Source organism: Lygodium microphyllum, chromosome 4 (assembly GCF_053477565.2).
Source record: "Lygodium microphyllum isolate KBCC chromosome 4, Lygodium_microphyllum_v1.1.10, whole genome shotgun sequence".
NCBI classification, from domain to species: Eukaryota; Viridiplantae; Streptophyta; class Polypodiopsida; order Schizaeales; family Lygodiaceae; genus Lygodium; species Lygodium microphyllum.
Window position 1 is genome coordinate 90050677 of NC_141138.1, and position 288358 is coordinate 90339034.

Genomic DNA, 288358 nt, shown 5'->3' on the forward strand with positions numbered 1-288358 from the left:
TGTCTAATCCAAAGTCAAGAGGGCATTACATTCTTGTGTTTGAAGAAATGGCTTTACTACAAATAGTTTTATTTGTAGTTCTCTTATAACAATGCTAAAGGTGAGAGAGCTTTGCATTTCTAGAAGCAAATGCAAGAGGAAGGGGTGAATTTGAGCTAGCAATTGTTTGTGCTTGCTCTCCAAGCATGTTGTGCCAACATAAATATGGAAGAATGTTGGATTCTTAGAAGTAGTGAAGGCATTACATGCTAATGCTTGGAGAATGAGCTTCAGATCAAATGCTTTCCTTAGTAACACAAGATGCTAAGGTTTTTAGTGTATATAGAGGAGGGTACAAAGAAGCTAAAACCGTTAAAGGTTTCTAAGGGCATATATGCATGCTGGTGGGGAGGATGGAAAATAGCCAAAGCCTGAAGTGAACGAGAAGATTTTTTATTAAAAGTGTATAAAAAGGTGAGAACTATGCTTTGTTTTTTTTTGGGTGGTTACCATCCTATAATTATCTTGGAGAAGAAGCGTGTTGAATAAAAAAAGCTTGATCAAGCCATGTCTCACAGGCCCTCGCATCTTCTCCCCTTAGAGTTGATTGACCGTTGTATAGAGTCCAAAATCTGGTCATCATGAAAGGCGAGAAAGGGGCTCATCGGGACTCTGAGAAGCTTTGACGTCTATGTCAACATGGTGTTGGAGAATCTCATTGAATATTAGATCACTCAAGAGAGGGCGTCATCATCATAAGGATGGAAACAACATGGAATTAATGGAGAGCCATTTTAGCTGTATTAGTGAGGCTTGCGAATATCAAAACCATGGGCTACATCATCGAAAACCTGGCGATAGGGAAGTGGATGCATCCCTTAAAAAGGTAGCTTTATTAAAAAATTTGTAGAAGGACGCAATCGGATTTTAATTTCAAACAGTGAAGATGGAGGCAATTCAAAGGCACTGTTAGATCATTAGAAGGTTGTGGTTAGTTCGTCCATCATAATAATGGAGGGCTCTTCATGATTTTTTTAAAATATTTTGGTTGCTTATTTATTCTGGCATTATTTTAGAGGTCTGAGGTTCTCGAGTCACCACATAACATGCTCAAATTTTTCACCAACAGAGAAGGGAGAATGATGGCCTAAATCTTATACTATATCTCTTTGTGTTGATGGGGTTGTTGATTGGTAATTTAACGGATGTCATTAACAAATCCGAAGAGGAGTGGAGGAAGTTTATGGATGTAGCTGCAAGCTAGATGTGTTGATTTGAAGGGCTCGACATGAAATTTGTCTAACCAATGGCTAATCAAGGCTTGTACATGGTGTCAAATAATAGGACGAGAGCTTGGGAAGAGTCCATGGTCCTATAGGATTAGCTAGGGGTGAGGACGAAGAAGAGAGTAAGAAGAGGAAGGAAAAAAAATTCATGAGCACTATAGGGTGGGGCAGGAATCTGAAGCTTCTTTAAGCTTTTGAGCTTGAGCTCTCACGCTTTGAACTGAGAATATATAAAGTAAAGAAGAGGGAGACAAGAGTTGCTTTGATATCTCTACTTATGAAGAACTGAATGCTTTTTGGATTTGGATTTGTACTTGGAATAGAACTGCAATATAATAGTCCTTTGTCATCAAATCTGTTGTCTTGAATTGATCTTGATCTTGCTTCCATCTCGCATAGCGTCCCTGCAATGAGTGACTTTTGTGAACTCCCACACATAATCTATGCAATAGCATATGGCTTCTTCAAAGACCCTAGCTAGCACATCCCTTTGCAAGTTTGAGTTGCTCACCAAATCCTTGTAGGGCTCTTCGCTTTGGACTCTGTTTATAAATACAATGGAGACTACTTGTTTGTTAGGTTGTTTTGCTATTGGGATTCTCCTAAATTGACTCCGCACATAGGTGACATAGTCTCGGATATCCTTCTTATTCTTTTGGCTGATATTCATCAACCTAACAATGAGGTTGTCAGAGTATCCCACTTCGGAGGACCTCTTGATGAAGAAACTATTGAGGTTCTTAAAATTATTCCCTTCGGCATTGTCTAGGCTAGTGAACCATGTCTATCTTTTGTCTTTTAGGGAAATTGCAAAAGCTTGTTCTTATTGAGTAAGGTTCGTGAGGCCATTCGTCTTGCATACTTGCTCAAGCTACTCTACAAAGGTATACGGGTCATTACTAGGCTGATATTTTTTGAGTTACTTAGTAATTGCATGTATTTTGGTTTGGTTCTTAAAGTTTGGCATGATTCCTAGTCCTATTAGCAACATAGTTGTTGGGGCTACTCCACTTTGCTCCGCAACAGTTGTATTGTCTAAAAGTCACTTTCTGAGAAGCTCATTTAGCATAAGATTAGTCTCTAATGCTCTCTCCTTCTTAGCATTTGGTCCTGCTCTAGTTCTATTAGCAAGAGCTTAGAAGAATTGGACCTCATGCATTTGAATGTCATATCTCAACTTTTGAGCTTGCTACTCTTGGTTGTAGGTAGCTATGCTTTGTAGTGCTTTCCTTGCCAACCTTTTCTCTTCCTCAAGATTGGCTATGATATCCTTGGTTGGTCCACCATGATACACCATTTTGGTTTGCTGGTCGTACTGGTTTAGCATTCACTGAATGTCAACTGGGAGTTCTCCCAAGTTAAGTTCTTTATCTACAAGGTTGGTACTTGTTCCCGACAAGGCAGCAATTTCCTGAGCAACTAGTGTGTCCACCATTAGATTGATCACCTCAAGCAAAGCTATGTCTTTAATCGTGTTGGATCTTTCTCCCTTCTCCACGTCACTTGTTAATCTGTAGTTTCTTGCTTAAGGTCCTAGCTCTCAAGTTGCATTCAGCTCCTCGGGTTTTGCTCCTATTAGTGGTTTGTTCCTTACTTAAGACCCCGTTAGTGTGTTCCTTGTTACACAGATTAGTTTGAAACCTTACATGAACTGAACACATGCATGGTGAAGTGGATTTGAGAGCTGGGTTTAGGACCTCATTTGGACCCGTTCTTGAAGCAATACAGCCCGTTTTTTAAGCCGAAAAGTGTTCGAGAGGCGATAAAGAGCCAATTTTAATGAAAAATAAAACGGTGATGGATGGCCGAGCTAGAGTTTTCCTAGATGCACTTCAACAGTAGGAATCCAACGCAAGTCTCGATTCGTCGATCGGAGGTCGTTTGACCCCCCATTTAATCCCCGCAAGGGTTGGCATTGTAAAGCAGCTATTAGATCTGGGAGCCAAAAAGTGCGTGACAAGGCCCAGTCGGATGGCGAATCGGAGTCCGTTTGCATCCCCAAACAGATTGAAAACCCTTCCATAGTAGTGTGAAAGTGTTTTTTTTTTTAAATGAATATTTTATAAATGAAATGAAATGAAACTTCGAATGAAGAAAACATGCAAAAACATGTCGTGATGCAAGGAGAGGTGTTTTTTGATTGATGCCCCATTTTTTGGGGATGTATGTGCCTCTTGAATGCTCAGTCATGTAGAGAGAGAAGGGGAGATCCCTGATCTATGTAGAGAGGGCAAGATTTTGATGGTAACCACATGCAATATGATGAAGGGAATGAAATTTTGATTTTTAGTCTTTCTCTCTCCTCCCTCTCTCTCTTACATAGAGGCACTTCATGTGGCAAGAATCAAGAAGAGGATCGGGAGATGGATGCTTATCCGGGAGGCACCGGATTGTTCCAAGAGGCTAAAGAGGTTGAAGGCTGAAGATCTATGCTGAAATCTATGTCTGGTGGATTGATACACAGCCCCAATTAAATATTCAAAAAGCCCAAAACACGCAAAAAGGTGGTATGCTCTATTTTATGAAATAATTTTACTTGTTTTTTATCGTTCATGGTCTAAATGGTGTGTGCATCGGCTGAAATTTTATTTGAATGTTCCTTGCATTATGTTTGAGGGCTACAATCACTGTTATGCAGAACCTGTATTGATTTAGAGCAATTATAAATTTTAAAAACCCGAAAAACACTAATCTTGATGGAAATTGATAGTTTCTTTGATTTTGAGTGGAAAAAAATGAGTGGGCAAGGAATAAAATAAGGGAAAAAACTGAGTTTCAATTCCAATGATTAGTCATCAGAAAAAAACTAGGAAATATCTATTTTCTATTAAAATAAATAGGAAAAATAGAAGAAATTAGAAAAAAATGGATTTTTTGAGCTAGAAAAAAGATGGAAAAATAAGATTTATGTATGTGAATGTTTGACGGGGTTGAAGCGTGAGGTTAAGCCTCAGTTTGGCCCTTTTCCTTTGTGTTAAAGTGTGTATTTATTTCTTTTACATACAAAAAATGACATTAAAAAACCCCCTACACCTATGCATCGCAAAAAAATTTAAACGGTGAGGGGGAGGATGATGTTATACCATAGTTTAAACACTGAAATAATACATATTCTCTTTATGCATAACATTTAGGATACGGTTTGTTTGAAAATAATGGATCTAGCAGTACGAGGGTTGCCTTGGTGCTAGGTTCCTACAATGCAACATTGCATATTAGCAAAAATTCATTAAGAGGGTTGTTTTTGCACAGCACATAGGCTGATTTTAAACCATAATTGTTTGTGCAAAATCATACACTTTTGCATGAATCATATACACATGATATCTATTCCTGGCATGCACAGGCACCCAAGCTGTAGGTCTAAACGGTGGGTCCAAGGGGACAAGTGAGGACTAGTACATTCCTCAAATGATATCATATTGATACCAAGAGCAGAGTCTGTTTTGTATGTGTTATATGTGTTACTGATGCATCGAGGGGCCAAAACCCAAGGTGTAGGAGAGTTGCAGTGGGGCCGCAGCAATGAGCCGAGGGTGCCTCCTATGTTGTTCTACGTGGTGAATTACACCAAAATGTGTAGGGTCTCCCTTTGAGGAGTCTGAGAAGGTTAAGGGTTGGACTATAAACACGATACAACTGCAAAATGTATATACGATGGCAAGGCAATGTGTCATGTAGACGCTCCTGACCGCGAGGCCGTGGGGTTGTCTTGTGCATGTTAGAGGTCCGGCTAGTGCTATAGCTAGTGCCGGCCCATTTTAGGTCCCATCAGTGGTGCGTCTGCCGAGAGCTGCCTAGAAGTGGCAGTTTCCAAATCTAGGTCATGAAGGGACCTATGTTTATTATGTCCAATAGGAGTGTGCTAAGCTGCCCATAAAATGGGGCTCATTCAAGGATGGAAAACCTTGGCTTTCCCTATACAAAACTTACTGATGGACTTAGTTAGTTATGTAAAGCATGAGTCCTCTATAGAAGATAATTTAGGTGATGATAAGAGTAACCAGTTAGTGGTTACCCCATCCTCTAGTGCGATGGCATGGGTTGAGGTTTGCCTTGGTGTGGTCTCTACCCAAGAGAAATCATGTGTAACCATCCATCAACCTGGAGGGCATGCAACAAGTATGTTGGAAGCTATGGTGGTCATGGCATCAATAAGTGATTATGCTAAAACCATAGTGCCATGGGAAAAACTCAACATACAGTGGAGTGCAGTTATGGCTGAAACATCCCATGTGGTGGGGCATCATGCAAAAATTTTAGGTATCATAAGGATGTTAGAAGCCCTAGCTGTAAAGGGAAAACCATTACTTAAGAGGCACGGTCCCCACGTCCTAAGTACTAAGGATAAGTTTTCTTTTGACGAGGGGCAGAAGCTCCTAGATAAAGCCATCATGAAACTGCCTAGGAAGAAGCAAGATATGGAAGATCCTCTAAGAAAGGATCGGAATGACATGCTAAGAGCTATAGGACTCCCTAGACCACTTTCTGAGTTGGTAGAAAGGGATGTTAAGGATAATATTAACCTCCCTACAGTAGTAAAGGTGGAAATGGAAGAGGTTGGAGACCCTAAGACATTGTGGTTAGGTTATGATTACGAGGATTTTAATGCCCTATTGATGATCCCGAAGGAAAGGACTAAATGCCCTCCTCCTTATAGGGATCTCCCAGTGTTTCATGGGGTTGGTTAATGGGGATCCGATGGTTCATTTACGAGAATACGACCTAATTTTCCCTTCAAGTGGGTTCAATGATATTCATCGGATGCTTCTATTCTCAAGTACCCTGAAGGGAGAAGCTAGGAAACGGTACTGGAGCCTCCCAAGAGGGTCGATTAAATCCTTTAATGAGCTATGTGATAAATTTTTAGATGAATATGAGAAGAAGGTGCCTATAACCCAAGTTTTAGGGCAGCTGATGTAGATTAGGCGCAAGTTCTATCCTTCTATTAAAGATTATGCTAGAGCCTTTGATGATCTTTTAAGGATTTGGCCGAGAAGAGCTATTGCATTGCCAAGTGATGTGCTATGTGATCTCTTTTTAAGTGGCTTAGAGATTAACATACAAATCCAAGTGGGAATGCAGAATCCTAAGTCGTTAAGGGAAGCAAAGATGCATGCCATTGATTATGAGGGATATACTCATAGATGTTGGAGAAACTTTTGGAGTTTTTCCCGTTCAGTAAAAGTGCATCCTAGCTTCCAACCATTTCTACAAGGAGATAGCTTGCTTGTTGATACCAAGGTAACCTATGAGGAGAACCTTGGTAGCCAAAATCTCCAAGCAGAAAATGGCAATAGTAGGGATAATATAACCCATGGAGATAAAAATATTCCAAGCCCAGTAAGTCCCATCAAGGCTTGCAATGCTCCATGAGGGGTAGTTGTGATGGTGGCATTGATAGGACCATCAGGCCTATGAGTATGAATAAGTGTGCCATGAATGGTCCTAGTTGTGCTGCTAGTAATGCCCTTGAGAAGCCTTTTTTCAGTTTAGTGATGAATCATGCTTTCGAGTAGATGCTATTCCTTTTAATAAAAGCATGGTTCCTATGCAGAGTGGACAAAGGCAAGTAAAGACATCTCGTATGAAGAAGATGCATGATGCCAAAGGTTCCCCTGTGCTCGATAGAAGTCATAAGGATGTGAGGCCATCTGGCTATAGCAATAAATCCACAGTGAGTCCACTGGACCAATGTAGGCAATCGAGGCAGCCTAAGAATGTAAGAAGGGATGTGAGATGGGTTTGGAAACCCAAGATCTCTCAAAATGTGGCTGGTGCATTAGATACAAGGTCAATAACACCATGCGGATATATTGTGATGAATTCCCATATAGGTGTGATAAAAGGCCATAATGATACGTCTGACAATGTGCACCGACCTAGGATACAGTCATGTGATGGGTCTCGGATTGAAACCCTACCTAGTTTGGGTTGCAACACTAACTTATGTCAAAACCCAAATAGGGGAGGTTTGAATAAGCACCAAGCTATGATTCTTTCTGTCGAAGGAGACTCTAAGCCACTTGAACAACCCAATTCATTTGGATGACAATAAATGTGGGACATGCGAGTCCCATGATGTCCTAGCTAATGGTACCCAAGAAGAGATGGCCATTATTACTGAGATATTAGTAGAAAGGCTTGGGCTAGTGGATCTACAAAAGCCTAAGATCAAGCCTTGAGCTGCGTAGCATGAGTAGCATGGGGCTTGCCATCCAATTGTTACTATCCTTGGTATACTGGTTAGTTTGATAGGATGTGATGTATATGTCAAGACGACCCTGTATTGCATGGATAAGAATGACCTATCCATCTTTAGGCCAAGAGAGCCAGCTAGTTTGCAGTGAAATGTGCTATTTCTTTAGGCCAAGACGGCCATTTGTCTGTTTGGTGCAGGTACAGTTAAAGGTTTTTTTGTTTTAGTGATTGCATCGTACAGGTTGACAAAGTCGTTGGAGAGAGCCTTTGCTGCGGAGGAGCTTATTGTGGCCATTCCAAGTGGTTTCATCTCCTTTCTGAGTCTTTTCCCTTAAGCAAATAATGATATATGTGCATGTAAGGGTTAATTTCTTTTGTTTGTTGGGGATCGGCACTCAAGGCGACATGAAGTCCTAGGTTTAGGTTTTGTATGTCTGGCGGAGGTCTTAGTCATTGCCTGCTGCAAAGGCATTGTCAAGTACTGAAAGACCTTTTTTAGATGAGAGTTCTAGTGATCCTGTTCTGCTGACTTGCTAGGTGGCCGTTCTAGGAGTTCCTATTAGTTGTGAGGCAGTTAGAGAAGCCTACTAAAATAATGATGGAAAGAGGCAAAACCCTAAATATCTGAAACAATATATGAATATACGGAGGTGTGTAAAAAGGGGTTCTAATCCCTATAAAAATAGAAAAGGAAAGAAAGAAAAATCATTGAGATATTGTTTATCGCCTTGCGAAGGCTTGATAGGTTCCTAGGGATGAGACAAGACCCAGGGCTGATGCCTTGTCTTCTAAGGGGTGGCATCTAGCTGAAAAACCAAAGAATACAAGAAGCTTGGAGCGAAAATAAAAGTGAATGATAGAAAAGGATTCAGTGTTGCCTTGCGAGGGTTTAGTAGGCTGTTGGGTATCGAGACAGGACCCGAGGCCAATGCCCTGTTCTCCTTGGGTCACTATGCTCAGCCCCCTCCTTTTTACACACCCGAGTATGGAAAATAAGAGGCTAAAAGAGCAATGTGCTAAAAGATACTATTTCTTGATCATGCTATAGGATTTCTGGCCTAGTAGAAGCTCCTAGTTGAGTTATCCTTACTTAGGTAGGTAGTTCAGACCACCACTTAGGATGACCTCTTTGATAGTTCTTTTTAGATTGGCTGTGTTGCAGCAGTTGGTTAGTGACTAGATTTAGAATTTTTGTCAGATTATGCTAGACCTACTTCTCGTGGATTTCATGCCTGGTTTTTGCGGGGGGTAGGGTGAGAGCTGTGGTGTGTTTTGTTGTGTATTTTCTATATCAGCTTGATGCTCTTTATGGTTGTGTTTATGTGCAAATTAGTTCATGGGATTCGATGGGTTGAGTCGCCCTATCCCATGGTCCCCAATGAGAGCTGGGTTTAGGACCCGATTTGGACCTGTTCTTGAAGCGATGGAACCCGTTTTTGGAGCCACCGAGAGGTGGTAAAGAGTCAATTTTCATGAAAAATAAAACGGTGGCGGATCGCCGAGCTAGAGTTTTTCTAGATGCATTTCGATGTCAAGAATCCAATGCAAGTCTCAGCTCGTCAATCCGAGATTGTCTATAGATTTCAGCATCACGAAGCCAGTCGTCCAGTCGGATCGCAAATCGGAGTCCGTTTGCACCCCCAAACAGATTGAAAACCCTTCCATAATAGTGTGAAAGTGGTTTTTTTAAAAGTGAAATTTTTATAAATGAAATGAAATGAAACTCTAAATGAAGAAAACATGCAAAAACATATCGTGATGCAGGGAGAGGCCTTTTTTGATTGATGCCCCATTTTTTGGGGATATATGTGCCGCTTGGATGCTCAATCATGTAGAGAGCGAAGGGGAGATCCCTGATCTATGTAGAGAGGGCAAGATTTTGATGGTAACCACGTGCAATATGATGAAGGGAATGAAATTCTAATTTTTAGTCTTTCTCTCTCCTCCCTCTCTCTCCTGCATAGAGGCACTTCATGTGACAAGAATCAAGAAGAGGATCGAGAGATGCATGCTTGTCTGGGAGGCACCGGATTGTTCCAAGAGGCTGAGGAGGCTAAAGGCTAAAGATCTATCCTAAAATCCATGGCTGGTGGGTCGATACACATCCCCAATTAAATATTCAAAGAATCCAAAACACGCAAAAAGGTGGTATGCTCTATTTTATGAAATAATTTTACTTGGTTTTTATCGTTCATGGTCTAAAGAGTGTGCGCATGGGCTGAAATTTTATTTGAATGTTCCTTGCATTATGTTTGAGGGCTACAATCACTATTATGCAGAACCCGTATTGATTTACAGCAATTATAAATTTTAAAAACCCGAAAAAACATTAATCTTGATGGAAATTGATAGTTTCTTTGATTTTGAGTGGAAAAAAATGAGTGGACAAGGAATAAAATAATGAAAAAAGCTGAGTTTCACTTCCAATGATCAGTCATCATAAAAAAAACCAGGAAATACCTATTTTCTATTAAAATAAATAGAAAAAATAGAAGAAAATCGAAAAAAATAGATTTTTTGAGGTAGAAAAAAATGGAAAAATAGGATTTATGTATGTGAATGTCTGATGGGGCTGAAGCAAGAGGTTAAGCCTCAGTTTGACCCTTTTCCATTGTGTTAAAGTGCGTATTTATTAGTTTTACATACAAAAAATGACATTAAAAAATCCCCTACACCTATGCACTGTAGCAAAATTTAAACGGTGAGGGGGAGGATGATATTATACCATAGTTTTAACACTAAAATAATACAAAGTCTGATTGTTCTCTTTATGCATAACATTTAGGATGCACTTTTTTTGAAAATAATGGATCTTGCAGCACGAGGGTTGCCTTGATGCTAGGTTCCTACAATGTAGCACTACGTATTAGCGGAAATTCATTAAAAGGGCTATTTTTACATGACACATAGGCTAATTTTAAACCATAATTGTTTGTGCACAATCATACACTTTTTCATGAATCATATATACATGGTATTTATTATTGGCATGCACAGAAATTAGTTGATGTATAAATGACCCACGCTGGAGAGAGTGAGGCACCCAAGATGTAGGTCTAGATGGTGGGTCCAAGGGGAGAAGTAAGTGAGGACTGGTACATTCCTAGAACGATATCATATTGGTACCAAGAGCGGAGTCTGTTTCGTATGTGTTATATGTGTTAGTGACGCATCGAGGGGCCAATCCCCAAGGTGTAGGAGAGTCGCAATGGGGCCACAGCAATCAGTCGCGATGGGTCCCTCCTATGTTATTCTAGGTGGTGAATTACACCAAAATGTGTAGGGTCTCCCTTTGAGGAGTCTGAGAAGATTAAGGGTTGGACTGTAAACATGATAGAAACGCAAAATGCATGTACAATGGCAGGGCAATGTGTCCTGTAGACGCTTCTGACCACGAGGCCGTGGGGTTATCTTGTGCATGTTAGAGGTTTGGCTAGTGCTATAGCCAGTGCCGGCCCATTTTAGGTCCCATTAACATTTGTGCCAAATCGGGCTTTGTCTTTTTTCTCGTGCACTTCAAGTGGTTATGTGATGAAGTGTATGAATTCAAACACCATCAATGCAGATCACACTTCCTTTGATTTATATCCTTGCTATATGTCTGATGCATGATCTGAAGGGTGGCAAGTTTAGGTTGTCTCTTTGACCTCTATTGGGGTATGGTCAGTGACCATTGTTGCAAAGGTTTTAGTCGAAAGGTCGTATCCATTGGGGATCAGAGAGACAAGGAAGTAGAGAATAAGAGATAGAAAAGAAGAATAATAATAAGCGATAGGTACACAATCTAATGGTTCCATTGGCTTTGAAAGGGGAGGTAAAACCTCAGGATATCTACTCAAAATTCTTCCAAATCATTCCTTCTTCTCCCTGTTGGAAGTACTATTTTCTACCTTTCAACTACAATCATGCACCGTGCGAATTTGGAAACCCTTTCTTTTTGCATGAGATCTCCCAAAACTAGCTAAAAAGCCACTTACTTTTTTACATGTCACCCTATTCTAGAAGTTTTCTACATCTTTTTAGGATATTTACAAGAAATAATATCCAAAATATAAAAAATAGACTAAAGTTACCCAAGAGTCCTATATTTTGGAACTAACCATACTTTGGACACTAGCACTAATGATTAAGATGACATTGACTCTCTAGATTAATAAGAAAGTTGGATGATGATGCACTCCTTGATTGTCGGGTCTCAACTCTCAAGTCAATCGACTCTATTGCCCAATTCACTTACCTGGGGATCTAGTAAAATCTCTATATCTAGGACTAGGTCATATAAGATAGAGGAAGATCAACTTTTGTCAAAAATTAATGCTTGATTTTCCTATCCGATTTGGAGGTTTTTGGTTTGATTCCCAGATTCGGATGTCTAAGTCTAGGAAGAGCTATTCAAATCTGATTCATCGGAATCAGATGGTTACACTATCCAATTTTTTAGGTTGTATAATTTTGGATTGGTTAGGGTTTGTCCAATAGGATGATCTAATTGCATTCAATTTTGAAGATTAGACAAGTTTGAGGTAGTTCGATGGTCCGATTATGGGAATTGGAGGTTTTGAATACCGCGATGAAAACGGATGGAGACGTGTCAAAAATCCATCTCAATGCTCCTCATGCATCGTTCTAGTCCTCCTAGCAAGCTCAAGGATCAAGAAATAAGGTGTCAGTAATCAAAACAACTCACCTATAGCCTACGAATGAGTTCAATCACACAAATCAAAGCACTCCTTTCTTGACTGCTGCCTTGCAACAAACCTATCTAGCTCTCTCTCTCTCTCAACTTTGAATGTAGAAATGAACTTCTCTTTACCTCTTAATCCCTAGTTATTTAGTCTTCCACTCCCCTTCTCTCTTTCCTCTCTCAATGCATTGAAGCCCCTTTTTCTCCTTGTTTTATCCTATTTGTAGTAGTAATCCTATTGTTTATTTCTTTGTTTTTTAAAAGTTTTCCTTACCTAAATACATCCAAATTACAAATAAACACTCAAGATAATCCAACTACTTGCCTAAACCTAAAAAACTAGAAAATTTGATTGCAAAAGAGATCAAATGACCTCCGACATGCTTCCTATCTATCTTAAGCATCATTTGAGGACAAAATCCACTCCAATCTCAATTCAAAATTGCAAGCACTCATAGCTTGAATTTGTTGGTCTCAAAAATGGAACGAAAATGTGTGAGCCTCTCACTCCACTACCAAACCCACATACCACTTATCATTTCAAGCATTTCAAGCCAAGTACAATGGCTACCTCTTACATAGTTGTGCGCATCCTCACATCTACAAGTGTAGTGAGGTTACCTTCATGCCCTATCGAGTTTCCTCCTCCCACAAGCTCTCTGGTAGCTTTATGATCCAAGGTGCAAGCTCAAGAAAGATCAATCCTCAAGCTCCAAGCTCCATGCCACACTAATACGTGCAAGATAAGAGATGGAAAGAGAAGAGAAGAAGAAGAGAGGAGAAGATGGAGAGCTTCTCCACCATTGTCCCTCACCCTCACACACTCACTTTATCACTCCCTCATACTCCCTCTCTCAAACAAAAGTACAAGCAAGAGTAAGAAGAAGAAGAATAATAAGAAGAAGAAGAAGAGAGTTGGCTTTGGCCACACACAAGAATGAGCTTCTTCATTCACTTTTTTCCTTTTTATATATGCCCTACTCCCCTTGGGTGCCCATCCATTTTTAAAATGATTGAACACTTTAGCCTAAGTCCTCTTTCGTCTCTTCCTAGCTAAATTTTTCCTTTATCCATGCCCTTCTACATTTACAAATTGCAGAGGAGGGAGCTTGGCACTCTTTTACAAGGACTTAGGGTGTGCTTTTATATTTAAAATGCACATTTTTCATTTTGCATTTGCCTTGAAATTTTGAGTTTGCTTCTCGCGCTCTTGGCTCTTTTCCTCTTATTTTCCATTGGGCTACCTTTTTCTACTTTTTCTTGCTTTTTTTTTTGCTTTCTTTGCACTAAGGTTAACAATTATCATAAGTACGAGTAGATTGATTGGCCATGGTAGATTATATCAATGAAGCTTGGGTTTATACAATACATATTTATAGAGCTTCTTGAGGACCTACTAAGCATGTGAGTGTTGGGGTTGTCATAAAATATCCCCATTGTCGGAGTGGTTTTAAAAATGGGAGTGTATTTAGGCATTGCCTTTATGAATAACATATTGGGATATAGTGCCTTGCTTATGGTGCTGAATCTATCCAGACGTGGTAATATTGATGAAAGGTGACTTGCAGTTAGTGATCAACAAATTGAGTGGGACCTATAGTGTAAGGGATCCCATTCTAAGGATGTACCATCATGCAACCTTGGATGCCTTTGAGATCTTTGAGGCTGTGACTTTCCAGTTGATTCCTTGATAGTGGAATCGCTTGGTAAACTCCCTAGTAAATCATGCATTTGTTGAAGATGTCTTTCTTAACTATAGTCTTGAGGAGTTTCTACAATTGCCTCCTGATGTTAGTCCAAGGCTACTACGAGGATTTCTTTCAAACATGTCCTATTTTGGCCATTGATGGATAACATGTGTAATGAGCTAGGTAGCAACTGACTATCTTCCTATTCTGTCATGGATGCATACGATCATTCAACGACATATTCGTAGGACACCCCTTTCTATCTATGTAGGAGGTTAGGTAATAATTTGATGCATTTAGTATAGGGCTTGTGAGTAGCCCACCCCCTTGGTCTAGTTTTCTACTTCGGTGTGGTTTATGTGGGGATAAGGGTTTGTTTTTAGTAGAAGGATAGTGAACGATGTGCTCTATGGTCACATTTTGTTAGGCCAAGAGGGCCATTTATTTTGCAGTGAAATGGATTTATCTCACTAGGCCAAGATGACCATTTGTTTATTTGGTGAAGGCACACTTAATGTGTTTTTTTTTGTGTTACACTAAAGAGACTCAACAAATACCTCAAGAGAGCCTCTTGTTGTGCCAAAGCTTCTTGTGGTGTCCAAGTGATGTTCTTCGTTTATGAGTTCTTTCCCTTTATGTTGTATGTGTGTATGTACTTAGAAAATTTTTCTTTTTGTGGGGGATCGGCATTCAAGGCATAAAGTCCCAGGGTTAGATTAAGTGTTTCTAGGAAGGTTTGAGTAGTTTTCTAGTTCCTGTGAAGATGTTGGGCACTCTAAGAGTTGTTTTTATGAGTAGTCCTAGTGACCCGATTTTGCTAGCCTACTAGCTAGCTATTTCTAGGAATCTCTTCTAGTTGTGAGGTAGCTAAAGAAGCTTGCCTAATAAAAAGAGATCAAATAATGACTCTATTTGAAAAACCTATATAAAATATGAAGGTGTATAAAAATGGATTCAAACTCCCCGAAAATAATAAAATAAAGGGAGAAAAATCTTTAGAGCATATGATCATTGCCTTGCAAAGGCCTAGTAAGTTCTTAGGGATGAGGATGATGGGCTGATGCCTTGTTTTCCTAGGGGTGATATTCTGCTGGAAAAGAAAATAAATAAGGATGGTTGGAGTGAAAAAAAAAGTGAGCAGAAGAAGAAAAATGATTTAGTGTCACCTTGGGAGTGCTAGGTAGGTTCTTGGATATTGAGACAAGACTTGAGGCTGATACCCTATTCTCATTAGGTCATAGTACACTTAGTTTCCTCCTTTTTATATACGAGTATAAAGTACCAAAGAAAAAATGTGGTCAAATGGAAAAATATATAGACCAGGCTATAGGATTTGTTGCATAATGTCTAGTTGTCCTAGGTCAGGTAGACAGGTCAAACCACCACTTAGGATGACTCCTTTAATAGTTCGTTTTAGCCATTGTGTCTTGGAGAATTTAGCTAGCAACTAGCACCAGATCTCTGTCAAATTATGCTTGGCCTATCTCTCATGGACTTCATGCCTTGACTTTGTCACGGAGTAGGTTGAGAGTTGTGTCTATGCTCTGTTGTGTATTTTATTTGTAGCAACTTGATGCTCTTTATGGTTTTTGGCTAGTATGCAAATTAATTTGTGCGTTCGACAGGATAATTCACCCTATCGTGTGGTGGTTGCCAATGAAAGCCAATTTTAAAGTCGGGATTCAAGTGCAAAAGAACCTTGATACTTGTAAAAGATGCATTTTTTGTGCAAAATGAAATCGTTAGAAATCATGGAGTTGGAGTTTTCCAAGGTGCATTTCGATGCCAAGAATCCAACACAAGTGTCAATTTGCCAATCGAAGTCCATTTGACTTCCATTTAATGGTTGCAAGGTTTGGCATTATGAAGCAACTATACTAGATCCGAAAGGCACAAAGCATGTGATGGAAGCCAACGTGATACATTTCGATGCCAAAAAGTCACTCTCTAGTCACAAAGCATATGATGGAGCCAATGTGATACATTTCGATGCCAGAAAGTCACTCGTCTAGTCGAATTGCAATTCCAAGACCATTTTGTCCCTCAACCAAGTCAAAACCACTTATGTGTAAGTGTGCGAAGCCAAGAATTGAACTAGTTACTTTAGTGGTTAGTGATTAATCATAGCTTAAGAGCCAATAAACATGAGAATTCAAACACCATAGGGGGAGAGGCATTTTTTATGTGCCTCCTTCTCCCCCTAAAAAATGGATTTTTTTGTCAGTCATCATCTCTCTCCTACTCTTAGGCATCATATCTACCATTTTTTTGCTCTCCAACACTCCAATCCTCACAAATAATGATGTTATATTCAGCAAGCTTAAAAATCAGTCTTTCTCTCTCATGTTTCTCTCTCCACTTTCATCCTTGTTCGTATGGTTGTTTATGAGAGAGGGATGGAGGGTTGATTTGATGAATTGGTGATGGATGATGATTCAGAAACATAATGGAAAGTAGATAAAGTGACTTGAATGTGTCAATGATAGCTAGAAAATTGCATCAGCGGCTCCATTTCCTCGAAATACGAGATGTACGTATGTGAATTTTTGAGTGAGTGATCGTTATTTAATTTTTATGATGCATCGTTAGTGTACTTGGTAGAAAAATGGTTGCAAATGATTGAAATATGTTTGCTTATGTCTGCAATGTCAAAAAAGTATTCATTTTCCTTCTCATATATAAATAATAATAAAACACAAAACTTGAAGCACATATTTCTCAAGATTTAGGAAAATGAAAATAATAAAATGCAAAACTCCATTTAGAAGATCTAAGAAGGGCAAAGGAAAATTATCCTTATGAATATGCTTATTTAATGCTCGATAATCCATAATTTCTTCTTGGGGACAATAATTATAGGTGAAACCCATTCATTGTATGCAATAGGATATATAAATCACACATATAACAATTTAGTACTTCAACATGCACATTTTTTGCATAATTAGGATTGGTGCATCGTTGATGCTGGTATATAAGTCTGACACCAAGTCCAATATCGATGTAATGTTGCATGCTATTAACCCTTAGACGAACAAGGTGGAAATTTGAGAAAAACTAAAGTAGAACATAAGGCCAAGGCAAAAGTGAAACGGAAGACAAAGGCACGCCAAGAAAAATATGGAGATACAAGAAGTGCACAAAAGTCCTAAATCAAGGAGAAATACACATAATAAAAAGTGCAAGTCAATACTTTTGTAAAAGAGCACAAGGCACACCATGATTTATTTTAAGAGTGCTAGGCTCTCACCAGTGCAAATTGTAAAGGTAGATAGGTGGTAGGAAGGAACCTAGGAAGATATGAGAACAATGGAAAAAAGGGCCTACTAGGCTATGGCCGGCCATGTAAAAAGGGGATGACTGCCCAAATGGGATCTAGGGATTTGTATATAAAGTTCAAAAGATGAATGAGAGCTCATTCTTTAGTGTGTGGCAAAGTGGACTCTCTCTTCTCTTCTTCTTCTTCTTCTCTTCTCTTGCTTGCTTGTGAGGGAGTGAGTGAGGCAGTGTGAGTGAGTGAGGGAGGGAGTGCGTGAGGGTGAGGGATCTTGGAGGTGAAGCCCTCCTCCATCTCTTCTTTTCTTCTTCTCTTCTCTTCTCCCGTCTCGCGTACGGCTATGAGGATGGAGCTTGGAGGTGGAGGTTTGAGGATGCTTGATCTTGCATCAAGAATCATGGAGCTATGGGAGTGCTTGAGAGAGGAAGCAACTCGATTAGGCATCAAGGTAAGCTCACTACACTCGTAGAGAGGGATGGCACATCAACTATGTGAGAGGTAGCCAGAGGTACTGACTTGAAACACTTAAATAATAAGCAGTCCCTCGGTCTTGGCGGTAGGGCTTGTGCTCGCCTCTACATTTTGGTTCCATTGTTGGGACCAACGGATTCAAGCTTGACCACTTGCATGCTTCAAATCAGACACTGATATAAGGGTTTCATCCCCGAATCAGAGCTTGAGGTAGATAGGAGGCTTTGGGTCTTTTATCCATGCTACAAGTAAGTATTTTTTATCTTTAATGGTTAGTTTAGTAGGAGAAATTAGTTAAGTACCTTGCTTTTGATTCTTGTTTCATTTAGAGTAGGTTAAGTTAGAAATTTGAGCGGAAAAGAATAGGGTTTGCTGCTGTAAAACAAGCCAAACGGGGCATAAATCTATGAAAAACGGGAGGAAGGAGAGCTAAAGGGGGTCGAGATTGACAAATGGAGGGGGGGGCAGGAGTGGAAAAGAATTGTGAAGGAGGGGTTTGCCAGGAGACCAGGGGGAGCTCATTTGAAACCTTGGTTGCTTGAGAGAGAGTGTGTGTAAGAGAGAGCTTCATTGCGTGAACCTACTTTGATCGCATCGTCAACGAGTTCATTGCCCACTACATGTATTCCCACACCTTCTTTTACTTGTTTAGTTAGGATATAGAGGTGCTCAACCAGTGGGAAGATCTCAATCACTCAATGCGGTGAATTTTGTGTCAGCTCGACCAACATGCATCATGTTCTGCGCATTCGAGTGACGGTGATTCTAGATCGAGTCCTAGAATTGGCCCTCGGCCCACTCCTGTATTCGGCCATTTGGCCCACTTGACTCGGACGCCCACTACTCGCCTGGCCAAATCAACCATTCAACCCATCTTACTCGAACACTTCAAAATTCAGCCCTCAACCCACCCCCACTCGGATAAGTGGACATTGGGCCTGGCTGACCGAATTTACCACTCGGACAAACTTTTGGCCCACCTGACTCAGCCCTCACGCGCTCGGCCCAAACCCATTTGGATGAACCACTTCACCCTTGGCCCGATCGATTTGGCCGACTACTATCACCCATTTGGACCTTGGACATCTACATTCGGACTGGGCGAGGTTGACATTTAGACCAATTGCATTCAGCCCTTTCTTGTTTGGCCTTGGCCATTCGAACGGGCCAAATCAAACATTTGGCCCCTACAATTTGGACCTGTTGGGCCATATTTGTTTTTTCCAGAATTTATTGAACATTGGACTAGACCACCTAGACACCGACTGTCTGAACATCCGAAGACCATACAAATGCTTGAGAAGCCTTTTTAGCACAAAGGAACAAAGGGATCAGCAAGACTCGGGCATAGAGATGACTCTAGTTGACCATCTAGCAATTTAGCCCGCCGAAAACAACATTGAGTGGAGTCTTAGAGCACTAACAAATCATGACGGAGTGGAGGGAATAACAAAGAACCCTATAAACCAGCACAGACGGCCAAAAACCGCGGCCAAAAATCCGGTATCCAAGCCTATCAGGCTAAAGCCAGGATGAGAGTGATAGAGTAGTCTAGGCACTTTTCTTCCCAGTCACTCTAAATTCCACCCCTCAAAGCACGATTGAGAAAAGCTAAAAGCCTGATTTTGCATAGTGCACAAAAAAAAGAGCACACATGCACACACATACATAGGGTGAGGGTAAGTTGAGGACTGTTTGTAATTAACAAGGAACACACCTTGACTTAAGAACTTGAAGGAACCCACTAGTAAGAAAAGACCCAAAGACATAGAAGGGAGATCAAATCCCCAAAATTAGGATCAAGCGAAGGACACGGCCAAGAATCTGAATGCAACAAGGGCAAACAATATCGCGGAAGTGGACCTACCTAGGCTTATCGATTTGATTGGCAACTTGGCTAAACAGGAAGTCCTAGACATGGAAGAGGGCAGCTCAAGTTGTAGAAGGAACAAGGAGCTTAACCTAGGAGACTTTCTTGAGGTTGCCCAACATTAAGTGAACAAATACAATGCTCAAACTTGGCTAGAACACCATGGTAAACCGGTAGAGGACATTATAGCAGACCTAGAGAAAGAGAGAAAACTGGCCTGCAGGGCTTTGCAAGGATTGGCTGCGTACAACCAAGATCAACAAACTAGGAACTTACACCAGAGCTTAGAAATGCGAGAGATCCAAAGAGTGCTAGCCTTAGTAGGTAGGAATCGTTCAGAGAGTGAGAGAGCACTAGAAGGAGATCTCATGCTAAGCAAGTTCTTGAAAAAGTAGCTGCTAGATAACACGGCCACAGAACAAAGTGCTGCAGCATTGGCAACATCGCTACTGATGGGGTTGGGAGTCAATCAAGGCTCTAAGAGTCAATCAAAAATCCCCGTGGTTGCAAAAGCACATGGAAAAATACCAAGCTACAGACAACACATATAGCTTCAAGGAGTAGTTTGAGCAGGTCTGTGAGGCCAACGACCTTATTCATATCCTACTCAATTCTTCCAAGCCTTTGAACTGTGCTTAGGCGACAAGGGTCGGAGCTGGTACACAAGTTTAGATGCTGCGGAGCATGCCGACTTCAATGGCTTGAAAAATCTCTTCATTAAGAGATTTTTCGAATCTGGATACTCCAATAACCTATTGGTGCGACTTATGAACATCAAGCAAAAAGAGAGAGAGGACATTCGAGATTATGTGACCCACATGAGGAGCCTCTTCAAGAGAATTTTCATGGGTGAGAGACCAACCAAAAAGGCGGTATCCACGGTGTTTATTAATGCAATACAAGGCAAAGAGCTCTACAAAACCTTTGGCCGACAACTCAAGATTTCAGGGAGATGCACTGGAAAGGGTCTTTGAAGAAGCTATTAGGGTGGATGACCAGCTCAAGGAAAGAGGCTCCAAAGGCTCAAATGAGGAAGAGTCTAGTGCCAGGAGTCTCGAGAGAGCCTCAATGCCGAGTGAGAGAGCAAATCCAAGCAATCATGACAAAGGTAAGGGCACTTAGTTGTGCAAGAGCTAGCAAAGATTAGCATGAATATAACCAAACTGCAGGAGATGATGAGATGACCAATGCACCCACACGTCCAATGTGTGCATTGTGGTGGGAATCACTTCCCAACTAAGTGTCACGACCATAGATCACCACCTTATGCTAATTGTGGTAGGCTCAACCATGACACCATGTATGTAGGATTAGCTGGAGGTGGCAACGAAGAAGAGAGTAAGAAGAGGAAGGAAAAAAATGTAATGAGAGTACTAGAGGGTGGGGCAGGAATCTAGAGCTTCTTTAAGCTTTTGAGCTTCAGCTCTCAAGGTTTGAACTGAGATTATATGAAGCAAAGAAGAGAGAGACAAGAGTTGCTTTGATATCTCTAGTAATGAAGATCTGAAGGCTTTTTGGATTTGGATTTGTACTTGGAATAGAACTGCAATATACTAGTCCTTTGTCATCAAATCTATTGTCTTGAATCAATCTTGATCTTGCTTCCATCTCGCATAAGGTCCCTATCACAATCAACTTTCGCAAACTCTCGCACGTATTTCGTGCAACATCTAGTGAGCCTGACGTGAAAGCGTTGCTTCTGTTCATCAAGATTGGAGACCCTTTGAATAATCCACTTTCATCATCGACTATTTCTCCGTTTTCAATCGATAAGATGAAGAATTTGTTACAAACTCTTTCTTCAGCTATTATGATGCAAAATCAATAGATGCAATTATCTATGCAGCAACAATAGTAGTTGCATCAGCAATAGTTGGATCAACAAGGACTATTGCATCAAGAACAGGAGCATACGCTTGGTGTGGCTAAGGTGATCGAGACTATGGTTAGTGACTGAAAATTATTTGATGGCCAAAATGTTTCAGCCTACATTAAGGCCTTTGAAAGGCAGATGTGCTTCTTCATAGTTCCAACCAATTGGAGCAACTATTTCTTACAACTTATCACGCCTGCTTTCTGGGATAGAGTGACATATCTATTTGCATAGGACTCTAACTAGGATGCTTTCAAGAAAGTGCTCAAAGAAGAATATTTTCTAGAGGATTACAATATTGCTATGTGAAAGACATTCAGAGAGTGGGATTATCATCCCGACAAATGAATTTTTGCATTTGAATTGTTGTGGAGTTTGAAGAGCAATAGAACCACACTAGAGCAAACAGCTCTAAACTCAAAAAAAGTGGATTTATTCTTACATGTGGTTGAGGCACTTCAAGTTGAGTTGGGAGAGTTGGTCAAGGACCGTATACAATCTATGGGATTGAAGATGGATTGGTAGGATACTAGCGATGCAATTTCTACACTGACAAAGAGGTAGAGATGGAAGGCTCACTTGTAGAATGGGATGTAGTCATCACTTGCGATGTCTTCTCCTACCACGACTTCTCCTACTTCTCCTATTGCACTAACCACTACTTCTCCTATTTCTCAACTTGTATCTATGCCTATGCCTATTCCTGTTGCAGTTGTTAGACCAACTACAAAACTGATTGTTGAAGATATGGTGGAGGAGATATCAAAGAACTTAAAAGACCTACAAATTAAGATGACTAAAATGGAGTAACAACCACTTAGTCCAGCTCTGGTTTCAGCCCCAACTTCTTCTACTCTTGCAAATTCTTCTAGGAGTGATCATGTACATCATTGCATGTGGTGTGTGTAAAATATTACACGGCGCAGTGAACAGAATCTGAGAAAGAGATAGAGAGTACACAACAGATAAGAGGAGAATTAGTAAATTCTTTAACTCCAAACAATTGATACAAAGATGGCTCTGTCCACCCGTGCGCTTCCACTGTGTGAAGCTTAGATGGAGATCTAGATAGAAGATAGGTGAAGAGCTTAAGGCTAGCTGGAACAACAACTCTGACTGGGTGAAAGATGAGTGAGAGATGGCTGCGAAGGGGTTTAGATTTTATAGCCCACGAAGGTCGTTAGGTCGGCCTGCTGACCGCCGACCTACCATATGAGCATCCACTAGTCGGTCAGGGAATATTCCAGGGAATATTCCCTTTACCATCGGGCCAGGGGCGCTGCCCCTAGACCCCCGCCAGGGGGGCTGCTGGCCCCCCTGGGACCCCCCAGCCAAGGGCCGCTTCCACGGCCCCCGGACCCCACAATAGGGGCCCCTTTTAACTCCCTTACACCGCAACTTGATGCAATGCGCCTCAAGTTGCTACCAGCTTAACCACTCCGTCTAACCCAAAGATTAGACCCACAACAGTCACCTTTTTGCCATCCGATCACATAGACCTCATCTGATATACAAGTCAGGACTCAACCAATGTCCAGGCTCACATTTGGCTTCTCCTCATAATGGGGGCCTTACAACTTTGAGCACCATAGATCATTGGTAGCACCTAATGAGGGTGGGGCATTGATCATATCTAACACCCCCCCTCAATGTCCACCCATAGGTGAACTATCTCCTCGGCCCAATGCCGAGTCTCTGAAGATGAACTTGAAGCAGATCCTTCGTAAGTGCTTTGGTGAAGATATCTGCTCCATTCTCCTCTGTTGGACAGTAGACCAATTCTACTATCCCATCCTCCATCAAATCACGCACATAGTGATACTGGATCTCTATATGTTTGGTGCGTGCATGAAACACTGGATTTTTGGCAATGGTGATGCAACTCTGATTGTCACATCTCAGCACAGTTGGTTTTTCATCCTGCACTCCCATATGCCATAGAATCCTTCTCAACCATACGGCCTCACATGCAGCAAAACAAGCTGCCTTGTACTCTGCTTCGGTAGAAGACAATGCCACTGTTGGTTGCTTCTTACTAATCCAAGAGAAAATTCCTGAACCCAAAGAGAAACAATAACCAGAAACTGACTTCCTGGAATCAATGTCTCCTGCCCAATTTGAGTCACAGTTCCCCACAAGAGAAGTTCTGAAACTGTATGTGATACCATAGTCAAGAGTTTTCTTCAACTATCTGAGCACCCGCATCCCAGCCTTCCAATGACTCTCATGAGGTTTGTTTGAGAACCTGCTCAAAACACCAACAGCAAAACTGATATCTGGTCTGGTGTTACACAAGTAGATCAGATTGGCGACCAACCTCCTATACCTCCCAATGTCTGCTAGTGCTGATGTATCCTCGACGGATAACTTTGCATTCACCTCCATAGGTGTAGCTATCTCCTTGCACTCGGTCATGCCAAATGCCTTCAAGATCTCCCATGCATACTTCTTCTGAGAGATGAAGATCTTTCCTGGCTCTTGCCAGACTTCAATCCCCAAACAATAGTGCAACAAGCCCAAGTCTGTCATTTCAAACTCAGAACTCAAAGCCTTTCGAGTTTGGTTGATCATATCTTCATAGTCACCTGTAATAAGAAGGTCGTCCACATATAGGACAATCACTACAGACTTTTTACCATCCCTGTAAACATACAAGTTAGCATTTGAGGCACATCTTTTGAAGTTTAGGTTTAAAAATAACCTATCCGCTGGTACCATGCTCTGGGGGCTTGTTTCAGCCCATACAATGCCTTCTTCAGTTTACACACTTTGTTCTCAGAATGGGGGGCCTCAAACCCTGGTGGCTGAGCCACGTACACCTCCTCCTTGAGGTCACCATTTAAGAACGCTGACTTAATATCCATTTGGTACACTGGCCACTTCTTGTGGGCAGCCACTGCAAGTACCGTGCGAATAGTGGTCATTCTGGCAGTTGGGGCACATGACTCTTGAAAATCAAACCCTTCAACTTGTGAAAATCCTTGGGCAACCAATCTATCTTTGTACTTTTCTAAGGTACCATCAGCCTTGTACTTTACCTTCCAGATCCACTTGGTGCCAATAACCTTCCGCTTTGCTGGTCGATCCATTAGCTCCCAAGTGTCATTCTTCATTATGCTGTCATACTCCGCCTGCATAGCAGCCTTCCATGATGGATCTGCAAGTGCTTCTTCTAAGTCAGTTGGCTCCTTTACTTCTCTCATAATCTCAACCATCAAGGCCATATTGACTATGTGAGCAGAAGCCCTCCTTTGCTCCTCTATTCTCTGAGACCTCCTTCTTCTATCCTCAACAGATGCAGGCATAGGATTATTGTGGTCATAGAGCTGCTTCACCCAGCACGGCAATGGCTTTTCTGGTGGGGTGATGTCAGGTTGGTGAACTTTTTCCTCATCATCTGAAGATGATGCTTCCTCCTCCTTAAGGATAGGGATAGCTCTCGGGACAGGTTCATAGTGGACTACTTCTTCGCTTGATGATAAAGTGGAAGAACTTGCTTTCTCCTCCTCCACTGTATGCAACTCCTCCTTGAACACCACATCACGACTCGCGATGATATTCTTTGCCTCTTGGTCATATAACTTGTAAGCCTTCTGCTCATCACTATAACCCAAGAAGATACATTTTCTGCTTTTTGGTTGTAACTTGTTTCTCTTCTCATCTAGAACATGTGCATAACATTCACATCCAAAAATTCTGAAATGTGAGACAGATGGTTTCTTACCAGTGTAAGCCTCATGAGGTGTTTTTCCCTTGAGAGCCTTTGTATGGCTCTGATTTAGAATGTAGACTGCAGTATTAACAGTTTCAGCCCAAAAATGGTTAGGCAATCCCTTTCCCTTTAGCATGCATCTTGCCATCTCCACAATGGTGCGATTCCTGCGTTCCACAACACCGTTCTGCTGAGGTGTGTGAGGCGTCGTCAATTGACGCTTGATCCCTTTGCTCTTGCAAAAGCCTTCAAACTCCTTTGAGTTGAACTCACCACCACCATCTGTTCTAAATTTCTTCACACTTTTTCATGTTTCATTCTCAACAAGTATTAGCCATTCTTTAAACTTACCAAAAGCTTGAGCCTTATCACGAAGGAAGTACACCCACATCTTCCTACTGTAGTTGTCGACAATTAATATAAAATAAGAAGATCCCCCCAAGGCCTGTGTAGGCATCTTACCACACAAGTTAGGATGCACCAACTCTAGAGGAGCTTGTGCTCTATTCTTGCTTTCTTGTGGAAATGCCTTTCTCTGTTGCTTGCCCATCATACAAGCTTCACATGGTTCCTTCAATTCAGTTATTGTAGGTAGGTGAGCAACCATACCTTGCTTTTGCATCTCCTTCAATACTGCAAATCCGATGTGTCCAAACCTTTCATGCCAAAGCTTACTTGTGCCCACTCCAGCGGTGGCTGTAAGAGCACTTAGCTCATACAGGTTGTTCCTTCTTTCTCCTTTGCCAACAATTGTGCCAGCACTATCAATAATTTCTGCACCTGTCTTCTTGAACCTCACTTCATGACCAAGATCAGTTATGGCAGCAAAACTGATAAGAGATTTCTCCTAATTTCGAGAACATACAACACATTTGAAAGCTTTTTGACTTCACCATTTGCAGCAACAAAAGAAATAGTACCTGTGCCCGTAGTAGGGCATTTAGAATCATTTCCAACCGTCACAGTGATGGATTCTTGTAGAGGCTGCATAGAACTGTATAGACCTTTCTTGTTGGTCATGTGACGGGAGGCCCCACTATCCAACACCCATGAGTCAGTGGTAGATTCTTCTTGCACTGAGGAGCACACTTCCTCAATGGTCGCCATGAATAATTCCAACTCTGCTTCAGCCGTATTGGCTGTCTCTTTCCCTTTACTTTTAAGGGTACCATTCTTTTCATATGCCTTCTTGACACGACAATCTGCAATTGCATGTCCTTTCTTCTTGCAGTAGAAGCACTCTCCTTGAAACTTCTTCTTGCCGCCCTTCTTCTTTTTGTCACCATCATTTTTGGTGGAGGAAACGCCTTTGCCTTTTGCATTGGCAGAGAATGCAGTATCTCCATTTTTGCTTCCTTCTCGGGCTTTCAGCCTCAACTCCTTCTCCATTAATAATGCACAAAACTCCTCAAAAATCAAAGCTTGAGGTCTCACCTGAGTATTAAGGGCAGTTACTAGTCCATCAAACTTTTGTGGACAAATCCGAAGACACCTCCGAGCTAGCTCTTCGCTAGTCTTTTGTATCCCAGCACCAGCCATCTGGTTGCGCAGATTCTGAATCCGAGTGATGAATGCTTCAACCGTCTCTCCTTCAGCAAACTTCTCCACTGCTAGTTGATTCTCCAAGTTTTGAATCCTTGTTTGGTTTCGTGTTTCATACTAACTCCTTAGCACATTCCAAGCCTCTGACGCTTTGGTTGTATCCTGAATCAAAGTCAAAACACTGTCAGAACATCTTGTAACTAAGGCACACAATGCATCTGCATTCCTTCGTTTCCAAGCTCGTAGAAGATCTACATTCGGAGGAATCATCACACTAGGATTTGATGGGCCGGGGGTAGGCTGTGGTTCTGTGTCAGTCCCCGGCACAGTCTCCAAAAGCTCATAAGAATCAAGGATAGTTGTAATTTTGAACTTCCACAAGGTGTAGTTTGTACCATCTAACTTGCCTTCGCTGAAGGTTGGTGGACGAATCCTCAGTGTTTGAATAGCCGGTACAGCAGCACCACCTCCTGCACCGCTTGCTGATGCGCCAGAACCGCTTCCCAAAGTCGACATAGTTTCTCTTTGCTGTTGAAGCCTTTTCCTCTTGCATGCTCTCCGATCTCTAGAGCCCCCTGGGCTCTGATACCATGTAAAATATTACACGGTGCAGTGAACAGAATCTGAGAAAGAGATAGAGAGTACACAACAGATAAGAGGAGAATCAGTAAATTCTTTAACTCCAAACAACTGATACAAAGATGGCTCTGTCCACCCATGCGCTTCCACTTTGTGAAGCTTAGATGGCGATCTAGACAGAAGATAGGTGAAGAGCTTAAGGCTAGCTGGAACAACAACTCTGACTGGGTGAAAGATGAGTGAGAGATGGCTGCGAAGGAGTTTAGCTTTTATAGCCCGCGAAGGTCGTTAGGTCGACCTACCATATGAGCCTCCACTAGTCGGCCAGGGAATATTCCAGGGAATATTCCCTTTACCATCGAGCCAGGGGCGCTACCCCCACACCCCCGCCAGGGGGGCCGCTCGCCCCCCTGGGACCATGATGCCAGGAGGCATATTCCACGGTGGATTCCGTGAGGTTTTACGGTGGATTCCGTAAACTTAGATGACCGGGGCTCATACGCAAAGAGGATTCTTTGTGCGAGAAGTTGATGGGGACGCCTATCCTTTTCGGGCGTTTCATTAATTTAGTGTGTACATGGGTGATTCCATAGCGGGTGATTCCGCAAAATGCATATTAAATTAATAAACGTTTATGAGTTTAGAGTGCGCACTCGTAATAAATTAAGGTTAGGATTTATTTCTAACCAGTTGATTTATTTATGTAGCTGAAGACTGCTAGGTATTCACTTTTGTCGGTTTAATTGTGTTATTTTACTAACGATTGTGAATGCTTCAGTTGATGTGTAGAGATAGCAGCAGTGGCGGAGGAAAGCATTGGAGTCTAGCGGGTTTTCGATCTTTGGACTATATTTTGATAGGCGCCACGCCTATATTTTGTTATGTCTATAGAGACATCGATTATTTATTATTATTTTGTATGCGCTTATGCGCCTGGATATGTTATTTTTATTTGGACATTGAGATTGGGCGTGCCAGACTCTATGGGCACCGTCCATTAGCTTTATTTTCTTATTTTTGGTAGAAAGCAAACTCAAAAGCTAAAAGCTTGTATATTTTTGTAATTGGGCTATTTTTGAGCATAAAGATTGGAAATATACATTAAATACATGCTTTGTGAAGCGCTCACACAAGGCATGGGGGAGATTCAACCCAATTTGTCTCTTGTCTCATGTCGTGCTTGCTTTTACATTGGTTTTTGTGCTAAAAAGTAGAGTACTTTGTTCTTGGGGACCTTTGGGAATTCACTACGTGAGCTACCTGCGTCCGATCTGCGCACCAGTGGTATCAGAGCGGAGCAGAGATCAAGGGCTTCCAATCGCTACCAATCTCGGGCGAAGGCGGAGCTCCAGGAACAAACGGCCTCTACAGTCAATCTCGTCGCGAACCGTCGATACAGGCAGACTTCTGGCGATCAAGAACCCCTGTTTCCACTCTCAGATCGCGAAGGACCACTCTCTGTCGGCGGAGGACCACTCCCTCAACTCCATGAACAAGTCGTGATAAAACAGTGAGAAATCTCTAATCTTCTTCATTAAAAAGCTTAGTTTTAAGCTTAAGAAGCTTTATAAGCTTCAAAACTTCGAAACGATTGGCAAGAAGATCATCCCGAAAATCGCGCGCTGTCAAAAACGCCCCCCCCCCCCCCACGATTGAAAAAACGGCGGACTTACTTAAGCTTATTAGCTTAAGCTTAACTAATTAAGCTTAAGCCATACTATACTCTGCAAGTTCTACTGGGCAGACAAGTCTGCAAACTCTCGGTCACGGACTCCAGAAGACAAGTTCCGTAAGTCACTTGGAATCAAGTCCTGCAAGTTCTGCAAGTCGGCTAAGTTCAGCAAGTTCACAACCCTGCAAGTCTGTTAAGTCTGCAACTCTGCAAGTCAGACTAAATCAGAACTGACTAACGCTCGAAACTCCTAGAAGACTTGTTCGTTTGCAAAAACTCAGAACTGGAAAGTTGTTCGCAGCAAGCTGTTTTACCTATCTGCAAGTTCATTGAAGTACTTTCAGCAAACGGAGACAGAAATATTTCAGAATTTCTGAAAATTGAAGAAGAAAATACCCAAAAATACATAGCCTTGTAACCCCAAATTTGAGCTACGCTCATCCCGCTAACTGATTTTGAGTGAGAAAGGTTTGTTGAGTTTTACAGGATCACTACCCCACATATGGATGATCCTATGGCTGAAGACGACCTACCCGAGCCTACCATGGAGCAAAAGCTGGATCTTATCATGTTACAATTGGACGAAGAGCGAAGAGCTAGGCAAGCCTTGCAAGCGCAATTGACAAAGCTACAAGGAGCGTCCACTGATAAAGAAGAACCCCAAGCTGAAGATCTGATTCGCCGTACCATCGACGCCACTCTTGAAGCACAAACCATTCGCAAGGAATCCAAGATAAGTAAACGAAGTTTCAAGTTTCGCACTTTCAATGGCATAAGAGAAGGAAAGTCTGTTTTATCATTCATTAGCCAGTTTGATGACTATTTCCATGAGGAAACTTATCCCGAGAAAGATAAAATCAAGTGTGTTACTAATCATCTGATAGATAGAGCATCACTTTGGTGGACTGTAGTCCGCAAGAGCATAGAATGTCCTGCTACATGGGAAGATTTCAAGAAGAAGTTCATGCAAAATTTCCTACCACCGCAATTTCATGAGAAGGCAATCAAGCAATGGGATTTACTTCAACAACGCGACCGTGAGCCTATTCCACAGTATACAGAGCGTTTTTGGAATGCACTCCTACAGCTACGCATGCTTGAAGACGTACCAGAGACGACCCATAAGCGGAAGTACATGTCTGGACTTCTTGGACATTACTACGCTGAGGTGAATATGTTTAAGCCTGCTACCCTTGAAGATGCCATCTCCTTAGCTCACGATACTGAAGATAAGTTACGTGGAAGACATCGACGACCACAGTCATTCCAAGCAAACGGTAATTATGGATCTAAACAATTCAATTCCAATTTCAGAAGGTTTAATCCAGGTCGTTTTTCATCACCATCTTTCCGCAAGAATTGGCCTAAACCACCTGCATTACCATCCACTGTCAATCCAAATCCTAAGCCTATCCAACAAGCAAATCCAAATATACCCAGACTCCCAGCCATTGCAAATAATGTTACCAAAGCCAAGCCCATCGTATGCTACAAGTGTCACCAGCCAGGGCATCTCGCAGCAAATTGTCATTCAAAGAAGCCGTCAGCACATATCAACTACCTTGGAGCTATGGACGAAGACGAGCATGAGGATATGCCGGATTTCACTGAAGAAGAAGATGATCCTACTACTACTTCCGACACTTTACCAGGTATGCCTACCTCACATTCATTGTTGACTATGAAATGTATGGTACATGGAAAAGAAAGAACTGTATTGCATGATGACGGTAGTACGCATGACTTTATTTCAGCAAAATTGGTAAAGGAATTGAAATTGCATACTGTACCTACGCATTATCGCATAAAAGCTGCATTTTTAGGTACTAGGTACAATGGCACACAAGAAGTTCAAAATTTAGAAATTCAAATTGGTCCATATATTGAAAGAAGAAATTTCTTAGTTGTCCCATTACAATCTAGCGACATTATTCTAGGAATGCCATGGAGACACCAACATAATCCCAATATAGATTATTCCACACACACAATGAATATTAATTTTCAAGGAAAATCTATTACATTATTTGGTATGCATGCATCTCATATGTTTCCACTGCTTTCGCATACTCAAGCAAAACGTGCACTGCGCAAGAATACTAAATCATATCTCATTTGGGTGAATGAATTGCACACAAAGGAAAATCATATGCACCCTAGACATAAGGAATTTCTTGCATATTTTAAGGATTGTTTTGCAGAAGACCTACCACCAGGTTTACCTCCATCACGTCCAGAAGACCATAAGATTGACCTAATACCTGGCACACAACCACCTTGCAAAGCCCCATATAGGCACAATCAAATAGAGCAAAAAGAAATCCAGACTCAAGTTGAAGAATTACTAAATAGAGGTTTAATTCGACCTAGCAGTTCCCCATTCGGTGCACCTGTGCTCTTAGTCAAGAAAAAGAATAATACTTATCGGATGTGTATTGACTACCGAGCATTAAACAAGATCACTGTAAAGAATAGGTATCCTATACCTAGAGTTGATGACCTTATGGACAAACTGCAAGGATCTTCTATATTTAGTAAAATTGACCTTAAATCTGGATATCATCAGGTGAGGTTAGATAGATCCGATATATTTAAGACTGCATTCAGGACACAGTTTGGCCATTACGAATTCTTAGTTATGCCATTCGGATTAACTAATGCACCTGCTACTTTCAGTAGAATGATGAACCGTATTTTTTTAAAATATCAATATTGTGTGATTGTTTTCTTTGATGATATTTTAGTGTTCAGTCAAAGTGAAAAAGAGCATTATGAGCATTTATCATTAGTTTTTCAATTACTGAAAGAAAATCAATTGTTTGCAAATCCTGACAAGAGTGAATTCTTTAAGACAGAAATAGAATATCTAGGTCATATTGTATCAAAAGAAGGAATAAAAGTTGATCCTAAGAAAATTGACGCAATATTGCATTGGCCTATTCCTAAAAATGTACATGAATTACGCTCATTCCTTGGTCTTGCTAGTTTCTATAGGAAGTTTGTACGTAATTTCTCATTACTTGCTTTACCACTGACCAAACTTCTTAAGAAAGGCATTGTTTATCAATGGACCGAAAACCAGCAGAAATCCTTTGATTTACTTAAACGTGCATTGACCAATGCCCCTGTCCTACAATTGCCTGACTTTAATAGACCATTCTTTTTAGTTGTGACCGATGCTAACGGATCAGGAATAGGAGCCGTGTTAATGCAAGACAACCATCCAATAGCATATTCTAGTTCTAAGCTGAAACCCTCTGAGCTCAAATATTCCACTTATGACAAGGAACTCTTAGCAGTTGTCCAAGCATTAAACTCAGCAAAGCATTAGACATCTACTTAGCCAACCCCAAATTTCTGACCGTCATATCAAATGGGCTTCATTCATTCAAAGTTTCCATCCTATCATTCAATACCAACCTGGAAAAGAAAATGTAGTTGCCGATGCATTAAGTAGAAGACCTGCAATTCATAACATTTCTATCATATCTTTTGATTCTTTGATTGCTATGAAAGACACATATCACCAGGATATTACTTTTCATTCTGATTGGCAAAAATTAGTTCAAAATAATTTCATTCCTGTTGATTCATTGTCATATAATGATGGATTTATGTTCTTTGAAAAGAGACTGTGTGTTACTATTCCATTCCGATTTTTTGTTTTAAATGAAATTCATTGTCCCCCATATCAAGGTCATAGAGGTATCATCTCTACATTACGCATGTTAACTGAAGATTTTTATTGGCCGCATATGGATGCAGATGTGTCTAATTTTTTTTCTGAATGTCTGATTTGTCAAAGAATAAAAAGACATCATGGTAAACAATATGGGTTATTAATGCCTTTATCTATTCCATCTAAACCTTGGGAACATATATCTATGGATTTCATTACTGGCTTACCAAATACTAAATCTAACCATGACATGATTTGGACAATTGTAGATAGATTTAGTAAGTAAGCATATTTCATTGCATGTAAGAAAACTTTAACAGCATCACAAGCAGCACAGTTATTTTTGAAAACTATTTTTACTAACCATGGATTGCCGAAAGTGATTATTTCAGATAGAGATTCTAGATTTTGTAATAATTTCTGGATTACACTGTTTGCAAATCTAGGCACAAAGATTGATTTCTCATCTGCATTTCATCCAGAAACAAATGGACAAACAGAAGCCACAAATAGCACTATTTTAGATCTTTTACGTGCATACACTATCTCTAAACCTCAAACATGGGATATTCATTTACATTTATTACAGTTTGCATATAATAATACACCGCACACATCTACAAAGAAAGCACCTTTTGAAGTTATTTATGGACATAGATTATCTACACCTGTTGCATCTTTGTCTAATAGAATACAAAGTGCCGATGATATTGCTGTTATGCATAACACTATTTTTGATGAAGTAAAGGATATGATTGCTAAAGCCCAACAATCATATACCAAACAAGCCAACAAGAAAAGACAAGCCATGAATTTCAAAGTTGATGATTATGTCTGGCTTAGAATAGAAAAGCGTAGACTGGAAAGTGTAGATAGACATCCAGTTGTTAAATTAGCCCCTAGATTCTACGGACCATTTAGAATCATTCATAAGATTAATGACAATGCATTCAAGTTAGAACTGCCATCCCATTGGAAAATTCATAATACATTTCATATTAGTTTATTGAGACCATTTAGAGGACAATTACCTATCCACCCTGTATATGAAAACCCACCTTTACTAGAAGAAGAGACTGAAATCCTTGAACCAGAAGCCATCATAGACACTGATTACATGACCACTAGAACTGGCCGAAGGTACTCTAGATATCTCGTGAAATTTAAGAACCATCCTGTAGAAGAAGCACAATGGATGCACGCTAGAGACCTAAATGCTTTCCCCACTCTGTTAGCTCCACATTGAGCTAATAGCAATTGAGGTCAATTGCTATCCCACCCCGGGGGTATGATGCCAGGAGGCATATTCCACGGTGGATTCCGTGAGGTTTTACGGTGGATTCCGTAAACTTAGATGACCGGGGCTCATACGCAAAGAGGATTCTTTGTGCGAGAAGTTGATGGGGACGCCTGTCCTTTTCGGGCGTTTCATTAATTTAGTGTGTACATGGGTGATTCCATAGCGGGTGATTCCGCAAAATGCATATTAAATTAATAAACATTTATGAGTTTAGAGTGCGCACTCGTAATAAATTAAGGTTAGGATTTATTTCTAACCAGTTGATTTATTTATGTAGCTGAAGACTGCTAGGTATTCACTTTTGTCGGTTTAATTGTGTTATTTTACTAACGATTGTGAATGCTTCAGTTGATGTGTAGAGATAGCAGCAGTGGCGGAGGAAAGCATTGGAGTCTAGCGGGTTTTCGATCTTTGGACTATATTTTGATAGGCGCCACGCCTATATTTTGTTATGTCTATAGAGACATCGATTATTTATTATTATTTTGTATGCGCTTATGCGCCTGGATATGTTATTTTTATTTGGACATTGAGATTGGGCGTGCCAGACTCTATGGGCACCGTCCATTAGCTTTATTTTCTTATTTTTGGTAGAAAGCAAACTCAAAAGCTAAAAGCTTGTATATTTTTGTAATTGGGCTATTTTTGAGCATAAAGATTGGAAATATACATTAAATACATGCTTTGTGAAGCGCTCACACAAGGCATGGGGGAGATTCAATCCAATTTGTCTCTTGTCTCATGTCGTGCTTGCTTTTACATTGGTTTTTGTGCTAAAAAGTAGAGTACTTTGTTCTTGGGGACCTTTGGGAATTCACTACGTGAGCTACCTGCGTCCGATCTGCGCACCAGACCACCCAGCCAAGTGTTGACATATCAAGCTCCACTCGTGATACGCCAGGGTGACCGTTGCGTATTTATGTCACCGACTTGTCAGTTGCAGATGCGGTTGGTACACCGCCCCTGAATAATAGCTACATGATAGCTATCCTTATCTACTCTAGTTCGTGGCTCAGTTAGTATGCCACCTTAGTTAGTTGAGTTTGGTTTGAGACCCATATCTAGGGTTCTTCTATTTTTCTTTGTACTAGAGTTCTTTTGGCTTCCACAACTAAGAAGAGGAAAACAATTTTCAGCCTCCACCCTTGTGTGTATTCCCCCATTGTGCAAGCAAGAAAGCTACAAGTGAGACTCCTTCCTTCTCTCCCACAATCTTGACATGGTATCAGAGCCTTGTTCGTGGTAAGGAGCTCAAGAAAGCAAGCCAAGCTCGCGGTGTTCTGGTAAGAGGAGCAGTGTTGCTTTCATTTTCTGTTTTGGGAGCAGATCTCTGCAGGTAGCACAGCCGGAAAGTGCAGGAGTGCATTGTCTCAGGTTGAGACGCCCTTCGCGGTGAACCAAGAGGGCAGTATATGCTGCGGGCGAGAGCTTTAGCTCTCGGCGACCCTGTTTTTTTGATTTGAGGCCATTTCGGGGCCTGTTTTGGAGGCGGAAGTTTTCTGCACGCACTCAGGAAAAGGCCCTGTTTTATGCTGTGCGACCACTGTTCTACAGGTCGGTGAAAAGTTACCACAGAGATTGCATCGTATGCTTGTGTGCAGAGACATTGGGAGTTACAGAATCATCCCTGTTGCCTGTTGATGCAAAAGCGTCACTAGGAAGTGACTGTGTGGTCAAATACCACTTTCGCCAGTTTTGCAGATTTGCCCTTGTGAGGGTGAAGCTGTGTTTTTTGCAGTGACAGAATTTTTTGCAGTATTCTGTAATGGCATCTGATTCTCTCTCACAGATTGTCACTGAAAAGCTTGACAAGAACAACTTCCAAGCATGGAAGTTTAGAATGACGAATTTCCTTATGGGAAAAGGATATTGGGAATTTGTTGCAGGAAATGAAGAAGAACCAGTTCTTCCTGATGTTCCCAATCAACAGCAAATGCAGGCATTTAAAGCATGGCATGAGAGAGCCAGGAAAGTTATGTATTGGCTGTCTATCAGCATTTCAGACTCTATGATTGTGCATATTCAAGATGCAAGTACGCCAAAGGAGGCATGGGATACTCTGTCAAAGATGTATAGCACAAATACACAAGCCAGGAAAATGTAGCTCAAGCAAGAGTTGCACAATGTGCAAAGAGAAAATATGAGCATCAATGACTACCACATGAAGGTGAAGAAGATTGCAGATGCACTTGCTTCCATTGGGTCGCCAGTGGAAGATGATGATTTAGTTTCCGTGACCTTGAATGGTCTAGGAAAGGATTATGCACAGTTTCGGACATCCATTTCAGTTCATGAAAGATTTCCTGATTTTGAGGAGTTGATTGCTCTTCTAATTTCTGAGGAGCAGAGAAATGGTGGTGCATCTTCTTCAGGAGGAACTTCAAAAGAAGCTGTATTCTACTCAAATGCTGGAAGAGGTAGAGGCAGAGGTAGAGGAGGCCGATTTGGAGGCCGTGGTAGAAATCAGAATATGCAGCAAACTCAAGAAAACCAGTCCTATGGAGGAGGACGTGGTAACTCTAGAGGCAGGGGGAGCCAAAGAGGTCGTGGTGGATGGCAAAGAGGTCAAAATGCAAACAGTAATGTTGAATGCTACTACTGTGGTAAAATGGGTCATATGGCTAAAGACTGCTATAAAAAGCAGAATGACATCATGAATGGAAAACTGCAACAAGGGAATTATGCATCTTCTAGCAGACAGGGTGATGACAGAAATGAGCATTTGTTCATGGTGCAGCACATGAACAATTCTGTGACAAGTGCAGAAGAAAGCAATGATGTATGGTATGTTGACTCAGGTGCATCAAACCACATGACAAGTCATGCAGAATGGATGGAGGATGCAAGGAAAATGGAAAAACCAGGATTTGTGGAGACTGGTGATGATACTGCACATCCTATTGTGCAGATTGGAAAAATTCCCTTGTCTATGCAGGATGGGAAAAAGAAATACCTGTCCGATGTATTTCATGTCCTGAATATCACCAAGAATCTGGTTTCTGTCGGTCAAATGGTTGAGCAGGGCTTGCAGGTCAGATTTAATCCTCATGGATGCTTTGTTGAGGATATGAAAAATAAAGGTCGCTTGATAGCAAAAGGAAAGAAGAAGGGCAGAATGTTTACGTTGGATGCAGACATGTCTGAATTGAGTGCAGCAATGTTTGCACATGGGACCGGTGTAGTTGCAGATATTGATATCTGGCATAAACGCATTGGTCATGTTAATGTACAGCGACTTAAATCAATGCAGGCCCAAAATATTGTTGCAGGATTGCCTAGATTCAAGGTTGCAGAAATGCATAAGGTATGTGAAGCCTGTCAGTTTGGAAAACAGGCAAGGAAACCATTTCCTAGACATGTTCAAGAGAGCAAGAAGCCATTGGAATTAATCCACTCTGATGTGTGGACTACTAAAGCTGCATCTCTTGGAGGCTGTCATTATTTTGTCAGTTTTATTGATGACTATAGCAGAAAAGTTTGGGTGTATTTTATGAAAAAGAAAAGTAAAGTTTTTGGGCATTTCAAAACTCTTAAAGCTATGGTTGAAAAAGAAACAGGCCTGCAAGTAAAATGCCTAAGGTCAGATGGAGGGGGAGAGTACCTCTCAAATGAGTTTGCAAGGTTCTTGCAGGAGCATGGCATAAAGCAGCAATACTCATGCAGTCATACCCCACAGCAAAATGGAATTGCAGAAAGAAAAAACAGACATATTGGAGAGGTGTCTCGTGCCATGCTCAATGAAAAAGACCTGCCAGATTTTTATTGGGCTGAAGCAGTTGCTACAGCAGTCTACATAATGAACAGGACTCCCACTGCAGCAATACATGGAATGACTCCAGAGGAGAGGTATACTGGTAGGAAACCAGATATTTCTCATCTGAAAATTTTTGGTTGCATTGCCTATGTACATGTGCCAGATGAGTTGAGATCCAAGTTGGATCCAAAAGCTGAGAAGTGCATCTTTATTGGTTACTCTCTGCAGCAAAAAGGGTATAGATGCTATAACCCTTCTACTCGTAAGTTTACAGTGAGCAGAGATGTTGTTTTTGATGAGATGAGTAGCTGGTATAAACCAGTAAATGTGATTGATGATGTAGATGCACAAAATGGTAATGCTGCACAGAATTCACAGCAGCAGTCACAAAATATTAGTGGACCTGGAGCGTCCTCTAGCAGTGGTTCACATTCTTCGCCATGGACAGGCAGATTGAGATCAGGAGAATCTTCTCAAAGTAATGCAGATAGTGGTATGCAGGTATCACGAAAAGGAAAAGAGAAGGTTGATCAGCCCATGTTTGATGTGAATGCAGGTCACTCTTATGTGGATGGTGAATCCAGTGGCTCAGAACAAAGCATTGATGATGAGTTGGGTATTCCCTCTATTGTTACACCTGGAGTAAGGAAGACCAGGGATGTTTTGAGAGCACCTGGGAGTGAACCCACTTTGCGCAGGTCTACCAGAGTTAGGTATCCTGTGGATAGGCTGAAATATGATGGATTTACAGCCATTCACTATGCATATATGGTCAAGGTGATACAGGAACCAGAACCCACTTCTTTTGAGCAAGCCATGGGAAAAGAAAAATGGGAGAAAGCCATGGATGAAGAAATGGATGCCTTGGAAGCAAACGCTACATGGTGATCCGGGTTTTTTACAACCCGGATTACTACCACAAAATTTTGGCCAAAGCCCCTATCAAGAGCCTACCATATCACTTTGGGTTTACTCTTCAAGCACTAGGTATGCTACATTGCTTCTCGATTACGATAACTCTAGCAAATGGGGGGAACAAGTTCTTAGGAGGCATGTCAATGTAAAGGGTAAAAGGGATGGTTATCTTAGTGAAGATGAAAATGGATTACACCTAGGAGTTGAGTGAATGCATGGATTTTTCAAAGGACTAGCCTCCAACTACACATGGGCCCTGTCTGCATCACTAAGATTTGGAATCTATCACCATCATTAGAGGACACCTCACCCTTGCACACAAGTCAATATCCACATCATGGTGTCATTTGGATCTTGCACAAAAGCTTACAAGCATGGACCCCTTTTGTCACATGCTTATATGTATTTATATACATATGAGGAACTAAAGTCAAAGCAGCTTTTAGAAGCCGTTTTTTATAATCTCAATAACTCCCAAGAAAAAGCGAATTTCAAGAAAATTCTCGCGTAGGCCGATCGGTTTTGACCTGATCTACAAAGTTGCAGAAGAAACTTTTTTCAAATTCCTCACGGATTTGAAGTTACGAAGGCGCAGACTGCTGGCTACATGCAATTTTCTTCTCTCTTTTACCACACCAACTTTTCACTCTATCCTTCTTGTAAATATATTATAATAATGTGCTTTGGGCACCCACCTCTTGTAATCTAGCTCCATTTCTCTATTTTGTCTACCACCACCCTTGGCTTCTTGCATGATGACCAAGGTGGGGACTTATCCCATCCACTACTCTCCATATTTTCAAAGATGCCATACATCATCTAGGATTATGTTAATCAAGAAGATTAGATTAATCTAATCCCTCATGGAGGCTATATAAAGAGCCCATGGAGAATGAAGGGGGGAGGAAGGACAATGACAAGTCCATGAGAGCACTCTACAATATCCTCATCTCTTTGAGGTAAGCTATGAGTAAGTTCTTTTATTATGTAGTATAATGGCAAGTTTCCTCTACTCCTATTATCTCCCTCTCTTCTCATCTTCTCATTCCATGTAGCATAATGGCAAGCTTCCTCTACCTCTTCTCCTATTATCTCCCTCTCCTCTCATCTCTCTCTCTTATATTCCAATGTGGTGTCTAGCACATATATTCTCTCTTGTAAAATTGTGTCTTGGCTCTCTTGATTCTCTTTGAGAATAGGGATGTCCTAGCCCATCCTCCCTTTGGCTAGGTGGTGCCCCTCTTTAGTTTTCTTAGTGAGGATTGGAGGTTGGATGGGTAAGAGGCAACCCGTTCATCGTTTCGGCCCTCATTTTTGGTGCCCCCACTGAGGAGTTCTCAAGCTATGCTCTACAACTTCCATGAAGAAAGAAACATCTAAGGAGTTGTCCTCTTCTTCAACGAGTGTTTGTCAAGAAATCACTAAGGAGGAATCTTCATCAAACCCTATTCAAGGGATTCACCGCTCAAGAGTACCGCTATGGTCTCCAAAAGAAGCTCAAAAGAAGAAGGATCTTTATCGACAAACGGCACGTATGCGGGTAAAGCAAGTTAATTACACACACCCTTCTTTGATTCATGAGAAATCTTGCTCTCATCAAGTCTCTAGGTCAAGGTATTGTGTTGAGTGCTTGGTGTCTAGTGTAAAGACACTCCCTACGGAGCTTCGTCTTCAAGTGGTGAAGGCGCTTTCAAATTCGGGGATTAACAAGTTTTTGGAGGGTGAGTTACACATCAATGGTGTGTGGTATTGGCGAGAGGCTACATATGGTGATGCGCTTCAACTACTACTAGCAAGAAGACTCAAAGTAATTGAAAAGATAGCTATCGAAGCCTATGAACTTTACAAGGCTGATGATGGTCACACAAAAGCTACGCTAATCAGTGGTGAGCAAATCCTTCGCATCTCTCGAATGGTGGGATCTAAGAGGCCATAGCTTCAACGAGACGCTTCATGAAAGTTTGTAGTGTAAATTTGTAGTTAATGCATAAATGACTACTCCTACTTTCTACAACTTTCAATCGGTTCAAAACATTCGGGTGGATGTGTGCATTAGTAGAAAGATACATTTTCAGCAAAGGTTGGTCTTCTATTTTGGAGCTGAGAGGTTGAGAGAGATCTTGTTGTCTCCTGATCCCATAATACTCCCTATTTTGGATTATAACATCTCCTTTAATGTACACATATTCATTCTACTCTAAGTGTATCCCATGAACCATAGGGACTTGTACGGACCTATCCGTCCACTTGCTAGACAAACCGTGCATATAATTGTTAGCACAAAGCTCAGGTTTCAAAATATTATAAGGGTCTTATTGGGCCCTCGTCGTCTTGCTGAGATTAATGCATCTGTAAATCCATTTATTCTACCCTTAATAAGATATGACTTGGGCCTAGACGTGTTCATCTTTATTTTGTATTGAGCTAGATCAACATCTTCCTATCATGGCTTTTCCAAGTTTTTTTGGGCACAAAGGGGAGAAATCTCTGGACTTTTTGGATGACTTAGAAATGGCCTTTCTAGTCACAGGCCGGGATGATGAAGCAACCAAAGTACGGGCCTTTCCTTTAGTTCTAAAGGGTGATGCTCGAGTGTGGTATCAAGCTCTCCCGGAGGCTACAAGGGGTAATTGGGAGAATCTCAAGACCGCATTCATGCACAAGTACCAAGATACAGAGCCACCTGAAGATATTTGGAGACAACTCTTAGATCTTCGCCAAACCATAGCAGGGGAGTACCAAACCTATGAAGGCATGTTTATAAAATTGTGGGATAAATGGACAGCCTCTTTAGCCGAGGGAGAAAGAGTACCTGATTGCCTTAAGAAAGATTGTTTTCTAGCCGGACTCCATCCTCTACTAAGGGAGAAGGTCAAAGGAAAGTTTCCCACATCATATGAAGAATCAGTTGTTAGAATATCAAGCTCTGAGTGTGTTGACCGACATGAGCTAGACACAGCTAGTCTAGCCATAGTAGTTAGATACATTAAATAAGTCGGTGCCTTTGGTGTGAATGGTCTTATGACCGTAGGTTGTATCTTTTCACTATAGAGTGTGGTTTTGAATATAGTGTGTGTGTGAGAGGAAGCTTGTTGCTTCACTCTGCCTTTCATCACTCTATCTCTTTGAACCTGAACATGGTATCAGAGCCATGAATAGATGAAGACTGGGTGCCTGAGAGTGTGGCATTGGACTTGCAGGAGCTGAAGTCAGAGAAAAGGTTATTCTTCTTCAAACAGGCTGAAGCCATTGGACAATGGAAGGTATGAAGTGTATAGTGGTATGCTTAATGATCAATGGCAGGGTCAAAGGCTTGTTTGTAGCCTTGAGAGGGATGTATTGAGCACCTTAGAGTGCTTCATTGCCCTGGTTAATAGACACGTGAGCTGTGCTGTCCATCCAAACAGTCTGCGCTGTTGCGCCTGATTCAGATCCATGTCCTACAGCTACTAAATGAGGCATCCTGCATCTTCTACATGCTCTAAACAGTGTATGCTGACCCTGGGTGTGACCTTGAAGGTCTGATATGTCAATGGAAGCTTGAGTGATGAGAAGCATGGACTGTTATGCAGGTATACAGGTTTGAAACTGAGAGTACACTGCTGAATACAGTGATTTACATCAGTGTTTTTGATTCTGAAGAGCACTAGAAGCTCCCTAATAGGCTGGGAAGATTGCATTGCAGACAATACAAGTCAAGAAGTTATATGTACTTGATGTGAAGTACTTGAGCTAAATTTTTCTCAGTAAAATATTCAGATCTGAGAACTGTTCACTGCTGAAAACTGTCATGTACTGTCAGTAATAAGCATTAGATACTACTAATGCAATACAGGTCATTTCTAGAGCTCTATCACCTATGAGAGCTGTCACATACATGCTGGATGTATGGAGGCTTGAAACATTCAATGAGTATCATTGAAAACTGAAGTCTGGAGCTGAAGTGAATGCAGACATATTGTCTTGGTCAAGTACAAATGGTTCATGAGGTCTTATGCTTTGGTCAGTGAAAACAGGTTGTCTATGTATACCTAGATGCTCATGTATTGACCTCACTATTACGAAGTAAATGTATGACATGATCGGGAGACAATTTGGGACTGATTGGAACTTGATATGCTGAACTTTGGTTGATAGTAACCTGCAATTGAATTTGTTGACACTTGTATGTGCTGTCTATGCTTATGTCTGAAGTGGCATATGTACCAGCAGTCAACTAAGCAGTTTTGGAATATGCATTACGTGTATCCAGGTGGAGTTTGACTTTGGAAAGGCTGCTGTAATTGCAGTTTACAGGTTTGGACTGTATGCTTTTGGAACCTGGCAGTGGATCTGCAGGAGTTAAATCTGAACCGAACATCAGACATATGTATTGGCAATTGTCTGTATGAGTTGGATCAACCGATTGGGACGTTGTTTTGGGCTGATATTTGACTGAAATTTACTGGTTTTTTCCTGCAATTAATTGTAGAAAACTGTCATAAACAGTTCCGGGCTGAAGTTGAACTGTTAAGAAAATCTTGGTTTGCAGGTAGTCAGGCAAGGTCTGCAACATGGCAAATGCTGATAGAACTGATAATGTAACCCAGATTGTGGGAGAAAAGCTTGATAGCAACAATTATGCAATATGGAAGTTCCGCATGGAGAACTTTCTGATAGGCAAAGGATACTGGGACTTAGTGACAGGTGTTGAGGCTGAACCTGAAGTTCCAGATAGGAATCCTACAGCTGATCAAAGACGAGCACATCGAGCTTGGACGGAAAGAGCTCGCAGAGTTTTACATTGGCTGTCATTATGTATCTCGGATGCTATGGTGATGCAGATCATGAACTGTAAATCCCCAGCCGATGCATGGAACATATTGGTCAGGTACTATGGCACAACTACGAGTGCCAGGAAGATACAACTGAAACAAAAATTCAACAACATAGAGAGGAAGAACAGATCCATACAGGACTATGTCACGGAGATTAAAACCTTAGCAGATCAGCTCGCATCTGTTGGCTCACAGGTAGAAGATGAGGATATGGTTGCAGTGACCTTAAATGGTTTGGGTCCGGAGTATAAGTCCTTTGACACTTCAGTATCTGTGCGGGCTGAGATGCCTGATTTTAATGAGCTGGTTGCGTTGTTGATTCATGAAGAGGTGAAGCTTGGCTTAGTTACAGGGTCAAGCAGCTCAAAGAATAAGGATGCAGTTTTTTATTCGAATCAGCGTGGTCGTGGTGGCCGTGGTAGAGGCTATGGATCTGGCAGAGGAGGCCAGTAGAATGCATCCTATAGTAATAGCAATCAGCAGTCATCACATGCAAGAGGTAGTGGCAACTTTCGAGGAAGGGGGAGATCTAACTCCCGTGGCAGAGGCTCATGGCAGCAGCAGCGTCAGTCAGACAATCCAAATAAAGATAAGGATTGTCACTATTGTGGAAAGTATGGGCATATTGCAAAGGATTGCTGGAAGAAGCAGGGAAATCAGAAGGGCAAGCAGCATGGACATTATGCTACGTCCAGTCAGACAGATGACTCTGGTGATAGACTGTTTGCCATGCAATATGTCGAAGATAAGGCTGCTGAAAAATCATCTGATGATGCAGTGTGGTACATTGACTCGGGGGCGTCGAATCACATGACCCCTCATGGTGATTGGTTCACGGATATGGTGGCTGAAAAGCATGGCTATGTATGCACAGGTGATGACACGCAACATAGCATTGAGCATAAAGGCAAAGTGCCTCTGGTTGTACATGATGGCATGAAGAAGAATCTTCATGATGTTTTGCATGTTCCTTCGATTACGAAGAACCTATTGTCTGTGGGTCAAATGACAGAGCAGAACTTGCAGGTTCGCTTCAATAAGCATGGCTGCTTTATTGAAGAGGTTGGAAATGGATGCAAGTTGATCGCGAAAGGCCACAGAAATGGAAGAATGTTCACTCTTGATGCTACACTGCCAGAGCTGAATTCCGCTATGTTTGCTCAGGGTTCTGGCACTATCAGGGACTTAGAGATTTGGCACAAGAGAGTGGGTCATGTCAATTTGCAGAGGCTGCAGACCATGCAGAAGAAGCAGCTGGTAACAGGGCTCCCTAGATTCCAATATTCAGATATTGGTCATGTCTGCGAGGCTTGCCAGTTTGGTAAGCAGTCACGATTGCCGTTTGTCAGGCATGTAAGACAGAGTACACGACCACTACAGTTAGTGCACTCTGATGTTTGGGGACCAGCTCATAATGCATCTATGGGGGGTTCCAGATACTATGTATCCTTCATTGATGACTACAGTCGATATACCTGGCTTCACATATTGAAAACAAAAGATGAGGTCTTTGCTGTTTTTCAGAAATTTAAGGCACAGGTTGAGAAGGAATTTGAGTGTTACATCTCTTGCTTGAGATCCGATAGCGGTGGGGAGTATGTCTCCAATGAATTTGCTGATTTTTTGGCTGAAAATGGCATTCGTAGGCAGCTAACCTGCAGCTACACTCCGCAGCAAAACGGAGTAGCTGAAAGGAAGAACAGGGTTCTGATGGAAGCTGCTAGGGCCATGATGAATGAGAAGCATATGCCGCTTTATTATTGGGCAGAAGCTGTTGTGACAGCCGCATATATTCTGAACAGGACTCCCACTGCAGGCATTCATGACATGACACCGTTTGAGAGGCTCTATGGCTATAAGCCGGATGTAAGACACATGAAGGTCTTTGGCTGCCTTGCTTATGTGCACATTCCAGATGAGAAAAGGAAAAAGTTGGATCCCAAAGCGCATAAGAGTGTGTTCATTGGATACTCGCAGGAGAAGAAGGCATACAAATGTTATGATCCCTCTACCAGGGAGACTTTGGTAAGCAGGGATGTCATCTTTGATGAGCTGGGCTCTTGGTATGTCTCACCAGTTGCAGTGCCATCCGATTTGCCTTCCACTCGTGTCTCTACAGTTGATATGCAGCAGAGCACTGCTATGACAGGACCTATCAGTCAGACAGTATCCCCATGGACAGGGAGATTGAGGAGCTCACCGTCCACTGACACGGGTATGTCAGTGAGGGGGAGACATGATGTCTTGGACAGCAAAGGAAAAGAGAAAGTTAGTGAGGATGGTATGATGACACCTGGCAGAATGACTTCGGGCTATGAGTCTAGTGATACTTTAGACAGCGAACTTGGTATTCCGACTGTCTATACGCCTGGCACGAGGCAGAACAGGTACATTCCACCTCATGAGAGAGGTGAATCGAGTAGTGCACCACAGCCTAGACGATCGCAGAGGGTCAGATACCCTGTTGACAGGTTGACGTACTCTGGTTATTCTGCAAAGCATTATGCATACATGACAAAAGTGATGGAGATCAAAGAACCAGGTACTTATGCTGAAGCAGCGAAGGATGAAAACTGGTCCATGGCTATGGACGAAGAGATGAAAGCCTTGGCTGAAAATCAGACTTGGGATTTGGTACCACTGCCTGAAGGGAAAAAGCCTGTTGGCTGCAAATGGGTTTATAAAATCAAATGCAAGTCTGATGGCAATGTAGAAAGGTACAAAGCAAGGCTGGTCGCTAAAGGATATGCTCAGCAGTATGGCTTGGATTATGATGAAACATTCAGCCCGGTTGCAAAAATGGCAACCATACGAACTATTATTGCCTTGGCTGCTGCAAAAGGCTGGAAATTGCAGCAGATGGATGTTAAGAATGCATTCCTCAATGGTGATTTAATAGAGGATGTATACATGGTTCAGCCGGAAGGGTATGAGAACCCTGATTTTCAGCATTATGTGTGCAGGCTGAAAAAGGCACTGTATGGGCTGAAGCAGGCTCCGAGAGCCTGGCATGCTAGGATCAGCAGTTACTTGCAGAGTCTTGGATTTGTTGTTGGCAGGGCTGATCACAGCCTGTTTACAAAGAAGACTGACAGTGGCTTGGTAGTGCTGGTCATATATGTTGATGACCTGATAATCACTGGAAATGATGACTTGGGAATTCAGCATGCTATGAAGATGCTGAAATCTGAATTTGACATGAAAGATCTGGGAGATCTGAAGTATTTCTTGGGTATTGAGGTCGTACCAGCTGAAAATGGCTTATGGCTGATGCAGAAGCACTATGCCATGGAAATGCTTAAGAAGTATGGCATGGCTGAATGCAAACCACTAGATACACCTCTGGACCAGAATGTAAAGCTAGACATGAACACTGGGGCTGAAGTAGAAGATGTGACTATGTACAGGCAGATGGTCGGCAGTCTGATTTACTTGACCATCACTAGGCCTGACTTGAGCTATGCAGTAGGGCTGATAAGCCAGTTTATGCAAAAGCCGAGAAAGCCGCACTTGGATGCAGTTAGACGCATCATGAGGTATGTTAAGTCCACTGTAGACTATGGGCTGTTCTATGTCAGAGATAAGCCCTTGATACTGATTGGATACACAGATGCAGATTGGGCAGGATGCTCAACTGATAGACGATCTACGAGTGGCTATGCCTTTGGCTTTGGTAGCGGCATGATCAGTTGGAGCAGCAAGAAGCAGCCTACGGTTGCTTTATCTAGTACTGAGGCAGAGTACAGGGGGGCTGCATTGGCAGCATGTGAGATTGCTTGGCTGCTCAAGCTTATGGCTGACTTGGATATTCAGGTTGATGCTCCAGTGAAACTGTTATGTGATAATCTGAGTAGTGTACTCCTGGCCATGAATCCAGTTTATCATGCCAGGACAAAACACATAGAGGTACACTACCACTTTATTCGTGAGATGGTCCTTGCAGGAAAGGTTGATCTTATGCATGTGAGGACTGATGAGCAGGTAGCAGATATCTTTACCAAGTCTTTGGGTAAAGATAAGTTCTGTGGTTTTAGACAGCTACTTGGAGTACATATGCTGTCTTGAGCTTGAGGGGGAGTGTTAGAATATCAAGCTCTGAGTGTGTTGACCGACATGAGCTGGACACAGCTAGTCTAGCCATAGTAGTTAGATACATTAAATAAGTCGGTGCCTTTGGTGTGAATGGTCTTATGACCGTAGGTTGTATCTTTTCACTATAGAGTGTGGTTTTGAATATAGTGTGTGTGAGAGAGGAAGCTTGTTGCTTCACTCTGCCTTTCATCACTCTATCTCTTTGAACCTGAACATCAGTCACTTATGCGAGAGAGAAAGATAGAAAATTGAAGTATCAAGCCCAATTGAAGGGGGGAGTTGAGCCCATACAGGTTTTACCAACCATGCCAAGGCCTAGAGAAATAGCAGAGGCCCCACCTGAATCGGAGATACCACAGCAAGAGCTCCTACAACGCATTACTAATCAACTTGAAAGCCTTTCGTTAAATTTGGTGCAAGGAGTACGACCCCCTCCCCTCATAAATGAAGGCAATCGAGGTCCAAGAAGACAAGAAAGAGAGTATGTTTGCTATAATTGTGGGGAGACTGGCCATGGTATGTACTTTTGCCCTCATCCCAGGCGTTTTCCAGGAAATGGGTTCCAACCAAGAAGGAGGGGACAACAAGTGACACCACCTAGGGAAAGGTTTGTTCCACCGAATCCAAGGCCTCTACCACCGGTTCAAGTTCTCCAGCATCCTCGACCACTTGCAGAGGTGCCGCCCTTGCCTGTCCAACCGCCAGAGAATCATGATGTTAGGATAATTAGTTTAGATGAGAGTGATGTCAAAGGGAAGGCCAAAGTAGTAGAGGTTGAAGCAATGCCAGTGAAGAAAGCCCGGAGAATTGAGAAGATGGAGCCTACACCACCAAAGGAGGTTGAAAATATGGAAGAGGAGGCAGAGTCATCAGTGGCTGCAAAGACACGCAACAGTAAAAAGAGGAGGGCTCACTCACGCCGACACATTGAGCCAGATGATTTTCCCTTGGGTAAAGGTACTAGAGCTTATGATTTGCTTGCTGATGTGAGGAATCAAGGGCCAAAAATTTCATGGCCACAATTACTACATCTATCTCCAACAGTGCGGCGACAATGGTCAAAGATGGTAAGCATTAGATCCATGAAGAATAGACATGTGAATGCAATCCAGGCTAGAAAGATGAAAGATATTGTGCCTCTAGTGGAAGCCAAAATCAATGGGCAGAGAGTGTCAAAGACATATGTGGATGGAGGTGCAGAGATTTGTGTCATGACGGAAAAGTTGATGCATCGTTTGGGATTAGAGGTAAATGAAACTACTAAATTTGGGGCCAAAATGGCTAACAATGTGGTAGTAAATTGTTTGGGAGTTATAAAGAAAGTCAAGGTAAAGGTGTGTGGAGTGCAATTGGAGCTTGACATGTATGTGATGCCAGTGAAGGGGGACGGCTATCCGCTCATTCTTGGGCGACCATGGCTAATGGGAATGAAAGCCAGACAAGATTGGGAGACAGGGGCTTTAGAGCTAAGGCCACAAAAGGGGCTGCATAAAAAATGGAAGAGCACTATCTACAACATGAAGGAGGGCCGACAGGAGGATCTTGTGTTAGAAACCACCGCTGATGAATGGAGTTCCAGCGAGGGTTGGTCATCTATGACAGAGGGAGAGTCTTCTAATGAGGAGGAAGAAAGCTCTCTAGAAGTGATGGGGATTACATTAAAAGGGCCTTCTAGTAATGAAATTCCACAGCAGCTTCCAAAGGTCGAGAAGGAGGGGTTAGAAAAAATGTTGGCTAAGGATCTATCAGTGGAGGAGAAGGCAGCATACATGGAAGTGGTGATAAAACACTCTGCACTTTTTATTTCTGATTATGAACACATCACAGGTGTGACAGCAATACAACATCACATTAATCTAAAAGAGGGAGCACGGCCAGTGGTGCAGCGACTACGACGATTGGGAGTAGTTCAACAAAACGCTCTACTCACTGAGGTGCAACGACTTTTGAAGGCAGGATTCATCTATCCAATAGGGGACTCAGAGTGGGTTTCACCTGTGGTGGTGATACCCAAGAAGAATGGAAAATGGAGGATTTGTGTGGATTACAAGCCGCTAAATGCCGCAACTAAGAGAGATCACTTTCCTCTTCCCTTTCAGGATGAAATACTCAACGAGGTGGCCGGGCATGAGAGATACACTGTTTGTGATGGGTATTCAGGTTATTTCCAGATCCGAATAGCTGAGGAGGATCAACAGAAGACCACCTTCATTACACCTTGGGGTTGTTTTGCTTACAAAGTAATGCCATTTGGATTAACAAATGCCCCAGCTACCTTCCAACGATTCATGAATTATGTCTTCCAGCCATATTTTGGGAAATCCATCAGGGTCTTTATTGATGATTTTTGTATTTATAGTTCTAAGGCTCTACATTTAGGGAAGGTGGATGAAGCTTTCAACCGACTCGCACAAATGGGGGGGCAGTTAAACCATGAGAAGTGTCGCATTGGCGAAAGCAGTGTAACTTTGTTAGGGCATGTCGTAAGTGAGAGGGGCATTGAAGCTGATCCAAACAAAGTTAAGGCCCTATTGGCGGTGCCATCACCATCTTCTGTGAAGCAACTAACCTCTTTCATTCAGAAGGTGCGATATATGGGGCGGTTCATTCATCTCCTCTCCCAATTAATATTTCCACTGCAACAGTTAACCCACTCCGAGGAGCTCCTGTGGAGTGACGAAAGCGAAAGGTGCTTTCACGAGGTGAAGAAGGCTCTTAGCACCCTTCCTATAATTTTACAGCCTTGTTGGGATCAAGAGTTTTTTGTCAACCCGAGTTTTGGGGACAATGCTCTAGGGGCAGCACTAATACAAAAGGATGCTAAAACTGGACTAATGAGACCGGTTTACTTTTCTAGTAGAGTAATGTCAGCATCAGAACGAGGGTACAAGATGGTCGAGGTGATGGTTTTGTCTCTAATGTTTGCTATAAGAAAGTTTCGTCCTTATCTTCTCCCTAGGCCATTCACAGTGATCACGACAGAAGAGCATTTTCCCTATGCCTTACAGCACATGGATGTTTCAGCTAGAATCGCTAAGTGGGTGATACAACTCCAAGAGTTTGACTACACCTTCAAGGTGGAGGATTCTACTCGAGCTTGCCTAGCTGATTTGTTGACCCATAGATGCCATCAAAAGAAGGAAAAGGAGAAGGGAAAGGTAAAAGAGGAGACACCTCCTCTTGAGGAGCCGCCACGGGTGGAGAATGCCCATGCCCTCTACTTCGATGGGGCCTACAAGCGTATTAAAGACAGAGCGGCAGCAGGAATAGTGGTGTTCAGTCCCAAAGGTGACAAACTTTATGGAGAAGGTATCAGCTTGGAGGATGTCCATTCTAATAATGAGGCAGAATATCAAGCCTTGCTTTTAGGTTTGAAGTGGTGTCTCTCACATGGTATCACTCGGCTTAATGTTTTTGGAGATTCTATGCTCATTGTTAAGCAAATGAAAGGAATCTGGGCTTGTAAAAATGATAACTTAGCAATGAAAATGAGGGAAGCTAAAACTCTCATGAGAAAGCTACAGAAAGCCCAAATCTATTTTGTGCCAAGGCGCACAAATGGCGACGCAGATGCTCTAGCAGCTGAAAAATTGAAAGAGGCAATGGTGGGCATCATTGCCGTAAAGCTTCCCTTGTTTCAAGGTAAGTTTCAACTACAAGATGTGCTTTATTTTCTCGAGCAAGGTGAGGCACCTACACATATGAGTAAAAGTGAGAAAAGGTGGCTAGCTACTAAGGCCACTAAATACCGCTTGATAAATGATGTGTTGTATTGCAAAGGAAAGGATGCAGTGCTTAGAAGGGTGCCAACAGCAAAGGAGATTATAGATGTGATTAAGAGCTGCCATGAAGGGGTTTGTGGTGGACATTTTGCTCAAGAAATAACCAGCAGAAAGATTCTCCAAGCCGGTTTTGTGTGGCCTAGTCTACATCGAGATGTGCAACATTGGTGCCGCACTTGTGACGATTGCCAAAAGGCCGGACCAAGGAAGCTAGTGCATGAGGAACAAAATCCCATAACTACATATGGCCCATTTGAGAAATGGGGGATTGATGCAATAGGGCCACTCCCACGAACTCAATCTGGCAAGGAATACATCATAATGGGAGTGGACTACATGACGAGGTGGGCAGAGGCTTCAGCAACTAGTAGGATCACAGCCCAAGAAGTGGGAAAATTTGTGTTTGAAAATATTTGTTGCAGGTTTGGCACACCTTTGGAAATTATCTCTGATCGGGGTCCTGGTTTTAGGGCAAACCTAGTAGGGGAGCTAATGGAAAGGCTAAAAATCAAGCACAGGCATTCTACTCCCTACTATCCACAGTGTAATGGTTTGGTCGAAAAAGTGAATGGGCTGATTTGTAAGATAATTACCAAGCAGGTACACATGCACCCCAAGCACTGGGATAAAAAATTGAATGCAGCTCTTTGGGCCTACAGGACTTCATTTAGAACCTCGCTTGGCTATACTCCATTTCACCTCGTCTATGGCCAAGAAGCTTTGCTTCCTATAGAGGTGGAACTGGCCAGTTTGCGTGTTTTAGTAGCCAGTCAAGAGAAGAATCAAGATAAGAAGTTAGAGGAAAGGATCTTGGATCTAGAGAGGCTGGAGTTAGATAGAGAAGCAGCAGTCCAACACTATTCCATGCAGGCTGAAGAGAGGAGGAAGACCTTTAATAAGAAGCTGGCTAGCAAACACATAAGGGAAGGATCACTTGTGCTACGCTATGATAACCGCTTCGATAACAGAAAGGATGCTAAACTTGTGTTCAAGTGGGAAGGGCCATTCATGGTCATAAGGAGATATCCAAATGGCAGCTATAAGCTAGGTGACATTGATGGGAAGGTTCACAAGACAAGGGTAAATGGATGGCGACTGAAGCCTTATTTTCAAAGAAATATGAACACTTTGGAGCAGTCATTCAATGAAGAGCCACCAATGAGGGGGTGCAGTCCTCCTTGCTCTATTGGACCATGATTATCAAGCTAGAGGCATGAATACCTCTAGCCTAAGGGGAGGGCTAATGATCCGGGTTTTTTACAACCCGGATTACTACCACAAAATTTTGGCCAAAGCCCCTATCAAGAGCCTACCATATCACTTTGGGTTTACTCTTCAAGCACTAGGTATGCTACATTGCTTCTCGATTACGATAACTCTAGCAAATGGGGGGAACAAGTTCTTAGGAGGCATGTCAATGTAAAGGGTAAAAGGGATGGTTATCTTAGTGAAGATGAAAATGGATTACACCTAGGAGTTGAGTGAATGCATGGATTTTTCAAAGGACTAGCCTCCAACTACACATGGGCCCTGTCTGCATCACTAAGATTTGGAATCTATCACCATCATTAGAGGACACCTCACCCTTGCACACAAGTCAATATCCACATCGTGGTGTCATTTGGATCTTGCACAAAAGCTTACAAGCATGGACCCCTTTTGTCACATGCTTATATGTATTTATATACATATGAGGAACTAAAGTCAAAGCAGCTTTTAGAAGCCGTTTTTTATAATCTCAATAACTCCCAAGAAAAAGCGAATTTCAAGAAAATTCTCGCGTAGGCCGATCGGTTTTGACCTGATCTACAAAGTTGCAGAAGAAACTTTTTTCAAATTCCTCACGGATTTGAAGTTACGAAGGCGCAGACTGCTAGCTACATGCAATTTTCTTCTCTCTTTTACCACACCAACTTTCCACTCTATCCTTCTTGTAAATATATTATAATAATGTGCTTTGGGCACCCACCTCTTGTAATCTAGCTCCATTTCTCTATTTTGTCTACCACCACCCTTGGCTTCTTGCATGATGACCAAGGTGGGGACTTGTCCCATCCACTACTCTCCATATTTTCAAAGATGCCATACATCATCTAGGATTATGTTAATCAAGAAGATTAGATTAATCTAATCCCTCATGGAGGCTATATAAAGAGCCCATGGAGAATGAAGGGGGGAGGAAGGACAATGACAAGTCCATGAGAGCACTCTACAATATCCTCATCTCTTTGAGGTAAGCTATGAGTAAGTTCTTTTATTATGTAGTATAATGGCAAGTTTCCTCTACTCCTATTATCTCCCTCTCTTCTCATCTTCTCATTCCATGTAGCATAATGGCAAGCTTCCTCTACCTCTTCTCCTATTATCTCCCTCTCCTCTCATCTCTCTCTCTTATATTCCAATGTGGTGTCTAGCACATATATTCTCTCTTGTAAAATTGTGTCTTGGCTCTCTTGATTCTCTTTGAGAATAGGGATGTCCTAGCCCATCCTCCCTTTGGCTAGGTGGTGCCCCTCTTTAGTTTTCTTAGTGAGGATTGGAGGTTGGATGGGTAAGAGGCAACCCGTTCATCATTTCGGCCCTCAATGGGAATTGGTACCTTTGCCTAAAGGTAAGAATGCAATTGGCTGTAAGTGGGTTTATAAGGTGAAGCACAATGCTGATGGTTCTGTGAACAGATACAAGGCAAGATTAGTAGTCAAGGGGTATGCACAAATATATGGCATTGACTATGAAGAAACATTCAGTCCGGTTGCAAGGATGGCAACCGTAAGAGCAGTCATTGCTATGGCTGCATCAAAGGGATGGTCTTTACATCAGATGGATGTAAAGAATGCCTTCTTGCATGGTGATTTGCAAGAAGAGGTCTATATGGAGCAGCCACCAGGTTATGTGCATGCTGTTCATCCTGAGTTTGTTTGCAGGTTGAAGAAAGCTTTGTATGGCTTGAAGCAAGCACCTAGAGCATGGTCTGACAAGATAGGACAGTATCTTGTCACTATTGGCTTTCAGATTTCCAAGGCATTATGTGAGAAAAACAGAGAAAGGTATTATGCTACTTGTCATTTATGTTGATGATTTGATTATGACAGGTGACAGTGATGAAGATATCCTTCATGTAAAAATGCTATTGAAGCAGAAGTTTGAGATGAAGGATTTGGGAGAGCTGCGTTATTTCTTGGGCATTGAGGTGATTAGATCACCAAGTGGGATACAGCTCTTGCAGAGGCAGTATGGATTGGACATGCTGTCCAAATATGGGATGACAGGCTGTAAGCCTATTTCAGTTCCTTTGGAGCAGAATGTGAAGCTGAGCACAGATGCAGGTGAGCTTCTAGAAGACCCTACTATGTACAGACGCATAGTAGGAAGTTTGATTTATATGACTATTACCAGGCCAGATTTGAGCTATGCTGTTGGATTGGTAAGTCAGTTTATGCAGGCTCCAAGGAAACCACATTTGGATGCAGCTAGACGCATACTCAGGTATGTGAAGTCCACATTGCAGTATGGACTATTTTATGAGACTGGGGTTCAGATACAGCTGCATGGATACACTGATGCTGATTGGGCTGGTAGTATTTCTGATAGACGATCTACCAGTGGATATGTGTTCTCTTTTGGGAGTGCTACAGTCACTTGGAGCAGTAAGAAACAGCCTACAGTTGCCTTGTCGAGCACAGAGGCTGAGTACAGGGGTGCAGCAATGGCTGCATGTGAGGTAGCTTGGTTGCATAAGCTACTTTATGATATGCATCAGTCTACAGATGGGCCAGTTGTCATTTATTGTGACAACATGAGTGGTATACACTTGGCAAATAACCCAGTCTATCATGCTAGAACAAAGCACATTGAGGTGCATTATCACTATGTGCGAGAGAGGGTTTTACTAGGTCTTATTGATCTAGTTTATGTCAGCACAGAGGATCAGGTAGCTGACATATTCACGAAGGCATTGGGCGCAGAGAAGCTGCGCAAGTTCAGAGACCTGCTTGGTGTGCAAGAATTGGGATTGAGCTCGAGGGGGAGTGTTGACATATCGAGCTCCACTCGTGATACGCCAGGGTGACCGTTGCGTATTTATGTCACTGACTTGTCAGTTGCAGATGCGGTTGGTACACCGCCCCTGAATAATAGCTACATGATAGCTATCCTTATCTACTCTAGTTCGTGGCTCAGTTAGTATGCCACCTTAGTTAGTTGAGTTTGGTTTGAGACCCATATCTAGGGTTCTTCTATTTTTCTTTGTACTAGAGTTCTTTTGGCTTCCACAACTAAGAAGAGGAAAACAGTTTTCAGCCTCCACCCTTGTGTGTATTCCCCCATTGTGCAAGCAAGAAAGCTACAAGTGAGACTCCTTCCTTCTCTCCCACAATCTTGACACCAAGGGCCGCTTCCAGAGCCCCCAGACCCCACAATAGGAGCCCCTTTTAACTCCCTTACACCGCAACTCGATGCAATGCGCCTCGAGTTGCTACCAGCTTAACCACTCCGTCTAACCCAAAGATTAGGCCCACAACAGTCACCTTTTTGCCATCCGGTCACATAGGCCTCATCTGATATACAAGTCAGGGCTCAACCAATGTCCGGGCTCACATTTGGCTTCTCCTCATAATGGGGGCCTTACAAATTTGAGCACCATGGATCATTGGTAGCACCTAATGAGGGTGGGGCTTTGATCATATCTAACAGTGTGATAGTCTAGATCATGAGAAAAGGGCTGCCAAGATTTTGAAGAGGCAAGACGACTAAAGTTTGTAGTCCAAAAGGACAAGATGATATGTTTTGGAGATACAGAGCAGTCAATCAAACCAAATTTTGGTAAGGGTGGTATAAATAAATTGTTAGAGGAGTCTCTTTTAGGCTTTTCTTATGTGATGCAAGAGGTGGCAAGAGAAGTTACTGCCTATGGCCTTTTGTTAGAGCAATTTTCGAACAAAAAATCTCCTTTATGGTCCTATGCACTACATGCAGAGCAAAAGGGAACAGTTTCAACATCCAAACTTTCAGCCACCATAGGTGATGAGATCAGGAAAGAGACGATCGAGTTCATGTCTTTTCTATCTATGCCTCTATGAAAAAATATTAGGGATTCAAAGTGCTTGTTGAGGAGAAGCAAAAAAGAGATGATGATCAGCCTGAAGGTTCAAAGAGGGTGATTAGAAGGAGTGATCTGGTTTCTCAGCCTTCTTCTTCAGAACTAGAGAAGAGTAGGAGTGATGTTCAGAAACCAAAAGGATAAGAAGATCAGAAAGACCTAAAGAAAAAGGATCAAATTGACACATTTAGACGACTACGGACTTAAAGAAGGTACTTGAGGATTTGATTCTTAACTACAAAATCGAATTCACTCTTGGGAATTTCCAAAAGAGAATTTCATGATGTTATCATCAACATCATTAAAAGAAAATGACAAATTATTGAAGAACTGACATGGGATATGATCCATCAAGAGGCTTGAGCAATTGTGCTGAGGCTATTTTCTATGGCTTGCAGATTGAGGAGATTGATTCTGATGAGGAGATTATTGAGGAGTCTACAGATGGAGCTTTATGTAGTATGCAATTTGAGAAGACTCTTCAGCCTTTACTTCAACCCATACAGTATGCAGAGAGTAATGACGTGCCTAGATTGATGCCTCGTAGCCATTTTTCTCATAGTCACTGGGCTCAAGTGACTATGGAGATGGTAGTCAAGCTTGATGAGACAGGGATCCCTTGTGTTGCTCTTTTGTATCACGACTTCGACATTACTGTCATAATGTGTGGATTGTATGATACTGCTAGATGGCCAGTTGATGTTGATCATGGTTGGCGCATGCATGCAGCCAACAACACTGCAAGAGATTTGTATGTTGCTTATTTGGACTTGAAGATTTCTATTGGAGATGCAAATGAGACTTATCATTTCTTTGTGTAGACCTCTTGTTCCCATCCTATTATTTTGGGGTAATCATTCATTGCTAAGTCTCAAATGGAGACTAAGGTTCTGGACGATGGGTTTGCCTATGCATGGATCTAAAGCAAGGATGGAAAGAGGGATGTCCCAATTCATAACTATTTGTGTTAAGCATTAGTAGAATGAGGATTCTTTGAGGGATTCCCCTCTTCCAAAAGGAGAGTTGGACTACCACTATCTTGTGAGATGACAGTGGTACCAGATAGGGAAAGCTCTCGCCTCCTAGCAGCAATAGTTTTTCCTCAAGAGTTTATGGTGTGTATGTGCTAAAAGTACTTTCTCTTTTCAACATATTACAGACACGCCTAGAGCTTTCAGGCATAGTCCTTGAAGAGAAAAGAAAAAGAATTGAAGCTTCCAGGGCTCTTACAGGATGAAGAGATGGTAGATGGTCTCTATGATGGGCTATCATACTCAGATACTATGGAGGATCTTTCAACATTGCTGAAAACTAAAAATCAAGAGCTATCATATATCTTACTAGTCCATTCTTTGGCAATGTATTGCAAAATTGATGATTTCATGCTGCAAGAAAATTTGAGTACTAAGAATTCTCAATAAAAAGTGTTCTTTGTTGAAATATTTAAGCAAAAATATTTACAGAGTATTGGTTTATAATAGCAAATAGGATTTACAACTGAAGTAAGGTGTGAGCCTCAGTGTTGGATTCTTCATATGCAGTCCGAAAAAGATATGGCTGATTTTTGTCAATCAAAAGAGTTGGGTGCTCTATATACATAGAAAAATTTGTGTTTACCAGGGTGTTCACAACAAAAGGGAAAAAATTTACAGGTTGTAACAAAGAAGGCAGAATATAGACAAAATATAAGACTATTGACAAGAAGGTCAGACCAATTGCAGGACCACTACCTTTGGAAAGTGATGAGATGATTAAGAGAGTAGCTATGCAACCTCCTTTATGAGATCCTACAAGTATTGGACACAAGTTTTCAACCAAGACACTGAAAGAGACGAGGATTGGAACTAAATATTTTTTACTTCCTATAGAGGTGAAATGTTTTGAGGAGATGTTGAGCAGACATGGGAGAGCCTTCACTTTTCTTCCACATGAAATAGGTTTTGTTGATACTAGGGTTGTGACGTCTATGGTGAATCTATGGCCTATTCCTAGACCTAGGGCTCACTTTCCTGGTTTGGTGGAGCTTTTGAATGAGCGGACTAGGATGGGGACTCTAGAACCATCTTCAGCTCCATATTCTAATAGATGGTTCATAGTTCCCAAGAAGAATGGGACACTCACATTCATACAAGACTTACAACCAGTAAACAGGGTTACTATATGGAATGTTGGTGTAGGACATATGTGGATGAGTTCGTAGAGGCTTTTGCTGGACTTGCTATCTATTCAGTTGGAGATCTTTATTCTAGATATGACCAGTTCCAACTTGCCCTTGAGAGTAGAGATTTGACTACAATGAAGACACCTTTAGGCCTTGTCCGAATGTGTACACTTCCGCAAGCAGCTACTAATTCGGTTTCCCATATGATGAATGGGATGAACAAGCTCTTACATGATCTTATTCTAGAGCTTACCATGCCTTTCATTGATGATCTGCCTATCAAGGGTTGTTTGGAGAAAGAGAAGGATGAGACTTTAGATGATCATGGATGCAGGTACTTTGTGGTCGCGCATATCAGAGATGTCGAGAGGATTCTTTGGCAGGTTAAAGCAAGTGAATTTGACCTTCTCAGGGCTGAAGTCTATTTTTGGTACGAGAGAGGTTTTGATTCTAAGACATATGTGTGGTTATTATGGCAAGATACCTTCCCCTGTGAAGGTTGATGCCATAGAGAAGATTGCAGAGACTTGCTCTTCTACTTCGGAGGTTTGCAGGTTTCTTGGAGCTTGTGTATTTTATCTTATTTGGATTCCTCATTTAACTCATATTGCAAATGATCTCTACCAGCTCTTAAGGAAAGGGCAACATTTTTCTTGGAACATGTGACACACTAGAGCTATGCATAAGCTGGATAGATTGTTGAGAACTTCTCCAACTCTTTGAAAAGTAGATAATGAGTGTGGGAGACCTATTGTACTCACTATTGATACTAGTCCTATCGGCATTGGATGGGCTATTGGTTAGGATGATAAAGATGGGAATAGGTATGCCATTTCGTTTGGGGCAAAAGTCCTAAACGAGCGGCGATGGAGATATCCACAGATTAAGAGGGATCTCTTGGGAGTTGTCACTGCTCTCAAGAATGATAAAGAGTGCTTCATTGGTGCTACTGTGCTGGTCGAGACTGATTGCTTGCCTCTTCTAGGTAAGATCACAAGTTGTTCTACTCCAAACATTGTCATTCTTAGGTGGATTGGGTACATAAAATCCATGAATCCTGAGTTCAGACACATAGCAAGTAAAGACAACCCACTAACTGATATGCTTTCATGAGCAAGGTTTGATGATATGGATTCTTCTTGCACTGATGATGTTGATGATGGGTTTGATCTTTCAGCCATGCATGTTGATCATACTTGTCATTTATCACTTTGGAGATCTTTGATGAGTCTTTGTATACATGAAAGTATTTGCAGTTTGGCCATTATTTGAGTACCATATCTGATAGGATGGATGGAGTGATGCAAACTCCAAGAAGATCAGGAGGAAAGCTTATGGTTTCTTCTTGCGAAGTGGGCTACTTTGGAAGCATCCACGGAACCGAGGAGGACAGCCATTGAGAGTTGTATGTGATAGAGCTTCACAAGTGCAAACAAAAAGAGAGTTTCATGAAAGTCTTTGGCTAGGACATAAAGTTGTTTAGGCAACCTATGAGAAGACTAGAGAGCACTACTGGGAATAGAATCTTTCTTGGCATGGTTCGACTAGAGAGGCATGTACAGATATCTCACAGGTTGTTGAGGCATGCACTCATTGTCAGTTTTTTTCTTCAGTGAGGCATAGAGACAAGCTTCACCCTACTTACCCGCTATATATTCACTACAAGTGGGTTCTTGATTTGATTACTATGCATGTTGGATTGTGGTAGATGTGTTACATTGTTTTGTCATGAGAGGATCTCACAAATCAAGTGGAAGGAAGAACATTGAGGAGAAAGACTGCTTCAGTGGTCTGTAAGTTTTTGTTGGAGGATGTTATTTAAACACAATATTAGTGAGTTTGGGAATCTCCCAATTCCCATTTTTTGAATACTAAAAAGGTGGCACACGGATAACATGCCCATAAGTTTCTCAAAACCATATTATGTGACCTATCATTGGAAAGAGCTTGAAAAATGGAATCTATTGAGCTATGGAGCACTCGATTTGGAGTTATAGTATTCAAGTTATGACAAATCCAAAGATTTAACCACGTGTCCCAAACTTATGGAAAATTCCCATATTCCCCAATATCATGTTTTTATAGGTATGGTTGCATTGGGAAAATTACACTAAATAGAAGTGAGTTGGATGCTGATGAGGCTAGGCAGTTTTTCTCTCACCTTGGTATTAAACTTGCTTTGACTTCAGCATATAATCCAGAAGGCAGCAGGAAGAGTGAGAGAGGCCATCCACCCATTGTGAAAGCCTTGGCCAAAGCATGCAATGACTGCAAGTTATATGTTAGTTTAATTGATGTATGGACAGAAACCAATCATACCTACATAGACTTGCACACTTACTTAGAGTGCTTTACCATGCCAGCAAGATGAGATGACTAGAGATGATCTTTTGGTTATTTGTATTCATCAGATGAGAGGAGACTTGCATGTCCACCACTACAAACCTGATGGCAGAGTTTTTCACCAAGAATTTGAACTCTTTAGTCAGGGTCATCAAGATTTTGTTTTCCATTGTGTGTGTGCTTTTTTTTGCCATTCAATTTTAACTATTAGTTTGAAAATTGGATTGCTTAGTTCCATCCTGAATTTTTTATATTTGCTGAGTAGTACTCAGGCACAAATAACCCACGTGTATGTCTCTGTGTGTGATAGCTCATATAAATGCTTGGTTGTGTGTCTACGTTGATTATGTATCCAAAAACTTCTAAAATGAAGATAAGGGATTTTGGTGTATTCAATCTAGTGTCAAGACAAGTGGGAATGTCATATTTATACGAGATTCTTACAACCATACAAACTTTTTCTAATCCAAAGTCAAGAGGGCATTACATCCTTATGTTCGAAGAAATGGCTTTACTAAAAATAGTTTTATTTGTAGTTCTCTTATAACAATGCTAAAGACAAGAGAGCTTTATATTTCTAGAAGCAAATGCAAGAGGAAGGGGTGAATTCGAGCTAGCAATTGTTTGTGCTTCCTCTCCAAGCATGTTGTGCCAGCATAAACATGGAAGAATGTTGGATTCTTAGAAGTAGTGAAGGCATTACATGCTAATGCTTGGAGAATGAGATTCAAATCAAATGATTTCCTTGGTAACATGAGATGCTAAGGTTTTTAGTGTATATAGAGGAGGGTACAAAGAAGCTAAAACCGTTAAAGGTTTCTAAGGGCACATATGCACGCTCGTGAAGAGGATGGAAAATAGCAAAAGCCTAAGGTGAACGAGAAGATTTTTTATTAAAAGCGTATAAAAAGACAAGAACTATGCTTTTTTTTTTGAGTGGTTACCATCCTATAATTATCTTGGAGAAGAAGGGTGTTGAATAAAAAGCTCGATCAAGCCATGTCTCATAGGCTCTCACATATCTCCCCTCAGAGATGTTGTATAGAGTCCAAAATCCAGGTCATCATGAAAGGTGACAAGGAGCTCGTCGGGACTCTGAGAAGCTTTGACGTCTATGTCAACATGGTGTTGGAGAATGTCATTGGATATTAGATCACTCAAGAGAGGGCGTCATCATCATAAGGATGGAAACAACATGAAATTAAGGGAGAGCCATTGTTAGCTGTATTAGTGAGGCTTGCAAGTATCAAAACCATGGACTGCATCATCATCGAAATGCCGACATGGAAGTGGATGCATCCCTTAAAAAGGTATCTTTTTAAAAAAATTTGTAGAAGGATGCAGTTGGATTTTAATTTCAAACGATGAAGCAGGAGGAGACAATTCAAAGGAACTATTAGATCACTAGAAGGCGGCGGTTAGTTTGCCTGTCATAATAATGAAGGGCTCTTCATGATTTTTTTCATATTTTGGTTGCCTATTTATTCTAGAATTATTTTAAATTTCTGAGTTGCTCGAGTCACCAAATAGCGTGCTCAGAATTTTCACCAACAAAGAAGGAAGAATGATGGATTAAAGCTTATACTATATCTCTTCATGTTGATGGGGTTGCTGATTGGTAATTTAACAGATGTGATTAATAAATCCGAAGAGAAGTGGAGGAAGTTAATGGATGCATCACATTGCATAAGGGAGTGAAGAAACAAAGTCCAAGCTACAAGTTGGATCTGTTGATTTGAACAAGTTGACATGAAATTTTTCTAACCAATGGCTAATCAAGGCTTGTACATGGCATCACATAGTAGGACAAGAGCTTGGGAAGAGTCCATGGTCCTACATGATTAGCTGGAGGTGAGGACAAAGAAGACAATAAGAAGAGGAAGGAAGAAAATTTCTTGATCACTATAGGGTGGGGCAAGAATTTGAAACTTCTTTAAGCTTTTGAGCTTGAGCTCTCAAGATTTGAACAGAGAATATATGAAGCAAAAAAGAGGGAGAGAAGAGTTGATTTGATATGTCTACTTATGAAGATCTGAATTTGGATTTGTACTTGGAATAGAACTGCAATATAATAGTCCTTTGTCATCAAATCTGTTGTCTTGAATTGATCTTGATCTTGCTTCCATCTCGCATAGCGTCCCTGCAATGAGTGACTTTTGTGAACTCCCACACATAATCCATGCAATAGCATATGGCTTCTTCAAAGACCCTAGCTAGCACATCCCTTTGCAAGTTTGAGTTGCTCACCAAATCCTTGTAGGGCTCTTCGCTTTGGACTCTGTTTATAAATACAATGGAGACTACTTGTTTGTTAGGTTGTTTTGCTATTGGGATTCTCCTAAAGGGACTTCGCACATAGGTGACATAGTCTCGGATATCCTTCTTATTCTTTTGGCTGATATTCATCAGCCTAACAATGAGGTTGTCAGAGTATCCCACTTCGGAGGACCTCTTGATGAAGAAACTCTTGAGGTTATTAAAATGATTCCCTTCGGCATTGTCTAGGCTAGTGAACCACGTCTATCCTTTGTCTGGGCTGATATTTGTTGAGTTACTTAGTAATCTCATGTATTTTGGTATGGCTCTTAAAGTTTGGCATGATTCCTAGTCCTATTAGCAACATCCACTTTTCTCCCCAACAACTGTATTGTCTAAAAGTCACTTTATGAGAGGCTCGAGGCTCATTCAGCGTAAGATTAGTTTCTAATGCTCTCTCCTTCTTAGCATTTGGTCCTGCTCTAGTTCTATTAGCAAGAGCTGAGAAGCATTGGACCTCATGCATTTCAATGTCATATCTCAACTTTTGAGCTTCCTACTCTTGGTTGTAGGCAGTTATGCTTTGTAGTGCTTTCCTTGCCAACCTTTTCTCTTCCTTGAGGTCGGCTATGATGCCCTTGGCTGTCCACTGTGATGCACCATTTTGATTTGTAGGTCGTACTAGTTTATCATTCACTGAATGTCAACTAGGAGTTCTCCAAAGTTAAGCTCATTATCTACAGGGTTGGTACTGGTTCCCGACAAGTCAGCAATTTCCCGAGCAACTAGTGTGTCCATCAGATTGATCATCTCAAGCAAAGTTATGTCCCTAATCGTGTTGGTTCTTTCTTGCTTCTCTATCCCTTGTTAATCCATAGTTTCTTACTTAAGGTATTAGTTCTCAAGTTGCATTAAGCTTCTTGGGGTTTGCTTCGATTAGTGGTTTGTTCCTTACTTAAGACAGTTAGTGTGTTCCTTGTTACACAAATTAGTTTCCAACCTTACATGAACTGAACACATGCGTGGTGAAGTGGATTTGTGCCAAACCAAGCTTTGTCATTTTCCTTGTGCACTTCAAGTGGTTATGTGATGAAGTGTGTAAATTAAATCACCATCAATGCAGATCACACTTTCTTTGATTGGTATTATTGCTATATGTTTGATGCATGATCTAAAGGGTAGCAAGTTTAGGTTGTCTGTCTGGACCTCTATTGGGGTATAGTCAGTGACCGTTGTTGTAGGGGTTTTAATCGAAAGGTCATATCCATTAGGGATTAGAGAGACAAGGAAGTATAGAATAAGAGATAGAAGAGAAGAAGAATAATAAACAATAGGTACACAAGACAAAGACAAAGCTCAATGAATCAAAGCACTATGTATTGATAGAACCTGAGAAGATAAACTCAATTCTTGTCTAGAACTACTCGATAGCAATCTCCAAGCATTAGATCTCCTAGAGCTCCTTGGTAGACCAAAAATGCGCACGAAACATTGGCTTCTTCTCTTCTTCTCAAACTGCAAATCTAATGGTTCCATTTTCTTTGAAAGGGGAGGTAAAACCTCAAGGTATCTACTCATAATTCTTCCAAATCACTCCTCCCTGTTGGGAGTGCTATTTTTTGCCTTTCAACTACAATCATGTGCTGTGCGAATTTGGAAACCCTTTCTTTTTGCATGAGATCTCCCGAAACTAGCTAAAAATCCACTTACTTTTTTACATGTCACCCTATTCTAAAAGTTTTCTACATCTTTTTAGGGCATTTACAAGAAATAATATCCAAAATATCAAAAATAGACTAAAATTACCCAAGAATCCTATATTTTGGAACTAACCATATTATGGACACTAGTACTAATGACTAAGATGACATTGAATCTCTAGATTAATAAGAAAGCTAGATGATGATGCACTCCTTGACTGTCGGGTCTCAACTCTCGAGTCAATGGACTATATTGCTCAATTTAGTTACTTGGGGATCTAGTAAAATGCCCTATAACTAGGGCTAGGCTGCCCCTACAAGATCGAGGAAGATCAAATTTTGTAAAAATTTGACGTTTGATTTTTCTTTCCAATTGGGAGGTTTTCGGTTTGATTCCCAGAATCAGATGTCTGATTTTGGAAAGGATTGTTCAAGTCCGATTCATTGAAATCAGACGATCACATTGTCCAATTTTTTTGGTTATCGGATTTTGGGGATTTTTGTCTTGGATTTTTGTCCAATAGGATGATCTAGTTGCATTCAATTTTGAAGATCAGACAAGTTTGAGGCAGTCGGATGGTCCGATTATGGGAATCGGAGGGTCTGAGTACTGCAGTAAAAGTGGATGCAGACATGTCAAAAATCTATCTCAATGCTCTCGATGCATCGTCCTAGTCCTCCTGGAAAGCTCAAGGATCAAGGGACAAGGTGTCATCAATCAAAAAAACTTGCCTATAGCCTATGAATGAGTCCAATCACACAAATCAAAGCACTCCTTGCCTGACTGCTGCCTTTGCAACAAACCTGTCCAACTCTCTCTCTCTCTCTCTCTCAACTTTGAATGTAGAAATGAGCTTCTCTTTTCTCTCTTTACCTCTTAATCCTTGGTTATTTAGTCTTCCACTCCCCTTATCTCTTTCCTCTCTCAATGCATTGAAGCCCTTTTTTCTCCTTGTTTTATCATGTTTGTAGAAGTAATCCTATTTTTTGTTTCTTTGTTTTTTAAAAGTTTTCCTTACCTCAATACATCCAAATTACAAATAAACACTCAAGATAATACAATTACTTGCCTAAACCTAAAAAAACTAGAAAACTTGATTGCAAAAGAGATCAAATGACCTCTGACATGCTTCCTACCTATCTCAAGCATCGATTGAGGACACAATCTCCATTCGGACTTGCAAGCACTCAAAGCTTGAATCTATTGGTCTCGAAAATGGAACCAAAATGTGTGAGCCTCTCACTCCACTACCAAGACCCATAGACCACTTATTATTTCAAGCATTTCAAGCCAAGTGCAATGGCTACCTCTTACATAGTTGTGCGCATCCTCACATCTACAAGTGTAGTGAGCTTACCTTCATGCCCGATCGAGTTGCCTCCTCCCATAAGCTCTCTAGTAGCTTTATGATCCAAGGTGCAAGCTCAAGAAAGCTTGATCCTCAAGCTCCAAGCTTCATGCTACATTAATGCATGCGAGATAAGAAATGGGTAGAGAAGAGAAGAAGAAGAGAGGTCAAGATGGAGAGCTTCTCCACCATGGTTCCTCACCCTCGCACACTCACTTTATCACTCCCTCATACTCCCTCTCTCAAGCAAAAGTACAAGCAAGAAGAAGAAGAAGAAGAAGAAGAAGAAGAAGAAGAAGAAGAAGAGAGTTGGCTTTGGCCACACACAAGAATGAGCTTCTTCAAATAGAACACACGCTATCGCCTAGTGCTTCCCAATGCCACCGTTGCCTACTCTACACATCAACTGAAGCATTCACAATTGTTAGAAAATAATAAAATTAAACTGACAAAAGTGAATACCTAGCAATCTTCAGCTACAAAATAAATAAATAGGTTGGAACTCTATCCTAACCTTAATTTAATATGGGTGCACTCTAAACTCATAAACGTTCATTGATTTAAATATATATTTTGTAGAATCACACACTGTGGAGTCACCCACGTGCACATTAAATTAACATGACGCCGGAAAAGGATAGGCGTCCTCGTCAACTTCTCACATAAGGAATCCACATTGTGTACGAGCCCCGACAGATAAATATAGTTTTACGGAATCCACCGCAAAACCTCAGGAATCCACTGTGGAATAAAAACTCACAGAATCCACCGTGAAATATGTCTCCTGGCATCATCCCCCGGCGCTTATGGATCGCCTCAGGTACATCTTCGAGCATTTGAATTTGCAATAAGGCATTCCAGAAACGCTCGGTATATTGTGAAATAGGCTTGCAATCTCTTTGTTGTAGAAGATCCCACTGTTTGATTTCTTTTTTGTGGAATTGAGGTGGAATAAAATTCTGCAAAAAATTTCTTTTGAAAAGCCTCCCAAGTAGTAGGACAATCAATACTCTTGCAGACAATAGTCTACCATAGTGATGCTCTGTCCACTAAATGATTAGTGACACACTTGATTTTGTCTTTTTCAGCATATTGTTCTTCATGGAAATAATAACCAAACTGATTGATAAAAGCGAGAACAGTCTTTCCGTCACATAACCCATTAAAAGTACAGAATTTGAAATTTCTTTTAATTATCTTTTCTTATTTCCTAATAGATTGTGCTTTGAGTGTTTCATCAATCGTACGTCGTATAACATCTTCGGGTTGCGGTCCATATTGTTCGACAGTAGATCATTGAAGAGTGGCCAGTTGAGCTTGCAAAGTTTGATGTGCTCTTCATTCCTCTTGAAGCTGCATCAGAATTAGGTCCAGTTTTTGCTCCACCGTTGGTTCCGGTAAGTCACCTTCGACCATAAAATCTTCCATATTTTGATCTGTCATCTTGCAAAATTTCAAACAACCTCACATACTTGAAATCTTGTTAGCGGGATGAGAGTAGCTCAAAGTTGGGTTTACAAGGCTTGCGTTTTTTTAAAAATGACTTTTTGTGATCTTTCTTCTTTTTTATGGTACAAAAATTGATGACGATCCAGGAAAAATGATGCTAGGAGGCATATTTCACGGTGGATTCCGTGCCATGGTGGATTCTGTGAGGTTTTCCAGTGGATTCTGTAAACTTTGTTGACTAGGGATCATACATAAAGTGGATTCTTTGTGCGAGAAGTTGATGGGGACGCCTATCCTTTTCGGGCATTTCATTAATTTAGTGTGTACATGGGTGATTCCATAGCGGGTGATTTTAAAAAATAGATATTAAATTAATAAACGTTTATGAGTTTAGAGTGCGCACTCGTGATAAATTAAGGTTAGGATTGATTTCTAACCAGTTGATTTATTTATGTAGCTGAAGACTGTTAGGTATTCACTTTTATTGGTTTAATTGTATTATTTTACTAACGATTGTGAATGGTTCAGTTGATATGTAGAGATAGCAGCAGTGGTAGAGGAAAGCATTGGAGGATAGCGTGTATTCGAGTTATCACTTATATTTTGATGGGCGCATACCTTAGGTATGGCGCCTATATTTTGTTGCGCCTATTTATTAAGGCGTTGGATATTTATTTATTATTTTGTATGCGCATGGGCGCACGATTATGATATTTGTATTTGGACATTGTATTGGGTATGCCTAACTCTTTGGGCGCCTGCCCATTAGCTTTATTTCTATTTTGTGCTAAAGCAAACTCAAAAGCCAAAAGCATGCTATTTTGTAATTTGGGCTATTATTTGAGCTTGAAGATGATTAATACATAAAATACATGCTTTATGGAGCGCTCACACAAGGCATGGGGGGAGATTGCACCCAATTGGTCTCTTCTTCATGTCTACATGCTTTCTACCTTGAGTTTTGTGCAAAAAGTAGAGTTCTTTTGTTCTTGGGGACCTTCCGACACTCACTACGCAAGCATACAGCATCCGATCTGTGCACCAGCGGTATCAGAGCGAAGCTGAGATCGAGAGCTTCCAATCGCTACCCATCTTGCGTGAAGGCGAAGCTCCTGGAATGATCGAGCTCTACAGTCAGTTTCATCACGAACGGTCGATACGGGTGGTTTCCTGGCAGTCAAGAACCTCTGTCTACAGCCTTTGATGGCGAAGGACCGGCCTGAGGAAGTGGAGGACCATGTCAATATCTCCTTCTCCAAGTCATTTGAAAACAGAGATAGTAAGCCTCATCTCCATATCCACAAGTTCAATAAGCTTTAAAATAAAGCTTAAGGAGTTAATAGTAAGCTTTATCAAAGCTTACTTAAAGAAATTTAATCGACCAATATCGCGGCATGCTGACGCGTGATCAGCGGCGGAAAAAATGGCCCCCCCTAAAGTTCGTCGTCAGTTACAAATTAAGTCATAAGCTTAATCAACTAAGCCAAAAGTCAATAATCTACAAAGTCTATCAAGTCCTGCAAGTTTTGTTACTCTGCAAGTTCACCAAGTCAACAGAGATCAAAGCTGACTTATTCTAAAAACTCCCATAAGGACTGTTCCTGCGCAGAAGCATAGAACTGCAAAGTTGTTCCCTGGAAGACTCTGTTCTCATACGCAGACTTGGTGAACCAGTTTCAGCACACGCAAAAGGTCATACGCAGATTTTACGAAGATTACAAATCCCGCAACTGCAAAAGTCGAAGACCGTGAAAGCCAAACCAAAATCTATAAGCCTTGTACACCCGACTTTGAGCTACGCTCATCCCGTTAATTGGATTTTGAGAGTGTGAGGTCTTTTGAATTTTTACAGGATGATGGAACAAAATATGGATGATTTAATGGCTGAAGGCGATCTTCCTGAACCTACGATGGAACAAAAATTGGATTTAATTATGATGCAATTGGATGAAGAACGAAGAGCCCGGCAAGCCTTGCAAGTTCAATTGGCTAATTTACAACGATCGACTACCAACAAAGATGGACCACAACCCGAAGATCTTATTCGACGTACCATCAATGCAACTCTCGAAGCTCAATCCATCCGCAAAGAAACAAAGATAAGTAAAAGAAATTTCAAATTCTGTACTTTCAATGGAACTCAAGATGGAAAGTCTGTTTTTGCATTCATCAGTCAGTTTGATGATTACTTTCATGAAGAGACATATGCTGAAAAAGATAAAATCAAGTGTGTCACTAATCATTTAGTCAATCGAGCATCTCTTTGGTGGACCGTGGTTCGTAAGAGCATAGATTGTCCCACTACCTTGGAGAGTTTCAAAAAGAAGTTTATGCAGAATTTCCTTCCTCCACAATTCCATGAAAAAGCCATAAAGTAATGGGACCTTCTTCAACAAAGAGATCGTGAGCCTATTTCTCAGTACACCGAACGTTTTTGGAATGCCCTACTGCAACTCAGAATGCTTGAAGACGTACCTGAAGCAACTCACAAGCGCAAGTTTATGTTTGGATTACTTAGGCATTACTACGCTGAAGTTAATATGTTCAAGCCTGCAACTCTTGAAGATACAATTTCTTTAGCTCATGACACTGAAGACAAGCTTCGAGGAAGAGATAAGCTTCCACAACAATTTCAAGCAAATGGTAACTATGGTTCAAAGCAATTCAATTCAAATTTTAGAAGATTCAATCAAAGTCGATTTCCTTCATCATCTTTCCGTAAGTCTTGGACAAAACCACCTGCTTTGCCATCAAATACCAATCAAAACCCTAAGCCATCCTCAGAGCCAAATCCTAATACTCCTAGACTTCCTGCCATTGCAAACAATGTATCTAAAGCCAAACCTATAGTGTGTTACAAATGCCATCAACCTGGACATTTAGCAGCCAATTGCCAATCGAAGAAGCCACCTGTCCATATCAACTATCTTGGAGCAATGGAAGATGAAGAACATGAGGAAATGCTTGACTTTACGGAAGATGAGGATGACATTACTACTCCTTCGGATACATTACCAGGTATGCCAACTCCACATTCTTTGTTGACAATGAAATGTTTAGTGCATGGAAAAGAAAAGATTATTTTGCATGATGATGGTAGTACACATGATTTTATTTCTGCAAAGTTAGTGAAAGAATTGAATACACTGAAAGAAGGAATTTCCTAGTTGTATCTTTACAGTCCAGTGATATTATCCTAGGTATGCCTTGGCGTCATCAGCATAATCTTGACATAGATTATTCCACACATTCAATTAAAATTCATTTTCAAGGAAAACACATTACATTGTATGGTATGCACGCATCCAATAATTTTCCACTGCTTACTCATACTCAAGCTAAACGTGCATTACGCAAAAGTAGTAAATCTTATCTAATTTGGGTGAATGAATTTCAAGCTAAAGAAAAACATATGCACCCTAGGCATAAAGAATTCCTTGCACAATTTAAAGATTGTTTTGCTGAAGATCTACCACATGGACTACCTCCTTCACGTCCTGAAGACCACAAAATAGATTTAATTCCTGGTACACAACCACCCTGTAAAGCACTATATAGGCATAACGAGATTGAACAAAAAGAAATTCAAAATCAAGTTGAGGAATTATTAAACAGAGGACTAATTAGACCTAGTAGTTCTCCATTTGGCGCACCTATTTTATTGGTAAAGAAGAATAATAATTATTACATGTGCATTGATTATCGTGCCCTGAATAAGATTACTTTAAAGAATAGATATCCAATTCCTAGGGTAGATGATCTTATGGATAAACTACAAGGTTCTGCCATATTTAGTAAAATAGATCTTAAATCTGGTTATCATCAGGTGAGATTAGATAAATTTGATATATTTAAAACTGCATTTAGAACACAATTTGGACATTATGAATTTTTAGTGATGCCTTTTGGATTGACTAATGCACCTGCTACATTCAGTAGAATGATGAATCGCATATTTTTGAGATATTAGCATTGTGTTATAGTATTCTTTGATGATATCTTGGTATTCAGTAAAAATGAGAAAGAACATTATGAACATCTGTCTTTGGTTTTCAAGTTGTTGAAAGATAATCAATTGTATGCTAATCCGGAAAAGAGTGAGTTCTTTCAAACAGAAATTGAATATCTGGGTCATATTGTGTCATCAGAAGGTATTAAGGTTGACCCTAAGAAGATAGAAGCAATGTTGAACTGGCCTATACCCAAAAAATGTGCATGAGTTACATTCTTTTCTAGGTCTTGCTAGTTTTTACAGGAAGTTTGTGCGAAATTTTTCATTACTTGCTTTGCCTTTGACTAAACTTTTAAAGAAAGGTGTTGTTTATCATTGGTTTGATAATCAACAAAAATCTTTTGATTTATTGAAACGTGCATTAACCCATGCTCCTGTATTACAACTACCTGATTTCAATAGACCATTCTTTTTATTAGTTACTGTAATGTGTCCACTTGTATCTTCCAGGACACGTCTTAGCAGTCCATCGGAAAGGATGTCTAGAAAGCTCCGCCCGGCACTCCCATGGAATGTTACGGGGTTTGCATTCTAGGGCTTTCCGCGTCTGCTACGTAGCGGAAGTATTCCGTCCGTTTCCACTTAGGATCGACCTGAATTAGGGTTTTCCTTATTGGTCATTTCCTAACAGCAACTAGCATCGAACCCAAGCGAACTACTTTACACAGAAACGCCCGGTCCGAAGCGGATTCACGCTGCACTTGGTTCAAGGAGAATGGGAAACGAGAGGGAGGCAAAGCTCAATCTCTCTGCCATAAGGCATAGTCCCATTTCGTTCCCGTAAAACAGCGTAAATCGGGTTCAATCATAACTCTAGGTCAATGCTTTTGTTGTTCGTGTTCTTTGATGATCTTCCAGCTGTCCATCGTGATTTGAGAAAAGTTCCCAGCCAACCGGGACCACCCATCCGTAGGACGGACCTATGGCCCATCCTCCGTACTTTCCTCCGGTTGTTTTAGTTATTTAATTACCTAACACATTAGTTGGACATGTAACAACCAGTCTCTTTAATTAACCCATTAAGCACTGGTTCCTTGACATAATCTTATCACTTGACATAAAAAAACAATATCAGACAAGTTCCTTATTAACAGGTTATCATATTTATCTTTGAAATACAAGAGTCCAGCCCGTAGGCTTATCCACAATCCGCCCGAAGGCTATCCAGCAATCCACAGGGATCACTAATCCAAGTTTTTTCTCGTAGACTAGTATGCGGGCCTTGAGATCCAATCCTGAGTCACATTAGCCTCTTGTGCAGGGCCCGGAAGGTGAGGGATTTACGACCAAAGCCCCCTGGCACCCAAGCATCCTCCTGCTCCAAGTAGCGCTCAACGGAGAGACCTCTCGCAACTGGTTCGGTCCATTTGCCCGGCGCGGTTAACAAATTGGTTAGGGTTAGGCAGGCAGTCAGGGGTAACTGAAGTTGCCTCTCCCTTCAGGACTTCAACCTGAAGTATAGATATCCATTTATCTTTTAAGTCATTGATCAAACAAAGCCAAATAGTGCTCTAAAATCTGTAGTAAGCACAAACATTTCCATTGATCATTTTTGTTGGCAAACTGCTAAGGAATGAATCCTTCCTTATGAATGCATCCAGCACTCGATCCGGGATGACTTGCAACTTGGCAAGTTCCCCTATATCCTGGGTCAGGGCGTACCCTATTAACCCAACTTGGTCAAACCTTACGTTCATTGGTTACTTCAGTTTATCGACTGGTCTTTAGTTTCCAATTAATCTTCTTTACTCAAGAAAGACCACTAAATTAGGATGATTATTCATCCTCTTGCAAGATAACTTGCGTAAGGACATGCCAACTTCATTGCGAGAACTTGGCCATCCCCTTGTGATCCAATCACAAGATCATATAACTCGGCACTTGTTGCGCAAGTGCTCCATCGAACTATGAGACTATGGAGTCACGAAACAACCTGTTTCACGTTCTTTAGGCTGACGTCATTAGACCTAGGGTTTCCAAGTTTCATCTTTGTAAGATTCTCAGGGACAAACCCTAGTTCACTTTATGATTACAATTCACTGCCCCTACATTCAGTGAATGTGGGCAAGTATTTAAGGTATAGGCGTTTCCTAGAATTTAACTTATTCCGAACGAGTATTCCGCGGCTTAGGTGTTTTAGGTTTTATGCCAATTTGGTTAACTCTAGAAGATAATTTCGAGATTACTTCCACATGATTCGTTGACTATGCCTAAATTGATTTTTCAACCTTAACTTATCGGTTAGAGGTCAGGCATAGGTTAGGATAATTTCAACTAATCTTCCCTTTTCTTTGCGAACAAAATTCATGCTAAATGAGCAACCTTTTTCTTGCTAATTTATGCAGTTGACAACGATAATCTCATAGAGTTTATGCATCATAAGAATCGTTTCATGCTTTGCACTTTTCATGATGATTCATTGCTATATGGGTTAATAGTGCGAGATGCAGTTTATACTTCTAGGCTTAACCGAAGTATACTATTTTAATGGATAATAATCTAGTCTTATAATTCATTTCAATGCATAAGCTATTTGCTAGAAATACGTTTATACTTTCTTAATTTGCATGTTTCATTCAAAAGTATTGATAACTAAGTTCCTTCGTCGTGAACAACTAGGACGAAAATATATCCTATTTCTAATCATTAACCTTGCATGATTGAATTACAACAATAACAAATAAAAATTAGGAAGGAAAACCTGGGTTTGGGGTGAGATATCCACATGGATGCTGGGAGACGACCCTCCCGTGGCTGTGCCTTGGACTTTCTTAGGAGGCATCGCAATTACAGTCTTTCGGACGTGGAAGCAGCTTTACAACTCCTCTTTGGAATTCCACCGTCGCTCCCTTTCTCCGTCCGTCGAAAGTAGTTTTAGAAGCCTTCCTCCTTGGAGTCGGGAATTCGAAAGGGGTGTTTCAGAATCTTTCATGGCTGAGACCCATTAAGCCATGGGGAAGGCTTAATGGCCTTTGTAAGGACTCGCACGAACGGGGAATAACAAGGTGCGGAATCCCTTACGAGGGTTTTTGTGTGGAAAAGGGAGGTGTTAAAAAAAAGCCTTCAACACTCTTCTTTTCTTTTACGATTGGGGAAAAAGAACAAAGGCCCAAGGGTATTTTGCATAGGGCAAGGAACGGCTAAGGGGTTTAACCACGGGGGAAATGGGGAGTAATCCCTAAGTCCAAAGGGAAGGGCTTAAGGAAATTTATAAAGCATGGGGTTTTCAAAGCCCACAGGAGGCATGGGGAAGGCTAAGGGGAAAAAGGGCTTATGAGCTTTAAACACGAGGGGGGGGGGGGGTTTTCAATATGTCACAAGGGAAGGGAGATAAGGGATTTTACACACGGGGGGAGGGGGGGGGGTTTCAATATGTCACCGGAAAGGGGGCTTAAGGGTTTAGACACGGGGGTTCCAACACCCAGGGGAAAAGGGGCTTAAGGGTTTAGATACGGGGGTTCCAACACCCAGGGGAAAAGGGGGCTTAAGGGGGCTTAAGGGTTTATAAAACACGGAGGGGGTTGGGTTCCAAGGCTCAAGAGAAAGGGGGCTTATAGGGGGTTAAAATCGGGGGGGGAGGGGGGGGGGAAGGTTTTAAAAGGCACAAGAAGGGGGGTGAAAGGGGGTTTATCTAGCCCCCTTAGAAGCTTCCCCTCAGAAGCTTCTATAGCTTCTTACATGGCAAGAGGGGGGAATCTTCAACGCCTAATTGGCGGCGGTGGATGGCTGGGCGCAGCTTCACAGCAGAGGCGACGCTGGCCTTTGGCGGACATCAGCGGCCCATCCCCACTCCGGAAGCAGAGTGAGTCGTACTTGATCTTTCTCTCCTCTCGCGATGCTGCAGAGTGCTATCTCCTCTCCCTCGCAGTTCAGAATGGCGGCCCTTTCACTCCCCCCTTCGTCCCCTCATCGCTTGGTTTAAATAGGAGGGGAGGGGGATCCTCCCTCTCCATCATGTCAGTACGCATGGCCGTGAGGCTGAGCAAGCTCCAGCGAGGAGCTTGCTGGCCCTTCTATTCCCCTCTCCCCCTCCAGCACGACCGTCGCTGACGGGACAACAAAAAAAATGTCCCATTAACCTTAATAGGAGGTTTATGTGTGAATTTCAGCATTTGATATATTACAGTTACTGATGCTAGCGGATCTGGAATATGAGCCGTACTTATGCAAGATAATCATCCCATAGCCTATTCTAGCTGTAAACTGAAACCATCTGAACTTAAATATTCCACATATGATAAGGAATTGTTAGCTGTTGTACAAGCTTTAAGACAATGGAAAAATTACTTAATGGGTTTTGAGTTTATGATTAAGACTGACCAACAAAGTATTAGACATCTCCTTAGTCAACCCTAAATATCTGACCGACATATCAAATGGGCAGTTTTTATTCAGAGTTTTCATCCCCTTATCCAATATCAACCAGGTAAAGAAAATGTAGTAGCTGATGCTTTAAGTAGAAGACCCACCATTCATAATATCTCTGTCATATCTTTTGATTCTCTAACTCCTATGAAAGATACTTATCATCAAGACATCACTTTTCATGCTGATTGGAATAAATTAGTCGAAAATAACTGGATTCCTATTGATTCAGTGTCTTATAATGATGAATTCATGTTTTATGAAAAGAGATTATGTGTTACAGTTCCATTTAGATCTTTTGTTTTGAATGAGATTCATTGTCCTCCCATATCAAGGTCATAGAGGTATCATATATACTTTACGTACATTGACTGAAGATTTTTATTGGCCACATATGGACACTGATGTTTCTAACTTTGTTTCTGAATGTTTGGTTTGTCAAAGAGTTAAGAGACATCATGGTAAGCAGTATGGTTTACTAATGCCTTTATCTATTCCATCAAGACCATGGGAACAGATTTCTATGGATTTTATTACTGGTTTACCTAACACTAAAGCTAACCATGATATGATTTGGACTGTTGTAGACAGGTTTAGTCAACAAGCATATTTCATTCCATTCAAGAAAACTTTAACAGCATCTCAGGCAGCACAATTGTTTTTGAAAACTATTTTTACTAATCATGGATTACCAAAAGTTATTATTTCTGACCGTGATTCTAGATTTTGTAATAACTTCTGGATTACTTTGTTTGCTAACCTAGGAACAAAGATTGATTTCTCATATGCATTTCATCCTGAAACTAATGGACAAACAGAAGCTACTAATAGTACTATTTTAGATCTTTTACGTGCTTATACTATTTCTAAACCATAGAAATGGGACACACATTTACACTTACTGCAGTTTGCATATAATAATATACCACACACAGCTACAAAGAAAGCACCGTTTGAAGTGATTTATGGTTATAGATTGTCTACACCTGTTGCATCTTTATCAAATAGAATTCAGAGTGCTTATGATATTGCTAACATGCATGCTACTATTTTTTATGAAGTTAAAGATATGATTGCCAAAGCCCAGCAATCATATACAAAACAAGCCAATAAGAAAAGACAGGCCATGAATTTCAAAGTTGATGACTATGTTTGGTTAAGAATACAAAAACGTAGATTATAAAGTGTAGATAAACACCCAGTTGTGAAATTAGCACCTAGATTCTATGGACCATTCAAGATCATTCACAAAATCAACGACAATGCATTCAAGTTAGAACTACCACCACATTGGAAAATTCACAATACCTTTCACATTAGTTTATTATGACCCTTTAAAGGCCAATTACCTGTACACCCTGTTTATGAAAACCCACCTTTGCTAGATGAAGAGATTGAAATCCTTGAGCCTGAAGCTATCATAGATACTGACTTTATGAGCATTAGAACTGGCCGTAGATATTCCCGATATTTGGTCAATTTTAAAAACCATCATGTTAAAGAGGCCCAATGGATGCACCCTAGAGACTTAAATGCTTTCCCCACTCTGTTAGCTCCACATTGAGCTAATAGCAATTGGGGGGAGATTGCACCCAATTGGTCTTTTGTTCATGTCATGCATGCTTTCTACCTTGAGTTTTGTGCAAAAAGTAGAGTTCTTTTGTTCTTGGGGACCTTCCGGCACTCACTACGCAAGCATACAGCATCTGATCTGTGCACCAGAAAAATTCTTTCTTATAGAGTGCGTGTGATAGCCTCCTTGCTATGAATCAACTCTGCCAAATTGCAGGTGGGAATAGAGGCTTGCTAGGACTATGAAACTGGTTTGGGAGTAATTCTGTGTGAACAACCACTACAGAGAAAATTGAAGATTGAATCTCTAACCCTTGGAAGGCTTAAATTTGTAAGCTTTAAAAAAAAAAGCTTAAGAATTTATTAATTCTTTGCAGGATGGGGGCATGTTGCGATGAAAGTCGACGACCGTGAGTTCATGTTGTCGCCATGGATCGTTAGATTTTGAAGAGCTTAAGCTCTTTTAAGCTTATTAAGCTTTTTAAGTTCAAACTTAATGAAGTGAGCACTTCACAAGGCATGTATTTATAAATTTATTCATCTCTAAGCTCAAAAATAGCCCAAATTTTACAATAAGCATGCTTTAGCTTTTGTGTTTGCTTTTGTCCAAATAAAGAATAAAGAGGTTGGGCAGGCCAAGAGTCGGACTATTCCCAAATACAATGTCTAATAATGAAATATTTAAACCGTGCACCCATGTGCATACAAAATAATAAATATTTATCAAGCTCTTCAATAAATAAGCGCGCCTAAATAAATATTAGTGCCTCGCCTTTAATAATAAGATGCATGCCGATAAAAAATGATAATTTCTTCTAGTAAATTTGAACACATGCTATCACCGAGTGCTTCTGAATGCCACCGCTGCCTGCTCTACACATTAACTGAAACATTCACAATTGTTAGAAAATAATAAAATAAATCGACAAAAGTGAATACCTAACAGGCTTCGGCTACAAAATAGATAAATAGGTTGAAACTCTGTTCTAACCTTAATTTAATATGAGTGCACTCTAGATTCATAAACATCCATTAATTTAAATATGTATTTTGTGAAATCACCCTCTGTGGAGTCACCCACGTGCATATTAAATTAACATGACGCTAGAAAAGAACAGGAATCCCCGTCAACTTCTCGCATAAGGAATCTACCTTGTGTACGAGCCCCGGCAAAGAAATATAGTTTTATAGAATCCACCATAAAACCTCACGGAATCCACCGTGAAATAAAAACTCACGGAATCCATCGTGGTCTCGAAGAATCCACAGTGGAATATTCCTCATGGCATCATATCCCTGTCGCTTATGGATCGCCTTAGGTGCAGCTTCTAGCATTCGAAGTTGCAATAAGGCATTCCAAAAACACTCGGTATATTGTGAAATAGGGTTGTGATCTCTTTGTTGCAGAATATCCCACAGTTTGATTGCTTTTTCATGGAATTGAGGTGGAAGAAAAATCTGCGAAAATTTCTTTTGAAAAGCCTCCCAAGTAGTAGGACAATCAATACTTTTGCGGACAACAATCCACCATAGTGATACTCTGTCCACTAAATGATTAGTGACAGACTTGAGTTTGTCTTTTTTGGCACACAGTTCCTAATGGAAATAATCATCAAACTAATTGATAAAAGTGAGAACACTGTCTTTCCATCACGTAACACAGTAAAATTACGGAATTTCAAATTTATTTTACTTATCTTGGCTTCTTTCATGATAGATTGTGATTCGATTGTCGCATCAATCCTACGTCATATAACATCTTCGGGTTGCAGTCCATCTTGTTCGGCCAGTTGAGCTTGCAAAGTTTAACGTGCTCTTCGTTCCTCTTGAAGCTGCATCATAATTAGGTCTAGTTTTTCTCTCAACTGTTGGTTCCGGTAAATCACCTTCAACCATAAAATCTTCCAGATTTTGATCGGTCAACATGCAAAATTTCAAACAACCTCACATACTCGAAATCTTGTTAGCGCGATGAGCATAACTTAAAATTGGGTTTACAAGGCTTGCTTTTTTTTTCTTTAAATGGATATTTGCGATCTTTTTTCTTTTTACTAGTACAGAAATTGATGACGGTCCTCTTTCAAGTGAAAATTTCCTTCACATAGACTGCATGTGGTAGCCTACTTGCTATGAATCAACTCTCTCAAATTGCAGGTGTAAACAGATTCTTACTGGGACTACAAAACTGGTTCGAAAGTAATTTGGTGTAAACAACCACTATGGAGGAAATTGAAGATTGGATTTATAACCTTTGGAAGGCTTAAAACTTTAAGCTTTTAAAAAAAAAAACTTAAGAATTTTATGAATTCGTTGTAGGATGGCGGCACATTGTGATCAGAATCGGAGTTTGTGAGTACATGCCGCCACCGTCGATCATTTGATTTTGGAGAGCTTAAGCTCTTTTAAGATTATTAAGCTTTTTAAGTTCAAACTTAATGAACTTCTTCTTTGCTTCTCTATGTTAACAAAAGACTTACAAAGGATCTTCAGAGGTGGTCCTCCGCTTCATAAATGATGTTCTTCGCGATCTGAGAGCAATACAAGGGGTTCTTTATGGCCAGGAACATGCTGGTATTGGCGGATCCTCAAGAGAGTGATGATAGAGCCCGTTTGTTCCAGGAGCTTCACCTTCACACGAGATGGTGAGCAATTGGAAGCCCTTGATCTTAGCTTTGCTCTCATACCACTAGTGTGCAAATCGGATGTTGGATGCGTATATAGCGAGCACTAGAAGGTCCCCAAGAATAAAGAACTCTACTTTAAGCTCAAAAATCAAGAGGATAGACTTGCACGACATGAGGCAAAAAGACCAATTGGGTACAATCTCCCCCCATGCCTTATGTGAGCGCTTCACAAGGCATGTATTTATAAATTTATTCATCTCAAAGATAAAAAATAGCTCAATTTTTACAATAACCATGCTTTAGCTTTATTGTTTGATTTTGTCCAAATAAAGAATAAAGAGGTTGGGCGGCCCAAGAGTCAGGTTGTACCCAAATATAATATCCAATAATGAAATATTTATACCATGCGTCCATGCGCATACAAAATAATAAATATTTCTCAAGCACTTCAATAGATAAGCGCGCCTAAATAAATATTAGCGCTACACCTTTAATAATAAGATGCATGCCCATCAAAAATGATATTTTTTTCTAGATAATTTAAACACACGCTATCGCCCAGTGCTTCCCAATGCCACCGCTACCTTCTCTACACATCAACTGAAGCATTCACAATTGTTAGAAAATAATAAAATGAAACCGACAAAAGTGAACACCTAGCAATTATCTTAAGCTACAAAATAAATAAATAGTTTGGAACTCTGTCCTAATCTTAATTTAATACGAGTGCACTCTAAACTCATAAACATCCATTAATTTAAATATGTATTTTTCGGAATCAATCGCTATGGAGTCACCCACATGCCCAGTAAATTAACATGACGCCCAAAAAGGGCAGGCGTCCCAGTCGTCAGCTTCTCACACAAGGAATCCACCTTGTGTACCAGCCCCGACAATTAAACATAGTTTTACGGAATCCACTGTGGTCTCACAGAATCCACCGTGGAATATCCCTCCTGGCATCATACCCCCGGCGCTTATGGATCACCTCAGGTATATTTTCGAGAATTTGACCCTGCAATAATGCATTCCATGAATGCTCCGTATATTGTGAAATAGGCTTGCGATCTCTTTATTGCAAAAGATCCCACTGTTTGATTGCTTTCTCGTGGAATTGAGGTGGAAGAAAATTCTGCAAAAATTTTCTTTTGAAAGGCCTCCCAAGTAGTAGGACAATCAATACTTTTACGGACAACAGTCCACCATAGTGATGCTCTGTCCATTAAATTATTAGTGACACACTTGACTTTGTCTTTTTCAGCATCTTGTTCTTAATGGAAATAATCATCAAACTGAGTGATAAAAGTGAGACCAGTCTTTTCGTCACGTAACCCATTAAAAGTACAGAATTTGAAATTGCTTTTACTTATCTTGGCTTCTCTCCTAATAGATTTTGCTTTGAGTGTCGCATGAATCGTACGTCGTATAACATCTTTGGGTTGCCGTGCATCTTGTTTGACAGTAGATCGTTGAAGAGTGGCCAGTTGAGCTTGCAAAGTTTGACGTGCTCTTCGTTCCTCTTGAATTTGCATCATAATTAGGTGCAGTTTTGGCTCCACTATTGGTTTCGGTAAGTCACCTTTGGTCCATAAAATCTTCCAGATTTTGATCAGTCATCTTGCAAAATTTGAAACAACATCAGTCACTCGAAATCTTGTTAGCGGGATGAGCATAGCTCAAAGTTGGGTTTACAAGGCTTGCTTTTTTCTTTTTTAATGGCTTTTTGCGATCTTTTTTCTTTTTGATGGTACGAAAAACAATGATGGTCCTCTTCCAAGCGAAAAAATCTTTTGCATAAACTGTGTGTGACAGCCTGCTTGCTATGAATCAACTCTGCTAAATTTCAGGTGGCAACAAGGGCTTGCAGGGACTTCGAAACTTGTTTTGGGAGAAATTCAATATGAATAATCACTATAGAGGAAATGAAAGAATGAATTTGTAACCTTTTGAAGGCTTAAAACTTTAAGATTTTTTTTAAAAAACTTAAGAATTTTATGAATTCGTTGCAGCATGGCGGCACATCATGATCAAAATCGGCAACCCTGAGTACATGCTGCCACCGTCAATTGTCAGATTTTGGAGAGCTTAAGCTCTTTTAAGCTTATTAAGCTTTTAAGTTCAAACTTAATGAAATTCTTCTTTGCTTCTCTCCATCAACAATAGACTTACAAAGGATCTTTAGAGGTGGTCCTCAACTTCCTGGACGAGGTCCTTCGTTATCTGAGAGCACAACAGGGGGTTTTCACCACCAGGAATATGCTGGTATTGACGGATTGTCGAGAGACTGATTGCAGAGCCCACTTGTTCCATGAGCTTTGCCATCACAGGAGATGGTAAGCAATTAGAAGCCCTTGATCTTAGCTTCGCTGTGATACCACTGGTGTGCAAATCTAATGTTGGATGCATACGTAGCGAGCATTGGAAGGTCCCCAAGAACAAAGAACTCTACTTTAAACTCAAAAATCAAGAGGATAAATATGCAGGACATGAGACCAAAAGACCAATTGGGTACAATCTTCCCCCATGCCTTGTGTGAGTGCTTCACAAGGCATGTATTTATAAATTTATTCATCTCAAAGCTAAAAAATAGCCCAAATTTTACAACAAGCATGCTTTAGCTTTTGTGTTTGCTTTTGTCCAAATAAAAAATAAAGAGGTTGGGCAGTCCAAGAGTCGGGGTGTGCCCAAATACAATGTCCAATAATGAAATATTTCAACCTTGCATCCATGCGTATACAAAATAATAAATATTTGTCAGGCGCATAAATAAATAAGCACGCCGAAATAAATATTAGCACCACGCCTTTAATAATAAGATGTCCATCCATCGAAAATGATAATTTCTTTTAGATAATTTGAACACATGCTATAGCCCACTGCTTCCCAACGCCACAGCTGCCTACTCTACATATCAACTGAAGCATTCACAATTGTTAGAAAATAATAAAATTAAACTGACAAAAGTGAATACCTAGCAGTCTTCAGCTACAAAATAAATAAATAGTTTGAAACTCTGTCCTAACCTTAATTTAATACAAGTGCACTCTAAACTCATAAATGTCAATTAATTAAAATATGTATTTTGTAAAATCACGTGTTGTGGAGTCACCCACGTGCACATTAAATTAACATGACTGTCGAAAAGGGCAGGCGTATCCGTTGACATCTCGCACAAGGAATCCATCTTGTGTATGAGCCCCCGCAAATAAATATAGTTTTACGAAATCCATTGCAAAACCTCACAGAATTCACCAGGGAATAAAAACTCATGACATCCACCGTGGTCTCACAGAATCCACCGTGGAATATGCCTCCTACCAACATACCCCCAGCGCTTATGGATCGCGTTAGGTACATCTTCGAGCATTCGAAGTCGCAATAAGGTATTCTAGAAACTCTTGGTATATTGTGAAATAGGCTAGCGATCTCTTTGTTGTAGAAGATCCCACTATTTGATTGCTTTTTCGTGGAATTGAGGTGGAAGAAAATACTGAAAATTTTTCTTTTAAAAAGCCTCCCAAGTAGTAGGACAATCAATACTTTTGCGGACAAGAGTCCACCATAGTGATGCTCTGTCCACTAAATGATTAGTGACACACTTAGATTTTGTCCTTTCTGGCACACTATTCCTAATGGAAATAATCATCAAACTGACTTATAAAAGCGAGAATTGTCTTTCCATCACGTAACCCATTAAAATTACAGAATTTCAATTTTTTTTAAATTATCTTGACTTCTTTCCTAATAGATTGTTCTTCGATTGTCACATCGATCCTACGTCGTATAACATCTTTGGGTTGCGGTCCATCTTGTTCGATAGTAGATCGTTGAAGAGTGGCCAGTTGAGCTTGCAAAGTTTGACGTGCTCTTCGTTCCTCTTAAAGCTGCATCATAAGTAGGTCCAGTTTTTGCTCCACCATTGGTTCTGGTAAGTCACCTTCGGCCATAAAAACTTCTAGATTTTGATCGGTCATCCTGCAAAAAATTCAAACAACCTCACAAGCTCAAAATCTTGTTAGCGTGATTAGCATAGCTTAAAGTTGGGTTTACAAGGCTTGCTTCTTTTGTTTATCTTTACATGGATTTTTGTGATCTTTCTTCTTTTTGCTGGTACGGAAATTGATGATGGTCCTCTTTCAAGTGAAAAATTCATTTGCATAGACTGCGTGTGACAGCCTGCTTGCTATGAATCAACTCTCCCAAATTGCAGGTGGGAATAGAGTCTTGCTGGGACTACAAAACTGGTTCGGAAGTAATTCGGTGTGAACAACCACTATGGAGAAAATTGAATATTGAATTTGTAACCTTTGGAAGGCTTTAAACCTTAAGGTTTTTTTAAAAATTCTTAAGAATTTTATGAATTCGTTGCAGGATGGTAGCACATCATGATCAGAATCGGCATTTGTGAGTACATGCTGTCGTCATTGATCGTTAGATTTTGGAGAGCTTAAGCTCTTTTAAGATTATTAATCTTTTTAAGTTCAAACTTAATGAACTTCTTCTTTGCTTCTCTATGTCAACAAAAGACTTACAAAGGATCTTCAGAGGTGGTCCTCCGCTTCTTGGATGATGTCCTTCGCGATCTGAGAGCACAATGGGGGGTTCTTCACTGCCAAGAACATGCTGGTATTGACGGATCGTTGAGAGACTAACGATAGAGCCCATTCGTTCCAAGAGCTTTGCCTTCGCAAGAGATGGTAAGCGATTGGAAGCCTTTGATCTTGGCTTCACTCTGATTACCACTGGTCCTCAAATCGGATGCTGGATGTGTACGTAGCGAGCGCTGGAACGTCCCCAAGAATAAAGAACTCTACTTTAAGCTCAAAAATCAAGAGGGTAGACTTGCACGATATGAGGCAAAAAGACCAATTGGGTAGAATCTCCCCCCATGCCTTGTGTGAGCGCTTCACAATGCATGTATTTATAAATTTATTCATCTCAAAGCTCAAAAATAGCCCAAATTTTACAATAAGCATGCTTTAGCTTTTGTGTTTGCTTTTGTCAAAATAAAGAATAAAGAGGTTGGGCGGCCTAAGAGTCAAGTTGTGCCCAAATATAATGTCCAATAATGAAATATTTATACCGTGCGTCCATGCACATACAAAATAATAAATATTTCTCAAGCACTTCAATAAATAAGCAGGCCTAAATAAATATTAGTGCCACACCTTTAATAATAACATGCATGCCCATAAAAAATGATAATTTCTTCTACATAATTTAAATACACGCTATCGCCCAGTGCTTTCCAATGCCACCGCTACCTGCTCTACACATCAACTAAAGCATTCACAATTGTTAGAAAATAATAAAATTAAACTGACAAAAGTGAATATCTGGCAGTCTCTAGCTACAAAATAAATAAATAGTTTGAAACTCTATCCTAATCTTAATTTAATACGAGTGCACTCTAAACTCATAAATGTCCATTAATTTAAATATATATTTTATGAAATCACTCGCTATGGAGTCACCCACGTGTATATTAAATTAACATGACGCCCGAAAAGGACAGGCGTCCCCATCAACTTATCGCACAATGAATCCACCTTGTGTACCAGCCCCAGAAAATAAATATACTTTTACAAAATCCATCGCAAACCCTCATGGAATCCACCATGGTCCCACAAAATCTACTGTGGAATATGCCTCATAGCATCATACCCTTGGCACTTATGGATTGCTTCAGGTACATCTTCGAGAATTCGAAGTTGCAATAAGGCATTCCAGAAATCCTCGATATATTGTGAAATAGGCTCACGATCTCTTTGTTGCAGAAGATCCCATTGTTTGATTGCTTTCTTGTGGAATTGAGGTGGAAGAAAATTTTGCAAAAATTTCTTTTGAAAAGCCTCCCAAGTAGTAGGACAATCAATACTTTTGTGGACAATAGTCCACCATAGTGATCCTCTGTCGACTAAATGATTAGTGACACACTTAAGTTTTTCTTTTTCGGCATACTATTCTTCATGAAAATAATCATAAAATTGACTAGTAAAAGCGAGAACAGTCTTTCTGTCACGTAACCCATTAAAAGTACGGAATTTGAGATTTCTTTCACTTATCTTCGCTTCTTTCCTGATAGATTGTGCTTCGAGTGTCGCATCAATTGTACATCGTATAACATCTTTGGGTTGCGGTGCATCTTGTTCGACAGTAGATCGTTGAAGAGCGGCCAGTTGAACTTGCAAAGTTTGACATGCTCTTCGTTCCTCTTGAAGATCCATCATAATTAGGTTCAGTTTTTGCTCCACTGTTGGTTCCGGTAAGTCACCTTCGGCCCATAAAATCTTATAGATTTTGATCGATCATCCTGTAAATTTTGAAACAACCTCACTCACTTGAAATCTTGTTAGCGGGATGAGCGTAGTTCAAAGTTGGGTTTACAAGGCTTGCTTCTTTTTTTTAAAAAATGGCTTTTTGCAGTCTTTCTTCTTTTTGCTGGCATGAAAATAGGACAATCAATACTTTTGCAGCAAGAGTCCACCATAGTGGTCCTCTCTCCACTAAATGATTAGTGATACACTTGAGTTTTCTTTTTCGGCATACTGTTCTTCATGAAAATAATCATCAAACTGACTGGTAAAAGCGAGAATAATCTTTCTGTCATGTAACCCATTAAAAGTACAAAATTTGACAGATTGTGCTTCGAGTGTCGCATTGATCGTAGGTTGTATAACATCTTTGGGTTGCAATGCATCTTGTTCGCGTTGAAGAGTGGCCAGTTGGGCTTGCAAAGTTTGACGTGCTCTTCATTCCTCTTGAAGCTCCATCATAATTAGGTCTAGTTTTTGCTCCACTGCTGGTTTCGGTAAGTCACCTTCGGCCCATAAAATCTTCCAGATTTTGATCGCTCATCCTGCAAAATTTGAAACAACCTCACTCACTTGAAATCTTGCTAGCGGGATGAGCGTAGCTCAAAGTTGGGTTTACAAGGCTTGCTTCTTTTTTTTTTAAATGGCTTTTTGCGATCTTTCTTCTTTTTGCTGGTATGAAAATTGATGACGGTCCTCTTCCAAGCAAAAATTTCTTTTACATAGACTGCTTGTGACAGCCTGCTTGCTATGAATCAACTCTGCCAAATTGCAGGTGGCAACAGAGGCTTGTTGGGACTACGAAACTTGTTTGGGAGTAATTCCGTGTGAGCAACCACTATGGAGGAAATTGAAGATTGAATTTGTAACCTTTCTAAGGCTTAAAACTTTAATCTTTAAAAAAAAAGCTTAAGCATTTTATGAATTCATTGTAGGATGGCAGCACGTCGTGATCAAAATCGGTGACCGTGAGTACATGCTGGCATCATCAATCATCAGATTTTGGAGAGCTTAAGCTCTTTTAAGCTTATTAAGATTTTAAAGTTCAAACTTAATGAACTTCTTGTTTGCTTCTATGTGTCAACAAAAGACTTACAAAGGATCTTCAAAGGTGGTCCTCAGCTTCTTGGATGAGGTCCTTCGTGATCTGAGAACACAATAGGGGGTTCTTTACCGCCAGGAATACGCTGGTATTGAGGGATTGTCGAGAGATTGACTTTAGAGCCTATTCGTTCCACGAGCTTCGCCTTCACACGAGATGGTAAGCGTCTGGAAGCCCTTGATCTCAGCTTTGCTCTGATACCACTAGTGCGCAAAGTGAATGCTAGATGCGTATGTAGGGAGCGCCAGAAGGTCCCCAAGAACAAAGAACTCTACTTTAAGCTCAAAAATCAAGAGGATAGACTTTCATGACATGAGGCAAAAAGACCAATTGGGTACAATCTCCCCCTATGCCTTGTGTGAGCACTTCACAAGGCATGTATTTATAAATTTATTCATCTCAAAGCTAAAAAATAGCCCAAATTTTACAATAAGCATGCTTTAGCTTTTGTGTTTGCTTTTGTCAAAATAAAGAATAAAGAGGTTGGGCGGCCTAAGAGTCAAGCTGTGCCCAAATATAATGTCCAATAATGAAATATTTATACCATGTGTCCATGCGCATACAAAATAATAAATATTTCTCAAGCACTTCAATAAATAAGCAGGCCTAAATAAATATTAGTGCCACACCTTTAATAATAACATGCATACCCATAAAAAATGATAATTTCTTCTACATAAGTTAAATACACGCTATCGCCCAGTGCTTTCCAATGCCACCGCTACCTGCTCTACACATCAACTAAAGCATTCACAATTGTTAGAAAATAATAAAATTAAACTGACAAAAGTGAATATCTGGCAGTCTCTAGCTACAAAATAAATAAATAGTTTGAAACTCTATCCTAATCTTAATTTAATACGAGTGCACTCTAAACTCATAAACGTCCATTAATTTAAATATATATTTTATGAAATCACTCGCTATGGAGTCACCCACGTGTATATTAAATTAACATGACGCCCGAAAAGAACAGGCGTCCCCATCAACTTCTCGCACAATGAATCCACCTTGTGTACCAGCCCCAAAAAATAAATATACTTTTACAAAATCCATCACAAACCCTCATGGAATCCACCATGGTCCCACAAAATCTACTGTGGAATATGCCTCATAGCATCATACCCTTGGCACTTATGGATCGCTTCAGGTACATCTTCGAGAATTCGAAGTTGCAATAAGGCATTCCACAAATGCTCGATATATTGTGAAATAGGCTCACGATCTCTTTGTTGCAGAAGATCCCATTGTTTGATTACTTTCTTGTGGAATTGAGGTGGAAGAAAATTTTGCAGAAATTTCTTTTGAAAAGCCTCCCAAGTAGTAGGACAATCAATACTTTTGTGGACAATAGTCCACCATAGTGATCCTCTGTCGACTAAATGATTAGTGACACACTTAAGTTTTTCTTTTTCGGCATACTATTCTTCATGAAAATAATCATAAAATTGACTAGTAAAAGCGAGAACAGTCTTTCTGTCACGTAACCCATTAAAAGTACGGAATTTGAGATTTCTTTCACTTATCTTGGCTTCTTTCCTGATAGATTGTGCTTCGAGTGCCGCATCAATCGTACATCGTATAACATCTTTAGGTTGCGATGCATCTTGTTCGACAATAGATCGTTGAAGAGCGGCCAGTTGAACTTGCAAAGTTTGACATGCTCTTCGTTCCTCTTGAAAATCCATCATAATTAGGTTCAGTTTTTGCTCCACTGTTGGTTCCGGTAAGTCACCTTCGGCCCATAAAATCTTATAGATTTTGATCGATCATCCTGTAAATTTTGAAACAACCTCACTCACTTGAAATCTTGTTAGCGGGATGAGCGTAGTTCAAAGTTGGGTTTACAAGGCTTGCTTCTTTTTTTAAAAAAATGGCTTTTTGCAGTTTTTCTTCTTTTTGCTAGCATGAAAATAGGACAATCAATACTTTTGCAGCAAGAGTCCACCATAGTGATCCTCTCTCCACTAAATGATTAGTGATACACTTGATTTTTCTTTTTCGGCATACTGTTCTTCATGAAAATAATCATCAAACTGACTGGTAAAAGCGAGAACAGTCTTTCTGTCATGTAACCCATTAAGAGTACAAAATTTGATAGATTGTGCTTCGAGTGTCGCATTGATCGTACGTTGTATAACATCTTTGGGTTGCAATGCATCTTGTTCGTGTTGAAGAGTGGCCAGTTGGGCTTGCAAAGTTTGACGTGCTCTTCATTCCTCTTGAAGCTCCATCATAATTAGGTCTAGTTTTTGCTCCACTGCTGGTTTCGGTAAGTCACCTTCGGCCCATAAAATCTTCCAGATTTTGATCGCTCATCCTGCAAAATTTGAAACAACCTCACTCACTTGAAATCTTGTTAGCGGGATGAGCGTAGCTCAAAGTTGGGTTTACAAGGCTTGCTTCTTTTTTTTTTAAATGGCTTTTTGCGATCTTTCTTCTTTTTGCTGGTATGAAAATTGATGACGGTCCTCTTCCAAGCAAAAATTTCTTTTACATAGACTGCTTGTGACAGCCTGCTTGCTATGAATCAACTCTGCCAAATTGCAGGTGGCAACAGAGGCTTGTTGGGACTACGAAACTTGTTTGGGAGTAATTCCGTGTGAGCAACCACTATGGAGGAAATTGAAGATTGAATTTGTAACCTTTCTAAGGCTTAAAACTTTAATCTTAAAAAAAAAAGCTTAAGCATTTTATGAATTCATTGTAGGATGGCAGCACGTCGTGATCAAAATCGGTGACCGTGAGTACATGCTGGCATCATCAATCATTAGATTTTGGAGAGCTTAAGCTCTTTTAAGCTTATTAAGATTTTAAAGTTCAAACTTAATGAACTTCTTCTTTGCTTTTGTGTCAACAAAAGACTTACAAAGGATCTTCAAAGGTGGTCCTCAGCTTCTTGGATGAGGTCCTTCGTGATCTGAGAGCACAATAGGGGGTTCTTTACCGCCAGGAATACGCTGGTATTGACGGATTGTCGAGAGACTGACTTTAGAGCCTATTCGTTCCACGAGCTTCGCCTTCACACGAGATGGTAAGCATTTGGAAGCCCTTGATCTCAGCTTTGCTCTGATACCACTAGTGCGCAAAGTGAATGCTAGATGCGTATGTAGGGAGCGCCAGAAGGTCCCCAAGAACAAATAACTCTACTTTAAGCTCAAAAATCAAGAGGATAGACTTTCATGACATGAGGCAAAAAGACCAATTGGGTACAATCTCCCCCTATGCCTTGTGTGAGCACTTCACAAGGCATGTATTTATAAATTTATTCATCTCAAAGCTAAAAAATAGCCCAAATTTTACAATAAGCATGCTTTAGCTTTTGTGTTTGCTTTTGTCAAAATAAAGAATAAAGAGGTTGGGCAGCTTAAGAGTCAAGCTGTGCCCAAATATAATGTCCAATAATGAAATATTTATACCATGTGTCCATGCGCATACAAAATAATAAATATTTCTCAAGCACTTCAATAAATAAGCAGGCCTAAATAAATATTAGTGCCACACCTTTAATAATAACATGCATACCCATCAAAAATGATAATTTCTTCTACATAATTTAAACACATGCTATCGCCCAATGCTTTCCAACGCCACCATTGCCTGCTCTACACATCAATTGATGCATTCACAATTGTTAAAAATTTATAAAATTAAATAGAAAAAAGTGAATACCTGGCAGTCTTTAGCTACAAAATAAATAAATAGTTTGGAACTCTGTCCTAACCTTAATTTAATGCGAGTGCACTCTAAACTCATAAAGGTCCATTCATTTAAATATGTATTTTGCAGAATCGCCCACTGTGGAGTCACCCACGTGTACATTAAATTAACATGATGCCGGAAAATGACAGGTGTCCCCATCAACTTCTCGCACAAGGTATCCACATTGTGTATGAGCCCCGTCAAATAAATATAGTTTTACGGAATCCACCGTGGAATATGCATCTTAGCATCATTTTTCCATGAGTAGTACTACTATAGCTATTTATGAATACACTATGGAGGAGATACTCATGGAAACTAAATGGAACATAAAGAGTTGGGAGATGGAGGAGTGTTAGTAGACCAACAATGCCACTACCCTGGAAAGAGAGGAGGAGGCTACTATAATTGGGTAAGAAAAGTATCCCAATTGAATTTAAGATTTCCAATATAGCCAAGAGGAAAGATACTAGATGAAATTGACAAGTGGTTGTGGGATGAATACCAAGGCCAGTAATGAATCCATGGACAAGAGATACCCATGATTAAACACAGGTGTGGACAAGAGGATACTTGGAGCTAGAGGCAACCTTCTTCTAGAGTTAGCACAACCATCATATCACATTTTTTTAATGCTACTACCTATACATTTCCACACATTTCTTTATCTTCTTTTCCCATTCTTAATCTCTTCTATGTGTGTAGTTGTCTTTCCTTTTGAAGGTTTATGGAACAAACCTCTATTCACATGGTTGATTATTCCAAAGCATGTATCTCTTTAAGCATCACTGCAATTATCCTTAGCTAGTATATTAGCTCATACGAGCTAGCACGAAGCACTCACATAATACTACATAGATATATAGATAATAATATACCATATTTCACATACAATTCATACATAAGATCTCAAAACACCACACTCTCAACCATAAAACAAGAAATAAAATCATGAATTATATATTGAGGGCCTTTTATGTGCATATATGTAGCTATAGAATACCTATGACATCATAGCTTTAGTCATGCACTACAACAAAATCCGAGCAAAGATGTGGGAGCATGATGCACTTTTACGATTACATTTAAAAGCCCATGAAACATCCCATTTTACATTTTAAAGAATTTTATTCAAAATTTTGAGAATCATACTTTTATATGGAATTTATATTTTGGTGTTGAATCATAGGAAAAGTAATATTCCATCTTCCCTTTTGGTGTTATGCATCATTATGTAAATTTGATTTTTATTTTTTGACATTGAGTGATAGTTATACTTTAGTATAACTATTCATGTTAAATATCGCCAACATATATCACTATTATTATTATTATTATATGCATTGATTCTTGAAATGCATGTACACTCAATTGAATATATGTTAATTTAATTATATATTAATATATGTAAGTAATGTTTAACCTATGTGTCTCTTATTTTCATGTTTAAAAAATATTGTAAAGGTGTAATGTTGGAATTAGTATTTAAATTTAAAGGTTATGTTTATTGAAAAGTGGTAATACTATTGAATGTTTATTAAATTGAAGTAATATTTTTAAATATTCTTTACATATATATACTAATATTATATTAATTGTATTGAAATAGAATACTTATATTGAATATGTATAATGGAGAATGAAATGCCATTATATGATTACATTTATGGAATTTATACCATAAAAACTATTGATATTTTAAAATTTTTAGTTACTTTATTGAGTTTTAATCTTTAAAGAAATTATACTAATATTAAGATTTTTTTAAAGGGTGTCAAGATAAGATAAATACTAATTTATATATTTAATATCAAGATATTGCAATCAAAGTACATCAAATTAGAAATATTTATGTAACTTAAAGAGAATTTATATTAACTAAATTTAAATGCATAATTTGTTAGATATGATCAATGCCCCACCCTCATTAGGTGCTACCAATGATCCATGGTGCTCAAAGTTGTAAGGCCTCCATTATGAGGAGAAGCCAAATGTGAGCCCGGACATTGGTTGAGTCCTGACTTGTATATCAGATGAGGTCTTTGTGACCGGATGGCAAAAATGTGGCTGTTGTGGGTCTAATCTTTGGGTTAGACGGAGTGGTTAAGCTGGTAGCAACTCGAGGCGCATTGCATCGAGTTGCGGTGTAAGGGAGTTTGGTAAAGGGAATATTCCCTGGAATATTCGCTGGCCGACTAGTGGAGGCTCATATGGTAGGTTGGTCAGCAGGCCGACCTAACGACCTTCGCAGGCTATAAAAGCTAAATCCCTTCGCAGCCATCACTCACTCATCTTTCACCCAGATCAGAGTTGTTGTTCCAGCTAGCCTTAAGCTCTTCACCTGTCTTCTGTCTAGATCACTATCTAAGCTTCACACAGTGGAAGCGCACGGGTGGACAGAGCCATCTTTGTATCAGTTGTTTGAAGTTAAAGAATTTACTGATTCTCCTCTTGTCTGTTGTGTACTCCCTATCTCTTTCTCAGATTCTGTTCACTGCGCCATGTAATATTTTACATAAATTATGGTAAAGAAGGTAAACAATTTTATTGTGTATGTTCATTAAATGTAAAACTATTTTTAAATGAAAGTATGTTAAATTGTAATATGTATGTAGCTCATATAAAAGTATTTTTATAAAATGAAAATAAAGTATTTCAATGCTTCATTATAATAATATTACATGTATTTCTATTCTTTTTAGAAAAGAAAAAGAGAATATTTCAAAGTTAGTTAGAATAATAGTGCATGTAGTTTTTAAAGAGGGTTTCAATACTAGGATTTGTTTTGATTATATTCTTTCAATAGAATCTTTTATTCGATGTATTTGAATCAACTTTTTAGGTGAATTAACTCTTATTTTTCTTCTAGATAATGGCTTATTAAAATATACAAACAAATGGTTTGCATTTATAATTAAATTAAGAGCACAAGTTGAGATAGCCATTTTACTTGCAATTCAATAGTATTTACATATATATGATTATATAAAGGTATAATATATGTTTTGACTATATATCTATTTTAGTGAAGTGTTCTTTTTTCTTTTTTGGTTGTATATTGTTGGTTTCAAAACATTTTGGTATATAAATCATTCTTAAAAACATGAACATTTGATTATATTTTTGTGTGTGGTCACAGTAAGATATCTTATATTAAATTAAAATATTTATGAAGAATAAAGTAAATGTGTACATGGAAATTAAGACATAATATTTCAATATTAGCTAGAATAATGTTTTAGGAGACTATTTTGATAAGGATTGAACAATAGGATTTTCTTTGATTATGGAGAAATACATATATATACCTCTTTGATATATACACTAAATTTCTTTGATATATAAGCATGCCAAAATGCTTATAACAAAAATTAGGATGAATATTTACTTATAGTAATAAAGTAACAAGAGATTTAATTGGTTTAGTGCATATTGTGAGCTAAAATATTTCTTTTTTTAGATATTGTTTTTCACATATAGATCAATTGTATATTTAATAGCTACAATTATACCCACATATGCATAATCTTTCTATATATTTTAAAAGATTGAAAAAAGAAGTGATTATGTCTTCTCTCCTATTGCAAAAAGGTGAATATATATGAAAGTGTATATATTAATAAAACTTTTGTTGTAAGAAATAATGTCTAATTTTGAGTCTTACATCATAGATATTTAGAATATTATTATTTGGAATGCCAGTGAATAAGTGTATTATTGCATGCAATTGTATTTCAACAACAAATACTACACTAGCTATGTTCAAACAGTCCTTACTAAAAAAGTGTGCTTAGATAATCTAAGGAACAACAGAAAACCCATTCCATGTTACTTAGTGCTTCCCCCCATCACGCCATTCTTGACATGGTATCAGAGCCACGCCACTCAGAGAGGCTCATTTCGAAGGCTAAAGTGAAGGAGAAGAAGCAAGGTTCGAGCAAGCAAACCACGGGTAAGAAGCTCTCCCATCCTTTCACTCTTTCTCTTGGATAGTGCCTGTGGAGGCACCGGAAGTAGGGCAAAGCAAAAATCTCAAATTGCAGTGAGATTTGGTGTGCGCGAAAAGCGTTGTGTATTCTGCAGTTATTTTGGGCATTTGAGGCTGTTTCAAGCCCCGTTTTAGAGCCACAAGGTTGCGGACAACAGTTTCAGGGTACAGTGTGATTTCGGCTGTTTTGACCGAAAGTGGGTGTGCAGGTTACAGATTGCGAATTTGTAATTCTTGAGATGTTTGCAGGAATAAAACATAAGGTTTATCTGCAAACAAGTTGCAGATTGCATGTATTGTTGAGTAGACAGTGAAAAAGGCTGTCTGGTGTATTGCTGTGCACTACAGGTCGAGAGTTGCAGAAGATTTGCTTGCTGTTTGGTATTAGTTTTGTGATAATGGCAGAGAACAGTGGAAGCCCCATCATTGAGAACCTCGACAAGAACGACTACCCTTCATGGAAGTTCCGTGTCACGAACTTCCTTATTGGAAAAGGCCTCTACGAGTTTGTTTCAGGTGAAGAAAAGGAGCCGGAGGTGAGTGATCCTCCAACTGCAGAAGAGACAAAGGCACGGAAGGAATGGAATGCAAAAGACAAGAAGGTCATGTATTGGCTATCTGCAGTAATTGACAATAATATGCTAGGACATATTAGAAATGCAGATAATTCATATGCAGCTTGAACCATACTTGAAAGTATGTTTTCCGTAAATACAAAGGCACGAAAGATTCAACTCAAGCAAGAGTTGAATACATTGAAGAAAGGAAAGATGTCTATCAACGAGTATGCACTGAAGGTAAGGAGCATTGCAGATGCATTGGCAGCGATTGATGCAATGCCCGATGATGATGATTTGGTGTCTTCTACCTTGGGTGGACTTAACAATGAAAAGGCTTGGAAGTCTTTTGTAACTTCGGTATATGTCAGAAATCCATTTCCAGATTTCGATGAGTTGGTCTCCCTTATGATCATTGAAGAGATCAACATGCAGAGTGAGACATCTGAAAGAAGTGGTGAATAGGTTCAAGCTTTCTACTCCAGTTCAGGAAGGGGACGTGGCAGGTTTTCTTCAAGAGGCCGTGGTACATGACGTGGTAGTGACAACCAGCAAAATAGATTGAATCATCAATTTGGAGATATGCAAGTTTCAGGAGGTCATGGTAACTTTAGAGGAAGGGGGAGCTTTAGAGAAAGAGGTGGATGGCAGAATAGAGGCTCTAACAGCTTTGGTATTGTGTGTCCTTACTGTGGCAAAGCAAGTCATATTGCAGCCCAATGTTATGCTAAGAATGATGATATTCGCAGTGGTAAGTTGCAGCAAGGAAACTATGCATCGTCTTCACGACAGAATGAAGACAAAAATAAACGTCTGTTTGTTATGCAGCATATGCTGAATGCTGTTACACGAAAGGGAACACATGATGATGTTTGGTATGTTGATTCAGGTGCATCCAATCATATGACCAGCCATGCAGAATGGTTTGGAGAGATGTAAGATTTGCAAAATGCAGATTATGTGCAGACGGGTGATGATTCATGCCACCCAATTTCACACATTGGAAAAGTTCCCTTGTCCTTGCATGATGGTAAGACAAAGAGTCTTTCAGATGTATTACATGTGCCATCTATTACAAAGAACTTTCTAAAATAATCACATCATTTTCCAATAGGTAGTTACATACCTCTGCATGAACATTTTACTTCCTCCTTTGGTGTGTATTATGTTCATCATGTACAAAAGTCCTTGTTATGCATCCATACAAAGAAGTTCATATCTTCCTCTCCTAGTAGCTATGTAGACCATATCTATCTCCTATTATTATTCAAGGGACTGCAATAATGAGTGCTCAAAACATTTATCATGCTTTTAAAAGAGGGCCTCATTTGTCTATGTTACTATATGCCAATCACATTGATATGTACATTGTTTCCTTTGAGTAGATGATTTCTCTATCTAAAGACTATAGTTCTTATATATAATGTAGAAAGCTACCATAATCAAATATAAAATCAATTCATGAATTAGTTAAAATTTGCCTTGTTTATTGGGGTTTGGTATTGGTGGATGTGAAGATTCAAAGCTACAAAATATCTTAACTCACAATCTTTGTAGGTAATTCTATTTGCAACCTATCTTCACTACCCAACTTTTCTCAATTTTTAGATATGTATGTTGTTGTATTTAAGCAGATTCTTTGTCAATTGAAAGCCTATAATTCTTATGTATAATGTAAAAAGAGGGCCATATTTCCTTGTGTAACTATATGTTAACCATATTCATATATAGATTGTTGGCTTTAAGTATATGCTTTCTCTACTAAAAGTCTATAGTGTTATGAGAATGATAAGTGCTCTTTGAGAGCAAGGAGATTGCTCTCACAACTTAGAAGAGAAAACTTGAAAGAGAAATTGAACTAAAACTTGATTGCAAGATAAGTCGATTACAAGAGAACTTGATTACAAGAGAATGGTCACAAGAGCATGGATTGATTATGAGACAAGACTCAACCAAAAGCAAGACTAGAACAAGACAAGAATTGGAAGAGGGCTTACCTTGTTGCAAGAGTCTCACAACTAGTGTTGGCAAGAGTGAAGGGCGTGTAGCCCATGATCCTATCTATAATATAGTCTAGGAAGGTTAAGGGAAACACCTGTTGTTACAAGAGGATGCCACATGGCATGACATGCACATTGCCACATGGCATGATATGTGTTCTAATACATAGCATGTTGGCATCAATGATGACATAAGCAATGTACCATCTTGCATACTATTCTTGCTTCAGTGTCTACTCCATTTCCTGTGTTGACAAACCTTAATACGAGCTATTTGAATATGTGAAATCAATTCTCATGTTCATTCACTTGGATTATTGCCCTTCTAATGGGCAAGATACAATAATTTGCCTCTTGAAATTCTCAAATGCAGGATTTTTTCTACTTCATATTGTTGGTGATCTTCAATTATGATTGGAGGTGATGTCCTTGGTATTCTTCCAGGAATACTAGATGTATGACATGGCTCTAAGACTCAGACATGGAATACAATGTGGATTTTCATGGATTGGGAAAGCCTGGACACAATAGGTTGCTAGATTTACTTGGCCAAGAATCTTGAGGGACCCAAGTTCTTGATAACCAAATTTTTAAGAGGGGCGAGAAGAATATAGATCATCTCGAAGAAGGCAAACTTGATCTCCAATTTGTTATCATGGATGCTGCATGTGAAGTTTATCTGCATTTCTCTTATATGTCTCTTGAGTTTGTTTGATTTGTGCTTGCAAGTCTTTATGAATATCAAAGAGATGTTGAGCTAAGTTTGTGGCAACTACATTCTTCTCTTGTGATCTTACATGATTGTCTCTCAATTTTTTGTCCTTGGGTTCTAACCATAATTAGCAAAGAATGATGTGAATTCAGTGGAGGCATGGGAGGATTTATTGTATGCAAACTCAACAGTGGACAATAGATCAACCCGATTTTCTTGATGATAGTTAATTGTACATATAAGGTATTCACTCATTCTATTTGTCCATCACTCTATGGTTGGGTGATTGGCTGAAGAAAGATTTTCATGCACTCCCACAAGTTTAAAGACGCTTCTTCGAAACCTAGGTATAAAATAGGAGCTGCAATCATAGACAATATCATCAAGTAACCCATGGTGCCGATATACATGTTCCAAGAAGAGCCTTGCTATCCCTTCTTCGTTGATACTCTTGGTTGGAGATAATGTGTGCCATTTTTGTAAATCAATCATCCACCACCAAGATATAATCATAACCTCTCAAAGTAGGTAGTTCAACAATAAAGTCCATGGATAAGGATGACCATGGGTTACTTGGAATAGATAATGGTTGAAGAAGGCCATGAGGTTAATGATGAGGGACTTTAGATCAATTGCACATGTCACAAGAATGCACAAAGTCCTTGACTAGTTTCCACATTTGTAATCCCTTAAAACTAGCTCAATTGTCTTTTTAATCCAAAAATACTCTACTAAGGGGAGATAATGTATGTTCTTGAGTATCTTGACTTGTAAAGGACTGAGAGGAATATAAAAGAGTCATTTATAATAGAGTAACTCATCCATGTCCTAAAAATCCCTTTTAGTTTATTCTTGGACTTGATATTGTTGCCTTTTTATGCCCTTGGCAAATCAATCTTTTGTAATTTCCTTCTTTACCTTTGACAAGAACCCAAAGTCTTCTAGGGCTTTGCTAATAACTCATCTTAAGTTGAGTTGACTTAGGTTTCAAGATTACATAATTCTATTTGTCATGGGCTTCATCACCTTGTTTTGGTGCAAGGTAGGATCTTTGAGATAAAGCATTTGGCTTTCCTTGTTGGCATCCATGCCTTTAGGTGATGATGAAGTCAAATATGGATATGAAACCACTCTATATTTTAGTTCTAGATAGAAAATTTGAGATAAACTATTTGTCTTTCCTTATTGGTGGCTAGGCCTATAGATAATGAGAAAAAGTCAAATCTAGATAAGAAACCGCTCCATCCATCTTGATGACATTTCAAAACATAAGAGGTCATAAAATATTCCAGATTATTGTGATTCATATAGATAATGATCTTATGATTTTCTCCTTCAAGTAGGTATCGCCAAGTCTCCAAGAAGTCCACAACACAAGGAGCTTTTGAATAGTTCCTACATAGGAAAACTCTTGGAATGTAGAAAATTCTCTAACTTTTCCTAGGTACATTGTCGGAGGGGTTTTTGTCGAAAGGTCGAATCCACTGGGGATTAGAGGTAGAAGGAAGTAGAGATAGGAGATGGAAGAGAAGATAAAGAATACACAAGAGGTAAACACAATAATGACAAAGCTCAATGAATCAAATCAATATATATTGACAGAAACCTGAAATCCTTTGTCTGGCACTACTCTAAAGCACTCTCCAGGTATTAGATCTCTTGGAGCTCCCTCGTAGAACAAAAACGTGGATAAAAAATAACAGCTCCTTCTTTGTTGCACGAAACCCAAATTTGATGGTTCCGTTGGCTCCGGAAGGGGGGTAAAACCTCAGGACATTTGCTCATGGATTTCCCAAATCACTTCTTCTTCCTCTTCCAGTTCAAAACTGCAGTTTTCAACCTGTCAACAGTGATCACAATGCGCGTGATTTCACCAATCTAAATTTTTTATGAAAAATCCCTTAACTGGCTGAAAAGGTAACTTGCTTTTTGCATGCCATCCTAGTCTAGATGCTTTTTTAAATTTTTTGTATTTTCTTACAATAAATAATATAAAAAATAAGCTAAAATTATCCAAAAATCTAGTATTTTTAGATAATCCATGCCACTCACACTAGTACTAATGACTCAGATCACATTAACTCTCTTGATCAATAAGAAAGTCGGATGATGATGCATTCCAGAGTTTTTCATACCGTGTCCGTGTAGTGGCACGGCATCCATCCCCTCTGAATCTGCACATCCTCTAGTATGTGCCAAAATCCTAGTTCACCGGATTCTGAGTCCTCCTCATATCCTTTGCTTCTTCATCTTCCATATCTTCCTCCCTAGCCCCTGTATCATGGCCACTATTTTCTTCCAATTCTGGCAACTCATAGGCAGTAGATTCCTACCTCTTGAATAATTTGATTATTTTCCCTGCTGCTGGAAGTTTTATGGTTGTCCCATCCAACTCATTTAATGCATAAGTCTTACCACATAGGGTCCAAACCATCTTTTGGCAACTTTACCCATGGCACTATGCTGGTTGTCTAAACTACTATCATAAACCAATACCCAATCCCCATCTTGTATGGTTCTTGGTCTTAGTCTATGTCTTTTGTCAAACCATTTCTTGTTCTCTATCCTTGTTGCCCTTAACTTTGCAATTGCTGCCTCTATGTCTTCTCATTTTCTTTCCAACTGTCTAATGCGTAAGGCCAATAACTCCTCTTGATTCCACTCCTCCTCCCAAGGTAGCACACTCCATGTGACTATCATTTCTTCTATTGGCATGATAGGTTTTGACCATACATCAATTCTGCAGGTATATATCCTATAACGGCACTATGAGTTGTTCTGTCAGCCCACAAAGCATAAGGGAGCAATCGTGGCCACTCTTTTACCTTCTCTCCATATGCTTTTGCCCATGCCTTCACAATAGGTGGATGACCTCTTTCACTTTTTCCATTTCCTTTAGGGTTATAGGCTGAAGTTAAAGCAAGCTTAATCCCCAACCATGCAAAGAAATCATGAGCTTCATTTGTATCCAACTCACCCCTATCTGCTGTAATTTGCACACACAGCCATACTGACAAAAGATAGTACACATAGCATTTGTTGTTTTAGTACGTAGAGCTCTCCCTTCCACTTGATTAGTCAAGTCTTCATGAGCAAGCACAAGATATCTCATTTTCCAAAGACCTGTAGGCATTATGACCGAATCCACTACCCACTTAAAATGAAGAGACAATGGATTTGTGGGCTGCAATCCATCATGATGTCTCACAGATGAATACATTTGACACATCGTACATGTTTCCACAAAGTGAGCAACATCCTTATATACACCCTGCCACCAATATCTTTCTTTGATCTTTGCAAAAGTATCCCAAATGCCTTTATGACCAGGTCACAAGCTTTCATGAAATTCTTGCATATCATTTACTTGTGAAGCTCTGTAACCCAAAACTCACAATGGCATGCCTTGTTTCTTTTTAGCATGTTTCCATAAGTATCCATCTTTTAAGAAAAAACCATAGTCTTTCCTCTTAATCTTTTTAAACTCCTCATCTGACCATTCATCTCTCTTTGTTAATGTACTAAGGTATTCACCAATTCTCAACCACTCTCCTACATAAATTTTGTCTTCCATAAACACTTCTACACAAGATGCAAAACATCTAAAGTGTCTTCTCTTTGTTGTCCAAGCTTTTGTTAATGCTGTGGAAACACCTTACATTGCTAAATTCACTCTTACAACATCATTTTCAACCGCAAGAAATTCATCTTCTTCCTCCTCATCCATCATCCCATCTTCATTCTCATAGCGTGTCCGAGATAACATGTCTGCCACTGGATTATCTCTTCGTATAATATGCTGAAATTCAGGGTTCAAAGATTTGATGTATGCAATCCACCAGAGCATAGCAATGTCCGGGGTAGCACAACTAGTAATCATATCCAATACCGGTAAACAATCTGTCTCAATGACTACATGAGCACCCATAAAATACTCCTTATCCCATTTAAGGGCCGTCACAATTCCCCATAATTCTCTTTTAACCTGTGGATACCTTCTCTATCATTTAGTAAATATTTTAGCACCAAATCGTATTGCATATCTTTGCCCTTCTTCATCATCTTGCCCAATTGCCCATCCAATCCCGATTGGGCTTGTATCCATTATTAGTAATAATGATAGGCTTTCCATGTGAATAGTCAGCCTTTCTCAATGTAGGAGCGTATTTTAAGAGTTGCTTCAATTTCTTCATTGCTTTTTGATGCTTCATTTCTCAATGAAATCTTTGAACTTTCATCAGAAGTTGGTAAAGAGCATTAGCTACATGTGCAAAGTGAGGAATCCATATCAAATAGAACACACATGCACCCAAGAATCTACGCACCTCTAAAACATTCATGCATACATCTACATTCTATGAATCCCATCTATTTTTGCTAGTGATGGTCTTTGCCCATAAGGCCCACGCATATGCCCAGCAATCAGAACCTCTTCAACTCCAAAGACAGACTTTTGTCGAGAAAGAGTTAAATGCACCTTGTCTAGACATGTCAAAATCCTCTCACAATCCACAATATGGTTTGCAACAAACTATCTACATCCATGAGCATCCATCTCTTCATTCTTTTCATCCATTGCACACCCTTTGATTGGAACATCATCCAAGAAGGGCATTGTCAATTGTGGTATAAAGTCCTTCAGTACCCTATTCATAGCATTTGTCATGTGTGCCACTGAGTTTGTTGTACCCTGGGGAGAGTACACATCTGTACTAACCCCAAGGGAGTCTTCATGGTTGTGATATCCCTGCTTTCAATTGCAAGCTGAAACTGATCATACCCTAAGTAAAGATCACCTAAAGAATAGATTGCTCTACCTTCAAAAGTCTCTACAAATTCATCAACCACAGGACTTGCATCCACATTTCTTATGGTCACTTTATTGATCGGTTGCATGTCTTGAATAAATCTCAAAGCCCCATTCTATTTGGGCACAGTAAACCAACGATTTGAGTACGGGGTTGAAGAGAACTCCAAGATCTTCATGCAAATCTTTTCATTTAGCAAATCCATCAGCTTTGGCAAGTAAGATTTAGGCACTGGAATAGGCCTCAAGCTCCATGGTACATGTGGCACAGTAAATATTACCATAGGAGAGACAACATTTTGATCCACACAACCTATTTCACTTGGCTAAAATGCAAATGCCTTTTCATTCCTAGCCAACATCCGCATAAAATAGTCTCTCTTAGTAGGCAAAAGAAACCCTTCTGCACCAACTTTCAATTCCTATAATGTTTCAGATGTAAACTAATGACCTATATCTTTAAGATTCCGTAAGCTTGGCTGCCTTGATACTTTTTCATACATACCCTCACTCTCTGGTGGAAGTGGCAAAGCAATTGGTTTCACCTTTTTGTCTTATACTTTGTCTCCACAAGTGCTTCAGCCCATTGTAATCCTTCCTACTGAGAAAACAATGCTATAACATCATACATGTCCAAAGAACATACTGATAACACTCTGTTTTCAGCCTCATTTTCTGCATGTATAGTTGCTGAAATTTTAGCCATAGTGTCATTAATAGTGAGCCCATAAAAGATGCCTAAAATGCCTTCATTTTCAGTTAACAGTACCAATGCTTTTAGTTCCTTAGTAGCCCGTTTCATAGATATGCGTTCAGCCTTGCACATAACTTCCATAGGCTTAAACCAACATGAATTGTTTGCTCTAAACTGAGAATAACCACTACTAAATACATGCTTCATTCCATTAAGAGGCAAGTGCATCCTCTAAACATCACTACTATTGTACACAAATCGGATGTTGTATGCGTGCATAGTGAGCGTCGGAAGGTCCCTAAGAACAAAGAACTCTACTTTTTGCTCAAAAACCAAGAGAGAAAATTTGCACGACTTGAAGCAAGAAGACTAATTGGGTATAACTCCCCCCATGCCTTATGTGAGTACTCCACAAAGCATGTATTTAATATATTATTCATCTCCAAGATAAAAAATAGCCCAAATTTACAATTAGCACGCTTTAGCTTTTGTGTTTGCTTTTTTCCAAATAAAGAATAAAGCAGTTGGGCATCCAAAGAGTCGGACTGTGCCCAAATACAATGTCCAATAACGAATATTTAAATCGTGCACCCATGCACATACAAAATAATAAATATATGTCAAGCACTTTAATAAATAAGCACGTCAAAATAAATATTGGTGCCACGCCTAAGATGCACGCCCATCAAAAATGATAATTTCTTCTAAATAACTTGAATACATGCTATCGCCTAGTGCTTCCTAGCGCCACTACCACCTGCTCTACACATCAACTAAAGCATTCACAATTTTTAGAAAATAATAAAATTAAACTGAAAAAAGTGAATACCTAGCAGTCTTCAGCTACAAAATAAATAAATTGGTTAGAACTTGGTCCTAACCTTAATTTATTACGAGTGCGCACTCTAAAATCATATATGTCCATTAATTTAAATATATATTTTGTGGAATCACCCGCTATGGAATCACCCACTTGCACATTAAATTAACAAGATGCCCGAAAAGGACACGCATCCCCATCAAAATTTCGCACAAGGAATCAACCTTGTGTATGAGCCCCGACAATAAATATGATTTTACGGAATCCACCGCAAAACCTCACGGAATCCACCATGGAATATGCCTCCTGGCATCATACCCCCGGGATGGGACAGCAATTGTCCTCAATTGTTATTAGCTCAATGTGGAGCAAGCAATGAGGGGTAAGCACTTAGGTCACGAGCGTGCATCCATTGGGCCTCTTCAACAATATGATTTTTAAATTTCACCAAATATCTAGAATATCTACTACTAGTTCTAGTGGTCATAAAGTCGGTATCTAGAATAGTCTCAGGTTCAAGGATTTCAGTTTCTTCTTCTAACAAAGGGGGATTTTCATAAACAGGATGGACATGTAATTCGCCTTTGAAAGGTCGTAATAAACTAATATGAAAAGTGTTGTGGATTTTCTAGTGTTGGGAAAGTTCTAGTTTAAAGGCATTATCATTGATTTTGTGAATGATTTTGAAAGGTCCATAAAATCTAGGAGCTAACTTTACAACATGGTGTTTCTCAACACTTTGTAGTCTTCACTTTTCAATACATAACCAGACATAATCATTAACTGTAAAATTCATAGCTTTTCTTTTCTTGTTTGCTTGTTTAGTATATGATTTCTAGGCTTTTGCAATCATATCTTTAACTTCATTGAAAATAGTAGCATGCATATGGGCAATATCATCAGCAGCTTTAACTTTGTTTGACAATGAAGTAAGAGGTGTAGGCAATGTATATCCATAAATGATTTCAAAAGGTGCTTTTCGTGTAGCTATATGGGGTGTGTTATTGGCCATTTTTCTTTTGTTTTTATTGTCATTGTATGCAAACTGAAGTAAATGCAATTGTGTATCCCAAGTTTGTGGTTTTGAAATTGTGTATGCACGTAAAGGTTCTAAGATTGTACTGTTTGTAGCTTCTGTTTGCCCATTTGTTTCAGGATGAAATGCAGATGAAAAATCAATCTTTGTTCCTAAGTTAGCAAACAAAGCAATCCAAAAATTATTATAGAATCTAGAATCTCGATCAGAAATAATAACTTTTGGTAAACCATGGCTAGTGAAAACAATTTTCAGAAACAATTGAGCAGCTTGAGATACAGTTAATATTTTATTGCATGGAATGAAATATGCCTGCTTGCTAAATCGATCTACAATAGTTCATATCATATCGTGATTAGCTTGAGTGTTAGGCAGACCATTAATAAAATCCATTGAAATATGCTACCATGGTCTTTCAGGGATTGGTAAAGGCATTAATAAACCATACTAATTACCATGGTGTCGCTTAACTCTTTGACAAATTAAGCACTTAGATACAAAGTTAGAAACATCGAATTCCATCTATGGCCAATAAAAATCCTCAATCAAAGTACGTAAAGTAGAAGTAATACCTCTATGGCCTTGATATGGGGGATAATGAACTTCATGCAACACAAAGGATCTAAATGGAACAGTTACATATAACCTTTTCTCATAAAACATAAATCCATCAGCGTAAGACAATGAATCAATTGGAATCCAGTTATTGGTAATCATTTCCAATCAACTTGCAAACTAGGGTCTTGGTCATAGGTATCTTTCATAGGGATAAGAGAATCAAAAGATATCACAAAGATATTATGAATAGTTGGTCTTCTACTTAAGGCATCGGCAACAAAATTTTCTTTTTCGGGTTGATATTGGATAAGTGGATGAAAACTTTGAATAAAAGCAGCCCATTTAATGTGTCGGTCAGATATTTGTGGCTGACTAAGGAGATGTTCAATACTTTGTTGGTCAGTCTTAATCATGAGTTCAAATCCCATTAAATAATTGTAAAGCTTGTACTATAGCTAGCAATTCCTTATCATAAGTAGAGTACTTGAGTTCATAGGGTTTAAGTTTGCAGCTGGAGTAAGCTATGGGATGAGAATCTTGCATAAGGACAGCTCTTATTCCAGATCCACTAGCGTCAGTGACTACTAGGAAAAATGGTCTAGTAAAGTCAGGAAGTTGCAATACAGGAGCATGAGTTAAAGCATGTTTTAGTAAATCAAATGACTTTTGTTGATTGTCGGACCAATGATATGCAATACCTTTCTTTAATAATTTTGTCAAAGGTAATGTAAGCAATGAAAAATTTCTCACAAATTTTCTGTAAAAGCTAGCAAGACCTAAGAAAGAATGTAATTCATGCACATTTTTAGGTATCGGCCAATTCAAAATTGCTTCTATATTTTTAGGATCAACTTTAATATCTTCAGATGAAACAATATGTCCTAAGTATTCAATTCGTGTTTGGAAAAATTCACTCTTTTCAGGGTTAGCAAATAATTGATTCTCTTTCAATAATTTGAAAACCAAAGTTAAATGTTCATAATGTTCGTTCTCATTCTTACTGAAAACCAACATGTCATCAAAGAATACAATGACACAATACTGATGCTTCAAAAAGATGTGATTCATCATACAACTGAATGTAGCTGGTGCATTAGTTAATCCAAAAGGCATAACTAGGAATTCATAATGTCCAAATTGAGTTCTAAATGTAGTTTTGAAAATGTCAGATGTGTCTAGTCGTACTTGATGGTATCCAGATTTAATATCTATTTTGCTAAATATTGCAGCCCCTTATAGTTTTTCCATAAGATCATCTACCCTAGGAATGGGATATCTATTTTTGACAGTGATTTTATTTAGCGCACAATAATCAATGCACATTCTATAAGTGTTGTTTTTTTAAAAGCTAATAAGACAGGTGCACCAAATGGAGAACTATTGGGTCTAATGAGTCCTCGGGTTAATAATTCTTCAACTTGAGTTTGAAATTCTTTCTGTTCAATTTGATTATGTCAATAAGGTGCTTTACATGGTGGTTAAGAACTTGGAATTAGGTCTATTTTATGATCTTCAAGATGTGTGGGTGGTAAACCAGGTGGTAAGTCAACAGCAAAACAATCTTGAAATCGTGAAAGAAATTTTGTGTGCCTAGGATGCATCTTATTTTCCTTAACTTCAATTTTATTCACTCAGATTAAATAAGATTTGCTACCTTTTCTTAATGCACGTTTAGCCTGTGTATGACTAAGCAATGTAAATTTATCAAAAGTGTGCATACCATGCAATGTGATTTGTTTCCCATGAGAATGAATCTTCATTGAATGCGTGGAATAATTTATATCGAGATTATACTGATGACGCCAAGGCATTCCTAAAATAATGTCACTAGATTGCAAAGGTACAACTAGGAAATTTCTACGTTCAACATAATCACCAATTTTAATTTCTAAGTCATGCACTTCTTGTGTTCCATTGTATCTAGTGCCTAAGAATGCAGTCTTGATGCGATAATGAGTAGAAACAGTATGTAATTTCAATTCTTTGACCAATTTTGCAGAAATAAAGTCGTGTGTACTCCCATCGTCATGTAAAACAGTCTTTTCTTTACCATGCACAAAACATTTCATCATTAATAAAGAATGGGGATTTGGTATACCTGGTAAAGTATTTAAAGTAGTACCGTTATCGTCATCATCTTCCGTGAAATTTGGCATTTCTTCATGGTCTTCATCTTCAGTCGCTCCCAAATAGTTGATGTGAACAGTTGGCTTTTTGGATTGACAATTTGCCGCTAGATGTCTAGGTTGATGACATTTGTAACAGACTATGGATTTGGCTTTAGACACATTATTGATAATAGCGGGAAGTTTAGGAATGTTTGGATTTGGCTGAAGAGATGGCTTAGGATTTGGATTTGTGTTTGATGGTAAAGCAGGGAGTCGTGTCGAAGATTTATGGAATGAAGATGGAAGAAAACGGTTTTGATTGAATCTTCAAAAACTAGAATTGAATTGATTTGAACCGAAGTTACCATTGTTTGAAAATTGTTGTGGTCGCTTCTCTCATCCTTGAATCTTATCTTCAGCATCATGGGCCAAGGAAATTGCATCTTCAAGAGTCGTTGGCTTAAACATGTTCACTTTCGCATAGAAGTGACCAAGTAACCCAGACATAAACTTGCGCTTATGAGTCGCCCTCGGGTATATCTTCGAGCATTCGTAGTTGCAATAAAGCATTCCAAAAACACTCGGTATATTGGAAAATAGGCTCACGATCTCTTTGTTGCAGAAGATCCCACTGTTTGATTGCTTTTTCGTGGAATTGGGGTGGAAGAAAATTTTGGAAAATTTTCATTTAGAAAGTCTCCCAAGTAGTAGGACAATCAATGCTTTTGTGGACAACAGTCCACCATAGGGATACTCTATCCACTAAATGATTAGTGACACACTTAATTTTGTCTTTTTTAGCATACTATTCTTCATAGAAATAATCATCAAACTGACTGATAAAAGCAAGCACAGTCTTTCCATCGCGTGACCCATTGAAAGTATGAAATTTGAAATATCTTATACTTATCTTTGTTTCTTTCTGAATAGATTGCGCTTCAAGTGTCGCATCGATCATACGTCGTATAATATCTTCAGATTGCGGTCCATCTTGATCGGTAGTAGATCATTGTAGATTGACCAATTGAGCTTGCAAAGTTTGACGGGCTCTTCGTTCCTCTTGAAGCTGCATCATAATAAGGTCCAGTTTTTGCTCCATCGTTGGTTCTGGTAAATCAGGTTCGGCCATAAAATCTTCTATATTTTGATCGATCATCCTGCAAAATTTCAAACAACCTCACACACTCAAAATCTTGTTAGCGGGATGAGCGTAGCTCAAGTTCGAGACTACAAGGCTTGCCTTTTTTTAAAAATGGCTTTTGGTGATCTTTCTTCTTCACGGCTATGGAAATTGATGTCGGCCTTCTTCCAAAAGAATATGTCATCTGTGTAGACTGCGTATGGCAATCTATGTGTTGAAACTTAACTTTATCAGACCGCAGGTGCGAATGGGGGCTTACAAGGAGCTCGAAAACCGGTTCAAGAGTTGTTATGTATGAACTCATGCAATGGGAGAGATTTTAAACCTTGAGAGTTTAACCTTTGTAGCTTAGTAAGCTTTAAGCTTTAGTAAGCTTAGTCTCTAATAGAAGAAGAAGAAAAAATATGATCTCCCTGAATCAATCACGACAGGACGATGTCAGTTTTTTGGCGACGACGACGACCTTCAGTACATACTACCACCGCTGATAATCAAATTTTATAGAGCTAAAGCTTCTCTTAAGCTTTGTTAAGATTCATAAACTCTAACTTGATTAAAATTCTTGCATGTTCTTTCTGAGAAGAAGAAGATTTAGCAAAGGAACTTCTTGGGTGGTCCTCCGCCTATAGAGGCTGGTCCTTCGCGATGATCTGAATGCGTAGCAGGGGGTTCTTCACCGCCTGGAACGCACTAATATTGATGGATTTTCGCGAGACTAACTGTAGAGCTCGATCGTTCTAGGAGCTTCACCTTCGTACGAGATGGTAAGCGATTGGAAGCCCTCGATCTCAACTTCGCTTTGATACCACTGGTGTATAAATTAGATGATGTATGCGTACGTAGTGAGCGCCGAAAGGTCCCCAAGAACAAAGAACTCTACTTTTTGCTCAAAAACCAAGATAGAAAATTTGCACAACATGAAGCAAGAAAACTAATTGGGTACAATCTCCCCCTATGCCTTATGTGAGTGCTCCACAAAGCATGTATTTAATATATTATTCATCTCCAAGCTCAAAAATAGCCCAAATTTACAATTAGTATGCTTTAGCTTTTGTGTTTGCTTTTTTCCAAATAAAGAATAAAGCGGTTGGGCAACTCTAACTTGATTAAAATTCTTGCATGTTCTTTCTGAGAAGAAGAAGATTTAGCAAAGGAACTTCTCGGGTGGTCCTCCACCTATAGAGGCTGGTCCTTCGCGATGATCTGAATGCGTAGTAGGGGGTTCTTCATCGCCTCGAATGCACTAATATTGATGGATTATCGCGAGACTGACTGTAGAGCTCGATCGTTCCAAGAGCTTCGTCTTCGTGCGAGATGGTAAGCGATTTGTCAAGGATAGAAAAGCCAAAGGCTTATGTTTTAAATGTGGGGATAAGTACACGACTGATCATGCATCCAAATGCCCCTTTAAGAATGTCACTGTCGAGTTTAATAGCATGTATATGCTGGAAGATAGTGACAAGCTGAAAGAGGACATGGACAAATCTCAAATAATGACACTTGCTGAAAATGCTGAATATGAGGAGGTTATTGATCCCGATCAGTTGTATGATTCACCGGACGGGTTCCCTTTTGACCCCGGTGGTTGTCCCATTGATGACATGCTTGGGAATGACCCTTGGCACCCCTCATTCACCGCTATATCAGCCTGCTCAATCTCCATGGATGCATGGACCGGCTCTAGGAGTCCAAACACCTTACGGGTGCATGGTAACATTGATGGCAAGAGTGTATACATCCTTATAGATAGTGGCAACACAGAACAACTTTGTAAAAAAATCAACTCTTAGCCGTTTGACATGTGTTCCCACTGAATTACAGCAACCCCTTCGGGTTCAAGTGGCCAATGGAAATGAGGAAGTGAGCTCCCATGTATGCACACAAGTGTCTCTTATGCTGGCTAAAAATTACACAGCAAAGGTGGACTTGATTACCCTTGATATGGGCCCTATGGATGTTGTATTGGGATGTGATTGGCTTCAACAGTTGGGAAAAATCTCTATGGACTTTCTCAGCTGTATATGGAGTTTGTAATGCATAGGCAACTTGTACACTTGGAGGAAATCAAAGAAAATGCAGATTTTCAGCTTATAACAGCAAGACAACTCAAAAAGGAATTCAAGAAACGCTCCCAAATCTTTGTCTTGCATTTGCACAAGGATAATGATGACCAACACACCTTAGGGAAGCAAAATGCAGCACTAAAAGCACTTTTGGCTGAATATGAGGACCTATTTCAGCCTCCCACTACCCTTCCCCCTCAAAGATTGGTGGATCACCTGATTGACTTGGAGCCCCATGCCAAGCCCATCAATAAACCCCCATATAGACTCTCTAAATGTGTGAGAGAGGAAGTAGCAAAGCAAGTCAAGGAGCTCACTGAGATGGGATTCATAGAGCCTAGCTCTTCCCCTTATGCCTGCCTCGTTCTATTGGTTAAGAAAAAGGACGGATCTTTCCGGTTGTGCATTGATTACCGTGATATCAATAAGATCACCGTCAAAAATAGATACCCCATCCCTCAAATTGATGACTTGCTTAATGAACTCAAGGGTGCACGCTACTTCACTAAGATTGATTTGCGATCCGGTTACCACCAAATCAGAATGAGGGTGGGTGATGAAGTCAAAACAGCCTTTCGGACTGACTGTGGCTTGTAGCATTTCCTTGTCATGCCATTTGGGCTCACAAATACACCCGCCACATTTCAGAGCTTAATGAACAAGATATTGCAGCCATGGCTTTTCCAGTTTGTGTTGGTATTCTTTGATGATATACTCATTTACAGCAAGTCAATGCATGAGCATTTGAAGCATGTCAGGCAGATTTTTGATGTACTGAGAGAGCACCGCCTCTTTGCCAAAGAAAGCAAGTGTGTCTTTATGCAAACAGAGGTTGAGTACTTAGGACACATCGTTAGTGAAAAAGGCATCCAAGCTTATCCAAAAAAAGTGCAATGTGTCCGGGCGTGGCCCACCCCCACTACCATTACCTCCTTGCGTGGTTTTCTTGGTCTCTCCTACTTTTATAGGAGATTTATTCGCCATTATGCCACAATTGCAGCCCCGTTAATAGACAAGTTGAAAAAAGAGGCTTTCCTATGGGATGAATTGGCTGCCCGTAGTTTTTAGTAGAGCAGCTGAAAGACTTGCTCACTTCAGCCCCCATCCTCGTATGCCTTGACTTTTCAAAGGATTTTACCATCCAGTGTGATGCTAGTGGATGGGGTATTGGTGCAGTTTTGCTGCAAGAACACAGGGTAATAGCATTTGAGAGCCGAAAATTGGATGATAAAGAGAGAGAGTTGCATGTCTATGATCAGGAGATGTTGACAGTCATTCATGCTATCAAAAAGTGGCATCACTACTTGTATGGCAGCAGATTTAAGGTGAAAACTGACCACCGTGTGCTCAAATATTTCTTGACTCAGCCCAACCTCACTCCCAAACAACGTAGATGGGTGGCGACACTACAAAACTATGACTTTGCGATTACCCACACCCGTGGCAAGGACAATGTAGTGGCTGATGCACTCTCTCGCATGTGGGCATGCAAGGTTTCATCCATCACTGAACTCCACCACGATTGGATTGAAGAGCTCCAAGAGGCATACTTACTTGATGCTGAATTCAGCCCTCTTTTCCAGAAATTACAGCAAGGTGTCATGGATGACAATTCCCAATATCAGCTCCATAATGGCCTCATTTGGATCCATGGCCGTATTGTGATTCCCCATGCCTCTCCCTTCACCCAAAGGATCCTTGAAGAGATGCATTCTTCACCGATTGCTGGCCACTTAGGGGTCTTCAAAACATATGATCGAGTTTCAAAAAGCTTCCATTGGAAAGGCTTATGGCAGGATGTGAAAGACTTTGTGCCTAGATGTGTGCCTTGCCAACAAAATAAAGATAGCTCTCTTAAACCGGGTGGCTTGTTGCAGCCTTTACCTATTCCCGAAGGAAAATGGACCCACATTACCATGGATTTCATCACTGGTTTACCTACAACCAAGAAGGGTTGGGATAGCATATACATGGTAGTTGACTCATTAAAGCAGCCCATTTCATCCCTACAAAATCCCAGTTTACAGCATCCCAAGTTGCCACTCAGTTTATGGAGCATGTTTTTGGCTTGCCCCAAGTCATAGTACATGACCGGGACACCAAATTTATGAGTCAGTTTTGGCAGACCATTTTCAGCTCCATGGGGACCAAATTGGCTCCGTCTACAGCCTATCATCCCCAAACGGATGGGCAGACCGAAAGAGTCAATAAGTGGCTTGAAACTTATTTGCGACATTTTTGTCATGATGTGCAGAATTCTTGGGATGTATGGCTGCACTTGGCTGAATTTTCTTACAACAACTCCACTCATTCAGGCATTGGAGTCTCTCCCTTTGAAGCATTGTATGGTTATCGAGTGCCCCTTCCTACCGTGATCTTCAATGAAAAGCTCAACCCCTTGGGAAAAGAAGAGCTGGACCGCATGCAAGCTCTACTTCAAAAATGCAAGGTAAACCTCAAAAGGGCTCAAGAGCACATGAAGCTCCATGCTTATGCAAAAAGAAGACCCCTTGACTTTCAAGAGGGTGAAATGGTACTCCTCAAGGTCCCCAAGTCCCGTTATGCTACGCTAAAGGACGGCTCTTGCAACAAGTTGGCACACCATTACTATGGGCCCTACAAGATCATTAAGAAGGTTGGGGACTTGGCTTACTGCCTCCAACTCCCTCCCACCACTAAGATCCATGATGTCTTCCACGTGAGCCAATTGAAACCTTTCATTGGCACTCCCAAAGATCATGTAGAGAAGCTCCCACCCATAGATGAGGAGGGCCTTATTCAGTACATTCCGGAAGCGGTCATTGGGCAACGTGAGAAGCAACTCCGCACCCGTTCCATACATGAATACCTGATCAAATGGAAAGGCCTACCAATAGAGGAAGCCTCTTGGCACCCAACATCTATATTGGATGAATTTTCACACCTCAAGGAGGCTGTGTTGGCTGGCACTTCACTATGACCCCTGTTTTGGATTGCAGTCTGCATCTGGATAGCCACCTGTTTTGTACCAGATTTGGTCCTGGTCCATTCTCAGCCCCATCCTCCATACATGGCTGAAATTATACCTCGAGGGCTCCGTGTCGACACCTTACTTGCCCCGATCAGAGTTTCCTAGTGGAAGTTATGGCTGTTTTGTCCAGCCATACCATCTGGGACTGCACACTAGATATTCCTGGAAAGCCCTTTATTTTGTACCAGTTTTGGTCCTGCCCTGATTGCAGCCGGACACCTAAATTGTCCCATTCAGAGTTTCCCACACAAAATTATGGCTGATTTCCTACAACACACTCTTACAGTCCATGACTACATCCCTTGTTTTTTAGGACAAAAACTTTATGAGACGGGATGGTTTGTAATGAACGGGGATCACGAGAATATGGCATGGGAACATACCAGTCACACTGACAGTATGTAAGGTGTAAGAGGGTATTTTGAGGCATCACAGAAATTATCAAGAAACTCTCTTTTCACCTCTCAAGCTTCCATGGCTTCCTCTTCTTCTTCCTCTCTCCCTCTTTCTCTCTTTTCTTCTTGCCTTTCTCTCTCCTCTCCCTCTTCTTCTGCAGTCCTTCTCTCTCTCTTTCCCCTTAGTTAGGACAGTTAGGTCTCCTTCATTACACATCAACTATAGCCCCACATTACAGCAATGCTTAATGAAAATCCAGGTCTTTGAATTCCCTTGCATTGGGAGCCAAAGGAGACTCTCGAAGTGTATCCCGATTTCTAGGATGATTAACACAAACAATAAGAAATTGAACTGCTTTCCTCCCATCCTTGCTTTTGACTCTTGCATAAGCAGATCCATAATCAAGAACCTTTGTTTCCATACACACTCTTGTAATATAGGGCTATCCAAAAAACACTACATATGAGGACTTATCTTGCATAAAGAAGTGTTGCTCTTTCTGTACATCACCAATCATCACTTTTACATTAGGACATGCAACATAGAGCTCTTCCAAAGAATTATTTGCAGCCCTCATATGCCAACCATAATCAGTGTCTACAAGCCATGCACCATTTTCATACAATCCACACTCAATGGTATTTATCTCAGACCCATGGTCAAGTAAAGCAACACAAGGAGTTTCACGTTCTCCTATTTTCACTACCATTTCAGTGGTAGCTCTAGCCCAATGATTTCTTGTGTAGTGACTTCGAGGAATAAATCCTAGAGTCTCTTCCCCATATTGTTGCATCTACCTTACACCACCATGCATATTGCTACAAGACAATGCATTTTCAGCCACTTTCTTCTCTTTTCCACATGTTGTCCACTGATTAGTAACATCCTGCATAGATAATCTAGTACTTACTTCATGCTCATATTCAGTCCGAATACCCAACAAACCAATTTCCTCTTGAAATTGCAGCAATACACTAGTGGTATCACCTAGAAACTGACACTTCCTCTTAATTACGTCAATGATCTCATCATGAAATTCTCACTTGGCAATGCCAAGCACCTCTCCCAAGGTGAATTCCACCCAACTGTTTAAGATCCATTCTTCAAGAACCTTCTTAAGATATGTGGCTGTCTCAATGTCAGATTGAAATTTATATCCTGGATGCTTGCCCTTCTTTTTGCCCTCTTGTTTGTTATCATGTTTTTGCTCCTAACTGACCTCTTCCATAACATGCTCAGGAGGTGGCTGATTTTTAACTTTAGGCTGATCCACACTTCTTCTTGTCATTCTTTTAGATGTCCATGCATTATCTTCATCTCTTTTTCATTTTTCTTCCACAAGTACATCCGTCTTTTGTACCTTTGCTAAATATGCATACACTGAATATGCATCTACTGGTGATTCCCAACCAGTTATGCCACGAATGTCTTGCCCTGCATGAGACATTTCACAATCAGTAACCTTTCTCTTTTCAGCTGCATGTAAAGCATGTGTCCATATATCATCCTTTGGACCAACCATCACTTGGCCATGCATTCTATCCAATTGTAGGCCAAAAGTAGAAGCATGTACCACCGCATAAGCATTTCAAACAACCAAGTCGTCGAACAACTTCTGCATACCTCCCTTTTCAAAATTCAAAGCTAGAGGCAATCCTGTTTCTTGTGCATGGATCTTGCCATCTTTCCAAAAGATGAGCTATCATGCCAAGGCCTCCTGATAGGCAGCACAATCCTTTCTCTCATGCTGCAAACTATTACACCACATATATCTCTTTCTTGGCTTAGGGGCTGCTACCTGTCCCCTTTCCTCTTGTCCCTTTTCATCCAATTTTGCAACCTTCAATTGAAGATCCCGCATGCATTTCACCAATTCATGTGAGACATCTTCCCTAACAGAAGGAACAATAGTAGGTAAAGCCATAGGGTTAGCCACAAAAGTAGGTGGCTTATTGGATACATCAAGTCTCTTTCCCATAATAGTGGATAGGCTAGAGACATGCAATCTTTCTCTTCTTCTATGCTTCTTCACAAGTGCAGTAACAACTTCCTTGACATGTCTCCACTCTGTTTTTAGACCTGTCTCTATCGTTTGATCCTCCAGTAAATCATCAAGCTTCTCTTGAAGCTCAAGATCAGTTACCTGTAGAAACAATTCAATTTTCTAACTTGCAAGAGCTTGTTGTTCTACAAGATCCAACTGCTCAAATTGACTTTCAAATCCTCTTAACAATTCTGTAGCCACAAGACCCTTATTGGGTTGTAATGCCCACTCCTGAAAAGTCTTGCGTGTAATCAAACTAGTATCTTCAATGTAAAAATCTTCCCTGAGTGTCTTCTTGAAAGCTACCCAGTCACCATCCTGCATGTATAATTTAGTAATCTGTGGCTTTAATTAATGTACAGTAACACGTATAAAATACCGACTCCATGCAAGTTGAGCCATCCCAAAGAATTCCATCTTTTGAGCATAGGTATGTACATATGCAGATACATTCCTGCCATTGAATAACTTCACCTCACACTCAACTTCTTGCAAAGCATTCATCACAACACTTTTTGTTTGAGCAAAATCTTGCATCACCTATTATTGTTGTTGCACCTACATAAGCATATTCATATTTTGCACCAACAATTGCAAAACATCACTAGAGATTGTGTTCAAAGGTTCCCGCATCTTGTCTTTCCTTCTTCTAACGACCTTTCATGTCGGGTTCACCAATGTCGGAGGGGTTTTTGTCGAAAGGTTGAATCCACTGGGGATCAGAGGTAGAAGAAAGTAGAGATAGGAGATGGAAAAGAAGATAAAGAATACACAAGAGGTAAACACAATAATGACAAAGCCCAATGAATCAAATTAATATATATTGACAGAAATTGAAATCCTTTTTCTGGCACTACTCAGAAGCACTCTCTAGGCATTAGATCTCCTGGAGCTCCCTCGTAGAACAAAAACGTGGATCAGAAATAACAACTCCTTCTCTGTTGCTTGGAACCCAAATCTGATGGCTCCGTTGGCTCCAGAAGGGGGGTAAAACCTTAGGACACCTGATCACAGATTTCCTAGATCACTTATTTTTCCTCTTTCAATTCAAATTGCAGTTTTTAGCTTGTCAACAGCAATTGCGACGCGTGCGATTTTGCCAATCTGTCTTTTTTATGAAAAATCCCTTAACTGGCTGAAAAAGTAGCTTTCTTTTTGCATGCCATCCTAGTCTAGAAGCTTTTTTAACTTTTTTCAAATTTTTTAAATAATAAATAATATCAAAAATAGGCTAAAATTATCCAAAATCTAGTATTTTTAGATAATCCATGCCACTCACACTAGTACTAATGACTCAGATCACATTGGCTCTCTTGATCAATAAGAAAGTCAAATGATGAAGCATTCCAGAGTTTTTCACACTGTGTCTGCGTAATGGCACGGTAATGTGTATATAGATTCTCTGTGTAAAACTAGGGAATTACTTTTCCCATATCCCATGCTAGGGAATCCTAGGCATGCATGTATGAAATCCTTATATATAACTAGGAAATTTGTTCCTGACATCTTAAACTAGAGATTTGTAGGTCACATAATTAGAAAATTTAATTCCCATATCTTAAACTGAGAATTTGTGGTCATATAACTAGGAATCATGTTTCCCATACAACATAATAGGGAATTCTAGGCCACACATCTAGGGAACTCGATTCCTTGCATTTCATATTGTGCAATTACAAATAGCCATATATCAAGAACATACATATATACTTCGTGCAAAATTATAAACAATTTATGGAAAATGGTTGCCAAGCAAATTAGGCTTAAATTAAGTAGTCACTCAATAATACAACATTTTTTCCTATCTTTTTTACCAAATTTTGGAAAATTCTTCTCTTTATTTTTCTAAAGATCTATTGGTGATGCACCAACCCTATAAAGGTAACTATGTTGATCAATAATTTACTGTTGGGCACCATGTGGCCTACCTCAATACTTATGAAACTTAGGAACCAATTGCAATGTGCCATTTGTGCATGTTCTTCAACACATTTCTAATTCAAGTGCATTATAAAAAGAGATGAAAATGATCCTCTTTCTCACAATGTAAATTCCCTAAAATAAACATTAGCATATTAAGTCTACCTCTGAAAAACTTCAACACAACTAGCCTCTAAAGAAAAGTATTAAAACTTATAGAAAGATGTGGCATTTCATATTGGTAAGGTTAATTTCCTAAAATAAGCATTAGCATACTAAGTCCACCTCTTAAAAACTTCAACACAACTAGCCTCTAAAGAAACATACTAAAACTTATGGAAAGATCTAGCATTCCATATTGGTAAGGTTAATTTTTTGCATTTTTCTCACACATGTAAGTTTATTTTGCTTACTATAATTATCCCAAATTAGGTTAGGGTTTAAAAACATATTACACATGTCACCTGTAAATCAAGCCTAATTGAGGTGTAAAATACTAACGATTGTAATAGACAAAGTGTACTAATTGGAGATCAAAGCTGTGAGTCAAATGGATTGGATTCTCAAGGCAGATATGTTTTACCCCACTTTCTTTGACATCAAGGAGTATGTGAAAATAATTAGCTACAAAGGTACCTGCTTATTTTCTTGTAATACCACAAGCTTTCTAAAATTTCATTTCCTTTTGGGAATTGATAGGCCAATTTAGGGTTTTTCTTAATAACAAATATATCCTCTTTGGAGGTGAAAGAATTCAATCAAATAGACAATCTAGTTGATGAATCAATCCTCATCAAGGCACCTATCCAATCTTGATTATTTCATGCTATGGCTATTGTTTTTCATGTTTTTTCATGGTAGATACCCCCTAAGAAAGAAATTTCACAATGGTTCAAATATACATTTATTGGAAAGGGCTTTATTCATGCTCTATTAGTGTTTAAGGGGGCAATACATTGCCCATCTCACATATGATCCAACGTAACTAAGGTAAAAAATACCAATGTATTGTAATGGAAAATATGATAGAGATCAAATCCTTAAGGAAAATGGTTTGGTTTCTCAAGGCACATGTATTTTACTGCACTTCCTTTTATGCCAATGAGTACCAAAAATTTATTAGTGAAAAATATACCTAGTTAAGTCATTATAATCCCACAAGTTTTACAAAAGTTGATTTCCTTTTGAGTATTAATAGGCAAGTTTAGGATTTTCCTTAATCATAAATATATCCTCTTTGAAGCCCAAAGAATTCAACCAGAACTAGATAATATATTACCTCATCATGTGCTTGTACTAAGGAGGCTACGTTAATATGGATGTTGACGTGTATTAGTCTGCAACATTGGTCCTGTTTTGTGCATCGGTCCTATAGTTTTGTGCATCAGTCTGCTAGTTGCATCCTAAATAGTAGTTAGCTGAGGCGAGTTATACGTTAAAGCGTGAAAATGTTTATATAAGTAGCTGTGGTCCATTATATTAACAGTGTTGCGCTTCCTACTTAATCGAGATTTCTTTTCCATTCTTAAAATATTATTTTTTGTTTATATTATATATTACAGTGCTTATTGACCAATCAAGGTCACTAGTTACATATTGGTCGAATATACAGTCGTGTTTTAATCCGTGTCAATGATCACTGGCCCTCGGGCCTGCAATTGCATCAACCTGTTTCAAATTGTGCACATTTGCAGCTTCAATAGCTTTTTTAAGCTAGAGGTGAGCATGTTAAATCATTTATTTTCTTTTCATATTCTTGCTTGAGCAATCAATAATATTTCACAGTACAGATTTTGTTGTTTGCCATTTATATTAAAGAAAGAGAGAGTATAGACTAACCACATTGCCTTTAATGAAAGAACATATGAAATGTCCTTTAATTTGATTGTCACTCTATTGATCTCATATGACTATCATTCTATCAATATCTCATATGGATCTTGCCTTCTACTTTGGAGCTTCATGGAAGTGGAAACACTAATGCCAAAGGGTTGCCTAAACAGTTTCAGCTTATGTTAGCAACTAGAACAATGACTGAACTAGCAGTGGATATGCTTCATGGTGATGGGTTGATCTTATACCAAAAATGAAAATTGATGAGTGCAACGACGTGAGCATAAGGAAGCAGGGTGACTGACTGTGTACATCGAAAGTTTATGTAGTTATCTAGCTCCCAGTCACCACATCCGTTCCATGGAGTAAGGATTCCAAAGAACACCTAATAATAAGCGACATAGATATTATGGAGTTTTTGAATGCTTTTGATAAAGAGATTACAAATAGTCTAGTTTGCTTAAACATATTGGACTTGGCTTGGAAGTTGGCATTGGAACTTGGCAAGTTTGTTTGCAAACTGCTGAAGATCTATCTACTTGGAGAACTTGGTTTGGATTCTTAAGGACAAGCACTTGGATTTGGGATTTATTCATTACTAGAAGCTCTTGAACTTCATTGAATACTCGACTTGGCATTTTATGGCTATGGGTTTAGCTCTCCTGATTGAGCTTTGGTTTTGTAATCTGGCTATGGATTTGTACTGGGAATAGAACTGCAATATGCTAGACCTTTGTCATCAAATCTATTGTCTTGTACCGATCTTGATCTTGCTCCCATCTCGCATAACATCCCTACGACAAGCGACTTTTGCGAACTTCTGCACGTATTCCGTGCAACAACGTTTGGATTATTCTCTAAGTATTGAGTCAACTTGTAATCATATAGATCTGAAAGTAGTCTAGTGTGTCGTAAATAGATGCCAAAATTCAATTGTGAGTATGCTTGTATGTATATATATTGTGGGTGTACCTAGTTGTGGGTATACTGTAATGAATATGAAAAGTAGTGAAAGTCATTGAGCTCACTTACAAGAATGTTTAAGTTACACCGAGGATTATGATAATGATTTGAAGCTTTGAAAGACTTGTGAAATTATAATATCATCATATAGGGAGACATGAAACCACACTCAAAAGGGATAACTATTGGGACGACGGACTACTAAGTCCCAGGGACACAACCTTCCTTATTGAGTTTGGTTTGGCATCTCAAACCATCTAGTATGCAATTTTGGTTTTGTGTCTCTAGTATTCAAATGACTTATATTTATGTAGTAACAATAATGATTGAATATCGTGTTGGTCTTTTTGACAAAAGTATTCATGAAGATGCTTTGATTATATTACAAAGCTTCTTCCTTTGATGTAAAGTTTGAATGTATGGATTGCTTAGGTTTGATAAATTTTTATATTTCAAGTAGTTACAATGAATCATATCATGAGATGTTAATGCAATTACAAGTGCAAATATTCATCTCTTGGCTATCAAGATGTTACAAGACAAATGTATTATGCACATATTCATAAAAATATGAATGGCAATATGCATCCATCAAATGTGGCTTATGAAACTAGTCAAAACTCTTTGAGAAACAATGCTACTATAAGTGAAGACAACATTTTTGGAAGTCATGTATCACCTCAATCATTGCCTAGACATAGACGTGTATGGTGTAGATGCAAAACATATTGTGGTGGTGGAAGTTTGGTTCCTCCAACTTATGTACGACACCAAAAATTTGAGGAGAGATTCGAGAGACTTACAACCCATCTAGGTCTACATGACCCTCATGATTTATTATTGGAGGAAATTGTAGAAGGGTGTGACATTGAGTTGGATAATAAAGCCCATAATGAGTCCTCAAATGAGATTGATAGCTTGGACGAAGGTGAAGAAGATGAGGTTGAGATGGATGATATTGAGCCATCTTTATTCAGTGACTAATTCAAGTGCAAGCACTTTGGGATGAACATCAAGATTTGGTTGAGTTTCAGGACAAGATGCTTCAGATTTTGTTTGGTGATATTGTTGGGAGGAAGCCTTCTAAAACTTGTATAGACAATATGTTTGCTCCAAGCTTAGGCAAGTTGTTAGTCAGCAACCCAACACATGGGATGGAGACTTATGTGGTATAAGTATTCCTACTTGTTGGGAGCAACTCAATTTTATGTTAAAATGACTTGGTATGATTAACTCTCAATGATACATGATATGCCAAGGATGTGAGAGTTCTTCTCATGCACCATGCTATACCAACCAAGCAAGGAAGATAACTATACTTGGGACACTCTTGAATGTCAATGCAACTTCAATGCCATGGGAAGGAAGAAGTTAGAGCATGATTTCCCACAATGCTATAAAAAGCGTTCCATCTGTTCACTACCTATGAAAAATATGCTTTCTTTTGATTATATCTCCATTACCAAAAATTTACAATTACTAATCAAAAGTAGAACCCTATGTCATGAATTATTGAAAATGTAGAGAAATAGAAAAAAGTGATTAATAAAGGATAATGCAATTGGTACTTCACAAATAAATGAGTTTTGGGATGGTGCAAAGTGTAAGAGTCTAAAGACTTTTGGGATCTAGAATCATACATTGAGCTTCCAATGATATGTAATAATATGCATTGCAAGCAATCATATAAAGCATGGTCTCCTTTCCAAAGGTTGCCACAACGCTTGTGGATGGTTGAAATGAGACAAAGAAAACCTACAAGTTTATTTGCAAATCATGTCCAACTCATATACACAAGGACGAAAGGCTCTACAAGGTACACTTTATTGCAATGCAAAATTTTTAAATTTCCATGAATAGTATTTGATATAGATTACTAAAATACTTTTTTTTGTTTTTATGAATAGGGTGATCCATGAAATTTTACTTTATTATCACACTAGGATGGGTTTCAAGCCTCAAAGACAACCTAGAAGAATTGTGGAGTTATTGAGGTCAAGGTCCTCAATGCTGGAATGAATTTTTTGATTGGAGTTATACCAAATTTATTTATTTCATTTAGCTATAAAAAGGTACTTGGGAGCACTAGCAAGCTTTTTCATATCTTCATATAGCTATTGATTGATGATTTGAAAAATATATTTGTTGATGGATTTAAAGTAGATTTTAATTATCCAATCACACATTACTGAACATAAAAATTCTCTCAGTGTAGAAGATTCATTGCATATGTCATGCTAATGATGGTAACTAGTAACCATCCACATCAATGTAAGATTTGATCTTTTAAAGAGGGTGGCCAATCTTTTTGTCGTAGACACAAAGTGATAACTACCTTGGAAACTGAGGGATCAAAACATTATCTATATGATCAAAATAGGTTTCAACTAGAACATAGACTAATAAAAAAATCAAGTGATAAAATGCTTACTATGATTATGGCAAAGAGAGCCCTCACTCAAGCATATAGGGATGAACTTTTAGAAGAAGCAAGACTTGTGGTAGATTATGCTTGTGGAGATTATATGATCTCTATGACTTTGATTTGTCCTTGAATCTTGTATATGATTGCATGTATATTTTGGCTCTAAATTTGTTCTTAAACTATACATGTGCTCTAATAAGGACTGTGGACAATAGAGTAAAAACACAAATTGATGAGGCTACACATTATATTACAAAGTAACTCCATACTCTATACAATATGGTCAATGGCCAAGGTATCTTAGTAAATACTGTGACAGCTACAAGGCCGAAGAATATCAAAAGTGAATATAATGGTGTTTGCCATATATATTATTTGAATGTATTCTGAAGGTCTTTTATGACTTGGGATTAATACTCATAAAAATTGATCAAGCTTTTTATAACTACACTCGTGATCATGGTTAGTCTAGAGAAGATGTAGATACTTTGAGAGAATTGCTTGGTTCTTGGAGAGTAAGGTCTGAAGAACTCTCAGGGTCCAACTCAGCACCATTAGAGCATGTTGCAAGTATAAATTCTTATCAAATTTTCTTTTGTCTATGTATTTATGGTATTTGTATTTCAATTAAATAATGTATCTCTTTTTATATCAATTATAGGTTTCGGAGAGTTCTTGGATAACATTCTTCTTCACACTAGTCATGATGCTTTTTGGTGCTATATATATGAACGAATGGTCTCAACATATGTTAATATCAAAACAAACAACTAAGACAATGAGATCTCTTATGCAAATTATCAAAGGAAAAGTTTCTTTATATGGGTACCCATTCATATAACAAAAGACCACCTTGATAAACTTATGCCACATCAAAGGATAATAATACAATTTCACAAAACTCTCTTGCTACATGATAGATACTTAGTGAATCTTGATAGATGTGATGAATGTCCAAAATGGCATGCATAAGGTCTCATGCATGTATCATGTATTGATCAAGCAGAAGAGTTATGGAGGTTTTCTACGAAATCTAATGATTGCACATGCAAAATAGCAACAATAACAAAGAGAATAGTGATAGGAGGGAAGAGGTTGAGATACATGAATGCAACTAGTGATGAAAGGAGATATATTGTTCAGACTTTCAATTTTGAGGTGGAACAAGTAATACAACATAAAAAAAGTGTTTCTTAAGAAACTTATAAAGTGGGAGATAAAGTGGTTGTAAGATGTGACGAAAATACCATTGTTGATATGAATGTTAGCCATTGGAAATCATGCATATCTCACTTTTCTCATTGAACTGTCATGGTGAAATGAGGCTTTTCTTTGGTGCACATTACTATAGACAATGTATTATGATTGAAAGAGGCCATGAAAGTTTTGTTGTGGATACTACTATAGGCATGACTTGCTTACAAAATAGTTTTGTGCCATTTTCATAGGAGCGTATTAGACCAATATAGTCATTATTACATAAATTTATCCCACTTCAAAATGGAAATTCTATTATTGCATATTAGACAAAGAATTTGAGACTAAGGTCATGCTTAACAAAGATAGGTTGCATTGGTTGCATTTCTCCTTGGCTAGAGGAGAATGAAATCATTTATGGGAAGGGTGATTTATCAATACTGTGTGGGCCAAATGACTTAAAATATGCCATCATAAGGTCAATTTATTATGAAATAAGGCAAGTTAAAGTGGGATGGTTGAATAAGATCTACTTCTAAGAAAATACTTGAAAGGTGAGAGGAGAGGATCTAGAATGGAAAGATTGGTGGTTATGTGTATCCACACAAAAGAGATGGCATGTATCAAAACAAAAACAATCATAATCAATAAAAGAAAAAAATCATACCTATTATGTGGCATTCACGTGAATATGACTTAATAATCTTATGATAGTATGTTTATTAAAGTTCTTTTTTATGTTATTTAATATTTTTTAATAGAATTAATATATATTTTCTCATAGTCACCACATTTATGTAGGTTTCAAATGTCAACTTCTAGTGTAGAGATGATGGCTCTTCTAAAGAAGATGATAAGTGAAGATCCCAGGTTCCTTGGGCTTGTGGACTCTATGATGAATGGGGTGAAGATACAATTTTTTTTAAGATTAATGCATCTTTTTTATCTAAGTATTTAATAATAGGTGGTTTAATCAAATATGTTACTTTTTATTTATTTCTTTGCTTTCTCAAAATTTTATAATCTTAATATCAACATTAACTTTGATTAATTGTGTGCAAATATAGAAGAAAATATTGATAAAGATGGTACAAGAGAGAATGCACGAAAGGAAGATAAGAAGGTCACTTGTCTTGATGTTTCATTGAGTCTAGAAACATTTAACTTGTTTTTGTAGATAATGATGATCAATTATCATAAATAACTATCTAATTAGGGATATTTGATATCTTAAATTTCATGAAGTATAATTCTCCTACTATCATATAATGAAATCTTTTGATCACCCACCTTGGAAAAGAGAAAAAATGGTAGATTTTATGGGAAAAAACTCTTGGTTGAATGCTTTAAAAGCTAAAATGCAATCGTGTTTGAAAATTATCGACATGTACATGGATGTGAGTATTTTTGGAGAGAGTGTGATATTTGGATAAGGTTGAACCTATACCTAAATATGTGATTTCAAATACAATAGCATCACCAATAAGATAATATGATTTATATATTTGGTTTTATGATTATCTTATTAGTTTCACTTCTTCCATACCCATATATATACCTTTTGATGGTATTGTGAAGTCTATACTCCTATTGTTGACTCTCAGAAGCTAGATGTATACATACCAACTATGAATGATATTCCAATTGATCAAGCCTTGAAAAAGGTATCCTGTGAAATTGTGTGTTTATTTTTTAATGTATGATTTTTATGCTTTTATGAAATTTCATGTATTAAATATATATGTGTGGTATTATCTTAGTCTCTTGGAGAATAAAAAATCTTTGAAGGTCTGCATGAAGATAAAGAGACAGATTTATCATTATAGATAATGATTTTTTTAAATTTTTTAAATTTTTCTTCAATAATATATATTTTATATATGTTTACATATGAAGATTTAGATGAATATATCCGTCGAAGGAAAAGAAAGCTTTCAAGAATTTCAAGACTGCACAACAAATTAGGTTTTGATATCTATGTTCAAATAAATTTTGACTACATATTTGTATTCTTAATATTTTAATTTATTATTTACTTTGTTAAAATATGTTATTACTAAAGGATGTTAAAAATGAAGATAAATATTTTGATGTGAAAAGTTGTGCAAGCTTTTCAAATTTGTTGTTACATAGTCTAATAAAAAGAGTATATTCTTAAGAAACCATACAACAAAGCATAAACTCAAGCAAAGATAAGATATATGTTTTGTTTTGATCTAGTAGTTATATGTTTTTGAATTTGATTACTAAGTTTATTTTTAAACATAGGTTTATATAGATGAGAAAAATTATGAACTAACGTAAAAAAGTTTGAAAAAGTGAAAGGTAAATATTAATATTTATGTGATGATAATATTTATATAATTTAGTAAAATTTTAGATATGATTTAACATTTAATTATCTATATATTATTTTTAATCAAATAGAAAAATGATGATTTGTTTGCAATAAATAAGTCAAAAAGGAGGTAACAACATGAAAGAAAAGAGATTAAAGATATTATGCATAAATTTTATATTTTTATAAGTTTTACACTAAATAAATAATCTGATTTGGATTAGAAATGTAAGGATATTTCAAATCCAAGCATTAAAATTGATATTTTTAGTGGCATTCAAAGGGTAACTTTCTAGAGACTTATTTTTACTCTATATATAGTATTTATTTAAAACTATAATCATATAAATATAAAATTTTAAATATCACAATTTGATTGGTTTAAAATAAATTATATTAATTAAATGCTTTATAATTTATTTATTAATGCATAATGATATGACGAAAAAAAATATAGAGATGATACTTTTAAAGCATCTTGGTGTGCATACGATTCATGATATGTCCTTTTCATTAAAAAGTATATATAGAAATCTTAAAAAAAACCGATATTAGCTTTTGGGTCTTTTGTAAGGATATAAAAAATCCAACAAGTGATAATATGATACATGAGATTGCTCATTGACTTTTAGAAAATGACAAGATTGTAATAGTCACAAGCAATAATATGATTAGTTTAGATGATGTAAAGATTGCAACATAATGCTATTATACACTCCTAATTTATGAACTCATTACTACTTTAGAAAATTTTTATTTTTTAAAATTTTATTGACACTGTATTTATGTATTCATTTGTTGAGTTTATATTAATCAATTAGATATACACTAGGTCCTATTTGAAATTAGCTAAATAATCTCTATGTAATTTTCTAGTTGAGAATTTGCTATATAATTTTTTACTTAAAAATAGACAAAAGTAAGTATGTGCAAACTAGAAAAAATGTAATATTTCCAAGTTAGAGAAAAATTACAATTATATAAGAAATTTCTTATATATGAAAACTATCATATGTAAGAAAATTTCCCTATGTAGGGAGACTAGTAAAATTTTCCTATGTTAGAAAATCACCACATAGGAACATTTTCTTGCGTAGGAAGGAAAAAAAAGAGGATTCCCTATTAATTTCCTAGTTAAATACACACTTAAGTAGGAAAAGTAAATCATAGGGAAAATGAAACATTTCCTAGTTAGAGAAAGGAGGAAATCACATATTCTCTATATAGGAATTTTTATTTCTCCCTACGTAGTAGGTAATTTTTCCTATGTAGGAAAATCACATTTTTCCCTATGTAGGGAAAATTTCCTATGTAGGAGATATCCTATGTGATTCCCTAGTTTCTCCAACCAAGAAATGTTATTATGATCCGTTTTTATGAGCAAACATGGGTTTTTTATGGTTGTAATGGAGGGAAATGACCTCTTTTCTTCAGGGCATTGTTCATAGATGATCAAAAGTGCTTCTTCTTGAGTTTATGTACTCATTTTGAACTTGATTATGGGCTGGAATTTTCTGTTTTAAAACAGGGATGAAGCTAAAATTATACTTTTTCAATTCATTTCATGTATCTTTGGCCCAAATCTTGGATGCATTTGAATCTATCAACAATATACTTGATCCAAAGGGTTGAAATCCATCTATGTACTTGAAATAAATGCCATTAGAACTTGCTTTTGACATTCATAAATGAATTGAGAATCTGAAAATATCCTTTATGACATGATGTATGTATCCAAAAGCATTTGATGTAATCCAGATAGACTTATTCCTTCTATTAATGTATGACTAAGTACATAATGAAAAGGCTTGAACTCTTCCTCCGTACCTAAATCATTTCTAACTCACGGATCTTATTAAACTTCAATCCATTTTCCCTTTCCGAATCTCGAATCCTAAACTCTTCTTCTACACTAAAAGCCCCGGTGGTAGACCTTCAACTCTTAACGCGACGACAGTGGTGAACCCGACGTGAAGGTCCGCTGCGGAAGAAGAAGTCCAATGGGAGAATCATCAAGTTCGGGAGGCGATGCTTTGCAACAATTGGTTCATCTAATGCAAGAGAGCCAACAACAACAACTGCAATTTCAACAGCAGTTGCAATTGCAACAACAACGGAGACAAGAAGAAGAGCGGATTGATCTGCTGCCATTAAGGCCTTAGAAGTAGTTGGACATGAGCTCAAGCAATTTAATGGACAAAATGTGTCCTCTTTTATCCACCTATACACTGACAAGATGGTCTTCTTTGGAGTTCCTCAACATGCTTGGAACCGTTACTTTGCCCACCTGGCTGTGCATGGTCTCCAGGACCGAATTCATGGTCTTTCCCAAAAAGATGCTGGATGGACTGTGTTCAAGAAGGCTCTTCGAGAAGAAATTTTCCTTGAAGATTCTGGCCTTATGACAAAGAAAATCTTCATCGAATGGGTCGAAAGGCCCAATAAGGGTCTAACTGCTACTGCTCTTCATCGAGAGTTTGAAAGCAAATTTGCCCAACTAGATCCCGATGACCAACAAGGTATGGAAAGTCAAAAGATTGAATTATTTTTAAAAGCTGCAGATTCTTCTCTTTAGGAGAAATTGACTGATCAACTTGAAGACCCTGACTCTGAGTCAGGATTGAAGACTGCTTGGAGTGATGTCACTGAAGCAGTTAATATGATTGCTCGAAGAGAGCGATTGCGCCTAAGATGGGGATCAACCCCTATAACAACTGAATCTATGAAGGAGCCTGTTCCAGTTTCTCATCCTCCTGTCTCTATGACCGAGAAATCAAGAAATTCTGTTGTTCCTTCTCCAAAGAAGGATGTCATGGACGAGTTAATTAAAAGCATGCGGGATCTCCATCTTAATTTAACAGAAATTAATTCTAAAGTAGAAAGGCTTGATGTTAAAGTAGAAGAAAGAGGTCGGTCAACTACCTAAAGACCTACACGAGAAGGCTTGAAAAGACGTTGCATTTGGTGTGATAGCCTTCAGCATGACAAGAGGGAGTGCGGTGCATTTCGTGAAGCTGAAGCACAAAAATTAGTCTTTTGGAAGGATGGAAAAATTCATGCAACTGAAACCGGGCTTCCTCTTGAGCCAAACTTTGGCAATGGTGGCATGAAGAAAAGATTGGAGGATTTGGCAACAAGAACGGCCTATGTAGCTGTTGATGTTGCAACTTATGGGTTGCAAATTGAGCCAACTAATGAAAATTTTAAAGCATGTAAAACTAATGCAAAATCTAAAGTGTGGACGCAGGCCTTGTAACGCATGGAGCAAGGCAAGGCAACTAAGGATGACTTAACCACTGCCAGTCAATGTATTCGAGGAAGAACCGGATGGTCCGAGCTTGTGGATTCATTTTCAGCTTTTGCCTAGTTAGCTGAAATTAATAATCAAGAAGCCATGATAGAAGAAAAGAGAAGAAGAGATGAAGATGTTGCCGGTCCTTCTTCTTCAGGACCGACTAAACGTATAACAAGAAGTAAACCAGACCAACAGAAGGCTGCTGAGAATCCGCTGCCACCAGAATTTGACATGGGAGGTGCCCCTCAAGCAAAGAAGACAGAAGGAAAAAGAAAAAGCAAACATCCCAGTTACAAGTTGCAGTCTGACATAGAGACTGCAACGGATCTTAAACGGATCCTAGAAGAAAGAATTCTTGGAAGCATAATTGAATTTACATTAGGTGAAATTCTCGGTATTGCAAAACGAGGATTTCATGATGTAATAATTGATATAATTAAACGAAAAAGACAATATGTTGGTGAGGAAACTGAAGAATCTGTACATGCTTTTTTGCAAGTACTTCATGTGTATTTGTGCAGGATGAAGAGAAGCTGAAAACCCAAGGGATTCGATTGGAGGCAATCAAAGAATTGATTGCAGCCATAGAAGCCAAAGATGAAGACATTTATGAAGCAAAAGCTGAAGAATCCATAATGGTGGAAGCTTCTCAATCTAAAGTGCAGCCCATGTATAAGAAAGAGACTCTTCTTCACAACATGCAAGAAGAAAGTGAAACTCACTTTATTCCAAGTAGTCACTATTCCCATACCCATTGGGCAAGGGCGACTACTGAAACTATTGTTAAAATCGGTGAGAAAGAAACTCCATGGATTGCCCTTATAGACCATGGTTCGGAAATTAATGTTATGTCAAGAAGTCTCTATGAGAATGGTGGATGGCCCATTGATGTGGACCCAGGATGGCGCATGAAGGCAGCCAATAACTCTTCTGGCGATCTTTATGCAGCGTGTCCTTATGTACAAGTTACTATTGGTAATGTAAAAGATGAATTTCATTTCTTTGTTCAAGATTCCTGCAATTATCCAATCATTCTTGGACAACCATTTATTTCCGAGTCTCGTTTAGAGACAAAGGCTCTTGATGATGGTTCATCATATGCTCGGATAAGAAGCAAGGATAATGATAAAGCTGTTCAATTCCTAACTGTCTGTGTTAATCACCATCGGAATAGGGATCGATTGAGAGATCATCCTGTTCCTCCTAATGCTCGAGAATTTAAGGGTTTTTGGGTAGCACTGCTATAAGTGGAGGCTATGGCAGTGCATCATGTCACAAAAAAATTACCTCCACATATGAAGGAGGCAAGGCCAAAAGCTAATTTGCAGGTTTTTTCAGCCAATGGAGTGGGCTACTATAAACAGTCTTCAGCCATGAACAGGGCTGAAGAAAGTATTTGAGTCATATGGAGCAAGTGCTGAAGCAAATTGATGTTTTACCTAAAGATGAAAAAATTTCAGGACTTTTTTATGGGCTGAATTATAATGATACAATGGCTAAAATTTATACAGCCATTCATGCAGAAAAGCAAGCTGAAAATCAGTCCATACAGGTATGTACATTGGATATGTATGACATAATTCAAGAATTTGCAGATTATGAATCTTTTGGACAGCCAAACAAGGATGAAGTAAGAGTGGAAACAAAGTATAAAACAGTTGATAAGAAGGTCAAGCCGGTAGCTACTCCTCTACCACCTGAAAGCGAAGGACTGGCAGAAAGGGTATCCAAACAGCCAAGCCTTCGTGATCCTAAAGATATTGGTCACCAGTTTACAGCAGAAAGTCTACAAAAGCTGAAAATTGGTGACAACTCTTTTCTCTTGCCAGCTGAAAAGCAAATCTTCATGCAGATGTTAAAGAACCATGGTAAAACTTTTTCATTTCAGCCACATGAAATTGGCTGTGTGGATCCAAGCATTGTGGCATCAATGGTAATTTTTACAGTCCCACATGTGCCTTGGAATCTTAAACCAATTCTGGTTCCAAGGGCTCATTTGCCAAAATTATTGGAGCTTTTAAATCAAAAGATAAAAATGTGAATATTGGACCCATCTTCAGCTCCATATTCCAACCGATGGTTTACCGTACCTAAGAAGAATGGATCTTTACGATTCATTCAAGATTTGCAACCCGTCAATAAAGTCACTATAAGAAATGTTGGATCAGGACCAATTGTGGATGAGTTCGCCGAAGCATTTGCAGGAAGGGAAATCTATTCCATGGGAGACTTATATTCAGGTTACGACCAATTTCAGCTTGCTTTGGAAAGCCATGACATTACTACAATGAAGACGCCTCTTGGCCTAGTCCGCATGTGTACTCTACCTCAAGGGGCTACGAATTTAGTAGCTCACATGATGAATGCTATGCATAAAGTATTGAGGGATTATATTCCTCAATTGACTCTTCCTTTTCTTGATGATGTTCCAATCAAAGGATGTGAAGTTCATGAGAAAAATGAAGAACTCAATGAACTTGGATGTCGAAAGTTTGTCTCTGATCATATTAATGATTGTGCTCAAATCTTGTCTAAATTGGAAGAAGTCCATCTTACTCTTTCAGGAGCTAAATCTGTTTTTGGAGTCGAAGAAGTCCTTGTGGTCGGACATATGTGTGGACCATATGGCCGAAAGCCTTCTCCATCCAAAATAGATGCTATTGGCAAAATGCAAGAAGAATGTACAAATATTTCAGAGGAGAGAAGATTTCTTGGTGTATGTGTCTTCTATCTTATTTAGATTCCACATTTTGCCCATGTTGCTGAAAGTCTTTATCAGCTTCTAAGAAAGGGCCAAAGGTTTCTATGGACAAAAGAACACACTCAGGCTATTCGGAAACTCAAGAAAATGTTGATTTCAGCCCCCACTTTAAAGAGGGCTAACTACTCTAATGTACAACAAAAATTACAGCAAATATAACAAGTTCAGCTGCTAAAACAAATGTTACAGCAGCAAAGAAAGATGAATCAACCAAAGAAGGACAATGGACAGCTAGAAAACAGCATATTCAATGTTTTGTTATGGTTTGCTCACACTTTAAAGAATAATATTATGCAGATGATTGGCTAAAAATTGGCCAATTTTTGAGCACTATGACGAAGAAGGAAGGTTGGACTAATGAAGAGTTCAAGAGAATTAAGAGAAAAGCCTATGGTTTTTTTCTTAAAGATGGTTACCTTTGAAGGCATGCAAAAAAGAAAGGAAGGGCGCCTGTTCGTGTCTTAGGAGATAAAAAGACACAAAGACAAGTCATGCAAGAATTCCATGAAAGCTTATTGGCTGGTCATAGAGGCATATGGGGCACTTTTGCTAAAATAAAAGAGAAATTTTGGTGGCAAAACATGTATAAAGACATTGAGCATTTTGTTGAGTCTTGCCATGTTTGTCAAATGTATTCTATGGTAAAGCATAGAGATGGGCTTCAGCCTACCTATCCTTTATCCATTCACTATAGATGGGTTATTGATTTAGTAACCATGCCTACAGGAATTTGGAACATGAGATATCTAGTACTTGCAAGAGAAGATCTCACAAATCAAGTGGAAGGAAAGGCCTTGACAACAAAGTCCACTCATGCTGTTTGTAGATTTTTACTCGAAGAAGTATTTTGCAGGTATGGATGTGTTGCTAAAGTAACTGCTGATAGAGGAGAATTGGATGCCGATGAGGCTCGCCATTTCTTTGCTCAATTGGGAATTAAGCTATCTCTTACCTCAGCCTACAATCCTGAAGGCAATGGTAAGAGTGAAAGAGGCCATCAACCAATTCTTAAAGCTTTAGCAAAATCATGCAAAGGAAAGTTGAGAGAATGGCCTAAAATGCTACCATTCGCATTATGGGTTGATAGAACTACCCATAGTGCAGTGACAGGATATATGCTAGCTGAACTCATGTATGGACAGCCACCCGTTATGCCTATTGAGGAATCCATTGTCACGTGGAGTATCTTGCCTTGGGATGAAGGCATGAATAGAGAAGAATTGCTGACTTTACGCATAAGGCAACTTGAAAGAAGGCCAGAAGATGTCAAAACAGCCATTGAAAGGCTAAAAACAACAAGATTAAAGAATAAGAAGAGGTTTGACAAGCATCATCGACTCCGTCCAAGAGCTATTGAAGAGAATGACTGGGTTCTTGTCTATGATAGTAGTCTGGACAATCAATATAGTGCTTATAGGAAGTTAGCCAAGCAATGGTTTGGTCCATATGTTGTAAAAGTAGTACATAATAATGCTACTTACTCTTTAGCTGAAATGGATGGGACCATGATAAAGATTCCAATAGCTGGGAAACGAATCAAACTCTTCAAACAAAGAGAATCTTTAACTTATGAACTTGATGACTTAGAAATAAGCCCTCTACTTGAAGACATGTAGGAAGAAAAAGACTTAGAGAATGAAGATGAAGAAGAAGACCCTCCTTGACCTGTAATCTTATGAAGTGGCACATGCTGGAGGATGTGCAGGTTAGGAGGGGGTGAATTTCAAAGAGTTTACTGTTCATAATATAAATCATGGGATTCTTATGAACACAGAAGAGCTTCACTGGAAGTTAAATAAGAAATTTGTATACAAAATTCAGACATTGTTATCCAATAACCACCTTAGTTATACAAGTTCTTTTGTATTTAGCATATAATTTTCAGTTATACCATGTATACTTATGAAAAATAAGTCTATGGAACCTACAACTTGGTCATCTGGAAGAAATTGACAGTCTACAGGATAAATCACATTAATTCAGGTACAAAAATATGGTCATAACCCAAGAAAGATGCCAAAAACTGCCAAAAGTCCACTAGGTCCACATGGGACCTGGAGTAACAAACTTAAGTGACCAGCAAATGACCTAGGTTGGTCAAAAAGTGACCAGGGATTGTGCAGGGAGCAGCCCACGTTTTTCGGCGCAAAATGCGGACTGCACTGTCTGAGGCAAACTGGAGAGAGCTGGAGCTATGGTGCATGGAATGAAGCATGCAAACTGAAGATCAACAGGCCCAACTACTGAAGATGTAAACATGGTGAGAGCTCCACTTCTCTGCCTCTTTGGTCTGACGAAAATGCATACTGAAATAGTCTAAAAAAGAGAGAAATCTCAGAGAAGAGTATGCAGCCTGCTCTTATGCACGACTTCTCTCATCTTGTTTACCTTATTCTTGGTCTAATGAAGCCCGACTTGTACCCAAGTACTTGAATGACTTTGGGGCAAGCAAAGGGTGAGGATATTGAAGACTAATGGACTGTTATGGGCTGTAATAACCAGTCATAAACAGGGCAGCCCACTATTATGATCCATTTTTATGAGCAAACATGGGTTTTTTATGGTTGTTATGGAGGGAAATGACCTCTTTTCTTCAGGGCATTGTTCATAGATGATCAAAAGTGCTTCTTCTTGAGTTTATGTACTCATTTTGAACTTGATTATGGGCTGGAATTTTCTATTTTAAAACAGGGCTGAAGCTAAAATTATACTTTTTCAATTCATTTCATGTATCTTTGGCCCAAATCTTGGATGCATTTGAATCTATCAACAATATACTTGATCCAAAGGGTTGAAATCCATCTATGTACTTGAAATAAATGCCATTAGAACTTGCATTTGACATTCATAAATGAATTGAGAATCTGAAAATATCCTTTATGACATGATGTATGTATCCAAAAGCATTCGATGTAATCCAGATAGACTTATTCCTTCTGTTCATGTATGACTAAGTACATAATGAAAAGGCTTGAACTCTTCCTCCGTACCTAAATCATTTCTAACTCCCGGATCTTATTAAACCCCAATTCATTTTCCCTTTCCGAATCTTGAATCCTAAACTCTTCTTCTGCACTAAAAGCCCCGGTGGTAGACCTTCAACTCTTAACGCGACGACAACGTACCCCAAAAACTCAACTTTAGTTGGATGGGAAGAACACTTTTCTAGCTTTGCATGCAAGCCTACTTTCCGCAATTTATTTAAGAATATTCTGACATAATGCTCATGCTCCTCTTAGTTCTTGGAAATGATCAAGATGTATAATATTTTCGCAACGAAATATTAACGACCCTAGACCCCACACACCCCGCTCAAAAAGCAACCCAAAGTAATCTTCCGCAATAAAGATACACTGGCCTAAGTGCTCCAGCATCATGCATTTACAATACCATTTCCGCATAGTGCATATGCAACCATGGCTTGAAAACTGCAAGCCACCGTAGGCCTCCGCGGCAACACCCCTTCATGGGACAAAAGGATAATGAATTAATTACAATTTTTTTTATTAAAACCCCCTCCCCTTCAGCCGTTGCATGGTGGGGGGAGGGAGTGTGGAGCTTGAGTGGTGGAGGGGAGCCATGCAGCCCACCACTTGTGTGGCTACCCTCCCCCCCCCAACCTTCATCCTATAAGAACCCCCCTCCCAAGCTTGAAGGAAGAGGAGGAAGGACATCATGCTGCCCGCCATGTAGAGCTGCCCGCCTGCTGCCGCCGCCAGGACTGCCGCCGTCGCAGGCTGCTACCGCCCCCGTCGCCTCCATCATCATCATCATCATCATCATCATCATCATCATCGTTCTCTTCATTATCCTTTCCATCACACGTCATCCCTGTATTACAAAAGCTTGGAAACTTCTAACTAGAGCTTCCCTAGACATAGTTCACACTGTGCCTCCCGGTCTTCTTAAAACCGTCTTGCAAGGCCCAAATTCTATGCAAGGAAGTAATCTCGGGCAGAAGTGACTACTTCGTAACGTGTAAGAGAGCCAAGGGGAAGTTTGCTGAATCGAAATCTGCTACGTCGATGGCTCCTAAGCAAAAGGCGAGAGGAGTACACGCGCGAGCTTCCACCCAAAGTACGAGAGAGGACAATGTCCCGAATTCAAATACCCAGGTTCTGAGAAATATTCCGCATGGAAAGGATGCGTAAAGCATGTTTAATTCTCATAGGGAAGTTTTAAATGCATTTACTCATTTGATTTACAAAGTTTAGTGCATGTCGAGTATTTGAAATTGCTTGCACTTCCGTGGTCAAGGGTAACTGCAATTCTGAACGTATGATGCATAACTAAAAAGATGGAATTGTACAAAGGCATCCTTGTTGCATCGCTCAAAGGACAGGGCGTATAACACGTAATGCACTTATGTAATAATTTTCTAGTTATGACTCGTGTATAAGATAATCGTAGACGCCCATTAAATGATGTCCAAATAGTCGCAATGCATGGAAAGAATTCATGAACTTTGCAAATTGCATGCGATGATAGTTACATTTTAGGGTGAGTTAAGTGCGAAAGGAAGGATTAAATCAATGATGGACTCATGGAATTCGCTCATGCATGGAGTTCTTTTATCAAAGTTTGAATGCATCTTCATTAAAAATATTAAAGCTTTGATTTCGTTGCATCAACGTAGGGTTTATAAGAGTTAGCTCTGAATGTCAATCATTATAGTATAAGGGCAAGGAAAAGAAATATCTACGTAGATCCTTTAAGTTGCGTAAAGGCAAAAAGGTCTATGGTCTTGAAATTGCATGGAATGATGCATCCCATCTATCTTGCAGTTACTTACATCTTTTAGGGGAAAGTACTTGCAAATTTAGAAGAAAGTATTTGCATCTTTAAAGGGAAGATCATCGTTAATCATAGGATTGTTAGATCAACTAAGTAATTCGCGTATAATTGAATAGCTTACATGAGAATCATAAAGGTATGATTCGTTAGTATATGACGATCACCTCAATGTGCTAGGTAGGGTTAAGCTATGCTAAAATTCTGCCTAGTATCGCATCTTGGATGCCGATTTAATATTTCCAATCCTAAAGATCCTACCCACATACACGAAATGTTAGGATTATTTAATCGTTGTGCAAGAATGATCTAGGGTTCTCACCCTAAGGGTCACTTGGCCAAATACTAGGTCTCCGCAAGGAATTTAGGGTCCCTAGGACCAAAACATTTATCAGCCTAGTAAGGTTAGGATTTTGGGTTGGGTCAATAGGACTCCCAAATCCTACATCTTGATCAAAGGTATTCTTGACCAAGGAATACCGTGTGATGAGAAAATAATCCCACAAGTTAGGTGCTGACACCTATCTTGTGCAGCAAGCTAGAACGTCGTATGGTCTTGTGTCTAAATCACAAAATAGTATTGCCACTCCTTAGAACAAGTTTGGCGAGTTCTAAGTACAAGTCTAATTTTCTAGAGGATGAGTAGTCAGCCTGCTACATCACCCTTCCTTGGGACTGAATTGCCAAGCTAGGGGAGTTACGAATTTGCCAAGAAAGTAGTTGACCAACCAAGTTAGGGCGACGAGATTGCCCAGGATTTATTGACCTTAATATAAGGAAACCTAAGGTATTGACAATTTGGGTCAACAGGGTATAAACCCTAACCCAAGAAAAGAGGGTAAACAAGCAACTTAGCTTACGAAACCCTTGGGATCTTGCCAAGTTGCGATTGATCCAGGATCGAATGCTGGAAGCATTCGGGGAGAAGGAACTACACCTTAGCAATTGGCCGTACAAATGACCACTGGAATGTTCTTGATTGTACATATAGGTGCACCATTTATACTTCTTTGCTCAAGGAACTAATTCAGGAAAAATAATTAATGCTTCAGGTTGAATGGAGGGAGAGGCAGTACCAGTTACCTCCGACTGTCTGCCTGACCCTATCCAAGGGGGTTGTTAGCTGCGCTGGGTACGTGGACTGAACCCGCCACGAGAGGTCTCTCCGTGGGTGCTACTTGGAGTAGGAGGATGCTTGGGTGCTAGGGGAGGCTCTAGCCGTAAATCCCTTGCCTCCGGATCCTGCACAAGAGGCCGACGTGACTCGAGATGGGATCTCGAGGCCCGCATACTAGTCAATGGACGGAACTTGGAATAGTGATCCCTGTGGATTGCTGGAATAGCCTTCAGGCAAGTTTATTTGATGTATTCCAAAGACTGAAAAATAAAGATTAAGTGTTGAAAAAGGAACTTGCTTGACATTTTTTTTCTGTGTCAGTGCTTAAGTTACGTGAAGGAATTAGTGATTAATTTGATTAATTAAGGAAGCTGTTTTTGCTTGTAAAACTAAATGTGGTAGGTAATTAGATAACTAAAGCAACCTGAGGAAAGTGCGGTGGTGGACGTGACTCTGGGTCGGGTGGTCCCGGTTGGCCGGGAACTTTTCTCAAAGGAATTGACAGTGAGGTAAGAATGACCTAGAATCTATAGAGCTAGAGTCTCGATTTATGTTGTTTTAGGGGAACAGAATGGGACTATGCCTTATGGGTAGAGAGGTTGAGCTTCCCATCGCTCTCATTTCCCATTCTCCTTGAACCAAGTGCAGTATAGATCTGCTTCGACACTGATGTTTCTACGCAAAGTAGTTCGCGACGCTAGCTACCTCCTAGGAACTTGACTATTAGGAAAACCCTGATTCAGGTCGGTCCTAAGTGGGATCGGCCCCGGAATGCTTCCATTTCGTGGTAGACTCGAGAAGACCTAGATCGCAAACCCCATAACATTCCTTAGGAGTGCTGGGCGGCGCTTTCTAGACTCCCTTCCCAATGGGCTACTAAGACATGTCCTTCAAGTGGACAGGGGGACACGTTACAGTTGGTATCAGAGCGAACAAAGGGGATCTAATATTTACAAGGAAACTTAATGAGGAGAAATAGAGCAATGTTGCCGTTAAGAATATTTCCTTGCTTACTTATGAATGCTGGCCTCTGCAGAGTTGTGAAGCATGGAACAAATTCTTGGTGTTCTAGGTTATGTTTATGACTGTAATACATACTTCGGATTATCAATGGAGGCTAGGCATGATGAATATTCTAGACCATATCTACAATCCTTTACCCCTATACATGGAATGGAGATGGACAGGTGAATCAAGAATTTATTACATAGCGGCCCACTGACTTGCGTACTTTCGGACCAACTTGAAAGAATTAAATGGATGGAGGATTTAAAGATCGTGAAGCTATTCATCTTTGTTGAGGCTCACGCAAACGCAACCCTACATGTCGACGGTCGGGAAGTCGAACAAAACAAGTATGTGTACGAAGAAGTGACTCGAGTAATCCCTGCCGACAGAATCAAGGTGCTGGGACGTTATGAGAGGAATGGGTATCAAAGGAAGGGATATCCCAAGCTTCCTATGACCTATCGATTCCTGAAAATCCATGACCCCACTCCATATTATTACTCAGTCCCTGTAGCCAAATGTAACACATTCCTATTTTCCCCAAACTAATGTATCAGCTTGTTCTACCTTCCCGAAATAAATGTACTCGAAAGGGGCTATGCCCACATGAATGAATAAGATTTTTATCACTATCTGTCTTGGCTGTAAGTGTTGGTAAAGGAGTTAAGTGATTAGGTCACTTGGCAAAAAGCTGAACTGGGCATGTTAATATAATGTGAAAAATATTTAGCAAGTAATTAACATAAATAATCTTATTGCCCAGGCGCAACCTCAAGTGCAAATTCCTAGTTCGACCCCTGCACTAAGTACGACTGTAATTCAAGAGAAGAAGTTCCTTCTCAAACAGATCAAGCCACCTGAATTCGATGGTAAGGGAAGGATCGTCCAAACTGACACCGAGGTCTGGATCGAATCCATGGAGGATTATCTTGAGGTAATAGGAACTGCACCCGCTAACCAAGCAATGCTCGCCAAATTGAAGCTTACCGGAGAAGCAAGACTTTGATGGAAACAATGGTGCAGAGACCAAGGGATCTTGGAAGGGTCAGTTACTTGGGAGAAGCTTAAAAGAGCTGTGTGCAAGGGAGATATCTACCACCTGCCTACCGCACATAGAAGATGAACGAATTCTATGAACTGAAGTAGCTTGGACTATCCCTTGATGCATACTATTCAAAGTTCATCTCTCTCTTAAAGTACGCGCCACAAATGGATATGACACAACAGGTGTCAAAGTTTTGTGTTGGGTTAAATCCACCCATAAATGCCCGCTTGGAATCAATGTGCCCAACAGCCCTTCAAGACGCACTCATTCAAGCTGCACCATAATATAGGAGGTGCAGACCAAGCCAAGAAATAATAGGACTTGGTCTTACAGGGATCAGAACAAGGGAATGCTTAGGTCTCAGGCCAAGAAAGTGCAAGGCTAAAACCAGGGACAAAGGAAGAAAGCTAGGGCGAACGCTGTCAACAACTTTGTTCCTACACAAGGCAATGGCCGCAATCTCCATTGCTTCCATTGCAATGAGCCTGGTCACTTCAAAAGGCAGTGTCCCAAGCTTAGCAGAGGACAACATCAAGGGCCATTCCAAGGAGCCACCCAGGAGCCACTGCCAGGGTCAGAGGAAGAACCGCCAATGTTGCCAACAAGGAGTTGGGTGATGAAGAAGATCCAACCATGGAAGCTGACATTAAGAGGGAAACAGTTCATGCCGCTCTTCACAAAAAAGGCCTGAATTGCCAATTCTCGGTGATTCAAACTCCATCGGATTATCAAGGTAAAAGCTTCAAAACCTTGATTGATTGTGGCAGTACACATTCCTTCATTTCACCAGTTTGTGCAAAAAGATTAGGAATAGCCACAAAAGATGCACCTATCTTACTTGTGGAATTAGCAAATGGTCAAGAAGTCTCCTGTACTAGGCAATCTGCTAAGGTGGAATTCCTACTGGATGGAAAGTCGACTTCGATCAGATTCAGGCTAATGAACCTAGGTGTCCACGAATGTTTGCTCGATATGGATTGGCTAATACCCAATGACACCCACATTCATTGTGGAAAGAGCCAAGTCTCCTTTCGAAATTCTGAAGGGGAACTAGTCACAACTCAAGGAGAGGCTGGCAAGCCAAAAATTCAGCTGGCAAAAGCAATACGGATAAAAAAAGGAGTTAGGAAGGGCCTACCTATCTATTTGATTAAACTAAATAAGCTAGATCAGAATCAGAAATCTAGGGAAGAGCCTTGATGGTTAAAGGAATACGCGGATGTATTTCCTGAAGAGCTGACAGAACTTCCTCCTCAAAGGGAAGTCGATCACGAAATCAAGCTAGCACCAGGAGCTGCACCAATCGCAAAGAGACCATATAGGATGTCCATCCCGAAAAGCAATTGAGCTGAAGGAGCAACTCAAGCAACTGTTAGACCAAGGCTACATCCATCCTAGTAGTTCGCCATGGGGAGCTCCAGTGCTGTTCCAGAAGAAGAAAGATGGAATGCTTCGGCTATGCATTGACTACAGAGGGTTGAATCAATCGACCATTAAAAACGGATACCCCATTCCAAGAATAGATGAACTTCTTGATTGTCTTCAAGGTGCGAAGATCTTCTGTATGGATATTATCAGATAAGGATCAAGGAAGAAGATATCCCAAAGACGGCATTCAGCACAAGGTATAGACACTTTGAATTCCTAGTCATGTCATTCGGGCTAACAAATGCTCCTGTTGCCTTCAACAGGTTAATGCAGGATATCTTTAGGCCCTATCTTGATGACTTCGTACTCATCTTCTTCCACGATACCCTAGTCTACTCCAAGCAAGAAAAAGATTATGAACCCCAGATTTGCATCATCCTTGAAACAATGAGGGCACACAAGCTTTATGCCAAGAAGAAGAAGTGTGCATTTTTCAAGCGACAGATTGAATATATGGGATTCATTGTATCAGCAGAAGGAATTTTAGTAGATCCGGCCAAGGTCAGAGACGTTTTGGAGTGGCCAACACCAACTTCTGTCAAAGGGATACGTAGTTTTCTTAGATTGACAGGATGGTACAGGGTCTTTATCAAAAACTATGCTTTGATTGTAGCAACTCTGACTGATCTACTAAAGAAGCAAGTATCAATTGTATGGTCACCTTGCTGAATAGTCTAGCTTTGACAAACTAAAGCAAAGCTTGGTATTAGCACCCATCCTGAAACTTCTTGATCTTAGTAAGAATTTTGAAGTGATAACTGATGCTAGTGCACTTGCCTTAGCATGTGTGCTCATGCAAGAAGGTCATCCCGTAGCATACTCTTCAAGGAAACTGAAGAGCCATGAAAGAAACTATGCTACCCATGATCTGGAGCTATTGGCTGTCATCCATGCTCTCAAACTTTGGAGATACTACTTGCTGGGTAGCAAATTCACTCTAGTGACGGACCACAAGAGTCTTAATTGGATTTTCACCCAGAATGAGCTCAATATGAGGCAGCGTCAATGGATTGAAGTACTAGAAGAATATGACTTCGAAATCAAATACCGACCTGAAAAGAAGAATGTAGTTGCCGATGCACTCAGTCGCAAGATATTCCTGAATTCTCTAATTTTACAAGATCCATTAACAGCAAGATCACTAGCCACAAAAGTATCCATGCCAAACAACCCAATTCTTGAGCTAGCTAGAGAAGAGGCATGCCATGACCCAACCTATCAAAAATTGCTAAGGGAGATCCCCATCAAGGATCAAGACTCAAAAATATAAACAAAGTATCAAGAATTCTCTGTCAATAGTGGACTTTTCTACTATAGGACAAGATTATGTATCCCAGCAAGCCAATCACTCAAGCAGAAGATACTTTGGGAAGCCCATGACTCCCCTTTCTCAGGACATCCTGGCTATGCCAAGACCCTTAATGCGGCCAGGAAGAGCTATTATTGGGATAGGCTCAAAGGTGACGTTCTCAAGTATGTCATGGAATGTTTATCTTGTCAACGCGTTAAGGCTGAACATGTCCAAATGCTAGGGAAATTATAACCACTTGACATTCCCCAAATGAAATGGGAATTCATTAGTATGGACTTTGTTGTTGGCCTGCCCCAAGTTTAGGGAGGATACAACTCTATTATGGTCGTGGTAGATATGCTCACCAAGGTTGCACATCTTATCCCTGTTAAGACAAACTATAAAGCCTCAGACATCACAAGGATATTCATCAATGAGATTTTCAAGCTACATGGATTACCCAGAAGAATCATTAGTGATCGTGACTCTCTCTTCACATCACACTTCTGGAGGGCTATCTTCAAGGCTATTGGGACTCAACTCTGTTTCAGTACAGTTTACCATCCCCAAAGTGATGGTCAAACGGAACGAATCAACCAATTCATTGAAGATATGCTTAGGGCACATTGCTGTCGCGAACCCAAAAAGTGGATTCAATATTTGCCACTGGTTGAGTTTGGCTACAATGATTCTTACCAACAAAGCATTTAGATGACCCCTTTTCAAGCATTGTATGGGCATGATTGTCGTACTCCTTTAAGCTTTTCGGATCCAACCTTGAGGGTTGAAGCTTCAAATTACATGATGGAAGACATGGATGACCAAATCAAATCAATAAGATAAGACATCCAAGCTGCCAAGGACAGACAGAAGACTCACGCGGACTTGAAACGTCAAGATAGATCCTTTGTTGAAGGTGATATGGTCTTCATTCGTGTACGTCCAAAGAAGAGTTCCCTATCCTTGGGTGAATGCAAAAAGCTAAGTCCAAGGTACTGTGGACCCTACAAGATTCTCAAGTGCCTAGGGCCTAATGCTTATAGACTGCAACTCCCTGAAAACCTAAAAGTTCATAATGTATTCCATATTAGTCTATTGAAAAATTATGTTCCTAACCCTAGTCATGTGCTTGATGATCAACAAGTTGTAATGTCGAGCCAAGGAGCCATTGAGCTACGGCCTAACAGGATCTTAGATGTTAGGGAGAGGCATTTGAGATCTAGAACCTTGAGAGAATACCTCATCCAGTGGAAAGATTACCCCGAAGAGGACACCACTTGGATGGATGAAAGTACTCTCAACCAACAATACCCCCAGATCTTCTCGACACGAGGACATCTCGATTCCTCTAAGGGGGAGAGAATCTAATATTTCCGCAACGAAATATTAACGACCCTAGACCCCACACACCCCGCGCAAAAAGCAACCCAAAGTAATCTCCCACAATAAAGATACACTGGCCTAAGTGCTCCAGCATCGTGCATTTACAATACAATTTCCACATAGTGCATATACAACCGTGGCTCGAAAACTGCAAGCCATCGTAGGCCTCCGTGGGAACACCCCTTCATGGGACAAAAAGATAATGAATTAATTGCAAATTTTTTTATTAAAACCCCCTCCCCTTCAGCCATTGCATGGCGGGGAGAGGGAGTGTGGAGCTTGAGTGGTGGAGGGGAGGCATGCAGCCCGCCACTTGTGTGGCTAACCCCCCCACCACCTTCAGCCTCTAAGAACCCCCTCTCCCAATCTTCAAGGAGGAGGAGTAAGGACATCGTGCTACCCGCTGTGTAGAGCTGGCCGCTTGCTGCTGCTGCCGTTGCCAAGACTGCCGCCGTCGCAGGCTGCTGCCGCCCCTGTCGCCTCCATCATCATCATCATCATCGTTCTCTTCATTATCCTTTCCATCACACATCATCCCTGTATTACAGAAGCTTGGAAGCTTCTATTGGAAGCTTCTAACTAAAGCTTCCCTAGACATAGTTCACACCATGCCTCCCGGTCTTCTTCAAACCGTGTCTTGCAAGGCCCAATTTCTGCGCAGGGAAGTAATCTCGGGCAGAAGTAACTTCGTAACGTGTAAGAGAGCCAAGGGAAGTTTACCAAATCGAAATCTGTTGTGTCAATGGCTCCTAAGCAAAATGCGAGAGGAGCACACACGGGAGCTTCCACCCAAAGTACGAGTGTGGACAACGCCCAAATTCAAATACCCAGGTTCCGAGAAATATTTCCGCATGGAAAGGATGCAAAAAGCATGTTTAATTCTCATAGGAAAGTTTTAAATGCATTTACTCATTTGATTTACAAAGTTTAGTGCATGTCGAGTATTTGAAATTGCTTGCACTTCTGTGGTCAAGGGTAGCTGCAATTCTGAACGTATGATGCATAACTAAATAGATGGAATTATGCAAAGGCATCCTTGTTGCATCGCTCAAAGGACAGGGCTTATAACACGTAATGCACTTATGTAATAATTTCCTAGTTGTGACTCGTGTATAAGTTAATCGTAGACACCCATTAAATGATGTCCAAATAGTGGCAATGCATGGAAAGAATTCATGAACCTTGCAAATTGTATGCGATGATAGTTACATTTTAGGGTGGGTTAAGTGCTAAAGGAAGGATTAAATCAATGATGGACTCATGGCATTCACTCATGCATGGAGTTCTTTTATCAAAGTTTGAATGCATCTTCATTAAAAATATTAAAGCTTTGATTTCGTTGCATCAACGTAGGGTTTATAAGAGTTAGCTCTGAATGTCAATCATTATAGTATAAGGGCAACGAAAAGAAAGATCTCTGTAGATCCTTTAAGTTGCATAAAGGAAAAAAGGTCTATGGTCTTGAAATTGCATGGAATGATGCATCCCACCTATCTTGCAGTTACTTACATCTTTTAGGGGAAAGTACCTGCAAATTTAGAAGAAAGTATTTGCATCTTTAAAGGGAAGATCATCATAAATCATAGGATGATTAGATCAACTAAGTAATTCCTGTATAATTGAATAGCTTACATGAGAATCATAAAGGTATGATTAGTTAGTATATGACGATCACCTCAATGTGCGAGGTAGGGCTAAGCTATGTTAAAATTCTGCCTAGTATCGCACTTAGGATGCCAATTTAATATTTCCAATCCTAAAGATCCTACCCACATCCATGAAATGTTAGGATTATTTAATCACCGTGCAAGAATGATCTAGTTCTCACCCTAAGGGTCAGTTGGCCAAATACTAGGTCTTTGCAAGGAATTAAGGGTCCCTAGGATGAAAACATTTATCGGCCTAGTAAGGTTAGGGTTTTGGGTTGGGTCAATAGGACTCCCAAACCCTACATCTTGATCAAAGGTGAATCACCAAGGAATACTGTGTGATGAGAAAATAATCCCACAAGTTAGGTGCTGACACCTATCTTGTGCAACAAGCTAGAACGCCGTATGGTCTTGTGTCTAAATCACAAAATAGTATTGCCACTCCTTAGAACAAGTTTGGCGAGTTCTAAGTACAAGTCTAATTTTCTAGAGGATGAGTAGTCAGCCTGCTACATCACCCTTCCTTGGGACTGAATTGCCAAGCTAGGGGAGTTACGAATTTGCCAAGAAAGTAGTTGACCAACCAAGTTAGGGCGACGAGATTGCCCAGGACTTATTGACCTTAATATAAGGAAACCTAAGGTATTGACAATTTGGGTCAACAGGGTATAAACCCTAACCCAAGAAAAGAGGGTAAACAAGCAACTCAGCTTACGAAACCCTTGGGATCTTGCCAAGTTGCGATTGATCCAGGATCGAATGCTGGAAGCATTCGGGGAGAAGGAACTACACCTTAGCAGTTGGCCGTACAAATGACCACTGGAATGTTCTTGATTGTACACATAGGTGCACTATTTATACTTCTTTGCTCAAGGAACTAATTCAGGAAAAATAATTAATGCTTCAGGTTGAAAGCCTGGAGGGAGAGGCAGTACCAGTTACCTCTGACTATCTGCATGACCCTATCCAAGGGGGTTGTTAGCTGCGCTGGGTACGTGGACTGAACCCGCCACGAGAGGTCTCTCCGTGGGTGCTACTTGGAGTAGGAGGATGCTTGGGTGCGAGGGGAGGCTCTGGCCATAAATCCCTTGCCTCCGGATCTTGCACAAGAGGCCGATGTGACTCGAGATGGGATCTCGAGGCCCGCATACTAGTCAACGGGCGGAACTTGGAATAGCGATCCCTGTGGATTGCTGGAATAGCCTTCGGGCAGGTTTATTTGATGTATTCCAAAGACTTATAAATAAAGATCAAGTGTTGAAAAAGGAACTTTCTTGACATTGTTTTTCTGTGTCAGTGCTTAAGTTACGTGAAGGAATCAGTGATTAATTTGGTTAATTAAGGAAGCTATTTTTGCTTATCAAGCTAAATGTGGTAGGTAATTAGATAACCAAAGCAACCTGAGGAAAGTGCAGTGGACGTGACTCTGGGTCCGTCCTATGGAAGGGTGGTCCCGGTTGGCTGGGAAATTTTCTCAAAGGAATTGACAGCGAGGTAACAATGACCTAGAATCTATAGAGCTAGAGTCTCGATTTATGTTGTTTTAGGGGAACAGAATGGGACTATGCCTTACGGGCAGAGAGGTCGAGCTTCACATCCCTCTCGTTTCCCATTCTCCTTGAACCAAGTGCAGTATAGATCCACTTAGACCCTGATGCTTCTACCCAAAGTAGTTCGTCTAGGGCTCGACGCTAGCTACCTCCTAGGAACTTGACTATTAGGAAAACCCTGATTTAGGTCGGTCCTAAGTGGGAACGGCCCCGGAATGCTTCCATTTCGTGGCAGACTCGGGAAGACCTAGATCGCAAACCCCATGGCATTCCTTGGGAGTGCCAGGCAGCACTTTCTAGACTCTCTTCCCGATGGGCTGCTAAGACATGTCCTTCAAGTGGACAGGCGGACACGTTACAAGATGTCATCCAAATAGATCATAATGAAGTCATCCAATTATTCTCGAAAGATATTGTTTCAAAAAAACTATTGGAGCATTCGTGAGACCAAATGGCATAACAAATTCAAAATGCCCATGCCTTGTCTGAAAAGCAATCTTCCATTCATCACCTTCCTTCATCTTGATAAGATTGTAAGCAACAGAAAGATCTATCTTGGTAAAGCCTTTGGCTTTCCCAAGTCATTTCAACGAGTTCTGGAATCAAGGGAAGAGGACCTCTATAATCCATACACATAGGGAGGGGTCCATGTTTTTTCATGATGAATAGAATTGGAGGACCTTCTAGAGATTTTAAATGATTCATAAATCCCTTGGCAAGATTCTCATCAATACACTTCCTAAGCCTACTAATTCATCTTAGGATAGCTTATAGATGGGGCCAAAAGCAGGTTGAGCTCCTTCTTGCAAATCTATTGCACAATCACAAGGCCGGTGTTATGGTAGCATATTTGCATTGTTATTTTCAAACACATCCTTGAACTTTGCATATTGAGTTGAAGGCTTTCATCCTTTGGCTTCTTCATTGGAATTTATAAATAAAAAAGGTCACATTCTTAAACATCTTCTCCCAAAATGTATATTGGTTGAAAATTCTTCCTTTTATTAATTTGCACTAGCCTTGGTTCAACCTTTCTAGACCTCCAATTGATATCGAGGTTATGTAATTCTAGCTAGGGTAGTCTAATAATAATGGGACTATTTGGGCAATGGATGGTATTGAAGGTTATACCTAATACAAAACTCCTTAAAGTAACTTTTATGGGTTGAGGCTCATACCTAATGTAATGGAATCTCCAAAAACATCAGCATCAAGACTCTAAAAAGAGGAGTTACTAGAAATGACAATAGTCGGTGTGAATCCAGCTATGCTAGAATCTCCAAAGTAATCACTGGCATTGCTTGTCGTATTTGATATAGCAAGTGGAGTTGGCAAAGCCTTCACACCATTCATAGTGTCCATCAGACCAAACAAATCCTTAGTTGGAAAATTTGCCAGAGCTGCAACTGTTGGAGTAGCAGGCACTGGAGTTGTGGAAGCACAACGATCAAATTCATCAAAACCAATTGAATGTACATTTGCTGGTGAAGCTTTAGCCACATTTGTACTTTCTCCATTTGTAGCTTGGGCAGTGTTGGATTTTGAAGCTCGAGCAATAGTTGCAGCAAGACCCCCTCCATCTCTTTGTTCTTCTGCTCATACATATCCATAATCAGAACTTCCCAATGCCATCCTATCGATCCAGTCTGTTTGGCAGATCCTTGATGGGTTAATGATAGCAGAATGTTGGCAGACCCTTGACGGGTTAATGCCATCCTATCGATCCAGTCTGCTGTCATTAACGCTTGACGGGTTAATGACAGCAGAATGTTTTTGACTGGCAATGCTCCCCAGATATGAGAGTCAATGCTATGATTGTGATTTCCCCCTTAAACCCAAATGCAACCTTTAGGGACAAATGTTGGGGCTGCATATCATAAGCGATCGGTCTGCCTCTGAAAGCTAAATTATCGAGTATGCTGGCCTAGATAAGCGGCCTGTGGTATTTGGGAAGTACTTGAGGATATGGATATTGTCAAGCAAATTGAGTCATAGGAAACAAATTGCATGGGTAGACCCAAGAAAAAGTGGTGATAGTTGGTTTTGGTGTCCTTCCATAAGGTGCTGGTATTTGTGGGTGACCTTGCCTCTTGCCCTCAAGGCCTTTTTGGGAAATTTTTGCAAACGTTTCTTCTTGTGCCCAAAAGTGGAGTTGAGCAAAGCTAGGAGTATCCTCTCAGCATAAAGCCCCATATTGATTTTTGTTTGATAAATGGAGCAGGGTTATTTTTGGGAAAAGTAGGCAGGTATCAGCCCAACTAAAGGGTGGGTGCTGCTAGAATTTTGATGCTTGGGAAGGAAGTGGCAGGTTGCTCTAAGCCAACATACCATTGGCTAATGATGCTGGGCTTTGAAGGAGTCCAAGTTGGAAGAAAGGAACCTGACTGATGCTTAGGCAGGGCTTTGCTGTCATGTTCCCCAGCTGCATGCATTTCAGCACCAACGCCTACATTGTTCACCACAGACCTGGCATTCTGAGTGTTGAGGGTCGGAGGTACTCCCAAGGTCAGAGGGATCAATGGCGAATGAAGGATTGATAGGGTTGATGTATTCCATGAGACATGGAGAGTCAGCATGCTCATTATGTTAATGCCTCAAGTTACAAAGGCATTATATCCTTGGAGTTCTTGTTTCACTACTCCTTGGGACATCATGCAGGTCAACAACAACAATAGCAATCATACTTATGCTATGGTCATGCATTCATGAGAGATGTGCTATGTCCACACATGATGATGGTGCACCACAAATCCTACACACCTACTGCAATCTCTTCTTCATCTTCACCTGAATTATTCTCTTCTGTACTTGAGTATTGTGTTCTTTAGCTAGTACTACACCAACATTGCCTGGGGCATAATTGAGTGTCCTTTGAGCTACCCCATGCTCATCTGTACCAGCCACAACATGAGTTATGATGGAACACCATGTTTTGGAAATTGAAGCACTAGTGAGTCTTGTCAAAACAGCAAGTTGCTTCTTTGTTTTAGAGTCCAAGGCCAATCCATCCAAACCACATTTAGATGTAGGATCAGATGGCCATTTTCGAGAAGGTTTTGTTCAGTAGCATTGATGCATTCTTGTGAATGCCATCTGGATCATGAATTCATTGATAAGGCTCTGAATCAGTGACTATTGGTGCAAATTTTGCCATCCAATGAAATTGGCAATTGGAATCTTGATGTTGCAAATAGTCTTGAAGTTGGAAAGGAAAATTGTGTGACAATAGCCACATGATGCAGAGAAGATTTCAGAAGAGCTGCTTTACTATTGTCAGTTCTAAAAATTATTTCCTTTGCCTTTCAAAGAAGGACAGTTGAGATGGAGTATTTGACTTAAGGACCTAAGTCCTTGAAAATCACTTTGAAAAATTTTAAAAGGATTTGATCTGGAGTGCCTCCCTTGTCAACTCATCAAGATGCTGCTATGGTAAGATGAGTGTCTGCTAGAGGACATGCCTTGGAGTTGACAACATCTAAACCAATTTACAGTAGCAGAGAAGCTGATCAACTCATCCCAAGTACATGATAATGAGTGGGTTTGCTTGTGCCCTGAATTCCTACATGATGGAGAGGTCGAAGTCAAACTCCCTAGGGGCTCCAGTAATGGAGATTGTCATTTGCACCTTGAATACAACTCAGCATCTCTAAAAACCCTGGTTATTACCAAGTAGTTGGCAGCACTTCTTTATCAGCAAAGAAGGCACAGTTGGAAACTACCTTGTCAGGCTTATTACCAGAGAAAAGTAGGTTTGGAAACATCTTTGTCAGATCTGAGGTTAATGCAAGTAGAACTGTCTAGTCAGCTCAGAGTGGCATTGTTCTGAATGCGAATCTGCAAGTCTTTGACGCGGTTGGCTGCCATGGTTTGCAAATTGAAGTAATCAATGGATATGCAGGCTACATGATAATGTCTCATACCATGCTGTTCATTTTGGAATGAAATGATTTTCTTACTGTTATCATTGCTAGGCCACATAGTCAATCTTCTGAGTTGGTCTGACTTTTGTGAGATGGGATGATGGTACAACAATTAGTAGGTCTGACTTCTGTGTGAGACTCCTAGATGAGTGAACAAAGTATGTAGAATAGAGATTGCTCTGATGTCCATTGACTAATCAAATGTGAGCTGAGGCTAAAGCAAAAGCAAGAGTTGTGCTAGGTTGAGGCGACACCATGCGTAACATGCATAAGATGGAGGAAGTTTCTGAGGTAATTCAGCAATAGTCAACGCAATCACACCAGCCTTTTGAGGTGCAATGGTAGCCTTTTACCCAACAAATTAAACAACCATTAGCACATTACAAGCAACAACAATTGCATCAAGAGTCTGGACATCAACATAATGATTATGTTTATGCCGAATTTGATCATACATGTTGTGCACCTTACCACGGACATGGACAGCCTGATTATTATGGGCAGCAACCTGAACCTTCTCATAGACATGCTGGGAAGTATTACTATGGAAATCATTGAGAATCCTATGAATTTAAGGATCAGCAGCATGCATATGGAAATTCTTATGCCATGCAACCATATGGGCAGTTGCCTCATGGAGACCTTGATGCAATGCAGGAGTGGCAAGCAAGTGATTATTATCGACATCATGCCGATACCTATGCTCATGGACTTGCCAATCATCATATTACGGTCAGCCTAGGATGCAAGGACACTGTTGTAGTCATGTTGGACAGTCATCATGCAATCTTGGGCCTCATGTTTATGGGCAACAATATGGCCAAGGTTTTGGTAGTAGGCAACATCAAATAAATGTATTTGGGCAGCAGCATGAACATTTTTGTGACATGCATTCTCATAGAGATTATGGACAGCATGACCAATGCTGTGGGATCAATGATCAAAGGCAGCATGCTTATGACGGTTATGTGTGTGATGCGCAACAGGGCTATTATCACCACATGCAATATGGACAGCATGAGTATCATTATGAGCAGCATCCACATTGGCATGACCATCCATATGGACATCATGAGCATTATGATCATGGGCATGGACAACCATCTGTTGTACATGAGTAGCAAGATGACTATGAGCAGCATGTCAGAACTATTATTAAGCTGACTAATGAGCATGTGTGTAGATTGCTATCTAAGGCTAAACGTATTAGACACCTTACTAGTGATACGATACGGGAACTACATGCTGCGGGCTTATGCTATCGATGTGCTAAGCCGATATCTTGTGATCATCAAGCCACATGCAGGGCAAAGACAACAAAAATAATCTTAGTATTAGAATATTATGATCCAAAGGATGGAGAAGATCTTACTGAGGACCATTTTGGTGCGGGTAAAAAACAAGACCTTCAGTTCAAGAAAGAAGATCATGGGTAGCATGTGGATTTGGATGATCATGACCCCATGCAGGAGCCCCTTCAGTCCACAGACCTGCAGTTTGAATGCTTGAACATCGCTAAGAATGCAGGGTCCATGAATATGCAGCACTTAGGGGCTGATGCAGTCCATGCAATGGTGACTTTAGCCTATGGAAGAGCTAGTGAATACCACCATGCTGATCATGCTTCTAGCTGTACTTGACTTTGACCTTATGGAAGCTGATCCAATGCATGGCAGTGATACCACTTTCCCTTTTGATCCGGGTGGCACGGGCTGACCTTGACCCTTTGCATAGACTAGTACTACTCTTGAATATTAGGCAACAGGTCTATGCCGAGACCCCCCCACTATCTTTTGCCACTTGTAATGCTGTACAGAGTAACATCTCCTAAAGTAAGAGGTTCATCATCAATTATTTCTACATAGACTAGCTTTGCTTTCCTTAGAAGTTGTTTACCATGATGCTATGCATATTTCTTGTTTATAAAACATGATGTGGCTCTAGAGTCTAACAAAGCTTGTCCATCCATCTATCTTCCCTCCAAGTAAATCTTTATTGATAAGGTAAAACCTTGCGTAAAACTAAACATTGGATCTGCATATAGAAGAATACATTTTCTTGTGTTCCTTGAAGCTTTGTCTAGTTAGATGGTCTCTATTGAGGCTACACGTTGACTTTTCCTAATAGTGATGGAGTAGTGGCACCATGAATTCTTGTCCTTTCTTTGTTAGGAAAGTATTTAGTTTGTGTCCGCATTGGTCGCAATATATGCATAATCCATTAATACACCACCTTTGTTTTTCTTGAGTTGTTAATGGCTTGAACTGGGTGTTACTATATGTATATCCTCTACATCACGTGCATTCAAGGCCTATTTATAAATATACTTATCTGTGAAATTTTCCTAAATAAAGCATAACCGTTTTCTATTAAATCTGTAGATGACCCCTTTATATTACACTCTTCTATATGTAGAAAATGTATTAAAATTGTATTTTAAAAAGTATCTTATTTTGAATCCATGTGATGCATACATATATTCGTGAGTAACTTACCTGTGGGCTTGAATCACATCATATCAATTTGCGTAGGAGTTGCCTTAGATACTTGGTCTTCTTGGATGGTTTGATATTCAAAAGTATTCATCATACTGGATTTCAAAGTGATTCCATGTCTTTCTTGTCTTCTCTCAAATAGGTGGTTGTCACATTCAATTGCTTAATAGATAAATTCACTAAGTGTATGCACCTTTGGCAAGGTGAGTAAAACATTATTGATATTATCTTTCAATCCCCAACAAAATTGACCAATAAAATAATCCTTATCCCATGTTAAATCGTTTGTGAGTTGTCAAAATTGTGATGTATATATCAAGACATGTCTTAACCATTGGCATAGATTTCTAATCTTTGTTTCAACTACTCTTGCTCTATCTACTTCTCCACATGTAGCAGAGAACTCTTGTACGAAGGCCTCAATATTATATAGCAATTGGGATTTATTCTCCAGCAAGGGGGCAAACAAAGAGAGAGTTATAATGAGAATATGTTCCTATGAGGCTAACATGTGAAGCATCATTTAGGCAATGATCTAGTTGCATAAGTATAAACAATTTGATAATTGGTTATTTAGAGCCATTTTTATCACATTTTTCATGCAAATTGGATGGTTTTGATTATGTAATACATAATATTTTCTATATAAATAAATAAAAACTAAGTCATAAGGTCATATTTGATGGTGCTAAGGTGGAACTAAAAGTGGAGGAGTTTGGGATGTTTTACCCTAAAATTTTTAGAGATAAATTATTTGTAAGTAGGAGAGAGAGAGAGAGAGAGAGAGAGAGGGGGAGGGAGTCTTATGAAAAGGAGTTGCTCAAGGGAGAAGAAAACACAAAAATGTGGGGGCCATCATTCTAGAGTCTCGTTGAGGACTTGATGTAGCATTTGGCTTCATCTCCAACATCTATAGAGTGCATTCAAAACCTGCTTCCCTCCTCTTTCATCCTATTCCATTCTTGATGCCTTTTTCTTCACATAGAGGAAGAAATTTACAACAAGATTAAGGAAGGATTAGCATATATTAGTAGATAACAAAGGAGATTAAGGAGAATCAAGGTTGTTGGGTATAGAAGAAAAGGAGAAGTATCCATGAGCATTGTCAAATACGCTTTATAATTCGCTTTCTTGAAATTAAATGAGTATTATTCTTTTAGTTGAAATGGAAGTGAAAATTTAAGTATAAATGATAAATGATGTTAGATAGATTAACCTTTAATTTTTAAGTGTTAAATTAGTAGAACATAATTTAATTGCTATATTATATGAATCAAGGTGATGGAAAAATTATGAAAAAAAAACTAAAAACTATATTTTGGGCTCTATTCAGTGAATATTAAGAAATTTAAGTATCATTAATGAAAATTAAGGCAAAATTTTTGAAATATATAAAAAATAATCCATAAATAAAATATTACAATTAAATGATGCATACATTGAAAGATATGATCGTTTTATTTCTTAAAATGGTAGTTTTTTCTATAATTAATTATGATTAAGAAAACTAAGGAGAGAATAACGAAAATGTGTTTGGTTATAATTAATTATAGAAAAATATTTTTTTTCTCTCTTTTTGTTATATTGATTACAAATATTTGTTATAATTAATTAACAAATAGAGAAATATTTGATTACAAGGGTTTTTAGTTTCTATGTGTTTGGGTAATTTTTATGAATATTTCTATTTTTTAAGATAGAAATAAGAAAATATTAATAAGTCAACATAAGAAAAGTATTATTAAGAAGTATAAAAAGAGACTCTATTCATTATTTTGGTAGAACACATTAATAAAATTTCATATTAAATGGATGTTGTTAAAAGAAGGTACTTTGTTTATAAAATAATATTTAGGAGAGAAATGATAATTAGTGGATATTAGATATTATATCAAAGTATAAATGAATGACAAGGGGCTAGTAAAGGTTTTATGTTGAGTACTATCTGATCTCATTTAGAACTTGAAAAGATTAGACTTAAAATGCTGGTGGTTTTAGTTCAAAATGGGAGAGTTAAGGTGTGAAACTAGAGAGTATTGATGTTTAAAATGGATATGTTGAGTTAAGTTTGGATTAGAATATAGATATATAATTAAGCTATCATTTTCATGATCAATTAGAAACCAGCAAGACTCTTTTAGTCCACCTTTGAAAATAAATTAGCATAATGGATTCACACATAACCATTTTTCCTATTAATATAGGGGGCTCTTACGGGGCATCATTTTTTGTGTGTTTGTTTTAGGAGGGGCCAGCATGTTAACTAAGGAGAGGAGGGGGTTTTCTAGGTTGTTTTCAGTAATTTTAAATAGAATCAAAAAAATAAATTATTAAGGTTTAAAAAGACACATTAAAAGGAATATAAAAGAAGGAAGATCTTATAGATTTTTGACTTATTAAACTTAAAACCTCTTCCAAAGTGCAATATCCCCAAAGAGTAAACAGATAATAAACCAGCACAAGAATGGCAAGATTTAGATGTAAGGAGTCTTCCCTGAGAGGTAGGGAGCCTTCCTTGAGAAGTAGGGAGAAGCTATAGAGCTTAAGGTTGGAATTCTATACCTACTTGTATACCTACTTCATCTACCCAATCAAACCTTAGTTATTTCAAGACTTGACAAGAGATTTTACAAATATAATATATAAAGTGACACAAGCGGGCCTTTGATGAGCCACTACAATATACCTTTTCTATAAGGCTTCTTTCCTAAATTACCATAGGATATTCAACAAATTATCATAGATAAGGCTAGGGACACTGAATTAGTAGATGGGGATAAATACTTTGGCTCTCAATTGCCAATTTTCTTGAAGAAATCGTGCACTTGGAATTGGATGTTCCAAGACAAAGAAAAAGGAATTTTCCTGCTAGCATTACACTTCAAACTAGTCGTTGGAATTCAACTCAATACGATTAGCATAAAAGACCTTAGAGTCATATAAGTCCTTTAGGAGATTCAAATAGATTAGGCCCACATGTCTTCGTGAATAGTAATGAAAGATGTTAGATTAAGCTTTGACACAAAGGAAGCTAGGGAGGTAGATGAAATATTAGGTTTAGTAGAAAAAGTAGGTGATGATGTACCTTATGGGGTTGGAAATAAGGAACTACCTAACATTATTCTTAAGTTGAGTCTACATAAACAAGGGCTTCTACACTTCAAGTTGATGAAGGGTGTGTGAGATAGAGAAAGCTACTAAGTATAAAAGTGAATGAGCAAAAGTTAGAAACTTACGGGGGATGAGAGAGCAAGAAGAAGATTGGAAAAGAGAATTGAAAGAATACATGAGGAGTTACAAAAATTAAATGTTAAGTTACAAAATACATTGAAACATGGATTAAACTTATCATTAGAATTCAAAAATGTCATTGGAGAGCCATCCTCTATTGCAACTAAGTTAGATTATGATTGGGAGAGACAAGTAGGGACCTCTAAGGGAATGAGTGGCACCAATAAGGGTAGCTAGAAGGAGTTAAGTGTGAGTGAAAACAAAGAAGAGGATAGAAAAGAAGAGGGTCAAATTAACAATGATGAATCTATGGGTTTTAATAACAATTCCACTAAAATTGTAGAATGTCAGTCAAAAGAAACCTCCATTGATCATAAGATGAAGGATAACAATATAGATAGCTTTATAAAATATTGGGGTCTTAGTAGAATATACCCAAAAGAGCATGTTCTAGTCTTTGAAGATCTACAGGAAGTATTAAGAGTGTTATATATGGATATAAGAGCACCTGTGCAACTTACAGATTTGACACAATATTGTTGTTAACCCTCAAACGAACAAATGTGGAAAATCTGGACAAGCTAAAGCAGAAGACAAGGCCAAGCCAAAAGTGAAATGGAAGACGAAGGCGCGCCAGGAAAAATCTAGAAACACAAGAAGTGCATAAAAATTCTAAATAAGGGAAAAAGGCGCACAAGGAAAAGCGCAAGTCAATACTTTTGTAAAAGAGCGCAAGCGCATCATGACTTAATTTAAGGAGCACCAGACTCTCACCCGTGCAATTTGTAAATGTAGATGGGCGGTGGAAAGGAAGCTAGGAAGATATAAGGACAATGGGGAAAAGAACCTAGGCCACGGCCAGCCATGTAAAAAAGGGGATAAGGGGATCATCGCCCAAAAGGAAATTAGGGTTTTGTATATAAAGTTGAAAAGTGAATGAGATGCTCATTCTTGTGTGTGGCCAAAAGTGGCTCTCCTCTTCTTCTTCTTCTTCTTCTTCTTCTTGCTTGCTTGAGCTTGTGCTTGAGAGAGGGAGTGTGAGAGTGTGAGGGAGTGAGTGTGTGAGGATGAGGGACCGAGGAGGAGAAGCTCTCCATCTTCTCCTCTCTTCTTCTCTTCTCTTCTCTTCTCTTGTCTTGCTCGTGGCTATGGAGCTTGGAGCATGGAGCTTGAGGATGGAGCTTGCTTGAAGCTTGCACTTGGATCGTGGAGCTTCCGGAGTACGTGGGAGAGGAGATAACTCGATCGGCATGGAGGTAAGCTCACTACACATGTAGATATGGATGGCACGTCGGCTATGTGAGAGGTAGCCATTAGTGCTCGGCTTGGAACGCTTGAAACAATAAGAGGTCTGTGGGTCTTGGCGGTTGAGTGAAAGCTCCCACATTTTGGTTCCGTTGCCGGGACAAACGGATTCAAGCCTTAGGGCTTGCGCGCTTTTCGAATCGAGCATTGAAGTAGGGTTTTCCCCGAACCGGTGCTTGAGGTAGATATGTAGAAAACGAGGGAGTTTGAAGAGGTATTCGATCTCCTTAGCAAGTAGGTTTTTGTTGTTTTGGACTTGGGAAATAGTAGGTATTTTTCTTATAATTTTTTCTTGCATTCAGGAAGGATAGGAGCAAAACATTGGAGCAAATAGTAGGGTTTTCTGTTGCTGTATAACAGGCTGAAATAAGGAAATAGGGGCACAAATTCAGATTTCTGGCTGGAAGAGTATGAGGGATTAATTTTTGAGTTTACAGCAGGCTGGGATGGGGCAATAAGAGGCCCAGGGAACCAAGGAACACCACATTTGATATTCTTTCTCTTGAGAAAAGAGTGAGCTTGAGAGATAGGGAGAGAGCAAGGGAGAGAGAGCTGCGGGGAGATCGCGAAGTGCTGATCGATTCGAACGCCACATTGATTCCAAGTATGCCTGGCAGTTCCTTCTATTGTTTTGCACCTATTTGGAAGGCACCAGACGATTCCGTGGAGTAGGCATTGGGCTGTCGTCTGCACCGTCGAACCAGTCCGTTCGATTCCCAGAATGGGACCATTCAATTTTGGGGTCGGACTGCCCGACTGCTAGAATCGGACCACCCTGTTCGATCCGATTCCTAGAATTGGACCACTGCAAGAATCAAATCCAGTCTCAAAATCGGACACTCCGACCCTGAAAATCGGACACACTGAAAATCGGACTTCAAAATCGAACACTCGGACCCTGGAAATCGGACACAAGGAATCGAATGGCTCAGAATCGGACGGCTCAGAATCGGATGCCTGCCAAAATTGGATGTCCGATTCTAGAAATCGGATGTCCGATGACCAAAATCGAACCACTGGGCCGATCGGACCAACCCAAAATTGGACGTCCAATTTTGATAATTGGACTCCTGAAAATCGAACATTTGAGAATTGGACAGAAAACTGTCAAAATCGGACAAGTATCTAGAACAGAAATTTTGACACATCTAAACCCCGAAATTGATCGCAAAGGCTACGTAGAGCTAAAGGCATATCACAGATCGATCACTGGGCTGAAACTTAGAGCAAGTAGTTCAAAATTTGGCTATAAACGGTCCTCTAAATTGCGCATGATGTTTACCGTAACGGCCTTGTGAGCCAAGGGGGATTGCCCCCCCCTCCCGGACCCCCGCAAAGGGGGCTCTACCCCCTCCGCACCTCCCCCAAGTAGGTTGGAGAGAAAATGTGCATTGTGACAGGTCCTCCAAATTGGACCCTAGTGTAGTAATGGCTTTATACGAGCATGGATTCTCGCTTGCAAAAGAGCAACCAAAAGCCCCTACCTGAACACAGAGAAATAGAGACCCTAGAACATCAATGGGCCTATCTAGACAACAAGGGCAAAAAGGCCACACTGCAAAAACACATATTATTGCATACGGATTGCATCTAGTCAAAGCAGAAATCAACAACATCAAGCTGCAACTGCGAGGACTAGATATGACAGTCCTGATGATAGATGCTCCTTGAATAGCATTGCACTGACGATCCAATACATCAGTGGAGAATCCACATCTGGTCGTGCAATTGGGGACTCAAGGGCATTTGTCAAAAGGCTTAAATTTACAAGCCAAGACCCGGAAGACGAAGACATAGCACCACCTACTTATCTTAGGGTCAAACTCACCATGAAAAGAGAGCATACTATCGATGCTCTGATTGATGAAGGAGTGGATTTTAATATCTTAACCTATGAATCATGGACCCTACTAGGCCAACCAAAGTTTACACCGACTAATGCAAATCTTAGCCCTTACGGGGGACACCCACAAGCACTCATAGGGAAGTGCAAAATCCTTGCGACAATTGAAACTACAAGCTTGCCTATCCTATTTCATGTTTCTCCAAATAGTGCTAATTACAGGAAGGAAACCCTCCTTGGAAGACCCTTCAAAAGGGCGACCAAGTGTGAGGCCGACTATGTAGCACAGAGGATACACCTGACACTACCGGGTGTGAGGATAGTCACAACTGTTAGCAAGGGTGACCTCATCGAACCTCAAGGGAAGGGCAAGGAGGGTGCTGACATAACAGTCAAGCTTGCTAACGAGAGCAAGGACTTGTTGGAAGAGTTGATACAAGCACAGGTCGAACAACGAGAACCAGTAAGTGAGGCCATGCTTGAAACAAGAAGGTCAAGAGACAATGCCAAGGACGGGCTTTGGACTTACAAATATCGTAGAAAGCCCCAAAAGAAGCCCAAGCCTTATAGACGAAGGCATCGATGGAGGGTCAGCACAACTCTACGATGGATATCCAAAGCATTGCTACATGCTCAAGGGTATTACATAGGTAATCAATGGATTTGGGTGCCAAAACCCCTTTCTAAACCTCCCTTGTCAAACTGAAGACCAGATCGTATCAAGAACAAAGAAGCGTAGGAGGAGATCTAAACGAAAAACCAAGTCTCGAGTCAACAACAGTGGAGTGACCAAGCCCCTCATGGTCGAAATCAAGAAACCAAATGGAACCAATCGGAGGGTAAATCCTCAGCCTAGGGTGCTTGACAAGCAGATATCAGATGTAATCATTGAGGATACGCAAAAGCCACTAGTGCCCAAGGAGCCTTTGATTCCCCAAGAGGATAACAGGCATCATAGGCTCAACATTGCTCATGGCAAGGTTAAATTCTCAACAAAGCAAATAGCAAAATCATCTAACAGCCACGAGCAAATCTCTCAGCCAGTGTCAAAGCCACTTAGGAGTTCCAAGCCTCCTACACCCTCTTCCCCTAAATGGACACAGGAAGCACAACAGTCGTCAAGTGCGGCTACTCAATCCCAATCTCTACCTACATCAGAGCTTCCAAATGTTCAAGAGACAGGACACAACACCACCCTTAGCTCTCAACCTAAGGATATGCCTGTGCAATCCACCATGGCTAGCTCAACTGATACTTGATCTACGCAAGTGAATGCTCTAAGGACAACAAAAGACATGACCACTTCCAATCGACCTAAGGACTTGACACCGAAATCCACCAATAGTAGCAAGTCCACTGAATTTCAGCCACTATGGTTGATCATGTTTGTCATGTCTATGATATTGTGGCTTTCATAGAAGAACTCTATGTGGGAGATTGGTTGCAGATCGGCAGGTACCTTAGTACACTAAGCAAAAGAGATGAATGGACAAATGAAGAGTTCAAGAAGATCAGAAGGAAAGCCTATGGTTATTTTCTCAAGGACGGATTTCTTTGGAAGCATCCAAAGAAAAGAGGCGGATTACCTTTGCGGGTTTTCTGTGATAGAGAGACACAGTTACAGGTGATGAGGGAGTTTCATGAGAGTCCTTGGGCTGGTCATAGAGGAGTGTGGGCTACTTATGAGAAAATCAAGGAGAAATATTGGTGGAAAGGCATGTACAGATATGTTTCTCACTTTGTTGAGACTTGCAGAGACTGCCAGATGTATTCCGTAGTGCATCATCGAGATGAGCTTCATCCGACCTATCCGCTATGCATTCATTATAAGTGGGTAGTTGATTTGGTTACCATGCCTATGGGTCTATGGCAGATGAGATACATTGTTTTGGCTAGAGAGGATCTCACCAATCATGTTGAGGGCAGATCTTTGAGAACGAAGACCACTAATGCAGTGTGTAAGTTCTTATTGGAGGAAATTTTCTGCAGGTATGGTTGTGTGGGTAAGATCACTGCGGATCGTGGTGAATTGGATGCAAATGAAGCTAGGGAGTTTTTCTCTCAGCTAGGAATCAAGTTGGCTTTAACCACAGCATACAATCTAGAGGGAAATGGGAAGAGTAAAAGAGGACATCCGCCGATAGTGAAAGCATTAGCCAAAGCATGCAGAGGACGGATTGGAGAATGGCCGAGACTTCTACCATTTGCTTTGTGGGCTGATCGTACGACTCATAGTGTTATCACATGATATATGCCTGCAGAGTTGATGTATGGTCAGAAACTTGTTATGCCGACTGAGACTTGTGCTTTGACTTGGTCAGTTTTACCTTGGCAGGAGGATTTGACGAGAGAGGAGCTTTTAGCTCTTCGGATTCGACAGTTGGAGAGGAGACCTGAGGATATTCAGCTAGCTATTGACAGGTTGAAGGTTGCTAGACTAAGGAATAAGGACAGGTTTGATAGCAGGCATCGCTTGCGGCCTAGAGCAATAGAAGAGGGAGATTGGGTATTGGTCTTTGATAGCAGCCTTGAAAATCAGCATACTCCACTTTGGAAGATGGTGAAAAGATGGTTTGGGCCGTACATAGTCAGACATGTCTTTGATAATGCAACATATGAGCTGACAGAATTGGATGGGACAGTGCTTAGAGTGCCTATTGCTAGAAAAAGAATCAAGATTTTCAAGAAAAGAGATGATGAGGATTATGCATTAGAAGAATTTGCAAGAGAAGAGCAACGAGAAGAAACTCCAATGGAAGAGACAGATGATATGACAAATAATCTTGTTGATATACCGAAAATGCATAATGAAGAGATTGATCTGTTTGTGGATCTTGATGATAACGATCATGGGTAGTTGGCCCATCCGGAGGATGCGCAGGATTAGAGGGGGTGGATGTCGTATTTCTGGGCATTCGAGGTGTGAAAACCACCCGAAAGTTGTGTGTGTGATTTGATACTTTGTACATACTTAGTTGTTATGTTTGCTCTTTCATTCTATGCTGAAGACGGAGAAAAACAGGGAGTTTTTGATAGATTAGTAACTCGAGATGCAATCTCATGGGCTACACTTATTTCAAGATATGCCAATTATGGGCTTTGTGAGGAAGTACTAAACTAATTCCAAGAGATGCAAGTCGAAGTACATTGGTGGATATGTATGCCAAATGTGGGAGCTTGCTTGATGTTTAGCACACCTCAGAATGGTGCAATACAGCTGGTAGGAGCATCAAGACAGGCTTGATTGCGAGTGTCATTGTATCATAGTGGACTTGGGCAGCTACTATTTTGCAAAGCTCTAATGTTACATGGGAGTATGGTGTCAATGGCCCTTTCTGGTATGCGAGTGAGATGACAATTCAGGTGTTCCTTTTTGGAGTACTTGCCATTGAAATCAAACGGAAGGCATCATCAGCACATACAGTTGGTGAGATTGTGCATGCGAGGTGGGGTTTTTCGGTGCACATTGTTGTTGCTGGTGTTTGTTTTGCCCACTTCACCGAGACATATATGCATAGTAGTAGCATGTTTCGGCTTCTATAGGCCTCATCGTCTTGATTGCTTTGGTGGACCCTCCCCCCCAAGACAAGTAATAGTGCTACTTCAGGTGGCAGTACAGCACTGTTTAATCTGCCTTGAAGGGGCAAGTTGTGTACATGCTATGCCAACCTTTGATTGGAGATTGTGCTATCCTTGTCACTCTCCATTTATATTTGCTAAAGATGGAGGCCGCTTTTCGATAGGTACAATCTGCGTGTGTATGGGAAAAGAAAAGGGCCACTAATCCTGTTGAAAGGGAGCGAAAAGGGGGGGCTCTCTGGTTTTTTCTGGGGGCAGAACGAACGGGAAGAGGACAGGCATTCGGGGATCTACGAGGGGAAAGAGGAGAGCTTTTTTCAATCTTGGGGGGGAAAAACTCGATAGAATGCTGAAGGAGGATACCATTCTTGATAAGCCGAAGCTTGGCGAGATCGTCACGACTATCCTTATGATCAGTTTTAATGTGGAGACTGTGGAATACAAAAACATCAGTTTTATTGTTTGGGATGTTGGAAGCCAAGACAAGATTCGCCCTTTGTGGAGGAAACGTCGTCATGATCCAACAGCATCATAAAAGCATGGAAAACTCCAATTTACCATCGAACTCACGGACCTCAAAAGCACACGAAATTGCGAACGATTGATTATGGCATTATAGGGGAGGAAGGTTGCAGAGACGAGGCATCGAGAAGAGAGGTTGAAGATGGACGAAGAAGAAGGAAGTAATAAGGAATGAAAGCGATGCTAATCGGGAGAAGGGAAGGAAACACAGAAGAACAGGGGAGCTACGGAACGAATCAGGGGAAGGATCTCTGCAACTGGGAAGAAAGAGTTAAGAAAGATTTTTCGCATTGCAATCAGGGGCGGCTCTCTGCAACGTCGAAGGAGATTTACGAAAAAGAAGGAAAGGAAAGAATTTTTTTTAAATCGCAGGGAGGCTCGACAACTTCAGAAGGGTGTGGAATTGTTTGAAGAAAAGCATAGACACTACTTTGACTTCCAGCGGCGAACGGGAGAACTTCCTTCACAACGGGAGGGCGAGGAGGTTGATTACAGAGAAGTACCTCATCAGGATGGCTCTGTACTTGAGGAAGGAGAAGACGGGCAGTCCGAGAGACTCTGGACCTTTTGTATCATGGGTTCTCATAGGAAACTGTCTCTGTGAATGATGACTTGGATTCCCTCATGCGTTGTCTCTTTATGATCTTCAATTGCAAGGCAATTTCTGTTTTACACACGTAAAAAGGAGAAGATGAAGCCATACTGTTCCAATGCATTCTGGAAATTGAACCACCAGAACCTACACATTACTTGTTTGGAGTAATTGTGATGATGCTGAAAGTGGTCTACCTGTTGGGTATATGTTCTTCAGAAACAAGCATATGCTCAGCACAACAATAATTTGATGGTTAGCACAATGTTTGAATCCTTGCAGTAGCTGTTGGATACATGCATCTTTGGTATATTAAAGGTCAATTTATGGGCTTCATATTCCCTGTTCCATTTATGGAAGAAGGGAGATTCTGAAGTTTATGTTCATAGCTCGATTATTCATCTATAAGGTATTGAATAGCTGAGAATATTTGTTGACAGCACTGGGACATGAATTGTGACCTTTAATGGCTGAAAGAACTGAAAGGCAACAGTTGATAATCCAGGAACAGGGCAGATTAAAGGCTAACATTATATATAAAAATGGAAAATTTGAAAACTGTTTATCATGATGGAACTTGAATCAGAAAATTATCCATGTTCATCCACTTTCTTATTCATCGATGAAAACCATACTCTTGAAAATTTTCTTTGAAATGTATAGATGATCTATACAAATCAGAGGGTGCTCGGGTTTCTTCATCTTGAATCTTGTATTTTGAATTTCTTATTGACAAAAATAAAAACAGAGTTCTGACATTATTTCTTCATCTTGCTTATTCATTTGTTTGATCTTTTATCCTGAAATTTATCAAGGACTTCTGAAGTTGCGACATTGCTTTCAAAACCCTTCGACAACGGTCGCTCTCTCCCTCGCTCTCGGTCTCAAAACTCACAAGCCGCAAACGGGAAATGAAAACCACGCTCGGTTTCGGCCGCTTTTTTTCCTGTGGAGCGTTGCTATTTGCGACGCAAATAGCGGCGCTAGTAGCGACACCAATAGCGATGCCGCTATTCGCTGTCGCTAATCGGCGTCGCTACTAGCTCAAATCCTTGTAGTGGATGAGCGAGCTTTCGCTCAACCGCCAAGACCCATGGACCGCTTATTGTTTCAAGCGTTCCAAGCCGAGCACTAATGGCTACCTCTCACATAGCCGACACGCCATCCATATCTACAGGTATAGTGAGCTTACCTCCATGCCGATCGAGTTATCTCCTCTCCCGCATACTCCGGTAGCTCCACAATCCAAGTGCAAGCTTCAAGCAAGCTCCATCCTCAAGCTCCATGCTCCAAGCTCCATAGCCGCGAGTAAGAGAAGAGAAGAGAAGAGAAGAGAAGAGAAGAGAAGAGAAGAGAAGAGAAGAGAAGAGAAGAGAAGAAGAGAGGAGAAGATGGAGAGCTTCTCCTCCCCGGTCCCTCACCCTCACACACTCACTCCCTCACACTCTCACACTCCCTCTCTCAAGCACAAGCTCAAGCACACAAGAAGAAGAAGAAGAAGAAGAAGAAGAGGAGAGCCACTTTTGGCCACACACAAGAATGAGCTTCTCTACTTCCAATCAGGGATCACAGCAGTCACAGCCCTTGGCCGTGACAATGCCCCTTACAGAACATGTCCTTAGTAGTTCACCTATGGAGGAGGTGTTGCAACCAACTTCATTGACAACTCTAGCACTTCCAAAGCCCCTAAAGTCTAGGCTAGAGGACTTAAACAGAAAGGAAGAGCTAGACTCTCCAAAAAGGGAGGCAGTTGTACCCTCACAACCTAGCGAGGCTATTCATCAGGCCATGGCTATGTCCCATAAGGGCACACTAGAGAAAGAGAATGCTGAGGCCCAACCAAGCACATCAACGGTTGACCTAGTCCAGGGTCCTGAGTTGTTGAGAGACGCACCTTCACTGACCAAGAAAAAGAGAAGAAAACAACGAAAACAACAACAGTTACAGGTGGTTGTGGATCCCAAGAACATTGACACCAAGAGCACTGGAGAGCTGAGGAATAAATCATCGAGTCCATCCACTAATGACCCCATTGATGCCTCTCCTAATAGTGGTGAAATCTCAAACACATCCGTGTGCTCTGAAAAATCAAAGCAGTCATTACCATCAACAGTTGCTTGCAACACTCAATCCACCGACAATAGAACTCGCATTGACCAATCAAGAGTGGATACAACGCTGTCACAACAGGGTGACAAATTTATACCAGTCACATCCAAGGAGAACCATGATGCAATAACGAAGCCTCAGGAGAAACATGGAAACCCCAAGAGCATAAGAAATCCTAGCATTGACCAATCTTGCTCATCTAGGCCTGAGCCCCCAGCTATGCTAAAGCCTAGGCAAACTCCTAGAACCTTGCATGAGATAGCAACCGAGCAAGCCCTCGTTGAACATAGAAGTGTCGCAGAATGCTTAACCGAGTTGGATGCTAAGCTCAAAGTGTTCGCACGTATCTACATCCTGTCAGACATGGGCGCATTCCCTAAAGAGCAGCTTGAAGAATACTTGCCATTTTCCTTATCCTGGGAAGAGCAAGAACATCTTAACGCACTATAACAGGCTCCTCCATGAACGCATGCGACTCATCTCTGACGAGGAAGCCGACGAACTACGCTTAACTGTAACATTCAATGATGTGCTCTGCCAACCAAATTTCTTAGAGATAGAGCAACTAAAGGGACCATCAGAGGGTCAAAGTCAATTTGAACAACGTTGGTGTCAAAATCGTGTTGCAATGGCCGAACTAGGGGCCCAGATCATGACAGTCTCAGAGGAGTGATTGGCCAAATGGCGGTCTCAAAGAGACCCAAACTATATGGCACCAACTTCCTTTCGAGTGCTGACTACCATTCGGGGTATGGACTTAGCTGAAACTAGCCAAGAGAACTCTCTGTTTGATGAGGTTCTCACGGAGGAGGAGTTACATGTTGCCAGTAGACTCGGACAAGGTTCCATGGTACTCGATGTTGCAAAATATCTATTGGTATTGAGTAAGCTACCACGAGTACTGGATGCGTGTGCCACACTCCAGTACAATCCGGAGTTCTACAATTGGCTTTTATCCTCATGAAGTGATATGGATTCATAAATATGTACATAAATAAACAATGAATTTTGTGACCCTGTATAGACAGTATCAACACACACAAGCAATGATAGTCAAGTGTAGGGAGAAGAGTTGGGTTTGAGAGGCTAAGCTCCTCAGGTCCTCCTCTCACCACACATTTAGAAGTTGTGTGACCATTCCCGCAAGGGGAGGGCATGCAACACTCATTACCGACATAGGAAGCCTTGACCAACATCTCTTATGATGTAGACAGGGTACTGTACCTTTCTATATACCTTTCCCCCTTTTCGATCTATCCTTCTGAGGATAAGCCCTGCCCCACTCCATGACAACCAGTCCAGACAACTTAGCATGAGCCAAGATCTGCTAATGGCTGGAGGCCAAATGAACATCATCATGGGGGCCATCCCTCTACAACAAACACTGCATGCCTCACCTCTCCCCTTCTCGTCATATGCACTTGATAACCCACTGTATAATCCCTTCCATACGAACAGTTTTATCTCAAGTGTATCTCCCCATCTCAACGATTGCTTCTCTAACAACGAGGCTAGGGCACAATCATCAACGGTTTCAATATCTCAAGTGTATCTCCCCATCTCAACGACTGCTTCTCTAACAATGAGGCTAGGGCACAATCATCACTGTAATATCCATTTCCTGAGCCTTCAAAGCTTGACATTTCCCAACCCATTGAAAGGTTGATAGCCTCAACATATTGCAATAGTTGTACTCAGGCAAGTCCAAAAAAAAAAAGAGAAAAAAGAAAGAAAGAAAGAAAGAGATAAATAAAGAAAGAAAGAAAGAAAGAAAGAAAAAGCATAGGAAAAAGAAAACGGAAAAAGGAAAAAAAAAGAGACAAGAAAAGAAGAAAAATATACGAAGCACCCACGATCACAGCACAACACCTAGGGGTCCTCAAATTAGGTACAACCAATGACCTTGGTCGATTGGCTCCATCCCTAGTCCCCTAGCCCTTTAGCATCACCCACAATTGTTCAGGGCACATCAAGGGTAGGACATACATAGGGAGCTTGTCTCGCCTATGGTTAGACCTGTCACCCTGACCCATTTGCACAATTCCCTTTTGCACTCTACCTTAATACCAATGCAATCAATTGTGGTAAGCACCACACCAATGGCCATGAAAAGTACACCGTCCTCATCAAGCAAGTCAAATAGCTCCCAACTACCGAAAGTGCGGTGTCCTTGTGTTCAATTATGTTACGTCATGCAATCACAACGCAAAGGATGCCTCCTACACCTTCACGTGTACTTCTTCTCAACATGGACAACTTTGCTTCATCCACACATTGTTACGAGAAACCAGCCGCGGTCTTCTAACTACATAATATCTAAGTATGCACGAGCACTCACATAATATCTGCACCGAAATATATACACAGCTTGGGTCCTTAAGTGCAGGATAATACTCTCAGCTTTCTTAGAGTTCGACCTGTCTCCCAAACTAATTGAACTATGTCTTGTGCATGATAGAGAGGACTAGCACTACCCCTAGGGAGAGACCACCTATGAGAGGTTTTCAATTGCATGTATTGAAGACTCCAACGAAAGTGTCATTCGCTCTTCATCGACACCCAATGAGAGAGGAGTTTGAGCCTGGGATGTACCTAAAATTTGCCAAAAAATCCAGAATTTAGGGGAAAAATATTCAACATTGAAGGTGACAGCTTTTAAAAGGCGCCCGAATTGACACTTGCTTATTTTTTATAATTATTCAGACTACCGTGTGGGTTGTCAGGAGTTGCTAGTCAATGGGGGATGTCAAGCTAGACACCCAGGATTTTTCAGAGCTTGAATCGGATGCCGGATGAAGAAGGAGCTAAGAAACGGTCAAGATTTCAAAAGGTGGACACTTTTGAGGCCAAAATTGGGCATGCCTTTTGGAGTTTGGGGCCCCCTAAAAATTTTATGCAATATCTTGATTAAAAAAATGGAGAGAAGAGGTAAACATGGTGCGAAAAACGGCGTGAGGCAGCAGGCGCAATTTTCGCTTCATGCCATAGATTTGGGATTTGCTGGCTGTGAAGACCATATGGAGCAGACATTGGCCCTTGATTCCTCCCTATGGGCTGAGCATATCGCCGCGCTTCACACAAGCAATGGTGGACTAAATGAAGAGATGGAAATCTAGTCTTTCTCTCTCCTCCCTCTCTCTCCCCTAAGGGGCTATTCCTGCGTGCAAGAGGAAATGAAGAACGGTGAAGGAAAGATTGTCCGGTTGGGACCGAATTGCTTCCAGCGGGTCGATGTAGACATGAAGATTGCTGATTGTGAAGATGCTGGACATTGAATGTGGGCTGACCCATAGTCCCGCACCAAAACCGAGATCCCAAAACACGAAACCTAAGCGGTAATTCAATTTTTATGAAGAAAAAATGAGTTTTTATGCCATTTGATTGATGAAATATTGTTCCCATGGGCTAAATATTCATTATGATGTTGTTTGCTATGAGTTTCAATAGTTTATAATCTGAAAATCAGAAAATCATAAGTGATATGGCTGAAATTAATGTTATAAAACCCGAAAAACACGCGTTTAAGGGGTAAAAATGGGATTTTTTGCAAAATAAATGGGAAATATGAGACATAATGCCTACAAAACCTAAAATTTTGCTGTCAAGGAACCTAAGGGCCACAACCCACAATCATTCTTAATTTTTAGTTATTTTTTATTGAAGAAAATAGAGGAAAAATACCAAAAATGGTGAAAAATGGATTTTAAATGGGAGAAAATTAGGAAATGATAAAAGGAAAAATCCAGAAAATTACATGTGTGTTTGTACAACGTATAATGAAGGTAAAGCATGAGGTTGGCCTCAGTTTACCCTCGTTTCTATGTTTCTGTTCATGTTTATCGCTTTCTTTGTAAGGAAAAACACATAAAACGACCCTTTCACCTATTAATGAATACAAAACATTAAACGGTAGGGTGAGAGGGGAGGTTGAGCATCAAAATATAAACTAAAATCTGTTTTATGTGTTGCATCATGCCTATAGGATGTTATTTTAAAATAAAGGGAAAGGCAGCATGGGCGTAAGGCTCGGTGTCTTTCCTCATTGCATTACATAAACGCTAGCATGGAAATCATGAAAAGATTGGTTTCGCACGATGCACAATGCTAATTTTCTTCTGTTTGTGCACTAAACCGTTCACATTATGCACTATGCATATTTCATGGTATCAACGGAAAAGCTCCTGGACTGCATAGCACTTGTTTTCTTAGGAATTTGACCCAGGATTGAGAGCGTAAGGTTATCCCTTGCCATAGGATAGAGGGGCAGTTTCCTAAGGGACTGTTAAGTAAGGACACATGGTATATCTCCTGGATTACTTTTCGAAATGAAGAGTGGAGTCTGTTCGTATGTTTTATATGTTGAGCAGCGCATTAAGGGGCTAATCCCTACGATGTAGGAGAGCTGCAGTGGGGCCGCGGTGTTTCTACCGAGAGGTTTCCTCCATGTATGTGATCGTGGCATTGCCAATATGTATGGGTTTTCCCTCTGTGGAGTTTATAGAAAGGAAAATGTTGGACTACAAAATGATGAAACTATAAACGTATAGATTAGGCTTTAGGGCAGTTTGTCCTTTAGCATTAGATTGACGCTCCTGGTCCGCGAGGCCGTGAGGGTGTGTTTGTCTAGTATGAGTATGAGGTCCGGCTAGTGCCATAGCTAGTGCCGGCCCATTTCAAGTCCCATCAGTGGTGCATTTGTCGGGAGCTACCTATAAGTGGCAGTTTTCGAATCTAGGGTTTAAAGGGACCCTAAATTATCCATAAAATGGGGTTTGTTCAAGGATGGAAAAACTTGGCTTTCCCCATACAAAACTTACTAATGGACTTAGTTAGTTATATAGAGCATGAGTCCTCTGTAGAAGAAAATTTATGTGATGAAAAGAGTAGCCAATTAGTGGTTACCCCATCCTCTAATACGATGGCATGGGCCGAGGTTCGCCTTGGTGTGGTCTCTATCCAAGAGAAATCATGTTTAACCATCCATCAACCTTGAGGGCATGAAACAAGTATGTTGGAAACTAGGGTAGTTATGGCATCAACAGGTCATCATGCTAAAGCCATAATGCCATGGAAAAGTGCTGATATACAATGGAATATGCTTGTGGTTGAAACATCCCGTGTAATGGGCCACCATGATGACATAGTAGGCATCACAAGGATGTTAGAAGCCCTAGCTGTCAAGGGAAAACCGTTGCTTAAAAGGCACGGTTCCCAAGTTTTAAGAAGTGGTAAGGATAAATCTGCTTTGGATAAGGACCAAAAGCTCTTATATAAACCCGTTATGGACTTTCCTTTTAAAGGGAAAGGTATGGAAGATCCTCTAAGAGGGGATCAAAATGACATGTTGAAATTTATAGGACTCCCTAGACCACTTAGTGAGTTGGCAGAAAGGGATGTCAATGAGGGTATTAACCTCCCTACACCGGAAAGGGTGGGGATGGAAGAGGTTAAAGATCCTAAGAGGCTGGACCCAAATCATGATGAATATGAAGATTTTAATGACCCGGTGTTGATCCCAAATGGGAGGACCAAATGTCCTCCTCTTTATAGGGATCTCCCAGTGTTTTATGGGTTGCCAAATGAGGATCCCATGATTCATTTAAGAGAATATAGCCTAACTTGCATTGCAAGTGGGTTCGACAATATACATCGAATGCTCGTATTCCCAAGTACCCTAAAGGGAGAGGCAAGGAAATGGTACTGGAGCCTCCCAAGAGGGTCGATCAAATCGTTTGAGGAGTCTTGTGATAGATTTCTAGATGAGTATGAAAAGAAGCTCCCTATGATTCAGGTCTTAGGGCAGCTTATGCAGTTTAGACAGGAGTCTTATCTTTCTGTTAAAGAGTTTGCTAGAGCCTTTGATAGTACTCTTAGGCTTTGGCCAAGAAGAGCCAGTGCATTACCAGATGATGTGCTATGTGAGCTCTTTTTGAATGGCTTAGAGATTAATACGCAAGTCCAAGGTGGGACTGCGGAATCCTAAGTCATTAAGGGAAGTAAAAATGCATGCCATTGATTATGAGGGTCATATTCAGAGATGTTGGAAAAACTTTTGGAGTTTTCCCTGCTCAGTGCAAGTGTATCCTAGCTTCCAACCATTTTTGCAAGAAGACAGCTCACTTGTTGATACCAAGGCAGCCTATGAGGGGAACCTTGGTGGCCAAAATCTCAAAGCAGAAAATGGCCATCCTATGAGTAGTAATGACATGCCTCTCAGTGAAAAGGTTCCAAGCCATGTAAGTCCCATTAGGGCTTGCAACACTTCCACGAGAGGTAGTTGTGATGGCAACATGGATAGAACCAATGGGCCTGAGTGTTGATAAGCATTCTGTGTGTGGTTCTAATTTTGTTGCTAGTAAGGCACTTGAGAGACCTTTGGTGTCGGAATATAACTTCCGGGTGGATGTTGTTCCCTTCAGTGAAAGCATGGTTCTTATGGAAAAACATTTGCAGTATGGACGTAAACAAGTAAAGACATATTTTGTAAAGAGGATGCAAAATGCTAAAAGTCCACCTGTTCTTCACAAAGGTCATAAGGATGTGAGGCCATTTGGCCATAGGGATAAGTTTGCATTGAGTTCGTTAGACCAGTGCAGCAAAATTGAAGGAATGCAAGAATATTAAGGGAAGTGTGAGATGGGTTTGGAGACCCAAAATCTCCAAAAGTATGGCAGGAGTGTCGGATGCAAGGCCAAGGATCCCATCTAAATATATTTTGTCGAACCCCCAAGAGGATAAGACTGGATATACATCTCACAATATACATTGCCTTGGGATACACCCATGTGATGTGCCTAGGCTTGAAGCCCCTAGTTTGGGTCGCAGCATTGATTTATGTGAAAACCCCAATAGGGGAGGTTTGAATGAGTACAAAGCTATGATTCTTTCTCCCAAAGGAGCCACTCAGCCGCTTGAACAACCAGTTTATTCCGATTACAATAAATATGGGATAGGCGAGCCCACTGAGGCTGTTCATTCAACTCATAGTGCCCAAGAAGGGATCGGCCTTATTGATGAGTTATTTGTGGAAAGGCTTGGACTTGTAGCTCTACAAAAACCTAAGATTAAAAAAAAAACAAGATCAAGCTTTTAGCTAACTTGCATGAGTAGCATGGGGCTAGTCGACCTATGATATGCTATCATCCTTGGCACCCTGGGTAGTCTGACAGAGTGTGATGTATATGCCAAGGACATCAGTATTACGTGGACTAAAATGACCTATCTAGTTTTAAGTTAGGAAGGCTAGCTGCTTTGGATATTACATCCAGCTTTCGTTAGGCCAAGAGGGCCAGTTTTGCAAGGTTTTGAATGTTTTGTTTCATTAGGCCAAGAGGGCCAGTTGTCTGTTTACTACAGGTGCGGTTAATGGTTTCTTGTTGTAGTCTTGTGCTAGACAGGTTCAAAGAAGAGCTTGGAAGGAGCCTTTTGTTGCGTGAAAGCTTCTTGTGGCCCTATCCAGGTGATGTCTCTCCTTTTCGAGTACCGTGTTTTATGCTATATGTGTCTGTGTACTTGTGGGGGACTGGCGTCCAAGGCATGAAGTCCCAGGTTTAGGTTAGGTATATCTGAGGGAGGTCTGAGTAGTCATTGCCTCTTGTAAAGACATTGCCAGGCATCAAAAGACCTGTTTCAGAAGGTAGTTCTAGTGACCCTGTTCTGTTAGCCTGCTAGGCAGCATTTCTAGGAGTTCTTGTTAGTTGTGAGGCAGTTAGAGAAGCCTTCTGAAAGGAAAAAATGATGATAATAGAGGGAAAAAACCCTGAATATCCCAAAGATAATAAATATATACAAAGGTGTGTAAAAAAGGGTTCTAACCCCTATAAAAATAGAAAAGAAAAGAAAGAAAAATCTATAAGTAGTTGATCATCGCCTTGTGAAGGCCTGGTAGGTTCCTGCAGGACGAGTCACCCGGGGCCGATGCCTTGTCTTCCTAGGGGTGGCATCTTGCTGAAAAAGAAGAAAGTAAGGAAGGTTGGAGTGAAAATAAAAGTGAGCGTCAGAAAAGGATTAAGTGTCGCCTTGCGAGGGCTTGGTAGGTTCTTAGGTACCGAGACAGGACCTGAGGCTGATGCCCTGTTCTCCTTGGGTCAATACGCTCAGCTCCCTCCTTTTTACATGCCCGAGTATGGAAAATAAAGAATCTAAAAGAAGAAATGTGCTAAAACAGAAATACTTCTTGATCAGGCTATAGGAGTCCTCGCCTAGTAGGAGCTCCTGGTTGTGTTATCCTTAGTTAGGAAGGTAGTTCAGACTACCACTTAAGGGCGACCTCTTTGATAATTCTTTTTAGTTTGGCCGTGTTGGAGTAGTCGGTTAGTAACTAGCTTCGGACTTTCTATCAGATTATGCTAGGCCTACTCTTTGTGGATTTCATGCCCTGGTTTTGTCAGGGGGTAGGGTGAGCATTGTACTATGTTTTAGTATGTATCTATTTTGTATCAGCTTGATGCTTCCTTTGGTTGTTTTGTGCAAATCTATTGTGGGATTCGACGGGCTGAGTCGCCCTATCCCGTGGTAGACAATGAGAGAGGAGTTTTGAGGCTGGGATGTGCCCAAAATTTGCCAAAAAATCGGAAATTTAGGGGAAAAATATTCAACATCGAAGGCGGCGGCTCTAACTAGGACGATTTTAAGCACCAAGTGAAAGACGGCTTTTAAAAGGCACTCGAGCGACACTTGCTTATTTTTTATAATTATTTAGACTACCGTGCGGATTTTCTGGAGTTTCCAGTCAATGTGGGATGTCAAGCCAGATGCCCAGGATTTTTCAGAGCTCTAATCGGATGCCGGACGAAGAAGGAGCCAAGAAACAGTCAAGATTTGAAAAGGTGGACACTTTTGAGGCCAAAATTGGGCATGCCTTTTGGAATTTGGGCCCCCCTAGAAATTTTATGCAACATCTTGATAAAAAATGTGGAGAGAAGAGGGAAACATGGCGTGAAAAACGGTGTGAGGCAGCAGGCACAATTTTCACTTCATACCATGGATTTGGGATTTGCTGGCTATGAAGACCATATGGAGTAGACATTGGCCCTTGATTCCTCCCTGTGGGCTGAGCATATCGCCGCCCTTCGCACAAGCAATGGTGGACTAAATGAAGAGATGTAAATCTAGTCTTTCTCTCTCCTCTCTCTCTCTCCCCTAAGGGGTTGTTCCTGCGTGCAAGAGGAAATGAAGAACGGTGAAGATAAGATTGTCCAGTTGGGACCGGATTGCTTTCGGGTCGATGTAAACATGAAGATTGTTGATTGTGAAGATGCTGGACCTTGAATGTGGGCTGAACCGTAGTCCCGCACCAAAACCGAGATCCCGAAACACGAAACCTAAGCGATAATTCAATTTTTATGAAGAAAAAATGAGTTTTTATGCCATTGGATTGATGAAATATTGTTCCCATGGGTTGAATATTCATTATGATGTTGTTTGCTATGAGTTTCAATAGTTTATAATCTGAAAATCAGAAAATCATAAGTGATATGGCTGAAATTAATGTTATAAAACCCGAAAAACACGCGTTTAAGGGGTAAAAATGGGATTTTTTGCAAAATAAATGGAAAATATGAGACATAATGCCTACAAAACCTAAAATTTTGATATTAAGGAACCTAAGGGCCACAGCTCACAATCAATCTTAATTTCTAGTTATTTTTTATTGAAGAAAATAGAGAAAAATACCAAAAAATGGTGAAAAATGGATTTTAAATGTGAGAAAATTAAGAAACGGTAAAAGGAAAATTCCAAAAAATTACATGTGTGTTTGTGCAACGTTTAACGAAGGTAAAGCATGAGGTTGGCCTTGGTTTACCCTCGTTTCTATATTTTCATTCATGTTTATTGCTTTCTTTGTAAGAAAAAACACATAAAACGACCCTTTCACCTATCAACGAATGCAAAACATTAAACGGTAGGGTGAGAGGGGAGGTTGAGCGTCAAAATATAAACTAAAATCTAGTTTATGTGTTGCATCATGCCTATAGGACGTTGTTTTAAAATAAAGGGAAAGGTAGTATGAGCGTAAGGCTCGGTGTCTTTCCTCATTGCATTACATAAACACTAGGATGGAAATCATGAAAAGATTGGTTTCGCACGATGCACAATGCTGATTTTCTTCTGTTTGTACACTAAATCATTCACATTATGTACTGTAGTTCATGGTATCAATGGAAAAGCTCCTAGACTGCATAGCACTTGTTTTCTTAGGAATTTGACCCATGATTGAGAGCGTAAGGTTATCCCTTGCCGTAGGATAGAGGGGCGGTTTCCTAAGGGACTGTTAAGTAAGGACACATGGTATATCTCCTAGATTACTTTTCGAAATGAAGAGTGAAGTCTGTTCGTATGTTTTATATGTTGAGCAGCGCATTAAGGGGCTAATCCCTGCGATGTAGGAGAGCTGTAGTGGGGCCGCGGTGTTTCTACCGAGAGGTTTCCTCCATGTATGTGATCGTGGCATTGCCAATATGTATGGGTTCTCCCTCTGTGGAGTTTATAGAAAGGGAAACGTTGGACTACAAAACGATGAAACTATAAACGCATAGATTAGGCTTTAGGGAAGTTTATCCTTTAGCATTAGATTGACGCTCCTGGTCCGCGAGGCCGTGAGGGTGTGTTTGTCTAGTATGAGCATGAGGTCCAGCTAGTGCCATAGCCAGTGCCGGCCCATTTCAGGTCCCATCACCCAACTTTGAACTCTTATCCTTTATCATCCTGCAAGCCCACCAAGAATCGGCATGTGCAGAATCCCCAACAAACCAACACTTGTGCTGGCCATCAGAGCAATCCCCAACAAAGAACAGCCCTACCACCAACTCCAACAACCATACCACCAGCCACCTAGGCCACCAACGTGCCCCCAACAACCTTCCTCCACACCACCACCAACACTCCTCCACAGAAACCATCGATGTCCCTTTCACCCACGTCTTTAGTGCATGCCAAAGCCTTTCTACCTATGACGGTGAGTGCCATGGGATTGGCACTCATCTAGGAGGGGGTTAATGTTAACCCTCAAACGAGAAAAGGTGGAAAATCCGAAAAAGCTGAAGCATAAGACAAGGCAAAGCCAAAAGTAAAACGAAAGATGAAGGTGCACCAAGAAATATCTAGAAACACAAGAAGTGCAGAAAAGTCCTAAATAAGGGAAAAAGGCGCACAAGGAAAAGCGCAAGTCAATACTTTTGTAAAAGAGCACAAGCGCATCATGATTTAATTTAAGGAGTGCCGGGCTCTCACCCATGCAATTTGTAAATGTAGATGGGCAGTGGAAAGGAAGCTAGGAAGATACAAGGACAATGGGGAAAAGGGCCTAGGCCACGGCCGGCCATGTAAAAAAGGGGATAAGGGGATGACCGTCCAAAAGGGATTTAGGGTTTTGTATATAAAGTTGAAAAGTGAATGAGAAGCTCATTCTTGTGTGTAGCCAAAAGTGGCTCTCCTCCTCTTCTTCTTCTTCTTCTTGTTGTTGCTTGCTTGAGCTTGTGCTTGAGAGAGGGAGTGTGAGAGTGTGAGGGAGTGAGTGTGTGAGGGTGAGGGACCGAGGAGGAGAAGCTCTCCATCTTCTCCTCCCTTCTTCTCTTCTCTTCTCTTCTCTTGTCTTGCTTGTGGCTATGGAGCTTGGAGTGTGGAGCTTGAGGATGGAGCTTGCTTGAAGCTTGCACTTGGATCGTGGAGCTACCAGAGTGCACGGGAGAGGAGGTAACTCGATCGGCATGGAGGTAAGCTCACTATACCCATAGATATGTATGGCACGTCGGCTATGTGAGAGGTGGCCATTAGTGCTTGGCTTGGAATGCTTGAAACAATAAGCGGTCCGTGGGTCTTGGCAGTTGAGTGAAAGCTCCCACAATTGTGGTAGTTAAGATGAGGATCCAAGCATCCATGTCTAGTGGTTTGAAGTAACATGCATAGAAAATGAGATTATTGATGATGATCAAAAACTTCATATATTCTAAGAAAGTTTGAAGTACGAGGCAACCTTATGGTATGGGGACCTTCCTATTTCCACAAGGGCTACTTATGTAGTGTTAAGAGAGGCATTTTTAAATAAATTTAGATGGTAAGGGTTTCAGGACTATTTGGGCTTAGAATTTAACTATCTAGTACAGAATCCATGAGAAATAGTGGAACATTGTATTGAAAAGATGGAGATGCTAATAACGAAGATGGAAAAAAGATTCCCCCTCTAAGGATATGCAAAAACAAAAATTTATTGAGGGTTTACAAAAACTATTAGAAAACATGTAAGTCTTAAGTGACCAGTAAATTTGGTAGATGCAAAGGTGGGAGGAAGTTAAATTAGGACACTTGAGGAGGAGGGGTTATACACTAACCCTTGATTAGTTACCTCAAGTATTTCACTATCTATGGCAATTAGCACACCCTATGTAGGAGCTCCAGTAGCTCCTTAGGTTGCATATATGACAAGTATAGATGTAGTACCATCATCAATGCCATACTCAGGATTAAATCCATATCTGGTACACTCAATATAACCCTCACCATCGTTAATCACTACATCTGCACGATGGATTCTTGATGAGTTTAAGATAGCTAAGTTAATAGCCAAATCTTTGGCCAACATAAAAAATGAGATTTTAGTTGAGGTAAATCCCACTGTGAAGGGAGTTTATAATGCCATCCAACCTACTAGTGTAATGGGACCAAAGCCAGTATCTAGTCAAAGGAATCCCACATCAACAAGGTCGAACACCTGGTGTGGAAAAATTCATGGTTTTGGTTGCTTAAAAATAGAATTCCCCACACCAAGTAGAGCAGTTCCTTATTAGCTGAGGAATTTTTTTTGTGGGCATTTTTTGAGAAACAATCATGTAGAAGATCACTGTTGGGTTAAATAAACTTAGTTATGATAGCAACCAGCCCAAATGCAAACAAATTATAACTATATGGGTAGTCAAAATGCGAGTTATCTAATAGGACCTCCTAATAGACTATTTATGCCTAGAGGTATGCCTACTCAATGTACACCTCCAATACCAAGGAATCAAGGGCAAGGAGGATATTTTCAAAATGAGAGGAGGCCCTCACCATATAGCTGCCCTAATTTCATGAGGAATAATAGTGCAAGAACAAGTGTACTGTGTTGGAGGAGACCTGAGCAACTTGGACACGTGGTTAGATTTTTTTTCCAAATGAGCAAAAGAGAGTATTATGTTCCTTTGTGTGCAAAGTGTGGTTGTGAAGGCCATTATGAAAATGATTGTTTGAGGGAAGGTACATCTTCACAAAGCCAAGATAAGGATAAACGTATTACTAATTCGACACAAAACTTAGTAGAGATCATAGAGGATTTGAAAATAAGACCAAATAATAAAAACATATCATTTTTATGCAGGAGAGTCTCCTTCCAAAATATTCAGAAGATCATAAAATAGAGAAAGAAGTGACATATTTACAACCTAATTCGAAAAATCAACCTACTTTGCCAATTCCTTTAAAGTTTTGAAAATTAAGGAGGGAGTAGCTTCATTTTCTCAAAGATAAAGAGGTCCAAAAGTAGCTAAAGATCATGACAAGGATAAAGGGAAATCTTTTGGTGTATGGGATGAATTGAAGAGTTTACAACGGTTTATTAACTTGTGAAAACTGGTAGAAATTGCCCCTACTTAGAGAAGAGAGTTGTTTTGTAGACTAGTGCAGTGAAGGACTAAAAGGAGTATGGCTATGACTTCTTTCCAAATACAAAGGATGATAATGAAACTAAAGGACTAATGGTTTATTAACTTGTGAAAACTGGTAGAAATTGCCCCTACTTATAGAAGAGAGTTGTTTTGTAGACTAGTGCAGTGAAGGACTAAAAGGAGTATGGCTATGACTTCTTTCCAAATAAAAAGGATGATAATGAAACTAAAGGCATATGATCTATAAGGATCATTGGTTTATTCTTGGATCCTGTGGCTCCACTTGTAGACATGAAAATGATGAAGCATATGATATTTGAGGCTCAGCTAGATAATAGAACAATAGTTAATTTAATGACAGAAGAAACAATACTAGAGCTGAAGTTGGATGATAAAAAGGAGATTACAAGTATTGTTTTATGTTTGGCTAATCAATGGAAAGTGACACTTGTAGGTATTTTATGTTACATTACAATAGTGGTCACAGAGTTGGACTTTAGCATTAACTTTCTAGTACTGCGAGCTATTCAAGGAACTATGTCCTACTTGATTCTTTTAGGCAAACCTTGTTTGTTGCAATCTTAGTGTGATCAAAGATGGCACAAGGGAATTATAACAATAGTCCCTAAGCATGATAGAGTGTACTTGAGGGTCATGGCCAAAGAGTTCATGCATGAGCCCATACGGGAGAGTACATATACTAATAAATCTCACACAATAGGGATAGAAGATGACTACAATGAGATCTTGGAGACTGAGCAACTGGTTATATAGGGATCAACATCATCACACTTCGTTAAATGGGGATAACGTGATAGTATATATGGTGCACCAAAAGAATATTACAGAACACTTGGGAATGGGAGGATACTATGTGCACAATTCTTTAGAAGATGATAATGATAGTGGTATAGCTAATTGGTTAACCACCTGAAATAGTGGCCTTTCAGATCTATTAGCAGTTTCTTTGGAAGAGAAAAATGCTGAAGACAAATGGGAGATTACTAGTTTCGATGTTGAAGGATTAGTGAGGGAGAGCACAAGGCCAATTATCAGTGGAATACAAGAGCAAAATCATTGCAAGATTTTTCTTCTTTGGGTTTAATTCTCGATGCATAACATACAAGGAAGATTCAAAGGAAGGAATAGAAGAGATGAGTGATGAAATAATCAATGAAGATTTACCATTAGTTTTTGAGACTAGTGAAGCATCAACAAAGGAAACCATAAGAGTTTCTCTTGAAAGGGGAGAAATTCCATTTTGGATTTGATAAGTTACCTTCTTCTATTAAGAATCTTTACTTTCATTATTGGAAAGAGAAAATACAAGAATACCACAATAGAATGGGTTGTAGATTTTTCGAGGTTCTATCTCACAATGAAGATAACGATGATCCTCTGAATGGAGGGGTTATTTCTTACTACGTCACAATGATTGATTGCAAAGAGAAATGGGTGGACGAGCTCAATTCTAGCAATCAAAATATGGAGATGCCTCCAAAAAAATATGTCTTACACATTAGATGCATTGGAGGATGCAATTTTACATAACAAAGGTGAAGTTGCCGACAGTAGTGATCTCATTTAGCCACTGTTGAATAAAATCACTCAACTTCAAATCAATAAATCCATTAAAAACCATGAAGCATTAAAGAACAAGAAGTTAGCTCAATCTATACGGTTATACTATGGTGAGGAGATGAGTCATCTAGAAGATATTGTCAAACATAAGCCTTTGTAGAGTAAGTGTTACAAGCGAAGCAAAACATGGAATACATACAACCTCAACTGGAATAATAGGCTATAAAGGATGTGACAAGAAATGTTTTACAAGTAGCAGCAAGCTTAACATCTATTCATTATTCACCTTTAGGGAGATCATATAGAAGAGCGATAATGCTTATTTGTAGGGGACAAATGGCAACAAATATCGCATGGGTCTATCCTCAACTACATCAAATAGATCAACCCAAATGGGTGGTGTTTTTGAGATCTAGAATGGGAAATTTACCCTTGTGTCATAGTGATGAGTATGTTAAGACAAAGATTTTACTACATCCCATTGAGAAAGTTATGGATTTCACAATTTACCATGATAAGGAACCAAATCTTTCATGGAATGAGCCAATGGCTCTAACAAATTTCATAAATCTTAATAGAGTCATTTATTACTTAGGTTGTTGCATATAATGAGAAGAAAATGAAGATCTTCACTCATTAATACATAAGTTAAAGTGCAAGAGATGGAAGTGGACTTTGCAAGATCGGTAATGTCTTGAGTGTCATAATCAAATCTTAAGGCATTATCATCAAGACTTGCATGACCATAATAAGAATGATAAAAAATATGAAGTGTATTATTTGAAGGAGTCCCAAGTGCTAATGATAGAGCAAGATGTCTTAGATTAGTATATGGTTGAGATCACTAAGGTTTATAAATAGAAGACTCTTCCGATGTAGTAGTTGTGTATCAAACATCTTGTAAGCCTCCATCTCAGCATCTACCATGTGAAGTTAATGATGGGTAGCTTATAAGTCTGATCAACTAGCTTTGTCATGTATCCATGACAAAATCTATGAAGGTATTAATTATCCAATCTAATAAGGCTCGGACAGCCTGTGTGTATAATTCAAAAGTTGAGACGACATGTTTTGAATGTAACGTGCCCGCCCTTCAAATTGCGGGACATGTCTTAGCAGCCCATCGAGAGATCAATCTAGAAGACGTTGCCTAACACTCCCAAGGAATGACACGGGGTTTGCCAACTAGGGTCTCTCGAGTCTGCCCCGCAACGGAACTGATCTGGTCGTTCCCATTAGGATCGACCTGAAGTCTGGGTTCCTAGCAGTTGAGTCTTCCTAACAGCCTTCTAGCATCGGTCTACAGCCGCTCCACTTTGCGTAGATACAACTGGACCCAAGTAGACTCATACCACACTTGGTTCAAAGAGAATGAGAAACGAGAGGGATGCATCGCTCGACCTCTCTGCCCGTAGGGCATAGTCCCATTTCGGTCCCCTAAAACGGTATGAATCAAGATTCTAACCAACATTGTCTAAGGTCATCGTCCGTCCTTCCCTAGCATTTCTTGTTAACATTTCCTTTTGAGGAAAGCTCTCGGCTAACCGAGACCACCCTTCCGTAGGATAGACCCATTGGTCACATCCACCACGCTTCCCTCGAGGGTTGTTTTAGTTATCTAATTACCTACCACATTATGTTTGACACTTAAAAGCAGCTTCCTTAATTTACCCATTAATCATAGGTTCCTTTACATAATTTAGGACACTAACAAGAAGACAAGATAAAACAAGATCAAACACTTCCTTAACTTATCTTAAGATTAATGTTTGCCTCCTGCCCATAAAAGAGAATTAAGTGTTCCTTTCTGCCTCCGTAGAAAAATCCTTCCGTCTCCCGGCAATAAAACCCGAAGGTTTATCCTCCCAAGATTCGTCCTTGTAACTAGTATCAAGGCCTCGAGATCCCATCTCGAGTCACGTAGAACACTTGTGTAGGGCCCGGAGGCATTGGGATTTACGGCCAGAGCCCCCACTGGCACCCAAGCATCCTCCTACGCCAAGTAATTTCCACAGAGAGACCTTTCGCGGCGCGTTCGGTCCACATTTTCGGTGCGGATTCATAACCCGCTTAGTTAGGGTTTGGTGGTTCGTGGGGGGGTAGCTAGCGCCATCCTTCCTTAATTATTCCTTTAGGAATTCAACCACAGTTGAAGCAACCAGCATAGTAATAATTTCTAGGGAAAACATCCCTTTCATTTCCAATCAAGAAAACATCATTTTCTTCATAAAGCAATCACTTTTCTTATAAACCACTTGTCCTTGATAGGATCTCCTCTTACCAAGGAAACCAGACAATTCACTTGGAAATATCATTTTCAAAACAACCACGCATAAGCCTTGATCAACATTCCATCTAGAGTCAGCTTACTAGCCTAGCTTAAACTAGGAGGATATCCACTTTCAATAATCTAAGACAAGATCATTAAAAACAACTCACAAGCACGTGTGTTTAATCACTCAACTTCTTTTGAATCTCTCTTTCCCTTGGGTTTTATCCTAGGGTTCCAAGCTCTGAATCCTTGCATTCTTTGCACGTCTTTTAACATCCTTGGTAATCTTTAAAACACAATATATTGCAAGACTTATCATACATTCTTTCCATCCTCTCTTAGTGCGATGCTATGCAGAATTTTGCCATCAAACTCATCTTCCATGCACAAGGGTCGCTTAATAAATTGACACAATCTACGATCCTTCACTACAACAAAAAGGCCTCATAGACGCACATTTAGACGCGATTTTTGAATATAGAGAAATTCTTACGGGCGCGTCTATCTGCCCGTCTATTTGCGCATCTACCATTTCGCGTCTATAATCTCATGTATCAACGAATTTACACGCACAAATAGACGCGCAATAGACGCACATATATATGCGCATATAGACATGCTGGTAGACCGCTTTTACAAGCACTGGTAGACGCGAACGAAAAACAAAAAAATATCATTTAAAAAAAAGATATTTAATTCATTTTTTAAATTTAAATTATGAAGCGCGTGTATAAGCGCGTGTAGTCTGCATTATAGAAGCGCATATAAATGCGAATTTTCTGCAATTTAGACGCGCGGATAGACGTGCAAAACAAAACTGGAAAAAAAAAACCAGAAAGCAACCACATGCTCTTTGGTTTTTTTTTTTTCCCTCCCATACATCAGATTGTGTATTTGGGAAAAAGACAATGTATCTTACGGGCACGAGAATTGAAAATAAAAGTCCATGTATTCATTATATATCAAAAGAATTTACAAGGGAAGTTTAAGTGCTTGCGACCTAAAGTGTGGCCGCAAGCAGTAGGCTCAAAGAGATATCATACATATACAAGAAAAGAAGGCCTCATGAGGAGGTATGGTGCTCCTCTACGAATCTGAAGAGGAAACATCTTCGCTAGTACCACCATGGCTACTAGCATCGCTATCCCCCTCCTCGCTATGCTCCACATCCGAGTTCGCCTACACACACAAAAGATCAGGGTTTCTTACATAGACAAGGTGGAGAAAAAGTTATAATTAGCTATACTTTTGATAGGAAAGTAAGAAAAACATATCTCCTGTGGCTGTCAAATCCTCATGGCCCGGTTGTATTGGTCCTCAATGATGAGACCCTCCTCATAAAAGTGAAGCCATGTCGCTGTGCGGTTACGGCCTCAATGGTAACCTACCTCTCTAGGAGTAGGTGTCCTACCAATGATGTAGTCTGCAAAACATTTAGAGATATACAAACAATTATGAGTCACAATATATTAGACTAAAATATATAAAGAATTGAAAGAAATATAAATTAAAAAAAACTAGAAATCAAAATATACTTACAAACTCTGCCTCCCACGACTCTCTGCCGCCCGATCCGTAATGCGACGATCCCATGGTTTCCATTTGGATCCGTCGTGCCTCTGCATGCTGGGGACTCTTCACTTTCTCAGCTGCTTTCTTCTTGGCTTTCTTCCACTCTATGCGGTGGCACATAGGTGGTTGGCTATAGGCTCCACGCCCCTCCTCCAGCCTCTGCAATGAGTCCTTGGCCCGTGTCATGAGGTGGGATCTTTTGTTGTGAAGCATATCCCTCACTTTTGTACGTCCCCAATCATCCGAGAATTGCTGACCCTCAGGATTTGGGTACCTCCTATGGACTGCCCTCAACACCTCCTGCCACAAGCCACTTTTCTGATTTTTGAAGGCAATGAAACAATCTTTATACGTCGCATGCACGACGCTCCTCATGTACGCCATTACATCCCTTCCCTCATCATCATGAAAGATGCCACCAGCATCTGTAACTCTATAGTACTGGCGTACAACCTCCTCTACGTGATCTACTGGTGAGGGTGATCGCTCGCCACCTCCTAGGCAACCCCCACACAAGCCTCGTCCTCCCCCTCGACTCTCCCTCCTCCCTCTTTGTCGACTACCCTCTGCCTCGCTGGATGCATAAGCTTTTGCAAATGCACGTGCTTCTACAGATGCTTGTGCTTCAGCCGATGCACGTGGAGCACGTGGAGTTCTTGCATATGGAGTACCTGCATATGGAGTACCTGCATGTGGAGTCTGGGAAGTAGTGCTAGGCAAAGACGTCAGAGGCATCCCAGACATGACATTGAACACCTCGTCCGCTGTGGGAGAGCGGCCAAGGTGTCTGGTCATCTCTCCCATGAAGTCTTCCCTACTAGGAAAACCTCCAAAAAATGCATTGACCCCCTGCCAAAGGAGACCAATGTATCCTTCATGCGATCCACATCTGGTTCATTGCTAGATAAACCAGGATACGACATCTGCAAAAAAAACACAGGAAAAAGATAAATTTATTTACATACAAAAAATCATATATTATCTACATTTTCAAAGAGCTTTATTTAGACATTGAGCATAACACTTAAGTGCTAATGCTTCTCTTAAACAAGAAAACTGATAAACACAAACATGGGATTGGTCACATTCACCATTGCAAAAATATATTGTTTACTATCAGAACTGGGAGACCTGGCACGTGTATCCCCGTGTCTAAATTGCAGGTTCAACGCGTCCTCAGATGCGCTCCAGAGTGAACCTTCTGTCCAGCGCGTCTATCTGCGCAGCTAAGATGCAGCACAGACGCGCTGTCGGACGCGCATTCCAAGTCAATGCGCTTGTTTAATCGCGTGTAGACTGTAGGTCAACCTTCTATGCAGCCCATGTACACTGCAGAGCACACGCGCACTAAGACACGCTCTCAGACGCTATGAGAGGAAACATTTTTCGTGTTTATATCTGCATCTACACTGAGATGTAGACGCGCTATCAGACGCGCTCGGTCGGCCGATTTTAGGCCGACGACCGCCATTGATGATTTACAAAATGCAATACATAATGGAATCATAAATCCTAAATACACAGACAGAGAAGAGAGAGGAAGAGAGAAACAAAGAGAGAGAGAGAGGGAGAGAGAGAGAGAGAGAGGGAGACTCACCTTGGGTGTTTGGTGTGGCGGGCGGTGGCGCTTCTTCCTTCTCCTTCTTCCTCTCCTTGGTAAGTTACCCTCCCTTGATGCTTGCTTGCTTGCTTGCTGCTTCTTCTTCTTGTTCTCCTCTTTCTTGTTCTCTCTTTCTTCCTCTTCTTGGCTTTTCTTTTTCCCTTCTTGTGTGTTTGAAATGAAAGAAGAGGTGAGTTATGAGGAGGTGAGGCATGAAGAGACTAGGTGAGGCATGAAGAGACTACATGTCGGCTAAACTCAAGCTTCAGAACTGCAAAAAACAGAGGAAAGGAAAGGTGCAGTTTGAAAAGAAATGATTTAAGTATGGTTTGAATTTTGACGTGTACGTCTATTTTTGCGTGTATATTTGCGTCTATTGTTCAGATAGACGCGAGTATAGACGCTAAAATAGATGCCAATATAGACGCGTAGTTAAACGCGGATATAGACGCGCATTTGGGCTTTATCATAATTTTTTGTTTTTAAGATAAGTTTTGATAGTGAATTCTTATCATAAGTTTTAATGTATTTATGATGATTTTTGTGTATTTAAAGTTGAGATCTTATGTAAACATATGAATGACAAATATTTTGATGTTGTCATGAATTAGGTTTAATCATGTCGACGTCGTCATCACCTAGTGCGGTGCAAGCTGATGAGTCAATGAGCACATCCTCAAGTGAGGATGAAACATTGCGTCTCCATAATCGAGATGCATGGCTACGATGAAAAATTAAATGCATGTGTGATCCTTGTCGAGGGTGTATTTTTCGAGCACATCGAATTGCAATGTCACACCTGAGCTTGTATGGAGAATGGGACTGAGAAAAATCACCGGTATTCATTGTTTTTTTTACCACTAAGATTGCATGTTTATGTTACGGGAATTATATATCAACGTACATGAAACTCCCTTTTGTGGTTGAGCAGGATGCAGTGCCACATCCTTAGATGCTCCCTCCCGGGTGTCAAGAGGCTACAAAACGTCGACGCGAGGAGGCAGAGTCTTCAAGAAGAGTAGAGACTGACGACCATGATAGTAGCCCTCATGAAATGCCCCATCAAGTCATAGAGGATGAGATTTTGGACAACATGGTACACCATCTATTTTCGCAACCGGTTCAGAGAGAAGGTCACTCTACGAAGCTAGATGATCCACTATATGTAGCATCATCTACTCCGTTGTATGAAGGTTATACGCACTCCATTCTTCGTGTGTCCCTCGAGATGCTTAACTTGCAAACAATTTATGGATGGAGTAATGTCAGTTTGGATGTGTTATTGAAGTAGGTATCAATTCAGTTTGGCTTATGAATCATAATATTAATTGTTCTATTTTGAAATCAGACAGAAATATATGTTGGTGGTTTTTTAACTCACTTTTAAAAATATATGTAGGTTATTATCACAAATGCTTCCAAAAGGAAACAAATTGCCAACTAAGAGAGAGCAAGCAAGACATTACTTGACATCTCTGGGAGGCCTCGATTATGTCAAGATCCATGTATGTGTCAATGATTGTGTCTTATTTCGTGGGATTCATGAGTTCGCACGAGAGTGTCCTGTTTGTGGCGAATCAAGATACGAAGTGGAGATGAAGTCAATGGATGTGCCTCATAAGGTTTTGCGATATTTTCTGATTGTTCCACGTATAAAACTTATGTCCAAGTGTAAGTCTATTGGAAAGCTCATGTCATGGCATGATAGTCATCATTCAAGTGATGGAAAATGGAGGATCCCTGCAGACACACCGACATGGCAACATATAGATAATTTGTGGCCCGTTTTCAAAGAAGAGCCAAGAAATTTGAGATTTGGTTTAGGTATGGATGGAATCAATCCATTTGGCATCAAAATCACATCATACAGTGTATGGCCAGTGGTATTGGTGAACTATAATATTCCTCCATCCATGGCAATTAAAAAGAGACATGTGATGTTGTCCCTTCTGATTCCTGGAAAGCACAAGGTAAAAAACATGGACATTTACTTAGAGCCTTTGATTGAAGAGTTAGAAATGTTATGGGAAGGTATTGAGGTGCAAGATACAAGTGCATCTGCATCCTCTAGAGATTTCACATTGAAGGCCATGTTATTGTGGACCATGCACGATTTTCCAGGATACGGAGAGTGTTCAGGTACATGTATATAGCTCTATATTTGAAATTCAAGACTTGAATCAATTGCATTTTATTAATTCACTTGTTTTTTCAAGTTTAACCACGTTAGGATATCATGCATGTCCTATTTGCGGTCCCTCTCTAGTTTCCTCTAGGCCGGCACGTTTAAAGAAGGTTATCTACGACAATCATCATCGACTTCTTCCTATTGACCATCGCAAATATGTTCTCCCTACTAATGGAATGACTCCACAATCTCTAACCATTCGAGACTGGAAGGAGAGATGGATTAATGCCGACAGCTACCCTCCACTCCGCATGAGTCGGTAAGAAGTGCATTTCTCTCGATTGACTTTAAAGTATTTAGCATGATGAATTGTTTACATAATATATTGTTTGTTTGTTAGGTTCTCTATATTTTTTCGTCGTCCGTATTGGACTGAACTCAAGATCAATCATCTGTTGGACCCCATGCACATATTAAAAAATGTTGTATCTACATTATGGGATCACTTGATAGGGGCTCGTGATTCAGTTAATGTAAGGGAGGATTTACGTAACATTGGTCGCATGAGACGAGCCTGGCCACGCATTGGACCCGGAGGAAATATTGAGCTACCCCATGCACCTTGGATGTTGTCAAAGAACGAGGAAAAAATAGTGAAGGAACAAATATATAGCTTTCGAACACCCACAGGATGTATGAGATGTCTCAAGGGAGCCTTCATAAAGAAAAAGAAAAGAGGTGTGGAGCAACTATCTGGTTTGAAGTCCCAAGATTGGCACAAAATGATTCAAGTAAGGGTATCTCTAACCATGAATATAGTAATTAGTGGAGTAACTATGTGTAAACTTTGGGGTATGATGACTTTTTCCTCAACTAATCATTTGATCTATGAATATTGTTTACATTCAGTTCATACTTCCTACTAGCATATCCCATTGTGTATCCAAAAATGTACGTGATATCATTTACAAGATGGGAGAGCTTGTGAGGTGTGTATACATTGTATTTTTTCATTATATATCTTTGAATTTCTACACAAAAATAAACAATTCTCAAATACATCTTGACAGATACATGAGCTCGAAGGAAATTGATCCAAACACATTGCAAGATGCTCGAGTATTATCTGTTGAGGTGGTTTGTTTGGTGGAGGAAATTTTTCCTCGATCCATTTTGACTACTCAATTACATTTACTCGTACATTTGATTGATGAGATCGCACTTTGTGGGGCAGTTCATGTAAGGTGGATGTTTTTTCTTGAGCGCTTCATGAAAACCTTGAAAGATTTTATGAGGCAAAAAGCACAGCGTGAGGGAAGCATGGCTGAGGGTTGGTTAGTGCAATCATCCCTTGTTTATATCTCTCAATATATTGCTGAAGTGGATCCCTCTCAACCATGACTATGGAAAGATGATGAAGACTTGAGGATGACCTCTATAGTACCTCAAGGAAAAGGAATGAGTAAAGTGCTAACAAAAGAAGAGCTTCGTAAGTTAAATAGTTTTTGTGTGCTCAATAGTGATGTAATGAGCAAATGGGTGACACTATATAATGAAGCAAGGGCAAGAAGAAAAAGCGAAAGACAAGAATTTCACACTAGATATGGACGTAATGTCTCATTTCCAAATCATCTAAATGCGCTCCCACGTCATATTGATATAGATTGGTTACATGAGGAAATGGAGAGAATGGAAAAAGAGGAGGAAATTAATATATCTCAAGAAGAGTGGGAATACGCACGGGGTTTTTCTAATATTTCACATAAAATAATAGGCTTCCACCCAATCTAGTTCATGAACAGTTATCTAGGATTCATGGATCGCACCCGTGATTTCAATAAACACATGAAATGAAAGCTCCCGTTCTTAGCGTACAAATGCATAGTTGCATGGAAAATTTAGGCTTTCATGTACTTAAGCCACACAAATACATGCATAGTAAGATTTAAAAAAGGTCATCGACTAAATGTGAAGGGAGTTAAGCACTACAATAGAAACGAGGCATAGACGCGCATGTTAGACGCGCAAAGTCGGGCGTGTCTATCACAGCGTCTATAAGTGCGTGTAAACGTGCGTGTAAATAGACACGAATTTTGCGTCTGTATATCCGCGCAAATAGATGCTAATATAGACGTGCCAACAGACACACAATTATTTAACCACCTAAAATAAGCAATTCACATAATTAAAAAACCAAAGTTAATAATTATTTAACCACCTGAAATTGATTCATGAGCATGCACATGTGCGCATGATAAAAACCATAGAATTAAGAATACACATTGAATCATTGAATTAAAAAAATAGAGTTAATAATTACCTTTTCATTGCTCTCTAATGAATTGCAGTTCCTCCAGTTGACAAGCCTGATATAAGTAATTAGCGGCAAGCGATTGAAACCTTACAATTAGTAGCAAGCATTGTATTATGTATCTTGTAATTTCTCTACGTACTTGAAGATGATAAAAGATACTTCCTTTTTATTATGGAAAATTCAATTTAGCTTTAAAATTGACTATTGATTCTTGAGTATGCACATGTGCGCATGATAAAAACCATAGAATTAGGAATACACATTGAATCAATAAGCAAATTAAGTATGTTACAGTGAATGATCCATCTCATCTTCAATGAGATCAGCCCTTGCTAAACTATCTACTTCTAGGTTTATGTTACCAAGAGGTAACGAAACAAATAAGTCTATCCCACTATCAGATGTGTTGCTATATTGCTTAATAACTTCATCAATATCATCGACAATCACATTATTGTCTTCTTCTGCGTTTCCTTGAATAACCTCACGAGGCTCGTCTTGTACTATATCACGCATATAATCCATTATGGTGTCATCATGCACATCATCATTAATTGTTGGATTGTCATATGCTATCTCCATGTCGGTAATATTACCATATATTGGTTTTGAATGATTAGATATAGGGATGACATACCACCATCGGTTATTGTTTACCATTGGATGATACACAACCTGTATTTGAAAAACAAAAGCAAAAAACTTAAGTACTTATTATATTGTGTATATGTATCACATGTATACATATATGAAAATTAGCCTTTGCATATATACCTGCTCGCATTGTTGAGGTAGTACTAATGTGTCATTCTTGTTTTGGTGAAATTTTGTAGAGTCAATGATTACAAAACCACTTGGATGACGTCTGATTGTGCAATGCTCACCATTTGTTACCACTTCTTTAAACCACTTCACATCCAGTACATATATAAAGAATCGTCTGAAGTCAAGCTTTAGAATATCTTAGATCAAGCCACAATAACCTTCCATGGTACCATTGGCATCCTCGAAGTGAGCAAGGACACCACAATCTTGGGTATTTCTCTTTTCATCTATACGTTGAGTTGGAAGATGTTTACCCTCACACCAAAGTGCATTGAATAATGTGCACTAGTAGTAAAAGATAAAAGATCAAACATGTCAATTATTTATATAAAATAAAACTTATGGAAACAAATTAATTGATCGTATGTCTCAACTTTGATAAGTGCAAGCAATGTCTTCAATCGAGATACTCGGCACCCATCATATAATGGTATGGATGCTTCCTCTCTAAGCGGGTCAGATGTCTCAACATCCATGGGAATCAATGCATCGATCATTGCCTCCATCTCAGGCTCCAAGATTGTAGGCAGGTCGGGAAGGTTGTCTGTCTCCTCTGGCATTGACGGTATAGATGGGCCTTGCGAGTGGTCGATTGGCTCCTGCAATCCATCCATCGCACGTCCACGAACTCTTCTAATTGGCCGCAAAGGGTGCACTCCCCCTTGGGTCGAGACATCACCCCCCTAGATACAAAAGTTGCCAACAAGACCCAATCTTATTGTATATGGTTTTCAATTAGCTTGAGAGTACAATGCATGAAAAATGCTAACTTCAAATTACCGTTTGCTGAAAATCCGCAATCGCCTGATCAATTATCTCAGATTGAAACTCGCCAAATCATCGGCTCCTCGTAGTCACCGACTCTCACTACTTTCTTTCTCCCTTCCTCTCTTCTTCTTCTTTGCACTTAATCTCCTACTCACTCACTCTCTCTCCTTCTCTTATTTCTCCACTTATTCTCCTACTTTCTCTCTCTCTCACTCCCTCTCATTCTTTCCTCCCTCTTCACTTCCCCTTCTTTTCTTCTCCTTCCCTTCTTCTCTCCCCTCTTCTCTCTCTTCTCTCTGTCCCTTCTTCTTCCTTTCTCTTCCTTCTCTTCTCCTCCTCTTCTCTCTCTTCTCTCTCTCCCTTCTTCTTCCCTTCTCTTCCTTCTCTTCTCCTCCTCTTTTATCTCTTCTCTCTCTCCCTTCTTCTTCCCTTCTCTTCCTTCTCTTCTCTTCCTCTTTTCTCTCTCCCTTCTTCTTCCCCTTCTCTCCTTCTCCTTCTCTCCCTCTTCTTCCCTTCTCTTCCTTCTCTTCTCCCTCTTCTTTTTCTCCTTCTCTTTCTTATTTTCTTCACTCTCCCTCTCTTTTCTCTCTCTCCCTTCTATCTCTTCTCTCCCTCTCTTCTCTCTCTTCTCTCTCTTCCCTCACCCTCTCTTCTCTCTTCTATCCTTCACATTGGTCAGGGTGGGGGGGAGGGGGGGGTTTCGTTGAAGTCTGTGAAGAAAGGGGGTGTGCTGACGTCATGGGAGGGCAGGGGGTGGCGCCTGTTGATAATCCGATGGGGGGGGAATTCTGACGACGAGGGGGGGAAGCTTGTTGCCCGCAGACGAGAGCCTGCTGCTGCCGTAAGCAGGGGAAGGGCGTCACAGCAGGGGGGAGATTCTACTACGTCAGTTGGAGGGGGCACGATCTGCAATGGGGGGGGGAAAGATTTATAGGTGGAGGGGGGGAGGTGGCAAGGCGGTGCCACCCACCACCTGGGGGGCTGCATCCCCCCATCTTCCACACATCACACACACACACACACACATTCTCTCTCTCTCTCCCCGCCATGCACACAGCAGGAGGGGAGTGAGGGAGAGAGAATTTTTTTTGTCAAAAATTAAAAAGCGGGGGTTTCCTATGGGGAGCACGGGGACATTACATTGAAGTACTGCCCAATAAGTTTTTATTATTAGGTAATCAACTACAAGGGATTGCTTTGGAGAAGTTGTATAATTCCCGTAAGAAATATTCTCATGTATTTTTATGGAGTTATTCAAATTTGAAAGGCATGTGTAGAGGCGAGCACAGGCTCTACCGCCAAGACCCACGAACTGCTTATTGTTTAAACCGCCTATTGTTCAAATGTTTCAAGCAAGCACCTATGGCTACCTCTCACATAGTCAACACGCCATCTCTCTCTGCGGAGTGTAGTGAGTTTAGCTTGATGCCCGATCGAGTCAACTAATACAATGAATTTCAGGAAGAGATATGATGCATGCACACAATGAGGATTGAGCTACTACACCTATGAAATCTTGAATCTCTCCAACAAGGGATTAAGCTCAACAAGTGGTTGAATTGAGAGATTAAGATCACATTGGCATACCTCTTTAATGCTTGGGAAGACCATTGAAGCATAACTCATCATGATGCCCAATTGCTCCATCAATCAAGTCCGATTGGTTGGGATATCCATAGAATAAGACTTCAACATTCGAATGCTCCTACTGATGAGAATGGCTCCCGTGCTTATCCCCAAGCTTGAGCTTCAGTCAGGGAAAGCTTCAAGTGAAGCTTTCATGGCTTCCCACAAAGCCCCCATGCATGCTGAGCTCCATGTCTTCATCCAGGTAAGAGAAATCATTCACGAGCTGAAGGGCTTGTGGGGTTTGAGCTTTCAAGGTCAGAGAGGGCTTCAGTTTGAGGAATCCATGGTTTTCCCAAACTTTTCCAAGTTGTCCAGTTGTTGCCCACCTCTTGGAGGTTGGGTCGCAGGGTCAAAAGTGTCAAGGGGAAAATCAGTGCCCCAAAGTGGTAGGAAGTGGCAAGATAGCAATGGGGAAAGGGAAGGAGGGCTGGGGAAAGGCAATGCAGACAATGCAGAATGCATTGCAAATTATGAGGGCTGCCCCATAGGCCTTCTAGGTAGAAACTTCCCCAACCCACTACTTGATCAGTAGCTTGTGGGGTCAGGGATGATGTTTTGGGGCTTGTTGATCATGGGGAGAAACCTTTGGCTAGATCTTGGGGTTTTTTTGGGTTGGTAGCCATGGCAGCTTGTAGGAGAAGAGAGAGAGAGAGGGCTGGAGCAAAAAGTAACTGAGGTTTTTCCCTCTTCCAACTCCTAGGACTCTAAACTTGGTCTGGGACCCCTAAAATATGCATGAAAAGAAGTGATGACTTGCTATTTTATTCATTTTACCTCTAGATATGTCTGAGTCTCTAGCCATAGCTCCTGCTTGCTCCAAAAGCTGAAGTTAACTGTAGTCCTTCTTATTATACATGTACCTGTAAGCTAAGTAACTAGGGTTTTGGAATTTGAAAAGGAAGAAAGGGGAAATGAGAAAAGGACCAAATCTTGAAGCTCTGATACCACTTGTAATAAATGAAGCTGAGAGGAGAGAGAAGAAGAGTTGAAGAGAGAGAAAGAGAGAAAGAAGAAGAGAAAACAAGACTAGAAGAGGAGAGAGAAAGGCAAAAAAGAGGAAATAAGGAAGGAGGAAGCCATGGAAGCAGGAGATGAAGGTGAAGAGTATGATCTTGATAAGAACTAGTTGCCCTAATCTGGGGCTCTTACACCTTAAATACCCTAATCAGTGTGACTGGGTGTCTAAACCCTTGTCGGTGTGTATCTCGCTTGTTACACTTCTTCTACCCATGGGGAAATACTGTTGGAACTATACATAGCTTACCCTATCTAGACTAGGTCTCACCTATATATATGTAGATTGTGATCAAAATGATGCAATCTTTGGGAGTGTATATGGTGTGTCTCTTCTCTCCCTCTAACGTCTCTACATATCTTCTCTCTTTATATCTCAACATGGTATCAAAGCTATCATGATCGACTACAACTAATTCCTTGAAGAAGATAATCATGAAGTATGTCTAGACTTGAAACATGAAAATAAACAGGACAATAGCTTTTTGTGTAGACTTCTATACGACACAGGTTTTGTCACGATTACTAACTCTTGAGTTTTTGCATTTTTGCCAAAATTAGCCATATCATCATCTAATCTTGGCCAAAAAGTAAAGCGATAACATTTTGACCGTTGTTCATGATTCTTGTCTATGTTGGATTGATTTATTCTCTCACATGTTTTGTTTATTTTGGGTCACTTTATTCTTGCTCATGTTTTGTCTATCTTGGATCTCTTTTTTGGACTACGTATTTTGAACTAAACATTTTTCATTAGAGCATAGCTTCTACATATGATTTTTTGTGCTGCACCTTTGTCTCGTCATTTTGTATATGGTGTGCAAATTCTGTGATCTCATATTGTACGTATTCTCTCAGCCAGCTATGTCAAATTCGATAATCATTAACAAATTGCCTATTGGATAACATTCTATTCCTCACTTTGAAGGACAATGATTCCTTGGGTGGAAAGTAAAGATGTTGCTAATTCTTGAAGGTGATGACTTGCATGATATTGTTCTTGGAACTATGAATGTCTGCCTCAACCAATTGATCAGGCTCATGATAATACCCTTGTAACTGAAGGACCTATCTTTGAAGAATGGAAAACTCTTTATAATGAGTGGGTCGGACCCGATAAAGCAACTCGTTGGTATTCTCTTTATGCTCTTCAAGAATCGCTTATGCTTGATGTATGTAATCTTTTAACCTCACAAGCTATATGGGAGTATTTGAAAGAAAAATTTGAGAAAAAATCTATTAGAAAAATGCTTTATCTTCATAGTAAGCTCACCGAGTTAAAATATAACATCGAAACTTCTATGACAACACATATTGAATCATTCAAGAACATTATCAATTAGCTTGCTGTTGTTGGTGATGTTATTCCATGAAAGAAATTGGTAACACAACTTCTTGATATTGTAAAGGATCCTGCTTATGATCATATTATTACTATCTTATCTAACAAATATGGGATCAATTTTGATCAAGCTTGTATATATTTGATTGAATATTCACAATGAAATGAACGATGACACATAAATCAACAAACAATTATGATCTCACAAGAGGACACATAGTTAGAACAAATCGACCAAGCTTTACTTGCTGCAAGGCATCCTTTCCATGCTCTACACATAGGATTCATCATGGTGGTAACTTCTCTTGTCTCAAGTTTCCTAACAAACATTGTTCTTATTGCAATGGAAATGGTTACACTACAGATGATTGCTGGAAAAAACAATATGATGAAGAACATGGCATTACAAATAAACAACCATGTTTATTGAGAGATTATTCTCCTTGTGACTACTGTAAAAAGAGTAATCATCCAAACCATTTATGTTTCAAGAGGCGTTTTGATTCAGATTGTAATAGAGCATATGCTGCTACACATGACAACACTACTGAAGAAGAAAATTGTATGAGTTATTCTATCTTTTCGAAAAGAATACTTCATGTTTGTGATTGATCTATTTTTGGTATTGATCCTCTTGCTACAAGAAACATGACATATCAATCCCAATGGTTACATAATTATCATTATATTTCTATCAAGAAATTGGTTTATCTTGCTGATGACACAACTTGGCAAGTCAAAGCTATAGGTGATTTATATATCGATACTCTTTCCTCAACAAGAATTCTGCATGGAGTTTTGCATGTGTCCCAGATCTACAAAGGAATCTTCTTTCAGCTGCAAGACTCTTGGATCTTGGTCTCTTTATCGGTTTTGACTATATTAAGTATCGCATTGAGAAAGATGGATAAACCATAGCTATTGCTCCTTGGAATGGTAATCTTTTTTAGTTATCTTTAAATGACGATGTTGCAAATGTTGTCACAACTCCTAGCAATCTTAACAACAAAATATGGCATCATCGCTTTGTTCACTCTGATTTTTCTAAGCTTGTCGATCTTTATCAGTGTGACCTTGTTCAAGTTATGGAATTCAAAGATCGTACTCATATGGGTATTTGTGAATATTGTGCACTTGGAAAGCATTTTCGCAAACCCTTTTTCATTTCCACCACAACTTATTCTAGAGATTTACTTGATCTTATACACACTGATATTTGTGGACATTTTCCTCCATCAAAATCTCTATATTAGTATTTCATGACTTTTATTGATGACTTCTCAAGATACACCATTGTTTATCTCTTGTGACACAAATCAGAAGCTTTATTATCTTTTAAGCAATATCAAAAAGCTACAGAACTTCATACTAGTCATCGCATCAAGAAACTTCACAATGGTAATGGTGAAGAATACATTTCAAACGATTTTGATGATTATTGTAATAATCAAGGTATTCATGATCATGAATATACGGTTCTTTACTCTCCTCAATAGAATGGTATTGTTGAATGCAAAAACATGACTTCTCTCAATGCCATGTGATGTATGCTCATTCATTTTGGCTTATCTCGATGTTTCTCAGCTAAAACAGTCTTAACATCAGTATTTGTGCAAAGTCATCTTTCTACAACTACTCCTTCTGGTTAAATACCAATTAATACTTGGATAGGTGAAACTCCTTTTGTTTTATATTTTCAAACCTTTGGATGTATTGTATACACCCAAAGAGACTCACAAAAAACTTGATCCTCCTAGCTTAAGAGTTATTTTCATTGGATATTCAACTTTTTCTAAGGGATACAAGTTCTATGATCCATCTTCCAAGGTAACCATAGGTCGTGATGCTATTTTCAATGAGCAACTTATGGTCAGCACATGGTCTTAGGAGGATGCTGAGCGAACATGGTCACTAGAGGATGTTGATGATACAAAGTTATTACTCACTTCTTTTCTTTTTCTATATAATGATGAACCTCCTTCACGGGATAATATTGACTCTTCAAATCTGGATTCACAACTTGTACCTATTATTGCTTATGATAACATTGGCATTGATATTTATGTTGATATTCCAATTGATAATGAGCATGGTACTTGTCATGTTTATGATGTTGATATTCTTGAGAATGCTCTCAATATTTGTGAAGACCTTTTCTCTTATAGTGATGCCATGTCATCCCCATAAAAGGAACAATGGCAAGATGCCATGGAAGCTGAGTATGAATCTCTTCTTTCTAAAGGTACATGGGTTCTATTTGAGTTACGACCTGGACGTATTGCTATTAAATGCAAGTGGATTTATAAGAGTACAAAAAAAGTAGATGGAACATTTGGCAAATTCAAAGCAAGGCTAGTTGCCAATGGCTTGTCACAAATTGTTGGAGTTGATTATCAAGAAACTTTCTCACTTGTTGTTCCTATTTCTAGTATTTGGGTCTTGTTAGTTTTTGTTGTTTAGTTTGATTTTGGAGGTTCAACAAATGGATGTGAGAACTACTTTTCTTAATAGTGATTTAAAGAAAGATATATACATGAAGCAACCTGAGGGATTTGTAGTCAAACATAAGGAAAATATTGCTTATAGACTTCATTAAGCACTCTATGGTCTCAAACAATCTTCACAAGCTTGGTATCAAAAGATTGATCTCTTCCTTACAAACACTACAAGATATAGACCTTATAGCGACGTTTAAAGCGACGAAAATACAAACAACAAAATTTGCCCCCGTCGTTGCAAAAAGCGTCGTTATTGACGACGCCATAGAATCGTTGCTATATGTGTCGCTATATGCGTCGCAAATGGCGACGGTTGCAGAGAATTTGCGACGCTCATAACGACGCCAATAGCGACGTGTGTAGTAAATTTGCGACGCAAATAGCGACGGTAACAGAGAAAAAAAAAAATTTGTGGCAGGGCAGCAAGCTGCCCTACCACATATAGCACTGTGTGCTGTATGAGAGCCATACAAAATAGTTTCTGCATTGTTGCATACAAAGCGTTTGCAAACAAAAATAATGTATACTGAAATCATAAAACTGATACATGAAATAAATACATGATCGCATAAAATGCGATTGGTACAATCATGAAACGATATCACTAATACATAGAAAATGTCTACATAGATCGGGCGACTAAAAACTAAAGGTGTGTGAGCTCTAAGGATCCAAGGGCGAGCTACAAATCCTCGTCCCCCGAAAGCTCGTCCCACTGCAAAGGAGCATCAAACAGATTCTGCAGAAAACGAAACAACATATCAATCCACCATACAATAATGCATTCAAATATCTCATGGTAACTACGGACAAGAAAGATGAGTGACTTATAGGGCTGTCGCGTCTATACAATCAGTCGATCAATGCCCTGAAACCGTGCCTCTCTGCATATCGAGTCTCAAGGCCTTGCGGATCGCGATTTGTAACGGAGTGCTGCAAAGAAAACAAAATGCTAACTGTTAGAAACATGATTGTCAGTACAAAGAATATCTCAAAAAAACAAATAAGCAAAACAAAAGAGAAACTTACAAAGTCCTCCAAATATGTCCTGTGGCCGCCACTCCCAAGATGATGCATCGATCCGGTCTCGATTCGTGCCCTCGCCGCCTCCCGCTGCTGACTCCAACGTCCTGGCAAATTTGTAGCCTCCTCGTGCCAGTCGTCTGCATCTAACCACTCGGGCTTTGGATCCCCACTCTTGATTGCCTTGCGTACGTCGGATCGTCTATGTGACATGTATGCACGCATGCAATCCATCATCCAGCCCGTAGAGAATCTATCCACTGCAGCTGGCACCGGGAACTCCTCGTGCAAGGATGCTACTATGTAGTCCTTGCTCCCCTCCGGTATGTTCCTCCAATGATCCAAGACGTTGTGCCGAAAAACTTGTTGGCACAACTCCCTCATGCGAGCCATCACCCTCCTCCCCTCATCATTCATGATGATGGCTCCTGACCTGCTATCCACTAGGTATCCATAACCCCTAGGAGTCTGCCTAAGATAGGCCCTCTCCCATCTCCGTCCACGCTCCTGGGCATATCCAAGAGACCCCTGTATATCCGGTGTACCGAAGGGGGTACCCTCTTCCGGAGTGCCACTCAAAGGGGTGCCACCAAAGGGGGTGCCACCAAAAGGAGTGCCACCAAAAGGCGTGCCATCTGCGGACGGCTGCGCAAAAGCCGGAGTAACTGGAGTGGACGTCCCCACAGGTGTGACAAATCCTGGAGGTGACGCAGCTCCAGCTGAACGATGAGACGGAGACACCACATCCGTGTCTCCACAGCAGCACCCCCCTGATCCTCCTGCAATTGCAGTCCCTCCCTCTGACCCAAGTCACGAGCATCGAGATCGTCTGCTCGAAGGTGAAGCATCTGATCGCGCTGAAGCTGATCTAACTGAAGCTGATCTAGTAGAGCGCCCTGACGAAGAACGAGACAGCTCCTGATCTGCCATCTCTCTGAATCTCGCGAGCTGATCTGGAGACATGCGTGCCATCATGTCCTGAAACTCCTCATCGCTCATCCCTCAACTCATCTTGAAAATGTCGATACCTGCACAGATAAAAAATGATGTTAGAATAATCAATTTAAACTATACAAAGCACATTAATATAAATCATTTTTGAAAAATCCCTCTTAAAATGCATATCTTATCTACCTTTATGGAAGATCTAAACAACGAATTGAGTAATACAATTCTCCAAGAATGAAGTATTCTATGGTCCCATGTTAATCTCCTGACACAACTCTGCATACACTGGAAGGTCGATAGACATGTCACCACAAAAGAACGAGTCTGCCTCGTTCTCAAAAAATTCTACGACTTTTGTATTTCCATCATTGTTAGCCGATGCGGGCTCCAAGCTTGCGGTGGCCTCCACCCCTTGTAATATCGATCCCTCTATTTGCATATTTTCTTCATCTATGCCTGGAACATCGCTTTGATCATATACTCTCGCACCTCGAGGAGTTGAAGGTATAACATACCACCATCGAGGTTGTCGGGGGTTTGGATAGAAGATTACATGTTCACAAACACTTATAAAGCGAGTTCAAACCATTGTGACATAAACCATGTCGTATTACAATTAGCAAGCAAATGACTATTCGTACCTATTCACAATGGGCCGGCAACACAAAGGTGTCACGCAAATCCGTCCATTTTTTTTCGGAATCTATTTCGAGAAATCCAGATGGACCTCGTCGAACTGTTGCTCCAGCTCTCCAAGTACCACTTTGAACCACTGCACATCGAATAGGATCATGGAGAAGCTACGGTAATCCACCGTAATAATACTTTGCAAGTTCCCAAAATACTCCATCTCATCCACAACCGTGTTCGAATCCGTTGCTCGTCGCCGGCTCTCTTGCTCAAACCTTGCCATGACACCACAGTCCATTGTGGAGCGCATTTTGTCAATACGCTCCACCCGAAAATGCCGTCCGCGCGACCACGCTGCACTATATATTTTGTACTACACATTGAAATACTCAAATTAGATGTAGCAAGAAAATTTAGATACGACACATTCTAAACCCCTCATTACCTTTGGACTACATCCCCTCGAGAACTCCCACTCCTCCATTGAGACCTCTGTCCCTTCGCTGGATGCTGCGGTCAAGGCTCCATGCAACCATCGTGTTGACATAAACCGTAGCATCTCCTCCATGCCTTCGGGATATCGAATCGGTCGGTGACGCGTACTGCGTCGGAATTTAGCTCGCGCTTCCTCTCGATCTTGCCTTGCAATCTGGTACTTGGCGAGCCACGTCTCCATGGAGGCATGGTGCAACATACAAAAGCGATTCACCTTCCCTTCCATTGAAGCATCCATTCTTTTTTCTACCCCATTTCCAACCACCACATCTCCAGTCAGCCTATCATCGTCCTTCAACGTCCATAGCATTTCATTGTCTGGTTCCACCATTGGTAGCCATTGTGAGATATGCACTAACGCCTCTGACACCAACCAACCTTCCGCCATGCTACCTTCTAGACGAGCTCGTTGTCGCACAAAGCCTTTCAGGGTTTTCATGAAGCACTCCAGGAAGAACATCCATCTCGTATGGACAGGTCCAGCAATCTCCACTTCGTCCACAAGATGCACAAGAAGGTGAACTTGTATCGTGAGCATGCTAGTGGGCACGTATTTCTCAAAGAGACAGACCGTCTCAACTGCTCCCCGCCTTGCGGATTCAATAGAGGATGTCTTAATCTCTTTCTGTGAGATCCATTGCACCAAAGTCGACAACTTGTAAATGGCCCCGCGAATTTCTGGAGTTATGCATCCCGCGATCGCTATCGGTAGGACAAACTGCCACAAATGAGAAAGCATTAAGAATAATGGTCACTTTTCAAATTTCAAAATGTCCACGCTAATTAAAATCCATTCTATTCACAGACCTGACATATCTTATGCCAATCATGGGATTTTAGCCCAGACATTTGGTCATCTTTAGAAAATGCGGACCTGAGAGAACTCATCATACCCATCGGAGTGTGGATAGACCTGATTACTTGCTTCACAATGCGCTCTTCTTTGGTAGACAAAACCCAGGGAGCATGAGGAAGCTGCACTCCCCCTTCAGCACTCGACTGTGGCCAAAGCGCCTCCATCTTACCTACCTCCTTTAAATCCATTCGTGACCCTATAGTGTCTCTCTTTCTTGTGATGTAGTCCCATAGCAAGCTGCCCATATTTTTGAAAATATGCATGGGATCCAACAAGTGGTTGACCTGTAAGTGGGTCCAATATGGCAACTTGTAGAAAATTGAGAACCGTCGCATTCCATTTGGATGTGATTCCGGGTTTATCATTTTCAGCTCGTACCAGCTCGCAACGTTCATACGTGCTGGAGGTCATCCAAGAAAACCTTTCCTGAGTTCATGATCCTCCGGCAAGAAAGCGGCGTGTCCTTGATATACCATCTTCTTCATGGTTCGTGACCTTCGGGAGTCTAACTGTGGCCCACACAATGGACATGCATGATAACCTGAGGTAACCAGACCTGCAAGGCGATCCACGACCTAGTGAATACTTGATTGAATGAAATAAAATATAGATATTACCAGCGAGAACAAAGGTCTGCTCACTTGAGCACTCTCCCAATCCCGGAAAGTCATGCATCGTCCACATGAGAATGGCTCGAATGTTGGCTGATCGCCGACCATCGCGCCTGCTCATATCTTGCACCGTGACCCCCTCCTCCCACAAAATCTTAAGCTCATCGACTAATGGACGAAGATACACGTCCATATTTTTTACTTTGTAGCGGCCCGGGACGAGCAAGCTAAGGATGAGATGTCCTTTCTTCGTAGAAAGCCATGAAGGGATGTTGTAGTTGACAAGCACTATAGGTCACACACTGTAAGAAGTCGAGCGCAGACTGAATGGGTTCACACCATCCATGGCAAGACCGAGCCGAAGATTCCTTGGCTCTCGCGCAAAGCTTGGGAAGGTAGAGTCAATGTGGCTCCATGCACGCGAATCTGCTGATATTCGTTGAACTCCATCCGTGGACCTATTCTGCACATGCCACGTTGTCAAGCTTGCCATGGCCGACGTGCGAAACATGTGGTTTATGCGGGGGATGAGCGGAAAGTATCTGAGAACTTTTTGAGGGATGGTTTGCCCTTGCAAGTCCTGTCGATACCTATGAGCACCACACTTTGGACATGTCTCCATAGTCTCGTACTCATCTTGAAACAATATGCAGTTGTTGATACATGCATGGATGTTATTGTAGTCCATGCCAAGCTTCCGTAAAACATGTCGTGCATCATCACGAGACTCAGGCATGGTATTTGCAGGTGGCAATATATGATATTTCAATAACCTGAAAAAAATCATAAAACACCTTGAAAAAACACAAATGCTTGCAATAATACTGTTAAAGAACAATAAGACCTTCTTCGTTTGCCATCTTATCTACATTACAGCAAATGAGGCTTAAATGGATAGCTTTATGGAGATGTACGTCAAGTTGCAAGTTGACCATAAATCTTGCATTGTATATAGTAGTTGAGAGATTTTCCGATGTTATATCTTGGCCTTGTATCATGCTCAACGATTTGTTTGTCCCGATAGATAATTATTTGTTATATCTCAGCTTTGAGTATAAGTAATCCATTTTAAAATTAATGCGCGCCATCTATGAAATTTTATAACTATAGTAATAAATATTATTTCAATCAATTCTACTCATAGTCATAAGACCTGAGAGAAATTATCCTATACTCAATTTAAGGGTTTCTTCTTCTATAACAATACTTTTGGGTTCATTTTGATGAAGTACCTTAATGACCATTAGCTAGGGTATCATTTTCTTTTAGTCCTTCCGTTGACTAGTTGGCATGATTTCTAATTTGGCATGCCTATAAAGTTAATACAAAAACAATGAATTATGCATATCACAATTAGATCCCCTACTTGGACTTCATGAAGGAATTGACCATTTTTAAGCCATCTTAAAGAGTTACCAATGTACGTGGCCCATGGCAAAGCACATTGCATACCATTATCAATAAGTCTATTATCTTAAATTTCCTTCGCCTCCCTCTCCCTCTCTTTCTCTCCCTTTCTCTCCCTCTCCCTCTCTTTCTCTCTTTCTCTCACCCTCTCCCTCTCCCTCTCGTTCTCTTTCTCTCCCTCTCTCATTTCCTTCCCCTCCCTCTCCCTCTCCCTCTCTTTCTCTTTTTCTCCCTCTCCCTCTCTATCTCTCTTTCTCTCTCATTTCCTAAACAAGCAACAAATAAAGTGATTTAAACATCCTCCAAGCAAAAGGGAGAGGGAGAGATACAATGCACTCTCTCTCTCTTTCTCTTTCTATCCCTCTCTCATTTCCTTTCCCTCCCTCTCCCTCTCGCTCTCTTTCTCTCTCATTTCCTCTCCTAAACAAGCAAAAAATAAAGTGATTTAAACATTAAACAAGCAAAAGGGAGAGGGAGAGAGAGAATGCACTCTCCCTCCTTCTCCCTCTCTTTCTCTTTCTCTCCCTCTCCCTCTCCCTCTCCCTCTCTTTCTCTCTTACTCTCTCATTTCCTTCCCCTCCCTCTCCCTCTCTCCTAAACAAGCAAAAAAGAAAGTGATTCAAACAACAAACAACCAAACCCGTCGTGAGAGAGAGAATGCACACTCTCTCTCTCACCCTCTCCCTCTCCCTCTCGTTCTATTTCTCTCCCTCTCTCATTTCCTTCCCCTCCCTCTCCCTCTCCCTCTCCCTCTCTTTCTCTTTTTCTCCCTCTCCCTCTCTATCTCTCTTTCTCTCTCATTTCCTAAACAAGCAAAAAATAAAGTGATTTAAACATCCTCCAAGCAAAAGGGAGAGGGAGAGATACAATGCACTCTCCCTCTCTTTCTCTTTCTATCCCTCTCTCATTTCCTTCCCCTCCCTCTCCCTCTCGCTCTCTTTCTCTCTCATTTCCTCTCCTAAACAAGCAAAAAATAAAGTGAATTAAATATTAAACAAGCAAAAGGGAGAGGGAGAGAGAGAATGCACTCTCCCTCATTCTCCCTCTCTTTCTCTTTCTCTCCCTCTCTCATTTCCTCCCCCTCCCTCTCCCTCTCCCTCTATTTCTCTTTCTCTTTCTCTTTCTCTCCCTCTCCCTCTCCCTCTCCCTCTCCCTCTCTTTCTCTCTTACTCTCTCATTTCCTCTCCTAAACAAGCAAAAAAGAAAGTAATTTAAACATTAAACAAGCAAAAGGGAGAGAGAGAGAGAGAATGCACTCTCCCTCTCTTTCTCTTTCTCTCCCTCCCCCTCTCCCTCTCTTTCTCTCCCTCTCTCTCTCTCTCCCTCTCCCTCTCCTTCTCTTTCATTTCCTCTCCTAAACAAGCAAAAGAGAACGATTTAAACCTTCAACAAGCAAAAGAAAGAGAGAGAGAGACTCACCAATGAGATATGGCGAGCGTGGGTGGCTTCTCTTTGCAACGAGGGCTCCTCCTCTACTTTGCGAACAACGGCGGTGGCGGCGGTAGTGGCGGCGGTGGCAGCAAGTCTCTTCCTCTTCTTCTCTCACAAAGCCTTCGCTCTCTACCTCGCTCTCGCTCTCAAAAGGCGAAACAAAAGAAATGAAAACGGCGCTCGGGTTTCGGTCGCGTTTTTTTTCCTGCGGTATTGCTATTTGCATCGCTATTGGCGTCGCAAATGCGATGCAAATAGCGACGCAAATAGCGACGCCAATAGCGACGCCGATATCCGCCGTCGCTAATCGGCGTCGCTAATTGTCCAATTCCTTGTAGTGAAAACAAGGTTTTATCTCTTGTTCTTCATATCCTTACTTATATGTCAAGCACTGCAATGATAGTTTTGTTATTCTTGTTCTATATGTGGATGATACCATACTTGTTTCTAACAATATCAACTTCCTTCAACAAGTAAAAAAGGTTTTATCTTCTACGTTTCACATGGTTGATATTGGAGACATACACTCATATCTTGGTATTCAGATTCAATGCTATTGGGAAAATGATGTTTTATTACTGTGGCAAACAAAATTCATTGAAGATATTATTTAGAAGTTTGGTTTTGGTTCTACATATCTTGCTAGTAACCCTTGTCTTGTGAGCTCTACCAAAAACTCTCACTTTTTGTAGAATGATGGACAATTAGCATTACATCAACCTTATGCTAATCTTCTTGGATGTCTTCAATTTGTTGGTTTAAATTCTTACCCTAACATTCTTTTTGCTGCAAATTTTCTTTGACAACATCTTAGTTCTCCTTGCCTTAAACATTGGATTGCAACTAAACGAGTTTCGAAGCATTTGAAAGGCATTAAAGATTTTGGGTTGGTTTATCAGTGCCGACAAAAATTTGATTCTCTACATTCACTTCAACTTTTGGGTTATACAGATGTAGATTGGGCAAGCTCTCACTTATCTATGTGTTCAACAATTCAAATTTATTTCTTTATCGATGGTTGTCTTGCTTCTTGGACTAGCAAGAGACAATGTTGTCTTGTTGATTCCACTACAGAGGTTGAAAATGTACATGTATCTTTAGTGGCTCAAGAGTTAGTATATCTACAAGTTTTATCAGATATTGGCTATCCTCCTCTCTGTAGCACACCACTTCAATGTGATAACCAAAGTGTTATTAGTATTGCTAAAGAATATGTTCAACATAACAAGCCTAAACATATGCAGTGCATTATCATTATGTTCAATATGAAGTAAAGAAAGGCATGATCATGACTGAACATTGTCCAAGTGATTAGATAACTGCATATATATTCATCAAAGAACTCAATGAACCATGCTTCACTTTGCTGCGCCGCTCGGAACTTGGAGTTGTCTCGACTTCAATCTTTGGGAATTATTCTACTATTACATTGTAGTGCCATTGTACATGCTCCTTGTAGGCACCATACACTTCACATATGCACATACATCTCAGACCTCTGGGTCATATTTATACATACATATTTAGTTTTACTTCACATGCATAGATTTGCTTTACATGCACACAATAATCCCTCTTGATCATGTTTGTATATTTGTATATAGGAGCTCGGATTTTTCCATTGTGCTCCCCAAGGATTTTTTCATCCACAGCTAGAGACCTTTGTCTGAGTGGGGGTGTTGGATCTATATATAGCTCACCCTATCTAGACTAGGTCTGACCTATATATATGTAGATTTTGATCAATACGATGTAGTTTTTGGGAGTGTATATGGTTGCAAAAAAATCATAAAAAACTGTGGAGATGTATTTGCAAAAAAAGAAATATTTGATAATCCCCACATATTCTCCACACATTGTAAGGTTCGTGTCATGTTGATGATGGCGACTTGAGATCACCCTACACAATGTAAAATAGGACTTTTCAAGGATGGAGGACAAACTTTTTGTCATCGAGATAAACCTATTGCATCGCTAGATTATAGCAACGCATCATTCCAAGGGTGTTACATATATAACAATAATCATTACTAGGCCATATATTTTCCCCAAAAAAGAAGGATATCAGTGATAGTAGAAGCTCTCTCACAAGCAAAAATAGCTTTCACTCAAACTGAGAAAGAGGCTAACTTGAAGACAATAGGTTTATCCGAGGAGTCAATCTTATGGAGACTTCATGATCTATATGGCTTCAACTTGTCATGTGACGTGCTATATGATAAAATGCATATACTCAGTCTAAATCTATTTCGCAAGTATATATCCACCTTAATGAGAGAAGCGAGCTCAAAAATGAAAAATTCAATAGACGGTTGTAGTTAGCTGATATTCAAACAAGCTACTCCCTCAATTCACTATGGGCGTTGGTCACATTCACTAAGTAAGTACCATGATAGCTTCAAAGATGAAGAGAATCAAAAGTTTGTATAATGGTGTCTCCCATATATACTTTGTGTCACTTAGGATATATAAAAGTAAATGTATGAATTGGGTCTTCTATTGATTGACATTGTCCACCTTTTTTATAACTTTACACATGACAATGATTGGTCTAATGAAAATAACAAAGTTGTTAGGAGTTTATTACTCAATTTGAGATTTCACAAAGAGAAGGAACTCAGACCAAACTCATCTCCTCAGAGCATGTGGCAGGCCAGTATTGTAGGTACAATATGTTTTTATCTTACTCCACTAATATTATTAATAAGTACTTGTATCTTAAGTAAGATTTTGTGTTTTTTATTATAGGATTTGGAGAAATTTTAGATGATGACATCAAACATGGTCTACACGACATATTTTGGTGTTATGAATTTTTTAAGATATGTAGCACAATATGTGAACATCTCTTTAAACAACTAAAACAATGAGGTTACTTATGTCCACTTTTACATAAGAAAAATTTTCAATGATGTGTTCCGTGCAATGCACATTGATAGTGATGGAGACTTCGCACATCAAAGAGCACTTAGAGATCTTCACAAAATTCTTAGGCCTACATATGGATAGGCTTTTGATACCCATTCATTATATGAATGTGATTATTGGCATGCTCAAGGCCTTCTAGAAGTATCTTCTATCATCAAGGCTAAGCACATATGGACTCAATGTATGATACAGCTTCAAAATAATGCACCTTGCTATATCACCCTGATATGGATTCAATGTATGATACATCATATGATTGGTTGAGATACTCAAGCACTATCAATATGACATTGAAAAGCACAAATAAAAATTGTACTTGGTGTATTATTGAGAGAAGTTTATGCTCTTTGTGGGTGCCAAGGATTGCAAACAATGCGTTAGAGTTGAAAATGATATTGAGGTTCTTTTTATAAATGAAACTACGAGGATGAGTGTACTTGAGAAAAATCAACTTGTGTATAATTGGATTTTTCTAAGACCAATGAGTTCTATTTTTCAGAATTTTATGCTCTTTGTGGATGCCAATGATTACAAACAATGCATTAGATTTGAAAATGATATTGAGGTTCTTGTTGTAGATGAAACTACAAGGATCACTACAAGATATACACCTTATACCGACATTTAAAGCGACGAAAATACAAACAACAAAATTTTCCCTCGTCGTCGCAAAAAGCGTCGTTATTGACGACACTATAGAATCGTCGCTATTGGCGTCGCTATATGCGACGCATATAGCGATGCAAATAGCGACACATATAGCGACGCAACCAGTAAATTTGCGACGCACATAGCGACGCCAATAGCAACGCGAGCAGTAAATTTGCGACGCAAATAGCGACGGTAACAGGGATTTTATTTTTTTTGTATGAGAGCCATACAAAATAGTTTCTGCACTATTGCATACAAAGTGCTTGCAAACAAAAAGAATGTATACTGAAATGTTAAAATTGATACATGAAATAAATACATGATTGCATAAAATGCGATTGGTACAATCATGAAAGGATATCACTAATACATAGAAAATGTCTACATAGATCAGGCGACTAAAAATAAAGGTGTGTGAGCTCCAAGGATCCAAGGGCGAGCTACAAATCCTCATCCCCCGAAAGCTCGTCCCGCCGCAAAGAAGCATCGAATGGATTCTGCAAAAAAAGAAACAACACATCAATCCACCATACAATAATGCATTCAAATATCTCATGGTAACTACAGACAAGAAAGATGAGTGACTTATAGGGCCACCGCATCTATACAATCGGTCGATCAATGCATTGAGACCGTGCCTCTCTGCATATCGAGTTTCAAGGCCTTGTAGATCGCGATTTGTAATGGAGTGCTGCAAAGAAAACAAAATGCTAACTGTTAGAAACATGATTGTCTGTACAAAGAATATTTCAAAAAAACAAACAAGCAAAACAAAAGAGAAACTTACAAAGTCCTCCAAATATGTCCTGTGGCCGCCACTCCCAACATGATGGACCACTCCGGCCTCGAGTCGTGCCCTCGCCGCCTCCCGCTATGCTGACTCCAACGTCTTGGCGAATCTGTAGCCTCCTCTCTCAGTCGGCGCTAGTCGTCTGTATCTAACCACTCGGGCTTTGCAGCCCCACTCTTGATTGCCTTGCGTGCGTCAGATTGTCTATGTGACATGTATGCACGCATGCAATCCATCATCCAGCCCGTAGAGAATCTATCTACTGCGGCTGGCACCGGAAACTCCTCGTGCAAGGATGCTACTATGTAGTCCTTGCTCTCCTCCGGTATGTTCTTCCAATGATCCAGGATGTTGTGCCGAAAAACTTATTGGCACAACTCTCTCATGCGAGCCATCACCCTCCTCCCCTCATCATTCATGATGATGGCTCCTGACCTACTATCAACCAGGTATCCATAACCCCTAGGAGTCTGCTTAAGATGGGTCCTCTCCCATCTCCGTTCACGCTCCTGGGCATATCCAGGAGACCCCTCTACATCCGGTGTACCAACGGGGATAACCTCTCTCGGAGTGGCACTCAAAGGGGTGCCACCAAAGGGGGTGCCACCAAAAGGGGTGCCACCTGACTGCTGACGGTTGCACAAAAGCCGGAGTAACTAGAGTAGACGTCCCCACAGGTGTGACAAATCCTGGAGGTGATGCAGCTCCAGCTGAACGACGAGACAGAGACACCACATCCGTGTCTCCACAGCAGCATCCCCCTGATCCTGATGCAGTCCCTCCCTCTAGCCCAAGTCGTGAGCGTCGAGATCGTCTGCTTGAAGCTGAAGCATTTGATCACGCTGAAGTAGATCTAGCAGAGCGCCCTGACGAAGAACGACATAGCTCCTAGTCTGCCATCTCTCTGAATCTCGCGAGCTGGTCTGGAGACATGCATGCCATCATGTCCTAAAACTCCTCATCGCTCATCCCTCGATTCATCTTGAAAATGTCACCTGCACAAATAAAAAATGGTGTTAGAATAAATTGATTAAACTATACAAAGCATAGTAATATAAATCCTTTTTGAAAAATTCCTCTTAAAATGCATATCTTATGTACATTTATGGAAGATCTAAACGACAAATTGAGTAATAAAATTCTCCAAGAATGAAGTATCCTATGGTCCCATGTTAATCTCCTGACACAACTCTGCATACACTGGAAGGTCGATAGACATGTCACCACAAAAGAATGAGTCTGCCTCATTCTTAAAAAATTCTTGGACTCCTTTATTTCCATCATTGTTAGCCGATGCGGGCTCCAAGCTTGTGGTGGCCTCTATTTGCATATTATCTTCATCTATGCCTGGAACATCGCTTTGATCATATACTCTCACACTTCGAGGAGTTGAAGGTATAACATACCACCATCGAGGTTGTCGGGGGTTTGGATAGAAGATTACCTGTTCACAAACACGTACAAAGCGAGTTCAAACGATTGTGACATAAACCATGTCGTATTACAATTAGCAAGAAAATGACTCTATGCACTTGTTCACAATGGGCCGACAACACAAAGGTATCGCGCAAATCCGTCCATTTTTTTTCGGAATCTATTTCGAGAAATCCAGATGGACCTCGTCGAACTCTTGTTCCAGCTCCTCCAAGTACCACTTTGAACCATTGCACATCGAATAGTATCATGGAGAAGCTACGGTAATCCACCGTAATAATACTTTGCAAGTTTCCAAAATATTCCATCTCATCCACAACCGTGTTTGGATCTGTTGCTCGTCACCGGCTCTCTTGCTCAAACTTGCCATGACACTACAGTCCATTGTGGAGCGCATTTTGTCAATACGCTCCATGCGAAAATGCTATCCGCACGACCACGCTGCACTATATATTTTGTACTGTACATTGAAACACTCAAATTAGATGTCGCATATAAAATTTAGATACGACATATTCTAAACCCCTCATCACCTTTGGACTACATCCCCTCGAGAACTCCCACTCCTCCATTGAGACCTCTATCCCTTCGCTGGATGCTGCGGTCAAGGCTCCATGCAACCATCGTGTTGACATAAACCGCAGCATCTCCTCCATGCCTTCGGGATATCGAATTGGTCGATGACGCGTACTGCGTCGGAATTCAGCTCGCGCTTCCTCTCGATCTTGCCTTGCAATCTGGTACATGGCGAGCCACGTCTCCATGGAGGTATGGTGCAACATACAAAAGTGATTCACCTTCTCTTCCATTGAAGCATCCATTCTTTTTTCTACCCCATTTCCAACCACCACATCTCTAGTCAGTCTATCATCGTCCTTCAACGTCCATAGCATTTCATTGTCTGGTTCCACCATTGGTAGCCATTGTGAGATATGCACTAACGCCTCTGACACCAACCAACCTTCCGCCATGCTACCTTCTAGACGAGCTCGTTGTCGCACAAAGCCTTTCAGGGTTTTCATGAAGCGCTCCAGGAAGAACATCCATCGTGTATGGACAGGTCCAGCAATCTCCACTTCGTCCACAAGATGCACAAGAAGGTGAACTTGTATCGTGAGCATGCTAGTGGGCAGGTATTTCTGAAAGAGACAGACCATCTCCACTGCTCCCCGCCTCGCGGATTCAATAGAGGATGTCTTAATATCTTTTTGTGAGATCCATTGCACCAAAGTCGACAACTTGTAAATGGCCCCGCGAATTTCTGGAGTAAGGCATCCTGCGATGGCGATCGGTAGGACAAACTGCCACAAATGAGAAAGCATTATGAATAATGGCCACTTTTCAAATTGGAAGATGCCCACGCTAATTACAATCCATTTTGTTCACAAATCTGACATATCTTATGCCAATCATGGGATTTTAGCCCCGACAATTGGTCATCTTTAGAAAATGCAGACCTGAGAGAACACATCATACCTGTCGGAGTGCGGATAGACTTGATTACTTGCTTCACAATGCACTCTTCTTTGGTGGAAAAAACCCAAGGAGCGCGAGGAAGCTGCACTCCCCCTTCAGCACTCGACTGCGGCCAAAGCGCCTCCATCTTACCTACCTCCTTCAAATCCATTCGTGACCCTATAGTGTCTCTCTTTCCTGTGATGTGGTCCCATAGCAAGCTGCCCACATTCTTGAAACTATGCATGGGATCCAACAAGTGGTTGACCTGTAAGTGGGTCCAATATGGCAATTCGTAGAAAATTGAGAACCGTCGCATTCCATTTGGATGTGATTCCGGATTTACCATTTTTAGCTCGTACCAGCTTGCAGCATTCATACGTGTTGGAGGTCGTCTAAGAAAACCTTTCCTGAGTTTATGATCCTCCGGCAAGAAAGCGGCGTGTCCTTGATATACCATCTTCTTCATGGTTCGTGACCTTCGGGAGTCTAACTGTGGCCCACACAATGGACATGCATGATAACCTGAGGTAACCAGACCTGTAAGGCGAGCCACGACCTAATGAATACTTGATTGAATTAACTAAAATATAGATATTACCAGCGAGAACAGAGGTCTGCTCACCTGAGCATTCTCCCAATCCCGGAAAGTCATGCATCGTCCACATGAGAATGGCTTGAATGTTGGCTGACCGGTGACCATCACGCCTGCTCATATCTTGCACAGTGACCCCCTCCTCCCACAAAATCTTAAGCTCATCGACTAATGGACGAAGATACATATCCATATTTTTTACTTTGTAGCGGCCCGGGACGAGGAAGCTAAGGATGAGATGTCCTTTCTTCGTAGAAAGCCATGGAGGGATGTTGTAGTTGACAAGCACTATAGGCCACACACTGTAAGAAGTCGAGCGCAGACCGAATGGGTTCACACCATCCATGGTGAGACCGAGCCGAAGATTCCTTGGCTCTCGCTCAAAGCCTGGGAAGGTAGAGTCAATGTGGCTCCATGCACGCGAATATAACCGAGATACTCAGCACCCATCATATAATGGTATGGATGCTTCCTCTCTAAGCGGGTCAAATGTCTCAACATCCATGGGAATCAATGTATCGATCATTGCTTCCATCTCAAGCTCCAGGATTGTAGGTAGGTCGGGAAGGTTTTCTGTCTTCTCTGCCATTGACGATATAGATGGGCCTTGCGAGTGGTGGATTGGCTTCTGCAATCCATCCATCACACGTCCACGAACTCTTCTAATTGGCCGCAAAGGGTGCACTCCCCCTTGGGTTGAGACATCACCCCCCTGGATAGAAAATTTGCCAACAAGACCCAATCTTATTGTGTATAGTTTTCAATTATCTTGCGAGTACAATGCATGATTAATATTAACTTCAAATTACCATTTGCTGAAAATCCGCAATCACCTGATCAATGATCTCAGATTGAAACTCGCCAAATCGTCGTACGTGTTCTATAGACAATCGGCGTTTTCGTCTAATTGCCAACTTTCATTGAGAGCAAGGACATGGGACACGCTAATTAAGATACGTCTCGCAATCTTGAACAATAAGACCTTCTTCGTTTTCCATCTTATCTACATTACAACAAACGAGGCTTAAATGGATAGCTTTATGGAGATGTACGTCAAGTTGCAAGTTGACCATAAATCTTGCATTGTACATAGTAGTTGAGAGATTTATTGATGTTATATCTCGGCCTTGTATCATGCTCAAGGATTTGTTTGTCCCGATAGATAATTATTCGTTATTGTAAAAAACTGCACTAGAGGGCTTTGAGTATAAGTAATCCATTTATGAGCATCATTGAGGATCTCTTAGTCTAATAATAAATCAGTCTCAACAAAAAGCATCTTAGAAATGTGGTTTTTTTGTCCTAGGATCGCGTATTAAACTTAATGCCATCTATGAAATTTATCAACTATAGTAATAAAATTTATTTCAATCAATTATACTCATAGTCATAAGACCCGAGGGAAAATATCCTATACTCAATTTAAGGGATTCTTCTTCTATAACAATACTTTTGGGTTCATTTTGATGAAGTACCGTAATGACCATTAGCTAGGGTATCATCTTCTTTTAGTCGTTCGGTTGACTAGTTAGCATGATTTCTAATTTGTTATGCCTATAAAGTTAATACAAAAACTATGAATTATGCATATCACAATTAGATCCCCTACTTGGACATTATGAAGGACATGACCAATTTTAAGCCATCTTAAAGAGTCACCAATGTACGTGGCCCATGGCAAAGCACATTGCATACCATTATCGATAAGTATATTATCGTGCATCTTAAATCTCCTAATTAGACTTTATAAATGGTATGACTAATTTTTAGCCCCCTTAAGGAGTTGATGTAATGGTACCCATAAAAAAAGTAAAGTTGTGGGAGCTTTCACTCAACCGCCAAGACCCACGGACCGCTTATTGATTCAAGCGTTCCAAGCCGAGCACTAATGGCTACCTCTCACATAGCCGACACGCAATGCGTACCTCACAGGTGTAGTGAGCTTACCTTGATTCCGTTCGAGTTACCTCCTCTCCCGCGCACTCCGGTAGCTCCATGATCCAAGTGCAAGCCTCAAGCAAGCTCCATCCTCAAGCTCCAACCTCCAAGCTCCATTGCCGCGAGCAAGACAAGAGAAGAGAAGAAGAGAGGAGAAGATGGAGAGCTTCTCCTCCTCGGTCCCTCACCCTCACACACTCACTCCCTCACACTCTCACACTCCCTCTCTCAAGCACAAGCTCAAGCAAGCAAGAACAAGAAGAAGAAGAAGAAGAGGAGAGCTACTTTTGGCCACACACAAGAATGAGCTTCCCATTCACTTTTCAACTTTATATACAAAACCCTAAATCCCTTTTGGGCGGTCATCCCCTTTTTCCCTTTTTTACATGGCCGGCCATAGCCTAGGCCCTTTTTCCCATTGTCCTTCTATCTTCCTAGCTTCCTGTCCACCGCCCGTCTACATTTACAAATTGCTGGGTGAGAGCCGGCGCTCTTTTACAAGATTTCAGGGTGCGCCTTTTTATTTTAAAATGCACTTTTTCCCTTTTGCATTTGCCTTGGACATTTAAGGTTGCCCTTGCGCTTTTGGCCTTTTCTCCTATTCTTTCTTCAATCGGGCTACCTTTTTTTCGCCTTTGCCCTGCGTCTTTTTTATTTCCTTTTGCTTTGCTTTCTTCGTGTTGGGGTTAACATTACCCCCCTCCTAGACGAGTGCCAGTCCCATGGCACTCACCATCGTAGGTAGCATGCGGAGCTTGCATAGAAGACGTAGGTGGAAGGGACTATTGTGGCTTGCCTTGGAGGAGTTCTGATGTTGGTGCAAATGAAGGTCGTTGTGGCACTTTGCTGTTCTGATTGGCTGGTGATATGATTGTTGTAGGTGGCGATAGGGCTACTCTTTGTTGGGAATGGTTACTCATAGCTGGCACAGGTGTTGTGTTCTTGGGATGCTCATGGTGGATTCTCCTCGTGATGATTTTCTGGTGGTCTTGCATGATGAAGTAAAGGACAAGAGTTTAGAGTTGAGTGTTGATGTAGAGGTGACAGCGCTTTCGTTGGAGTCGTTAATACCTGCAATTGGAAAACCTCTCATGTGGTCTCTCCCTAAGGGGTAGTGCCAGTCTTCTTATCGTGCACAATACATATTTTGATTAGTTTGGGAGACAGGTCGAACTCTAAGCAAGCCTGGAGTATTTTCCTGCACTTGAGGACCCAAACTGTGGGCATACTTCGGTGCAGATATTATGTGAGTGCTCATGCATACTTAGATATTACATAGTTAGAAGACCGTGGGCTAGTTTCTCATAACAATGCGTGGATGAAGAAAAGTTGTCCATGTGGAGGAGGAGTACACGTGAAGGTATATGAGACATCTTTTGCATTGTGATTGCACGACGTAGCATACTTGATTGATCAATATGAGTTCTATTGTCAGTGGATAGAGTGTTGCAAGCAACTGCTTTGGTTTTTCAGAGCACACAGATGTGTCTGAGGTTTCACCGCTATTAGGAGAGGCATCAGTGGGTTCATTGGTGGATGGACTCGATGCTTTATTCATCAGCTCTCCAGCGCCCTTCGTCTCAATGTTCTTTGTGTCCACAACCACCTGCATCTGTTGTTGTTTTCTCTGCTTTCTCCTCTTTTTCTTGGTCAATGAAGGTGTCTCTCTCAACAACTCAGGACCCTGGGCTATATTGACCGTTGATGTCCTTGGTCGGGCCTCAGCATCTCCCTTCTCTAGTGTGTCCTTATGGGACATAGCCGTGGTTTGTTGAATAGCCTTGCCCGGTTGTGAGGGCACAACTGCCGCTCTTTTCGGAGAGTCTAGCTTTTCAACCAACTCCCTTGCGTTTAACTCCTCCGTCCTAGGCTTTAGGCACTTTGAAAGTACTGGAGTCGTCGAGGGATTTGGTTGCGACACCTCCTCCACATGGAGACTACTAAGGACACTTCCCACAAGGGGCGTTGTCACGGCCAAGGGCTGTGACTGCTGTGATCCCTGATTGGAAGTAGTGGCAACTAGTTTAGTGGGCTGGCTACCCTTGGTGGATTGCGGTGTCAAGTCCCTAGGGCGATCAGAAGTGGTTGTGTCTTTTGTTGGCCTTTGAGCACTCATTTGTGTAGATCGAACACGAGCTGATCTAGTCGCATTAGGTGGCTCAGGCATATCCTTGGGTCGAGGGCTACAGATGGCATCATGTCCCACCTCTTTGACGGTTGGAAGTTTAGATGGAGATAGAGATTGGAATTGAGCAGTCGCCCTTGACAACAGCTATAGTGCTTCCTGTGTCTGTTTGGGAGAAGAGGGCGTAGGAGATCTAGGGCTCCTATGTGGATGTGGCACTAGCTGAATGATTTTCTCCAGGCTATTAGATGATTGTGCCATTTGTTTTGTTGAATGATTAGCCTTGCCATGAGCAATGTTGTGCCTATGATATTTGTTCTCCCCTTGGGAAATCAAAGGCTCTTTGGGCACTAGTGATTTTTGTGCATGCTCAATGGCCACATATGACATCTGCTTATTAAGCATGCTAGGTTGAGGCTCTTTCCTTTGAACACTCATGTCTGGTTTCTTACCTCGAGACCTAGAGTTTCTCTTAGATTTCCTCCTATGCTTCGTTGCTTTTGATGCACTCTGGCCTTCAGTCGACCAGGGAAGTTTAGCAAGGGGTTTTGGTACCCAAATCCATCGGTTGCCTGCATAATACCCTTGAGCACGCAGCAACGCTTTGGATATCCATCGCGGCGTTGTGCTGACTCTCCATCGATGCCTTCGTCTATAAGGCTTGGGCTTCTTCTGGGGTCTTCTACGATATTTGTAAGTCCAAAGCCCATCCTTGGCATTGTCTCTTGACCTTCTTGTTTCTGGCATGGCCTCACTCACTGGTTCTCGTTGTTCGACCTGTGCTTGTATCAACTCTTCCAACAAGTCCTTGCCCTCGTTTGTAGGCGTGACTGTTATGTCATCACCTTCCTTGCCTTTCCCTTGAGGTTCGATGAGGTCACCCTTGCTAAAGGTGGTGACTATCCTCACACCCGGTAGTGTCAGGTGTATCCTCTGTGCTACATAGTCAGTCTCACATTTGGTCGCCCTTTTGAAGGGTCTTCCTAGGAGGGTTTCTTTCCTGCAGCTAGCACTTTTTGGAGGAACATGAAATAGGATAGGAAAGCTTTCCATTTCAATTGTCGCAAGGATTTTGCACTTCCCTATGAGTGCTTGTGGGTGTCCCCCATAAGGGCTAAGAGTTGCACTAGTCGGTGTGAGCTCTGGTTGGCCTAGTTGGGTCCATGATTCATAGATCAATATATTAAAATCTGCTACTTCATCAATTAGAGCATCAATAGTATGCTCTCTTTTCACGGTGAGTTTGACCCTAAGATAAGCAGGTGGTACTACGTCTTCATCTTCCGGGTCTTGGCTTGTAAATTTAAGCCTTCTGACAGATGCCCTTGAGTTCTCGACTGCACGACCAGATGTGGATTCTCCACTGCTGTCTTGGATCGTCAGTGCAGTGCTATTTAAGGTACATCTCTCGTCAAGAGTGTCATGTCTAGTCATCTTGGCATTTGTAGCTTGTTGAAGTTGCATTTTGCTCTGACTAGACACGGTTTGAACACAATGTCTTTGTGTTCTCGTGGTGTGGCCTTTTTGCCCTTGATGGCTAGATTGGCCCATTGATGTTCTAGGGTCTCTGTTTCTCTCTGTTCGGGTATGGGCTTTTGGTTGCTCTATTGCAAGTGAGACTCCATGCTGGTGTAGAGCCATTACTTCACTAGGGTCCAATTTGGAAGACCTGTCACGTCGCGTTTTCTCCCCAACCTACTCGGGGGAGGTGCGGAGGGGGCAGAGCCCACTCTGCGGGGGTCCGGGGGGGCAGTCCCCCCCAGCCTGCAGGGCCGTTACGGTAGATGCCATATGCAATTTGGAGGACCATTTATAGCCAAATTTTGAACTACGTGCTCTGAATTCTAGCCTATTGAGGATCTGTGATGTGCCTTTAGCTCTACGTAGCCTTTGAGGTCAATCTCGGGGTTTAGATGTGTCAAACTTTGTGTTCAAGATACCTGTCCGATTTTGACAGTTTTTTGGTCCGATTCTAAGATGTCCGATTTTCAAGAGTCCGATTATCAAAATCGGACGTCCGATTTTGGATTGGTCCGATCGGACCAATGGTCTGATTTTGGTCACGTCCGATTCTAGGAGTCGGATCAAGAAGTGGTCCGATTTTCAAAGTGGTCCGATTCTGGGAATCGGATCGGATAGGGTGGTCCGATTCTGGCAGGTTCGATTCTGAGCTGGTCCGATTCTGGGACTCGGATGGCTTGGTCCGATTCTGAGTGGTCCGATTATGGATTGGTCCGAGTGTCCGAGTGTCCGAGTCGGACAGGTTGGTCCGAGCGTCCGATTTCTAAAAGTCGGATGGGTTGGTCTGAGTGTCCGAGTTGGACGGGTTGGTCTGAATCTGAGTGGTCCGAGTGCCACGTGGCACGTCCGATTGGGCTAGTCCGATTCTCGGAATCAGACGCGGTCTGAATCCAGAACTCGGGTGGTCCGATTCTGGGAATCGGACCACTGTGAGTTGGTCCGACTGCGTCGGCGGCGGGCGCGATTCCCGCGCGTTTGACCCCTCCTCACTGTCTGGTGCACATAATCACCACAGACTTTCAAGATTTGATCAGGCCACTTGTTGGAAAACACCAGACTCACCTGGAGCAGCACGAATCACCGGTGCCTAGAAATCGGGGCAGCGCTTCCTCGTCTTGTGAACCAGAAGTTCTCTCTCTCTCTCTCTCACACAAGGCAAACCAAGGCAATGAGGTCTGTCCTGGCCTCCCAGGCCTCTTAAGGTCCTTTCCCAGCACTGCAGAACCTTACAGCTAGTTTTCTGTCCCTATCTTACCCAGAAACTTGAATCTGGTCCCCTGTTTCCCTGTTTTAGCCTGTTATACAGCAACAGAAAACCCTACTGTTTGCCTGTTTTTTTTCTTCTTTTTCTTTGTTTTTTCCTACCCTAAATGCATCCAAATCACAAAATAAATACCTATACTACTCCATTCCACAACATAAATCTCAGAAAGCAAAAAACCTACTTGCCAAGGAGATCGAATACCCTCTTTAACCCCCTCGCTTCCTACCTATCTACCTCAAGCACCGGTTCGGGGAAAACCCTACTCCAGTGCTCGATTCGAAGCACGCAAGCGCTCAAGGCTTGAATCCGTTGGTCCCGGCAACGGAATCAAAATGTGGGAGCTTACACTCAACCGCCAAGACCCACGGACCACTTATTGATTCAAGCGTTCCAAGCCGAGCACTAATGGCTACCTCTCACATAGCTGACGCGCAATGCGTACCTCACGGGTGTAGTGAGCTTACCTTGATGCCGTTCGAGTTACCTCCTCTCCGGCGCACTCCGGTAGCTCCACGATCCAAGTCCAAGCCTCAAGCAAGCTCCATCCTCAAGCTCCAAGCTCCAAGCTCCATTGCCGCGAGCAAGACAAGAGAAGAAAAGAGAAGAGAAGAAGAGAGGAGAAGATGGAGAGCTTCTCCTCCTCGGTCCCTCACCCTTACACACTCACTCCCTCACACTCCCTCTCTCAAGCACAAGCTCAAGCAAGCAAGAACAAGAAGAAGAAGAAGAAGAGGAGAGCTACTTTTGGCCACACACAAGAATGAGCTTCTCATTCACTTTTCAACTTTATATACAAAACCCTAAATCCCTTTTGGGCGGTCATCCCCTTTTTCCCTTTTTTACATGGCCGGCCATAGCCTAGGCCCTTTTTCCCATTGTCATTCTATCTTCCTAGCTTCCTGTCCACCGCCTGTCTACATTTACAAATTGCATGGGTGAGAGCTCGGCGCTCTTTTACAAGATTTCAGGGTGCGCCTTTTTATTTTAAAATGCACCTTTCCCCTTTTGCATTTGCCTTGGACTTTTAAGGTTGCCTTGCGCTCTTTTCTCCTATTCTTTCTTCAATCGGGCTACCTTTTTTCCGCCTTTGCCCTGCGTCTTTTTTATTTCCTTTTGCTTTGCTTTCTTCGTGTTGGGGTTAACAAAAGTGGATACCATTACCATAATCATGGATATGCTATCATTCCAATATATGTTATCTTTCTCTTTCTCTCTCTCTCCCTCCCTCTCTTTCTCTTTCTCTCGTATTTCCTCTCCCTCTCACAATATATCTTAACACTCTCCAAAAGCAAAAGGGAGAGGGAGAGAGAGAATGCACTCTCCCTCCCTCTCCCTCTCCCTCTCGCTCTCTTTCTCTTTCTCTCCCTCTCTCATTTCCTTCCCCTCCCTCTCCCTCTCTTTCTCTCCCTCTCTCTCCCTCTCCCTCTCTTTATCTCTTTCTCTCTCATTTCCTCTCCTAAACAAGCAAAAAAGAAAGTGATTCAAACATTAAACAAGCAAGAGGCAGAGTGAGAGAGGGAATGCACTCTCCCTCCCTCTTCCTCTCCCTCTCCCTCTCTTTCTCTTCTCTCCCTCTCTCATTTCCTTCCCCTCCCTCTCCCTCTCCCTCTCTTTCTCTCCCTCTCTTTCTCTCTTTCTCTCTCATTTCCTAAACAAGCAAAAAATAAAGTGATTCAAACATTAAACAAGCAAAAGGGAGAGGGAGAGAGACAATGCACTCTCCCTCCCTCTCCCTCTCCCTCTCTTTCTCTTTCTCTCCCTCTCTCATTTCCTTCCCCTCCCTCTCCCTCTCCCTCTCTTTCTCTCCCTCTCTTTCTCTCTCATTTCCTCTCCTAAACAAGCAAAAAATAAAGTGATTTAAACATTAAACAAGCAAAAGGGAGAGGGAGAGAGAGAATACACTCTCCCTCCCTCTCCCTCTCTTTCTCTTTCTCTCCCTCTCTCATTTCCTCCCCCTCCCTCTCCCTCTCCCTCTCTTTCTCTTTCTCTTTCTCTTTCTCTTTCTCTTTCTCTTTCTCTCCCTCTCTCTCCCTCTCCCTCTCCCTCTCCCTCTCCCTCTCTTTCTCTCTTACTCTCTCATTTCCTCTCCTAAACAAGCAAAAAAGAAAGTGATTTAAACATTAAACAAGCAAAAGGGAGAGGGAGAGAGAGAATGCACTCTCCCTCTCCCTCCCTCTCCCTCTCTTTCTCTTTCTCTTCCTCTCTCATTTCTTCCCCCTCCCTCTCCCTCTCCCTCTCCCTCTCCCTCTCCCTCTCTTTCTCTCTCTCCCTCTCCCTCTCCCTCTCCCTCTCCCTCTCCCTCTCCCTCTCTTTCTCTCTCATTTCCTCTCCTAAACAAGCAAAAGAAAGAGAGAGGGAGACTCACCCCGATGAGATATGGCTAGTGTGGGGCGGCTCCTCTTTGCGATGAAGGCTCCTCCTCTCCTTCGCAAACAACGACGGTGGCGGCGGCGGCAGCAAGTCTTCTTTCTCTCCTTCTCTCACGACGGTGTCGTATTGCTGCGCATTCGAGGTGTGAAAACCACCCGAAAGTTGTGTGTGTGATTTGATACTTTGTACATACTTAGTTGTTATGTTTGCTCTTTCATTCTATGCTGAAGACGGAGAAAAACAGGGAGTTTTTGATAGATTGGTAACTCGAGATGCAATCTCATGGGCTACACTTATTTCAAGATATGCCGATTATGGGCTTTGTGAGGAAGTACTAAACTAATTCCAAGAGATGCAAGTCGAAGTACATTGGTGGATATGTATGCCAAATGTGGGAGCTTGCTTGATGTTTAGCACACCTCAGAATGGTGCAATACAGCTGGTAGCAGCATCAAGACAGGCTTGATTGTGAGTGTCATTGTATCACAGTGGACTTGGGCAGCTACTATTTTGCAAAGCTCTAATGTTACATGGGAGTATGGTGTCAATGGCCCTTTCTGGTATGCGAGTGAGACAACAATTCAGGTGTTCCTTTTTGGAGTACTTGCCATTGAAATCAAACGGAAGGCATCATCAGCACATACAGTTGGTGAGATTGTGCATGCGAGGTGGGGTTTTTCGGTGCACATTGTTGTTGCTGGTGTTTGTTTTGCCCACTTCACCGAGACGGATACGCATGGTAGTAGCATGTTTCGGCTTCTATAGGCCTCATCGTCTTGATTGCTTTGGTGGACCCTTCCCCCTAAGACAAGTAATAGTGCTACTTTAGGTGGCAGTACAGCACTGTTTAATCTGCCTTGAAGGGGAAAGTTGTGTACATGCTATGCCAACCTTTGATTGGAGATTGTGCTATCCTTGTCACTCTCCATTTATATTTGCTAAAGATGGAGGCCGCTTTTCGATAGGTACAATCTGCGTGTGTATGGGAAAAGAAAAGGGCCACTAATCTTGTCCAAAGGGAGCAAAAAGGGGGGGCTCTCTGGTTTTTTCTGGGGGCAGAACGAACAGGAAGAGGACATGCATTCGGGGATCTACGAGGGGAAAGAGGAGAGATTTTTTCAATCTTGGGGGGGAAAAACTCGATAGAATGCTGAAGGAGGATACCATTCTTGATAAGCCGAAGCTTGGCGAGATCGTCACGACTATCCTTATGATCAGTTTTAATGTGGAGACTGTGGAATACAAAAACATCAGTTTTACTGTTTGGGATGTTGGAAGCCAAGATAAGATTCACCCTTTGTGGAGGAAACGTCGTCATGATCCAACTACATCATAAAAGCATGGAAAACTCCAATTTACCATCGAACTCACGGACCTCAAAAGCACACGAAATTGCGAACGATTGATTATGGCATTATAGGGGAGGAAGGTTGCAGAGACGAGGCATCGAGAAGAGAGGTTGAAGATGGATGAAGAAGAAGGAAGTAATAAGGAATGAAAGCGATGCTAATCGGGAGAAGGGAAGGAAACGCGGAACGAATCGGGGGAAGGATCTCTGCAACTGGGAAGAAAGAGTTAAGAAAGATTTTTCGCATCGCAATCAGGGGTGGCTCTCTGCAACGTCGAAGGAGATTTACGAAAAAGAAGGAAAGGAAAGAATTTTTTTTTAATCGCAGGGAGGCTCGACAACTTCAGAAGGGTGTGGAAGTGTTTGAAGAAAAGCATAGACACTACTTTGACTTCCAGCGGCGAACGGGAGAACTTCGTTCACAGCGGGAGGGCGAGCAGGTTGATTACAGAGGAGTACCTCATCGGGATGGCTCTATACTTGAGGAAGGAGAAAACAGGCAGTCCGAGAGACTCTGGACCTTTTGTATCATGGGTTCTCACAGGAAACTATCTCTGTGAATGATGACTTGGATTCCCTCATGCGTTGTCTCTTTATGATCTTCAATTGCAAGGCAATTTCTGTTTTACACACGTAAAAAGGAGAAGATGAAGCCATATTGTTCCAATGCATTCTGGAAATTGAACCACCAGAACCTACACATTACTTGTTTGGAGTAATTGTGATGATGCTGAAAGTGGTCTACCTGTTGGGTATATGTTCTTCAGAAACAAGCATATGCTCAACACAACAAGAATTTGATGGTTAGCACAATGTTTGAATCCTTGCAGTAGCTGTTGGATACATGCATCTTTGGTATATTAAAGGTCAATTTATGGGCTTCATATTCCCTGTTCCATTTATGGAAGAAGGGAGATTCTGAAGTTTATGTTCATAGCTCGATTATTCATCTATAAGGTATTGAATAGCTGAGAATATTTGTTGACAGCACTGGGACATGAATTGTGACCTTTAATGGCTGAAAGAACTAAAAGGCAACAGTTGATAATCGAGGAACAGGGCAGATTAAAGGCTAACATTATATATAAAAATGGAAAATTTGAAAACTGTTTATCATGATGGAACTTGAATCAGAAAATTATCCATGTTCATCCACTTTCTTATTCATCGATGAAAACCATACTTTTGAAAATTTTCTTTGAAATGTATAGATGATCTATACAAATCAGAGGGTGCTCGGGTTTCTTCATCTTGAATCTTGAATTTTGAATTTCTTATTGACAGAAATAAAAACAGAGTTCTGACATTATTTCTTCATCTTGCTTATTCATTTGTTTGATCTTTTATCCTGAAATTTATCAAGGACTTCTGAAGTTGCGACATTGCTTTCAAAACCCTTCGACATCTTTGGTGAACCCGACGTGAAAGCGTCGCAGAAATTTCAGGATGGGAGATACTTCAGCCTCTATTTCAGCCTCTTCTACAATTCCAGATGCGTCTACTTCAACTCCATCAATGACTGCTGCGTCAAGTACTTCAACAGAGGATCTAAAGCAGATTTTGCAGAATATGTCCATGTATATGCAGCTCCAAAATCAGCAGACACAATTGTATACGCAGCAGTAGCAACAATTGCATCAACAGCAGTTGTCACAGCAAAGGCAACTCTATTCGGAGCAGGAGAATGCAAACAGCGCGACTAAGGCTATTGAAATAGTTGAGAATGAGAAGAAGCTATTTGACGGCCGCAATGTTTCAGCATATTTGAAGACATATGAGATCAAGATGGGGTTTTTTGGAGTTCCTGCTGGACTTATGAGTAAGTACTTCCTTCGTCTTGTCACACCCGCTTTGAGGACAAAAGTGACTGATCTTTTTATTCAAAATACACATTGGCAAGATTTTAAGAAGGCCCTAAAAGAAGAATACTTCCTTGAGGACTTTGGTATGGCTACTCGCTGGTCATTCCGAGAGTGGGTCTACATGCCAAACAAAGGTCTAGCTGCTTCGGAGTTGATTCAAGAATTCGAAGAGAGGTATAGTCAGCTTGATGCCATTGAACAAAGAGCATTGGATGTTGAAAAAGTTGAGCTTTTCTTGCAAGCTGCAGATCCTACTCGTCAGGAAGAATTGGGTGAGCTTCTTGAGGATCGCACGAAGCCTATGGGTCTTAAAACTGATTGGCAGGATGCTCAGGATGCAGTCTCGACTTTGACCAAGAGGAGGATATGGAAGACTCGTCTACACAATGGTTCCATGACACCTACACCATCATCAGCTCCTATGCCTGCTTCTATCCCTATTATTTCTTCTCCTCCTCAGCTAGTTTCTTGGCCTATGCCAGTGCCTACTGTTTCCACTCCACCTATTCCTCCTGTTCCACGACTGATGCCTACACCTTCTGCTCCAAAACCATCCGCTCCATCGGTGCCTACTTCTCTTGATGACATAATCAAAGGCATCACAGATTTGACACTGGAGTCAGTCAAAGAGGAGTTGGTGGGAAAGTTGAAGGAGCAGTTTGCTTCGACTGCGCCTACTACTTCTTCTAGTGCTCCTACTGCACCTAGGAGTGCTCCAGTGCACCTAGGAGAGATCAGAGATGTATTTGGTGCGATAGTACGGACCATCAGCATTGCAGAGATTGTGAATCTTTTCAGGATGCAAGGAGGAAGAATTTGGTATATTGGGGGCAAGATGGTAAGATTTGGTTGACTGAGACAGGAGCTCCACTTGCTACTAACTTTGGTAAAGGTGGAATGAAGAAGTTAGTGGATGACATGGCTGCGCGTACTTCTTATGTGACAGCTAGAGGTGATGCTTCTGCATATGGAGTCCAGATTGAGAAGGGATCAGAGACTCATTCAGCGCTATGGACTTATGCTATGGAGACTGCAAACAACGGGAAAATTCAGCAAACTGTTTTGACTAGTGCAGGCTCTAGCATCAGATCAGAGACATGTTGGGACTCGCCTGTTGACAGGTACTCTATTTATGATTATTTGGCTAAGTCTCATGGTGCAGATGTACTTGTTGAGGAGAAGCGTAAGAGGGATGATGAAAATCCAAGTGCAGCTAAGAAGACTAGAGGGGGTGAGTTTGTTACTCCACCTACTGCAGGACCGTCTTCACGATCAGGGCCAGATCGACAGATGGAAGATGCTCAAAAGAGAGAAAAGAGGCAAGAGCCTAGAGAGAGAAAGCATCCAGGGTTTAGATTGATGTCCGATATTGAGACATCTACAGACATGAAGAAAATCTTTAATGATAAGATACTTGGCAATGAGGTGACTTTCACTATTTCTGAGATTTTGGGCATCTCAAAAAGAGAGTTTCAGGATCAGTTTCAGGAGGTTTTGAAGAGGAAAAGACATGCATTGTCTACCACTGATACACAGGGAGTTTTGATTGGGGAGTTGGATGAGGATGAGGATGAGGTTATGGTTGAAAATGCTTCTGTTTTTCCGCAGGTAGAGAAGAGGGTTCATCCTATGCATTATGCTGAAATTGATGAGTCTGTCTTGATACCGTGTAGTCACTTTTCGCGGAGCCATTGGGCTAGGGCAACTACAGAGACGATGGTAAAGATTGGAGAGAAACAGGTGCCTTATGTTGCATTGGTGGATCATGGTTCAGAGATTAATCTCATAGTTTGTGGAGTTTATGAGAGTAACAGATGGCCTATGGATGTAGAGCATGGGTGGCGTATGAGAGCTGCCAATAACACTGCAGGTGATTTGTATGCTGCCTGTCCTAGTGTTAGGGTTTCTATTGGTGATGTAGAGGAGGATTTTCATTTCTTTGTGCAGGATTCATGCTCTTATCCTATAATTCTTCGACAGCCATTCATCACAGAGATGCGCATGGAAACAAAGGTCATGGATGATGGATCTGCTTATGCACGGATTCGTAGTAAAGATGGCATGAGAGTAGTTCAGTTTATGACTGTATGTGTGAACCATGTTAGAAACAGGGATACTCTCAGAGATGCACCTTTGCCCACTGTGAGGGATTCGGGTTTTCATTAGGTACCGCCGTTTCGCGAGACGACGGTGGTACAGAGGAGAGGAGATTGGAGTTCTCGCCTCCTGGCAGCAGTGTTTTCTCCTCCGGTTTTGTTGGGATTTCAACAAACAGTTCGATGAGTTATCAGAAGACTTCTAGGTTGCCTAGAGCTGCCAGGCACTATATATACAGGAATGAGAAAAATTTGAAAAATGCAGGAATTTTGGAGGATGATGAGCACATAGATGGGATGTATGACAATGTGATTTGTGCAGATACGATGACAGAGATGGGAGATATGCTGAAAACTGGTATGCAGAATTGTCACAGTAATGTATTAGTGCAGTCCCTGGACATGTTTCATGAAATTGCAGATTTTGTGTCACAGATTGAGTCAGAGGCTGAGGTAACTCAGCAAAGAGTGTTGAGTGCTGAAGAAAATCAGCAAACAGAGTTTCCAGCTGGTTATGATTAGCTTTCAGAGAGATAGAGGGCTGAAAACTTTCAGCCAACAGAGTTTACTGCTGAAATATTTCAGCATTCAGAGTTTGGGGCTGTTCCTATGCAGTCCATAGAGCAGAGATCTGAGGATATTCAGCCATTGGAGTGCAGAATTGCTGATTTACAGCAAGATTTATGTAATGCAGAAGAGCATAATGAAGCCAGGGTTGACACAAAATACAAAACTGTGGATAAGAAGGTGAAGCCGGCTGTACCGCTTCCACCTGACAGTGATCAGCAAATAGAGAGGGCTGCTAAACAGTAAATTTTGAGGAATCCGGAGCATATTGGTCATAAATTTTCAGCAGAGACTCTTGCTGAATTGAAAATTGGAAATGGTGATTTCTTGCTACCCATAGAGAAGCAATGCTTTCAGGAGATGCTTGAGCGTCATGGAAGAGGATTTGCTTTTTTCCCACATGAGATTGGATGTGTGAATCCTGATATTGTTGCTCCTATGGTCATTTTTACTATTCCTCATATCCCATGGAATCTCCGACCTATTCCAGTGCCTAAAGTACACTTGCCAAAGCTGATTGATTTATTGAATGAGAAAATCAGGATGGGAATTCTTGAGCCTTCATCTGCACCATACTCAAACAGGTGGTTTACAGTTCCAAAGAAGAATTGTACTCTCTGATTTATTCAGGACATGCAGCCAGTGAACAGAGTTACTATCAGGAATGTTGGTATAGGTCCAGTTGTGGATGAGTTTGTAGAGGCATTTGCTGGACGTGCCATCTATTCTTTAGGTGATTTGTATTCAGGATATGATCAGTTTCAACTGGCTTTGGAAAGCAGGGACATAACCACCATGAGAACTCCTATTGGGCTTGTCAGGATGTGTACCTTGCCTCAAGGTGCCACTAATTCTGTTGCGCATATGATGAATGCCATGCATAAGGTCCTTCGTGATTACATACCTCAGCTTACCATGCCTTTCTTGGATGATGTGCCCATTAAGGGGTGTGTAGAAGAAGAGAAGAATGAGAGTCTAAATGAGCAGGGATACAGATACTTTGTGGCTGATCATATTTCAGCATGTGAGAAGATTTTGGCCAGGTTAGAAGAAGTGAATTTGACACTTTCAGGGCAAAAATCTGTTTTTGGAGTGAATGAGGTTGTCATTGTTGGACATATGTGTGGATATTATGGCAGGAAACCCTCACCTGATAAGGTGAATGCTATAGGCAAGATTGCGGAGTATTATTCTACCACTTCAGAGGTACGGAGATTCATTGGAGCTTGTGTGTTTTATATGATTTGGATACCTCATTTTGCACACATAGCAGATTGTTTGTATCACCTGCTTCGAAAGGGGCAGAAATTCTATTGGGATGAGAGCCATACTAGAGCTATGCAGAAATTGAAGAAGTTATTGCAGAATGCTCCTACTCTCAGGAAAGCGGATTATAATTGTGGAAAGCCTATTGTATTGACAGTTGACACTAGTCCAATTGGCATAGGTTGGGCTGTGGGTCAAGATGATGCAGATGGAAATAGGTATGCTATTCGGTTTGGGGCAAAAGTCCTAAACGAGAGACAGAGGAGATATCCGCAAATCAAGAGGGAGTTATTGGGGATTGTCACGGCTCTCAAATGTGACAAGGAGTACTTTATTGGAGCTTCAGTTGTGGTAGAGACAGATTGCTTGCCATTGATTGGTATGATCACGAGTTGCTCTACTCCGGATATATCCATGCTGAGATGGATTGCATATATTAAGTCATTAAATCCGGAATTTAAACACATAGCAGGGAAGGATAATCCAGTGGCAGATATGTTGTCTAGAGCCAGATATGATGATGAGGAGACTCTACTTGCAGAAGAGGATGATCACTTTTCAACTTTATATACAAAACCCTAAATCCCTTTTGGGTGGTCATCCCCTTATCCCCTTTTTTACATGGCCGGCGGGGCCCTTTTTCCCATTGTCCTTCTATCTTCCTTGCTTCCTTTCCACCGCCCGTCTACATTTACAAATTGCATGGGTGAGAGCCAGGCACTTCTTAAATTAAATCATGATGTGCTTGAGCTCTTTTACAAAAGTATTGACTTGTGCTTTTCCTTGTGCGCCTTTTTCCCTTATTTAGGATATTTTTGCGCTTCTTGTGTTTCTAGATTTTTCTTGGTGCACCTTCTCTTCCGTTTCACTTTTGCCTTGGCCTTGTCTTCTGCTTCAGCTTTTCCTGATTTTCTACCTTTGTTCATTTGAGGGTCGACATTATCCCCCTCCTAGACGAGTGCCAGTCCGATGGCACTCAGTGTCGTAGGTAGCAGGCTTTGGCCTGCACTGAAGAAGTGGGTGGAAGGGACATCGATGGTTGCCGTGGAGGAGTGTTGGTGGTGGTGTGGAGGAATATTGTTGGGGGCATGTTGGTGGCCTAGGTGGCTGGTGGTAGGGTTGTTGGAGTTGGTGGCAGGGCTGTTCTTTGTTGGGGATTGCAGTGATGGCTAGCATAAGTGTTGGTTTGTTGGGGATTTTGCACATGACGATTCTTGGCGGGCTTGCAGGATGATAAAGGATAAGAATTCAGAATTGGGTGTCGATGAAGAGCGAACGACACTTTTGTTGGAGTCTTCAATACCTGCAATTGAAAACCTCTCATAGGTGGTCTCTCCCTAGGGGTAGTGCTAGTCTTCTCTATCGTGCACAAGACATAGTTCAACTAGTTTGCGAGACACGTCGAACTCTAAGAGAGCTGAGAATATGGTCCTACACTTGAGAACCCAAACTGTGTATATATTTTGGTGCAGATATTATGTGAGTATGTGTGTATACTTAGATATTATGTAGTTAGAAGACCACAAGCTGGTTTCTCATAACAATGTGTGGATGAAGCAAAGTTGTCCATGTTGAGAAGAAGTACACGTGAAGGTGTATGAGACATCCTTTGCATTGTGACTGCACAACGTAGCATAATTGAACTGCACTTTCGGTAGCTGGGAGCTAGTGGACTTGCATGATGAGGACGTTGTACTTTTCATGATCATTCGTGCGGTGCTTACCACAATTGAATGCAATGGTATTAAGGCAGAGTGCAAGAGGGAATTGCGCGAATGGGTCAGGGTGACAGGTCTAACCATAGGCGAGACAAGCTCCCTAGGTATGTCATGCCCTTGATGTGCCTTGAACAATTGTGGGTAATGCTAAAGGGCTAGGGGACTAGGGATAGAGCCAGCCGACCAAGGTCACTGGACGTACCTAATTTGAGGACCCCTAGGTGTTGTGCTATGATCATGGGTGCTTCATATCTCTTTTTTTCCTTTCTTTCTTTCTTTCTTTTCTTTTTTCCTTTTTCGTTTTTTTTCTTATTTTTTTTCTTTCTTTTTTTTCTTTTTTTTTTGACTTGCCTGAGTACAACCATTGCAATATGTTGAGGCTATCAGCCTTTCAATGGGTTGGGTGTTGAGATATCGAGCTCCACTCGTGATACGCCAGGGTGACCGTTGTGTTTTATATCACCAACTTGTCAGTTGCAGACGCGGTTGGTACACCGCCCATGAATAATAGCTACATGACAGCTATCCTTATCTACTCTAGTTCGTGGCTCAGTTAGTATGCCACCTTAGTTAGTTGAGTTTGGTTTGAGACCCATATATAGGGTTCTTCTATTTCTTTGTATGAGAGTTCTTTTTTTGGCTTACATAAACTAAGAAGAAAAAAATTGTTTTCAGCCACCACCTCTGTGTGTATTCCCCCATTGTGCAAGCAAGAAAGCTACAAGTGAGACTCCTTCCTTCTCTCCCACAATCTTGACATGGTATCAGAGCCTTGTTCGTGGTAAGGAGCTCAAGAAAGCAAGCCAAGCTCGCGGTGTTCTGGTAAGAGGAGGAGTGTTGCTTTCATTTTCTGTTTTGGGAGCAGATCTCTGCAGGTAGCACAGCCGGAAATTGCAAGAGTGCATTATCTCAGGTTGAGACGCCCTTCGCGGTGAAGCAAGAGGGCAGTGACATAAATTTCGGGGCCTATTTTGGAGGCGGAAGTTTTCTGCACGCACTCAGGAAAAGGCCCAGTTTTATGCTGTGCAGCCATTGTTCTACAGGTTGGTGAAAAGTTACTGTAGAAATTGCATCGTATGCTTGTGCGCAGAGACATTGGGAGTTACAGAATCATCCCTGTTGCCTGTTGATGCAAAATCGTCACTAGGAAGTGACTGTGTGATCAAATACCACTTTCGTCAGTTTTGCAGATTTGCCTTTGTGAGGCTGAAGCTGTGTTCTTTGCAGTGAAATAATTTTTTGCAGTGTTCTGTAATGGCGTTTGATTCTCTCTCACAGATTGTCACTGAAAAGCTTGACAAGAACAACTTCCAAGCATGGAAGTTTAGAATGACGAATTTCCTTATGGGAAAAGAATATTGGGAATTTGTTGCAGGAAATGAAGAAGAACCAGTTCTTCCTGATGTTCCCAATCAACAGCAAATGCAGGCATTTAAAGCATGGCATGAGAGAGCCAGGAAAGTTATGTACTGGCTGTCTATCAACATTTTAGACTCTATGATTGTGCATATTCAAGATGCAAGTACGCCAAAGGAGACATGGGATACTTTGTCAAAAATGTATAGCACAAATACGCAAGCCAGGAAAATGCAGCTCAAGCAAGAGTTGCATAATGTGCAAAGAGAAAATATGAGCATCAATGACTACCACATGAAGGTGAAGAAGATTGCAGATGCACTTGCTTCCATTGGGTCGCCAGTGGAAGATGATGATTTAGTTTCTGTGACCTTGAATGGTCTAGGAAAGGATTATGCACAGTTCCGAACATCCATTTCCGTCCGTGAAAGATTTCCTGATTTTGAGGAGTTGATTGCTCTTCTAATTTCTGAGGAGCAGAGAAATGGTGGTGCATCTTCTTCAGGAGGAACTTCAAAAGAAGCTGTCTTCTACTCAAATGCTGGAAGAGGTAGAGGCAGAGGTAGAGGAGGCCGATTTGGAGGCCGTGGTAGAAATTAGAATATGCAACAAACTCAAGAAAACCAGTCCTATGGAGGAGGACGTGGTAACTCTAGAGGCAGGGGGAGCCAAAGAGGTCGTGGTGGATGGCAAAGAGGTCAAAATGCAAACAGTAATGTTGAATGCTACTACTGTGGTAAAATGGGTCATATGGCTAAAGACTGCTATAAAAAGCAGAATGACATCATGAATGGAAAATTGCAACAATGAAATTATGCATCTTCTAGTAGACAGGGTGATGACAGAAATGAGCATTTGTTTATGGTGCAGCACATGAACAATTCTGTGACAAGTGCAGAAGAAAGCAACGATGTGTGGTATGTTGACTCAGGTGCATCAAACCACATGACAGGTCATGCAGAATGGATGGAGGATGCAAGGAAAATGGAAAAACAAGGATTTGTGGAGACTGGTGATGATACTGCACATCCGATTGTGCAGATTGGAAAAATTCCTTTGTCTATGCAGGATGGAAAAAAGAAATACCTGTCCAATGTATTTCATGTCCCGAATATCACCAAGAATCTGGTTTCTGTTGGTCAAATGGTTGAGCAGGGCTTGTAGGTCAGATTTAATCCTCATGGATGCTTTGTTGAGGATATGAAAAATAAAGATCGCTTGATAGCAAAAGGAAAGAAGAAGGGCAGAATGTTTACATTGGATGCAGACATGCCTGAATTGAGTGCAGCAATGTTTGCACATGGGACTAGTGTAGTTGCAGATATTGATATCTGGCATAAACGCATTGGTCATGTTAATGTACAGCGACTTAAATCAATGCAGGTCCAAAATATTGTTGCAGTATTGCCCAAATTCAAGGTTGCAGAAATGCATAAGGTATGTGAAGCCTGTCAGTTTGGAAAACAGGCAAGGAAACCATTTCCTAGACATGTTCAAGAGAGTGAGAAGCCATTGGAATTAATCCACTCTGATGTGTGGACTACTAAAGCTGCATCTCTTGGAGGCTGTCATTATTTTGTCACTTTTATTGATGACTATAGCTGAAAAGTTTGGGTGTATTTTATGAAAAAGAAAAGTGAAGTTTTTGGGCATTTCAAAACTCTTAAAGCTATGGTTGAAAAAGAAACAGGTCTGCAAATAAAATGCCTAAGGTCAGATGGAGGGGGAGAGTACCTCTCAAATGAGTTTGCAAGGTTCCTGCAGGAGCATGGCATAAAGCATCAATATTCATGCAGTCATACCCCACAACAAAATGGAATTGCAAAAAGGAAAAACAGGCATATTGGAGAGGTATCTCGTGCCATGCTCAATGAAAAAGACCTGCCAGATTTTTATTGGGCTGAAGCAGTTGCTATAGCAGTCTACATAATGAACAGGACTCCCACTGCAGCAATACATGGGATGACTCCAGAGGAGAGGTATACTGGTAGGAAACTAGATATTTCTCATTTGAAAATTTTTGGTTGCATTGCCTATGTACATGTGCTAGATGAGTTGAGATCCAAGTTGGATCCAAAAGCTGAGAAGTGCATCTTTATTGGTTACTCTCTGCAGCAAAAAGGGTATAGATGCTATAACCCTTCTACTCGTAAGTTTACAGTGAGCAGAGATGTTGTTTTTGATGAGATGAGTAGCTGGTATAAACCAGTAAATGTGATTGATGATGTAGATGCACAAAATGGTAATGCTGCACAGAATTCATAGCAGCAGTCACAAAATGTTAGTGGACCTGGAGTGTCCTCTAGCAGTGGTTCACATTCTTCGCCATAGATAGGCAGATTGAGATCAGGAGAATCTTCTCAAAGCAATGCAGATAGTGGTATGCAGGTATCACGAAAAGGAAAAGAGAAGGTTGATCAGCCCATGTTTGATGTGAATGCAGGTCACTCTTATGTGGATGGTGAATCCAGTGGCTCAGAACAGAGCATTGATGATGAGTTGGGTATTCCTTCTATTGTTACACCTGGAGTAAGGAAGACCAGGGATGTTTTGAGAGCACCTGGGAGTGAACCTACTTTGCGCAGGTCTACGAGAGCTAGGTATCCTGTGGATAGGCTGAAATATGATGGATTTACAGCCATTCACTATGCATATATGGTCAAAGTGATACAGGAACCAGAACCCACTTCTTTTGAGCAAGCCATGGGAAAAGAAAAATGGGAGAAAGCCATGGATGAAGAAATGGATGCCTTGGAAGCAAATGCTACATGGGAATTGGTACCTTTGCCTAAAGGTAAGAATGCAATTGGCTATAAGTGGGTTTATAAGGTGAAGCACAATGCAGATGGTTCTGTGAATAGATACAAGGCAAGATTAGTAGTCAAGCGGTATGCACAAACATATGGCATTGACTATGAAGAAACATTCAGTCCGGTTGCAAGGATGGCAACCGTAAGAGCAGTCATTGCTATGGCTGCATCAAAGGGATGGTCTTTACATCAGATGGATGTAAAGAATGCCTTCTTGCATGGTGATTTGCAAGAAGAGGTATATATGGAGCAGCCACCAGGTTATGTGCATGCTGTTCATCCTGAGTTTGTTTGCAGGTTGAAGAAAGCATTGTATGGCTTGAAGCAAGCACCTAGAGCATGGTCTGACAAGATAGGACAGTATCTTATCACTATTGGCTTTCAGATTTCCAAGGCAGATTTCTCACTTTATGTGAGAAAAACAGAGAAAGGTATTATGCTACTTGTCATTTATGTTGATGATTTGATTATGACAGGTGACAGTGATGAAGATATCCTTCATCTGAAAATGCTATTGAAGCAGAAGTTTGAGATGAAGGATTTGGGAGAGCTGCGTTATTTCTTGGGCATTGAGGTGATTAGATCACCAAGTGGGATACAGCTCTTGCAAAGGCAGTATGGATTGGACATGCTGTCCAAATATGGGATGACAGGCTGTAAGCCGATCTCAGTTCCTTTGGAGCAGAATGTGAAGCTGAGCACAGATGCAGGTGGGCTTCTAGAAGACCCTACTATGTACAGACGCATAGTAGGAAGTTTGATTTATATGACTATTACCAGGCCAGATTTGAGCTATGCTGTTGGATTGGTAAGTCAGTTTATGCAGGCTCCAAGGAAACCACATTTAGATGCGGCTAGACGCATACTCAGGTATGTGAAGTCCACATTGCAGTATGGACTATTTTATGAGACTGGGGTTCAGATACAGTTGCATGGATACACTGATGCTGATTGGGCTGGTAGCATTTCGGATAGACGATCTACCAGTGGATATGTGTTCTCTTTTGGGAGTGCTGCAGTCACTTGGAGCAGCAAGAAACAGCCTAGAGTTGCCTTGTCGAGCACAGAGGCTGAGTACAAGGGTGTAGCAATGGCTGCATGTGAGGTAGCTTGGTTGCATAAGCTACTTTATGATATGCATCAGCCTACAGATGGGCTAGTTGTCATTTATTGTGACAACATGAGCAGTATAAACTTGGCAAATAACCCAGTCTATCATGCTAGAACAAAGCACATTGAGGTGCATTATCACTATGTGCGAGAGAGGGTTTTACTAGGTCTTATTGATCTAGTTTATGTCAACACAGAGGATCAAGTAGCTGACATATTTACGAAGGCATTGGGCGCAGAGAAGCTGCGCAAGTTCAGAGACCTGCTTGGTGTGCAGGAATTGGGATTGAGCTCGAGGGGGAGTGTTGAGATATCGAGCTCCACTCGTGATACGCCAGGGTGACCGTTGTGTATTTATGTCACCGACTTGTCAGTTGCAGACGCGGTTGGTATACCGCCCATGAATAATAGCTACATGACAGCTATCCTTATCTACTCTAGTTTGTGGCTTAGTTAGTATGCCACCTTAGTTAGTTGAGTTTGGTTTGAGACCCATATATAGGGTTCTTCTATTTCTTTGTATGAGAGTTCTTTTTTTGGCTTACACAAACTAAGAAGAAAAAAATTATTTTCAGCCACCACCTCTGTGTGTATTCCCCCATTGTGCAAGCAAGAAAGCTACAAGTGAGACTCCTTCCTTCTCTCCCACAATCTTGACATTGGGGAATGTCAAGCTTCGAAGGCTTAGGAAATGGATATTATAGTGATGATTGTGCCCTAGCCTCGTTGTTAGAGAAGGAGTCGTTGAGATGCGGAGATACACTTGAGATATTGCAACCCTCTTTGGAATGTGCGATGTTGGTACAATTGGGGTAACAGCTGCCGTGAGTTCCCGACATAGAGTGTAACCCAGAAAGAGAGCGTAGCCCATGACTATGCTTTGGGCCATGCGATGTGGGCACTCGCACAGGTGATTTTTGCTTTCGACAGTGTGGCTTTGTCGTGGCTCTTTGTGGGGTCGGTGGTCTTCGGTGACTTGGGCATTGAACACTTTCTCACAAAGACATGTATCATCCTGCATCCAGTTGTCACTTCATGAGAGTACATGCATGGCATACACAGCAACTACAATAAACCCGTGCAACGCAAGGAGACATCACTTATCTGAATTCCATGGTGTTGACTTAGATACTTATCACCTGCACTTGATTAGCTTTCTCTTGGCTAAAGACATGAAATGTATTAAATGCATATATGAAAAGTTTGTACAATTGGGGAACATGTCAGCACGTAACCCTTTAGAGATAAAAAATCATGGCCAGATAGCATTTGATAAGCCTTTTACATAACATGGGGCTACTCTATTTCTACAAGGCGGGGCGAGGCTGGGTGGTTGGGCGACTGAGGCTGTGCTGGTGAGGGGCTCTTGTAAGGTTGGGTAGGGAAGATGTCGGCTAGGACTTGAATGGTGTAGTCCCTGGCCGCAAGTGTTTCCAAGATGCTTTTAGACAATGTGTCAAATTCCTACTTGTCCCGAGTTGCCCTCTCCTCTTTCGAGCACCTAGTGCCTGAGTGTCTGGTGGGAGCCTGCACGGCCGGTGTTGCCACATCCCGTGTGCTCCCTTGAGCCCTCGTCCTCTTGGCTTGGGGGGTTTTTGGCCTGCATCCTGGGCCGTGTCGTTTAGGTCCTCTTTTCGGCGCATACCTCTTTAGAGTAGGCACGTAGGGTTTTGGTGGGGGTGCTTGTGCTGCATGCTCCCTTCGACAGTGAATAGTGTCCTTGCAAGCCAATTGCATTGGGTGCTCCATGTCGGCTACTGTAGGGGGACCTGCAATATGCGAACCGAGGATTAGGCCTTAAGGCAGGATAAAACTGTTCGCATGGAAGGGATTATACAATGGGTTATCAAGTGCACATGACGAGAAGGGGAGAGGTGAGGAATGCTATGTTTGTTGTAGAGGGATGGCCCCCATGATGATGTTCATTTGGCCTCCAGCCATTAGCAGATCTTGGCTCGTGCTAAGTTGCGTGGACTGGTTGTCATGGAGTGGGGCAGGGCTCATTCTCGGAAGGACAGACCAGAAAGGGGGAAAGGTGTATGGAAAGGGACGGTACCCTGTCTACACCATAAGAGATGTTGGTCAAGGCTTCCTATGTCAGTAATGAGGGTTGCATGTCCTCCCCTTGGAGGCGGGAATGGTCACACAACTTCTAAATGTGTGGTGAGAGGAGGACCTGAGGAGCTTAGCCTATCAAACCCAACTCTTCTCCCTGCACTTGACTATCTTTGCTTGTGTGTGTTGATACTGTCTATACAGGGTCACAAAATTCATTGTTTATTTATGTACATATTTATGAATCCATGTCACTTCATGAGGATAAAAGCCAATTGTAGAACTCCGCATTGTACTGGAGTGTGGCATACACATCTAGTACTCGTGGCTGCTTACTCAATACCGATAGATATTTTGCAACATCGAGTAGCATGCAACCTTGTCCGATTCTACTGGCAACATATAACTCCTCCTCAGTGAGAACCTTATCAGATAGAGAGTTCTCTTGTCTAGTTTCAGCTAATTCCATACCCCGAATGGCAATAGACACTCGAAAGGAAGTTGGTGCTACATAGGTTGGGTCTCTTTGAGACCACCATTTGGCCAATTGCTCCTCTAAGATTGTCATGATCTGGGCTCCTAGTTCGGCCATTGCAACATGGTTTTCACAGCACTCTGATTGTCACTTTAGTTGCTCCATCTCTAAGAGATTTGGTTGGCAGAGCACATCATTGACTGTTACAGTTAAGCGTAGTTCGTCGGCTTCCTCGTGAGAGATGAGTCGCATACATTCATGTAGGAGCCTGTTATAGTGCTCATCAAGATGTTCTTGCTCTTCCCAGGATAAGGGAAATGGCAAGTATTCTTCAAGCTGCTCTTTAGGGAATGCGCCCATGTCTGCCAGGACATAGACACATGTGAACACTTTGAGCTTAGCATCCAACTTAGTTAAGCATTCTGCGACACTTCTATGTTCAAAGAGGGCTTGCTCAGTTGCTATCTCATGCAAGGTTCTAGGAGTTTGCCTAGGCTTTAGCATAGCTGGGGGCTCAGGTCTAAAGATTGGTCAACGCTAGGATTTCTTATGCTCTTGGGGTTTCCATGTTTCTCCTGCAGCTTTGCTATTGCGTCATGGTTCTCCTTGGATGTGACTAGCACAGATTTGTCATCCTGTTGTGATAGCATTGTATCCACTCTTGATTGGTCAATGCGAGTTTTGTTGTGGTGGATTGAGTATTACAAGCAACCATTGATGGTAACGAATGCTTTGATTTTTCAGAGCACACGGATGTGTCTGAGGTTTCACCACTATTATGAGAGGCATCAATGGGGTCATTGGTGGATGGACTCGATGCTTTATTCCTCAGCTCTCTAGCGCTCTTATTGTCAATGTTCTTGGGGTCCACAACCACCTGTAAAATTGTTGTTGTTTTTGTTATTTTTCCTCTTTTCCTTGGTCAGTGAAGGTGTATCTCTCAACAAATCAGGACCCTAGACTAGGTCAACCATTGATGTGCTTGGTTGGGCCTTAGCATTCTCTTTCTCTAGTGTGTCCTTATGGGACATAGCCATGGCCTGTTGAATAGCCTTGCTAGGTTGTAAGGGTACAATTGCCTCCCTTTTCAGAGAGTCTAGCTCTTTCCTTCTGTTTAACTCCTCCAGCTTAGACTTTAGGCGCTTTGGAAGTACTGGAGTTGTCAATGAAGTTGGTTGCGACACCTCCTCCACAGGTAAACTACTAAGGACACATTCCGCAAGGGGCATTGTCACGGCCAAGGGCTGTGACTGCTACGATCCTTGATTGGAAGTAGTAGCAGCTATTTCAGTGGACTGGCTACTGCTAGTAGATTGCAATGTCAAGTCCCTAGGGTGATCGAAAGTGGTCGTGTCTTTTGTTGCCCTTTGAGCATTCACTTGTGTAGATCGAGCATGAGTTGATCTAGTCACATTAGGTTGCACAGGCATATCCTTGGGCCGAGAGCTATAGATGGTTTCATGTCCCATCTCTTGGACATTTGGAAGCTTAGATGGAGATAGAGATTGGGATTGAGCAGTCGCCCTTGACGACTGCTGTCGTGCTTTTCCTGTGTCTGTTTGGGAAAAGCGGGTGTAGGAGATCTAGGACTCTTAGGTGGACGTGGTACTGGCTGAATGATTTGCTCGAGGCTATTAGTCGATTGTGCCATTTTCTTTGTTGAGCAATCAGCCTTCTCACGAGCAGCCTTGTGCCTCTGGTGCTCATTGTCCTCTTGGGAAGTCAAAAGCTCCTTGGACACTAGTGGTCTTTGTGCACACTCAATGGTTACATATGGCATCTGTTTATTAAGCATGCTAGGCTGAGGCTCTTTCTTTCGAACACTCATGTTTCGTTTCTTGACTCAAGACCTAGAGTTTATATTAGTTTTTCTCCTGTGCTTCATTGCTTTTGATGCAATCTGGCCTTCAACTGATAGAGGTGGTTTAGCAGGGGGTTTTGGTACCCAAATCCATCGGTTACCTGCATAATACCCTTGAGAACGTAGCAACACTTTGGATATCTATCTCGGCGTTGTATTGGCTCTCCATCGATGCCTTTGTCTATAAGGCTTGGGCTTCTTTTGGGGTCTTCTACAATATTTGTAAGTCCAAAGCCCATATTTGGCATTGTCTCTTGACCTTCTTGTTTCAGGCTTGTATCGACTCTTCCAACAAGTCCTTGCTCTCGTTAGTAGGCTTGACAGTTATGTCAGCACCTTCCTTGCCTTTCCCTCAAGGTTCAATGAGGTCACCCTTGCTAAACTTCGTGACTATCCTTACATCCGGTAGTGTCAGGTGTATCCTGTGTGCTACATAGTCGGCCTCACACTTGGTTGCCCTTTTGAAGGGTCTTCCAAGGAGGGTTTCCTTTCCATACTTAGCACTATTTGGAGGAACATGAAATAGGATAGGCAAGCTTTCATTTTCAATTGTTGCAAGGATTTTGCACTTTCCTATGAGTGCTTGTGGGTGTCCCCTGTAAGGGCTAGGAGTTGCATTAGTTGGTGTGAGCTCTCGTTGGCCTAGTAAGGTCCATAATTCATAGGCCAAGATATTAAAATCTGCTCCTTCATCAATTAGAGCATCGATGGTATGCTCTCTTTTCGTGGTGAGTTTGACCCTAAGATAAGCAGGTGGTACTATGTCTTCATCTTCCGGGTCTTGGCTTGTAAATTTAAGCCTTCTGACAAATGCCCTTGAGTCCCCAATTGCATGATCAGATGTGGATTCTCCACTGATGTCTAGGATCGTCAGTGCAGTGCTATTCAAGGAGCATCTATCAGTAGGACTGTCATATATAGTCATTCTCGCTATTGTAGCTTGATGTTGTTGCTTTTCGCTTTGACTAGATGCAGTCCAAATACAACAGGTATGTGTTTTTGCAGTGTGGACTTTTTTCCCTTATTGGCTAGATTGGCCCATTGAGGTTCTAGGGTCTCTGTTTATCTCTGTTCGGGTAGGGGCTTTTGGTTGCTCTTTTGCAAGTGAGAATCCATGCTCGTGTAGAGCCATTACTACACTAGGATCCAATTTAGAGGACCTCTCACGATGCGCGCTTTCTCTCCAACCTACTTGGGGGAGGTGCAGAGGGGGCAGAGCCTCCTCTGTGGGGGTCCGGGGGGGGAGGGGGCAGTCCCCCTGGCCTGCAGGGCCGTTACGATAAACACCATGCGCAATTTGGAGGACCATTTATAGCCAAATTTTGAACTACTTGCTCTAAGTTTCAGCCGAGTGATGGATCTGTGATATGCCTTTAGCTCTACGTAGCCTTTGGGGGCCAATTTTGGGATTTAGATGCGTCAAAATTTGTGTTCTAGATACCTATCCGATTTTGATAGTTTTCTGTCTGATTCTTAGATGCCTTATTTTTAGGAGTCTGATTATCAGAATCGGATGTCCAGTTTTGGGTTGGTCCGATCGGCCCAATGGTCCTATTTTGGTCACACCCGATTTCTGGAATCGGACATCTGATTTTAACAGGCATCTAATTCCTTGTGTCCGATTTCCAGGGTTTGAGTGTTCGATTTTGAAGTCCGATTTTCAGTGTGTCCGATTTTCAGGTGTCCAATTTTGAGACTGGGGCCGATTCTGGGAATCGAATTGGAGAGGGTAGTCCGATTCTAGCAGTCGGACGGTCCAACCCCGAAATTGAATGGTCCAATTCTGGGAATCTGACGAACTGGTTCGACGGCACGGAAGACGGTCGCAGGTTACGCGCGATGCCTTAAGGTCAACGCCTACTCCACGGAATCGTCTCGTGCCTTCCAAATAGGTGCAAAACAATAGAAGGAACTGCCAGGCATACCTGGAATCAATGTGGCGTTCGAATTGATCAGCACTTCGCGATCTCCCTGCAGCTCTCTCTCCCTTGCTCTCTCCCTAGCTCTCAAGCTCACTCTTTTCTCAGGAGGAAGAATATCAAATGTGGTATTCCCTGGTTCCCTGGGCCTCTTATTGCCCCATCCCAGCCTGTTGTAAACTCAGAAATTAATCCCTCATACTCTTCCAACTAGAAATCTAAATCTGTGCCCCTATTTCCCTGTTTCAGCCTGTTATCCTTCCCATGTTTCGCTCCAATGTTTCGCTCCTATCCTTCCTAAATGCAAGAATTTTTTCAAAGAAAAATACCTACACTACTCCATCATGCTTTCCCAAGTCCAAAACAACAAAAATCTACTTGCTAAGGAGATCGAATACCTCTTCAAACTCCTTCGCTTCCTACCTATCTATCTCAAGTACCGGTTCGGGGAAAACCCTACTTCAATGCTCGACTCGAAGCGCACAAGTGCTCAAGGCTTGAATCCGTTGGTCCCAGCAATGGAACCAAAATATGGGAGCTTTGCTCAACCGCCAAGACCCACAGACCGCTTATTGTTTCAAGCATTCCAAGCCGAGCACTAATGGCTGTCTCTCACATAGCCGACGTGCCATCCATATCTACAGGTGTAGTAACTCTATGCCGATCGAGTTACCTCCTCTCCCACGCACTTCAATAGCTCCACAATCCAAGTGCAAGCTTCAAGCAAGCTCCATCCTCAAGCTCTACGCTCCAAGCTCCATAGCCTCGAGCAAAGAGAAGAGAAGAGAAGAGAAGAAGAGATGAGAAGATGGAGAGCTTCTCCTCCCCGGTCCCTCACCCTCACACACTCACTCCCTCACACTCTCACACTCCCTCTCTCAAGCACAAGCTCAAGCAAGCAAGAACAAGAAGAAGAAGAAGAAGAGAAGAGTCACTTTTGGCCACACACAAGAATGAGCTTCTCATTCACTTTTCAACTTTATATACAAAACCCTAAATCCCTTTTGGGCGGTCATCCCCTTATCCCCTTTTTTACATAGTTGGTCGTGGCTATTGTCCTTCTATCTTCGTAGCTTCCTTTCCACCACTCGTCTGCATTTATAAATTGCACAGGTGAGAGCTCGCCACTCCTTAAATTAAATCATAATGCGCTTGCGCTCTTTTACAAAAGTATTGACTTGCGCTTTTTCTTGTGTGCCTTTTTCCCTTATTTAGGACTTTTCTGCGCTTCTTGTATTTCTAGATTTTTCTTGGTGCGCCTTCGTCTTCCATTTCACTTTTTCCTTGGCCTTGTCTTTTGCTTCATCTTTTCCGGATTTTCCACGAATTTTCCACCTTTGTTCGTTTGAGGGTTAACAATACTTGAGAAAAACCAACTTGTGTACAATTGGAATTTTATAAGACCAATGAGTTCTATTCCAACTTGTGTAAAATTGGAATTTTATAAGATCAATGAGTTCTATTTTTTTAGAAGTTTATGCTCTTTGTTGGTGCTAAGGATTACAAATAATGCATTAGAGTTGAAAATGATATTGAGGTTCTTCTTGTAGATGAAACTACAAGGATGAGGGTACTTGAGAAAAACCAACTTGTGTACAATTGGAATTTTATAAAACCAATGAGTTCTATTTTTCATAATTTTGTTCATCTTTCTATTGGAAATAGGACTATTGCATATGAAACCAAAGATTTATAGCATCGAGTAAGATTACTACGTCCTGGTTCAATTTGATGTATTTGTTGAGATATAGAGAGAGAAGATATATAAAGACGCGAGAGGGAGAGAAGAGACGCACCATATACACTCCCAAAAACTACACCATATTGATCAAAATTTACATATATATAGGTGAGACCTAGTCTAGATAAGGTGAGCTATATATAGCTCCAACACCCCCACTTAGATAAAGGTCTCTAGCTACGGATGAAAAAACCCTTGGGGAGCACAATGGAAAACTTTGAGGTCCTATATACAAATATGCAAACATGATCAATAAGGATTATTGTGTGCATGTAAAGTGAATCTATGCCTGCGAAGTAAAACTAAATATATATGTACAAATATGACTAAGAGGTCTTAGATGTATGCGCATATGTGAAGTGTATGGTGCCCACAAGGAGCATGTACAATAGCACTACAATGTAATAGTAGATTAATTCCCAAAGATTGAAGTTGAGACAACTCCAAGTTCCGAGCACAGCAGAGTGAAGCATGCTTCATTGAGTCCTTTGGTGAATATATAGCTGATCACTTGGACAATTTTTGGTCATGATTGTGCCTTTATTTACTTTATATTGAACATAATGATAATGCAATGCATGTGTTTAGGCTTGTTATGTTGAACATATTCTTTACCAAGACTAATAACACTTTGGTTATCACATCAAAGTGGTGTGCTACAGAGAGGAGGATAGCCAATATCTGATAAAACTTGTTGAAGCTATTCTAACTCTTGAGCCACTAAAGATACAACAACATTTTCAACCTCTGTAGTGGAAATAACAACACAACATTGTCTCTTACTAGTCCAAGAAACAAGAAAACCATTGATAAAGAAATAAATTTGAATTGTAGAATGCATACATAAGTAAGAGCTTGTCCAATCGACATCTGTATAACCCAAAAATTCAAGTGAATATAGAGAATCCGCGTTTTGTCAGTGCTAATAAACCAACCCAAAATCTTTAGTGCCTTTCAAATGCTTTGAAACTCACTTAGCTACAATCCAATGTTTAAGGAAAGGAGAACTAAGATGTTATCCAAGAAAATTTGTAGCAAAAAGAATGTTAGGGTGAGAATTTAAGCCAATAAATTGAAGACATCCAAAAAGATTAGCATAAGGTTGATGTAATGCTAATTGTCCATCATTCTGCAAAAAGTGAAAGTTTTTGGTAGAGCTCACAAGACAAGGGGTACTAGTAAGATGTGTAGAACCCAAACCAAACTTCTGAATAATATCTTCAATGAACTTTGTTTGCCATAGTAATAAAACACCCTTTTCCCAGTAGCATTGAATTTGAATACCAAGATATAAGTGTATGTCTCCAAGATCAACCATGTCACACGCAGAAGATAAAACCTTTTTTACTTGTTGAAGTAAGTTGAGATTGTTAGAAACAAGTATGGTATCATCCACATATAGAGCAAGAATAACAAAACTATCATTGCAGTGCTTGACATATAAGTAAGGATATGAAGAACAAAAGATAAAACCTTGTTTTGTAAGGAAGAGCTTCCTCAACTCCTCCTCCTATTCTGTGGCATTTCTCTTCCTCTCTTCCTTCTCTCTTCTTGACTCAATCTTGACTTTTAACAGGTCAGCTTCCTCCTTTCTCTTCCCCTCTTCCTCCTGCTTTTTCTGTGCCATCTTCTTTTTAGGTGTTCTTGCCTTCCTCTTATTGAATTGAGTTTTTTGCTCACCCTCTTCTTCACTGACTATCCTCTCACTAGATTGTTCTTTGTCTTGATGAGGAGGTGACGTATCTGACATTTCATGTGATCCCTCTTCTCTATCTTGGGCCTCTTTTGTCACCTCTTGGATAAGGGCGGTCAGAACTCCTCCATACCCTATGAATGAGGTATTCGCTATGATGGTTTTTTCTTGTCAATTCCCTTCGATGCTAAGGATTCTCCACCTATCGGTCTAGTTCCAAGGGATAGCATCCTGGCTTATTGATTTATGGTTTTCCTGATGTAGCCGTTCCAATCCATTTCATGTAGTGAATGAGCAGCCACGCTCTCCAGCACGGGCATGCAGATTCTATGCATGAGCGAATTATACCTTAGGCTGGAGAAGAGGGTGTGGATCACCTTTGCTTGCAATTTGATTTGTGCATCGGGAATGTCCTTGACACTTATGCAATCATTTGTTAAGACACTTTCCTTCTTCATCCCCAGCATGGCATAGACATATCTTTTGTGCCTCTTCTCCACCTTTGGTTCCAATCCGAGTGCCTTTTCCACCAAGGTCTGGCCGAGCAAGACTTGCACGTGCTTGGTTCCTTCCTTACTTGCCAAGAACACTGTTCCACTCAACTCATCAGGGTCATATGTCCTCAAGAATTCCACACACCTAGTGTGGTTAGGCTCTTATCCAAACTTTTTGATATTCATGGCAAGGTTGCACTGATCCACAATCCTCCTGATGGCTTCCTCGGTGGTCACCACCCCTTCGATGTTGTGGATGCTCCTAAACCTGAGCTATTTGTATGCCCAACTTTCAAGAGATAGGTTGTACTTCTTTCTTTCCTCTTCCGTGAAGGGTAGGCAATGGGCTCGGTCTTATTGCGACATCTTTAGCTCTGTCATAAGCCATGGTTTGCTATTAGTGCTTTTCCACATAGCTACTCATTGAAAGGAATTTTCCTTTATGGTTCTTGTTATGTGTTTGGTTTGTTTTGATTTTTGGTTTTTGTTATGTGTTTGGTTTGTTTCACCTTACCTCCCCCTCTTTGAATTGAGAAGAATCCTTCCTAGGATTAAAGGGTTATAGGATGACAGGTGTTCAACACATAATGTGAGGGCTTTACCTTCTCATGAGCTAGGCATAGAAATTTGGATTATACTCGAGATTAGCATAGCTATCCATGTCAAAAGTGCGGATGCCTACATGCATAATATAAGTGAGGACATCAAGCAAGAAGTCACTGGGAGTCCATTCAACTAGCGATGTACAACTCCTCGTCAATGATGATGTGATCTAAATACGGATGTTCCTCAATGTGTTCTTCTAGAGGTCAGTTACGAATAGAAGTCAACACCCTATAGGAAGTTGGAGCGACATAGGTTGGGTCATATTCAGATGCCTTGATTGCACGTTTCTATTCAGTGTTGGTCATTATTTGGTATCCTTCTTGCTCCCATTGCAAGCATAGAGTGTACCATTTCTATAAGAAGGAGGAGGCGTGGTCAGTAAGCTATTCCAACTCAGTGATTTCTTGATTTGTGGCCAGGATTTTATTCTTGTTATACGATTTCTGCAAGAAGGAGGAGGCGTGGTCGATAAGCTATTCCAGCTTAGTGATTTCTTGATTTGTGGCCAGGATTGTATTCTTGTTATATGACGTAATGGGACACTTCTTGATGGTTTGCTCTTAGGATATCTCAGTTGCAATTAATTCTTGAGCTACTTTGGAAGCCTTGACGAATACAAATTCCAACTCCTCCCAAGGGCAAGGGAGCATTTGGACTTCCGTTGTTGCGATAGGTTCTTCCAAGAGACCTAAGTCTAGTCGTTTGTAGCTTTTAGCCAAGGTCATGAAAGTAGCATCCAAGCGTTGGAGGCAAGCAACAAGTCATCCCCAGTATTTTTAGCTAAATCCATAGCCAAGGTTAGAATTTAGCTTGAATATGTCGTTTGAGTAGGGCCCTTAGATGTTTGGGATCTAGGTAGCCAAATCCAAGTGTTACCCGCATAGTAGCCTTGTGCTTGCAATAAGCTCTTGGAAATCCATCGTGGCTTGATTGTGCATCGATGTTTGTGGTTCGGTCTTGGCTTCCTAGGTTTTGGATGCAGATGGTTAGTCTTGCGAGGCCGTGGGTTTCTATTCCTAGTAGGTGGCACTCCTTGTTTAGGTACCCATTTGATCCTAGGTGTTCACGGGCTTCGATGCTAGTTCTAGTGGATTGCTGGCCTCGAAGCTAGGTAGGCTTTGACAAGTCACGATCCCCCTCCTGAGACTTGGTGATGGGTTTCTCCATTGGTGGCTTTGTGGATGTGGAAGGATTCACACCACCCTTGCTGAAAGCTAAAATAATACGGACGTTATCCATGACTAGGTGGATTGCGACTCATAGTCAACTTTGCAACGAGCTTGCTTCTTGAAAGTTTGTCCTAATTGCGATTTTGTGCCTACATCCTTAGTGTTGGGCGACACATAGAAAATTATTGGCATGCTCTCAAACTCGATAGAGACTGCAACCTTGCACTTTCCCAAAAGTTTGTAGGGTTGACCTCCATAAGGGGTGCGACTAGCATTAGTGGGTTGCAATGGCGGTTTGCCAATTTGGGTCAAATGGTCATGGGTTGTGATATTAAAATCAGCTCCCTCATTAATCAATGCATTGATAGAGCATGTGTGCTTAGTGGTGACCATCATGCTGAGGTAGACTGGTTCTACTACTCCCTCATTCTCACTGTCCATTTCAGTGATGGTGGCTACTCGCACGTGGATAGGGGTGCTGGCATTGGGAGCTCATGCGATGGGTGCATGGGAGGGAAGTACTTCTTTATGTGGTTGCCATTGAAGAAGCCTATGCCCTCACCATCTAGGGTTTTGAGTTCTATGTTTCCTGTACTACTGATGGTTTGGATCTTAAAAGGTCCTAACCCTCGAAACTTTAGTTTTTGCTTATGTCCTTTGACTGAGTACAGTAGTACTAAGTCCCCTTGTTTGAAGTTGTGTTGCTTTATATACCTATCGAACCAGCTTTTGCGTCTTTTCTTTTCGCATACTAGTGCATGGGTGGCAAGAAGCCGAGTTTCTGTGAAGCATTTGAGTTCAATTAGGTGTTCTGTCCATGGCCCCTTCCCATCCCATCTTTCTTGAAGTGCGATTCTAAGGCTTGGTACAAAGAATTCTAAGGGAAGGATTGCCTTTGTACCATATGTCAATCAAAAGGGGGTTTGTCCTACAAGCGTCTTGTAAGCTATGCGGTAGGCCCATAAGGCCACCATCAACTTGTTATCCCAATCACTGCATGAAGCAGAGACGACCTTACTTAGGATTTTTATTAGGATTTTATTTGTTGATTTGGCTTGATTGTTTGCCTATGGGTAATAAGGTGAGGATTTCTGATGGATAATTAGGAAGGAGGACAGGAGCTGAGCTATCACTTCGTTGATGAAGTGGGTGCCTTAGTCTCGCTAACTAGTTCTATGGGGCAACCAAATCGTGAGATCACTTGCTCCCATAGGAACTTAGTAGTAGTCCTAGCGTCATTGTATCCTAGGACAAGTAGTGTCAAAGAACGGCATTGCCACAGATTTCTCAAAGATTAAAATCATTGTCGATCTTCCACCCCTAGCTAATTACAAGGGTGTTTATTACTTCTTAGGACATACGGGCACTATCGACGGTTTGTGTTAAACTATGCATTGATTGCTAGACCTCTATACAAGCCATTGATTGTATTCAAATGGACCATGGAATTCCAACGCGCATATGGAGAACTAAAAAAGGCTCTAACCACTGCACCGATACTACGAGCCCTTGGCTAGACACTCACGTTCCACATACACATCAACGCTTCGAAATTCACGATAGGAGTTGTGTTGTGCAACCTGGTGAACACAACCTAAATTACCCAATAAGCTTTGCTAATAGACAACTCACTGAGACCGAAATGAATTACTCAATAATGAAGAGAGAGGGCTTGGCCATGGCTTTTGTTGTAAATAATTTCGAACATTATCTTTTGGGGCTACGCCTTTTACTTTCTTTGTTGACCATCAAGCCTTGTTGTATTTTGTTAACAAACTGTGCACTACAGGACACATTGCTAGATGGCTTCTTCTATTGTTGGAGTTTGACTTCTTTGTGGTGCTGCGTAAAGGAAAGTAACATTACATGGCTGACCATCTATCTCACGTCCCCATGGTAGAAGCAGCTAGACTGGGCATTATGGATGAGCTACCATATGTGCATCTATTCCGCTTATCTAGTGAAGAAGATTTGTTTAAATCTAACTTGATGCCATATTGGGCAGATGACATAGTTCAAGTGCTTCAACACGGACTACCAAAATGATCGATAGAAAAAGCCTAACTTAGATGACTGATCTTGAAGATCCAACCATATCAACTGATAGAATGCAACATTTTCAGAGGCTAGGGAAAGATGGGTTGTTGTGCAGATGTGTGTGTGAGCATGATATGCATGACATACTGACGGAGGCACATGGTGAAATCGCAAGAGGATATTTCAACAGAGATGTGACAGCTTGGAAGGTGCTACAATCCCAACTGTGGTGGCCTACCCTCTTCCAAGCTAATGCGATACAATTTGCAAAGTGTTGTGATGAGTGTCAATGGACTAAAGTTTTAACTCATAAGGATCACATGGAGCTAACCCCAATTATGGCACGACAACCCTTAGAGAAATGGGGGAGACTTCATTGGGCCCATTAGTCCTATGACACAGTATTCACAAGCCAAATACATCATTGTAGCCACCAACTATCTCACAAAATGGGCAGAAGCTTCACCCAGAACTGGCATTTCAAGGGGTTCAATGAGAGATAGTATAGTGGACATCATTCAAAGACCGCTTCGAGCTTGCCTAAGTGTTCTTGCCAAGCAGAGTGAACGTACAAGTCATCCAAAGAACCCGTCTAGAAAACTGTAGGCTTCTTTGCTAGCCACTCTCTCTAGCATATGCTCGGTGTATGATAGTGGGTAATTGTATCTCTTTGTAGCTGCATTTACCTTCTTGTAATTGACACACACTTGAATCTTCCCATTTTTCTTTAATACGATGACTATGGGAGAAACCCAGTTAGTGTGTTCAATTTCATAGATAAATCTTGCCCTCATTAGCTTATCAATTTCTTTCTTGATGACGTGGGCATGCTTTGGATTCATGGGATACGGTCTCTGCTTGACCAGTGTTTTCTCAGGTATCATGGGTATGTTGTGAGTCACCACACTCACGTCTACCCCCTTGAACTCTTCTAGAGACCAAGCAAAGACGTCTACATACTCTCGCAAGAGAGTAATGAGACTTGCTTCATCTTGCTTAGCCAAGTCATCGGCTATAGAGACAGGTCATGGGGTCTCCCCTTCCCTGGTCAAATTGACCTCCTTGACCTTGGCGGGTCCCTCGATTGGTTTGCTTGCTTGCCCCTGTCATTTGGCTCCTAGTAAGACCACCACCCTATCTCCCTTTTTGAACTTTGTAAATCATTTTAGCAGGTCTTGTGGTTTTCACTATTATTTTGTGTGCATCTCTTTAGATAGCTTCTGTCGTTCCACCCTCAATCATTGGCGTCTTAGGTGGATGGGTAGGTCCCCCTTGGTGCATCTAGTCTTGGGGGGTCGAGGTATTTTAGGCTCACTATCTGAGTTGACTTCTAATTCAGAATTTAGCTCTTCCTCTTCACTAGAAGGGGGGCTCTCCCCTAGTGGTCGTAGCTCAGAAGGTGAATCCATTCGTAGCAGTGGTGCCTCACTTGGTAGAGCTAGGCTTTCCTCCTTGTAGTTGATTGCACCTATGTGCTCCAACCAAGTTTTATCACAGTCCTTGTGTCTGAGTGCCTTATCCACTCTAAGTGTGCTCCGCTTGTGCAGCGTAGGGTCCACTTGTATTTGTTCGATTATATGCCCCCTAATGTCCTACTCTAGCTATTGATTTCCTTTTCACTCTTATTGCTAAAGGAACAACAATCCTCATATTCATAGTCAGAACTATCTTTGTCTGGTTGCTCCTGATTGTCCTAGTTCTGACAATCCCCTTCTTGTTAGTCGAGAAGTAAGGCCCAATTGTACTTCAAGTTCAAATCGTGTACCTTGGACCATCGCCATTCAGGCTCATCCAAGAGATCTTGGAGTTGCTTAAGATTCATCACTGGATTGCCATCCAACTTGTTGGTTAAGTACCCTAGGATCTCTTGGAGCTCACGTCTATTGTTTGGGACTCGGAATGCAACATGATTGGGTCTTTCACGTAGACTCCTGGTCATCATGCAGACTAGCACTGAAGGTGTGTCCTTGAACTTGTCAATTGCCTTGACGACTTGTTCGTACTCCTCAATGTCTGAGAATGATAGGTCGATGGTAGCAAGAACGTGCATCCAATTTTTCTCATCGTCATGACACAAGATATTCTTGGTAAGAGCCCCATAGGATCCCCTAGTCTATCCGTCACCCTTCAGCATGGTGGAGATGGCATCGAGGTTGACTAACATAGTCTTTCACATGTGCATCTCTACTCTCACATCTTCTATTTTATTTCCTAAGAAGATAAGATCGTTGCCCCAGTCTTCTACGACTCTCGCATTGCACATCCAGGGTCAGCTTAGCAGGATGTTGTAGTCCACTCCCTTCATGACTATGAAGTCAATAGAGAATTGGATTCCTATGATTTTTATGGGCCAATTTTTCAACACTGCGAATGGGTTCACCTTCATTCCATTTGCCAGTGTGACATTAAACCTAGTAGTCTTGATTGGTGGGTTACCCCAAGTTTGGAGTACCACATGGCTTAGTATAGTCACTCCTACCCCTATGTCCATGATACCCTTTCTGGTGACATCTCCCAGTGCTAAGACAGGTAGGATTGCATGCAATTCCGTGCCTTCCCAAAAGGCATTGACGTGTAGGGATTTAGGCATGGAGTGCAACGCTAAACTCGATATTTGGGTTTCTGCCTCGTGCTTAGGGAAGTCTATGGAAATTGGCTCATTTGATTCTTCAACCCACTACTTTAGCTCCATTCATAGTGTTGGGTGCTACCTAAGTAGGTCGCTTAAGTGCAGAGTTATCGAGGTAGTCACCAATGTATTGAGGAGATTGCTAGTCACTTGCCTCTCTCTTATAACTGCGGTTCTTGGCCACTGGCCTTGATTGCCTTGCTGGCCCAAAGTATCTAGGCTTTGTCTAGCAACCCAGCTTGTGGTGCCCTTGCCTCCCTTGAACTTGGTAGTGGGAGAGAGATTGGCGTTGTCGTGATGCTATGTGGACACAATGTGAAAAAGCATGGAATGCACCATCATCCAACTTTCTTATTGATCAAGAGAATCAATATGATCTCAGTGATTAGTACTAGTGTGATTGGCATGAGTGGTCCAAAAATACTATATTTTTGGATAATTTTAGCTTATTTTTGATAATATTTATTGTAAAAATCTGAAAAAGTTAGAAAAGCTTCTAGATTAGGATGGCATGCAAAAAGCAAGTTACTTTTCCAACCAATTATTGGATTTTTCATTTAAAAAAAGACGTATCGGCTAAATCGCGTATATCACGATCGCTCTTGACAAGTTGAAAACTACACTTTGAACTCAAAGAGGAAGAAGAAGTGATCTAGGAGATCCTTGACAAGATGTCTTAGGGTTTTACCCCCCTTTCGAAGCCAATGTAGCCATCAAATTTGGATTCCGAGCAGCAGAGAAGGAGCTGTTATTTTGATCCATGTTTTTTGTCTACGAGGGAGCTCCAAGAGATCTAATGCCTGGAGATCGCTTCTCAGTAGTGCCAGATGAAGAATTTCAGGTTTTGTCAATATATATTGATTCAATTCATTGTGCATTGTATTTATCGTGTTTACCTCTTGTCTATTCTTTTTCTTCTCTTCCATCTTCTATCTCTACTTCCTTCTATCTTTGATCCCCAGAGGATACGACCTTTCAAAAAAAACCCCTCGACATTGGTGAACTCGAGGTGAAAGGTTGTCTAAAGAAGGAAAGACAAGATGGGAGAACCTTTGAACACAATCTCTAGTGATGTTTTACAACAGTTGGTGCAAAATATGAATATGCTTATGCAGGTACAACAACAACGAGAGGTGATGCAAGCTTCTACACAAACAGAAAGTGTTGTGATGAATGCTCTGCAAGGAGTTGAGTGTGAGATGAAGTTATTCAATGGAAAGAATGTATTTGCATATGTACATACCTATGCTCAAAAGATGAAATTCTTTGGAGTGGCTCAACTTGCATGGAGCTGTTATTTTGTACATGTTACTCTACATGAACTGAAAGCGCAGATTATTGAATTATACATGCAAGATGTTGACTAGGTAGCTTTCAAGAAGACACTCAGGGAATAATTTTACATTGAAGATACCAATTTTATTACGTACAAGACTTTTCAGGAGTGGGTTTTACACCCAATAAGGATCTTGTGACTATAGATTTGTTAAGAGAATTTGAAAGTCGATTTGAGCAGTTGGATCTTGCAGAACAACAAGCTCTTGCAAGTTAGAAAATTGAATTGTCTCTACTAGCATCTGATCCTGAGATTCAAGAGAAGCTTGATGATTTTCTTGAAGATCAGACTATAGAGATAGGTTTGAAATAGAGTGGAGACATGCCAAGGAAGTTGTTAACTGCACTTGTGAAAAAGTATAGAAGAAGAGAAAGATTGCATGTCTCGAGCTTGTCCATTGTTACGGGCAAGACAATTGATGTATCCAATATGCCACCCACTTCTGTGGCTAACCCTATGACTGTACTTGCTATTGTTCCCTCTGTTATAGGGAAGATGTCTTGGATGAATTGGTCAAAGGCATGCGGGATCCTCAATTGAAGGTTGCAAAATTGGATGAAAAAGGACAAGAGGATAGGGGACGGACAATAGCCCCTAAACTAGGAAAAATATGTATGTGGTGTGATAGTTTGCTGCTTGAGAGAAAGGATTGTGTTGCCTATCAGGAGGCCTTGGCACAACAGCTTATCTTTTGGAAAGGTGGCAAGATCCATGCACAAGAAATGGGATTGTCTCTTGCTTTGAATTTTGGAAATGATGGTATGCAGAAGTTGTTGGAAGACTTGGCTGTCCGAAATGCTTATGCGACTGTATATCCTTCTATTTTTGGTCTACAATTGGATAGAATGCTCCCAATACACATACTAAAGCTCCTCTTTTTTTCTTTGAAAGCTTCCATAAATATCCATCTTTCAAGAAAAACCCACAAGCTTTTCTTTTAATCCTTTTGAATTCAATTTTAGACCACTCAATCTTCTTTGTAATGAGGCCGAGATATTGGCCTATTTTCAGCCAATCATCCTCATACAATTCTTCCAAAAATTGTATTCTCATTGAAGCATAACATTGTTGATGCTTTTTCTCTATTGCCCATCTCTTCTTCATGGCTGAAAGCTCATTTCCTACTATTAAACCCCTATTTTGATAGTTATACATGTTGTATTTGTTGTTATGACAGTTGAACCTGCAATTCATGCCCAATAGAGGTATACAATCAGTCTCTACCACTACATGAGCTCCCATAAAATATTTCCTATCACACTTAAGGGATGCCACTACACTCCAAAGCTCTCTTTTAACTTGAAAATACTGCCATTGCTGTTCATTGAGGACCTTTGATCCAAATCGGATGGCATACCTATTCCCATCAACATCATCTTGACCCACTACCCAACCAATGCCAATTGGACTTGTATCCACAATGAGAATGACAGGTTACCCATTCTCATAATTTACTCTCTTTAGTGTTGGAGCTGAAATCAATAAGCTCTTTAACTTCTGAGCTATCTTTGTATGTTGTTTACCCCACCAAAACTTTTGTCCTTTTCTCAAGAGCTAATATTAACTCAATCACATGAGAAAAATGCAAAATTCATATCAAGTAAAAGACACATGCAGCCAAAAATCTTCTCACCTCCTCGGATAGATTCAAACATGTCTCTCACATCCTTCTTATGGCATTAATCTTCATTGGCGAGGGTTTTTTTCCATATAGTCCACACATATACCCAACAATCAATACTTCCTCAACTCCCAAAAATAAAATTTCTCCTAATGACAGAGTCAAAGGCAAGGCATAATTATCTCCCTTGAGGCACTGCCATAGCCTCCACTTACAACAGTGCTATCTAAAAACCCTTAAATTCTCGTGCATTAGGTGGCATAGGATTGTCCCACAACCTATCTCTGAAGGGGATGCAATGGCAGTGGAGAAGGAGAAGAGGAAGATGAGGGAGAGAAGAGCACACACAATGTAGGTGATGTCAAGAATGATATGACAGCCTTGTTGCACTATCTCATATATATAAATAAAGAATATGGGTGGTCAGTGTACACGGGCAGACCCAAGGGCTTTTTACCCCAACAACCTCCCACTAAAAGTCCAATGGGCCAGGGAGTGAAAAAACAAAGAAAAAAGGAAAAGAGATAATGTGAGGAATCATGACATCTCACCCAATGCCCAATCGGAAAGCGAGTTGTGCAATAAGCGGGAACCTCTATGAAAGAAGAGTCAAGCATCCCCGAGTTCATGACATCCAAGAGATAAGTGATCTCGCAACTCAATTCAACAGAGCAATCCAAGAATGCTTCTCATGAAGCAAGCACAACTCATGAGTGCAAGGTTGTAATGCAAAAGCATCAAAGTAGTGCATAGCATCAACATGGCGCATAGGAGATAGCTGAGAGCACATAGACTCTCCAAAGTCAAGAATAGAAGAAGGGCTAGCATCCCAGACACATGCCAGATGGGGTCTCAAGATAGTATGCAGCCTCAGCAAAGCAAAAGACTGACATGCAGTTGTAGCATCAACCATAAAGTGCACTGAACGCACATCAAGAGGATTGAGAGATGTCTGTGTCTCATAAAAGACATCATGATGACTGCGTTTAACCTGCTAGGCATCCAAATCCCATAACGTGTAGGCTTGAAAGTCACCATCTCCATAACCAAGGAGGATACATCTGCGTGACATAGGCATATCTGGCATACATACAAATGCCTGGCAGCCAAACATCCTCAAGTAACCATAAGAGGGTCTCATGCCACTCCATTCCTCGTGTGGTGTAATACCATCCAAATTTAGACATGACATCCTATTAAGAAAGTAGACTGCCATCATAAGGGCCTCAGCCCAAAAGCCATAAGATAACCCAGCTACGGTAAGCATAGAAGAAACCTTTGCATGTAGAGTTAGGCACATGCCATGAGTAATCCTGTAATAGCGTGGGCATAGGAAATCAATGCTAGACTGTTGACAATAGGATTGAAAGCTGGGAGAGATAGCATGACTCTCATAATCCATCTGCAAGCACCTAGGTTTGCAACTAGCAGAATCCATAAACCTGTCAATCATAATCGCATCATCCTCAATCCATACCAAGGGAAAAGCCCAAACATGGTGGGTAGCATTATCCACGAAGGTCATAAAGTATGATGCTCCACCAAGTGATTGGGAAGGCATACATCCATATACTGCATAATGGACAAGATCTAGAGGATCATACCTCTCACAATCACCATGAGCCAAAGGGGCTCTGCAAGGACCATAAGTACAATCAGGGCAAGCATCAAGAACTTCATGTGACAAAGGAGACATCAATGAGTTTGAAACGAGAAAAGATCTCCATCTCTCTATGGTTCATATGGCCTAGGCGATAATGCCATAACAATGCATGTGGTATCCGAATAACTGCAACCATAGAATCTCCCACACTGAGAGACATGCACTGGGTAATGAGAACCAACTCTAGAACCTCTGGCCAAAACCAAGCAACCACAAAGGATCTTCCATGACCTATCTTGAAGAGAAATAGAGTAACCTTCATCACGTAACTGACTGACAAAAATCAAGCTCTTACTGAGCATGGGAACATGTAAAACATCCCTGAGCATAAGAGAAGTCCCATCAGGCAAAGCTAGGTGTATGTCCCCTATACTAACAATAGTATAAGTTTCTCAAGGCCCAAATCAATACATCTGTCAGCCTCCCTATAAGAAGAGAACCATGCTCTATGAGGGGTAACATGACAAGAGGCTGAAGAATCCAATAGCCAATCAAATTTCATAGGCCTGATCATTGAGCAAGTAAGCTGTAGGGAAACTAGATGACAAGAGGACATGCTCAACTGCATCATCATGGGTAACTGCATATACCTCACCACTAGAAAGAGTGGTAACACCTGCTGCATCGTTGACTCTCTGTTCATGTCAAGTCCGTCTTTGTCTCTATTGCTCTCTAATCCATCTAAAACATTTTCTTTTAACATGCCTAAGCTTTCTACAATGGAAGCATACAACATCTGTTAACTGAAGAACCTATAAAAGACGACAAGGAATCCAAGTAATCATGAATAGGGTTATCCATAGCATCCACAAAGCTCAAGGAGTCGAGGGCTATCCCAATGGAGGGAACTTGCTCATGAAGGCAATCATCTGCAAGTACATTAGTGGTAGAAGCATACTGCAAAGGCTCATGAAACCTCAACGGACGGGAGGACATAAAGGCATCAACTAAGGATGCAAAATCTCCCACATGAAGAAGAGTCATAGCCAACTTCATGACATACCAACCACAGTATGGTAAATCATAAGACATTTTTCATAAGAGCATATGGTATTCAGCCATGAAATTAGCCCATAACCATAGTGGCAAACATGACTCTGTAGTATATCAGACCACATAGTAGCATCCAAGTCAATGCAAGACCAATAAGTGGCATAAGATCTTGCAATGATCAAGCTCCAGGAGAAGCCCAAATACCTGTACAACATCATCCATACTAGTGGCTTTGTAAGGTATAAAACAATAGACCATGTGCATAGACAAGTAAGCATACATAGCATCTGCTCTCTAACATGGACGGGCAATAGTAGCCCAACTAACATAGAAGCTAGACAACAAAGGAGCAAGAAATCCATAACTATAGCCCAAGCACTGTAAAGTCCACTAATCCACAAAAATAACCCACAATAAATCCAAGCACCAATGAGCATACAAAGCTCAATAAAAATCTGCCAAGATAATGAAGCAACTCTGCTCAATACATATCTGCATCAACCAAACATGCAAGGGTCCATAACATCAGAGCATAAGGCCAAGTAGCATCCAAGGTTGTAACGGAAAAATCCAAATCAATGTCCAACTACTCCAGAAAAGTCCTCAAATTCAAGTCTTGTCAAGCCCAAACATTTGCCATAACCCAAAAGCATCCACCAAGACATAAACCCACATGGGTAGCCTAGGCATAAGTAGTCATATGCGGAATGCTAGCTGCAAATAAAAATTTGACAGTGAACCAGCCCATTTTCAACATTATCTTGTTCCAAAACAGCATTACATGTATCATCATACTCTCTCTGAAGTTGTTTCTCTATGTCTTTGTCAACCTGCATCAATGCTTATAAAACTTCACCATCAAACTATCTTTTTCATTTCAACATATCAATGATTGTATCATGAAATTCACACTTTGTGATTCCAAGAACTTTACCAAGTGTGAACTCCACTCTATTGCCAAGTATGCGTTCTTCCAAGACTTTTTAAAGGTCTGTAGTAGTCTCAATATCCGATTGTAGCATGTTACTAGGCTGATTGTCCCTTTTCTTCCCTTCTTGTTTCTTCTCTTGACATGCATCCTCCATAACATGCTTAGGTATGGCTTTTTCAGCCTCTTTCTATTGCTCCATTTTACTTCGTGTTATGCGTTTAGATGGGCCTGAAGAAGAAGAACCAGCAGTGTCCTCATCTCTTTTTTTCTTTTTTTCCACAAGAGCTTCTTCCCAAAAGACTAATATTTAGCTCTATTAGAATACCAGTTTCTACTACATGTATTTTTCCATCTTCCCAAAAGACTAATATTTTTGCTTCTACTTCACGGTAGGCTGTACAATCTCACTTTTCATGTTGTAAACTATCACACCAAATGCATCTCATATTGTATCCTTCTTTGAAGGGTCTTTGGGCTCTTGCATGACCCTTCTCTTCTACTTGAACATCCAACTTTTTTATCTTTGCATTGATTTCTGTCAAATTCAACCTCAAATCACACATGCCTTTGATTAATTCATCCACATCATCACCTTTAAGAATTGGACCAACAAGTATAGCAAATTTTTCTGCCATAGCCACAAGCCCCTTGGTTGCAATTTCAACCCCCTTCTAAGCATTGGCAGGTGTAGTACATGTACCCCATCTTAATTTCATCCGCTCTCACTTTCCCAACATATGCACTGCCTCAGTTGCGTTAGCCCAATCTAATTTCATCCTTGTTTCAGAAGAGGAATCTTCGAAATAATCAGTCAGCTTCTCCTACAAAATAGGATCTTCAACCTTAAAAAACAAATCAATTTTTTGACTCTCCAATGATTGCTGCTCATCTATCCAATTGTGTATACCAACTTTCAAATTCATGGAGCAAAGCTATAGTAGTCAACCCTTTATTGGGTTTTCCAATCCAATCTGTAAATGTTTTTTTGGTTACCAAGCTTGCATCTTTCAAGAAAAACTCTTCTCTCAAAGCTTTTTGAAAAGCTGCCCAATCAACATCTCTTCTATGTAGCTCATTAATCCAATCATGCAATGCATGCATAGCCAAACGGAAGAAATACTGACTCCATGCATATTATGGTACCCCATGAAACAACATCTTTTCTTCATACATCTGGATGAAGGCCGAAACATTTTGACCCTTAAATTGCTTCAATTCCTATCCCACTTTCTACAATGCATTCACACCTAAGGAATCAATTATTTTACTTACTGTCGAGTTTGCAGCTACTGTTGTAACAACAATTGTTGTTATTGTTGTTGCTACAACAAAGCAATCATCTATTCTAAAGCATCACCACCACTTGAACCTATAGGATCCCCCACCTTTACACACCCTATTGTTGACTTTCATGTCGGGTTCACCATTGTTGAAGCTTTTGGGTCGAAAGTCTACCACGGGGGTAAGAGATAGTAGGGTGAGGGAGATTTAGGGGGAGGAGTAGACAAAAGAGAAGGAGATTAAAGAAATAGAAGATGTAGAAAAGAATTGATAGTCTAGATAAATCTAGTCAAATTATTTCAACATCCTCAAAAGTACATGTAGTTGCAATCTAATAGAGGTAGAAGCCTTTGCAACTAGGACATATATCAAAAAATTCTGACAAATCCCTGTCAAAGCGGCCCTGTTTATATCTTGTTAATAACACAGTATTCTAGCCTACAATCAAGGCTTCAAATTGCATACAAATTCAATCATAAGCTCCTTTAATGATTGCCCAAGATTGCCCTGCTATTTGGGGATTGTATCCAATACGTACATGCATTAAGATCACTTGCAAGCTCTTCCAAATTGATTGGAGTATGAGCTTCCCTATTTACGATAGTTTTGAACATTCCAAAACAGCCCCAATAGACCAAGAAAAACCACTCCTTTGGCTGCCCCAAATGGTTTACTAGAGCGGAGGAAAGATTCAAGCTTTTGGGCATCAAGAAAGCCCTATGAATGGAGATGAACAAGAAGAAACCTTACTGCTCATGGATAATCTATTCTTTTTTGTTTAGGACAGCACCATAGCTCCTCTCTATTCTCCCAAAAATGCATATAATAGACACATCTTACCTCTCTTCCTGTTAGAGCATGTTTTTTAGTGGAACTCTAGTTGCATGCCCTTGGTAGCTCAACCTATGGTCTAGATCTTCCCCTGCAGATCATGCCCATGATTTGCAATGCAAATCATGCTGATCTCCCTACTCACTCCCACATAACTCTCAAGTTTCACATAGTCACTTTTCAGTTACCTAAGTCACTAACAGGTTTTATTCCATGTCTCATGCTCAAACCTAGTTGACTTGCTAAACTCAGTGACTTCCAAATAAAAATGAACGTAAAGAGTCCTTGCATTCCATCCTATAACTTGTCCTAAAGCTTTTGTAGATCAAGTATGTAGACTTACATGATCCATAGCATCTCTATTTCTCACATTGTAAGCATAAAATCCCATGACAGCATGCAATTAGGATTTACTACACATAGTTGTAGTGGGCCTCATGCCGTGGAAGTGCTCAATGATGGTGCAAAATGTGCATAGATCCAATCCACGACATGGAAGTATTTGAAAAAATCAAGAGACGACCCTCAAGTACAGTGTATCAAACAAGTGCTCGTGAACCCATTATCCCTGTGATGTGCAAGAGTCTCGAAAAGAAATCATACCAATTCCACAATGTTCAATAGCTACTAACAATCTCCAGCTCCAACCTTTCCAAAAAAAAAACCAAAGTCGACAAGAAATTGAAGCAACTCTTAAAATCTACTCCTACATTGAGAAAGACTGACTATTCACATGGAAAGCTTATCATTATTACTATTGATACAAGCCCAATCGGGATTGGATGGGCAATTGGGCAAGATGATGAGGAAGGGCAAAGATATGCAATTCACTTTGGTACTAAAGTATTTATGGAATGACAAAGAACGTATCCATAGGTAAAAAGAGAATTATGGGGAATTGTGACAGCCCTTAAATGTGATAAGGAGTATTTTATGGGTGTTCATGTAGTCATTGAGACACCGATTGTTTGCTAGTATTGGGTATGATTACTAGTTGTGCTACCTCGAACATTGCTATGCTCCGGTGGATTGCATACATCAAATCTTTCAACCTTGAATTTCAGCATGTTGCAAGAAGAGATAACCTAGTGGCAGATATGTTATCTCAAGCGTGCTATAAGAATGAAGATGGGATGATGGATGAGGAGGAAGAAGATGACTTTCTTGCCACTGAAAATGATGTTGCAAGAGTGAATTTAGCCATGCAAGGTATTGCTACAGCATTAACAAAAGCTTGGATGACAAAGAGAGGACACTTTAGATGTTTTGCATCTTGTGTAGAAGTGTTTATGGAAGACAAATATATAGGAGAGTAGCTAAGAATTGGTCAATACCTCAGTACATTAACAAAGAGAGATGAATGGTTAGATGAGGAGTTTAAGAGATCTAGGCTTTCCTTAAAAGATGGATACTTATGGAAACATGCTAAAAAGAAACAGGGTATGCCATTGCGAGTTTTGGGTGATAGAGCTTCACAAGTATATGTTATGCAAGAGTTTCATGAAAGCTTATGGGCTGGCCATAGAGGTGTTTGGGGTACTTTTGCAAATATCAAAGAAAGATATTGATGGCAGGGTATGTATAAGGATGTTGCTAACTTTGTGGAAACATGTACGACATGTCAAACATATTTATTTGTGAGACATCGGGATGGATTGCAACCCACATATTCATTGTCTCTTCATTTTAAGTGGGTGTGGATTTATTCATGATGCCTACACGTCTTTGGCAAATGAGATATCTTGTGCTTGCTTGTGAAGACTTGAATAATCAAGTTGAAGGGAGAGCTCTATCTACTAAGACAGCAAATGCAGCGTGTACTTTTCTCTTAGAAGAGATCTTTTGTCAGTATGGCTATGTGGAAAAGATTACTGCAGATAGGGGTGAGCTAAATGCAGATGAAGCTCATGATTTCTTTGCACAGTTGGGGATAGAGCTTGCTTTAACTTCAACCTATAACCCTGAAGGAAATGGCAAAAGTGAAAGAGGTCATCCACCTATTGTGAAGGCATTGGCAAAAGCATGTGGAGAGAAGGTAAATGAGTGGCCACGATTGCTCCCTTATGCCTTGTGAGCTGACATAACAACTCATAGTGCTATTACAAGATATATGCATGCAAAATTGATGTCTCGTCAAAAACCTATCATGCCGATAGAAGAGATGATAGTCACATGGAGTGTGCTATCTTGGGAAGAGGAGTTGAATCGAGAGGAGTTGTTGGCCTTGCGCATTAGACAATTGGAAAGAAAGTCAGAATACATAGAAGCAACAATTGCAAAATTAAGGGTAGCAAGGATACAGAACAAGAAATAGTTTGACAAAAGACATAGATTGAGACTAAAAACCATACAAGATGGGGATTGGGTATTAGTTTATGATAGCAATTTAGACAACCAGCATAGTGCTATGCGTAAAATTTCCAAAAGATGGTTTGGACCCTATGTGACAAAACAGGTTTTTGATAATGCTACTTATGTATTAAATGAGCTGGATGGGACAACCATAAAATTGATCCACTCTCGAACCCGTCCACCACATGCTTTGGCCAAGGCTTTCACAATCGACGGATGGCCTCTTTCACTGAAGTCAAAGCAATTTTAATGCCAAGGCGGGAGAAAAACTCTCTAGCCACATCAGCATCCAACTCACCTCTATCTGCAGTAACTTTCCCAATACATCCATACCTACAAATTACATCCTCCAATAAAAGCTTACAAACCACTGAAGTAGACTTTGTTCGTAATGCACATTAGCCATACTCTGCTTCTACGGTCTTGAAGAAGAAGGCTAAAGAACTACCTCACTCCTCCTAGTTGCCTTCTTTGATCCTTCAGGTTGATCATTATCTCTTTTGCACTTTTCTTCAACAAGTGCTTCAAATCCTTGAGATTTTGCAATATAAGCATAGATAGAGAAGACATCTTTGCGATCATTCCATCCATTCCCTTTTCTAATTGCATCTCCTATGAATGAAAGTTCAGATGATGAAGCTTTACCTTTCTTTTCTGCATGCAGTGCAAAGGACCATAAATGAGACTTATCTTTCGGTAACTGCTGCAATTGAAGACCATAGGCAGCAGCTTCTCTTGCCACCTCTTGCTTCACATAAAAAGAATGTAGGAGAGATTCCTCCAATAATTTCTTCATACCTCATTTGCCAAAATTTGTTTTAAGCGATTGCTCTGTATCTCTAAAACATATCATCCTATCCTTCCAGACCACCAACTTCAATCTTTTTGCTTCTTCAACGTCTTGGCAGTCCTTGCGCTCGTGGTCTAGACTATCGCACCATATACAATGGCATACTCGATCACTTCTAGAAAAAATCATTGGAGTAGAAGAGGATGGGGCAGAAGTTGGAGCTAGATTAAGCGGTTGTTCTCTCCTAGCCATCTTTATTTGAAGATCTTTCAAGTTCTTTGAAATTTTTTCCACCATGTATTCGACAATTGGTTTGGCAAATGGCCTGACAACTGTAGCATGAATAGACATAGGCATAGAAGTAGGCATAAACATGGGATGTGAAGTAGGAGAAGAAGTGGAAGGAGCAATAGGAGAAGTGGAGGTAGGAGAAGACATCGTTAGAGGTGTTGCATACCATTTTGTAAGCAAGCCTTCCATCTCCACCTCTTCATGAATGTGGAAACCGCATCAACAGCATCCTGCCAATTTGCCTTCAATCTCATAGGTTGCGTACGGTCTTCAAGAAGCTCTCCCAACTCGTAGTGAAGTGCAGGATCAACCATCTACAAGAATAACTCCACTTTCTCTTAGTTTAGGGCTCTTTGCTCAAGTGCATCCAATTGGTTGTAACGTTCCTCAAAATCGCACAATAACTTGGAAGCAACAAGTCTTTTGTTGGGTTGATAGACGTCTTTCCCATAGAAATACCGTAATCCTCCAGAAAATATTCATCTTTGAGCGCCTTCTTGAAGACATTCCAGTTTGAATCTTGTACAAATAAATCAGTTACTCTTACCTGCAAAGTAGGCATGACAAGCCGTAAGAAATAATTATTCCAATTGGTAGGAACTCCAAAGAAGCACATCTGGCTTTCAAATGTTTTAAGATAAGCTGAAACATTCTGGCCATCAAATAATTTATGCTCACTTACCATGGCCTTGATCGCTTTGGTTGCTCCATGTGTATGCTCTTGTTCTTGATGTAGCATTCGTTGTTGATCCAATTGTTGCTGATGAAGATGTTGCTATTGTTGCATAGATAATTGTATCTGTTGATTTTGCATCATGATAGCCGAAGAAAGATTCTGCAAAAAATTCTTCATCTCATCAGTCAAAAAGGAAGAAGCACTCAATGATGAAGTGGGTGGAGTATTTGAAGAGTCTACCATTTTTTCAAAAACGTCTCTTTTTCATCAGAACGACTTCATCTGGTAGTTTTTGGCCAAGTTACCTCATGATTTATCTAGTTTATAAATTCATGCCATACTCTTCGATACTTAACTTACTCAATATAATGCTTGTTCTTGCACGTTCTTTGTCTATCAATTAAGGCTTTTGTAATTTGTCTTGCCGTTGCAAAATTAATGCAATCTTTGATGCATTGAATGGAATCGAGAATGCTAAATCACATATAATGTGGAAAATATTATGAACAAGCCATCATAATATTATTTACGAGGCGTATTTTCTTTTTTGTTAGCTGGGCTCATTGAGGCATCTTCTCGTGTCGGATTGTAGAATTGATTTAATGCAAGATTTGATATTACATACGGTCACTTATGTGATAACTCAACGAGTAATTTTTAAAACATTTCAAGCCTGAATTTGTTTTATGAAGTGTTATGGCAGGAATATTACACAATCGCTACCTGACTCATAACCCATGCTAACCATCAATGGCCAAAATAGGATATGTTTGCAAGCAATCCCTGTAGTAGCCTTAGACTAACATCACTCCTCAAGACTATAGTTAAGAAAGACATCTTCAACAAATGCATGATTAGCTAGGGAGTCTGCCAAGCGATTCCACTATCAGGGAATCAACTGGCAAGTCACTGCCTCAAAGATCTCAAGGGCATCCAAGGTTGCACGATGCTACATCCTTACAATGGGATCCCTTACACTATAGGTCCCATTCAATTGGTTGATCACTAATTGCAAGTCACCTTTTATCAATAACTAGTGAATACCACCCTATCTAGATAGATTCAACACCATAAGCAAGGCACTAGATTTCAACATGTTATTCATAAAAACAATGCCTAAATACACTCTCACATTTTTAAAACCACTCGACGATGGGAATATTTTCTGACAACCCCAACAATCACATGCTTAGTAGGTCCTCAAGAAGCTCTATCAACATGTAATGTATGAACCCAAGCTTCATTGTTATAATCTACCATGGCAATCAATCTACTCGCACTTATGATAATTGTTAACCTTAGTGCAAAGGAAGCAAAGAAAATTAAAAATATGCAAGAAAAAGTAGAAAAAGGTAGCCCAATGGAAAAATTATAGGAAAAGAGCCAAGAGCGTGAGAAGCAAACTCAAAACTCCAAGGAAAATGCAAAATGAAAAATGTGCATTTTAAATATAAAAGCACGTTCTAAGTCCTTGTAAAAGAGTGCAAAGATCCCTCTTGTGCAATTTGTAAATGTAGAAAGTCATGGATAAAGGAACAATTTAGCTAGGAAGGGAATAGGGAAAGAGGACCTAGACTAAAGTGGTCAATCATGTAAAAAAGGGATGGGCACCCAAGGGGAGTAGGGCATTTATAAAAAGGCAAAAAGTGAATGAAGAAGCTCATTGTTGTGTGTGGCCAAAGCCAACTCTCTTCTTCTTCTTCTTCTTCTTCTTAATCTTGTTTGTACTTTTTCTTGAGAGAGGGAGTGATAAAGTGAGTGTGTGAGGGTGAGGGACCATGGTGGAGAATCTCTTCATCTTCTCCTCTCTTATTCTTCTCTTCTCTTCCCATCTCTTATCTCACGTGCATTAATGTAGCATGGAGCTTGGAGCTTGAGGATCGAGCTTTCTTGAGCTTGCACCTTGGATTAGAAAGCTACCACAGAGCTTGTGGGAGGAGGCAACTCGATCAGGCATGAAGGTAAGCTCACTACACTTGTAGATGTGAGAGTGCGCACAACTATGTAAGAGGTAGCCATTGCACTTGGCTTGAAATGCTTGAAATGATAAGTGGTCTATGGGTCTTGGAAGTGGAGTGAGTGGCTCACACATTTTGGTTCCATTTTCGAGACCAACAATCTCAAGCTTTGAGTGCTTGCAAGCCGGAATCGAGATTGGAGTGGAGTTTGTCCTCAATCGATACTTGAGATAGATAGGAAGCATGTCATTTGATCTCTTCTGCAAGCAAGTTTTCTAGCTTTTTAGGTTTAGGCAAGTAGTTGGATTATCTTGAGTGTTTATTTGTAATTTGGATGTATGTAGGTAAGGAAAACTTTTAAAAAATAGAGAAACAAACAATAGGATTACTACTATAGAGGATAAAACAAGGACAAAAAGGGACTTCAATGCATTGAGAGAGGAAAGAGAGAAGGGGAGTGGAAGACTAAATAACTAGGGATTAAGAGGTAAAGAGAGAAAAGAAAAGCTCATTTCTACATTCAAAGTTGAGAGAGAGAGAGAGTTGGATAGGTTTGTTGCAAGGTAGCAGTCAGGCAAGGAGTGCTTTGATTTGTGTGATTGAACTTCTTCATAGGCTATAGGCGAGTTGTTTTGATTGCTGACACCTTGTTGCTTGATCCTCGAGCTTTCCAGGAGGACTACGATGATGCATCGGGAGCATTGAGATGGATTTTTGACATGTCTGTGTCCGTTTTCAACGTGGTATTCAGACCCTCTAATTCCCATAATCGAACCATCCAACTGCCTCAAACTTGTCTGATCTTCAAAATTGAATACAACTAGATCATCCTATTGGACAACAATCCAAAATCAAACAACCTAAAAAATCAAATAGTGTGACCATCTGATGCCAATGAATTGGACTTGAACAACCTTTCCCAAAATCAGACATCCGATTCTGGGAATCATACCAAAAACCTCCAAATAGGATAGGAAAAACAAACGTCAATTTTTGACAAAATTTGATCTTCCTTGATCTTGTAGGGTCTAGTCCTAGCTACAGGGTATTTTACTATATCCCTAGGTAAGTGAATTGAGTAATACAGTCCATTGACTCGAGAGTTGAGACCCCACAGTCAAGGAGTGCATCATCATCCAACTTTCTTATTAATCTAGAGAGTCAATGTCATCTTAGTCATTAGTGCTAGTGCCCATAGTATGGTTAGTTTCAAAATATAGGATTATTGGGTAATTTTAGTCTATTTTTTATATTTTGGATATTATTTCTTGTAATTATCCTAAAAAGATGTAGAAAACTTCCAGAATAGGGTGACATGTAAAAAAGCAAGTAGCTTTTTAGCTAGTTTTGGGAGATCTCATGCAAAAAGAAAGGGTTTCCAAATTTGCACTGTGCATGATCATAGTTGAAAGGTAGAAAATAGCACTCCCAACAGGGAGAAGAAGGAGTGATTTGGAAGAATTCTGAGTAGATAAACTCAGGTTTTACCTCCCCTTTCAAAGCCAATGGAACCATTAGATTTGCAGTCTGAGTAGAAGAGAAGAAGCTAATGTTTGGTGCACGTTTTTGGTCTACCAAGGAGCTCCAAGAGAATTCTTGGAGATTTCTTCCGAGTAGTCCTAGACAAGGATTGCATTTATCTTCTCAGGTTCTATCAATACATAGTACTTTTGATTCATTGAGCTTTGTCTTTATCTTGTGTACCTATTGTTTATTCTTCTTCTTCTCTTCTATCTCTTATTCTCTACTTCCTTGTCTCTCTGATCCCTAATGGATACGACCTTTTGACTAAAACCCCTGCAACAGTGGTCACTGACCATACCCTAATAGAGGTCCAAACAAACAACCTAAACTTGCTACCCTTCATATCATGCATCAGACATATAGCGAGAATATCAATCAAAGGAAGTGTGATCTTCACGGATGTTGATTTAATTCACACACTTCATCACATAACCACTTGAAGCGCACAAGGAAAAAGACAAAGCATGGTTTGGCAAAAATCCACTTCACCATGCATGTGTTCAGTTCATGTAAGATTGCAAACTAATTTGTGTAACAAGGAACACACTAACGGGGTGTTAAATAAGGAACAAACTACTAATAGGAGCAAACCCCGAGAAGGTAAATGCAACTTGAGAGCTAGTACCTTAAGCAAGAAACTACGGATTAACAAGTGATGGAGAAGGGAGAAAGAACCAACACGATTAGGGACATAGCTTTGCTTGAGCTGATCAATCTAATGGACACATTAGTTGCTCAGGAAATTGCTGACTTGTTGGGAACTAATACCAATTGTGTAGATAATGAGCTTAACTTGGGAGAACTCCCTGTTGACATTCAGTGAATGCTAAACTAGTATGACTTGCAAACCAAAATGGTGCATCATGGTGGACTAGCCAAGGACATCACAGGCGATCTCGAGGAAGAGAAAAGGTTGTCAAGGAAAGCACTACAAAACATATCTGCCTACAATCAAGAGTAGCAAGCTCAAAAGTTGAGATATGACATTGAAATGCGTGAGGTCCAATGCTTCTTAGCTCTTGCTAATAGAACTAGAGCATGACCAAATGCTAAGAAGGAGAGAGCATTAGAGACTAATCTTATGCTGAATGAGCTTCTCATAAAGTGACTTTTAGACAATACAACTATTGTAGAGCAAAGTTGAGTAGCCCCAGCATCTATGTTGCTAATAGGACTAGGAATCATGCCAAACTTTAAGAGCCAGACCAAAATACATGAGATTACTAAGTAACTCAACAAATATCAGCCCAACAATGACCCATATAGTTTTGTGGAGCAGTTTGAGCAAGTATGCAAGACAAATGGTCTCATTGACCTTACTCAATATACACAAGCTTTTGCACTTTGTCTAGAAGACAAAGGATAGAGGTGGTTCACTAGCCTAGACAATGCCAAAGGGCATAATTTTAATAACCTCAAGAGTTTCTTCATCAAGAGGTCCTCCGAAGTGGGATACTCTAACAACCTCATTGTCAGGTTGATGAATATCAGCCAAAAGGATAAGAAGGATATTCGAGACTATGTCACCTACATGCAAATTCTATTTAGGAGAATCCCAATAGCAAAACAACCTAACAAATGAGTAGTCTCCATTGTATTTATAAATAGAATCCAAAGCGAAGAGCCCTACAAGGCCTTGGTGAGCAACTCGAACTTGCAAAGGGATGTGAAAGCTAGGGTCTTTGAAGAAGCCATACACTGTCGTATGGATTACATGCGGGAGTTCAAAAAATTCACTCATTGCAGGGACACTATGCGAGATGGTAGCAAGATCAAGATCAATTCAAGATAACAGATTTGATGACAAAGGACTAGTATATTGTAGTTCTATTCCAAGTACAAATCCAAATCCAGAAAGCCTTCAGATCTTCATAAGTAGAGATATCAAATAAACTCTTGTCTCCCTGTTCTTTGCTTCATATATTCTCAGTTCAAAGCTTGAGAGCTCAAGCTCAAAAGCTTAAAGAAGCTTCAGATTCTTGCCCCACCCTATAGTGATCATGACATTTTTTTGCTTCCTCTTCTCACTCTCTTCTTCGTCCTCACCCCCAGCTAATCCTACAGGACCATGGACTCTTCCCAAGCTCTCGTCCTACTATCTGACGCTATGTACAAGCCTTGATTAGCCATTGGTTAGATAAAATTCATGTCGAGCCTTTCAAATCATTCAAATCAACAGATCTAGCTTGCATCTTGGACTTTGTTTCTTCACCCCCTTACCCAATGTGATGCATCCATAAACTTCCTCCACTCAACTTCAAATTTGTTAATGACATTTATTAAATTACCAATCAGCAACCCCATAAACACAAAGAGATATAGTATAAGCTTTAATCCATCAATCTCCTTTCTCTATTGGTGAAAATTTTGAGCACATTATTTGGCGACTTGAGCAACTTAGACCTCTAAAATAATGCCACAATAAATAAGCAACCAAAATATGAAAAAAATCATGAAGAGTTCTTCATTATTATGATGGACAAACTAACCACCACCTTCTAATGATCTAATAGTGCCTTTGAATTGTCTCCTCCAGCTTCACCGTTTGAAACTAAAATCAGGCTGCATCCTTCTACAAAATTTTAAAAAAATCTACCTTTTTAAGGGATGCATCCACTTTCCTATCGCCAATTCATCGATGATGTAGTCCATGATTTTGATACTCGCAAGCCTCACTAATACAACTAACAATGGATCTCCCTTAATTCCTTGTTGTTTACATCCTTATGATGATGACACCCTCTCTTGAGTGATCTAATATTTAGTGACATTCTCCAACACCATGTTGACATAGACATCAAAGCTTCTAAGAGTCCCGACGAGCTACCTGTTGCCTTTCATGACAACCCAGATTTTGGACTCTATACAACAGTCAATCAACTCTGAGGGGAGAAGATGCAAGGGCCTTTGAGACATGGCTTGATCGAGCTTTGTTATTCACCACCCTTCTTCTCCAAGATAATTATAGGATGGAAACCACCCAAAAAAAAAGCATAGTTCTCACCTATCGTCAGTGCAAGAAGAATCCATATCATCATACCTCACTTGTAAAAGCATATCGATTAGTGGGTTGTCTTTACTTGATGTGTCTGAACTCAGGATTTGTGGATTTTATGTACCGAATCCACCTAAGCATGGCAATGTTTGGAGTAGAACAACTTGTGATCATACCTAAAAGAGGTAAGAAATCAATCTCAACCACCAGAGCAGCACCAATGAAGTACTCTTTATCATTCTTGAGAGCCATGACAACTCCCAAGAGATTCCTCTTAATCTGTGGATACCTCCATTGCCACTCGTTTAGGACTTTTGCCCCAAATTGAATGGCATACCTATTCCCATTTGCATCATCCTAACCAATAGCCCATCCAATGCTGATATGACAAGTATCAATGGTGAGTACAATAGGTCTCCCACACTCATCATCTACTTTTCAAAGAGTTGGAGAAGTTCTCAACAATCTCTCCAGCTTCTACATAGCTCTAGTGTGTTTCATGTCCTAAGAAAAACGTTGCCCTTTCCTTAAGAGCTGGTAGAGATTATATGCAATATGAGTGAAGTGAGGAATCCAAATAAGATAAAATACAGAAGCTCCAAGAAACCTGCAAACCTCCAAAAGTAGAAGAGCAAGTATCTGCAATTTTCTCTATGGCATCAACCTTCGCAGGGGAAGGCATATTACCATAATAAGCACACATATGTCTTACAATCAAAACCTCTCTAGCACCAAAAATAGACTTCAGCCCTGACAAGGTCAAATTTCCTTCCTCTAACCTGCCAAAGAACCCTCTCAACATCTTTGATTTGCGCGACCACAAAGTACCTACATCCATGATCATCTAAAGTCTCATCCTTCTCTTTCTCCAAACAACCCTTGATAGACAGTTCATCAATGAAAGGCATGGTAAGCTCTAGAATAAAATCCCGTAAGAGCTTGTTCATCCCAATTATCATATGGGCAACCGAATTAGTAGCTCCCTATGGAAGTGTACACATCCGGTCAAGGCCTAAAGGTGTCTTCATTGTAGTCAAATTTCTACTCTCAATACCGTAATTGTCTAGAAAATATTTGTCTTTGAGCAATTTCCTGAAAGCATCCTAGTTAGATTCATGTACAAACAAATCTATCACTCTAACCCACAAACCAAGCATGATAAGCTGTAAGAAATAGTTGCTCCAATTGGTCGAAACTATAAAGAAGCATATCTAGCTTTCAATGTAGGCTAAAACATTCTAGCCATCAAATAATTTTTGCTCACTAACCATAGTCTTGATCACCTTAGCCGCACCAAGCATATGCTCCTGTTCTTGACGTAATAGTCCTTGTTGATCCAATTGTTGCTGATGCAACTACTACTACTGCTACATAGATGATTGCATCTATTGATTTTGCATCATAATAGCTGAAGAAAGAGTTTGTAACAAAGTCTTTATCTTATCAATCAAAAAGGAAGAAATAGTCGATGATGAAAGTGGATTATTCAAAGGGTCTCCAATCTTGAATAGAAGCGATGCTTTCACATCGGGTTCACCAGATGTCGCACGAAATACGTGCAAAAGTTCGCAAAAGTTGCTTGTAATAGGGACCCTATGCAAGATGGAAGCAAGATCAAGATCAATTCAAGATAACATATTTGATGACAAAGGACTAGTATATTGCAGTTCTATTCCAAGTACAAATCCAAAGCCAGAAAGCCTTCAGATCTTCATAAGTAGAGATATCAAAGCAACTTCTATCTCCCTCTTCTTTGCTTCATATACTCTCAATTCAAAGCTTGTGAGTTCAAGCTCAAAAGCTTAAAGAAGCTCCAGATTCCTGCCTATACTCTCAATAGGGAGTCCAAATTGCAGGGGCCAAATTGCTTCAGAAATAGAGAAGGGAGATTGATGCCCAAGAGTAGAAGTGAGATGATGATTGAGAAAGAAAACCATTTTTTAGACAAAGAAGGAGGCACTTGAAAGAAATGCATCCTAACTCCCCCCCCACGTTGTCGAAGGGTTTGTGAAAGCAAAGTCGCGTCTTCAGAAGACCTTGATAAATTTCAGGATAAAAGATCAAACATATGAACACTTATAAACTCTGAATCAAACTGGTTATCTGTGTACCAAGCCCAACCAGTGAGCTCCTTTGAAGGTTTCAATTCAGCCAACATGTAGACTTTCTTGCTTTTGCTTAAGATTGATTTGACTGCCTTTATCAGAGAGTGTGTGTGTTTAATGAAAAGAGAGAGAGAATGTGTGTGTGTGTATACACTTCATCTTCAATTAAAATTTCAACCAATTTTGGAAATAAACACAAATTTTGGGAGAAATGAGACCATTGTCTGTGCACTCGTGCAAAACATGACAAACTCCACAAGGAATACTGGTGAAGGCTGAAGATTCAGAAAACCGACTTTGTGAGCCTCGATACAACACAGTGTCCTTGTATATACCAAGTTTTGGGACACGTATCATGTCTTCCATCATCCAGCACTAGCATATCCATAAGTTGCTTGACGTCTTTAACCCTTAGCTCTTCTTTTGTGATTTCAGATTTTCTTACAACATTAGCAATAGTCTCCACAGATGCCAAACCTTTCCAGCAAGTCTCGCTCTCGTAAGCGGAACAAAATCAGAAGGAATTCTTTGCCTTGTAGAACCGAACTCCGTTGCAAATCGAACATGGCTTTTCTGCCTTTCTTCGTCATTGTCTTTGGATTCAGTAGTCGCCTCTCTCGATCCTCTTCATCTTCGGCTTACATATTCAGCACCTTCTTTGTTACAGTCTTCTTGTCGCAGTAACGCTATCCTTTCGTCCATGTAGGCTCTGATGCTTCCTCCCTTGTCGTCGATGCTGGTTTCCTTCTTCAAGCATCCGATTGAGACTCTGAAGGTCCGGGGCTGTCAATGGTATATTTGCTTCGTCAACAGCAGCTCGAGTTGGCCGGAATCTGCCTCTGGATTTTATTGAATGGAGCCTCACGGTATGATCGTTTGGTGGCCTCCCAAAGCACAAAAGCTCTTCACTCCGCCTGTTCAGAAGGGTAGCAGCAAGCGGCCGAGGCCTACGACTCACAGGAGGACAATAGTACTGCTCCTTCCCGTTTAATCCAGCGAGCAGCTGCACGGAATTATAGAAACAGCAGCCTTCATCATCGTCGATTCTTCGTCGTGGCCTCCTTTCTTCATTTGTCTCTTCATCTTCGACTGCTTTCGACTTCTCTTCGTTCAGCTTCTTTGGTTTCGCTACGGCCTCGCTCCTCTTCTACCATTCAATGATGCTTCTTCTTCGTCGTTGTTACTGCGTCTTCGGCTTCATCTTCCTAGTTGTCATCTTCGTCTCGACTGATGCTTCGCCTTCAACTTCATCAACTTTGTCTTTGCCTTCAGCTTCGTCAACTTCGGCTTCGGCTTCAGCTTCCTCTCCAATCCTTTCTCTGCACTTCTCGTAGCTCCCCCCCCCCAATCCTCTATTTTTCCTATGCTCCGTTCCTTCCTCTTTTCTCTGATTCAGCGTAAACTCCCCTGGAGCCGCAGAGTACCATCTTCCTTCTTCTTTGTTTCAGTCCCCCCTCTCTTTTTCGGGCTCTTCCTTTTTGCTTTTCCCTCCAGATTTTTCCGCGCTCCCCAAAAACGGCTTCTCCCTTCTACAAAAAAAAAACGCCCTTTTTCAGAAAAGCAGTAGATACTTATTTTAGCTATTTTAGTCATCACAGAGTGCAAAGACTCCTGAAGTGCTTTCGGGCACCATAGCTATTGCAGCCAACACATGAACCCTTAAATCTGAACATTTAACATAAAACAATGATCCTTGAGCATGGCTCTGATATAATGCACCATTGTCAACTGAATCTGACAACATCCACCATCCTTCCTGATTTTTTTTAGCTCACCAAGGAATTTCTCACAGTCACCACTGCTCTCATTATCCTCAGAAACAGAAGAAATATATGCCTCTAATTTGCCAACGTTCTTTGCTTCTGCTGCTACCCCCTACATGTATATTCTTTGTCATAGCTGAGATCACACAGGCAGATTTTAAACCTTTCAGCAAAGCAGCACTCAAAATCTCCTCAGACCGCATCCTCTTCACATCTGACCTATCAGTCTGCCCTTCTCCACTTTACTACCCACGCAAAACAAAACTGTAAACACAACAACTAAATATGTATAAAGTAACAAATGTCACACACACAACCTTTGGTGGATTTCACACCTTGAATGCGCAGCAGCACGACATCCACCCCCTCTAATCCTGCGCATCCTCCGGATGGGCCAACTACCCATGATCGTTATCATCAAGATCTACAAACAGATCAATCTCTTCATTATGCATTTCCGGTAGATTAACAAGATTATCTGTCATATCATCTGTCTCTTTCATTGGAGTTTCTTGTCGTTGCTCTTCTCTTGAAAATTCTTCCAATGCATAGTCCTCATTATCCCTTTTCTTGAAAATCTTGATTCTTTTTCCAGCAAGAGGCACTCTAAGCATTGTCCCATCCAATTCAGTCAGCACATATGTTGCATTATCAAAGACATGTCTGACTATGTACGGCCCAAACCATCTTTTCACCATCTTCCAAAAAATTTGCAATAACTTCCTCATTTTCCGCATGGTTCTAGTGTGGCTCTCATCCCAAAATAGTTTCTGCCCCTTTCGAAACAACTGATATAAACAATCTGCTATGTGTGCAAAATGAGGTATCCAAATCATATAAAACACACAAGCTCCAATGAATCTCTGTATCTCTGAAGTGGTAGAACAATACTCCATAATCTTGCCTATAAAATCCACCTTCTTATCCACAGTCTTGTATTTCATGTCAACCCTGGCTTCATTATGCCCTCCTGCATTATATAAATCTTGCTGTAAATCAGCAATTCTGCACACCAATGGCTGAATATTCTCAGCCCTCTGCTCTATGGACTGCATAGAAACAGCCCCAAACTCTGAATGCTGAAATATTTCAGCAGTAAACTCTGTTGGCTGAAAATTTTCAGCCCTCTGTCTCTCTGAAAGCTGATCATAACCAACTGGAAACTCTGTTTGCTGAATTTCTTCAGCACTCAATACTCTTTGCTGAGTTACCTCAGCCTCTGACTCAATCTGTGACACAAAATCTGCAATTTCATGAAACATGTCCAGGGATTGCACTAATACATTACCATGGCAATTCAGCATATCAGTTTTCAGCATATCTTCCATCTCTGTCATCGTATCTGCACAAATCACACTGTCATACATCCCATCTATGTGCTCATCATCCTCCAAAATTCCTGCATTTTTCAAATTTTTCTCCTTCCTGCATATATACTGCCTGGCAGCTCTAGGCAACCTAGAAGTCTTCTGATAACTCATTGAACTGTTTGCTGAAATCCCAACATAACCGGAGGAGAAAACACCGTTGCTGCCAGGAGGCGAGAACTCCAATCTCCTCTCCTCTGTACCACCGTCGTCTCGCGAAACGGCGGTACCTAATGAAAACCCGAATCCCTCACAGTGGGTAAGGGTGCATCTCTAAGAGTATCCCTGTTTCTAACATGGTTCACACATACAGTCATAAACTGAACTGCTCTCATACCATCTTTACTGCGAATCCGTGCATAAGCAGATCCATCATCCATGACCTTTGTTTCCATGCGCATCTCTGTAATGAATGGCTGACCAAGAATTATGGGATAAGAGCATGAATCCTGCACAAAGAAATGAAAATCCTCCTCTACATCACCAATAGAAACCCTGACACTAGGGCAAGCAGCATATAAATCACCTGCAGTGTTATTGGCAGCTCTCATACGCCACCCATGCTCTACATCCATAGGCCATCTGTTACTCTCATAAACTCCACGAACTATGAGACTAATCTCTGAACCATGATCAACCAATGCAACATAAGGCACCTGTTTCTCTCCAATCTTTAGCATCATCTCTGTAGTTGCCCTAGCCCAATGGCTCCGCGAAAAGTGACTACGCGGTATCAAAACAGGCTCATCAATTTCAGCATAATGCATAGGCTGAACCCTCTTCTCTACCTGCGGCAAAACAGAAGCATTATCAACCATAACCTCATCATCATCCTCATCCAACTCTCTAATCAAAACTCCCTGTGTATCAGTGGTAGCCAATGCATGTCTTTTCCTCTTTAGGACCTCCTGAAACTGATCCTGAAACTCTCTTTTTGAGATGCCCAAAATCTCAGAAATAGTGAAAGTCACCTCACTGCCAAGTATCTTATCATTAAAGATTTTCTTCATGTCTGTAGATGTCTCAATATCGGACATCAATCTGAATCCTGGCTACTTTCTCTCTCTAGGCTCTTGCCTCTTTTCTCTCTTTTGAGCATCCTCCATCTGTCGATCTGGCCTTGGTCTTGAAGACGGTCCTGCAGTAGGTGGAGAAACAAACTCACCCCCTCTAGTCTTCTTAGCTGCACTTGGATTTTCTTCATCCCTTTTACGTTTCTCCTCAACAAGTACATCTGCACCATGAGATTTAGCCAAATAAGCATAAATAGAATACCTGTCAACAGGCGAGTCCCAACCTGTCTCTGATCTGATGCTAGAGCATGCACTAGTCAAAACAGTTTGCTGAATTTTCCCCTTGTTTGCAGTCTCCATAGCATAAGTCCATAGTGCGGACTGAGTCTCTGATCCCTTCTCAATCTGTACTCCATATGTAGAAGCATCACCTCTAGCTGTCACATAAGAAGTACGCGCAGCCATGTCCTCCACTAACTTCTTCATTCCACCTTTACCAAAGTTGGTAGCAAGTGGAGCTCCTATCTTAGTCAACCAAATCTTACCATCTTGCCCCCAATATACCAAATTCTGCCTTCTTGCATCCTGGAAAGAGTCACAATCCCTGCAATGCTGATGCTCCGTACTATTGCACCAAATACATCTCTGATCTCTCCTAGGAGCACTAGGAGCACTCCAAGGTGCAGTAGGAGCACTAGAAGAAGTAGCAGGCGCAGTCGAAGCAAACTGCTCCTTCAACTTACCCACCAACTCCGCTTTGACTGACTCAAGTGTCAAATCTGTAATGCCTTTGATTATGTCATCAAGAGAAGTAGGTACCGATGGAGCGGATGGTTTTGGAGCAGAAGGTATAGGCATCGGTCGTGGAACAGGAGGAATAGGTGGAGTGGAAACAGTAGGCACTGGCATAGGCCAAGAAACTGGCTGAGGAGGAGAAGAAATAATAGGGATAGAAGTAGGCATAGGAGCTGATGATGGTGTAGGTGTCATGGAACCATTCTGTAGGCGAGTCTTCCATATCCTCCTCTTGGTCAAAGTCGAGACTGCATCCTGAGCATCCTGCCAATCAGTTTTAAGACCCATAGGCTTCGTGCGATCTTCAAGAAGCTCACCCAATTCTTCTTGAAGAGCAGGATCTGCAGCTTGCAAGAAAAGCTCAACTTTTTCAACATCCAATGCTCTTTGTTCAATTGCATCAAGCTGACTATACCTCTCTACGAATTCTCGAATCAACTCCGAAGCAGCAAGACCTTTGTTTGGCATGTAGACCCATTCTCGGAATGACCGCCGAGTAGCCATACCAAAGTCCTCAAGGAAGTATTCTTCTTTTAGAGCCTTCTTAAAATCTTGCCAATGTGTATTTTGAATAAAAAGATCAGTCACTTTTGTCCTCAAAGCAGGTGTGACAAGACGAAGGAAGTACTTACTCATAAGTCCAGCAGGAACTCCAAAAAATCCCATCTTGATCTCATATGTCTTCAAATATGCTGAAACATTACGCCCGTCAAATAGCTTCTTCTCACTCTCAACTGCTTCAATAGCCTTAGTCGCGTTGTTTGCATTCTCCTGCTCCGAATAGAGTTGCCTTTGCTGAGACAACTGCTGTTGATGCAATTGTTGTTGCTGCTGCATATACATTTGTGTTTGCTGATTTTGGAGCTGCATATACATGGACATATTCTGCAAAATCTGTTTTAGATCCTCCGTTGAAGTACTTGACGCAGCAGTCATTGATGGAGCTGAAGTAGACGCAGCTGAAGTTGTAGAAGAAGCTGAAATAGAGGCTGAAGAATCTCCCATCCTGAAATTTATGCGACGCTTTCACGTCAGGTTCACCAAAGATGTCGAAGGGTTTGTGAAAGCAAAGTCGCGTCTTCAGAAGACCTTGATAAATTTCAGGATAAAAGATCAAACATATGAATAAACAAGATGAGAAAATAATGTCAGGACTCTGTTTTATTTCTGTCAATAAGAGTATCAAGATTCAAGATGAAGAAATCCGAGCAGCCTCTCGAATGCATAGATCATATATACATTTCAAAGAAAATTTCCAAGAGTATGGTCTTCATTGATGAATGTTGCCTTTCAGTTCTATCAGCCGTTAAAGGTCACAAACCATGTCCCAGAGCTTTTCAAACACTTGGAATTCGAGGTGCCTGACGCTCAGCATGACAACTTGCAAAGATGTCAAAAGCTCGCTCCTTTCTCTCAAAAAAAAAAGCTTTCAGTATACATGAACTACACCATTATCTTCACTCTGCAATTTGTCATGTTCATTCCACACAATGCAGCTTCAGAACACTTATAAACTCTGAATCAAACTGGTTATCTGTGTACCAAGCCCAACCAGTGAGCTCCTTTGAAGGTTTCAATTCAGCCAACATGTAGACTTTCTTGCTTTTGCTTAAGATTGATTTGACTGCCTTTATCAGAGAGTGTGTGTGTTTAATGAAAAGAGAGAGAGAATGTGTGTGTGTGTATACACTTCATCTTCAATTAAAATTTCAACCAATATTGAAAATAAACACAAATTTTGGGAGAAATGAGACCATTGTCTGTGCACTCGTGCAAAACAGGACAAACTCCACAAGGAATACTGGTGAAGGCTGAAGATTCAGAAAACCGACTTTGTGAGCCTCGATACAACATAGTGTCCTTGTATATACCAAGTTTTGGGACACGTATCATGTCTTCCATCATCCAGCACTAGCATATCCATAAGTTGCTTGACGTCTTTAACCCTTAGCTCTTTTTTTGTGATTTCAGATTTTCTTACAGCATCAGCAATAGTCTCCACAGATGCCAAACCTTTCCAGCAAGTCTCGCTCTCGTAAGCGGAACAAAATCAGAAGGAATTCTTTGCCTTGTAGAACCGAACTCCGTTGCAAATCGAACATGGCTTTTCTGCCTTTCTTCCTCATTGTCTTTGGATTCAGTAGTCGCCTCTCTCGATCCTCTTCATCTTCGGCTTACATATTCAGCACCTTCTTTGTTACAGTCTTCTTGTCGCAGTAACGCTATCCTTTCGTCCATGTAGGCTCTGATGCTTCCTCCCTTGTCGTCGATGCTGGTTTCCTTCTTCAAGCATCCGATCGAGACTCTGAAGGTCCGGGGCTGTCAATGGTATATTTGCTTCGTCAACAGCAGCTCGAGTTGGCCGAAATCTGCCTCTGGATTTTATTGAATGGAGCCTCACGGTATGATCGTTTGGTGGCCTCCCAAAGCACAAAAGCTCTTCACTCCGCCTGGTCAGAAGGGTAGCAGCAAGCGGCCGAGGCCTACGACTCACAGGAGGACAATAGTACTGCTCCTTCCCGTTTAATCCAGCGAGCAGCTGCACGGAATTATAGAAACAGCAGCCCATCATCGTCGATTCTTCGTTGTGGCCTCCTTTCTTCATTTATCTCTTCATCTTCGACTGCTTTCGACTTCTCTTCGTTCAGCTTCTTTGGTTTCGCTGCGGCCTCGCTCCTCTTCTACCATTCAATGATGCTTCTTCTTCGTCGTTGTTACTGCGTCTTCGGCTTCATCTTCCTAGTTGTCATCTTCGTCTCGACTGATGCTTCACCTTCAACTTCATCAACTTTGTCTTTGCCTTCAGCTTCGTCAACTTCGGCTTCGGCTTCAACTTCCTCTCCAATCCTTTCTCTGCACTTCTCATAGCTCCCCCCCCCAATCCTCTGTTTTTCCTATGCTCCGTTCCTTCCTCTTTTCTCTGATTCAGCGTAAACTCCCCTGGAGCCGCAGAGTACCATCTTCCTCCTTCTCTGTTTCAGTCCCCCCTCTCTTTTTCGGGCTCTTCCTTTTTGCTTTTCCCTCCAGATTTTTCGCCGCTCCCCAAAAACAGCTTCTCCCTTCTACAAAAAAAAAGCGCCCTTTTTCAGAAAAGCAGTAGATACTTATTTTAGCTATTTTAGTCATCACAGAGTGCAAAGACTCCTGAAGTGCCTCGGGCACCATAACTATTGCAGCCAACACATGAACCCTTAAATTTGAACATTAAACATAAAACACTGATCCTTGAGCATGGCTCTGATATAATGCACCATTGTCAACTGAATCTGACAACATCCACCATCCTTCCTGATTTTTTTTAGCTCACCAAGGAATTTCTCACAGTCACCACTGCTCTCATTATCCTCAGAAACAGAAGAAATATATGCCTCTAATTTGCCAACGTTCTTTGCTTCTGCTGCTACCCACTGCATGTATATTCTTTGTCACAGCTGAGATCACACAGGCAGATTTTAAACCTTTCAGCAAAGCAGCACTCAAAATCTCCTCAGACCGCATCCTCTTCACATCTGACCTATCAGTCTGCCCTTCTCCACTTTACTACCCACGCAAAATAAAACTGTAAACACAACAACTAAATATGTATAAAGTAACAAATGTCACACACACAACCTTTGGTGGATTTCACACCTCGAATGCGCAGCAGCACAACATCCACCCCCTCTAATCCTACGCATCCTCCGGATGGGCCAACTACCCATGATCGTTATCATTAAGATCTACAAACAGATCAATCTCTTCATTATGCATTTCCGGTAGATTAACAAGATTATCTGTCATATCATCTGTCTCTTCCATTGGAGTTTCTTGTCGTTGCTCTTCTCTTGAAAATTCTTCCAATGCATAGTCCTCATCATCCCTTTTCTTGAAAATCTTGATTCTTTTTCCAGCAATAGGCACTCTAAGCATTGTCCCATCCAATTCAGTCAGCACATATGTTGCATTATCAAAGACATGTCTGACTATGTACGGCCCAAACCATCTTTTCACCATCTTCCAAAAAATCTGCAATAACTTCCTCATTTTCCGCATGGTTCTAGTGTGACTCTCATCCCAAAATAGTTTCTGCCCCTTTCGAAACAACTGATATAAACAATCTGCTATGTGTGCAAAATGAGGTATCCAAATCATATAAAACACACAAGCTCCAATGAATCTCTGTATCTCTGAAGTGGTAGAACAATACTCCATAATCTTGCCTATAAAATCCACCTTCTTATCCACAGTCTTGTATTTCGTGTCAACCCTGGCTTCATTATGCCCTCCTGCATTACATAAATCTTGCTGTAAATCAGCAATTCTGCACACCAATGGCTGAATATTCTCAGCCCTCTGCTCTATGGACTGCATAGAAACAGCCCCAAACTCTGAATGCTGAAATATTTCAGCAGTAAACTCTGTTGGCTGAAAATTTTCAGCCCTCTGTCTCTCTGAAAGCTGATCATAACCAGCTGGAAACTCTGTTTGCTGAATTTCTTCAGCACTCAATACTCTTTGCTGAGTTACCTCAGCCTCTGACTCAATCTGTGACACAAAATCTACAATTTCATGAAACATGTCCAGGGATTGCACTAATACATTACCATGGCAATTCAGCATATCAGTTTTCAGCATATCTTCCATCTCTGTCATCGTATCTGCACAAATCACACTGTCATACATCCCATCTATGTGCTCATCATCCTCCAAAATTCCTGCATTTTTTAAATTTTTCTCCTTCCTGCATATATACTGCCTGGCAGCTCTAGGCAACCTAGAAGTCTTCTGATAACTCATTGAACTGTTTGCTGAAATCCCAACATAACCGGAGGAGAAAACACCGTTGCTGCCAGGAGGCGAGAACTCCAATCTCCTCTCCTCTGTAC

General features: G+C 40.7%; 1 pseudogene; it reads right to left on the reverse strand.

Annotated features, from left to right (window-relative positions):
- Positions 1 to 278720: 278720 nt before the first annotated feature.
- Positions 278721 to 285127, reverse strand: LOC148037297 (uncharacterized; annotated as a pseudogene).
- Positions 285128 to 288358: the final 3231 nt, after the last annotated feature.